General features: G+C 41.2%; 4 protein-coding genes across 4 annotated transcripts; all 4 read left to right on the top strand.

Moving 5' to 3' along the window:
- The first annotated feature begins 15,424 nt into the window (after positions 1 to 15,424).
- On the top strand, positions 15,425 to 20,856 carry HHEX (hematopoietically expressed homeobox). Its single transcript, XM_072871134.1, has 4 exons — positions 15,425 to 15,929; positions 17,508 to 17,686; positions 17,911 to 17,961; positions 19,621 to 20,856. Exons 1-4 carry the CDS (start codon positions 15,542 to 15,544, stop codon positions 19,852 to 19,854), a joined length of 852 nt encoding a protein of 283 aa, XP_072727235.1. The 5' UTR covers positions 15,425 to 15,541; the 3' UTR covers positions 19,855 to 20,856.
- Positions 20,857 to 71,889: 51,033 nt separating this feature from the next.
- On the top strand, positions 71,890 to 168,679 carry EXOC6 (exocyst complex component 6). Its single transcript, XM_072870798.1, has 23 exons — positions 71,890 to 72,035; positions 90,030 to 90,201; positions 91,490 to 91,537; positions 91,652 to 91,742; positions 92,653 to 92,698; positions 100,737 to 100,941; positions 102,206 to 102,361; positions 103,375 to 103,443; positions 106,870 to 106,953; positions 107,047 to 107,093; positions 107,480 to 107,600; positions 109,586 to 109,657; positions 110,329 to 110,426; positions 111,566 to 111,671; positions 115,253 to 115,362; positions 116,406 to 116,517; positions 118,156 to 118,290; positions 124,576 to 124,755; positions 133,746 to 133,887; positions 142,045 to 142,118; positions 166,456 to 166,568; positions 167,057 to 167,068; positions 167,527 to 168,679. The coding sequence occupies exons 1-23, from the start codon at positions 71,953 to 71,955 to the stop codon at positions 167,657 to 167,659; spliced, it is 2,409 nt and encodes an 802-aa protein (XP_072726899.1). The 5' UTR covers positions 71,890 to 71,952; the 3' UTR covers positions 167,660 to 168,679.
- Positions 168,680 to 169,583: 904 nt separating this feature from the next.
- Positions 169,584 to 177,820, top strand: CYP26C1 (cytochrome P450 family 26 subfamily C member 1). Its single transcript, XM_072870349.1, has 6 exons — positions 169,584 to 169,775; positions 169,851 to 170,075; positions 170,227 to 170,502; positions 172,174 to 172,329; positions 175,889 to 176,395; positions 176,680 to 177,820. The coding sequence occupies exons 1-6, from the start codon at positions 169,584 to 169,586 to the stop codon at positions 177,040 to 177,042; spliced, it is 1,719 nt and encodes a 572-aa protein (XP_072726450.1). The 3' UTR covers positions 177,043 to 177,820.
- Positions 177,821 to 180,796: 2,976 nt separating this feature from the next.
- CYP26A1 (cytochrome P450 family 26 subfamily A member 1) lies at positions 180,797 to 183,524 on the top strand. Its single transcript, XM_072870550.1, has 7 exons — positions 180,797 to 181,043; positions 181,221 to 181,445; positions 181,547 to 181,834; positions 181,956 to 182,105; positions 182,449 to 182,583; positions 182,772 to 182,924; positions 183,113 to 183,524. Exons 1-7 carry the CDS (start codon positions 180,855 to 180,857, stop codon positions 183,452 to 183,454), a joined length of 1,482 nt encoding a protein of 493 aa, XP_072726651.1. The 5' UTR covers positions 180,797 to 180,854; the 3' UTR covers positions 183,455 to 183,524.
- The last annotated feature ends 52,768 nt before the right edge of the window (positions 183,525 to 236,292 follow it).

Genomic DNA, 236,292 nt, shown 5'->3' with positions numbered 1-236,292 from the left:
CAATCTTTTGAAAATGTGGAGGAATACAGAAAATAATTAGAGACCTTGGAAAAGCACCTAAAGTAATATCTTCAAACCTAGTGATGATACATTCCTGAGCTTTGACAACGTGGGAACTGTCCAGTACAAAAGTAATTCTATCAGAATGCTCACAGTATATTTTTACTGTAATATTAATCTTCGGTTTCTAGTTCTAATTTGCCACAACATTACAGGCTTGTAACTTGTCATTGCTGCTTTGGTGTTTTGGACCAGTAATGAAAGGAAAGAGGGAGTACTTTAGGAAGACTGTTTTAAACTGTGGTGTAAGAGTGAATATTTGATAAGTTAGGATTTTTTAATGAAATACAATTGGCTGCAGGATCTTTGTATTATTAGAGCTAATTGTCACTAGTTCTTTCATGGTTTTGCAGCTTGTGGAAAGAAGGGTTAGCTAGATGGCAGAGTACAGAGGAAGTGAGCAGCACATCACAAGAACTACAGTTTACCAGAGATGTCGGGCTGCTGGTTGCTGGGCTGCAACATAGATGCCAACCCAGTGTGGCTGTTATATTCAGTTTATAACATGGCAAATCAGCTTGGTGCCCAGAGCAAAAAGCACTGAAATTCTTTGTAACTTAAGTTCGTGGATGGTTTCTCTATGGCACTGTTACTGGTGCAGCTTTCTCTAACAGAAGAGCTGTAAAACACTTTGTGCCCACTGTATTTTTGGTGCTTTGTTGTTCTTGTGTGGACAATCCTGACGATCTGACCCCAGAGCTCTTTGCTGCTTGCTCCAAGGGTAAGTACAGATCTTGCACTGCCAGGATCCAAGTATTACGGAGAAATTCCTCATCTCTGTTGCATTCCTGCTGTGTGACAGCCACAGAAATCTGGTCAGAAGTGAGTACCCACTCTGAGTGAAAGCGAGAAGGGTGCTAACACATGGGTGCTGGCAATTCATGCTGCCATGCTTTGAGGGCTGACTACCACTACTGCCTACCTGCCCTGCCAACAAAAGCTGCTGTCAAAGCATAGCCCATGTATCTCTTCCTACACCACCACGGTTTGGATCTTTTCGTATTCATGGAGCTGCAATTATTTCCACTTGCATTTTGTGTGCTGAGGGGCCCAATCTCAAACCCAGCTGGAGCTTGGTGCGGCAGAAATGGGGTTTCAGCCCACACCACCTCTTCAGCAGCCATGGTTGATTTTGATGGAGCTCAAAAGTCCAGGTGAAGCTTCGGTGGAGATTGTCATCTTGTGCTCAAGCCACCTCTTGGCCCCAGGTTTTCCTCCCAGAGCAAAGCATGGCCTGGATTCACCCTCCCTGTGTTTGTTCGAGCACCTAAATGGAGGTACCTGAGAACCCTGTCATACCCTGCTCTCTCCAAAGTCAGGGGAGAGAGACGGGAACCTCAGGGGATGATTCATTTCTAGGTGCCCTGCTTGTTTCTCTCTATCGACTACATGGGAACCTAAGGAGGTAACGGTTTTAACTTGGATGCTACAAGTGCATAGAAGAATCTGGGATACACATCACTCACTTTGAATTTTCCTATTGTGTTTTTTTAAATGTTAAAGACATTTATTGAAATATAAAATACAGGTGCCTTGGCTGAATTTTGACTCTTCACAGCTACCTCACACTGCACTGTTAGCCACCTCCAAGTCATCATAAATAGCACTTTCTGATTCTCTGTGTGTCCATTTGTTGTGAAGGTGCTGAAGCCATTGCAAGAATCTGGTATTGTCTGGTTTTAATACATTACTTAATCTGCTCAGGACCAAGCCAAGGCAGACTCATTCTTCAGGCAGTTTCCATTTTGATGTAGTATTTACTTTAAATGAAAGGCCATGATCCTGTTCAAAGACATGATTTCCCCCTCTCTCCCCTGCTGTCATTAGAGTCAGATAACAGGAAGAGACAGTAAGATAACTGCCACTTATTTGGATTTCACTGAAGCTTTCAGGCAGAAACAGGGACGCCAGCCAGAGCCAAATCAATTCATTTGAATGATTTGCTGATTATCTGTGTTAGTGATTCCCTGATTATCTTGCCTGGTGTCCAGGACTAGCTCTTTGCCTTTGGGCTTGGGTTGGCTGTTTATTTTAACCTGTTATTTCTAGGGAATATTCTGCATCATGAGTAGTGCACCCCAGTCTGTAGAGACAAGAATAATTGGCACTGGAAAAACTGAGGACTGGTATGTTAATAACCGATTGACAGAAAAAAGCTTGATTGTAGTTTTTCATGGGGGCATCCTAACTTGTTAGTGAAACAGTGCTGATAAAGTAGCCTTTTATAGCTCCTTTCAAGACTATGGCTTTTGTGTATCACTGCTTTTGTGTCATAATTAATATTTAGATTATGGATGTTCCAAGAGCTCCCCACCAAGATAGACTGAACAAGGCACTATGTGAACCATACCTGTAGAAGAATTTAGTCTAAAGGACTGGTCAGGGAGCAGGTGAACAGGCACAGACAGGCATGGATGCGGTGACCTGAGCTCCAGCAGCCACATGCCATGGCAAAGGTAGGTGTCCAGGTCCCCAGTTTCCAGTCCAGAGTCGCTGGACCACAGTCTTCTCCTTCCCCTGTCTGGCAGCACAGTGCTACTGTAGTCACTGCTGCATCCCTTGCTAGGAGTTCAAATTCTCCATCCCAGTAGCACTCAGGCAAAAAAAGAGAAAAAGTGCTGCTCCTAACGCTTGACTTGAATGTAAGCTTTCCTTCCATAGAGTCTACCATCATACAAGACAAGGAACTACAGCAACGTTTAGGAAACTTGAGTTAATAACATTGAGATGCTGAAGTTAAAGTACTGCGTGATGGAGCTAGAGTAGCAGATGGCTAATTTAGTCAGATTGTGCAGTCTGACCTTCTCCCTCCTGCAACCAAAGGATCTGACAAATTCTTCAAATCCAGGGAGATGTCCTGTACTTTGGGGCTTCTGGCGACAAAGAGAAAAAGAAGCCTCTGAATTTGATCCTCTTGCATTGCCATTACCTTCCCGATGAGGCAGGCCCTTAGCCAACAAACAGACTGTTTTCTGGCTTTTAACCACGTGCATTTTAACAACATAATGTAGATAAACATATGCAGCTTTCTCCACAATAGAAATAAACCACTTGATTCTGTTCATTACCTTGCCTGAGTGAATTTGTCTGCAGTAACTAAGGCAGTTAGCACATGGTCTGAGCTAATGCAGAAGAATTGGGGAAATAGAGCTGTGACCAAAATGAGATTCTGTCATTCTGAATTATGCAGAAAGAAACCTCAATGACAAAGCAATACAGATGGAATCAGACTACATGTTTTGCAGCCAAACACACCGAACAAGAAATGAAGGCAACTCGTGATGCTATCAGAATTATTGGCCAGTTTTCCCTCTCTCCCTCCCTCCCTCCTGGACTGGAGCGACTGGTGCAGCCTGCGGGGTGAGGCTCCCTGCCCAAGCGAGAGTGGTGGCCATGGGGCCAGGGCTCACACCCTGGCTTGCCAGCCTGCCATCCTCTCCTTCCTGACTCTGTGTGTGCGTGTACGGCTCTGCTCGTTTTGCTCGTCAGTCCAGACAAGTTGAGAAGACTGAAGAGAGACTGATAAACCAGCAATTACAGAGCAAAGTCAACAAGAAGAGATGGCACCACGTTGACCAGTGGGAGCGTTTGTTCAGGGAGGGGAGAGAGCTCCAAGAGCAGATACAACTTTCACAGCACAGATAACAGGTTTCCTATTGACATCAGTCCCCAATGAAGTTGATCCAACCTGTAATATCTGCAAAATCAAACTTTTGGCTGGGCCAACAAATCTAGCCATCCTGAAGCCTTAAAATATCCCATTTCAGTTGTACACTTTGCTGTAAGCTTCACGTATTAATGTCAGCTGGATCAGATCTGATTAAAATGTCCAAAGAGGAATCCAGAAGTGTCAGAGTCAATTTTCTGCTTAAAGATTAATTTTTTACACTTACAGGCATCTATTGACATCTGTGTCTCTCGTTAGGAGAGGAACATTAGAGCTGCTCTACTAAGCCAGACCATTAACTCCAATGTCTTCTTCCTGCCAGTGACCAGAAGAGGCTGCTGAGGGGAGCTGTGTGAGAAACAGGCACAGATAGAGAAATCCTTTCCTGCCTTCATCAAACAGCAGTGTAAGGGCTTCCTGAGCCAAATGCTGTGAGCAAGCTACTATGTTTAATACTCATCAATGTACCTATCCTCCATTAATTTGTCTTCTCCTTTTCTGAACCCATTTGTACTTTTGGCATCCAGCGCTTCCCATGGCAACAAGTTCCACAATTTAATTATGCGCTGTGTGAAAAAGTACTTCCTTTTGTTTGTTTTAAACCTACTAAAACAGAATTACAGGATGCACAACAGAATTGCATGGGCAGACTTAAATGGGAAGATAATGTGGAACGACAATGGAAAATCAGTCTCAGCCCAGAGAACTGGAAACCGGCTTTGTTTTTGCTTTACTCTGACCACCAGTACAGGGCTAGTTAGTACTTCCTATCGTTCCTCTCCCTGTCATAAATAAGCCAATTTACCTGATTAGTGGGAAGAGTTAGAAAACAATCTGAGCTCCTTACAAAAATGTCAATGTTCATCAGAGTGGCAAGGTCCGCCGTCTTCCTTTTCTCTTAGGGCGGAAAAGATCTGCGGACGGCTGCGCTGGGCAAGGAGGGCCTCTGAATTTGCATTTGAATTCGCTAGGCGGTGCGACAGTTAAAAATGTCAATACGATTTGGGGCTTTTGTGGAGACACACCACAGGGAAAGAGCGAGCGAGCCTCTCTTCTTGGAACTGATGCGTGATAGCATCTGGAAAAGGTGAGCGCAGTTCTCTGCACCTCGTTACCAGGAAGACAAGCTGGAGGAAGTTCAGAGAAGAAGAGCCAACTGTAGCTATATGCTTGGAAGAACTGGCTGATGAGAAAAAGTACAAAGAGCTGACAGCATAGAGTTTGCTAACCAACACTTAGGGAATAAGATGACGTAATAACTGTTAGCTAATGTTTTCAGTGTAAACCTGCAGGAATGAGAGGAACTAGGTTATTATGAGACAAGAGAGTAGCATAAGTAATGATGGGCTTAGCAGAAAGAAAATGTAATAACAGTACTTCATCATCCCCGGCCTTGCCCATGTCTGGGTTTGACCTGGGCATTCCAGGTCTCAGCGCATAATGTTCGCCAGGAGAACACAGGTTGTGGTGCTTTTGCCCAGCAGAGAGAAGTGTGGGCACAAAGTCCTCAGTGCCATTGCCTGCACTATGAAGAGGGGCTTGAGGCACCTACTCGTGGCCCAGCAGAAAGGCCCAGTTGGCACCGTTGGAGTCGTTGCTCTGCACGTCCCAAAAGCAGACAGAAGCGCTGTTCATGTCCCATTCACGCTCCTGGCTGTGGCAATGCCGGCAGGACCTTGACCTTGGTTCAAGCGTTCTCTGGAGAAAGCACATCCCTGGGTCTAAGTTAGGGTGTAGGCAGATATGGAAAGACTAAACCTGTTTGGGCTTTATCCATAGGTCTCTGTGTACTCGTCAGAAGTGATTCGTGTTGTGAAACCCACAGACAGGGAGACTGATGTGTCCAAAGCCCATATGTGAACTAAATATGAAGAAAACGATAGAAAATGCAACTGCAACATGGAACGAAAATGCAACAGGCAGAAAATGAAGGAGCATCACGTTGCAACAGATATAACTGCAGCAGCGTTTTGAGGAGTGCGCGCTGTGTGGCAGACCTGGCCAACACGACTTCCTTCTGCTACTTTCTGTGATTTTATGGTTATCTAGAGCATCCTGACTCTTTAGGAATTTACTGTTCAGTGATACAGACAGAGGCTTTGACAGGCTGTGGTGCTCGCTCCCAAACAAACCCATTTATCTATAGAACACCCTTATCCTGGCTAACTGACTTTAACATACATTCTTACAGTTTAATATTTTACAGGTGTCAGATGGGTGCTATGAAGGCTACATAAAGAGCAACATCATGTCTCCCAATAGATTCAGTCCTGAGGTGAAATGTAACATAATTTGAAAGAGACAAAACCAATAGAAAAGCAGCTTGGGAAGCCACAAAAATGAAGTGGTTCAGTGAGGGCTTGGTTTAGGCACATCCTAAAATTAAATTGTGTATTTACCTTTAAAGTTAGACTGTTCTGACTTGATTCTGTAATCATGGTCCAACTAAACCTGCCTTTACTTATGGTCAGATTTCCGGTGCACCTGAGACTGTAGAAGACCTCCTTTCTTCAAGAACAAATCTCCTAGAAGGTAATGTAATGGCAAAAGTCAGGCAGGGTTCACCCAGTTCCTCCCAGGCTGTCAGATGTTCTTCAAAGAATAAATGTGAGCTACCTCTACCTTCAGTTTAAACTTGGTTATATCATGTTAATTAATCCTGAAACTTTAATTTGCATTACCTTTTTAAGAAAATTACTGAAATTGTATATATTTTCTAAAGTCAGATTACACAAATTTAAAACACACAGCTACACAGAGGGCAGTGTAGAATTTGTTCTTCTAAAAGGAAGATATTTCTCCAGTTAATTTCTAGTACATGTTGGTAATATTATACCAGGAATCATTTTGGTGTATTATGATTCTGTAATTAGTGGGTCTCTCCCACGATCTGCAGGGTCTCTGAAAGTCTCTGTCCTGGTGAGCAGTCTGCTTTCTGTATCTCCTCCCCAGATGTTCTATGTATCCAGTGAGCCTGAACAGATTTTAAAAATCCCATTTTTGTTCACATGCCGATCATATCTTTGGCTGTACCTTGACATGTGAAGAACTGCAGGGATTGGCATGTGACCCATATGCATAACGTTTCTCATTGCTCATTGTATGAATGACCCCCACAAACTGCACTGCCTGTTGCTGCCTTGGAGTCCCTGGAAGCAGACATGCTTTTGAATGGTGGGGATCTGCTGACTGTGCTGGGAAAGGGGAGCCCCAATGCGGTGCTCCTTCTCCAGGCATTTCCTGCATGTGCCTGCTCCAGCAGATGTAGGTGCAGAAGTGTGGACTGTAGATCTGCCTCTGAGTTACTCTGCTAATTCAGCAGCTGAGCTGAACAGTGTACAAGCATCTACGAGAATGCAGCACTAAGCTCTGGGTTGAAGTCCAGCTGCCTCTTCTCAGCGGCTACCTATCACCCGTCTGGCTGCTGAGGAGACTATTCAGACACCTATTTACATCTTTTTATAGTAATTTTGCTGTAATGTTAAATGTTGCAAGCATTTTAAAGTAAACAAAGTATGGTTAGAGATCAAGGTTTGGATTAGCATCTGCATCAGGTTTGGCTCTGATGTCATGGTTTGACTTCAAGGAGACATCTGGGCTATGGTTTAGATTCCGCAACACTAAAACTCCTATGTCTGCACCTACAATTTCAGGCCCCAGTACTGGGATGAGGTAAGATTATGAGATGGTCAAACTAAGGCAGGATTGAGAAAGAGCAGCTGTTGTGAAAAGTTAGTCAAACCCAATCCTTAAAGTATTAGGAAAGAACTGTAATGTTTTGAATACAGATTTTACAGATTTATACAGATTTTTATATTGGCATATTTATTTTCATGTCAAGCATGATTTAGTTTTTGGTTTTCTTTTACCAGAAGTATTATAATGAATACAAGTTGTGGTGTGGATATTGCCATCCCAGCATATATTGTTGTCCCAGTTTCCGTTCAGGAGTAATTATATTTGGCATAAAGCACCTTGCTATCGGCCTGACTTCATGCCTACCAGGAGAGCTGTACTCTAGCCGCACAAGCATTTCAACAGGTTTCCATGACCAGCACTGCTGACACAGAGAAACAAAGTGTAGAAACACAATAGCTCAACCAAGACAAATTTCCCAACCAGCCTCCAGGGAAGAAAAATAAAAAAACCCCAAAAGGCTATGAAATAAACTCATAGAACATGGGAAAGCCTGCAGCTTTCCTTATTTCCAGACTCTGAAGGGACTTGAACAGTGACTTGCCTGACAGGTGATTATTGCTGGAGAGAGTGAATGAAACCAGACATGGCAAAGACCCACTCAGGATGCTCACCTACACCTTCCTCTGAGCCCGCTTGAGCTCACATCATTTTAGACAGCCAACAGTGAATACAGAGCTGAAGCAAGGCTCTGTTTATTAAATGATGCATGCTTTCAGAACCGTAAAAATAAAAAAACTTTCCGGGTTGGATGTCAATTGCTCCTATATCCCACACATTGAATGGAAGCCCCTACCCTCCACTTTGACTGGGGAAAGTATCCTGATTTTGCTTTATCTCCCAAATCATGCAGGTTTCCTCTCTGCCTCATGGTAGCATTATCAGGGGCCAAACCAGAGCTGTCAGCAGAGCTGGACAATTCAGAAGTCAGTCCTTCCCGATTCTGCAGCTGGAGTGGGGCAAACTGTGCAAAGGCCAGCTTAGCTGCGCTTCCAGAGGATGTGGCATCCTCCTGAGTCCCCCTCACAAAGCAGAAGTCCTCATCGGTGGGTGCCAAATATTCTCTGTGTAGCTGAAAGTGCCACTAGTACTCTGGGACACTGAGATTTTGCCACTATCAGGAAACTGTAGTGTCGTCAGACCTAGCAGTAACTGTCCTGCCACCTCTGGTGTGAACTAACAGAGTGTAATTGGCACAGTAAGGTTCTCTGGACTCAGAGACTGGAGGCTGGGAACTGTCTGCGACTGATGCTGCCATGTTTCATCAGTTGATTCGGGGCTACGCAGTTTCCATTACAGGGTGACCTCAGCTCAGGGGCAGGAGCGAGAGGGGGAGATATCTGCCTTAGGGAAAAATGATTCTTCCTTTCGTTTCTGCCATTTGATATTGTACTTTACGAGATAGTTCCATGTGCAACTGTCAAGGCATATTCTGTCATTCTGTTATGAAAAAATGCATGGTTTGCCTCTGAAAATCATCAGCTTCAGTGGACTCCAAACCCATTACACAAGTTCTGAATTCGTCTCTAAGGCAATTCCTCCTCTAGCCTTTTAGTGCCAATTCTACCCAAGTATTTTGGCTCCCACCCCTGGAAATGAAGCCTTTGAAGAGTTTCTGCACCTGAGAGTCTAGCAATCTATTTTTCAGATGAGGACAGATTTCAGATCCATCCTTCTAACTCCACTGTTAAACAGCCATTAATAGTTAGCTAGATTGTTATTGTAAGCTTCTATATTTGACTATTAACAGCAACTGCATGTGTGTATCAGCTCCAGATAAAACAAACCTACCTAGGGATTGATTTTATGATGCCAAAATGATGAAGTTTGCTAAAAAATGTAGAGTGAATGTGTAAGCTCTGGAAAACATTAACAAAAATAACTAAGTAACACTCCCTATTCATACCTAATTCCTACTGACATCAAATTTAGCTATGTGTACTTTGGACCCATTGGAACTGTTACAGTGAAAAATCTTGCTGCACAAGTCCTCTCTGAAATGTACAATATTTTGTATTCTGATTACTCTGTAAAAAAATATGTTTTGTCATCACTGTAGTTTAGGCAGATTCTCCATTGTCTGGTATCTTGTTATAGTCATTTATATCAACACAGAGTGGGTGTACAGTAGCCAGCAGTCTGTGTTAGCAGCGTTTTATATTCAGTTTGCACTTACGTAAATGATTGTGCAAGATGTGAGAGACAATCTAGCCCCTGGGAATTATATGTGTTTTTGGGTGTAATCTTTATGTGTGTAGCCAACACATAAGAATATAGAGAAGTTTTAACATGTTACAGTTGCCATCACCCCAGATAAATATAATTAACCAAGCAGCCTTCAGTTGCACTTATAGGCAGGATCCAAAATAGCTCATGGTTTGTGGTGGCAGATATATAGGAAATATGAGCCTGTAAGGAACAATATATTGCTTTGTTTTTCATAGCATTGTTCACCACATTCTCATAATGGTCAGATAAGAAACTCTTCAGGCCAAGGAAGGGTTAGGAAGTGCATTCCAAAAAACATTAAAGCCTACGTAGTTTCATAGGATGCCTCTTTGCAATTCAGAAGAAAACTCTGGTGAATTATGTCACACTTCAGCTGAATTAAACTCTGGTTTAGAGAAGCTGGTATCACGGTAATCACTAGGACAGCCCAGTCCAGAAAGAAAGTGGTATTAAGGTATGTTTATAACACGGGGCCATGTGTTCCTTCCTTTTACCACAGAGCCATAAATGTTGCATATCCCACATTGCAAGTCAAGGTGTCCCAGAAGAAATATTAACAATATTGGGGGCTAGAGGAAATGGAGGCACCTTACCAATGTGCTCCCCTGAGGGTCTGGCATGTGTTGGCTTGGAAATCCTTGACAAGACTCAAAAGCACCATTAAAGCGTTTCTGTAGCTTTTTTTTTTCCTGAGAGCTGGCGACAGCATATAGGAAAAGGGCACTTGCTGGTGGCAGCACGTGTCTCATACCCGCAAATATTCAGTGCCAAGAAAGAAGAGCTCTTCAAATAGAAAGAAGAGCTCTTCAAATCATTGGAAAGCCAAGTCAGACCCATGTGTGGCCTAAACATTCCCGAGGTGTCTGTGTCTCTCTGCAGAGGTTTGGAATCTTCATTTTGCCTGACTGTAAACCACAGCCCTGGGTGGAAGAGCAAAGGAAGAACCAAAGAGGCAACCCCTGGCTGACTTTTTGGTGGACGCTTTCATCTCCTGAAGTTTCCCTTGTGGTGGGGCATGGCAGGTTTTCAGTACAAGGCAAGGATGTCTAAATGCCGGTGAAAAAATCTGCTTTCCTCTAACCCAATGCTCAGAAACAGCTGAACCAGTTTTGCTGAAACATTAAACATACTCAGCATGAGGCAGATTCCCTCAGAACAGATTTTTTTCCACCTGGATGATTTAAATCTGGCAATATCATAATCAGATTAATATAGGGATGTAGGATGGAAAATGATAAGCTCCTGCCAGCTCTGCCTAGAATAATAGTTCATATGTTGTCCACCCCTTTTTAGACCAAGATTTGTCTTGTTCTGCTACACCTAATGAATGCCTTTAAGACTGACCTGCCTTAATGTTTATTACGGTTGTAACTCATTTAGTAAATCAAATCATGACGGTGAGGAGGAGGAAGATGTGAGAAGCGAATATCTAACAGATGAGTTATCTGGAAGACGGCAGCACCGACTGACGTCACCCCGCAACGTGCGGTGCCTCTGTCTGGAGCAGTCTGGCTTCCATGGCGCTAGGAAAATCAGAGAGGTGAACTCCCTCCTATTTCCTCCTTGGAAGGTGTTCAAGGCTGTGGCCTCACCTCTCTTGGAAGAGTCTTGAAATATTTTCAATAATGGAAAGGGGTGGAATGGCTGCAGGCTGGATCCTCTTGGAAAGCGCCCTGTAGCATTAGGGGATGATGCTGCTGGTAGCCTGCTCCTGCTTTTAAAAAGATGGACTTTGCTGGATCGCTCACTAATTCTGTACAGCCAAACACAGTTACTTCAGCTAGGAATGATTCATCTCTGGTGTAGCTCTCCTGAAGTCCGCAGTGTCACAGAGGGTGCTATTTTGGGCGAAATTCCCATTTTTGAGAGCAGAAACCGGGCAGGTACCATGCCAAAAAAATACACGTTAGTGGTAACAGAACCTGCGAGGCAAGGAAGGAGTTCTGTGCTTCGAGACTCATTTAACTTATAAATCGCGGAGTAGTTCATTGCCCGGAATAACCACCCAGGAATCAGAAATCTTCTGTGGGGCCTTTATCGCAGGTAACCGGGGGTGCGGTGGAAATACCACCTGGCATTTGTCGCTGGTTTTGGAAGCGTTCATTTCCTGATTTCCCGACGTTTGAGGTTTTTGGTGTGATTTTTTTAACATCATCGTATTTTGACGCATTTGCCTGACGACCGGCGCAGCCGAGCGCCCCGCCGCCGCCCGCCGCCCCCCCCGCCGTGCGCGCCCGCGCTGCCACCGCCCAGGTGTTGCCCCTCACCGCCGCCCTGTAAAACCCGCTCACGGACGTGGTGACACATGGGCGCTAAATCAAAGCGGCGCTGCCCCCCGCCCCGGGGCTGAGGGGCGAGGGAGACCCGGCCACCCGCAGCCGGGCCGCGGAGCGGGGCCCCGACGCCGCCTCCGCGGGGATGCCGGCTCCCCGCAGCACCGGGAGGGAGGCGGCGGCGGCCGGCGGGAGGCTCCGGAGCCCCGCCGGAGCCCCGCCAGAGCCCGTGGGCTGCCCGCTTCCTCCGGTGAGGGCTTCCCCCCTCGCCACCCGCGGCACCTGCGGGGCGCCGTCCTTGGGGAAAGCTGCTCCGGGCTCCGCGCAGGACGGGGGCAGGCAGGGCAGGGAAATAGGCTCAAAGCAGCCGATGAGCGCGGCTGGGCCTGGCTTAGTACGGCCCGGGGGCACCGTCCTGCGAGGCGGCCGTGGCAACATCACTCGTGGGGCATTTGGGGGGCGGCCGGCAGCGGCCGGTGGCAGCCAGGCCCCCGCTGCTTCCCCCGGGGAGCCTGTCCGACCCCGTCCCCGGCAGCCTCCCGTCTGGGGGACGCCCGAAGCAGCATATTTGCGCCGGCCTTCCCCGGCCCGAGCTGCTTTTACTGCCCGCCCCGTCGGGAGCGCGTCCCGGGAGGCGGCGGGGGGCCGGGCATCCCCCCGGGCACCGCCGTCGGGGCTGGCAGCGGGGCCGCCCGGAACAAGTGGGGTCCCTGATTTTTATTATTTTTTTTTTGTTCCCTTTAGCTCAGAACTTCTCGAAGGCGGGGGACTTCACAGAAAGCGAAGGGGAGGACAGGGCCCCGCAGTTATTACACAAAATAATGAGTTCTCCAGCCGATCCCTTCGGGCTGAGCTTGTGCCGGTGCGGGGATGCACACATCTCGCCCCGCCGCCCCCCAGAAATCCCCAGATTAGCAAGAAAACTTGGGGGTGTTTCAAGTGCATTCCAAGAAAATGAATGTGAAAGTTGGTTGGTTTTTTTTAACCGGGAAAGGAGTGTATTTTCTCTCTCTCTCCCGAGGTTTTTCAGATAAATTGGAGTGCTTTCCAGAGGGAACCTGGAGAAGAAATAGCAGAAATATTAAAGTGCTGTCTTGGTTGCACTGATCTTGGGGTGTCCGCAGCACCTTCCTTGAAATGCCCGTCAGACTGTAAAATCCAGTCAAAACTGTATTTGCCGCAGCAATATTGGTAATAACGTATTTTATCCGAAGCTGCATTATCTCCCTCACAACAGAAACTACAAACAAAAAGTATGTTCCAAAAGAAAGGGAAAAGGTTTTATTTAATCCAGAAAATAATTAAAATCTCATGTATTTTTATTGGTTTTAGTATCCAGCAGAGTGAAAATATTGAAACTCCGAGACCCCTTGCATTAAAAAGTCACAACTGTTCTATTTTATTAGTTCTGACTGTGTGAAAAAAATTATAAGGACAACATTGAAAAAATCCGGGGTTTAGAGCCCCGAATGGCCGTAAAAACAATAAAATCAACTATAAAACCTGCACTAGTGATATTAAAAAATTATGTAGTTCAATAAATGTGACATTTCATGAATGCAGATTTAATAGCCTCCAACCCGCGGAAGGAGGAAGGCTAAGGTCTAACAATTGAATTTGAAAGGGGCGGTGCTGCAGAACTGCAAAATTAAGTGCTCCATTTTTCTTGTTAGGGATTATGCAGTGGTGGTGGAATGTAATAACTGTGCCATTAAAACTCCCTTTTAACAAGGCCTATTGCTTGTATAAAAGTCAGAAAATAATAATCTCTTCCTCTATTTATTTGTTTTCCAATGATACAGCAAAACATGGGTTTTTTCTTTTCAGTTAAACTTGTTCTCAGGATTTCGAATCGACAGCTTGTAAAATATTGTGGGGGCCCTCCATACTGCTGCCTCGTATCATGCACGTCGTTATTCCAGAGGGCAGCGGGTCATCGGTTTACTGTACATTTATTAAGTAAATCAAGCTGCAAATCCAACACTTCCAGATGAAAACATTAGCTAAACCCCTTGGAAAGAGCAATGCCTGGGAGACTGAGCGCAGAGAGAAAAAATAATCAAAACTGTCAGCTCGCTTTACGTGTACCTGATATTTACAAGACACAAGACCACGCTTTAAAGGTGAGTTTTGGCATTTGTTAACAATGTAAAGAAAAAAACCCCCCAACCTCGCTATATTATTAAAAATATATATATTTCCATTTCACCAACACCCTTTCGTCCTGCTCTGAGCCTCTTAGTTATTAAGATCATCGTGGATTTGAACTGGAGACCTTTTCTTAAAAAAAAAAACAAACCAAAAACAAAAAAGAAAGTTACACCAGCACCTGCTATTCCTTAACAGCTTGCCGTGATCGCTGTCAGCTCGGGGGCGTGTGAGGGAGACGGGGGACGGGCGACCCGGCGGGGTCCGCGGACACGCAGGGGGCACCTGCCGCCTCCGCTCCCACGGAGGGGGAGAAGGCGGCGCTACCCGCTGCCGTCGGGCCGAGTCCCCGGGTGGTGACGGGGCGCGGGGAGAGCGGGGGTAGCTGCCCCCCCGCCCCCCCGTGCGGCCGGCAGCGGTGCTCGGCCAGGGGCAGCCCTGCCGCGGGGCCGGGAGCGGCGGCGCCCGGGCGGAGCGCACGTCCCTCGCCGAGGGCGGCGGGGCGGGAGGGAATACCCGGCGGGTTTTTAAAAACTAAATCGACGGTGCCCAGGTGGCGCTGCTCGGGCCGCCGCGCCGCCTTCCCCCGCGGGGCCGCCGGGGAGCGCGTCCCCAGCGCCGGCAGCCCCGTCTGGGGGCGGCCGTCCCCGCGTTTACCGGCCACCGCCGGCCGCCGGTGCCCGGCGAGGCGCGGAGCCGGAAACCGCGCCGCGCTGCTCCGCGCCCCGCCGGGCTCTCGGCCCTGTCTGGGGGGACGGGGCAGGAGCCTACGGGGCCCCGCCGCCCTCCGCCCACGCCCGGCCCCCGCTCCGCGGCCGCGCTCCCCCGCCCCTTTCCCGGTCCGCGCAGCCAGGCGGAGCGCCGGCGGCGGCCTTTCCAAAGGCCCGCGGAGCACGGCGAGCGCCGGGCGGGCGGGGGGCACGACACCGCGCAGCCCCTTCTCCGCCACCTCCCTCGGCCCGGGGCCGGGCCACGCTGCGGGGGGCCAGCGCTCTGCCCCGTGGGGACGCCGCGCCGGGCGCGGGTCGAGGAGCGGGAGCCGGTGGGGGCAGCGCCGGGCCCCCTGCCCGGTGCCGTCGGACCCCCGCTCCGTAGCCTCGGACCCCCCGCGCGGTGCCGTCGGGGCCCGGGCGCGCTGCCGATCGCGCCCCGCCGCCTGGGCTCCCCCGGGCCGCGGCGGTGGCTGATTGGCGCCGCGGGGAGTTTGCTCGGGGAGGCGGGGGGAGTGTTTGCCGGCGGGGGGTGGTTTCCCCCTTCCCTGGCCGGGCTCATTGGCTAGACGGAGCCGTGGCAGGAAGGGGACAGAGACCAGGCGGGCTCCGCCCCGCGCCAATAGAAACCTATCGAAGGGTAACCCGAGCCCAGAGAAACCCGCGGCGGCGGTGCCAGCACCCAGCCGCCGCGGTCGGGGCCGGCTTTCCGCAGGGGCGGCCGGGGGCGCGGGGGGTGCGCGGGCGGCGGCCGCGCCATGCAGTACCAGCCGCCGGGCGCGGCGCCGGCAGCGGCGGCGGCCCTGGGCGTCGGCGTCCCGCTGTACGCGCCCACGCCGCTGCTCCAGCCCGCGCACCCCACGCCCTTCTACATCGAGGACATCCTGGGCCGCGGCCCCGCCGCCGCCCCGGCCCCCCACTCCCTGCCCGCCCCGCCGCCGCCGACGCTGCCGTCGCCCAACTCCTCCTTCACCAGCCTGGTGTCCCCGTACCGGACCCCCATCTACGAGCCGACCCCCATCCACCCGGCCTTCTCCCACCACCTCGCCGCCACCTACGGCACCGGCGCCTACGCCGGGCCCCTCTACTCCTTCCCCCGCGCCGTCGGCGACTACGCGCACGCCCTGATCCGGCAGGACCCCCTGGGTAAGCCATGCTCCCCCGCCCTCCCCGGCTGCAGCCGCGCCGCTCCCCTCCCGTCCCCATCTCGTCCCGTCCCGTCCTGCCGTCGGGGGCTGGGGGGGAATGGGAAGTGACTGAATTCTGCCCCCGCTTTCCCGCCTGCCCCGCCGCCTCTCCGCGCTCCCCCTGTCTCCCTCCGGCCCCCGTCTGATTTACAGTAAATTAAAGGCGCGCCGCGCTCCGGCGCTGGCAGCGAGACCACAGTGCGCGGCCGCGGTGACTCAGATTTGTTTTCCTTCAACCAAGTGACTCTGAGAGTGTCCTTACTAATGTCGCGTGTGGTTTTGGTGGGGAGCGTTAATTGTGCTGGGAGATCGCATGGCAGATCTCAGCCTTTTCCTGCGGATGACTTGAAAAACAGGCGGGAGGCCGGCTCCGCTCGACGGGCCCCCCGCGGGTCGGGGCGGGTCGGGTCGGGCCGGGCCGGGGCCCAGGCGGCCCCTTCTCGCCCGCGGCCGGGGGAAGCGTCCCCGCTGCGGGGGCTGAGCCCCGCGCCCGGGCTGCAGCACTTGTTCTTAGTGATTGCAAAACTGGACCTGACTCACCACATTTGTGCAGTGAAAGAGGCTGACCCTTTCCGTTCATACAGGAAACCTTGAGCTCTCGATAGGAGTAAATCTGGTTTCAGAAGCTGTTAAGTGTTTTCCTGGCCGCCTGAAGCAGGCTCTTCCCCGAGAGTCGTGCACATTGCTGATTACTTTATCGACATCCTCAATACAGACAAATTCAGGAAACACTCGACTTCTGATAGCCGGGATCCGTTTTTCTGATATTGTTCATTTCCTCTGTGTGGGATGTGACTTTATGACAGCTAAAATAACCAGTTGCTTCCTATTTTTTTGAGTCTGTTTTGCACCAGAATTACTAAAGCCTGACGCAAGCAAAATCTTGAAAAACAATGCAGCAAATTTCAAAGGGTGCAGCCAGCAAGACAGAAAGGCAAACAGAGTGACTCAGTGGCACTGGCCAGAGCCTCCGGCCCCGGGACGCGGCTGCCGCTCCGCAGCGGGGCTGGGACCCGGCGTGTCCCTGCCTGCCCCGCCTCGCTCCGCACCGAGCCCGGGGCCGAGCCTGGCGGGCACCCCGCGGCCACGGGCGGGCGAGCCCCAGCCGCGGCTGGGGGCTTGGGGCGCTCCTTGCCCGAAGCGGGTGGGCGCCCGCGGGGCCGCAGGCACTGGTGCAGAGAAAGGGAGACGGTTTCTCTGGGGCATCGCAGTGAAAGAGCAGAAGGAAGCAAAGGTCTTTTTTTTTTTTTAATCTCTTTTCTTTGCGAGATAGACCAACAGGAAACACATTGACGGAAATGTTGCCAGAGCCCGTAGAGGGCTTTAACTGGTCTCTCTGTTCGGCGGAGGTGAAAAATCAGAGGAGGCGAAAGATCAGACTAGGAACTGGGGGAAATAAAATCAGGCGAAGGAAATTAGCGGGCCCTGGACCCGGCGCGCCTGCAGGCCCGGGCTCGGGCAGGGGCCGGGGCTCCCCCGGCACGCGTGTTCGCGGCTGGCCGGCCGGTGACCCTCGGCGCTGTGCCCCTCTTTGAAGGGAAGCCGCTGCTGTGGAGCCCCTTCATCCAGCGGCCGCTGCACAAGAGGAAAGGTGGGCAGGTCCGCTTCTCCAACGACCAGACCATCGAGCTGGAGAAGAAGTTCGAGACACAGAAATACCTCTCCCCGCCGGAGAGGAAGCGCCTGGCCAAGATGCTGCAGCTCAGCGAGAGGCAGGTGAGGCCGTGCCCGCGCCCCGGGGAACCGCACCCCGTCCCCGCGCAGCCCCCGGGGCCGGCGGCTCCGGCCCCGCCGTGCGGCTGCTGTCGGGGCAGCGCTGCCGGGGAGCCGGCCGGCTCGGGGGGGCCTGGCTCTTGCTTTCTGTTTGTGGCTCGGGTAAGGCTCCTGGCGCTTACCGGCACCGAGACTACCCCGTGCCTTCTCTCGTTGTCGTTGCTCAGGTCAAAACGTGGTTTCAGAATCGCAGAGCCAAATGGAGGCGTCTAAAGCAGGTACGGGGACGTTTCCGTTTCTATAGAAATAAGTAGCTTAATTGTCTTATCTTACGCCGTGCTCGCCTATTCCAGGTTGTATGCAGAAGTCATCTGAAAGGCTGTTTAACCTCTTCACCTTGATTAAAAAGACAAATAGTCATGCTGGAATCCATGAGGGCTCGTTCAGGCAGCACTAACGTTAAAAGCTCCTAATGTGGTTCCTATATCAATTATGCCCGGCTTTCACACACCGCCTATTAAAACTCCACGCTAATTGTTTTGTAAACCCATATGTTGTTTAGCCAATTAACGTGGAGAAGATAAGTAATTGTCAGTAAATTACTTAGGCAGTTGTTTTGGAGAAGAATATTTACTGGTCTTTTAAATCGCCCTCTCTTAATAAACACAAGTCGATTTATTCTGCAAACGTTGGGAGAGGCAGGTACAAACGCCTGGTTTGTTTTGAGGAGCCGCATGAAAAATTGAGTAACTTTTACTTTTCGTTTACAAAGAGTTACAGTGCATGAGGCTGAGAGGTTGAAGCGGTTTCCCTTCCCTTAGAAATTGTGCTCAAACAGCTAGATCTTTTTTTTTATGGCCCAGAGGGCCCGATCCTGCCCAGCTTGGCCAGATCGAGGCCCCTTGACTCAAAGATTTGTGAAAAATCCCTGCATTGTGGCATGAGTCTGGCTTCAGTAAGTGTGACATGGACGGCCAAGTTTTACTGGTAAATCAGCCTTTAATATAAAAATAAGGAAAGCAAACCAATCACAGTGCCACGCTCTAGATATATTTGTTCTGTGAGCTTCCCTGGGTTTAACTGGTGCTTCAGTTGATTTTTTAATAAACCCCTTTAGTCCGGCAAGAGGCGGGCTGAGTTCCCAGTCCTCGGCAGGGCCTGACCCGTGCCGCAGTGTCCGGAGAGCTTGCTTGGGATCTCGGCCATTTTAAGTCATTTCCTCCTTTTCATTCAGTCGCATCCATTTCTCCGAGCCCAAATGGTTATATCATGGGTACGTGTCTCTGCCTGCCTTCTCTTAAGAGTATCATTTCATGCCCCCTTAGGGGACTGGGCTCCCCAGACTGCTGCCGACACAGGGCTACTCCTGCCTTTGGAAATGGGGGTTTGTTTTGTTTTGTTTTGTTTTGTTTTGTTTTGTTTTTAATGGTGAGTGTTTTAATGTTGAGTTTTAGCTTAATTAGTAATTTTTTCCCATTGCTTTCAGGCCACTGATGGATTCGGCCTTCCTCCTTTTGCCGTTGGGTGTAATTAAAGAAAGATCAGGGCAGGAGGAAGCTGTGTGTTGGTGTTTGTAGATTCATAATAAACATTTGCTTTGCTAAAGACAAAAGTTCAGAGGTTCCTGGGCTCCGGCAGCTCCTGATTTTTTTGAATTGGCTGCGATAACCATTGCCAAGGAGCCTTATTCACAGCTGCGGCCCCTGTGGCTGCCGGGGAGTGGGATCAGAGCCGAGCCCCTGCGTGTGGCTGAGCCCTTGTGCGGCCCCATCCCACTCAGGCAGGTTTATAGGCAGGAGGCCCAGGGAGGTAGTGGGACACCTGCCTTTTCCTGCAAGAAACCCAAAGTGGTTTTCCCACCCAGCACAGCTGGAATTCCCAGGCCTCCTGGCTCTGTGGCCCGTATTTCTGTATAAAGCAGGCTTCTTTCATTGCAGGAGAATCCCCAGGCCACCAAAAAAGAAGAAGTGGAAGGTGCTGACAGTCACAGTGACCAAAGGCTGGAGAGCTGCCCGACCCCCGAGCAGAAGGGTAAAGAGGTCTCCCTGGATGGCTCGCAGTACACCCCCTCGCCAGCCTCACAGGAGGACCTGGAGTCAGATGTCTCCGATGACTCTGATCAAGAAGTGGACATTGAAGGCGATAAAGGCTATTACAATCCTACCCACTAATGGCCCTGTGCGCAGAGTGGACCCTAACTCAGCTTGCACTTTACCAGGGGCTGGTTTTGAAGAATATTATGCTACAGGAGAAAACTGTCACCATTCCACTGAAAGAAAAAAAACCAACACCAAATAGACTCATTTTATAATAAGCAGAGAAAGAAAGATGTATTTTCTGCAAACAGTCCATTTTTGGCAGATCCCTAATTTGGTTAAAGGAACATGGTTTGTATTTAATTATTTGTAAGATATATTTGTACATTAATCGATGTTCTAACAGGAATATAATACTGCACCCTGTCCTTACTCATGGGGCTCTGAATCAGCTGCTCTTGGTGATCAGGCAAAACTCCTCTCTAGCTAGTGTGGAAGTGAGTATGGATTGCAGGACTAAGCCCTTTGTAAGTGTAAACAAATGTAGTTTAAATAGATTAATTTAAACACCCTTTGCAAGCAGAGAAACATGTTCTGTGAAATAGGGAGGGATTTGGCCATCCTGACAAGTGCCTTACGCTCACATCCTTTTACCTGCCATGGTGCTCTCTACCGAGACCTCTCTCTGTTCATCAGTTAGAGTCTTTGGACAGATTCATTTTTGCTCTTGCATGACATGAAATGTGCCTTCTCAGATTTTTGAGGACTTTGCCCCACAATCTGGTTGGTTCCATTTGCAGGGAAGAAAACCCCATATTTTTCTCCTTGAAAATCTCTAGCACTGTTTTTTACAGATTTCGTATTTGAGAAGAAAATGTGGGGAGTGATAGGGTCCTGCTGCAGGAGAGAAACTGCCGTCATCTGGGGGGGGATAAGTGAGGCACACAGCCGTGGGAAGATAATGCCTATTGTATACATATCTGCTTCTGTACATACTAGTTTTCTTTAAAAGTCTGGCGGTTTTATACCTCAAGTTGTTCATATTTTGTACATATTTGTTCAATGTTTAAAAAAAAAAAAAGGCAAACCCTGGTATTTAATTTTTGATGGACTTGTCTGTGAAATAAAACTAAACTCTGCACCACCCGCCACGCTGGCCATCCAGTTCCTGGCAGGAGAAATCCCAAACCTCGCCCCCGCCAGCAATGCCCCAGGCGTGTTGCAATCGGGCTTCTCCCTCCGGTGCCGTGCCGGTCACAGGCCACCCTGCGGCCCTACGGGCGCCCTCGCGTTGCGGGCATCTCGCGTGGGCTCATCGCTTACGTTTCTGCTGTTTTTCAGCCTGCCACCCCGCGTTTCGGTTTTGCCTGTACCCGCGCCTCCACGCCTCCTGCCCGCTCGGGAAAGGGCTCTGCGGCGGGAGGAGGAAAGCCTGGTCTGCGAGCCCCGGCTGGAAGCGTAGGTGTTTACCCCCGAGTCGCCCCGACCCTGGGGGGGACCGGGGAGGCGCGGGCTGGAGGAGGAGCGGGGCCGGCAGTGCCCGCTCGGGGCCGGGCATCGACCCCAGCCGGGGCAGCCGCTGACCCGCCTGAGTCAACAGTGGTTATTCATCGGCCTTTCTCCGAAACGATGCCGGCCCGGGGGCGCGGGAGATGCCGCCGGGACCGGGCATCCCGGGGGTGGGCACCCGCGCGGGTCAGCCCGCACCGTCCGGCCTCTTCAGTCCCCGGAGGGGGCCGCAGCGAGCACCAGGGGACAGGGAGCTGCCCCCGGCCGGGTGCCGCGGCGGCCTGTAGTGCCAGGAAAGGAGTTTAGAGAGCCACAAGTGACTATGTTGACTGGCGAGGGGGGACGGCCCTTAGGGCAGCCGGGGCGTCGCGTCTAAGCGGGTTAATGCTTCGAGAAACAGCGGCTGAGTTTTCTGAATAATTGAGTGGCTTCAGCTGTAGTTTGTTCCTTTAAAACTGGGTTCATGAACACAGTCCGAAAACATGAAGGAAACGGGGAGGTTCCGTTGCCACCTGTTCGTGCACGCTGGGCAAAGGGAGAAGCCTCCGGCCGCCCCCGCGGCCCCGCCACCTGCTCCCGCTGGGGACACGCAGGGCCGGGACACGCAGGGCTCGCATGGAGCCCCGGGGAGCTGGCACCGGCCCCGGGTTTAAGCCCACCCGTGACAAAAGGGAGCCCCGGGACGCGCCCGGGCTGTGTCTGGGTATTTCTCCGCCCTTGCGCTCGGATCGAGCCCCGGCGCGGTGCGCGCAAGGCGAGGAGCTCGCCGTCGGGAGCAGAAGATGCGCAGCGGGGCTCCGCTGAGGGGGAAAACGCTTCTCCATCCTTGGCGTTTTCCCTCGCTCAGTGTTTCTGTCGCGGGTCTCAGCCCGACGGGGACGGGAACAGCTCGCCGTGCGTCTCCGGGGCTGGGCCGCGGGAGCTGCGGGGGTGCCGGGAGCCGGGAGAGGGGCGCTCGGGCAGGGGCGTCCCGGCCCTTTCCCTCCGTTTTTCCTTGTCGTGTCTCCCTGTCCCGACCGAGATCAGGGGGCCCGAAGCTGGCGTTACCTCTTCAGGGCGGCTTCGTGTTACGGCTGTGCTTTCGCGCGGGGACGGGAACACGCGTGGGACAGAGCCGCCGCGACGGGTGGGCGACAGGCGGCGGCCCGGGGGTGCGGGGCCTTGGGTGAACTCTGGTAAAGCCGATTTCCACGCGGGATGATGCCGGCATCCCTCGTCCGGGGCAAGCCGGCAGGCACCCGCGCTTAAACACTTGCAGGGCCCGATGCGATGGCAGGGGTGGGGGCTCTGCCCGCCCACAGCTCGGGTGCGTGTCCCAGCCGCTGTAACGCGGTCCCGGAAAGCTGGGCTCGTTAAACCCAGGCGCTTTCCCAGCAGTGGCGGGGGATCTGGCGGCTCCCTGCAGGCGGGGAGCGCAGACGCATCATCTTGCAGCCACCGGGCCGGGGATGTGGATTTCCAGGGTGTCGGGACAGGTGACAACAGCGCTGTCACCCCGGCTCGGCTGTGGAAATGCCCTTGCTGTCCCACCCACCCGGGGAGGGGGGCTCACGGCTTCGCGGCGCCTAGGTCAAACACACCGGCGGGGGCGGAGAGCCACGGGCTGAGCTGCGGCTGCAACTAGAGAAATACCCCGCAGCAGCTGTCCCTGACGCCCAAAGCCTGTTTCCACAGCGGAGCAGACCCGCGTGGGGATGCCCACGGCGGGGCGGGCGAGCGGCTCTCCCCGGGCAGTCTCTTCTCGGCGGGAGAAAAACGGCCGGAGCACTTTACAGCGTTCGGTAAAAGCTTCGAGCCCCTTCCGTGCCACCCTGCTTTCTCTGATTTGTTTGCCTGTTGGCTACTTCATGCCGAACTAGCACGTATGACCTTTCCAGCACAACTCCCGTCTTGTTTTCGACTCTTTTATCAGCCGATTCAACTTGAAAATGGTTATCATTTAGCAGAAAAACAAACAGAAAAGCACATTTTTGTAAGCAAAACGTTAATGATTGGAAGAATTGCACCAATTTCAGCTTGACAGTGTGTGATTAATCCTCCGGGTCGGGTACTTATATTTTTAGTCATTAGGTTCGTCGGCCTTTGATATCCAGAACTGTTTCTAGCCTAATAGGATATCGACCCGGCCGCCTATGTACTTTGACTCCTCACACAGCACGGCTCCCCGGCCCGCGGGGGCCACCTGCCCCGCAGGATGCCCAGGGAGGCCGCCCACGCGCGGGGCAGGGCGAGTCCACCCCCGCGGCCGGGACACGCGTGGGTCAGCCTGTTCGCCCTCCCTGCGGGAGCCTCGAGTGCTTCCGTGGTGTGCGGGGGCGGGGGAAGGAGGCAAGTGGTTGCACGGTGTTTGCAATCCTGGACACTTTAATCTTTCACACTGAAATGGCCAGAGCCTCTTTTATTGCACAATAATAGGAAATAATAACTTAGGGCTCCTAATTGTTTGCTTTCACTGAAAAGGACCTTCCTCTGGTCACATCGGATAAACGGGATAAACGGATAAACTCAGTTTAGTGGACGACAATAAATGACATTAGGCCCCGAAGAAATCTGCTATTAGATGTCTTCTCAGAGGACAAAAAAATCAGGCAAGAAATCTGTGCATGGCTATTATTGTCTTTCAGTTATGTATATATAAAAAAAAGGTTAGATTTTAAGGACATTATTTTAGCACATGAGAAAGTTTCAAGATAGACCGTGCTGAAAACCTGAAATAAGCATCAACAGCAGGTCAGAGCGTGCTGATCTGACTCAGATCAACCTCCCATTAATGTTTAATGGTGGTTTGGGCTTAGCAAGGACAGAAAGATCTTGTCCAGGTCTGTAGGTGACAACAACTGCTTACCAAAGAGCCTTTGTTGACTGTGGAGTCTGTGTCTTACTCTGAATCATGGGCTTCGTTGGCTTCAGGCCTCACGAGCATAGAAGATTTGTTTTCTTCCTATTTATTCAAAACAGGAAATCAATGTGTATTTCTACAATATTTCAGGTGGTGCACGCCAAGGCCAAAAAAACTTGACACAATTGTGAAAAAGCGTCATCACAATAACTTAATTGGCTCCATTTCACGACTCCATTGTTTGAGAGCTATTGACAAATGACTACTAAAGCCAGGGAATCTCAAGCAAGTCCAGACTGTGTTATTTTGGTCACTTGGACTTATACCAGCGAGTTATTATTTGGTGGACTCTTTCAATCGAGTTGGTGACTTGTGAATTTTCCCTTGAATGTCAGATACCCACCCATGTCATAAAGACATACTCTCTAATGGGACTAACTGAGATCTAGATGGTTTTCCTACCAGACTGATACCCACCCATGTCATTAAGCCTTAATAATAAATAGAACTAGTAGTCTTTTTTTTTTTTTTTTGCATATAAAAAAGGGCCTGACATTAAACGGTCAGAGAGGCCAGGCTTGTGCTTGTTCTTCAATTGTGGTGGTGACTTTTTTTCCCTTTTTTTTTTCTTTCCTGAAAGTATTGTTTAAGATGTCAAAGATGCTAGTACAATTCTGGGAAACAGTTACTCTAACTTGTTCACTCTCCAGTCAGCTTGGTAAGAAGCAAAACGGTGTAAGGAAATATATTAATGACTAAGAATTTATCTGCTGACTTTGTAGAAGACAATTATTACAATTGGGTAGGTGTGCATGCACGTGGGCTAGACATTTTCAAGTAGCTGTTTAAAGGAGTAGATTAGATTGAGGGTTTTGTCTGAGTACACTTCATTAAAATGAAATCAAAGTCAAAACCAATTGCTGTTTGGTGGCCTGTAGGAAGTGAGTCGCTGCTCACACTCGACCAGAACTACTAAAGCTAAAGACACATTGAACTTTGTGTTTGTTGGTACAATTTAGGCAAATTAATTGGGTTAAAAGATTGAATGGGCATGGAAAAAGAGCTACCATCTCATCGGCCTTAGGGAAAGGGCCATTTCCAGGAGACCTAATTCAATCAAGCTTATTTTAGGACTAAGAATCCCATCTGACAAACACGTAGACCTCAATACCCTTTAACATGATTTTGGCAGACAGTCAGCCTGGAGCCCAGACTATGACCTGCTAAAACTGAGCAGAAGATGATCTTAGTAGACTTTTAGTAGGTTTTGCTTTTGAAAAAAAAGGGCCTGACTGAACTAAATCTACTGAAAAAAGGATCTTTTTCTCTTGTTGTCTAGACAAGGCCTTCAGGGTTTCCCTGCATGTCAATCTGTGCCATTGCTTTGAAGACCTTTGTAAAGAAACTTCTTATTGATTGCTTCCTATGCTATAATTCTCCTTGGCTGTTGCAGTGGGACTTCCCATGAGCATGGCGTGTCATTTTAGAAAGTATTCTGTCATTGTCTAGACAGGTATAAAAGTTGTATTTTTAGAATGACTTAGCAAACACTTTTTAACACCTTTTAGCATTTGACTTGTCCTATCTATGCAAGGTTTCAAAATGTGTTAGTCAAGCTGCGTTAGCTAATATCTTTAAAAACACAACTTTTATCCTAGTCTAGACGTACTGAAAGAGAGTACTTGTCCTGGGATACGCCCACATGAGGGTATAGCCATTTTAAAATGAGTCAGGACTGTCCACTACCATGTAATTGTATCTCAATGACTTACTGCAGCTATCAGGATAAAGATCACAGGTTAAAAGGGGAAGAAGTAACTTTGCTTTATACACATCAGTTCTTCCACTTCCTTCTCTATATAAGAAGGAACCCTCTTACCCAGCCAAAACCCTCCTAATCTAGCACACAGAGTCAATCAGAGAGCAGCTCAGACCTGTTGTAGACCTAAGGTATAGAAAGACCCAGTTCTGCGAAAGGCTGGGCCAGTGGCCAAGGTTGCTCTCCAGGGACTTGTCCTCCCAGTCGTCACCAGACCCCTTTGGTTCTGCCAGGGGAGCCGTTTCCAAACCTACCTTGAATGAAAATAGCCCAAGTTAGTGCAAGCAGTTTAAAGGATGGTAACACTTTAAAGAAAAGGTCTGCACTAACCGCTAACTTGGTTCATTTTGGCTGATGGGTGTCAGAGCTCTGCTGGCACATTGGAGAAAGTTTTGCTAACTGAGGAAGTTTAGTTAGTTGGTCTGGTCTCCTTGGCTAGTAAGACACCGGACTGAATTTTGCTCTGAGCATGTCAGTGCCAGTTAGATGTGGGCAGGAACTGTGAATGAGTTGCTCTGTTGGCTGAAAACAAACACAGAGCTGTACAATTCAGGGTGGGAACAGCTGAGGAGGAGCTGTGCTGTGAGTAGAAGAGGCTTCAGGGGCTCAGAGGCAAAGAGAGCGGGATGGGACAGTGGCTCTGCAGCCCTCGCAGTGTCCTGGTGCAGGCAGTGGAGCAAAGCAGGAATTTCTTCTGGAGTGTGTCAAACGACAAAGAGAAATTTGCCAAATGATTGTTTTGGGTAAAGTGCAGAGACTGCCCTGGCAGCAGGGACCAGACTGTAGCTTTCCACCCCAGTAAGACTTTAGGATAACCTAGTGGTCAGCACACCCTGCTAGGAGATGGATGGGGTCTGCCCTGCTGAGCTAAACCTGTTTCTCTGGCTTTGGCCCTGGAGGCTGACACAGGCAGCGTTGGCTCAGTCACCAATATTGTGCCTCGTACAATATTGTCTCTTTGGTGCAATAGCAGACCCCCGCACCCCCCCGAGCATCTTACCCCGACTGAAGCAGTCTAATTTTATTCAGTGGAGCAGCACGATAGTGGCAGCAGCAGAGACGGCTGCTCTCGGCAGGCTCTGCCACCTGGATCTTGCCTCTGTGAGCAGGCAGGAGACGTACAGTACTTCCTCCAAATCACACCCCTTTACGGTAACTCTTTTTGGGAAGCTGAGGATTGAACTCAATCAGATCACTAGTCACTTTTGAAAATCTCGGTCAGAACTGCATGCAGGTAGTCTTCATGTTGTTCACTGTTTCCCATACTGTGGTACGAGAAGACAACGCTGACGCTGCAATAGCTGAATAAAAGACACCCATTTTCTGCCAGTGCTACTCTCATAATGAATATTATTCGTGCTCAGCAATGGTTTGCTCTACCAGTTACCTCCCCCCTCCCCAAACCTTTGGGAGTGCCTGGGTGGTCAGGGCGTACTCACAGGAAGTGCAGGTGGTGAATATCTGCATATATTAGAATATATTTATGCCTTAATTAAAAACCCCTTACACTGGAAAGTCACTGATTTACCTGTTAACATCTCCACATTGCACTGCAGTTTTTCTTGCTTTTTAACCATTGCCTGATATTTTTGCTGTAACAAAATATATGCTACCTGCAGATGGAAACAAACATTTTTGCTAGAGAAGAGAATTATGCTACAGATGCCTGCAGGAGACACGACACCAGAATTCCTCTGAATGTTGACGTGCGGTGGGATACAACTGCTTGATTTCGGAATCTTTTGCAAGACAGCAGAAGTTCCCTATGCTTCAAGTAATAAATATCTTACACTCACAGTTATGGTTGGGGAGGGCAGTTTATATTGTTTCATGATGAACCACTCCAAAATGAGATTGCTGTGTTGTAATATAGCCCTTGGAAGGGGTTTCCTGACAAAATTATTTTATGTTCTTCTGCATTTTTTTTTCAAATATGATACTTTTGCCTCATGACTGTCTCCTGAACTATCAATCGCATGATTCATTAACATGACCTATACAATCTTATTTGCTATATAAATAATCAATACATCTAGCACTGCCAACTGAAGCACACATGATTACGTTTTAAAAAGTAGAGTATTAAGTTATTTGTTGGTTGCATTGGAACAAATGGAGGATAAATAATGCCATTAAACAACAAACAAATTAAGGCCTTATTTTTCCTTAGTTGCTTTTGGAATCTGCATTACTACATACTTTCCATTATTTGCAAATTACACCAGACTGATTGAATAAATGCTTTAAAATGGGTCCTGAACATTGGTTTAGAAGCACAGAGGAAGTGGTTTCTTAGACAACTGCTACCCGCATATTGATTTGATAACAGGGAGGTGGAGGGGCGAAGATGATTATGTTGATGTACGGAGCTGTTGATTGTTTAATTGAAGGTAAAATTTTTAGCTTCACTAGTCAATTACCTGATCTCATTAAGTTCTTAAAAATCACTAAAATACCATTCTGGCTGAAGCAGCTGCACTTTGCTACTATAAAGCATTAGGAAAATCATTTGCTAATGGTGATTTACAAGTGTAAACATGTGATATTTTTAGTATCCGAATAAGCTTTCTCCATGTGAGAGATCTTGAATGACTACCATGCACCAGGTATGTAAAGACAAAGAAGGATATGAAATGTGTTTTTATTTTTGCTTAAATGAACTGTAAACTTCTAAATATTTTAAGGCTTTGTTTGAATATTCAAACCTTAGTAACAGAGTAGAAGATGGAAGAGGAAAATCACAATTTCTTGACATTAAGGCTGTTTCAAGTATAAATGTAAAAAGTTGTTCAGTTCCTGGCACAAAACAGAGGTTGTTTTAAGAATAAATGTAAACTAAGCATTTGGCATCCCTGTGGAGGACGAAGCCCCACGCTGTGAAGACGCTATAGACGCCATAATGGTGCCTATAATGGTAACGGTGCCCTGGAGACTCTGGAGCAGCAAGGAGGACTCGTCCTGTGCCTGGCCTCCTTACTTCGGAAGCTGCTGATAGAGGGCTTTGCGTAGCACCTCCCAGATTCTATATGCCACAGTGCGCGTGGTACTGACATAAGCACTGCTAGTAATGTGTGGTATTTTATATATTTCCAAACATCACATGAACACATTCTTCCAGGTTAACACATTTTCATTTCACAGGATGACTGTCCCAGAAAAGGTAGGTGATCAGTCAACAGTTATACAGTAATATGAGAACCCCTTTCCAAAACCTACGTGGCAAGAGTTCTGCTTTCTTGCATACTTTTGTTTGTTTTGTTTTTAGACCAGTTCATAGAAAGACATCTGGTTTCCTTGCAGAAGAAGGAGTCTGGGATGAATTTCTTCATTCTTGCAAGCAATGTGACTTCAGTCACAAGAACTTGATGAACTCTCAAAAGGATCTAGACATGTTTTCCTCTCAGTGCAAAGATGTAACAAGAGGTTATGAATCAAGTTCCAGAATGAGAGATAAAGGAAGAATTGCTCCCCCCCCAAAAAAAAAGAAATACTTTAGAACAAATTCAGTAACACCAGGGCTTCCCAGGTTTTGGGCTTATTCCCGTTGATGGCTGTTTCTGGTTCTGTGCCAATCCATGTACCACTTACAGTCTCTTTGGAGTCAAAGATGACTGTCAAAATATGAAGAAGGAACAAAAGCACATAGCACTGATGAAGAAAGGTGCCAGTTCCCCAACCTTAGAGCACCTGCCTCCAAACTTCTCAGGAAATATAATTATTATCTTTCAATAGTTATCTATTATAACTTCAAGTTCTTATACATCAGTAGCTCCCAAACTGCCTGTATGCCTGTTACTTAGGTTTTTAGGTACCTCAATTGAAGTGCAAAGTGCAAGGCAAATGAAACTGCTAGTGTTGCATTTTGAGGTTATGTAAATTGGCAACCGGATTCTGCACAAGGCATTGATATAAATTATGAGATCAACCCCAAATTCTAGGGCTTTCACCGGGAGTCTTCCTTAATGTGACAGTAGGTGCCAGAAGGTATTTTATGTTGTAACACAAACAGTGGCATGAAAAAGACAAAAACCACTTTTCAATAAGACAACATTAATTTAGGTCTTTCAAACTGCAAAACTACTCAGGGTCTGGTTGGGGGTTTTTTTTGTTGTTTTTTTTTAGACTGGCTATTGCCTTTTTAGGGTGTGGGGTGGGGGATATCTTGGTCTTGCACCAGTCTATATTGACTGTGGAATTGGGCAGAAAGAGTAGAAGCTGTGTAGAGCTACTCTGTGACTCACTCGTACTGGTCAAGGCAGACAAATCTGTTATGCCAGCGTTATTGTGATCAACCTGTCTGTCCAAAATGGTACTGAAACCATTCTCGGGTTTAAATAGCACAAACCCATTTTTGGAAGGGGTAGAGCCAGTATAACTTGGTTTACCATTGCAGTTTCTGGAATGATAGCAAATTCGGCTGTGATTTGTTTACAGGAACAATTAAACCATTTTAAACGCAGATTCAAAGGCATTTCTTGGTGATAGCTGCTATCAGCAGTGGGTTACCTTCCTACTTGGTAAGTGGGCCAGGAGAGCTGACCTGGTGGAAATGAGAGCCTGGGAGCTCTCCTCTGAGCAGAGCTCTGTACGATAGGAAGTCCTGCAGAGAGAAGCTCTGGGAATAGCCAGCTCAGGAAAGTGCCCAGGGCCAAGTATTTGCAGAACTGTTCTGAACTATCGTTCTGCTTAAGGTCTTTGTGGTTTTGAGATAAGAAACTAAGGAAACTGAATAAAAGCAACTACCCACGAAAAGAGTGAGTTGTATAAGAATATCACTTCTGTTTGCAATCTTCCCCCCCTTACAGACCCATGCGCTGGAGGAGGCTGCCTTGCTGCTGTTAGTAAACAACTTTTGAGGTGCTTGACTGGCACTGAAGTTCATGCAGCTTCTTAAATGCCAAATATCTCCTAACCTGCACCCTGAAGGACACGTGCTGATACATGGCTATACATTTACAAGAATCCTTTGCAGAATAGAATGGTGGAGAAGAATCAGGGTGTAATTTTCTTAAATATAATAAGTATTTAATTCTGCAGCCCATCTTTTAAAGCTCTCCTTAGTTTTGTGTTTGTTGGGGTTTTTTTCCTTCTATGTTTATTTTCAGTGATTTTTTACTTTATTTTCAGAGTATAAAGAACTATTTCTCTGGTAGCATGAGCTAGACCAAATCCCGCAGGTTGCACTTAATATTGATTTATGTGGCAGACTTAGCTAGGAGTGTCAGCCTAGAGAGACCTTTTTCTAATCAATAAATCAACATATTTCCTAAAATCAAGGTGGTGGGTGATTACTTATTTTGTGTCTTTCATTCCTTTTTCATTTAAGTTGAGCTCATGCCGTCTTACACAGCACTGGATTGCATTTAAGCTTTCTAAAACATGTTCTCTAGAAAAGGAGCAATTACAGTGCAGTGTATTTTGAAACTACAAAAGTCTGAAGTCATAGTATTTGACAATAAAATACATTTCTCAAACTTCTGCCTTCCAAGAATCAGCTAAAGCATAATGCTGGGAATATAATGCATAATGAATGAAGATATTTCAGTGATTCATGAGGATTTGTCTCATTCTATTTCTAGATATGAGTAGGTAATTAACTAGCCTATAAATATATATACATTTAAAAGCAGAATTTCCTCATGCCCATTGAGATCAGTAATATATGATACAAAAACACTGAAGTGTTTTATTTTATCTCAGCAGCAATCTTTTCTCTAATTAGGTATATCTTATTCCCAAGATGATAAACTTTCTGACAAACCTTTTCATATGATCACTCACAAATATTAAGGCTTTTAATAGTCATATCGTTCAATGCTTATATTGCCTAGCCAACATTTACTGTGAATCTATTAATGTCCTGCTTTTAATTCCTAATGATACTAAAATTAAATTAGCTATGTGCTCTCTTACAACGTCTGTCTCCAGATCTAGAAGACTGTTTATACAAGCAATCAGGGAAGTTAGCTGTTCACTGGCAGGGCAAGTGTCTGCAAATAGTCTGCAATAACATATTAGCCACTGCAAATGGAGGAATATGAATTAAGCATATAGATTTTGCACTTGTTTCCCTTGTGCCTCCCCCCTTTCCTTGACATGTTTGCTAATACATTTGTATGTTAGAAATGGCTCTGAATGTTGAGCATTAATTAGATGTGGGAACTGGAGCATAAAATAACATCTACTTTTTATCCTTTTTAATCAAGAGGAAATGCTCTAATGTTGGATTTAGATTTAATGCAAAACTAAATATTTGACTCACTACATATTATGTCAGTAGATTAGCTGGTATTTATCACAGTTTTCAAAACTAGGGCTTTAATGCCTCATTTGACATGATTTTGTCAGTCCCTGGCAGAAAGCTGATAAACCGTCCATTTATGCCATTACAGCTGCCTCTTGTAGCACTGTGCTGCTATGGAGAGAGGGTCAGTTGTCATTTCCTTAAAACCTTTGGTTTTGGTCATTGTATACCAGGTTGATCTTTAAAGTTCATTTGGCTGTATTACAGTAGATAAGTTCCAGACTATGAATCAGGTTTTGATGGTACAAAAATAGCTTAAATTGACCCAGTGTCCAAAAGTTATCTAAATACTGCACTCTCTGTCAGGGTAGCTGAAGCTGGAGTTAAAACTACCACCGGACTTCCATTTCTTCCCTTATTTTCAGTTTCTTCTCCATAGGGATTTTTTTTTTCTTTGCTTGTGGTTTTTTTTTTTTTTTGGTGAACACGTAGCAAGAAAAAAGGTTCTCCACACAAAGTGGCAAAACTGAAATAGACCAAATTATATGGCCTCTGCTGACCAGATAAGATGATTCTAGAGGATCCTCTAGCTCTAAAACCCTCTCCAGGCATGTGCTATTACCCAGGCGGGGTTGTAGGAATGGGCAACACATTACCCTGCACCCCAGCTCTTACAGACAACATGGATATGGCAGTGCCAAGTACCCTGGGCTCAGAAGATCTGTGTTGGGAATGTCATTAGTCCTAATGACTTCTATTGTATTACTTGCCATTTCCACTGGGAAGAGCTGATATACTCACAGGCCCAACTATAGATATGGTTGAGATGATGAAAGCCACCTACACTGTCTGAGATGATGGAAGTCCACGTACAAAATGGCTCCAACCATTCCTCCGGAACAGGGCAGATTCTCAAGTTATACAAGTGCTGCACTACACTCGTCTTGTAAAGTCCAAATTACATCAAGTCTTGTTATAAACGTAGCAAAACTATTTACCATTAATTTCTAGTTCACCTCCTTCTTTCTTCTTGGTTTTAGAAGTGGATACTGTATCATCACTGACCCACTGACAGGGCTGCAGCACTGCTGGGATAGCTGTGACAGCCCGAGGAGTTAAAAAAGAGCTGGGGATTGCCCTTTCTCCTGTGATAGCCTTCGCTTCATCGTGCTCTGCTTACAGAATGAGAGCTTTACTAGTTTTATCAAAATTGGTAAAACAGTAGTAAAAAGACAAGTGCAATCCCAGCAAGAAGCGCCACTCTGACATGCAGTGCTCAGTCCCTCACCAGTGCCGGCAGGTGAATGGCTTCCTGCAGGACTGGCTGAAGCTCTGTTGGATAATCAGTGAGTTAGTTGCACAACAGACTCCATGTTCAGTGTAGTAACTCCATTAGAAATATGAAATGTGTGTCTATTTAGGAAGTCGGGCACATTTTTCCAATTATCTAAATGAAATGAATTGCAGAATTTCAAGTCAAACCTGAACTTTGCCCTGTCTCCAGACATGCAAGGACAATCAAGCCACTGACTTGGAAAGAGCACAACTCATCCTGCCCATTCTCTTTCCTTTTCTTTTGGTTGATCCCATTGAAGCCAGTATCAGCATCTGCATGAGTAAAACAAGCATTTACCTTTGGTGACTGGCTTTTGGTAGGGAAAGTATGTGGAAAATCAGCTGCTCAGGAGATTGAAAACAATGCTTTTTATTTTACAGGCACAAATAAATAAATATTTCCCCCACGAAAACAGAAAGAAAAATAGTTCCAGCACTGACAGCTTATATTCTATGGAGATGTCCAAAAGCTGAAGAAACAATCTGTTTTAAGAACTTCAGTTGCCACTTATCTCTGTTCCTGGCCAGTCCTGTCCTTGCTGACAGTGTTCAGCCACCACCAGCCTGAGTGCACAATAATCCTTTGCTGCGACCAGTGGCGATTTCAGCGACAGGGCTTTAATTTCTCCCTCTGCTTTGTGGAGAGCAGAAGATGTGGAAATAAAACAATTTCCCCAGTAAGACCCACTAGAAGGTGGGAGGAGAGTCATACGTATTTGTGCCTTCTTGCAGTCCACCCACTCCTTCCTTCCCTGGGCCCACCCTTCCGCCCTCCGCGCTGTCCCCAGGGGCCCAGAGGCTCTGCCCTAGCTGGATGCAGTGGCAGCACTGGGGGGGTTGGCAGAGAGCCCTTCCTCCCTGCAGGGCCTGGGAGAAGGGGAAAAGGTGCTTGGGGTGAGCAGTCCTGCAGTGCTCGTCCAGCGAGGAAAACGAGTCGTCTGTGCATCTAAAAGCGATAAAAAGAGCTTCCCTCCTACCTACGCCAACTTGCGTGGTATGTCTTTGACAAGGCTAGGTAGCTGCGTTGTTCCTGTGGCCCAGGTCTACCAGTTGGAGCTACCAATTCTCTAATATAACTCATTTTGCTGGGTCACTATCAAGGCAAAATTACCTGGGTGGTGGGTTGAGGTTAGCACTTGTGCTATCATAGAGATTAACATTCTCATGGGAACCTGCAGAGGTGGCATCAGCTTCTGGGACCACTGGTACAGCACCTTTTGTTTGCTGATCTGAGCTCTTCTGTGCTCAGCAGTGCCAGTCAGCAGAGGCCTCCAAGCTTGTGGGATCAGCACTTTATTCACATGAAAGACCTGACGCCTTTGATTCAGTACTTCTGTCTTTCCAGGATGATGACACCAAAGTAAAGGTCTCTGTGATCTCACTGTCTCAGCAGCTTTCGTGTGTGAGGTTGGTACACAGAGAGTCGCCCCTCTGGCATCTATTTACTCAGCGGAAAGGGAGCAGAGAGGCACAAACTTGCCCAGGGTCGCACAACAGAGGTGTCACCAACTCTTCATAGTGCAGTTTATTGCACCAGGTTTTAGAGTTAATTTTCAGCCTCGGTTCTTGCTGTTGTGTGATAATCTGAGCTTTCACTAAAGAAAAAGTCCAAAGATCCTGTAACGGTGAAATTGTCAAAGAAAAATTAGAAAATGTGCAGCTAAAGGACTAAAAGAATCTGAATGCAAATGAGAACCTATGTGATGTGTAGGACAAACATGCTTTTCTCAATTTTCTGACTTTTCTGGAATAGGGGAACTCATAGTTTTAATGCTGTTAACGGAGATTATGAACGCTGTGCTTTGAAGTCCTCTAACTTGCTGAAGATGCTCCTCTTCACATGCATGGTTCTCAGGGTTGCCCTGGCCACAGCTTTAAGGGGACAATGGTGTGGGTGGAGGCACCTAAAAAACCCCAAAACCAAGGGCAGGAAGAACTCTCCTAACTCATCAAATTTAGGCTTTTGTTCTCACAGGCATCACATTCTCCTTATATAGATCACTGGAAGGGGTAAAAAGAACTGTACTAAAGTTACACAGCTTCTTTTTCTACTCCTTGTCCCCTTTCATTTGCCACACAACCCCTGCTGCTGGTGGCATACTTACTAGGTGATGGGCCAGCATGTTGGTTGGCCAGTGTATTATTTACGTGACTGCCATTTAGATGTGGCAAGTGCAGCACCAAAACTCAAACCTCTATGTAGTCACCTAATAGAGCAAAACAGAAGTTGAAATACCCTGACTAGGATGAGATCTTCAAAAGTATTTGGTGTTGACCTAACCACATCCACTGAATCTCAGAATAAAATCCTTCCCTGCCTCTGTGGTGGACAAAGCCATCCTGGCCTGCTCCTATAGATGTGACTGTCAGCAATGTCTCATCCCTGTTATAACACAGCTCAGTCTTCCAGTCAGAAAATCAGAGACATTCGTAGATGAAGACTTAGATTAAGGTTGTAAATTTAGATTAAGGTTATAATCTCAGGCATACTCTGAAAGAGTAAAGAAGCAGCCACTAGGCTGGTTTACAGATTTCAATTTAAAAACCACTCAGATTTGTTCAAACTTTAAAGCCAATCTGTTTAAAGCAGCACAGTTATTTTTACTTTGCTTTTCTAATTAAACACCGAGAGACACTGCTCCCCACATGCCTTGATCTTATAAATGCTTACTGTTTACCCGGGCAGCTGGAAGGACTGGACACAGATACGATTATATCCTTGTCCTCTTAGGCTGAAATAAAACACATTGGTTTTGTTACATGGTGAGATCTAGTATGGTCCTCTGATATGGCATTAAGTACCTCAAAACACTGTAGATTGAAATCTGCAGGTCTAGTTTCCGCTGTATTTAATTTTTTAAATCTCAGATGCTACTAATTCAGACCTAGAATTAGGGTGAATAACTATGCAAGGTGTGCAGAGTGATGGGAATTACAATCTTTGTACTTGAAATTTGCCATGTCTGATATAAGATGCCGAAGACTTCTCTTAACCTTGCCAGCCAGAGCAGAAATAACTGTTCTACTAAAGTGAATAAAATAAGCTGAATTTGAAATACTACATATATATACTAAAATTCTGGGAAAGCAATGGACATGCTTTGTTTCTATTCAATCTCAGACTCAATTAATCCTGTTCAGATGTGTTGGATAATTATGTTAAACACTGGCTTGGAAAGGGAAAATGGTGTGGTTTTTAACCCATTATGTGACATCAGAACTGCCAATTTTGCATTGTTTTAAAATTAGAGAGGTGTAATGATAGCACTTTGCGATAATATGTGCAAGGTCACAACCACGTACCCTAGCAAATAAAATTGCTAAATATACAGTGCAGGTGAAGTACGAGCATCTAATAATCTCTTCATGTTCCAGCATAGAGAAAGGAAAAGCTAAGCTTAATAAAGTTACAAACCCCATGATTTCTTAGAAATCATGGTCTGAATTCTGCCTCAGGAAATGACAAGCCTACTACTCACCTACCATGAATGAAAATAAGAAACACCTGGTGTCTCTTTGTTCTTACTTAATTTACTTCCTCTGGCCTAGTTTGCTTCCTTGCCTTCCTTCTGGAGGTGTGGGAGGAGCAGTAGTTGGGTCCTTCTTGTCCTTTAGCATTGCTGATGAAATAAATAGGTAAGTGTATAGAGTTGTAAGAGGCTGTTTCAACTTGCTCTGTTTTTTATTCATTGTTTTGTTCTTGCTCTCTTCCTTAATTATCCAGCACAGTAGGTAACTGCTGGAGGATATTTGCTTACGTGGACTTTTGTTCTGACCCAATATGGCCATTTTATGTTCTCAAGTTATTACTGCCTTACAAGAGTATAAAGTCTAATCACTTGGGGAAACTTAACTGTTTTGTATTTTTTATCATCTTGCTGTCACAGATATATTCCTCAGGAGTTTCTCTTCTTTTTATGCTTAAGTCAAACAAAAACATGTAGATTCTCTATAATTTTGGGGGCAGGAAAATCAAAGCCCTGTGTCTTCAGACCTGTGACTGAATGTGTTTCGGCCGATGACACATTAGCTTCTTCTCCTGAAAAATCTGTTCAAGGTTATGAAATAAAAAGGGGAAAGTTCTGTCCACTGCTCATCATAGTTTTTTGTAAAATAATTCAACATCAAATTTAGAATGAGTAACACTTCCTGTTATGATACAACTGGCTTAAGAAAAATGGAGCTAGCACGTATCTGTTTGTCCTTTCTGTCTGGAAAAAAACCCACCTGATTTGGCTGCTTTTCTTTTTTCAAAGAGAGCATTCACACATCCTAGTGGTATTCTTTATGGTCATTTAAAAGTCACTATAATTGTGTAAAACTATATATCCTCTAGGCAACAAGAACAAAAGCTTCTATACGTGCTAAATATTGTTTCATTCAGGAAGTTATTCTTATGTGTATGTTTCCACAACTATTATCAGTAGAATTGAAGGGTAGCAGCAATATCCACAAGTTGTCTGATTTCCTTCCCACACTATCAAAGATTGAAACAACAAAGATGAAAATGTTGGGGGAAATGCCTGTAACTATGACATAAATTGCTTTCCAGAAAAGATGTAAGGAAGTTGCTTTTAATATGTTGTTTACGGTATGGAGAAGGCACTCCTGCCTGAAAGAGTTTGGTTGTGTTGGATCTTCTAAGCGTTTCCCAAGTCTGGCCTCAGGATGTTCTTCAGTGGGTTATGTTCTGCTCCTGGTCATGGTAGTTGAAGCACAAAGCTCCTCCATTGTTTCTAGGATGTTTATTCTGAATTTGTGCTAATGCATCCGAAATCAAGCTGTAGCAAATATCTGTAAAAATTCCAGTTCAACCAACTCCAGAAAGTTCAGATGATAAAATCACATAGGAAATTATTACTCTTACAGTGTTTATTTTATGTTTTATAAGGTTCCCTGATTAATACAGATTTTTTTTTTTATTATTGTGACTTCCCTCAGGACGTTTGCATAGTGTATATATATGCAGCGGGAAGCTTAAAGAAAGAGAGCAGCTGCTAAAGCCTGTGGCACTGAGATGTTGGAGCCTACATTTCCAGCTCCTGTTCCTGTCTGGGAAAAGCCCTCCTAACATACGTCACTTCCAATGGAAATCCATGCCTGGTGAATGGTTTTAACATCGCTCAGCTCCCTTTTATGGCCTTATTTTGTCTAAATGTCACGGGTCAGTTTCATGCACGTCCTGGTATAGGAACTGAGAGGAAGCACTTGGCATGGCAGCTGGTTGGGAAAGGCTGTCTAGCCTTAAAATCGGACATCCAGATGCTTCCTTGATTAGAATCTCTAGACTGGTGTTCCCCTGCAGTCTGGGAAGTGGTGAAGAATGGAACTGATGTCTACCCAGGCTACAGGTTACCCTTCTCCTCCAAAAAACTTCTGTCCCATCCTTGTCACTGCTCCCACCCCAGGGCTTCTGCCGAGGCAGAACAAGAATGACTGCAGAGATGCATGTCCACCGTGAGCCTCTCCAAATGAGCTGAACACAAAGAGACCCTGAAGCAATGCTTCACCAGAGCCCACGGGTCTGTCGGGCAGCAGCACCCATGTCCTCTGTGGCTGCTGTCGCTATTGTTCTGCTGCACTGTCCTCACAGACAAAATACCTGATTCTGACGAGTCTTTCAACTTCCTGGCTCAATAAAACAGCTCCTCTATTAGTGGTTAGAAATGTTTCTGGGGAGGAAAAAGAGAAAGCAAGCCTTTGCTTAGCATCAGCTGGACAACTGGTGCAGACCAGATCTCTAAGATATGTTGAGGCAGGCAATAGTGCTCATGTTGGGGTAGGCCTGCCCGCTCATGCACACAGCAAAGGGTAAATGCCAGGGAAATTAAATCTGCTGCCGGTGTTAGGGGAAGGAGCTGGGTTACACATTTTTAGATTTAGATACCTCAGCTCTGCCCAAGTCTTTCTTGTACATGATATTTTTCAAAAATGAACAGTAGACATTGCCCAAAGTCTGGAGGAATGAAACCTGGCTTATCTGGAGTTTGCTGGGGGAAGAGTTTGGATCTTTTTAAAAAACTAAGCATATGTTATAAATAACCGGATTATCAACTGGAAATTTTTGAGGTGAAAACACAATTTAGTACATTCTAGCTTAAGATGACTTCTCCAAAAAGAAAAAAATACTTATAAGCACCATTATTAATACTTAAGACAGGGGAAAATGAGTCAGTACCCACCAAATCTCACTTGGTGGACCCAGCTGCTTTGTGCTCAGCAGCTCTTGTTACCTCCCTGATGCCACCTCAAAGGCCCATATTAACTCTCCAGTCTTCGTGGTTTCAAGGGCAGAGGCATCTTGTTCGCTTGTTGTAGTGGAGGCTATAAAACCACAAGATAAAAATACTTAACAGCCAACTAGCAACTGCCTTTTGAACAGGTGAGATCTGAATATCCATTACCCCACAGCATGTGCCATCATTCATGTCAATACAAAGTGGTGTAAAAGAAAGTCAGAAGTGCAGCGTCAGAAACTATGCCAAATTGGGTGTTAATCTGATTTTTACTACTCTATACAGTGAAGTAAAGCATTGCTTTCTCCATAAGGCTCAAAGGAACACTGGAGGCTGCAATATATATTTTTGCATGACTTCATATAAGCTCTGAAGCAATGGCAAAGGTTCTTTTACCCTTATGTAATGTGTGTTTTTAAAATGGAATACAATAAAATACCTCCTCCTCCTTCAATAGCATTATAGCTGGGGTTTTTTCCTGGCTGGGACTGGTATAACTTAACGACAGGTACATGGGGCTATGCATGCTCTTCTTGACTTGCTAGGGATAACAAAATAGTGGCTCCCTCCTGTATGTCATGACCAGCAAGATCCTGTACAGGGTGCAGAGCCCCACCACGGACAGGACAGGGTCAAGACCAGCCAACACCCTGCACACTCAAGAACCTGCTGCTAAAATCTGCTGGTTTTGTATGCATGTCTAACTCCTATCTTGTGTCTTTCCTGGGTTGCTTACCCCTGTTTGTTCTCACCAGACTGACAGGCCACCTCCTTCGGCAGAGTGCACAGTCCCGCGGGTGCTGGTCCTGTGCGCTCGGCTGTTCTCTGTGCAGCCGAGCAAGCACTGGTGTGGCTACACAGCTGCTCATTTGCCTAACTCGCTAGCAAATGCTTAGGGGGCATTTCTTAATTTTCTGCATGTTGGTCACAATTGATTTATTAATTAACATAGTGGTGGGAATCAAGGATCAGTGGTTTTGTTTTTCTGTCTGTCTTCCACTAACTTGCTTTTTGCTTCAGGTAAACGATCCAAGCTCTGTCCACATCCTCATTCCTGTAAAACAGGAGCGATAATACCTACCAAGAAGCTGTTTGTGAGCTTTGCTGAGCTCTTTAGCATCCTCAGCAGGAGGCAGCATAGAAGCATATGGCCAACATACTATTTCAAAACAACCTAGTTTTAAATCATTGCAAAAACCTCCTGCTAGCCCCGTGATAGCTCGCAGTCCCCTCCCGATGGTTCCACCATTGCTTTAAGAAGTTGCAGCCAAAAGGGTTTTTCTGGCCCTTCTCTCCCCAGTCATTGTTCCCATACAGTGTGAAAACTCACGCTAGTGAAAACTAACCGCTTTATTTGTATTTTTTCAGGTTAATTTTCAGCAGAAGTTCCCTGATCTAACTGGCCACGTAGCTTCATGACTGCTCATGCTCAGAGAAGAGACGCGGTAAGAACATGCATCTGAGTAGGGGCAGGGCTGCCTCTTTCAGTCACAGCATGCATTTAGATTAGCTTAAATTTATTGGGAAACCCAAGTTTCAGCAAAGCTTCTCCAGGTAACGGTAGGTAACCTCAGTGAGCTCTTTGAGGCATGTAAGCTCACAACGTTTCAGTTGACCGTGCATCTTAACCTTTAGCACAGATAAAAATTTGATGTTATGGGTTAGCTGAGATTCAGTGACCCACTATGTTCAGGAAACAATGATCTACAGAAATCGTATAGTCAGCCTTTTCCTGGCTACCTGGCTAGAGGTAGTAGAAGGGAAGCAGGTCTAGCTTGTGCTCTGACGCAGTCGTCTTTTATATCCCTGCCCGAGCCATCGCCTTCCAGGGAAGGAGCAAGCTTGGCTTCTCAGCCCTGTGCTCTGCGTAAGCTCATTAAAAGCTACAACTCAGCTGAGGTCTTCTGTAAGCCCCCGGTGAACTGGAAGATAAATGGGATATATAAGTTTGTGAAAGCCACAGAGTTAAGGAACTTTTCTGGGATAGTGACAGACTTCACTTAACACCTCGGAGACATAGTAAAGTAAGTTAAACAGAGTATCAAGAATGTCTCACATAGTTTTCTCTACTGTTGAGGACCCCACTCCCAGATAACAGGGTAATATAAGCTAAGTACTTGAGTCAGCATTCCTGGCTGCTAAAGTAAAAATCTAGCGATAGTGCCCATTAAACAAAGTGGTATTTCTGTCATAAAACATGGGAAAAGCATTAAATTGTCTTTTTTATTACTGAAGTATCTTATGCTTTCAGATTTTTTGTTTGTTTGTTTAAAAATATATATCCCAACAGCAACGGGCAATCTGCATCATAAAGTAACGCACCATTAAACATACGTAAATGTGGAGAAAAAATTTAAACAAGTGCTAAGAGGTTTCTGAAAATGAAATTGATATGATGGGCTTAATAAGTAAGTGTCCTAATCCAAATAAGATGTTAATGAACATTCCCTAGTAAAGTAAGAGAGAGTGCTAAGGGGTTTTTTATTCCAAGTGAGTTGTGTATCCTTTAGGTGCCTGTTTGTGTGGTGCTTGCTAGCTTTTCTTCAGCGTACAGCTCTGAATACAACTACCTACAATAATGGGAGCTGGGAAGAAACAGTTCCACATCTGATTAAAAAAAATACTGCAGATGCTGTTCCTGCTGAACAGTTCCTGGGTAGTGATGGCTGTTTTTTCATAGTTAAGTGTGTCCATTAGCGTGCATAAGAAACAGCTAAAGGCATTCAATTACAGTGTTGAGGGGCTAACCTTCTGTGAAGGGACTAATGGGGTGCTTGACCAAGAATTGATTTACTTCAGGTTCTCTTCAGGTTTCAAAAAAAGAAATAAAAAGTACTAGAAGATGACTCTTATAGCAACAGTTGGTAGCTTTTCACTGAAGTTTAAAGAAATTACACTCGACTGATCAGTGTCCAGAGAATCCCAGAACTTTTCAAGTAGGCATTAAAAACAAACCCTGCTGCTCCTTTTGGCTTTACCAGAATAAGCCTGTAGTAACATTATCAAAGTCACTGCTTAGGAAGTGTAGACAAATACATTAGTTCTGGAGTATTCTTTTCCACTGTGCTGAATAGTTCTCTAAAACCACTGGAATTACATGGTCCCAGGTGTCTAGCTTACTTCAGGTAAAAAGTTCAAAAATTGTCTTTGACTTTGGGGTTATCAGGAGATCCTGCCATGTCTCCCAAAGTATGTGAATCTTACTCAAACTTATTTTTATAATATTTTCTTCCCTTTTCTGTACATATCTGATGCGAAGAAAGTACACCCAACTCAAAGGTCATCTTAAAATGACCTTTGGAAAAGTGCAAAATGCTCTTGTTTCTTTGGTATGATGTGATTAGGTTAGGCTTTAGTCCTGAATGAAGATACTGGAGAGCCAGGTTGTATCACAGTTGTTTGCATTTTTCTTTTACTTTCTTGATGGTTTGCTTTCTTGATTAGGAAATAGAGTGTCTCCCCTGGGAGCTTCAGACAGAAAGTGCTCTGATAGAAAAATACACTGAATCCTGTAGGTGGTTGGTTTTTGCACAGGTAAAAAAGTGTGGAGAGATGAATCAGTAGTGTAGCTGATGATTTTTTTTTAAAAAAAACCATGTACACAAGGCACAAGTTTTCTGGCTTTTTTTTAAAGCAGCTTATTCAGCTGTAAAGATATGGAGTTGCTGTTTAATTAGCTGTTTAGAATTGTACACTTTGCATAATCACTATTTGACTACACTCTGAAAAAAGGAAGTTCAGTCTGTTCGTTACTCAACTAAAACAATCTAAAAGGTGAATCATACTTTCCGATTTCTCTTCATTGCGCTGAAGTTCTGAGGTAACTAATTCTTCCAGGGAAAGACAGTGTGACTTCTGTCTGATCAGTTGTTATTATTTCAGTCTTGTGCATAGTCTTATCTTTCAAGTAGAATTTCCCGTAGGTGGAAGTCAATATGTTCCAAGATACTGGGATGTGAATAGTTTATTTGACTTGGGAGTGGTGGAAACAGTAAGCTGCTCTGCAGTGTTAAATATAAAAAAATCAAAATGTAAACTGATACATGAGTATGTATATGAGTTTTTCATATCCAAGATTTTCCCATATATGTACAGACACATGTACAAGTGTATGTGTATTTATGTACATAAAAACCTCTTTAAAATGTTATGTCCTGGTTACTTGTCACACTGTAGTAGGATCTGAGCACGCTTGTCAAAGTTCTTATTCTATCATACTAGAACAGAAAATGAATAATATTTTTCCAAAAAGTTTTACATGCATATGTATCTTTTGTAACTGATAGCATAGCTAGCTTTATATTATCAGCATTTCTCCTGCATTCCCAGGGGCTCTGAAATGTGTAATTAAGACTAGCAAGACAGATCTTGCAGTCCATTCTGAAATCCTCTGTCAGATTATATTTGAAAGAAGAACCTTCATAACTATAAATGCTGACCAAAACAGGCTGGGGTGTGAGACAGGCATTTCCAAGAGACATCCTAGCAGAGTCCTTCTGCCATCCTTGCACCCAGAGTCCCTCTCTGTGCTCTCCTCTCCTCCCCATCCCTCTGTGTCCTTCCACTTCCAGACTCATTCTGCTCCTCCTGCTCAGCCCTTGCCCCCTCCAGGATGGGCAGCAGTAGCGGGATTTGGGCCCGACTGCCCTCTGCTTTGCTCTCCGTAGGGTTTAGGGTGCTGGCGCTTGCTGAAGACATGGACTGAGGAGGGACGTAGGGGTGGTAGTGGGGCGCAAGCATTTCCAGGTAGGGGCTCATGAAGTTTGCAGCAGTATTCTTAAATTCCTGTTTTTACTATTGTCTATAGATATTGATGAAAAGCTCCTTTCATGACAAAGGCAGGAAGCTTTTAACATTCAAACGGTCAAACTGTTGTCACAATTCAAAGCAAATACGAGGCCTGGATAGAAACACAATAGAAACATTCCCAGGAGAGCTTCTTGAGACTTGTTATGCAGAGCAAAGTTGGCACAGTGTCCCATTTGAAACACTAAAAATCAAAAGTTTTTTTTTGTTTGTTGTTTTTACAATATTTAAGTGACATTTTATTTGTTTTAAGAAACAGTTGCTGATGCACAAGACTTCTCTGTCCACTGATTCACGTCAGATGAGCACTTTCTGTAGTCACAAGTGTCTGCTCGGCAGACTTGTTTTTGCAACTGAAAAATCAATAATTCTTTCATAGCCAAGATAAAGAGCTTGAGCCCATTACGAGATTACCACCACTGTGAAGACTTTCGGTTGTATTCATACTACAAGAGGAGGAGACTGAGAGTGTTTGCTACTTATAGTTTGGTCTACTACCTATTTTTGTTTTTTCTAAGGTGCCTATCACTGAGCTATCTAAGTAACAATAAACTACTCACTCAAGTGTTATACTAAATATTGCTTTCAAGATAACTTAGTATAATGAAAACGAAACTTGTTTTGATGATGATAAAAATGTTTGTTCAATAATTTCTACTATAATTCCCAAGTGAACAAGCAGGCCTTGAGTTCACGAAGAAAAGTAATTTCTTTAATTGTTATTCAATAACATCTTGCACCTGAAAAATACAAATCGCTATCTAACTGATTACATTAATTTATCTGCAAGAGGAATCCCTCTAGGGGAGGGAACGTACAAATGCTCCAAATAAAATTAGCAAATGTATAAGATTAAAGGAAAAGCAATCAATTTTGAATTAGATTACAAATGAGCAAGTTTCTGTATTTGCAATATATTGTAGAAACAATGGAAACAGGCCAAAATTGACAAGCATTTGTGTATTTTATCATTTGCTTAAAAACTTTTTACCTGTTGCTGCCACTATGGCAGTTACTGTCTCTTAAATCATAAGAAGCCTATAGTCATCCGTAGCATTTGGTTCTTTGCCCAACTGTATGGCTAAGAGGCTATCAGAAAAATAATCATTGTTTGCTCCTGCTATGGTGAATCTATTGAGTGTGTGAAAGACCACAGTTTTAGGCCTGGTATTTTCTGCAGCCTGTTACTGTGACTGCATAGTCGTCAGCAATCACTGGGCTGTGTTTCCATTTACAATTTCTTCAGAGTCAAATCTGATTCTCCCCTCCTCCTTCCTGCCTGACACACAGATTACTGCTGTGGCTGTTCCCCCTTTGGTGTGGCTGTGCTCTAACCCAGCCTTCTGAAACGATCCAATTAAAAAGAGTGCTGAAAAGGTTTTAGGCTTTTTTTTTTTTTTTTAATAAATTGGTATTTCAGACTGAGAGCGCTGTATAGCTCTGGTTTGGTTGGCTTGAGCTCAGCGCAGTTGTGCTAATGGCGTCTTCAACGCTGCTCTGACTAGCTCACTGCGTAGCTTGTGGTAAGGTTTAGGTCCAACCAGCAATGTGTGGGGTCCAAAAGGGACCAGAAGAACTGCTGCTATTATGGCTCTTTGTGTCAAGAAACACTGTACAAGGCAAATCTCTGGGAATATCACTACAGAGCTGTCACATTAATTTAATCAATCATTGTGTTTCCCCTATTACTTCATAAACTTGCAAGAGGAGCAGAAGTTTTAAAGCTCTTCAATGATGGGTAGCAGTTGATTGCTTTTTAATATACTGCAGTTGCTTCTCTCCTGACTGGTGACACAGCCTGAGCTTCTAAAAAAAATAATATAAATGGAAAGTATAAAAAGAAATGCACAGAACAGGCAAAAGTTAAAAAAGACCCTTTATATTAGAACAGGTTGTAAAGTCCTCAGTCTGGAGCCCTTCTGGTGTCTCAGAAGGAGGACTCGACATTGGGGCTGGTTCTAGGACATCACCATATGAGGTTAGAGTAGACGTCTGCATAGTAGGTGAGCTGTTGTAGAAGTACCTGTGGAATCTCTTCCAGGCTTCAGTGATTTGCCTGTGCTTTTGACAATGAGTAAGTCTATTTTGCAACTGTTACTTCCCCCCCCGCCTTAACAACTGGTGAAGAGTTTATTATGAATTCTTTATATTCTGCATTAGAAATTGCATGCGCTTTGGACCTTTAACTTCCATGGATTTTTATTTTGTGTTCTAGTCAGTTTGTATATGAAGAAATACCTCCATATTTCAAACATTTTCTAAATTCTAATTCAAAACCCCCTTTTGGTGCATGTTAAGTACTCACATTTGAGGCTCATTTTCCCCACGACTTCCAGTGTGAGGAAAACTTGGCTGCTCAAACATTCACAAAGTGAACTCAAAGTAATTATAAATATATTAAATTTCTTGGAGTTTGAGGTGACATTGATGCAAAATAAAGAGGAAATTCCGTGAGAAGGAATTAATCATGTTTCCTATAGGATTTTTCCCTAGTTGGAGACAATCTAGCCTTATTCTTTAAACAATCCCTCCTTATTCCTCCATTTGACTAAACTTTTTAGTTTAGCTTTCTTTAGAACTTTCTTTAAAATGTAAGTAAAAATATTAGCTGGGAGGTTTCTGAGTTGCAGGGCTCCAGCTGCAGCACAGGAGCCTTCGGGAGAACACGGATCTGGAGAGTTAAGATTTTAGTGTAGTTCCTCAAAGAATCATTTCAGAAATGTGTGAGTAGAACCGCTGCGCAGCGTACCGAATCTTAGTCACTTGTGCTTCGGCTTTTGCAATAGCCACGTGAAAAAGAAAGGGTTATTTATTAAGAGCAGAACAGTTCCCTTTTAGTTCTGTAGCAATCATGTCTCTTTTTTTCCAGCCCATGGAAAGTGTTATCTCAGGCAGCTTTGTGCAGGAAGTTCTGTTTATCACTTCCTCACAGTTGCAGTTTGTCTAGGACTTAAATATATGATATCAGATTGCATCAAAATGTGGGCCTTTGTGTGCTTAACTCATCAAAGGAGTGGACCCTCAGGACTTGATATCACTTCGCTGCATATGCAGTCATGTAGCAAAACAAAGTCTATCTAAACAGGACAGGACTATTTCTGTTGGTAGTGTAGGAAAGCTAGCAGAATTGGTGTAGTTTCAGGTATCTACACTGTTTCACTTCTTGTTTTTAAATTTATCACTTTTTTAAAAAGTGACACGGTTTGCCTGTTTTTACTATGTAAACTACGACGAAAACCAAAATATTACTTGTACAATCAAAAAAACAAAAACCCAAACCCCGCTGGGATTCACTTGGTGTACACTGCTGCAGTGCCTGCTTACGTTACAAAAACACTCTAAAATTTTGAATCCATGTGTTTTCGGCTGGCTATTGTTCCAGCAAATCTGAAATGGTAGATGGTTATCTAGACAAAAATGTGTCAAATAAGCTTAACGAGAGTATAACAAATAACAACCACAGTTACTGTAGGAGGTCGGCTACAGCTTATGAACCTGCTCTCCCACCTTTGTGGTTATGTTTCTATTTTCTGTACCCTTGATAAAGGAGTTCCCTCTTCAGTATAGCAGGCTGCGTTGCCAGATGTTAGTCTTTCTGGGCAGCCACAGGAAGCCTATTCAAACTGTGTAGCAACACTTCTGCTCTAAGCAACAGCTCCTCTATGCTGACTCTGGTTTTTAATACCACCCTCTCCACGCCCCTTGCAATATCTTACTTAACTGTATTGGCCCTTTTACTCAACACAAGTTGGTTTCGTGTTAGCTGATAAGTGTCCGGCCGTTGCAGAGCCTGATACCCGCCTGCCAGCCTGGGAAGCTGCAGCTTCGGGTCCATTTCTACTCCTTCCCACATGCTTCTGGTGCGTGTTTTAACCACGTGATAGATGCAAAACTGAGAATATGAAGTTAAGCTGGTATCCACCCTCAGATCCATGATGTAACATGCTCTCTGTTTACTGAAATCTGCTAGTACTATAAAAAGGGAAAAAAAAAGTTTAAATTACTCAGCAGTAAAAGACAAAGTAAAAGTCTATTGTCTCTTGATGTCCCTTTTTTTACCTGTGGGAAAAAAAAATGTTATTAATAGAACATGGACAGAAACTGGTTGAGTGCTTTTGTTTGTTTGGGGTTTTTTTTCCTCCTTTTTCTCATTATTTTAACTGCTGTATGGGTTTGAAGAACATGATTAAGAGATTACTCCAAATCCCGTCAAGCAACTGCTGGGGGAGCCAGTCAGCGATGTGATTTGAGCAGAGCCATCCTAGCTGAAGGAAGGGGCCCCAGAGCCCAAACCTGTAGGGATGAGTCGAGATTCTGGCAGACTCTTTTCTGTCAATCCTTGAGAGCGAGCTGGGAAATAATCCAGTTTTCTAATTCCACTGTTTTCCACTCTGCCTTGCTATGCCAAGGAAACCCTGAGAGGCACTTTATTGTGTCTTCCTGTCTTCAGTTGCTGCCTCCCACCACTTTTTCCACAGGAGGGGTGGTGTGGGCCCTAGCAATCACTCACTGGAGCTAAGGAACATTTTGAAAGGTGTAGGACATGCTGCTCTCTGCTGTAATTTTGAGCATTGTGAGTCCTTTGTGGGGAGCAAACTCTTACTGCTGGCCGGAAAACAGGAAAGAGCTTAAAACCAAGGATTTTTTTAAAGCAGCTGAACTTTCCTTCCCTTCTCTTTCAGTTTGATTATATAGCAAAAGTGAAAGTCAGGATCCCACCTCAAAAACTGTCCTACTGCTCCAAAATAGTCTTACTTTGAAAATGCCAGTACTTTGCAGGAAGCAAATGCATGCTGTTGCCTCATGACAAATACTTCCATTTTCACTGTGGGGGGAAAAAACCCTGCTTTTGTTAGTCAATATGGATAATCAGCGCTGTGAATCAAGTTTACAGGCACTAATCAGCCATATAGCTTTTTGTATGCACACATTTGCACAGTGAAAACTGGAAGTTTTGTGTAGTTCTGCTTTGTAGAACCTCACACCACCCTAAAACTGCACTCTACAACTCAACTGCCCCTTTTTTTTCTTTGGGGGGGGGGGGGTGACAACGAAGTGTTGGCAGTTACTGTCTCGATAATGTTGATCTCATCTTGATGTTTGCAATTATAGATGTTGCTGTCATCTATATTGATTAATGCAATATGTTTTTCTTTGGTATTTATAGAGTCTTAAATGTTCAAGTAGGTGATGGTACCCTATGTGTCACTGAGGATGTCTAGAGGGTCTACCTCTCCTGACAGTCTATGGCTCGTGGACTCCAGTGGGCATGAAAGGTCTAATCAACTGAACTACTAGATTCACTTTTCCAGTTATGGTGATGCTTTTAAATAGAATGCCTACTGTTTTGTTTTGGGGATTTTTTTTTTTTTTTTTGTCTTTTTTCTTCTTTGGTCCCGATTCAGGGCCCTTGTGTCTCTGCTCAGAAAAGCATGTAAGATGGTGTCAACTTTAAAGTTCTACTTAAATCCAGCCAAGGTCAACCAGGATGAAGAAGCACCAGCTGAATGATTTTTTGGCTTGGGGCTGCTGTAGGACTCCCAGGGATGCTAATGCATGTTAATTTAAACTTCTTATCACTACACTAGCAAGACCATTCACACATTTTCCAGAGACACCACAGGATTTAGGCTGTTGTCCTAATTGCTATTGTTCAGGCTGCTAGCTATTATATTTACCAAAAGCTGTTTTCATCTTGTTGGGAGCCTGGTGCTAAACTGAAAAACAACACCTATCTTAGCAATTTGTTGCCTTCTGGAAGCTGAAGCAATTACAGTGTAGTATGCAGACGAGCTTCTATACAATGTGTGTAAATTTTTGGCTGTGGTTCCAATAGATGATAAATCTGGTTTTAGGGAACCTTGTACCTGATTAGAAATGTAGGGCTCCATGACATAAAGCACAGCACACAGTCTTTCTATAATTTTTTGTTTGTTTGATTTTTTTTCTTTAAGGTTAAACATAGCTGATTAACCAAGGCGTATGTGATCATGGCTTTCGTGCCTGATCAGGTCTGAACTTATCATACAAGAGAGTCTAATAGTGGATCCACAACCTCAGTTTGTGTCTGTTTTGCATCAATGGCTGTCAGAGATGGGTTTCTCCATCCCATAGAAGTTTTAGCTGCTCAAAAGGCCACAACATTTGCACAGTCATGGTGGTACCAGTCTGGAAAAATACTCCAGGGAAGTAAGAGCAAAGGAGAGAGGCCCTTCTTCCTCTCAGTCCAAAAGAAATGGCTACCTTAATCTGTGACCAAATTTTCCTCACTTAATGTGGTTTGGTGTTAGATTAGCTTTGCTGTGGCAGCTATCTGTTGCTGAAAAGCACAGTCCCACTTCTCTCTCTGTGCCATAGTTTTCTGCCCCTTTTCTTGCACCAGGAGCAGTGGTTGTCTGACCTGGCTGTCAGCCAGTTAAGAGAGAGCCAAACTAGAAGAAAAAAACTAATTCTATCAAGAAAACCAATTTATTTTCTTCCATTCTTGTTCCTTGAGCCAGTTTGGAGAGAGGTCAGGAAACTTGTATCCTGGGCAGCAGATCCAGCCTTTTGGGCAACAATGCTCCATAAGACTATGCTCAGCAGTAAGTTAAGATTGAACCTCAAATGTCTGACTTTCTAAATTGCTTTATTCACTTTCATATTTTTAGGTACAGTTATTAACCTGCTTTAAAAAGGAAATTCAGAACACAAGTCAAAGACTTTTATTTAGAGATTGATTTGCTTTGAAAAAAATAATCCTAAGATTTGTCCTCAACTTAAACCAAGTTTGACGTTGCAAAAAAAGTTTGGTTACGCTTGTATTTCTTTCATTTTTCACACTCTTCTCCACTTCTTTCTTTTGCTGGAATACTTCCAGCCCCATCAGAACCTAGAAGTACCAGAAATAAACCAGAGGCATCCATTTTTGCAAAGCATGGGTCTTCTTGTGCTGAAGGTCCTGGGCTGGGATTTGGGAAATCTGGATTCAATTTTCTGCTTTGCCACTCATTTGCAGTTTAATGTTGGGTAAGTTATTTAGTAAAATCAATCTACGCTTCAGACTCCCATCTGTGAAACAGCTGATATCTCCTTACGTCGAAGGAGCACAATAAGTTCATTCGTGGTTCTGCGATGCTCCAATGCTGTGGTGATTGGAGCCATTTGCGAGCACAGAGAGGCTCTTTTAGAACAACAACAAAATGCTGTCATGTTTAAATAAACATAGGATTTGTTTTAGTTTCCCAAATAATGATTTTTACCTTTTTTTAACCTGTTGGAGAACAAGCTGTTGTGTTTGTTTCTGGAGACATATATTATCCCAGTCCTAAACAGCTCTCTGTGTGTCTGTTGTGGCAGTGTCACTCCCGGCCAGCTAACCTGGAATGGGATGTGCTAGACAGCCCATCTTCAGCGGGGCTCTTATGGGGAGTTACTGTAGATTTCCTATTTTCAGTAAGGCATTCATAAAATGGGTTTTTTCATCGAAGACCCAATTAGCAAATCTTGCGCAACAAGCATAGTTATGCTTTTATCTAGCAGCGTGACTTACTGGGCATGACTTTTCATGACTTAGCACTTTGAGCATGCTGCAAGATTTCATGAGTCAAATTTTTGAAGGGGCTAAATAAGTACAAAAATTTAAATATTTAATCCTGGATTTGGCATATGTGCCATTAGTTAGAAATGCAAACCATACAAACAAAACTAGTTGCAGCAAACTACTTGGCAAAATACATTGCAAAAGAAAGCCTTACAAGTAATTAGATTCCCAGGAAAAATTTCATCACAGCTGCCTCAGCAGCTGTCAGATGCCAGTTCAAAAAAGACAAGTATTAAAGTTTATTAAAACATTACTAACTAATGGTTTACATATTGGATTCTCCCTTGTGCTTAACAGGAATCCAGACTTTTAAAATTAATCTCAAGCAAATTACTAAGCTCCTTATTAAGTAACTGCTGTACTCACTGAAAGATAGTAATTTGTCTTTGCCATTACACAATGAGTAAGCTCTCTTTTGAATCATAGCTATATACCTATGTAAATATATTACCATGATACAGATACTATGCTATTTTAATTTTTTGTAGTAATCTCTGGTTTTATATTAAGTGGTCTTTGAAAAGACGATCTACAATCAGAAGGAACATCTGTATGCACATGTGAGTTTAGATAGAAAGACTGAAGTTGAACTCAAAGGCATTTCATTGCAGTATGCTCTAAGGATGAATGAAAGAATACTTTGAACGTGAAGCCAACTGGATATCCAAAATTAAGTATTTTTTTGTTATAGATGCAAAAACTGGAAACTGGAATTGTTGCTAGCTGCTTCAGAAGTACAAAGAAATCCAGAAGCTGAGTAAGTTGGAGTAAGAAGATGTAGCTTTCAGTGCTTGGCACATTTATTGTTCTTAGATGAATGTTTGCCAAAGGCAGGTATGGTTATTGGTACTGTGGTGTTATGATGTTGTATTTAACTGACACAAGACTTTTGAAAACATATGCAAGCTGTTTTTGTGTATGATTGCATATGTTATATAGGCACAGTTTTCTGAACAGTTGCATTAGATTAACAAAGTAGTGGGTGAGGTTCTAAGATTGGATTCAGTGTTGAATATAAACCAACTTTAAGGAGTTCAAAGTTAGTTGCACAGTTTTAAAGAGCTTGACAGTAGTCCTTATCTGAGTAAGTTCATGTCTTTAAGTCCGTGCCTGGTGAACTGTGTATTTGATTTAGGCTAGTTCTGTTTTAAAGGACTGATAGAAAGAAGGAGACCTATGTCTGTATGGTTGTGTAGAATCTGATTCATGAACATGTGGGGGTTTATGCTAAACAAGAGTTTCTGTGGGTAACATAAAAATGTTCTTCACACCAATCATTGTTTCAAAATCTTCTTGTAAAGCTGTTTTGAGAGATTGGGATGGGAGGTTGATTTGGTTTTTGAGGGTTCTTCTCATGTTGGAGTAGATCTCTCTACTTTCAGCTTGTGAGTAGGATCCTCTTGAGTCTATAAAAGCCAGGATTCTGCTAAACACTCCCTTCTTTACAGCCTGTCTAGACCTCTAGAAAGTGTGAGTGTCTAGTGGCCTCTTAGTGCTTTAACAACTGCTGGCTGAGTGTATGGGTATAGGCCTTGGTTAACTGCATAAATGCCATAGGGAGAGACAACTCATGATCCTCAGCTCTGAATTCTTGGCACTAGTCAATGAGTGATTGACTCTTAAATTAACGAGCAAGTGCAATGAGGAATATCTCACCAAGTGTGCTGTACCATGTCATTAGCAGAAGGTAAATACAAGTGCACCAGCCAGAATGCTATTTTTGTATGTAATTGTCTTTGCTATGCTTCATTATATTCAGTGTAGGACTTTCTTTTTTCCCTTCAGCTATGAGATACCAGCTGTGTCCCCTTGCACCACTGTGCTCAAGTATGACATCAAAATAATCTAATTAAAATACGCTCATGGGTTACCTATAAGGGACTTTAGCAGAGTGGAATAGTTCTGGCCTTGTCTAAAAGATGTCAGCTCTATGTACATACCCTAGCTTGTTTGCTAAACTCCACTGCCTTCTAACCTGTAGAGAGTTGAACATCTTCATTTTTAATCTTCATTTTTAAATGCTTTAATACCTTTGAAAACATGTATAAAATTTCATTTTTGGAGTTTGTGATTTGTCATTCCATACACTGTGGTGTATAGGGGAGGAAGAATTATGAAAAATCCATGTACAGAAAGAATGATTCGATGAATCCTGAAAAATATGGGATCTGTTGGCATGACTTCATTGTTGCATGAATTGTTGCTAGGGCATCACTGACTCAGGCATCATAAAACTAGGTAGAACAACTTCCGATTTTTTTTAAGAATTGTTATACAAAAAAGGCAGTTAAAATAGGTGAAGAACGGTATTTGATACCAGTTATATTACTAATGCAATCTGAATGTTTTATCTTGAAATTATTTCTATATTTGCAAAATGCCCTGGATGAATTTTAACAATCATTCACCAGTTTTCAGAAATGTCACTACATTGTTTTGTCAGAGAAGATCCCAGCTACAGACTAATATAGTTGGGGTTCTCACAAGAGAGCATAGAGGGAGTGGAGAGGAGAAATATGATGTTTCTACTTTCTTAACCAGGCATTTCTGAATTTGATAAAGTGCTTCTGTGTTGCCCTCCTAAGAAATTTAAGAATTAACATTAACAAGAATTAACCAGAACAGACAAGTGGCATACAAATGTGAATTCCACTGTCTCAAATCTGTAAGTTAAAATAAGGGAGAAGCAGATGAGATCATTTTCCAAAAGAAGGGACAGATGAAGAATATGTTTCTTTGCAGTTGGTGCCCTAATAACATTGATGAATTTGCATCTTAACTTTTGGGAACATCAGATATGAGAAGGCATGCTTCTAATGCACCGAGAAGTAATTTAGAAGCTTCTTGGCAGTCGCACAAAATCAGAAGGCATTACGTCATTGTTCCTCATGACAGAAATGAGAAGTGACCAAAAAATCATTTTTTCAGTACGAAAAACAAGAACCTGTCCTAATGTACAAAATGAGAACTTCTAGGATGAGACACAGCAGGGAGAGCGTTTTCTCTATTTCCAAGTCCTTCAGCCTGGGAAAACCACACCATTTCCAAATCCAGCTCCCAGACACCCCCTGCCCAGGCTGCAGCGATGTGTCATGGGTGGCCACCTTGGAGGTTTGGCTTCCCCACCAAGCGAGGAGGGGGCTGTGCTTCCGCTGCTGCTTCTCTTTCCTGCCCCTCCCTCACAGGCGTTCCTCACGGCTGGGTGGAGGGATTTTAAATATTGCTGGGCAAATCTTTCATTTTTTTGCATGGCTGGACTCTGCAATGTTTTTGAGGGAGGACAGCCCGGTTACTTTGTGCTGGGCCCCTGGGAAAGTTCTTGACCCTGTGGGATATTTAGTGCCAGGGGTTGTGATGGTGCATCCTCAGCAAATCCTTCCCACTTCACCCTTTGGGAAATGGTGCCTGTTGGTGGATTTCTGACTTTCTGACCCTTTGAAAATTTGTACTTGTGGGGGACAGTGGTCACACCACTCTCTTGGGTGTGGTTGGGTCTCAGGGTGGATCACAGAGCCCATGGTCATCTGCCTGGCTGCATCCATATGGGTGAACACCAGGACAGGGCACAGGCCTGTCCTGTCTGTTTTGTTTTATTGGCAGTTGTCACCTCTAACAACCGACTTCCCTCATTGCAATGCCTGGGCATGTCTCGGGGCATGGCAGAAGCCACCACTTCGTTCCCAGCGGTCGGAAAGAATGAGGCCATACTGTTATACAGTGGGAGATTGTCTAGATGCGTGGATGGGAGCTGTGCTGTGCCATTTGTCCACAGAGCCACAGGAAAGGTCCCAACCCCGCTTAGTTTCCTAGTGTAAGTGCAGCCTCTGATGCCTTACAGAAATAGAATTCAACTGTACCCTGAGAGTGAGGGAAGCCAAAGATGCAAAAACAGGGTTCCATAATTCACTAGCTGAAACCAGCAAATGTTAGAACAGCACCATGTGTGTCTCCTGCCGCGAAATGTTACCTACCTAAATGGAAAGTTTGTGCTGGGGATGCCCAGGTATGGCATGTTCATCCTGCAAACGGTGCTGCAATGACCCCTGTAGCTAAGGAAGGAGAATTGAAAGGCTCAGTAAAAAGTGCTCCTGAGACTCTCTCAAAGATGTTGAGTGCCTATGGCATGGAACTCTAAAAGACTCCAACAATAAGCAGCTCTGTGTTGTACTCAACTATTTAAAGTGATCTTAAAATGCTTGCTATCTTGCAACCAGTAGGAATGATGAAGTAACAGGCAGGGAGCCTGGGTCCCTTATTTTTCTGGAAGTTTTGGAACTGTTTGGGCTCTGACAAAGCAAATCCCATTGTGAACCATGAGCATTCTTTAACTCCGCTTAAAAGGGCTCATCCTAAAACTGAGAGGTAATCCTGTCTCTAGCTCTCTGCTCAGTCCAGTTGCAAAAAAAAAAAAAAAAAAAAAAGGGAGTACACTAAACTGGCTGGATTTGAACTAGCTACTTAGTGGCCAAGGGATTTTTTTTTCTTTCTCATTTTTAATCCCATGGATGCATTGGTTAATGTCTTCTTCCTTATTAGAACATTAAGTAGTAATTTCCCTTCCGCTTCCCCCTCTTCACCTCATGCTTTATATTTAGTGAGAACAGCAGGTAACAAGGCAAGCCTGGCATCTGACCAAAAAGGTTTTTTAGCTAGGGATTCATTACTGTATATAAAAATAGCTAACCTTGTATAAAGGCACTTCTTACACAACAAGAAAGGGGTTCAATTACCATATCTCATTTAAAGTGAAGATTAAACATCTTTATCAGGACAGTGTACTAATCCCATGAATCCTATTTATGTTGAAATGTAGTGCTATTGGCAATAAACAGCAATTTGAGAAGTCATAACCCAAGAAAATAATTGTCAAGTGACTTTAGAGCTCCCTATAAATTTCCTCTTCATGACTTCAGCAGTAGGGTTCAACAACAGAGTTAAATATTTGTATTAGGTGCTGCTGCCTTTAACAGACTAATTAAAAAGATGGAATTCTTTGATTCTATCTCAAATCATTTTAGTTCTAATCTCTCTTAGGCAAAGTCAGCTCTATAAATTGAGCTAAATGTATTTTTTTCTGAATAGAGACTTTAGAGTGTAGCAATAAATTCAAGCACTGGGAAAGTAAATGCAACTGAAGTACCCTTAATGATGCTATTGTGTAGTTGTTATGGTTATAATCCCATTACACAGACCTTTACCTTGAAGGCTATAAATTCTTTGAGAAATTATTCTAATGGGAAGGGGCATTACTTAAAGCATTGTGTTTAAATATGATGAAAAAGGGGATGATTTAAGTTTGACAAACCAAGTTACACAAACTGAAGTAGTAATAATGGAGGGAGATTAATTTTTAATCTATCATGCAGACCTTCTAAATTTATATTTCCTAAGAAACCATGCAATGGAACTGTCTCCAGGGGTGCCTCTTGTTATTTGCATCACAGGCATGCCTGGAACTTGCCATTGAGGATCAGGACCCCATTCTGCTTTCCACCTGCAAACTTAAAAAACAGTACCTGAATCAAGAATTGTCAGTCTAAAAACCTGACCCAGAGCCCAGTGAAGTCAATGGGAGACTTTCCATTGATTTTAATGATTTGGTTCAGGAGCTAAGTAAGTATTTCTAAGACAAAAATCAATATTGTCCCACAGTGGTAATGTTTTCATGTGCTTCTATTGATCCTTTTGTCATAGATTACAGGATACCTTGGCACTGTCAACACACGAGGTTTTAACAAACTGATTTGATTTATTAACACCATTTGATTAACATCTGCAGTAGCAAGTATTTATCAAATGTCAGCAAACAAAAGTTCAGCAGAAGGATCACCACAAAAAATGACTTGTTGCACAATGTGAGCTGAGGTTCAACAGGAACAGGCTTTCCTTAAAACCAGTTTATGTCACAGCCCTACATGATGTGCTCAGCATAAGCTGGGTATTCAGAAACTTTTTTTTTTAACCAACTATATCATCACATCTAAGAAAAGCTCTTACCTCTCCTGGAGTACCTTAACTTACCTCCTTACGTAATCATGGTGGAAACAATGCTGTGACATGTATGGTTATAAAAATTATGCCAAAAATCTCAAATCAAATTGAACTTGCTTAGTCTGTCAGTTATACTTTATGATTTAATAATCCATCTTCTAAATAATTACAGTGAAATGTGTTATTCTATTTCAGAAATACACTGCAATGCATTGCTGTGTTTGTAGCATCTGACTTACAAATGCAAGTTCTGGGGTATCGGTCAACAGGACTGCTTATGTTGGTAATATTTACAATGTGATTGTTCAGTTGACAGCCCTGTCATTTAGCTTTGCCACTTTATAAACGAACTGAAACCCTTCAGTAATTTCTTGAGAATGATTCTTCAAAGTCTGGTCCTCTAATTCAACTTGATTTTTGTATGGTTATTTGCAGAATAAATAGTTCATACAATTTAACAATTATATAGTAGTAGTCTAGTACTACTACTATGATTTTAGTATGTCAAATTCCTCCACATTATATTGTTTCTCAGTTTACTAATAGTCACTAGAAAAATCCCCAAGTTTAAAATAACATTTTTCTCCCTTTGAAAGGATCTTTTTTCCTGGAAGAATATTTGAAACCTTTCAGAACTTTCCCGATCCAAACCCAAAACTACAAGTTATATCTGACATAGACTAGGATGGGTTACATCAATTCACGTTTTCCAAACCAATGTAAAGCTTAATTTGCTAATTGAATTTGTAATCATTTAACACATAACCCGTTACAGTATGAATATCTCTAACAGTTCAATCAATCATAACAAAAATGTGGATACCATGTAAATCTTATCAGGATCACTAAAATAATGGGACTTTTGTTTACAAGGTGTCGATTGGTTTTAGAAGCTTTGATAATGACTCCAGACAGTCAATAAATACAGAGACTTTTACATTGCCAGTAGGAGCCGACCTAAACTATCTAATCTTTTTAAAATGACAGACAACAGAATGAACTCTGAACTTAATCCCCTCCAAACATTAAGGAGACAGTTTAGTGCTTAAAGTACTATTCAAACTCAAGCCCTACCTTTAAAAAAAAAATCATTAAGCATCTGATTCAAACACACAGGAAAATTCAGAGTTAAGGCTGGTTTCCTTCCCATTGTGCCTGGGCAGTGGTCTGTGGTGGGCTCCCAGTCTGTCGGTAGCTTGTCTTGGGCAAGGAAAACCCCTGTGTGCCTTTTGAAAGCAAGTTTGTAGTCAAATTTAAAAAAAAAAAAAAGTTGAAGCCTTAATTACTTTGTGTCTATATTGAGCAAATTTTCCTCTAAGGTTCTGAAGAAGACATGGGGGACAATGTTATATGCTACATTTCAGGTGACAGAATTCACACTGCTGGGCTCATAAGCTCTGAAAATGACATGTGGCCTTTAAGAGGAAAAGGGAACTATAAATGTAAAGCTTATGTTAGACTGAGAGATGGTGGAGAAGGGTGGCAGGCAATGGCTCACATACAAGTTTCTTGTGGGAGAGCATCCCCAGGCATAATTCATCACTAAGAAGATTAATCATGGAAGGCACATTTCTCCTTTACTTGAAATCTATAAAGCAAGTCAAGACTTGTTTTATAAAGTGACACTCACCACAGTTGAACATTTCTCTAATGCCTGTTAATAGAGAGAATATACATATATTTATTTGATAACTACCTAAAATTATACAATATAAATATGTAACAATATATGAGTATACAAATATATTAAATCACCCTTTATTTCAGCTTGACAATTTTTTAAACAAATAATAGGATCATCTGACTGCAGGACTGTTTCTTCTACTAGTAATAAAGTAAGAGTAGACAAAATAAAAATATCCTTAAGTTATCATTATCAATTCTTCAGAGTCAGATAATTGTTTGCTTTTTAACTTCTTTAGAATTGCTATGTGCAGTGCAAATCTGAATCCTCCCAGTACTAGTGAAGGTTCAGTATTACCCTGTTTTCTATGGATTGCATCTTGCATGTCTCTTTTATAGGTTTGTCTTATAAATGTACCTCTCTGGCTAATGAATAGGGGAATTAATCCATTCTAACCTTTTCAATGCATCCCTCTTGCTGCCTAATGTAAAGCCTGACGTGACAAATGCTTTGGGTTTATTCTTAACATCACCCAGATATCTTTATTGTGTTTCCTGGGTAATTGGAGATAAGTTGTGTTAGATCTCTGCATTTGTTATTAATTCCACTGAACAGATAATATTTCCTGAGATCTTTTCGATGCCTCTCTATATCTCAGGTAGATTGCTCTATGCAGAGGGGAAAATACAATTTAAATCATCATTTGGACTTGAAATAATAGATTTTTAATTACCGAAATCTGTTTACATTGTTGAATGGCATTTGTTGTTCTGCAATTTTGTAAAATTTTTTTGCTTAAGGTATCCTCATTTTCTAGGTAAGTTACAGTATTTGCATGTGAATGGTTTCAAATATTTTACATTATTAACAACTGATTCTCAAGTCAGGAGTTTCTGAGGTTCCCACTATCTGTGTTTTGCCATGATTAATTATTTAAGCTTGTCTTTCCTGCAGTGCTGGTTGGGCAGACTATAGTTACTTGTTGGTTGAGTTGTCACTCGGATGAGCTACGTTATCAGGACAGCCTAAATCTTATAATGGATTGTTATTGAGAGATGCGATGTCTGTGTTCTCAGGATGAGATCAACCAGCAGAGGTGAGAGTGTGAGTATTTATTTGGCATCAATGTCTGATATTTTAAACCATTTTCTGAAGTCTGTATTTACATTAACTGTCCACAAGCTGTGTCTTGATTTCAGGCTCCAGTTATGCTAATTAATTTTGCTGACCTATCACAACACTTCAAGAGGTTCTAATAAAAAATCTCAAAATGCTTTCTTTAGAATCTTTTTTTTTAATAAGTTTGACTGACAGGATTTTGACAATCAGTACTTTCTCTGGTAGTCATTTGTGGTAAAATTAGTGGCACTTTATTTCATGGCACTTTTCCTTTGCAATAGTACATTTCCATAGTTGCCTAATTAGTATTTCCTGAGTCAGAGAAGAGCTGTATGTCTTATAATTAAAAAAATAAAGATGCTGAACCAGAACCCTGCCAGGTGCTGTGCTGAATGAAAATCCACAACTGGTAACTTATTTGGATTCTATTTTTTTCCTTCTTAATTTCTTTAAAACCCTTATTAGTCATTCTAATAGATTGCTTCCTGAATCTGCCTGTTTAGTTACTACGCATTTAAGGACAAGTACTGTAGTAAATCTTATAATAGGAAAGCCTGTGTTAAAGAGCTACACAACTGGTTGTGAATAACATCTAACTGGTATCCAGTTAGAGCAGAACCTACAACAAGTGCCTCTAAGATATACTGCAGCATCTCTTACTCTCCCAGGCTCCTTGGTACGTACTCTCTCTCCCGTCCTCTTTTCTCCACCATGTGCTCCCAAATGCATTGTGTTTGGGCAGTCCCATCACAGATCAAGTTATAACTAAGATTACTTACAGACATTTGTATTTTTTTTGTCTATTTGTACAGGTGGTAGCAATGAAAGAGTTTAAGAAAGCTGAATGACCTCTGCTGGCTTTGTGGGCAAAGCATCCTTGGCATGAGCCAGATGGCACAGGACTTGTGGGCTCACCATGGTCACCCGCTGTGGACTAGCTATAGAGCAGTGTATATAACACAACCCCACCAACCCCTCCTCACCCTGGCAGAGCAGCAGGGACCCGCTGGCTTGGCTTGTTGTGTTGCTGTTGTAGTTGTCTCACTCATAGGGTCAAGCTGCCACCATGCCATGGTGCAAGCCCTGGGACCGTGCTGGTCGGCTTGGGGCTGGCTTGCTGACATCCATGTCCTGGGGTGTTGGATCTGTCCTGTTGTGTTGTGTCTGCCTATAGTGATTCAGTTACCATTTTTGAAGCATTGAGGTCTGCTATCATTTGTAACAGCCTCCCAGCATGGTGCTAGCCCGCAGCGTGGCTTAGCTTTGGTGTCCATGGAGGTCGTGGTCTCCTGAATGGAAACCAAGTACTGCTTTCTGGAGGAAATCCTAGCTGTGCCACAGCCAGTGAGCTTCTTACCAAGAAGGCAGATAAAGGCACAGACTTTTTTTTCCTCCAAAAAGGACCGTATATTTAATTCCCAACTGTGCAGCAATTTCACAGGGAGTACTTACCAGCTTTCCAATTTTTTAATTGATCAGGCCCTTCCCTTACTTTGCCAGACTGCATGTGTATTTATAGCCATGTAAAACTAAACCAGATCTGCCTTTGTTTTTGTGATTTATGCTTTTTTTCTTAAACAGGAAAGCATTCATTATCAAATTTTGTGAGAACAATACCGTAACTGGAGGTTATTTTATATGAAAATATTGTTGATTGTTCCTCCCCTAAAAATCTCTCTTGGCAGCTCACTTCCTGCCAAATGAATCAGCAAAAGCTGCTCATGAAAGTTGTTAATATATAATACAATCATCCAGCACCGCACTTGCTCCTTATCTATGAAGTCCTTTTGTGATCAATGATTCACATCACCTTTTGATTATAGTCTCTGAGCACAGTTTCTTAATATAAATTAATGGCCTTGGAATTCCTAAATAAACATTCCCTTTTGTTTAGCATCATTTCCTATTTTCTTACCAAAACAGAGTCTTATTGTAATTGCTCAGTTTTCACTGGAAAAAGTGTTTGTGGACTGGAATGTTCTCAAAAAACAAGCGGTTCCTTTCAGAGCTTTTAGTGTTGATTTACAAGGTCTGACCTGCTATGTTAAGTGAATATAGCTAGGAAATATTACCAAAAAGCAGCTAGTATGGTGTGATACTGTAAGTAATGATTCCTGCATTCATTTACTGGAAAAAAGATTTTCTTTTGAAGTATAGTACTATTTGGCAACGGGGTTTTTTTGATCTTTCACAGTAATGAAACCCAGGTTATCTAAGCAGAAGATATTGTCAAGATACTTCCTCTAAATTTTCGTATTGTTGTTAACACTACTAAATAGTTAGGCATGGGCTCTTCATCAAAAGTAATTCTGAAGGTTTCCTCTGGCCAGGTCTGACTAGTAGGATAATTAAAATACCAACCATCATGGAGTGGTAAGCTAATGTTAATTATCCCCTCTTGCAAACTTCAGTGAAGCACGAGTGGAGAATGTAGCAGAAGCATAAGCCTGACCTGCAGAGAACTAGTACAAAAAGCTACCTGATGATATTCCTTTTTTTAAAGGCAGAGTTATTTCACTTAATTCAATAAGGTAGAGTTCTAACTAAACTGAAATTAGAACCTGAGAGACTGAAAATGCCTATGGAGACATTTAGTTTAATTAATTGTTAGCTAAAGTGATCCAAGCTTATATTCAGACAAGGGATTTTTTTTTCCCCAAAAGTATTTAAAGAATATAGGCCATGATAAAAATGATCAAACTTCTGAGTGGGTTGTTCATGGTGGTTTCAGTTAAAGCGTTTTAGTTTGCAGTGAGGATAGACTCAGAGCGGGCACAGTGTCAGTCACTGTGGTCCAGCTGACAGAGCAACTTGCCAGGCTGGGGTTACTTGGCCATTGCCAGTCAGATGTCCATCATATACTTGTCCTAACCTCAAAAGTAATTTTAATTTCTGACTCACTCATACCCCAAACTAGAAGAGGGGCTGGTCTTCTCAGGAAAGTTCTCCTGGGTTACATATGGAATTTAAATGCTGTGGCTATCTAAGACTAGATGCTCTTAATGTGGGGAGAAAAAAAAGCCCTCCTGTTCCAGAAAAGCAATGTCCTCCAGGGCAGCGTCTGTAATACAGCTCCTCGCTGCCTACAAGGAAGCAAAGCCCTGAGGCTCCCAGGGCACGTCCTTGACTCAGGGTTTTAACCGACACCTGTTCCTTAAAAGCACTAGTAAGCAGAGAGAAAATTTTTCTATGCATCAGTGTTTTGTTCTGGAGAACGATAAAGAAACTACTTTGTAAGCTATTATGCAACGTTTTTAGGCAGTGTCTCCTTCAAATCTGAAATTCAAACGCTGTGTTAAAATATAGTAGATGTATGTATTTAGTCTGAACTGTTAATTACTTTTTGCATGTGCCCAGAGCTGGGGCTGAGCATTATTTCATGGTCTGTGTGTTGCAATAAAAATGAAATAGTACTTGTTCCTCAGTGGCACTGAGCATTATATAAACACGTATGATAAGAGTGATTCTCCTCTTGTTCCCACTGCTGTCAGACAGAAGTGCCTCTGTTCAGCCAGTAGTCTTGATGGCTTTATTGACTTTTACAAAGATAACATCAGAACCAGCTGAGGATCTCTCCTGATATTTTTAGGCACTTGTAAGATGTCAGTGCAATGTCAAAAGTAGTTAGTGATGCGCTGCCCTCCTAATGGGGGAGATGTGTGTTGTTTTGAGCAATTTACTATAAAAATAACAGGTGTAAATGTACAATAGAATGTTTTTTCCTCCGTCTTTTGGTGAATATTGTTATATATACTGTCAAATTCTTAAATCCAGTGTAATTAAAACAAAAAGCAATATATTTACAGATTTTGACTACAATTCAGGAAGCATAGTTCACTTAAACACTGAAAAAACAAAGTCATTTTCCTGCTGGTATGTAATATACTGGCAGTATGGAGTGATCAGGAAAGTCAGAAACCTTAAAAGAATATATTTTACCAGATGCTTGCTAAAGAGATGTTTTAGTAGTAATGCCTTGTAGAGAGACAGTAGCAATTCAGTTCTAGAAAAGTCAGATTTTTAGTCATGGTAGTGCTTTGAGCACTAAACCAATTCCTAACACATTTCCCTTGGCTTATGGTGTGTATGTGTTTATGTAATACCTAACAATAAATGCTATTTTTAAATAGAAATAACAATTTCATATGCAATAATCTAAAGCACAGTTTGTCCTGCAAACCCTTATCATAACAAAGTACATTTGGGACAATTAAAAAACATATTCATTTGCAGCAAATGGCTGTGAATCATACACAGAGGCTTTCTACCTAATCTGGGAAAGGTTATCTTATACTTTCTAAAGGTTAATATCAAATTTATTAATGCGTCCAAGTTGTATTTAATCTGAAAAAGCAGTAGATTATAAAGATCAAAGCATAAGAAGTAGGTAACCACTATACCTTTTATTAAAATTATGTTTAAACTCCTATTTCATACACAATTGCATGGTTTTATCTCAAAAAATGAAGAATTCCAAGAATAATTTTTTTGTGTATAATGAATGAAGAGGCCTAGAAAGGTACCAGAAGTCCCTTTTTATAGAGAAAAGATTGCTGTCTTCAGTGTGTTGCTGCTGGCTCAAGCTCATACTCTCTAAGTACTCCATTCAGCCCAGCCTATGTTGTACATATCACTGCATAGGTTACACTGAATTATCTGTTCCTGCATAGCTACTCCTGCTATATTTGCTTGGGCAAAGGTGCCTGATTCCTGGCAGCATAGCCTTGAGCACTATATTAGTCTGAGCTTCCCATTCTAAACTTTCAATGGTATATTTGAGAAAAATAATTTTGTCCTGATCAAATGGGCCAGGCTGAGCTAGATGCAGCTGTGCTGTTGATGGTGAGGTACAGGTAAGTGCATGTTGGTGCTTAGAGGTATTCGGGGGGGGGGGTAGAGAAAGGAGCAAGAAAGAAGTTAGAGTTCCCTTCTTCCTCCTGGTAAATCTCTGATGGCAGTATTCATCAAGAAGCTCAGGTGGCTATTCAGGCTACAGAGTAAATAAATTTCTTAAAGCACATCTGCACCAAGGCAAAAGATGGCAGTGGTAATTCCAGCAGCTCCTTCTCTGCCTGTCCCTCCCAAGAACCATTTGACAGGGTTGTTGCCACCACGCTTTGCCTGAGAGGCAGGCAGAAATGGGTCTGGCCACCAGAAAAGCAGCAGGTACAAGGGGAACAGGAGCAGCTGGTGCAGGTTCTAGGGAGAATGAGATGGTTTGTAAGGGCCCAGTTTGGGGATGAGCCCAGGAAAGGAGGCAGCACCAGAGCAGGAGATGCCAGAGAAATGACTAATGCCATTGTTGTCCTTGTGGAGGGATGTAAGGAGGAGATATCTGGGCAATGACCAATGAAGTCATTTGTTATGGATGGCATTGCATGTGAAAATTATCTATAGTAATTCCATTTGAGGGTGGACATTTTCCCCCTTCCCTCTTTTCCATGCATCATTCAAAATGGATTCCAATCCAACTGGGAAAGAAAATTAAACAAACTTCTGATGACTTGATGCTGCTAATCTTGCATTGGTAATTTAAAAGAAAAAGTAATCTATGCTGGAATTACATACCCAGTAGGGATGATGCTGTACTACAGCACATGCTACTCTCTGTAATTGTCATGTGGGTAAAATGTATTTTTAAAGCATTAACACAGGCAGGCTAGATTTAAACCAGCAGTTCTTGGCCCTCTGGTATCCCACTGGGGCTGGGGAAGAGTAGGAATTAGGAGAGGAAAGGGAGAAAGGATGTGGCAAAAGTGGTCTTGCTCTAGATAAGCCTCTGCATCCTGCTTCACAATCTTGTTGGTATTTGCCTCAATTTCCCCTCTTATTCTATACAGAGTCATGAACCACTTTTACACCTTCAGCAAGAAATAGGTGCTTTGGCATATTTTTTCAAAGGAAAATCTCAGGATGATTGGAAAGATGGCAGCACCTGTCTTTACAGCTCACAGGCCCTGAGGTTTCTGCCTGTCCAGGCAATGAAATACCTCCTTCACAGAAATAGCGAGGATTTAACAAGCACAGAAAATATCTTCCCTTTTTCTGTCAGGGACTTTTAGCAGATGAATACTTTCTCAGCCTTCTTGACCTGGTTAAATTTCAACTAGTACAAGTATGATGCCTCAGAAACGATAACTCCTACTCTGCCTTTCAGCATGGGGAGTACCATGATTTAAAAAAACCCAAACAATTAAATACTTAGCACTGTCTTTGCTGATAGTCTATTTAGCTGCAGCTTCTGAGCATGTTACTTAGAGTTGTGAAGTAAAGATACACTGTTCTGCCAGAAGTTGATGAATGTATCAGCTTGTGTCATGTCACGGTACTGCATTTGTCCTTTTGTCTTTTTGAAAAAAAACTTTATTTCCTTGGACAAGGCAGTTCCCTAAAGTCTTTTGAGAGTGGCCCTGAACTCAGCTGGAAAAAGGAACAGCTCACGTATGACTGAAAGACCTAGACTTTGGGCACGTCTAATCAGCACCGGGATTATGGAAGAGGTGGGGAGGAGCAGAAGGCAGAAATGGAGAGGGGGAATGCAGGTTGGACAGACAGCATGGGGAAGAAGCAGGATCACCAGCAGCAGAAAGGGCTTTTGGCAGGTATTAATGGACTCCTGCCCATGGATCTGGGGTCATCTATAGACCCAGCACTATACATTAGATCCTTCTCCACATGTCATGGTCTTACACAGGTTCAGCATGGGTGTAAACCACTCCGGAGAGCCAAGCAGCCAGGCCTGGTGCAATTTGGTCTAACCCTGTACAGAGAACCAAGAGAACCCTCAACACCCACTTCCACAACCAGAGTGTAACACCTGCCTATTTCTTGGTCATTCACTTTTGTATTTGTTTGCTTCTTTTTACATTGTTTTGCTTTGTTATTAAACTTACTTATTTACAGGCAGCTGTGATACCTACAACAACATTTGCAGAGTACTGCTTATTTTGGTTGATTCATTCCTAAAGCAAGCTTCTGTGTGAGTTTTTGGGAAAGAAGGAAGAAGAAATTGTACCCAAAGCCTCTGTAAGTATCAAACTCACTTAGAATCACATAAAAACATTCTCAAAAGCACTCTGTATAAAGCATCATGCTCCCATTGCTGCATCCTATTTTTCTTGCAAGCCATGGTGTGTGATGGCTGGGTGTAGATGTCCAAGGCGTCTCCGATTTACCTGGCCTGCCTGTGCCCTGCCACAGTGGCAGCAGATGTACTTTCTTCTATCATGTGAATAAGCTTCAGCTTATTCAGTGTAATAATATTTGCACTTTACTTTCACAGTGTCACCTCCTAATTGCTAAATTAATACTGAACCTGGTGTCTGTTAAGATTAGAACGAGTAGTTATGATATCCTTTCCTCTGCATTTGTGTGACATCCAGTGGCTGGATGGGTCAATCACAGGCTCCCATTTCTTGTGAAAAGTGTAAAAATGGCTCACAACTCTGTTTAGAACACGAAAGCAGGAAATGTTAATGCTAATGCTAATGGATATTAATGCTAACAGAGCAATTGCTTAATTTTGGTTTAAAAATGAACAGGTAATTGAAGCAGCTTGTTCAAAGGAACACGTTACAGATTTGTATGTGTGTAACTCATTGTAGCCTTTAGAGCTCTTCCCCACTGCTACTGATGTGAACTCATCTCCTCAGTGTTCCCACTGGGCACAGAGAAGTGAATAAACAATATATCACCCTGGTCAGAAATGAGTAATTTCTGTTTTCCCGCATTTAACTGTTGACTGCACCATGAGTATCAAGACTCCCATCAATTTTGTCAGGAGCAGTACTGAGATAGGAGCCAAATTTTGATTAAAACCTTTGAAATATCCAAAATAACCAAATATAATAAGATTGACTATGCCACATAATATTGAATTAGGCTTCTAAAAAGTTGTTTAAATTGAAAGATATAGAACTCCAGTCTTGTGTTTGAAATAACTGCCTGAAATTAAAGTAATTGGTGGCAGGCATGCAAAGTATTTTCTTTGCCATCATCCTAATGACAACGACTTGACAGCAGCACCGCTCTCAACATTTGTAGGAGTTTATCCATTTTCTTTTTCTTCCACGGAGGTAGTGAATTAGCAACAGTTTTGTTTATTGCACACTCATATAAAAAACACAGTTATCCCAGACCATTTTTTGCATTGTGTTCTTATAAGTAGCATCTACTAATGCTGAAAAGGAAAAAGATGAGAACATAAAAGTTTTGGAACTTTTTTTTTAAACATAAACCTTTACAAGGTCCATAAACCTGCTTCACATATCCAGGTAATTTCTTGTGTGTGCAGGCTTTTTATACAGCAAAAGGAAAAATACTATATTTTTAAAAAATATATTATTTTTAGTCTCATAAAACTTAACAGAGAAATTGAGCATTGATGTCTAGTGTCTGAAATGACTTTAAAATTGTGTTTTCAAACTGCCTAAATTTCAGGCTTAATATTTATTACTGGTGAACTATTACAAGGATGTAAAAATATTACTTTTGCCAGTAAATTTCCTGTTAAGAGAAACACATTGGACGCACACACAAAGACGACTGTGCAGGCCTGGGTACTGCATACAAGGCAAATGTTACCAGCAGACAGGAAAACAGCAGCTGTGCACCATTCTTGGACACAAAGTCCTCAGGAGTCACGAGGTTAGCGCAGGATCTGTTTTTTCATGCCTGGTTTTGCTGACTACAGAATTACTTAGTCAACAATAATAATCAGAATAAAAGTCCTTTCCTAAAGTTAGACTAAGTTTTATGCTAATCTATGGCAAGGAAAAGCAAGTCAAATCTGCCAGAATTGTATCTAGAAGAAAACAAAGATCAGATATATGAAAATGCCCTTGCTGAGATCCAGTCCTTCGAGCTGCCTCTTGGAACCACCCTAAGGTATGCACCTTTTAGATAATATATTGTTCATGATGGATTTGTTCCATTCTATAGCAGTCTTTTCAGTCAGCCCAATATCTTAGAAACTTTGTTTTCCTGACCCTGAAATCTACAGGAAAGTTGAATTTAATTTCAATGTGAGTGGCCCTAAATGAAAAAATACAAACCAAGGTCACCTACTCAGCTTTCTTTTCATCAGGACAAAGCTATCTGTTACTGAAGGCTGGCTGCAGATTCTCTGTGAAGAAAGCAATTACTCTTAAACAAGAAAGCAAGGGGAAATTTACTCTTTTGTGTAGCAGTGTTTTTAGTTTAATGTTAACAGATACATTTTTAAAGAATTAATTGCTTCTTATTCTTAGATTTTTAACAAATGCAACTTTTTTTTTTAATCACTAAAGACACAACTACTTAAGGTTTTACTGCTGACATTCCTAAATATCTGAAGATTTTAATAGTTTTTTCATTTGCAGCTTATGGAAACTGTTTAATCGTAGAAGTGCAACTGAAAAAATTTTCCTCCACATATTCATCCCTACAAAAAAGTAATACATAAAAGATTGTGATGTTATGTGTCTAAGTATATTGTCAGTATCTGTAGAAGAGTTTTAAAAATAGCCTGCCTGGCACTGTAGGCGTCAGGTTGCAGTGACTGTCAGGCTAAAGAAAGAAAATTTAATTTACCCTGAAAAATGTATGTGTCAATCTATTACTTCAGTAATTTGGTGACGGCAAAAAAAAAGGAACGTGGGAAGATTGTTACTGCGTTTGAGTGATTTCTTAAAGGAAATACTACTGCAGCAGTAGCTTATAGGATTTTTCCTATTTTCTTTCTGCAGCATGCACTTTGTAGGCACTTGTCTACATATGGAATAGTCCTTGTTGATTTAGTAGGTGTCATCAATAAATTCATCTGAATCAACACTGAGTATGATAAAACCACAAGCATAGACAAGATGGGCACAGTCTTTGGTGCCATTTATTAACTAGCATCCAGGTGTAGTTGCACCAGGACAGGAGAGATGATGAGTTTGATTACAATAACTGGAAGGGTGCCAAACACAATTGTAGCTGGCTGGTGTCTAGACTTTGATGCATTCACAGTTGTAAACTGCTATCAGCTTCTCACTGAAAAAGTAGCCACACATCACCCTGAAGTTTTACACTTCAGGCCCATTTCTTTATGCTGGCTTCCCAATTGTGCGCAGATAGCTTTGCCCAGAAAGCAGGTGTATCCTGTCTCCTAAGCATGCAAAACCCAAGGACTAGCTCATCTTTGGCCACAAACCACAAAGTGCATAACTGAAATAGAAAATAGGCTATTTCTCCTTCATTGAAAAACGAAGCTTTGCTGCGCACATGCTCCAGGGCACTAGGAAACAATATGCCAGTTTCTAGTGAAACACGGCAAGCCGATGCACAAAAAGGTGCACTTTTTGGTTGTTCTGTTTTTACCCCGACCCACAAATTTCTATCACCTAAAGAAAGGAAGGAAGCAAGCCGGTGACCCAACCCGAGTGCAGAAACCCCTGCAGAGCTTCCGCGGTAGGGGTCGGTGCCGGTGGCAGCGCGCTCCGCGCCCGCACCGCTGCCGCCTCCCTGCTGGGACTAGCACGGCCCGCGTGTACATAAGCGGGAGCAGTTAAAAGCAAACCAAAACAAATAAATAAATTTTAAAAAAACCACCCCAAGAAACAAACTAGAACTAGCCCAGAGGAAAAAGCCGGTTTTGACCCCATAAGCCTTCAACGCGTCTCTGCAGCGCGGTGCAACGGGGCGCGGGAAGGGCAGCTGGTCCGTCCGTAGCGTAGCCGGGAGAGGAGTCGGATTTTGGGTGTCCGCCTTCTGTCACAGGGCGCTGAGCGGGGCAGAGCGGGCGGCGCCAGGCAGGGGCAGCTGCCCGCGGTCTCTACGGGACACTAGCGCCGGAGATGCCCAGGGGACGGAGGGGCTTTGCCGGGCTCCCAGGGCGCCCCTGGCTCAGCCCTTTCCCTGACAAGGGCCGCGGGGCACCGGCGAGCCGGGGCGAACCGGGCAGGCGCGGACCGGTGCGACCTGCTCCTCCTCGCCCGCCCCTTCCCCTCACTCCTCACCCCCGCCCGGGCCGTCCGCCTCCCTCCGCGCCGCGAAGCCCTCCCCGGCGGCTCCCGCTGCCCCCCGCCCGGCTCCGCGGCCGCCTCCGCCCTCGGTCCCTCCCCGGCGCCTCCCGCAGCGGCGCGGCCGCCGGGTCCCTCCCATCCAAGATGGCGGAGAGTCTCCCCGAGCATGATCGGATCCTGCAGGAGATCGAGAGCACCGACACAGCCTGCGTGGGACCCACCCTGAGGTGAGGGGCGGCGGGGGCCCCGGCGCCGCCGGCGGGCGAAGGTCCTTCTGCCCGCCCGCCCGCCCGGCGAGCCGCGGCCCAGCCCGGCCCGGCCGCGCTTTCTGACAGCTCCTCCCCAGAGACACGGCGGGGCTGTCCGCTGCGCTTCCGGCGGGAGCGGCCGTTCCGGGCCCAGAGGGGACGTGCAGCCCCCGGAGGCGCCCCGCGGAGGCCCGACTGCCGCCTCCCGCCCCGGGCCCTGCGGGGGCGCCGCGCCCCGGCCCCTCTGGGGTGGTGGAGGGAGAAGGGGCCACCGCGGTGCGGTGCGGGCTGGGAGCAGGGGCCGGCGCGGCCGCGGGCTGCTGTCACCCCTGGGCCGGCAGCGCTGACAGGGAAGGGGAGGTCGAGCGGAGGCTGCGGCCGTGCCCCAGCCTTTGGGCTGGCGTCCCTCTGTCATTGTCTGCCGGGGAAGCGGGGTGCTGCCCGGCTTCCGGTGGCGGTAGGCGCGGTGGGGCCGGAGCGGGACCTCGGGACGGGGCGCTGGGGCTGGGCCCGTCGGCGGCGGCCGGGCTGGGGGCGCCTGCCGTGACCCGGTGCCGGCCTCTCCGTCCCCCGGGCAGGGAGCGCTCCTGCCCCGCGCTTGGACATGGGGCATCTCGCTGGGGTGTGTCGGTACGGGTCTGTGCTGAGAATGGGACCGAAACCGTATTGTGGGTGGGTGTTTGCATCAGTAACTGCAGGGCTTCTCTATATGCAACCTTTCCTAATGCAGTCTGAAATCTCCTGCTCCAGTCAGGTTCCTTCTGGAAATGTGACAGTGTTCAGAGCATTTCTGAAATGCCATGACTTCAATGGTTTGTTGTTTTTTTTTCCCTCTAAGTCCACATACTGCCAAATGGCATAGCCTGCATGTTGAAGAAAAGGTTTTGCTTCATCTTTCCTTTTAGAGAGAAACGTGTCAGTGCCCTTCAGTTTGAGCTGGGGAGAGAAGGGCAGGGCCTGGAGGGAGTGAATTGGGGTATGGAGGAGGTGCGGGGGAAAGGGGATCTTCATCCTGGAGCTGTGCTGATGCTTCCCTGATTAGAGATGTCTGAAAGAAGTGAAAAAGCACAGACACTAGCCAAACTGGGGAGAGAGAACTGTGACTTTGCACGTTACCTCTTTGGGAAGATACAGACAGCCTGTGTGCAGGGAACTGGAAAAGGCGGTTTGTGTGGCAGCATACCAGAGGGCAGTGAGCATGGCGCTGCTGGCTTTCCCTGGAGAGGGGATAGTGCCTGCTGGAGAGTGTGGGCAGGGCTGGGGAAGGGTGAACACGGGGTATGCGGATGGGGAACCTCATGCCGAGAACTGATGGAAGAGAAATGTACGTTGCACATGAAATGGGTCATTTTGCACTTTGCAGTGAATGATTTTGTGGTTGGCTGCGTATGTCTGCAGTGGGTCCTCCGGCACTGGGGGCTGTGTGGGAGGTGGTAGTCTGGGCATTTGTGCGAGGCTGAGGCTAACCAGTACTCAAAGAGCCCAAATGGGGAGTGTGGTGGGGTGGCCCAGACATCACCCAGGAGCTGCTTGTGGGGTCAGCCTGGTCTTGGAGGCCAGCTCAGAGCAAACTGTGCTCTAATCTCCCCTTACTGTCCTTTAACACAGCCAGTATTGGGAATACAGTGTGGAGGTGTCAAAGCTGAGCATCACAAGGAGCTTCAGCTGTGAGAGTTTGTGAGCTCAGGTTGAGAGAAAGTAGCTGAGATGCTTTCAGACTTGAGTTGTCCCTGGAGGCAGTTTAGCCATGTTTCAGCTAACAAGCCCAGGCAGGTTGGAGCTGATGTCTGCAAAAAATACACCAAAACAAAAAACTTAGCAACAAAATATTAAATATAATTGCAGCTTTGTTACCATCTCCAGTATAGAGCTTATATAAAGGACATACAGAGAATCGGGCTGCACAGGGGAAGAAGGCATGTTTGGGAACCACAAGTGTGGATGGGGGAGGGATGTAAAAGGGGGAAGGGAGAATATGAATCTCTTACCCACATTAAACATTTAAAATGTGTCAAAGTTTTTATAAATATGAACATTTAGTTTCTTAATTTCTTTGCATGTTCCTGTCCTTTCTTTTTCTGTTTGTATCTCATCTGTCTTATCCATCTTGTTATCATAGTGACTTTTCAGAATGGGAGTTTTGCATTGCTGGCTTTCAGAATTTTTAGAAAAGAAGTGCACGTTGGTCTGATTTAACCTGTAATGTTCATTTACAAATCAAAAAAATGAGGCTAAAGAATGGTTACACCTGCTGAGTGTTTTGAAAAAGTCCAGCCAAAATCACAGAAATATGCTGCTACTTTGTAAGAACAGCAGTGTTTAAAATAAAAACTGTAGCTATATGTTCAGCTATGCCTGTTAAAATTTGTGAATTGCTGTGCGAAACTGAAAAGTCTAAAACCCCACATCTATTTTCAAGATCTATTTCAATGAACAAAAGCGTGAATGTAAAATGGAGCATTATTTTCTGCACAAGATCTAGGTTTTACTTGCTAAACAATATAAAACAAAGAAATGAGTTGAGTAAGTCTATGTGCAGTTGCATAAGGCCACAACATAAAGTGATCCATCGATTTCCAGTTGTGGAAGCCATTGATGCCAGTTGTCTCATGTAATGACTGAAATTATATTCATTTCATTATGTGAAATGGAATATTTTTGTAATCTATGGTCTGTAATGCTGGGAGAATATTTATAGCATTGTGACATGAAATAAAGTACCTACTTAAATAACAGAACAAAAGAAGGGGCTTGAGGTGCGTGGTTCGGATAAGTGGCATGAGGTAATACTAAATGCTGAAGATCATAGGATATGCAAGATCTGACTTATCCTTAATTGTTCGTATCAAGATCTTAATATCTTCCTAATGCATCCATGCTTCACAAAGAAAGTGTAATTTTTTTGTGGGCCGTACGTAGATTCTATGGAAACATGTTTCTGCTCTTGTTTTTCTTCAGCGTTTTGTTTGCTAGTTTGGTATAGCTGTCTCTGCCAGGGTGCTGTTTCCTACCCTGCTAGAAGAGCGGCAGCACTTGCGCTTATGATATTAAAAATAATAGCATATGTTGATATATAATGTTTTTGTGTGTAATTTACAGATAAGGAACAACATACAGACTGATCCTGCAGGTGATTTTCTAGGTCCACCCATGTATAAGGGTGTGAAACACAGGTCCTTTATAGGAGGAATCAAGATACAGCTAGTACAATTGGGATTATTTACTATTTAGGAGAGTAAGTTAGCTCCTAAAGATTGCTCTGTGTCTCAAGAAATATAAAATGAAGAGATTGTATTTGATTAAATTAATTTGTATAGTATTTGATTAAATTCATTTTCTTTTTAAATTTTAAGTGGATGAATGCATTGATTTAAAATTGCTGGTATTTAACTTGCATCTCTAAATTTAGTGACACACACTGAATCATTATATATGAGATTTAAATCAACTGTGTAACATGCCTTTCATTAAATAGGCAGACTGTGTATACAGCAGGCCAGGATTACTTTTTTTCAGCAGTCTGTGAAACTTTTATCAACATCTTTCTAGCTTTAATGGCTAACTAAATGAGATTAATGACAACACCTGTTAAAGGCTTGTCACTCTCACCTTTTTATATAACATGTTAATATCTTATAATTCATGTTGTATACATACTGTTGGGCTTTGCAAAACCAGGGAGAGTTGTCAGCATATTTCTAATCTTTATAAAGGAAAAGGAAGAAGAAAAAAGAAAGAAAGGCAATTCCTATATCCATCTCCAAAAAAAAGATAAATATATTAAAAAGTTAATAACAAAAAACTTTCAGGCCCTCACTGAACTCCTTGTAGATACATACTAACAAAATTTCAAGAGTCAGTTTTTAAGAGTGTCTTCACATTTCTTGAATACTCTGTTGGACGTGACGTGCAGGGGTAATTAATAAGATAAATTCTATTCAGAAGAAAATAATTGACCTTATCTGCTGTTTAGTTTTATGTTGGTCGAAATAGGTCAAAAGTGGAGCTCAACAGAGTAGGTGATGTTGTTCTGCCAGTGTCCTGATATACTATACTTACGAGTCTCTTTGAGCTTGTGGTAATGTGTAATATTTCAAAGCCCCTTTTTAAAAATACATGAATTAACTCTTAAACTCTGGCTTGGCAATGTATTGTGTAAGCATAGGTAGACTTTTTCTGAACCCTTAATCTCATGAGCTTCATGTCACTGAGCTTGCAGTGTTCTGTGATCCCCATGCAAAGCCTGTCAGAGGAGTACCTCCATGCCCACAATCAGTTGACTAAACAACTAATACAAAAGCAAAATAAAACTAAAAAATTATGGGGGAATTGGTGATGGCAATTTTGTAGCTAAGGTGAAGTTGATAAGGAGGTGCTATGTCTATTGATGTATCCGTAGGTGGGATGTACTCTGTGGCTTTGACCCACAATTGCAGCTCAGAAAGTGCTCCTTGAAAGTCAGTGTAAAAATGCTTTTTAAGCAACTTCTCTGTTCTTCTGCTCCTGAAATCTGTCATCACCAAGCTGTTGCCTGGTAGATATTAAAGCATCTTCTAGGTTGCTGTAAGTTGTGCTGGCCATGAAACTTCTTTGCAGAGTTATGAGAGGGACTCCTGTGAAGACATCTCACTGGCATGTTGTCTCTGGCTACGGGAATCGCACCCCCAAGAGCCATTAGGTTGATGTGTTTCTGTCTGATGCCACAATATGCTGCGGTGACCTTCCACTGACCTAGGACCGCATAGTACTGGTAAAAGCAGCACTGAGCCTCCCAGCTGCAAAGCAAAATAACTTCTGCATGGTGCTGCTTTTTTCTCATTTAGGTTGAACAGAGTTTGGAGGTAGGATGTAGATTTGTTGTGAGCCACATAAATGAGTATGGGTGAAGTGTTAGAGGTGATTGATAACTGTTCATCCTCAACTTCTGTCCTTGTGTTGCATAAAAGCTGCAGGTAAAAGGCACAGTTCAGTAAGGCATCATTAGAGGAACAAACTGAGGAAGCAAAGGTAGCAATAGTGGTCCAAGCAAGACTGTTTTGTCCTTTCCTGATCAAGGTTTCTAAGAAAATTCAGAGGTAGAAATATGGAGTGAGAGTCTAATTCTGCTGCTTTTACTGAGTTGTGGTACACTTTACAACTGCAGGTGCTTTGCCCAGGCTTGGGGCCATAATTTGTATTTTGGAGATATTCCTGTATTCATTGAGGTGGCCTGTCCAAAGCCACGTCACCAAAGCGCCTAAAATACCCTTTGGAGTATGACAGGATGTTCTGAAGCCTCAGTGTAATTTGTTTTAGCACAAGTACACACTATTATTACTAGCAGGCATGATTAGTTATATGATTCTGTATCTTTAGCGGAATAGTTAGTAAGCAGTAGCATAGGCAGTATGAATGACTTCTCTAGATGTGGGAAGATAGTACAGCATTAACACAGTCGCAGGCTGGGAAATATTTTTTCTGAGCACTTGCTGATGGGCTGTTGGGATTTGTGATGTGGTTATCCAATGAAAAAATGTGGTTGCCCTCATTTTTGCCCTGTGGTCTTACTTGTCAGGTATGATTGTCTAAAGGCATTTTTCTGTGTTTCCATTATTTTGGTTTTGGATTATGAGCCAGCAATTCGCATTTTTGTCTATAGCTTAGTCTTGTTTTAAATACAGACCAAATGTAAGAGGACTCTGAGATCATCAACCAATGCTTTGAATCAGAATTGAAATGGTTTGATCATGTATTTCAATTTCAAATAGTATGATAATGTTTTACAACATTGAAAGCTATTTTTTATGGTTTGAAAATCAGTAGTCTATATCTTTATTAATGGTTTGTCTTCAAGCCCTGCTTAGTTTCCAAGTTAATGTGTTTCATTCCTCCTTCCCTTTCAAACTAGAGTTATAAAGTAGCCCAAAGGAACTAGAAATTCCTTGTGTGTTAGCTGTGGTCTTTTTTGGATCAGGTCACAGAGTGTACTTTAATGTATATTTATATATCAGTTTATCTTTATTATAATAGCTAACTCCTATTTTGCAACTGGGTTGCTATACAGTAAGGAGAATAGCCTGCTTGCTGAGAACAGTGTATCCTGAAAAACCAGTGGCTGGCTTGTAGTATCGGTTGCAGATTTTGTTACTTGATGCAGGATTTGATGATATTCTGAGTCTTTAAGTTGAAAGACAACAGTCAGATAAAGCAACTGTCTATGTGAGCAGGTCCGTCACCATGTATATTGCTGTGAGGGAGCAATATTTTTTTATCGCTAGTCCCTCACATAGAGTCAAAACAGCATAAGAAGAGTGCATGCTGTAGACTGATTAATCTGGCATTTATATATTCAGTGGCAGAACTGCAGTTCTGATTTTTCTGTGGGCTAGCCTGATATTTCAGGCAGATTTGCCATTGGTGGCAAAAAGTATTTTAGAAGAAGGTAAGGATTCCCTTCCATTGCTGCAAGTTTCAACATAGTACTCTACTTTTTATAAAGTCTGAAACTGTTTGTGGGTAATCATATCTGCACTGCGTTTTTCTGTTATGCAGAAAATCCTTAGGTTCAATGCCGATTAAGTTTGTTGTGACATATGTGTCTGCAAATCAGGTTATCTTGATCTTTTTAAGTGTTCATGCATGAGCTTCTGACTCAGTTTTTGCAGTGTTTTCCAAATGGGCAACTGCCAAGTGAAGCTTTAACCTAACTGGTAACCTATGTGAATAATACTTCTGAAATAGCTCTCTCCAATTTCACAAGCATTACCAAAGATCTTGAAATTATTCCCGTGTTTAGGAAACATGTTTCAAAATACATTAAAGCTTTTAAAATAGAGGGATCATCTGCCGAGAGATCCACAATAGTGTACTTGATAGGTGGTTCATGCAGTTTGCATCATTGTGTCTCATCTAAATTTAACCTTCTCATTATATGAACAGCTCATTCACTGTTACGTCAGTTGAATTCAGGAAAGACAATTGTTATTCATGCCGTTTCTTTATCGACTTATTCCTCAAGCTGATTTTATTTAGTGTCTGTTGACCCAGATTTTGGACCTGCCATATGCATAGGAAATGCATAATTTTACATACTTCACAAATGCCAGTCACATGGGTACTTACTTTCTTGCAGATTTTTTTTGGAAGCTGACAGCATACACTGTGCTCTAGCTTTCTGTGTGCGTTGCTGAACCATTGCTCAGAGACTTTGCAGTTTCCTCAATACAGATGCCTACCTGAGGAGCCTTAGCATAATTCAATTAAATACAAGCCTGTTTTTGACCTGTAAGTGCTAGAGTGTTTGCACATACAAGGCTGAAATTACAGTAGCTGCAGTTAAGCAAGTTTTGTCATGCTGCATTTTATAGATTATACTACTAAAATGAGCTAATAAAAAGCTATGAGGATTGATATTTCTTAAATAATGCTTCTAAGATAATGCCAGGAATGGGTTTGCAAATAGGAAACTATTTCTATGGGTTGTAGTAAACTACTAAGTACTAACTCGTTCGAAAACATCAACCTAGCTTTGCATCAACATCAAGTAATCACATTAGATTTTATCTTACTGCAGGGCTTGCTATGGCTAGTTATAAAATCTAGCTGTTGCCAGTCTTTCTGGCTATTGTCTGGTGGTGGTTGAAATGCCCAAACCTAATCCCTGTCACCACAGACCTTGGTAAAACAATGACATCATGTTCAATTTGATGTTCAGCTTAAAGTATGCTCAACAACGCATCTCTTCCTCATCTTGTCCATGTCTACTAAGAAATTATTTGTATGCCTGAGAAACTGTGTCCTATGCAGGAAGGAGTTAACGATCTCTCCTGGAACCTGGCTGAAGCCCTTCCTGTACCTCAACCTTTGCCAGTAATACCAAACTAGTAGGGAATTTAATCACTGACAGAGGTATCAAGGAGGAAAGAAGCAGGTTTTAGAGTGCATCAGCCTTGATGGAAAGACTTGGGGTATGACAGAGAGGACCTAGAAGATGTCTTTGAACAGTTCTGCACTAGAGACCTGCAGAGAGGGCTGGGACTTTTTTTTTTTTTTGATATAGCATGGGAAAGGTGTTCAGCTGTAATACTGTGAGTGGGATTTTCAGTATGTCTCAGAGAAAGTAATCTGCTTGCAAAACTGCAATGAGTGTAACTTGCAATTGTCTCATGAATCAGAGTAATACAAAATTAATAATGCATATACTGTAGTATGTGTACCTAGGGGGGATACTTTTGAGACATTTCAGCTTCAAAAAGAAGTGTTTAAACTTTCAAGTATTGTGTATTTCAATTTTAATATGCTCTACTCTCCTTTCTATTACAGGCATTTAGATGTTTCTGTTGGTAGCAGCTCTCACTGGGACTTTCACAGTTTGCACACTTCCTTATGCGTAGAGAGACTTTGAAGGTTCTCTACCCCATTGATTTCAGCAAGGCAACCTTTTCTTCTGAGTTTTGTTTTTAGATAATTTCAACATAAAAGTAACGTAGTTGGTATTGTTTTATACTATATGTTTGTTCTGGTTTGTTTCATAAACTTAGGAAACTGTAATCAGGTAGCCAGTGTGTGCTACCTCCTCTTGAAATGTGGAGTTTCTGTGGTATACTGGAGTGTCACCTTTCCCTAAGGCATGAATAGATTTTCTGCCACTTAGTCTGTTTATCGAGCAGGTAGAGGACTGGAGTAAGGTAACAGAGTAGTAGAAGTCAGTTGCTTCAACACTGTTAGTTGCTTGCCAACAAAGAGAAACACTGTGAGTTAGTTTTAGTTGGGCTTTTGAATTAAAACCAGACTTTTTTTAAAAGTAATCTTTCATTTTCTTCAGTGATCCTGGGAGATGCACATGTGCGAAACATATAGTACAGGCTGTTGATTTGCATGAGAGAAATACACGATGATTTTTTACGTATAGGCGATATGAGCTCATAGAGTTAGCAAAAAATAATAGAATAAAATTATTGGAAAATACATGCTTTGGTTATATGCTTGCAGAGGAGTGTGACACATCAAAGAATTATCTGGTTTGATCTGTACTGAATAGAATACATTCTTAATCCAATTGGTTTTGAAACTTTTTAATTATTGGATATTTTATTTAATCTGGAACTTCTTGATTTCTAAAATAATATATTTATATCTGTGTAGTGTTGGTATTCAAAGCCTATTGAAATAAGTAACTTAGACATTTGTGACATCAAATGTTGTGTTCTATTTCATATGTCTCATGAAGGCTCTACCAAAACAATTGGTATGTATTTATCTTGAAGATTATGTCTAAAGTGCCCCAGATAAAGAAGACAGATTAGCTATAGGTTGTAATAGATGGCTAATTATTTCTGGGACACGTGTAATAGAAATCTGATCAAATCTTTAAGAAGAACTTAGAAGCTCACAATTTCATTTATAGATTAATCCATTGCTCCTAAAATGGAACAATTTATGTTCCGTTCTGCTACAGTCTGTGGAAATATTAAGGGAAGATAAGAATACTGCTATATGGACTTAAGTTTCTTATTTTATTTTCTATGAAATAACATAGGTTCCAACTACGTCCACTGTATCCATTTAGGTATATGAAACAGATGGGCAAACTTGGCATTTGTTACGTGGCGATAGCTAGTACCAAAGTGAGTGAAGCTGGCATTTTCTTTGCTGTCTTTTTTATCTACTATTACAACACAAAATTAGAAAAAAAAAATAGTAGCGCAGCACTTGTTTTTCAGTTTCTTGCTTCATACATCAGTAAGTCGCACAAAGGCTTAGCAGGAAGAGGCATCTCCTTGGTCAGCAGTGTAAAAACAGGAAGGAGGAAGTCTATTGCAAATCTGGGTTTACTGATTATCAGTTCATGTTTCGCTGCAGAGGATGTCCATTAACAGCCATCAGTGTGATCCATTGCTTATCCAGCATGAACAATGACTGCTGTAGTGCTGCTACTACAGAATATGGACCCTGCTTATAGGAAGTAATGTTAACTAACAAACTGTACTCAGCCCTTTCCTGCTCATAGAAACAGGATACTATTAGTGAGAACAATTCACAGAAATTGCACATCCAGGAAAACCAGGCAAGTAAAGCATAACAGCTAAACTAAGATTAATAAAATCTTTTCTCTGATTAGGCCATAGCTTGAGTTCTACGTTGTTCTGGCATGTAATGCGATCTTTTAAATACAGTGGTGAGATGTAATTATGAATAAGGATGGCAGAACTGGACCCTAGGTAGCGCCTGGCATAGAAAGGCTGCTTAGGTTTTAAGAAACGTGCTTATTACCATAACTCCAGTTGAATTACAGGAAACACCTGGACATTATTTTATAAAGCTTTTAGGGTGTATGCAGCAACCTATATGAAATTACTCCATGGAAAAATCCCTACGAAGTTTGCAGTTTGTGTAAACAGAAAATATCTTTGTATATTGTAGGACAAAGGAAGTTTCTGCAGTGTTTCCTGTGAAATTGCAGTTTAAATGGAGTGTGTGATACAGTATCATGGTTAGGGATGCCATGGTTATAGTCACAATGACAGGTCTGTTTTAAGGGCAGAATCTTAATTTGCGTGGTTGGTGTTTTGTGCTTGCATCAATCCCACTGAACACATCATGCAAATTTGAATTGTAAATATTATTTTATTTTAGAAATTTATTTCTAAAGTTCTAAAATAATATATCTTCCCCCTCCCCCCCCCCCAATCAAATGAGAAATGGAGGGAGGGGAGAAACATCTAGTGGGCCACTTCTTGCAATGTGTGTATGGGAGCTAGTTGAGAGAATCTCTAGCGTCAGTACAAAATTGGCTTTGGTAGCAAGATATGAATTTTAAAAACATGATTTTCCACAAGCACAGTTTTTTCATTTGAGAGTTGGTTTATTTGTGTGCGTGTGTTTTGTTTTGTTTCAAGTATTACTTTGAAAAACAGAATAAAAATTTTATGTCTGAGTTTCCTTTTTTGTGACTTGGTTTAACTGATCAAAGTGATCAGTTAAAAATTTATTTTTTTTCCACAATGCTAAATCTGAAGCTCTACAGATGAATCTTTTTCTCTTGCATCCCTTGCAGTTCAGAAGTTGCATGGTCAGGCTTACGTTCCGTGTCAAACTTGTACAAATATTGTGCAGGTATGTGTAATTCCTATCATCATCACAGCATTCATGGAGATGTAACTGATTGGCACTTAACTAAGTGGTTATCAGCACCCTGAAAGGAATGTGTGTATACAGTTTTTAATTGCTTCATATGTCTTGTGTAATCAGGAAATGAAAGACTTTGTGGCAGTGTAGGCAGGGGTGAGGAACCTGCAATTTGTCCTAGAAATGGGACAGAACAGGATGGGTTGGGGGTGTGTGAAAATGGTGGAAGGTGGCAAGTCATTAGTGAGGAGCTACTTTGTCCTGTAAAAAGAGCGGTATTTTTTCTCTATTTTCTGACATTGGTATTTTTGCTATTTTTTAAATAGATGATCTGTTTTAAGAGTCCTTGCTGCTGTTAGAACCCATTATTATAAATGATTACTAGGAAGAGAATTGTTCACTCTAAAAATTTACAGTAATGCTTCATAAGCCTAGAGATCTTTCTCCTGAATATGGGTTGCAATTAAAAATTGAATTATTGCCCATTTAAAAAACCAAACACACACACAAAAACCAAACCCCCAAACCTTCAAGAAATAATAGATTTTTTTTAAAACCCAAAAGGGATTTGTTAAATATTTTTTTCTTTATCTAATAGACAGTTTTAGTAATGATTGTTGACAGAGTTATTTATCACCAACTAGGAATTCATATTATCTTCTGAATCATTATTTTCTTACGAAAGTATGGAGCTTTTATTTTTAATAAAATAAACTCTTCAAGTTCATGTTTGCCTGAAGCCTGAGTACCTGAGCAGTTCTGCTTACCATTGAAAAGTTACAGCTATTGCCATAGATATAAGGGACAAAATTACTTCAGTTCTCATTCTGATTACTCTTGCCATTCACTTTACCATGCTAAACTCCCACCAAGTAGATGGCAGTGGAAGTTGTGTTCAAGTTTCTGATTATTCTCATTTTCTAGTGGGAAGATGACATAGATGTGAAGACTGGGGATGAGGAGGGAAAAAGCAAATTGGGGCATTTGCTGAACTCTCAAAAAATATTTTTAGGCTCCTATCCTTTTACATTTACTAGTCTATATGCACTTCCTTTGCCTACCTTTCCAGTAGTCTGGTCAATGTATTACATTAGTTTCTGGGCTTATGATTTTTTTTTTTGGCCTGTAACTTTTTATTTCCCTCCTCCTTAGTGAAATGTTGATCCTCTTTTAATTCCATTTGCACTCAGGCATTTAATGACATGTATCCTGGTTGCATGCACAGAAAATATTTATATTAAATGATAGCAGAAGTATATTTTTGAAGCTGTACTGTAACCATTTGTGAAGACATCTATGATAGTGGCTTAGAGTGATAATGCATATGTATGGAGTTGTCATTATAGAATGGATCAGGTGATTTGAGGATAATTGATTTTTTAAATTATTATTATTTTGTGAAGGGTCAGGTAGAATTCATGGCAGGTTAGGTTTTACAATTCTTGCCTGAATTTTAGCTCTCTGGAGATTAGCCTTTTTGCTTACTCAGTGGCTGGTATTTTTGTGCATAGAATGGTGCCCTCTGGTGCTTCAATAGATTTTTGCAAAACACAAAGAAATTGTCAATAAGACCTATTAAATACATATTTTTCATATTGTGTTTCAGTTTTGGAAATAAAAATTCTAGGGAGGTTTTTTTATGGTATAAAGTAACCTTGTTTGCTTTTCTTCAATTGGAAAATGGTTGCATATCTGAAAATTCTCCTTCATTTTTTATTGAGACCTGAATTCAAATCTGTTTATGCTTGTCTTTCTCCCTTCAGCCCAGCTGGTAAGAAAAGATCAAGATAAAAATATCCCTATTGCAATAAAATTGAGCCAGTGACTGAGACATCTTTCTCCATTAGGTTAAGCTGTCTCTGACTATTCCTAGTTAATTTTTTTCTTCTTTCGAGTACTTTCTGCCCTATCTTGTGTTTACCTAGACTGGCATTAATATGACTCATATTGTCCAGTTGTTGGGATGAGTCAGGAAAAAAAAGTCTCTCTGTCTATATACAGAGTTCTGGGAAATATAAACAAATAACCTGCTACATATTAGCAGAAAAATCCTTCATCTCTGCTTGTGCTCTTCATGGGTGCCAGGCTTGCCCCATCAATTAGGAATGAAAATAGTACCTGCCCTGTCACTGATTATCATTATTGATGTCTAACGAGTCACTCAAGTTAATGTTCTCTCATTCCAGATTAAAAATTAAGATGGTATGTTGTGTATTTTTTTTCTGCCAAAATAAAGTACAAACTTCTGTCTCCAATATCAGTGATTTTTCTCCTTTCCCCCCCCTCCAGTTTGAAGACTCGTACTGAGAAAAAGCTTACTCTTCAGAGTTTCACTGTGTGAATCAACCACTAGTTGTCTATAGGTTGTCTGTAGCTGTATAGATCATAGGTTGAAAGCAATTGTAATACGAACTGATCACGTCTTTCAGTTTTGCTCAGTTCAGATTTGTGCTATATTTCAGACCACCGGCATCTGCTTCAGGGGCCCATAAAGCTGAAAAGGATCCTTGGGGTTCTTCATTCAGAAATGTATAAATGTAAACAAAAATTGAAAGAACTATATATTACACATGTAAAATTTCTATTGATAGCCTAGGCATGTTTGCCCCTTTTTATGACACTTCCCACTGACATATGTGAAGCAACTTAAAGTGAGAGAGAGATTTTTAGGGTAGACGTAGTTGCATGTAGTAGTCGTCTCCTGAAGAAGTGCATCTAGAAGGGTTACTGCTTCCTCACTCTCTTCCCAACAGAACTCTGTGTGTGTGTGGTAAATTCTGTTAAATTTGTCTTGTAATTTGGAAGAATTATCTATAGGATGCTTTCAGGATTCCATGTCTCTCTCCAAGATATTGCAATACGGTTATTTGGCTGCCTGATAGTTAGTTTAACTCTGAAAAGTGTGGAATTGCTATCGGGATTGCTTGCAGTGCCATAATCTGTTGAAATGTACACCTTCAGATAATTATTCAAAGGTAGCAATTACTTTATTTAGATATGTGTAGGTAATTTTTGAAATGTATGTACGGAAAATAAGCTTCAGTATCAGAAATAAACCATACTGTGCTATGTATGATGTTCTATAATGGGTAAATCAGGTGTGCATCGCCTCAGTTGTGTTTGCGGTTTTGAGAAAAAGCCTGATTTCTGTCCATGGCCAGAGATGGCATGGCTCTCTCGTACACTTACACTTCAAAAAGGCCAGTGCTTTAGGTCAGACTTCCTTGTGAAGCGTCTGAAATAGCATGTGTATAGTCTTGTAAGACTATAGCATCTTAAGAAAGTTAGTAAACTTGTTTAATTTGTCTTCTTACTTCACACCTAGATCAGAGAGTTGTGATAGAGTGTGAATTTCTTTTAAATACTGTGATGATTTATTTCTTTAAAGGTAAGCAGTTCTGCCTCAGTTTTTTCACTAGTGTGCTGAAGAGGGTTGATTTGTTACTGTTCCCACAAGATGGAGCTGTCTACATATGTAATTAATATGGAATTCATACTAGTAGTGAATCTTAAGGAGCTCTGTCAAAATACTGTTTTAGATCACCAATCACCATTTTATTAGTATCCCTGCAGAAAACAGCGTAATGTAGAACATAAAATAGTAACTCTTATTTTAGTAAGGTAGGCTAATCTTGGGGTTAGGGCAGTGTGTTGGGATGTACACAGTATTTATTTCTTCCTCCTCAATTTTAAACATTTATTCCCTGTATGATTTTGAATTAAATATTGTGATAATACCCCTGAGAATTATCCATCAGTACTTTATTGTCATTAAACTGAAGTATAAGTAGCTTTAATACTGAGAAAAAGTAATAAATACTGATTCTTATAACAGTGAATACTATATTGCCTATGCTACATTGTGTGTGCTTCCAGAATTTCTGGGTATGTTGTCTGGAATTGTTTGATAACATTTTAAAGATAAATCTGATGGCAAATTATTTCCCTCTCTCAGTATTTTAACAGCATGTCTGTCAGTGTTGGCAGATCTGAAATCGATAAAAAGGTATCAAGACAGCCATGCTGAACTGCAGCTACTGGATACCCCAAGATCATCGGGCAATAACTAAGTCCAAAAAGACAGTGCATTGCTACCGCCAAAGAAAGTTTGGTGGTACAAACTCAAGTATGGAGTTCCTCTTGCACCATCTTTTTACAGTCTTGTATGTTTGGTCTTTGTGTCTTACTACTGTTTTCACTTACAGTTATGTTACACAACTTACAGTTATGAGTTCACAGTGGTAGATGGAAGTCTCCTGTCTTTGTGATAACGATACTCCTTTCTCACTTCCCTTTGAGAACATTGAAAGGAGATCTAAACTTGGAGACTCCTTCCACCCTTAAATGAAAGTCTCAAGGAAGCAGTAATAAATGGAACTTTTTGCTGGTTTTTGCTTTAGCATCCAGTGCAGTATAGATGGTGAGTGCAGCCCATTCAGGGGAAGGTCATGCATGCCCGGTATCTCTGAAGGCACTATCTGATGCCTCTGGTCCTCCTAATCTTTTTATTTCTTCTCGAGGAACTCTGGAGACAGGTGGATGTCCCTCTATGTCCACCCTGTAGGTTCCGACATCTCTGACCCTTTTCTTACAGAAACAAAGCAGCGCTCATGTAACCAGCTCATACTGTGTATTTTGGAGCACTACAACATCAGTTGTTGAGCCTTTTTCTCATTTCTTTACAGGCAACAGTGATACGGTCTACATGCTTCCCTGTCTTCAGATGCAGAACATCAGGTTGCCTAACAAGAGCTTACTTAATGCTGACCATGTGTCTTGCACCTTTCTTTCCTCCCAGGCCAGGTTGCTGCTTCTCCCTCCAGCCAGCACCAGGTTCTGGGTGCAGGTGTTTCCCACTGGCAGGTGTGGGTCACTCATGATCTTCCACCACAGCCCTTTAAACCTCAGTTGTCCTGGGCAGCCTTGAGGGATCCCTTTCAGGCAGTCTGACAGGAACCTCAGGAGGAGAGACTGATTGTCACACATTTGCTCCTTCCCCTGTCATTTCAAACTGCAGTGGTGGAAAGGGTGAGGGCTGTTTTTCGCCTTGTGAACCGCTTCATGGGTCAACAACCTTGGATTTTCCCCTGGTGCACTTTGGAGGAAAGAGCCTGCCTTTCAGTACCATAGCCTTATTTTCCTATCAGTCATAAGCAAAAGGGGGATATTCTAGGAATATTTTATTGAATAGATTTTTCCCTTAGAAAATATCTATAGCAAGCAGGCTATCAGGAATTGGCTTTCTTCCTTTGGTATGTAGGACAGCTTATTACCTTTCTCATTTCTCTGTCGTCAGTTGCTTCTCTGAGTGTATTGTCCAAGGTCAAAAGGAACTCAAAAAGAATGAAGAATCTAGTTACAAGAGTCTCTTCAATCTCTTCTATACCCTTTTCTTCCTTGAAAGGTCAAGTTCTTGTCAGATACTCAGCTATAGGTTTGTTGAATGGGTAATGATGACCCCAGATCTTGGCAGAGCCCAGCTGTCTCATTTGAAAAGAGGATCTTGAAGAATATGGGAAGTCATACTTCTCTGAGAAGACCAGTAGGGAAGTACTTTCTCTCTACTCAAGAGTTTTAGAGGCTTTGACTGACTGTTGCCTGGGTCTTGAACTTAAGACTGTACTTCTACAAGCAACATTGAGACCATTGGAACGTCAGCCTTTTTTTTTTTTTCTTTTTCTCCCATCTTAAGATTATTTTTTCACTTTTGTTAAAGTAGCTTCTTCTGGATTTCTGGAGAAAACTTTGTAATTATGAAAGGAAATTAGAGGCTAAAAAAGGCAATTTAAAGTTTTGATCTGATTTTTTTTAAACGCTTGTAATTTGCAGTACAAACATGTTTGTATATGTATGACTATATCATCCTTGTATTGTCATTCTCATTCTATCTGAAAAGCTTCTTCAAAAATTACCTGTCTGCTGTTGTTGCTATATCAAGTTATTAACCAAATTTTGGAACTACCTTTGCCTTACCTTTCTTGGGAGACTTCATACCTTTGATTTGCAGTACAGTTCTTTGTGATACCTCTTTTCTTGCTTCCTCTGCTAAAATCTAAAGCTTTAAATTGCCCCCGTCTCCTTTGCTCACTCTCATGGCTGAGCATTTTTCCATGCAGCTTTCTATTTCTGATGCAGCTCAACAAGCTATGCCGGTAACTTCTCCTGGAGTCATGTTTCCTGCTTGAGGTTTATAGGTGTACTATTCAAACAATTAGTAAAGTAAACCAAAAGACCTGATTTTAGCCATTCCTGAAAGTTAGATCCCACCAAGGTAGCAGCCTTAGGCATGTGCACGTCATGGCTTTGCTTTACAAGATGTTGAGCATGGGCAGGAGGAGGCAGGGAACAGTGGGGATTGCCTTCCACCAGGAGTCTGGCTGCTGCCGCACAGTGCTCCGGTCATTCTGGCTGGAAGCATCCAACCCTGATTTAGTTGGATAACTCTAATGTTAGGAATACCAGAAAAGCAAATTTGTATGTTTGCACTTCTTTATATTTAGCAAAGAGTGGAATTTGATGGAAAAGCGATCCATGCTATTTGAGGTGGTCGGAGAAACTGATTCTTTGGTACCCGTATTTGAGCATTAGGGCTTAAATAACAGACCAGTGAGGCTCAGGTCAACCATGTTGTAACTGGTTAAGCACCTGGATTAATGCCATAAGGGCTGGGTTCAGTACTCAGTTTTGCACCACCTCTTTCTTTTAATGCTGATTTTGGTGGAGTGGATCACAAATGATGCCACCGTAACATCAAGTTTGCGTGCTTTTATTTTCTTTTGAAGAGAGAGATTTCAATAAAGATCCTTGCATACTATTTTTAACTGGGGGAAAAAGTAAACTTCGATTTTTCTTATTTGTATTTAACAGGTCTGTATATGATGACCAACCAAATGCACATCAGAGGTTTATGGAAAAACTAGATGCCTGCATACGTAACCATGACAGGGAAATAGAAAAGATGTGCAATTTTCACCATCAGGGCTTTGTGGATGCTATTACAGAACTTCTTAAAGTTAGGGCTGATGCAGAAAAATTAAAGGTAAGGAACTAGTTTTTCAGAGTTTCATATATCATTGTCTTTGAATATAAAAGAAGCAACTTGACTCTTTTACTGAAGAATAAGAATTTAGTGATTATCACATACACTCTGATGTTTGCAACAATTTTTTAGAAGTGGATTATTTAGGATTTGTGATTAAAGCTGTATTGCCTGATCCAGTACTTTACATTTACAAAGCTGAATATTTTATTAGGTTTAATTCTGATTTTTTTAAATGTATGTTTTCATAAAATGTTACCAAATTTATTTTACCCTTTTTAAAGGCTTTCTCAGAAGGTAAAGAACAACAAATGGTAAAAACAATATTTCTTATATAGATCTTTTTCTAATCATGCATTTATATGTCAGACCTTAGAAAAAATTAAAATCTTGATTAGAAAAATAAAAATACTGCAATTATGCATGAAAAATAAATTTTCTTTATTCTGTAATGGGTAGGAGAGTAGGTGGTTAGTAGTTTTCATTAGAAATAAGAACTAAGATTTACTCCCAAATCAGAACGCAGAATAGTGAATTATGAGATCCGTCCCTTTTAGCTCTCTTTACACTTTTGAAAGCAAAATATGCACACCAGACAGAATGAGCATAGTTCATCAGAGGTTATGATTAGAAGAGCATTATATAAAGGATATTCAGATAACAAGAGACCAAATACAGCGTCAATGAGGTCATTGAGCATCTTTGTTCAGAAATTAATGAGATTTTTAATAAACTAGAATGTGCTTCCTTATTATGATGACCTAATGAGTCACTTACTATGTGGGAAAATCTGAGGTCGAGCTTTGCCTGCACCTGCAGCATTAAAATGTTGCTGTGGTTTGGAGATTTCCACGTTTGATGTTAATCAACCACCCAGTGTTTGCATTCAGCAAAGTATGAATGTTTAATTACCATAAAATGCAATCACCATTTCTTACAGACAATGAATGGCCCATAGAGCTCATTGAGGTTATCAAAAAGGGACCAGTGGTCAATTGGGTCAATGATTTGAATTGTTTGACAGACCTACAGAAACAAGGAAAGTTCAAAAATCCCAAGTAAATTTGAGAAGTTTGCCACAGAATCTGTTAGAAAGAACTGTCATAAGTAATTGAAGTTAACAAAAGCCCTTTGCGATCAAAAGTTCAAGTTCAAGCTGTAGAGTTAATTTGAATTTGCATTTCTTTGTTCTAAGTTTCTCATGAAGCATGATCTGATTACAAGGGTGAGCAGTCACATCAGGGCAATATATGCATATTTGTCTAACAAAGGTGAAATTATTTTTAAGGTCCAAGTTACTGATACCAACCGAAGGCTTCAGGATGCTGGGAAAGAGGTGAGAAAATGGTGCTTCCTATATGGGCATTATGAATATTTGTAGCAAATTACATTTATTTGCATAATTTAATTGTGTTGGGTTTGTTTTTTTTTTTTTTTTTAAATCTCTAAGGTGATAGCCCAAACAGAGGAAATAATCCGATGTAGAGTTCAGCAACGGAATATTACAACAGTTGTGGAAAAACTACAGTTGTGTCTTCCAGGTGAGTGACCTACAGCTAAATGTGATGGCAAATTAAATAAAGTAAGTCACAATAGCCAAAATGGAAAATAATTCTATTTCTTAAGTTGTGGTCCTGTAACATCCAGTTTAACAAAAAAATTAACGGGTTTTAAAAAGATGTCAATATGTAGGTTCCATGTCTTTTACAATATTTGACATAGAGCAATTATGCCACTTTGTGAGAAGACAGACAGATATAAATGATGCAAACAATGTAGCCACATACAGCTTTAAATGAAGTAACATTTTTAATAGGATAAGCAATGAATTTGTTGCTTAAGAGGGTGGGTTTTACTGTTTGAATTCTAGGGAGAATACCAATGATTGTATTTCAATGTTGCACTTTTAGCTCTGTATCATTACAGGCTTTTTTTTTTTAATAAAACATAAGAGCTCTAAATGATGTTTCAGAAGGGTGGTAATATAGGATTGCACACAGCTCTATAAGGGTTTTATCCTGTTCGTGATATTGGTGTAAAACAGCTATGAGAATTTTTCTTTGTAAAGTCTTGTTGTTGACTTGTTATGAGTACAGTAGGTGGTACTGTTGCCATTTAATGGAGACAGGTCATAGACTGGTAATACAGATGAAGTTACGATACATAGTAAGTGAATGAATATGCTTGATATATAGTGTCTACTGTTTGTTTAATCTTAATTCTTTTTCATTTAAAAGCTGTTAAGAGTTCAGTTCTTTTTTCTTTCTTAGCTGCATTCTAGAATATTTTTTTGCTAGTTTTATCACATTTGTGTTACAGTAGGAATTAAATAAGGTAGATTTAGCATATCCTTTTCTATGGTTTATTTTGTCCTTTACAATATATATTTTCCTCTTTTATTAACTAAAGCCACAATAAGATCCATGGGTTAATCTGCTTGTTTTTATGCAGTGCTGGAAATGTACAGCAAACTAAAAGAACAGATGAATGTAAAAAGGTGAGTGAACTTATTTCTATGAGTAAAATATAACATTTGTAAGTAAATGGATAGAATAGCAAACGCTAATGTAGACAAGTAAGTATTCTAAGTCTTGTAGCTTGGTACATATGGTCTTCTTTTCATAATACCTCGTCTGGGTTTCAAGAATGTCACTGCAAGTGAACAAATGTTATATTAAATATAAAGACTTTTAGGAGCTTAGTGATTGCCATGAAAAATAATGTTTACTTAAATAAGCATGACATGCAGTGAAATTATGATTTAAAATGTGAAGTAAAGTGTTTTTTTTTTTTTAATACTTAAAACAGTTTAAGAATCAAGAGTAATAAGATCCTTAGGGAGTAAAGATCTTTCAGAGTACGTTAATACCTGATTAATCTATCATGATGTATTTAAATCAAATTCATAATCCAAGAAAGAAGGACATTTCACTCCATATACCTTTCCTTAGACCTATCTGGTGTCTCTATGCTAATCTTTTGTGTACATGGGACTATGAGAATGAAGTGCAGAAAATGTGTTGGTTTTTTTTTTTCCCCTCTGTGACAAACTGACTTGTTAAAAAAAATTAAAACCATAATTTAAAATAAATTTCTAGAATAATGGTTTCTAACTGGTACGTGATCAGTTGCTCCTTCCTCTGTTGTGTCTTCACTTTCCATCTTCTCAGAGAGCCACTCACTGCTGCTGTAACCCCAGTATCCCCAGTTCTCTCTCCGTGGCAGCTTGGCTGCCCCTGCCCCTGCTATAGCTGTCATCCTATCCCACTGGGGCTGATGCTGCTGCCTTGCACCTCATGCACACCCACCCCAGGAATACTACTGCTGCTGTTTTCTTCTTCCTGATTTCTACAGCATCATTGCTACCTTTGTCCCTGCCTGCTTTTCATACAGCCTGAGTCACACTGATTGCTCTGTGTCTTCCCTTACTGGATTCATGCTCATTGTCATTGCCTCTTCGCTTCCCTGGCACCACTTCAGGGAGCTCCTGCTAACAAGTCTGTCTGGACCTGAATGTTTCCATTTGGAAGTAGCTGTGCATAGTCAGGTGTCTACAGGGCTACTGTGTAACCCAGATTTACTTTTGGACTGTTCGTCTGAATCTCTGTTGTCTGGGTAGCAAACACCTCCTGCCATGCCGCTGGACATCTGAAAAGCCTCAACAATGGCCACTGTGTATGAGTAAATTGGCTCTAAAGCCTGTGTGCAGACATGTCCAAAATGCATCACATCTACTGTACACATGAGATCAATCAGCATTGCAGCAAATCTGATGCATCTTCAACAGTGGTATATGTGCTACATGATACCTGTGCACACATGCTGTCTGGGAGGTCTTCTGCAGAAATAGAAGAGCTTTAAGAATAACCTAATAGCTGTGGCACTATGCTGTCTCTTATTACAATCAAAACTTGCTAGATGTGAACCAGCGTGGTAGATCTTATCAGCTTGACTACTATACACTGTTTCCTCTGAACAGGACACTGGTTTGACATCTGCTTAGAGTAGCTGGCAGCATGTTGTTGCAGTGCTCTTGGAGCAGCTCAGCAGAAGGATATAAATGGTCCAGTGCCCTTGCTACTCTGGTCAGAGAACAGACTGCAGGGTGTGCTGTCTGAATCGCACCGCTTCCTTCTGCAAGGTGGTCTGTAGAGTGTGCTACGTTTAGCATGTTGAAAATATGGAAACACTGGGATCAAGGCCTGCATTCTGCCATTCCCTTGCTCTGTCAGGCAAGACAAGCAGCATCCCGGTTTTAGAATTGCAAGGGAGCTTATAGTTCCTAATGTCATCATGGAGAGATCACTTAGGTGAGATAAAAGTGCAGATGGCTTTTAGCATTTTGACTCCATGTTCACTAGCAGTTTTGTAGAGTCCACTGATGGTTGATGTGCTCTCTGAGAAATCATCAGTACTCTTTAAATCTGAAACTAAATTTCTATTATTTAAGAGATTCAGATCTGATCATTTTCCTGTGGAAGGAGTTGCCAGACAGGAAGTCTTAAAAGTCAAAGGGTGATATACTGAATTGAGGGGTTTGGACATGTCATTGTTATACCATAAAAAGATCTAAGGGAGAGGGGAGATGCCATAGCTTTGATGTACCATACCTTGAAATCACATGGAGTGCAGAAGGTTTAGACTCTGCTGCAGGCTACTGCTCCAGCTCAGATATCTCATTCATTAGCTATGCTACAGTTACTACTTTGCCTGTGACTTACAATTCCCTGTAATACAGCCTAGAGGTGGCTATCCCATGGAACTTGCAGGTAATTCAAATGGTAATTTCCTTGTGGCTTAGCAGGCAACAAATCCAAAGAGTGAGTGTATCCTGGCCTTTATCACTAAGTGATTGAGCAATAGCAAGGACATCCATAGCATCAGTGCAAAGACCTGATAGCTGATGTGTGCAGGTACAAGCAATTTCAAAACTGACCTTCCTGAGTTTTACTGTGAAGCTTTCCTGGAAGAGTCAGAGAGAGGAGCATTCACAATCCCTGTCCTAACAAAACAATGAGGAATGTTTATTTTAGGCAAAGATAATTTTTCTCATAGACCTTCACTGAGGTTTGTTAATACAGCCAAGCTTTCATTGGTCTTTTAAAAAAAAGACTTTTCTTTTGACGCCTTTTAGAATATATTTTCATTATTCCATTGTCTTACAGTCTTGCGCTATGAATTTCTAATGTTTAAAGGAAAGAAGGTGTGGATATTCTATATTTTTGGGGGACAGTTGTTTTAGGATAAAGATTGGAATTCCATTTCCTTTTCTCCATGGCAGACACCTTTTAAGATCATGCAGGATTTGGGGTCTGGAATACATAATGGTTTATGCAGATGGAATGGAGGTTTACTGAGGAGTCCAAAAAGCCATCTATTGATAGCAACTTTTGGTCCCTATGAACATGGGCTACGTTTGAACTGATGACTTAGAGGTCAAAGGCTCTGTATCCTATTTATCTGTCTCCTGAGCCATGCATAACACAAGTTGACAAGAACTATAGTTGTGAGAGGAAGTAACCGCAGAATCTGCTCTAAACAGAGACAATTGGGTGGAAAGAGTTATGGAGGGTTTAAAGTCTTAGCTGAGGAAGCACAAGGGAGAGACGTGGTTTCTCCTCTGCTTTCCAAAACACCTAGCGGGGGCTATGCATTTAGACTGAATTACCTAGATGTTTAAGTCGGAGATAAGATCTCACACATTTTATACAGCTCTGTTACCATGACCTGTGCATTTGGATTTTGATATGTGTCTCTGGAGAAAGTTCCCAGCTGCTTCAAGAGATTGTGATCTAATTGGGAATTGTTAGAACTGGTGGTTTTGCAAGTCTTCTTCCACAATGAGTATTACAAAAAACCCCCCAAACCTGCCATACAATGAAAATAATAAATAAATCAATCTGCTGAGGTTGTTGCTGAATCTTCTCAAACCTACTGTGAGAAGGACTAAAGAAAGACTATGGTCTTTCAGAGTGAACTTTTTGCCCTGAAAGACTTGGATTTGTTTTCTGACCTTACTATAAGCTTTCTTCAGAACTGTGGGAAAGACAGAGTTGATTAGTTTTTAGGTTAATAAAATCTCACTGGGACAGTCATGCAGCCTTTCTCTGCGTAAACCTTCTAAGCATTCAAATAAACCTGAAGGCATAAAGGATGCAAATATGGAAACTTCGTAATTTATATAATTTGGTTCTACCCATGTCTGTATGGAAAGATATTGGAACAGATATAACTGAGGGTGATTTGATTTTGATTTTCTGCATTGTTTTGGAACCAGGTCAAAATGAAGCACTGTATTTTACCAACTGCAGATCAATACTTCCCAGAGGTATCATGGATCTGGCAAAAAACCCCATCAAAATGTATATTTGATACTGAACTGTCAGCTGTTTTCTTTCTCACTGTCCTCACAGCCCTATTTGTTCGATAATTTATATTTTTAAAAAAATCTCATATCACATCATTATGGATGAAAAAGATATTCCACAGATCTTGGGTTTTTTTGCACAACAACTCTTTAATCTGATTTTCAGAAATATCAAACTTTTGACTCACTTTACAGAAGTTTCAGTGTTAGTAGTGCCTTGATCTCAGTTCATGGTCCTTTGGGGCAACTGACAAAACTGGTATGCTGGGGAAGTTTAACAATTAGGTTTAGAATTGTTAAGGCAACTAGACTTAAAAACAAAATAAATAAATAGTTGTTCCTGTGGTGAAAGGTTTTCAATTGCAATTTCAATATATCATCTTCAAGATCTCTGTGAATGCGACTTTTCCACAGTATTACTGAAAAATTCCAGTGAACTGCCTTAAATTTGTTTGGTAGAGTACAAAAAGTTTTTCATATTTACCTAATGGAAATGTAGTAAGCAGGAATATACAGTATTTGGCTCTGAGGGAAGCACAAAAGTTGGAGAAGAACACTTTTTAATTTGTAAATTAAATTTGTTTCCTTAATTAAAATAAAATGAGAATGTTAAGGTTATTGTCTCTCCTCTTGATTTTTTCATCAGGAAATTTTGGGAGTTGACTACACGTTTCTTTACTCAAAAGGCTTGTGCACAAATGCGTTATTCTCAGTAAAATTCACAGCCTTTCAAGTTCATCTTGCTCCTGTCCTGTGTAGCTTCTTGACTGCTCTAGTTTAACTTGATGGGGCTTTTTTAGTAAGTTATGCTATTTCTCTTAACTGCCTCCAAATGACACTCCACTGATAAAAATCTTAAAAGTTCTCTCTGTCATTTAAAACATAACTTAATTCTTTGTGTACACTAAAGGTCAGTTTCTTTTTCTTTTGGATTTTTTGTATGTTGATGTTTCAAATTCTAATACAGACCTGACTACTCTGTGCCTGGGACTTGGATATTTTGTAAAACACCAGCTCAATTTTAGAATATGATGATGCAAAACACTATTATTAATATTCTGGGGGGTTTTGTTGTTTTTTTGTTTGTTTGTTTGGGTTTTTTTTGCCCAGTCCTGCTTCTTGCTGGTTTTAGAAGTTTCCTTTTTTGTAGTTTGGAGATGTTAGTAAAATCCATCTTATAGTTTTCTGGTTCTGATGACAAGATGGATCAGTTCTGGACAGTCTTATCACGTGACCTCTACTGGTGTTTCAAACTTGTGTCTTCACTTTCAAAGCTTATATTATAAATTTTGCGTTGGGGAACATATTCTTACAAGATTAGCTCAGAAAGACAGAGAACTGCTATATTTATATGAAAAAAATAACATTGAAGATATTTCTTTAACTCACTTATAGTCAAATAGGCAATCTTTACTTTATATGATTGATAATATATGATGGGAACTAATAATATTGTTGTCAAAATCTTCAGCGTTGAGTTAAATCTATGGAATGTTTTTAAAGCAAAATATACAAATGCATCATTCCATGAAATGATATGCAAAACTTTTTAGTTTAAATCCTGACCTGCAGATGACCTTCAAATTAATAAGACTTCAGTGCTTTACCAGAACAGATGTTAAAAGGACAAGGTCCTGAGCTCCATATATATATAATTAGTAAGGGACTCTAGAATGGATTTAAAATGGATTATGTTAATTCTGATCTTGGAGACAGCAGTCAAAGACCTTCCAGATGAACTAGCAGTGTTCTGATAAGCTGATCCATATAATTTAAATAAAAACCTTTTATTCGATTTTGATGCTATTATGGTTGTATTCCCCAGAAGTCTCACCATGTGGCACTCTTGGTCATTTACTATTTAAAAAAACAAAACCCACACACATAAAACCCCCAAACCCCTTCTTATCTGCAACATTCCTGTTGCCTTATGTATATTTTATATAAACCAAGTATATAATAAACAAATGCTCCTAATTTACACTTGAAACCTCTTTATTTGTAGTCTCCTGAAAGCAGTTGTGTTCTGGAATAAAAGAGGTGATTTTTCCCATCCTCCAGCTGTGCTGCACTGTTAGCTTAGAAATGTCTTGATTGAGAAAATTCAAAACAATGTGTCTATTTCAGAATGGAACAAGAAGTTATGACTGAAGTATTAATAATTTATTATTGCTTGTCTACAGAAGGGGAGCCAGCAGCTTGAAAGTGTTTACTCACTATATCTACAAAGTAATATCCCGAAGCAAAAGAACTGGAAAGGACACTTTTCCAGGTTTTCTTGAACATTTGAAGGGACATTGCTCATATTCAGCTTTTCCCTTTCAAGATGATTTGGTAATTTTCCAATACTGATTGTGTAGGACTTTCAGGAAGAAAAAGGAACTAAGGTTATAATATGAAAAGCTACAGATGGGCTAAGGGTATTACTCTGTATTTGTGGAAATAAAGGGTTGGAACTAACAGCAAGTTAACTCAGTCTGATCTCAGTTTTTCTACTTTTCCTGTTCAGTCTAGAAAGCATCAGTTCACTTCATTCTGTTATAATAGGCCAAACTAAATGCATTTTTCTGAAAGCCTCCTGGGCTGAGTGGCTGGTAAGAATGCTGCATAAAGGAAAATTATTGTCAGATCTACAACTAATTGCTGTCCTATTCATGTTTAACCTGTTTGCTGCATCTCTCTAAAATGTTGTTTACATCACAGATTTCTTGATCATGGTGTTTCTGTTTATTGTCGTCTTAGTTTAGCTGTCTATCCCACAATTGGCCTACTTCTATTTTGCTTCATCTTTTCAATAAAGTAAAAATTTTCACAAGCATTCTGCCTTAGGAGGCTGTGTGACATTTGAAAATAAAATAGACAAGGGTATTGACTTCAGGAACAGGCATATAGGAGCCTGACTCAGCTCTGAATCATCTCCTTGTGGTGTTCATCTCTCTACTGATTATAAGAGGAAGCATGGAAAACCAATTTCCCTCAATTAAATTTTTCTTCTTTAAATATTTCCCTAAATCAGCTGAAAGCATCAAAATTTTACATATGTGCTACAGGCCTGAAGTTGATAAATGGTTTTAGCAAGTAAGTCTTGGCCCCACAACCCCTGTATTCTATGAGAGAACTGAGAGTGAAGACAAGTAGATAACTGTAGTAATAGATAGAGTTGATGTCTCAGTGTTTGGTAGCTTTCTGTTGTCAAAATTGTTTGAGTCTTTATTTTTTTAAATTTATTTTGCAGTTAAATCACTTTTTACGCTTAGTTTTAACTTGAGTGTTTCTTTAAACTCATTGTCCCTTATGTGAAATTTCACAACATAGTTATGAATGTTGCATAGTGTATGGACATGAGAGGAAGTATTTCTTGGTGTTTTGTTTTTTCCCCCCTCTCAGGCCGTATCTTCCATATTTCTGCTACAAATAGTCTGTAGGCTAACAGAACACGGAATAATAGAGAAAATTATGGAGTCTTTGTTGGTTTGTTTTTTTTAAAACCCTCTGACCTTAATGCTTGTTCAAAGTAGTTGTTTTCTTGGTGGGATATACTGTATTTTGTCAGAAGAGTAAATAGATTCATGGTTTACAGCAAAGTATGATATACAGCTGGAAAACATATTGCTTGAGATAAGTGTATACATGTCTTTTCCAGCTAAGGATGGTGGAAAGAGGGTGGGTGTGGATGTGTATATGTTTACATGTACCTAAAGAAGGCAGATAGATATGGGCACACTTTTCCAAGATTTTTTTCATTGTTTAGTGCATATACTGTGATGTCGGATGATTGGCAATTTGGGTTTCAGAAAAAAGAACTCATTAAAAACCCTAATAAATTCAATCTAGATGGGAAGATAATTGTTATGACTTTGGTGCCTCCATTCTGCAAGATGCTCCATGTGGTGTCAGGAATCTATGGATCACAACAGCTAATACTGTAGAAGCCTACTTAAAATTTTTACTTGACTGAGTCACTCTGACAGTTCACTGGTTTTTTTTTTTCCAAACTAAAGCATTATATGGATGACCTTTTGTTTGTTAACTTTTTAAAGAACAGAGTAATTTCATTAGAGATACATATTGATTGCGTGTATGATATTGATATCCTATATTTGATAAACGAAGTATTTCATTAAAATTTGATAAGAAGCTGCATAATTTGATTTTAATCTCTTTGTAGATACTATTCTGCTTTAAAAACAATGGAACAGCTAGAAAATCTATATCTTCCTAGAGTTAGCCAATACCGTTTTTGCCAGATAATGATAGAAAATCTTCCAAAACTGCGTGAAGAAATAAAAGAAATATCCATGTCAGATCTCAAGGATTTCTTAGAGAGTATTCGAAAGCATTCTGACAGAATTGGGGAAACTGCCATGAAGCAGGTAAGCCGACCTTAACAGGATGACTTCAGTCCTGTTATCTACTGAAAATATCAGTGTCGATAGCCTCAGGTTAGCCCAAAAGATTTGTCTAAGGATTATAGTCATCACATAGACCTTTGAGTAAAGATGGAGAGCTGTGAAATGCTTGCTAACATCTTGGGTAGTTTCTTCTCCTGGACATGAAGCTATCAATTCTAGCCATCCCTGGCCAACACAGGAAGCAGCAGTGTGACACCTCAGTAGCGTCCAACTTTCCTTCCAAATTTGTATCTGTGTCCTAGACAAGAAGTAGTTTCCTCTTTGGGAAAGGAAGGAGAAATGCTGTATGTCTGAAGTTGCAAAAATTGTGAAATACTTTCAGTAGTCAACTCCTAGACAGTCTGTAACTCAGCAGCTACTACACAAAAACAAAGAGCAGCCCATCTGGCCAGCTGGCAAGGATGAATAAGACTAAAAGAAACGTTGAGATAACTGCCTGTTTCTTTCTAAAGTACTACTAATACAGGGCATGGCATTGGCATATTACCCTCCAGAAAGGGCACAATACAGGGGAGAGGGCAGAGGACTGAGGTGAGAGCCAGGATGAGATTGGGACAGCTGTGGCCCTTGCCTGCTCCATCACAAAATAATCTGCCACTTCAAAGCACTGGTACTGGGCAAGCTTTAAAGCAGTTAATGCTTTTAAAATTTATTTGGAGAGCAAGTAAAGTTTTCATTTGACTTTTTGTTGAGTAGAGTTCAGGTTGGGTTGCCACTTTGTCATCTAAAGTTCTTGTAAAATGCAGCATTGATTATTATAAATGAAACTTAATCACAAGATAATACTGTGCTACCCTGTTGCATTTATTTCAACAGTAAGGACAATATAGTGCATTTGGCTTCTGCAGCTGACTACTCACTAGGGCTTAACTGAAGACAGCAAACAAATAGCTGGAAACTCTGTGATAACTGTACTTCATTTAAATATTGATTATCTGTTTGCAATTTATGATCAGGAAAACTACAGATTACTCTTTTAGTTTTTTCTACCTTTAAAATTGCATTCTGGGGATTAGGGAAAAATTATGCAGAAATTAGCTATTGAACTGATTTATCATCCCAAATCGATTGAGGACAAAATCATCGGTGTAGGCTGAGAACACACATCTTGCAGTTCTACTGATGTGTGTTCAATAGTACCACCTGTTTTTCATGTCATAGCATATACTCATGAGTGATTAAATTTGCATTACATCCCTCTTTATTGGTACTACTTTTAAAACAGGCACAGCAGCAGAAAACCTTTAGTACCGCTCTTCAGAAGCAGAATAATGTAAACTATGGTCGGAATATGCATTTAGGTAGAAGCAGAATTTTGGAATCCAAGAATGAAATTACATTGAAGCGAACGTTTGAAGAAGATGAAGAACAAGAAGAAGAGGTAACTTTACACTAATCAGTATGTCTTATTTAAAGTGATTTTTGTAGGTTTATTTGACAAAACTTGCAGTACGCTGTCTGTAGGTGGTCAGCGTTAGTTAGGAAGGACCAGAGAACACCTTCAAGGGACACCAGTCCAGATCAGCATTTTACGGGGAGAAAAATAGTGCCAAAATACTAGTTCTATTAATGCTAGCTTTAGCATCATGTTTGGGGACATTCAAACTTATAATTATTCTGGAATTCAGTTGCAATTTACATTACATAGTACCTGCCCACTGTAAATGATATGTGGCCCACTGGAATATTCTGCTATTGCTAAAGCCAGCATTTCTGCGTTGAGGACTTCAGCTTGTGTTAGAACTCTTTTGGCTATCAAATACTCAGCATTCAGAAACTGAATAAAACAGTGAGTATTTAGACCTTTAAATCTGGTGCTCTGAAAACACAGTGCAAGGAGTCTGGTCTTTAACACAAATGAAATCTAGTACTGTAATACAAAGGGAGGGGAGAGTCAAGCAATAAATTTACTCTTGTGATAGAACCCACCCATTTTTGGGTCCTGAAATTACTGGCAAAAAGGCTGATGCAGTTACTCTTGAAGTCATTAAAGCAAACTCCTTCTACCACTTTCTATGAAAACAGTAGTTTTAGTAGCCATAAAACCTGTCAACAGAGTTGGCTTTTGCTGGTCCTAATTTGGTCGTGCTTTTGTATTCAACCCCAATGTATTTCCATATTAATCTGAACTTTAGATTCATCAGTCTGCTAACTTGACACTCTACTAAACCTACTAATTGTCCCCTAAATCTCCAAATTTTAAGAAACCAAACTGACCAGTTGTAACATTAAGGGCACTAAAACAGAATTTAAAAGGAAGGGATAATTCCTTACCAGTAAGATGCCGTATGAAGTATTTATTAAGTGGACAAGTTCTGCTGGTAATGTATCACATTTTGCAGGTTATATGGTTTTTATGCTTTATATACTTTTCTTTTTCCTTTCTTTCTTCAGGTTTTAACTGCTCAAGATCTTGTAGACTTTTCTCCAGTCTATAGGTGTTTGCACATCTACTCAGTTTTGGTATGTATTAAGGTGACTTCAAAAAGATATTTTACTTTTTGAAGCTGAATGTTCATTCTTGTGTTTTTCATACTCTAATAGTTTCCAAGCAAGCATATTGCTTCTAGTAGTAGTAGTTCTCAGTGAACCAGATGAGATGGGTAGAGTATGGATACTCAGAGCACAACTGCATGTTTTATTTTATATGTATAATAAAGGACACACAGCAAGGCATTGATTACGTACGTGTTCTTAAGAATATATGTAAAATATGCATGTCTGCCTCAATAGTGGTATCGGCACTTTTGCAGTTCCCCCAAGTGTTCCATGTTACCCAAATGTTTGGGGGGATATGGTGAATATTAGAAAACGTAGGACTATTCAGTCTGAATCTTGTGGAAATCAGAGTAGTAGAGCAAAATAGCAAGCAAAAACTGGAGATTGTGACAAACTGTGCTCAGGCAGATTAGATTGGATTCAGTGGGAGAGACACAGTAGCCCGTTTTAGCTGCTGTAAAAGAGATACAATGCACAAGCTAACAAGGACGAAAATTTGGGGGGGGGAAATTGGTAACAAATTGTTTATTATTTTCTCACCTTTCCTATGTCTCAGTTACTTCTGAAGTCAGGTTACTTACAGAATAAATATCAGGGCCATATAGATGAAGTACTTTTAAGTATTGCTAATCCTACAATCTCAGCTGGACCTGGCTTCAAGTATTGAGGCTGGGTTATCTTCTTTCTATTGAATCCTTGCAGCTGTGTAACATGAAAGCTTGTATCTTGAAATAATGTTTAAAGTGTTATTTCACTGTTACTTTTTTTTTTTTAAAGAAAGAATCCAAACAAAAGCATCAATAATTATGTCAGTAATTACTCATCTCAATGGAAAGAACAGGAAGGACAGAAAGACAGGCTGCCAGAACTATTGAAAAAGAGTGGACCATTTCTTTTTACAGAGGAAATAAGTATGAAATAACATATAAAAAAGAATGTGTAAAGTTAAATACACCAGTTGACAACGTCTGCTTATTCTTCCTTTAGTATAATAAAAGAACAGGAAGTAAAATTGACAGATGGCATTTAAAAGTAATATGTGATTATATTTTTCACTTTGACAAGGATCCTGATGTTGGATCCTTGATCCAAGGATATGCTCTTTGGGTTTGCATGGAAAGTTTGCCAGCTTCCAAATTTACTGGAGACAGAAAACAACTTGGAGTGCTCTCTGATATCAAAGGCCTTTAGCCCCTTAGAAAAAAGGGTTGTTGATGTCTTCAGAATAGGGCTTCTGTCTTTCCTGCCAATGTCATCTAATTAGTAAGCCATGGTAGCATTATCAAGAGTTGTGTGTTAACTACTTCTTGGAGTCTTTCTCATTTACCTCCTGTTCTAAACCATCTCTTTTGGAGTTTAGATAACTTCATGATGACAGCAAAGGAGGGGAGTTGATACCAGGTGGCTACTCATTACATTTCTATATCAAGGACTTATCTCACAGCAAATGTCACCTTCTTAGTGAATTCTCTCTCTGCTACGAAGCTGTAGAAAATATTCTATTTTTATGCAGGACAAACACTTTCTACTCTGCTTCTTCATATTGAAGAAGAAAGTAGGATTTTATGTACCTCAGAATACTACACAACTTGTGATTGCAACCTCGTGATTGCAAGATACATACGTACCAAGCATAGACTGTATTTATTGACAAGTAACCTTTCTTTAGACTAGAAACTTCTGGGCAATATATATGAAGAGCTTATTTTAGCCCATATATGATGTGAGATGCTGTATATTTAAATTCTGCTGAAAACACCCTTGATCCTCTTGGCATGTAATGTTACCTTTTAAACTATAGTGTGAAACTACATTTGATATATGAGCAATATTCCTAGAATTTATAACCCAGCGTGAACTGATTTATTATTTCTATTGATATAAACTCATGAACTTTTGGAAGCTGGGCAAAACAAATGCATTGCTTCAGTATATTTTATCTTGCCTTTCCTTTGCTTATTCAGTGAGTGAATCATCAGAGTTGTTGCTGTATTCTGCTGATTGCTTTAGAACATCTGTTTAAAATAGTTGCTATGCCTGAATTGCTGATCTTGATTGCATAGGATAGCATGGTCTATAAATAATCATGAGATATTTTACATCTCCATTTTTGGTGTGGATTTGAGAAGAACAGCTATTCTTTTTCACTTGAGAAGCTTGTGTCAGGACTGAGTAGAGATTTGGCATTGGAAGCAAGAATGGCTTTGTGCATCTGAAAACTGCATTGAATATTTGGGCTGGAGGTGAATGGTTCATATGTCTGATCAGTATGTGTTAGTACGAATTATAGCACAGTGTGTAAAGTTCTGCTGCAAGAGAAAGTGTGCTAGTAAATTTTCATCTCAGTTTCAAGTGGGTTTTTGTTTTTAAGCCCAGTCTCTTTTTTACTTTTAGATTTTGTTAGGTTAGCAGTATTTCTAAATATGATTAAATACTCATTATGAACTTAAAATACTAAATTTAAACTTTCTTATATGTTATAAAGGAGTTAGGTAAGTAATGCTGACTTAGTCATATACGATCTCTGTAATAACTTGATTTGAAGATTTTTGGAAGCCCAGGTAATGGAATTCTAAGTAGCACTGGCCTAATAATAGGCTCATGAGGTAAAAACAAACCTTAAAAATGCTAAGCTGCTTTATTCTGCTTGCATACAAATTACACTGCGTTCGGTAGGTAGATGAGTCAATGTAGCACTGATTTCAAATGGACAGATGGTTTCTACTGAATGGTCATCTTAATGAGATGGGTAGGATGTCACTTGAATTCCTTACAATATAATCATTAGGCACAGAGGGTATTGTATGTTTGGGGACTGTGATAGGAGAAAAATCCAGATCCACAGTCATTATATTTACCAATTCCAAAGCGAATAAGCAAATATTAAATAAATCTCATGTGTTTTTTTTCTCAGGCAAAGCTAATGCAGGCAGTGTTCAGATGTATCATATATTCACAAAAACATTTTTGTAACTTAACTTTACAATGCAGTTAGTTTATTGAATAACCTAGAGAAACATTTTAGGAGACAATGAGTTTCAGTTATAGAGTAATAGGTAATATGCCTTGTCTATAAATATTAATATATTCTGAAAGCTGTAGTTTAAAAACATAAATATTACTTAAAATGCATAATACTGTTTGACAAAATGTGGGCACATGAGCAAAATTTTTATTTGCAGTACATTCTGTAGGCTACTTACACAGAAATTATATATTTTTTATTTATTTATTTCATGCATGCCAAACTTTGCTGATGTCAGCTGGAGGTCTGTGTGTGGAATAAATGCAAAATATGTGGCTTAGTTTAAGAGAATTCTACCCTTAATTTAAGTGTCTTTTTCATACTGAGACAACGTTCTTGTTTTAGCTACTTTTGTCTTGTTTCAGGGTGATGGAGAAATATTTGAAAATTACTACAGAAAGCAAAGAAGGAAACAAGCAAGACTAGTTCTGCAGCCGCAGTCAAGCATGGTAACCAATACTTTTGTTTTTGCATTGCCTTGGGTTGTACCTAATACTCAGTAGTATTTTTATTCCTAAACTTGTTTTTTTTTTCACTGAAAGCATGAAACAGTAGAAGGCTATAGAAGATACTTCAGTCAAATTGTAGGGTAAGTTTTCTAAACAGAGATTTATTTCAGTTTTACTATATTGATTCTTAATTCACCCTCTGTTCTCCCATTGTCCAAAAACTTTCTTCTGCAAGATTAAGTTTCCGCACAAATCATGCGGGTGGTTGTTGCTGGATCTAAGCGGGGAAGAGCATCCAGATCCTACCAGTACGATGCCCCACAAGGACCCTCCAGCAGCCTGGGCTCCAGCTGGTGTGAAACAAACTTTTCCCTTTTTGACTTCATGCTGGGCAAAGCAGAACACCGAACCTACCAAAGTGTCACTGCTTGAGTGGGAAGGGTTTGACTATCTTTGTATGTGAAAGGGTAGAATTTGCTCTAATATTAGGAAACAACTTAATAATTTAAGCATTATTTTGTTTTAGTTTCTTTGTAGTGGAAGACCACATTTTACATGTAACCCAAGGATTGGTAACTAGAACATACACCGATGAACTCTGGAACATGGCCCTTTCCAAGATCATTGCTGTTCTTAGAACACATTCAGTAAGTGAGAAGTCTTATCAGTATTGGAGTTTAAATCCTCTTACTTCAGACCTCTGTATATTTAAAGCTGGGATAGTAACAAAGTGAAAAATTACACCTCTCTCATGTTTTCTTTTCCTTGTGATTAAAAATTGCTCAGATTTGGGAGGGAGCCTGCCAAGCTTTTGTTTTTCCCCACAGTATCAGGCTGTGATCCGCAGCCATGGGCTATTTGCATAATCCTTCACTGATTTACAACTCACTGGGTCTTCCAAACCTTCTCTTAGTCCAGCAGTTTAGAATATGCAGAGTTAATCTGCTGTTATTATTGCAATCCTTCCTCATTAGTCTCAACTGACCTCTTCATTAGATCAGATTGAATAGTTCAGCACTGAAAGCACCACCAGGAAATAGTTCCTAATTATCATTCCAAATGCTGTGTTTCCAAAATAAACTCCACCAGCAAAACCCTTGGAGCTATCTCTTCAATGCTATAGTAGTAATATGTTTATGCTGAAGTAAAGGTATTAGAAAAATCTTCACAGATGTTAGAATGTAATTCTGTATCAACTGAGTATTTCAGTACATTCAAAGTGTGTCTCCTAAAGTTACATATCTATCTTAGCTCCAATGATGCTGAATAGCTGCGTGCTATTTCTTACTCCTCTTTGAAAACCAGTGGAATACCATTGTTCACTCTGACTGATAGTAAATTGCTTCAGAGTTTACTATTGGTACAACTTTTACTATTGGAAAAAGTAGAAGAGTTTTATCTTTCCCTTTTTAATGTTTGCTAGAAGCAGTTCCTTTATGCAATGTTATTTTTATTACGATTGATCTTTAATTTGAGGAATATTTTACATTTCATATATACTGAGGAAAAATGGGGAAAAAGTTCAGATTGCAACTATAGTTTTATTATAGGCCCTTTATTGATCAGTGGTACATGAGATGTTCTCATACTTTTTAATTCATTTTAGAGGATTGGGATAAATTGAGATATATTCAGCATTTTTTTAAGCTAAATACTTTGCAAGCTAATTGGCTGAATATGGATTTATACACCTATGTAAGAATATGGTAATTTAAGGAGTAAAAGTAATGTAATCTCTAAAGAACTCTTCAATGTCTTGCCATGTAGTTGATCACTATTTCTTCTCAAAATGCATAACTCCCATCAAAACCAATTCTATCACAATCTCTTTCTAACATCATCCTAGTACAGACTAATGTTTAGATAAGTGTCAGTTGTCTGATGAGGTATTTTAAACCAAACCCTTACTTTATTAAAGTAAGCTAAGAGCAGAAATTAAAGAAAGGTGAAACAGTTGTATATAATCTCTAACCAATACTATATTCTCATGCTGCTTTAAATTATTTTAATATAAATATTATTTTACTTTATCCAGTATTACAAATAGTGAAGCTGAGGTGAAAGCCTTAGTTGTATTACTCCACACCTCTGAAAATCAAATTTCAGTCATTTAGTAAATAACTTAATGTCTTGACTTTTTACCGTCAAATTTGTAATTTGAATTTATTTAGAAAGTATTTTATAGTGTTTTCCCCATACAGCTGGGAAACTGTTTGAGGTGGCACAGTTAGTACTAGTTAGACCCAGGTTTAGTGTTCAAAAGAACGTCCTGTGGAAACCTCTCTCATGTTGAATTAGCAAAGCATTTTGACGTGTGCTTGTGTTCCACTGAAATACATGTAATTTGCTGATTTTGAATCTCAGTACAACATACTGATATTTATTGAATCTCATATTTTAGTTTACTTTTTCTGAGCTTTTATACTACTGATAGTTCTTATAAAAATTTAACAAATACTTTTATGTAGCTGGTCTAAGTGAAGACAAGTGAGTCTAAGTTGTTTTTTACTAAGGCAGTCAGTTAGGTAAAGGGATAAGGCTGGAGAGTTTAACCTTCTGTGCTAATATTCTTTGACAACATATGTCCCATATTTTAAATCCTTTTAACAAAACCAGAATTTCTCACTTTCAGTCATATTGCAGTGATCCTGACCTTGTTCTGGAACTGAAGAATCTCATTGTAGTATTTGCTGATACTTTGCAGGTACATACTATATTAGTAATTTAACTGAAATTCCTAGAGTCAAATTTTTCCTTTAGGTGAGTAAGTGCAGTGCTTTGGGTTTTACTGAATCATATATATATGAATCAAGAACAAAATTACACAATAATATTTTAAAAATACATGTATTTCTTGCCTTGGTTCCTCCTTTTCAGTATTATCAATTTAATGTATGCATTCTGGGCTATCCAGCTAGCATTCAGTTATTCATATCTGTGCAAAATTGTTAGCTTTGTAATTTGTGTATGTTTTTGTCTTTTATAAATGCTTTACTTCTGACCTTTAGCAAGAATAGCATTCCAGTTATCATTAACTCTCTAGCTGAAAGACCAAATGAACATCACTGGCAAGTATTCTTGCAATGTTTAACAGACTGATAAAAAAGATCAGTTATATGCATAAATAGCAAGTTAAAATGTTATAAAGAAATGTGACAAATTTCTGCTTGAAAACCAAAAGCATAGGATAAAGTATTTGTTAAGAATTTAATATATAATCTTGTAATTGTAGTGGTGTGTTTAAAGTACTATAATTTGTTTTATAGAAGTGACAAGATTGAATAATAAGTCTCATCTCAGAGTCCTGAAGTGATGTGATAGGAATTGAGTGTATTAGTTCTTGAATTATCCACCCTTTTCATTTTTATACCTTAGGGCTATGGTTTTCCTGTGAACCGACTATTTGATCTTTTGTTTGAGATAAGAGACCAGTACAATGAAACACTGCTTAAAAAGTGGTCTGGACTGTTCAGGTTAGTATTTCAAAATAATTGTGCCTTTTATATTACATCTATTGTTTTTGTCTAACTTCAAGGTTTTTTTGATAGAGTTGTAATTCTGGAAGAATTTATTAACTCAGTATTGTGTATGAATTTCAGGTTGGATAGGACTAAGATATTCATCACATGTAACTAATATTCGGGAGAAGAGCCATCAAGTACTGCTTCTGTAGTTAAAGGAGAGAAGGAAGGTCTCCAAAGGGACATTATTGGAGAAACATGCAGGAGAGACATGTCTGTTTTTCTTCATTAGGAACCTAATAACTCTAGGCTATTGTAATAGGGCATTAGGTTCCTAATTTAGGTTGACTTAATGTTTACAGTTAGCTGATATGCATATCTCCCTGACAGACTACTTACATTGCCAGTACGTCTTCATGTTTTTTTAACGCAGGCTGGTTTCCACCTATTCTTTGGAATCATTTGATTGAGTAAATTGTAAACCCAGGAATATGGCAGTGTGGGACTGTACTGCAAAGCCTGTTTGCAGATAGGGCTTGATGTCTGAATGTGCAGAAATTGTTTACCATAAAATATGTTACATTGTATTACAGAAAACCTTAAAATTAAATTGACCACTTACGGTTCTCAAGCTCTCTAGACTCCTAGTATAGTTATTTGAGTAGTAGAAAAGTCCAGAGGGTACTTAATGTTGTGGCCATGTGCCTAGTTGAAGCTCTCTGAGTCATCTCTATTGACTATAGGTAGCTGTGGTACCTAAGTGAGACACTCTGAATATCTGCTTTAGGGTAGGCAAAGTGTAGGCTACCATAATTAGTAAGTATCTCATGATAGTTTACCCTGGAGTAGACTAGTTGGTCTAAAGTTCTTTTGCTGCATTATGCTTTGAGTCATACATATTAAAACACTTTCAACTATTTTTTCTCTGTGATTAGACACAGGATAAAGAGTTAGCATATACAAGGTACTTTCAAATTAATCTAAAAATAGTTTGGATGTCTGAAATTATGATGATTGCAGCTCATAACTTTTTGAAGCTGCACACCTAAGTGTGGTAGTAAAATTTATATTCATTTACATGTTTTAACACTGGAAAATACTGTCAATAAGTTAAATGTCCTAAATTTTTTTCACTTTAACTAATTCACCAGGGATATTTTTGAAGCGGACAACTACAGCCCTATTCCCGTAGCAAATGAAGAGGAATACAAAATAGTTATAAGCAAATTTCCTTTTCAAGATCCAGAACTTGATAAGGTAAGGAAAAGTTTTATTTTATTAAAGCTTGCCAAAATCCAATTAAGGACACTTAGGACAGTAATGATTTTTATAATTAAAAAGCAATTAAAATTTGAAAAGCTAGGTAGATTAAGAGGTTAAATCACCTTCTTTGTGTGTAATTATCTAGTAATAAATAAATATGAAAATTAAAACTTCAGTCATTTGCGCTGATGTTTGAGTGAAACCCATTGTTTTGTAAACAAATTAGTAATACACTTTAATTGATACAGTCTTTATGTAATTATAATACAGTCTGTCTTTAGTTAAATTTTGTTGCAACTCATTGGGTTTAGTATATGCTGTAGTATTGCAAAAATACATGTAAAACAGGGATCTGTTAGAGACAGCAACTTTTGTATTTCACTTTTAAAATTAATTATTTGTGTTTGAGCATGTGGGGCAAAATAAACATGAAGAGACGGTAAATAATTCTGCCGTACTAGCATTCCAATAGGATATTCTTTCATAACCTCAGCCATTCTTTCACTACAAACTCCTTTCACAGAAAGGTGATTAATATGTTCTGCTCTTCAAATATGGTTTTGCTAATACCAATTAAGAAATAACAGGCCCATGATGGAGTCTGGGGAACTAAATCTAAGACCCACATGACAGTGGGAATAACTGTTGTAGAGGGAAGCTGGTTTATACACGATCCATCACTACAGATATCTGCAAAAGTAAAAAGATACTGTAATTCTATGATTCAGCAGGGATTTACCAGGCAGATGTAACAGCTGCATGTCATTAATACAGTATTGCAGTGAAGATGAAAAACTAAAGGTGGGTTTTATGCTGATTTTTTAATAAGACTCCAGAGTGCTTGCTGGATGCTTTCCTCCATCAAATTCATTTACTTAGCCGTTATAATACTAAAATCAGATAAACAGAATGGAAATCCCTTACAGTGTTGGAAGTATACTGCACCCCAGATACTATTTAGCATGACATATTTTGCTAATAAATTGCAGAGATTTTTAACTTGCACTAAATAGTTTTACCTGCTAGCCTCTCTCACTCTCTGTCTGATGTATCAGCATGCGTGTGTGGACGTTACTTGTGTAGGCATGTGTAGTTACATATATGTATGATTAATACAAAGCTTTGGCTCTTATTTCACCAGAAGGGAAATGTATTCTCTGTACCCAACAATTTTCATTTTGGTTTATGACACAGAGAGGGATTTCTATTTCATAGTGAGCAGCACTTTTTGTAGATATTTTATGGGCAGAATCTCACTGATGCTTATTTTTTGGGCTGGTGAGCTTGAGAGTAAAGCCAGTAATCAGGTTGGATTCTGTTCCCAACTCTATCATTGACCAGCTGCGTGGTGCTGGTAAGTCACTTCACATCTCTCTGTCCCTGTTAATTCCTCTGTAAAGCACGGATAACATTTTTTTACATTTCTCTGAAAGGAGCTTTGAAACCTGCATGTAAAGCAGAAGGACATCGTTAGAAATAAGGCAGTCTGAGGCTTTTTTCTTGTGTCCTGGTAATTTTTGAAGTAGTTTAGTTAACTTCAACCAAATTTAGCAAAGGGGCAGAAATCTCAAAGATAATTGGGTTCCTAAAAGTTTTGTCAACTAGGCAGTGGGATAGAGGAGAAAGAATCATTAAGTATATCCTTGTTGAAAGACTGCAGTGTTACCTTATGTGTTATTAGATAGCAGGGAATCCACGTGGAGAGGAAACTATAAATGCTCCAACATCACTTCTATTGGTTGCTGTTTATAATCTCAGCCACTTCATGTCTCTGTTGTTGCCTCAGGCTATAAGGTGCTGGGAGGTCCTATTGGGTGGGTTAATGTAATCTACATTTCGATGTTAAAAAATAATAATAATAATAAAAACCAAGATGTGTAAGTTCAGGCTAGTCGCTGAAGAAGCCTGTGTAGTTGATAGAGAGGAATACACACCCCAGAGGGCTAATTCCATTTGATGCATCTTTGATGCCTTTTACAGATTAAGGAGAATTTCTCCTTTGAAAATGTCTGTTTCTCTCCATTTAGTATAGAAACAGATGAACGTGAGTGAGTGTCTCATTTTTAACTGTAGGTTAGGATGAATCACCCTCACATTGTACAGGTAAGTTTATTGTAAGAGTTGCTGGCAGCACATTAGGCAGAAGTATGACCAGAACCTACTAGATATTTAACATAGCAAATCCAATCTGACTGGAGAAAACAGTCTTGTTTGCACTCTGCTGTTTAGATTGAATGGCCCAAAATATCATGGTTCGATTATATCATATAATTTTACTCCCTTTCTGTATTCAGAAGTGAAACAATTGGCTTGTATCTCTGGATTAGTTGGTTGGTTGGTTTTTTTTTTTCTTACTACCTACTCTAATAAGCAGATAGAAAGCGTTGTGTCCTCCTGTATGGGCCAGACACTGTAGAGGAAAAAGAATTGCTTTTCTTAGATTGTTGAATATATGAAGGTTGAGACTCAAGCCCTGCTGACAGAATATTGTAGCCATCCGAAATAGGTGTATGTAATAGCACTTGTTTTATCTGTAAAAAATTAATTGCTTAAATCAGATGAACACATATTTGAAGTAAATTTTGTTGTTAAAAAAATGTTTGCTGTCGCTGTTGAATGACACAAAAGCCTGGCACTTACACCACGTAATTGTCACACCACCTAATCTTAAATAAAGAGGTATGATTAGGAGAATGTCAAGGTAATCTGTTTTGTCTGCATTTTTTAATACACAAATGTTGAGCTGCTGTTGATTAATGCTTTTTTTTTTTTTTGAGAAATGCAATTCTCCAGGGATGATACCAGTTGTTAATTATTTTTCTCATGCATTAGTCATACAGTAAACAGAAAATTAATGGTTTTGCAGATTTCAAAAATTATGTATTCAATTCAGAAATATGTATTTGGTATGTGTAGATTTAATTGAATGTATTTCTTTTTGTCCTCCCAAATACAGTATCAGCTTTAAAATTGAAGAAAGAAGCATGATTTTATTCTTATGGACTGCTAGTATTTCCTACATGTTCATCCAAATTGTTGAAATGAATTGAAACTGCTTTGGTTTTGTAAGCCATTGAGAGAAAGTAAATATATGATAGTAAATACATATGCCTAAACATACTCAAGATGCTTTGAAAATCCCAGATGTATTGAACATCTCAAACCTTTTTTTTTTTCTTTCACTGCTTTCTTTGGCAAAAAAATGTTTGCATTTTTTAATCTCTTGTCCCACTTACATCTATCTTGTTCCTTCAGATTAAAAGTGGTTTGAGACCTCTTTTTTAATGTGTGTTTGTAAATTGCTTTCTACAAAGGGTTCTTAAATTACATTAAGTCTCCAAACTTTAAAGTAATTTAAATGAGTGATAAAGTTCTGTTTTGCTTATAATCTATTTAAACAGGTGTAGAAGTCAACCCAACACATACCACTGTTTGTATTTGATGAAAACCAGAAAATCTTAAAATAGATTAAAATATTGATAGTGTTAAGTGGCTTTCTAATTGTTGCGTTTAATTCCAGGCTATCCTTAGAATCAGTTTCAAGTGTAAGATAGTATTATTTTTTATTTTCACAGCAATCCTTTCCAAAGAAGCTTCCAATGTCTCAGTCAGTGCCTCAGATTTACATCCAGGTTAAGGAATTTATTTATGCAAGCCTTAAGTTTTCAGAGTCACTTCACCGCAGGTGAGCTTAAAGTATCAGGAATGTGACTATAAGGTAACCTATAACTTCCAGGTGACCTAAAAATATATATTAAATTGAAAATATATTTTCTTGTGTGCTTGCTAGCTGTGCTTGTTTCATAATTTACATATAATTTACATATATAGTTATTTATATTTAATCTATTAATTCCAGTGCTATAGCGTATTTTTCATATGTGTATATAAATATTGTATACAATATGTGTATGTCTGTATGGGTGAAGGTAGCTTGGCATGGTAAGCAGTCTAAAACACTGCTGGGGTTTTTTAAACGGTATTGACTGGTTTGAATAATCTAGAGGTTTTATTTATTTAACAAAGCCTGTAAGATTTGAAAAATATACTTTGGTACTGACCATTTCAGAAATAATTGCGTAGCATCCCTGATTACTTTGAATGGTCTTTCCCTTCTCCGTGCTTTGAGTTTCCTTAGCAATGATTTCTCCTGCAACAAAACATGCTGTCTACGTGCTCATTCTCTCTTCCATCCCACCTTTTTCGGATGGAAAACATCACAATTCTCCCATTTCCTTTTCTCTTGTGGCCTTCAAAAGCTTAGTTTTAATTACATAAAATAACATTCATAGATCTGAAATCTGGAAGGTATTTGTGGCTGGTCACCCACTTCTGCACTGTTAAGGATGTAAATGACTCTCACACATTCTTAATTGATACTGTTTATAATTTACACGTACTAATGAGCGCATGTTGACCTCCTCAGTAACTCATTAAAACCCACAAATTACTCTTTCTGAACTGCTGTGTCAATAAACATGTCCAAAATCTAGAAAAAAAAAAAAGGTTTTGCTTCAGTGTTGAAATTCAGTTAATGGATAATTTGGTAGGTGAAAGAGGTGTTCTGTGTGTTAGAGCACAGAAGACTTGGAGCAACCAGAAATTAAATGCGCACAGGGAATTCTTAACATGAAAAGTTCACTTTGCAGGGAAAAAAAATATAATTAAGCATTACTGTCAAAGTATTGTCATGTACAGCATAGTTATAAAAATAAACTTTTTTTTCAGCTCAACAGAAATAGATGATATGCTCAGAAAATCTACAAATTTGCTGCTTACAAGAACTCTAAGTAGTTGTTTACAGAACCTAATTAAAAAACCTCATATAGGTTTAACCGAGGTAAGTTTTAAAACACACGCTCAAAACTGTGTTAAGACAATTAGTGCTAAAACTATTCTTGTAAATGTAGATATACCATGATATTAAGATTTGTTTAAGAAAAACAAGTAGTGTTTGCTTTAAAATTGAAAATTTAGAGGTGAAAGATGAAGTATAAAAAAGCATCAGTATCTGTTACATAAATAATAACAGTACATTTACACAGGGATGCCTTTTGAGGGAGAGATGACAATGAAAGAGTTGTCTCCTGTATGATAAACAGAGATTTGCAAGAAATAAGCCAAAGACTCTTACTACTTTGGTTGCATACAGAGCATGATTCGTGTGTTCTGCTCCTGTCTAGCAATTAGTAGCACATAGTTGAGTTTCTTTTTCTTCCTATTAAAAAAAAGGGGTGGGGGGTAGGGGGGAGAAAATCTCTCTCACATGAACTGTGTAAAGTTTCAGAGTAAACTTACCAGATCAAGAAATCTAAAATCTCAAGTTGACTCGAACACATGAAACTTTTTCTATAATAATTGCAATTAAAATATTTTAGTTGGTTTGTGCATGTTGTTTCTTCATCAGGACTCTTGGTTTAATTTGTTTATTGAACAGAATAAGACAGGGTGAGACAGTGAATCACTCTGAACATTCACTGCAGGTACGTGCAATGTCAGGAGACTACTGAAACATGCTGAGAAGGACTTAGGCTGTTGCTGTTAGAGGAGCGTTATGTCATATTGAATGTTGTTTTTTGAACTGCAAGAACTTCTTGTATAGATGAAATCAAGAAGAAGAAGATGAGGAAAGAGTTTTAGAAATCATATATTGCCATGTTAGTAAGACAAGCCATACAATTTTTCTGAGACGTAGTTTTCTATGTTCTTGAAATTGGTACAGGAATATTTTCAAGGATATGAAAATAAATTCACTAGTATTTTTTGAGGTGTTTCATTATCAAGTCAATATGCTTTATGAGAAAAATGTTAAAAAGAGAAAACTTATTTTACCAAGCATTACATTAGTGTTCACTAAAAGAGTATGTAGTGAGAATTAAGATATAATATACTGATATTTCAGTTACTATGCACTTATGTACGTTGTCTAAGACAATGTTGTGCACGTTGTCTATTGTGAACTGAATGCGAATGCAGGTCCTGCTTATAAAAACATTTATATCATGTGCAAGCAGATTGTTACCATTGTTGGGGGGGGGGGGGGAAGGAGTTGACAAGCTTATTTTTGAAATTCTATAACTTCAGAATGCATAATTCTGCAGACAGTATTGTGAAATATTTTTTATAGCAGTAATTTTTAAAAAACTATTTTTATGGTACAAATTAGTGATTTGCTTTTGGCAATATGTTTTCCTTTGTTTTCCCCTTTTTAATTCTGAAATATCAATTGGATTTATTTCACTGAGTAGGTGTCTGCAGTCTTCATTTTTAAAATGGCCTAATTTGTATGTAAACTGTAGTATTACTCCTTAGTGGTATTTGAAAGCAAACCTGAAAACTAACAAGTAATAGGTGGTAACCTGAAATACTGTATTTAATTTCTAGAAGCATTGTTGCTGAAAGAAGTAACCATTTACAAAATCAAATGACAATGGGTGATACAAAAAGGATTTTTACAATAATTTTTTGTCTCTTGTAGCTTGTTCAAATCATCATAAACACAACACACCTGGAACAAGCCTGTAAATACCTTGAGGATTTTATATCTAACATTACAAATATTTCACAAGTGACTGTTCACACTGCAAGACTTTATGGACTTTCTACATTTAAGGTATGGTATATGTCATCCATTATATGACTATGTCTGAAAAGTTACATTAAAATCACTATAAATGAAACATTTTAAAACAAAAGGGGGTGAGGGCAAAGCTGCATAGTTTCTCATTTTTGACTCCAAAACAATTCTGAACTGTTAAGAATTCAATTGTAACACTGAGCAGATAAACACTGTTTTTTATGTTATCGGTATGATCTGAAATATGTCGGTATGTGAGAAGCATCAATATTCTCTGTCAGATGTATGTTTTACTAAGTTACGAAATGACAAGCTAAGCTTAACTGCACCAGAAGGTTTCAACAGATTAAGCTCCAGTTTGTGTAACATCTCCCCTTTCTGAATGGAATCGAGCAAAACAGATAGTTTAATCTAAAATGTTTGTATTATTTATTTGTTCTTATTCTACAGTACAAATATTTTGGGGTACATTTTCAAATTGTGTAATTTCTTAATATAAAAGCAGTATTAAGAATGTGCTACAACGCATAAATTATTCAATTACGTTTTTAGAATTTTTATTTTATTTACATGACCTTTACATACACAATAATACTTGTTAAAATGATCACTGGGAACTTGGCTGTTTCCAATGTATGGCAACTGCTTGTCTGCACGAGCTGTATTTTCTCTGACATTTTTCAGAAATGGCAGAAGTACTTAAGTTTATATCTCAAAAAATTAAAGTAAATCATAGGTGATGCATACTCAGCATAGGCAATTGTAATTTCAACAGTTAGCATGGCAACGTTTGTAAGCCAAGTGTAAAATAACCCTAAAATAAAAAATGTTGTAGTCTTCTTTCTATATATGGCTCCTCATCTCATTAATAGGTGAAATTCTCCTAGTTTTTCTTGCATTTGCCTGTACAAACATTCTGAAGGATTTTGAAAAGAGAAAGCTAAAGCAAAAATACCACGTGACTTGTATAGTCTCATCTGATGTCCTTGGCAGAGCAAAAACCATACCCTCATCTGTGAAGTCCCTCTCCACAATATTACTCAAAAGGCCTTAGTCCTTTTTCAGTTGTAAGGGAGACACGTGTTGTTAATGAGAAACCTGCATGTAAAAATGAAATTGCTGAAGACAACTTATACACATAATGTCAGGTAACTCAAGATGACTGAGATTTATCCCTAAGATAAATAAGTCAAAATTCTGATCCTTGCTCAGGCTATGTTATGTCATAATGACCCTAGTAAGCTCTAAAACAAGATCCCAACAGCTGGACTAGCTATGCTGAGTGCAAAGGTGGTTTGGTCTCAGGCCACTGAATGGCTTTACACCAGAAACCCTCTTGCGCTGTGGCACTGGGGACAGGTGTAGAAATGCTTAGAGATCCTTCATGTCCTAGTGGTGGTTGAGCACCAGGTGCTTCCTTTGAGCACCAGACAGTTGTATACATTGAAGAACCAAGTTTTGGTATTTGTATACATAAAATATGGCAGAAATTATTTCATTGACTGAGTCTGGCTGAGTAGCTTTTTTGGTTTAGAATAGAAGCAAATGTGTGTGCTTGGGAAGGGGCTAGGATTTTCTTTCTGTGGTGGGTTGACCCTGGCTGGATGCCAGTGCCCACCAAAGCCACTCTATCACTGCTCTCCTCAGCTGGACAGGGGAGAGGAAATACAACAAAAGGCTTGTGGGTCGAGATAAGGACAGGGAGAGACCACTCACCAATTACTGTCACAGGCAAAACAGTCTCGACTTGGGGAAAATTAATTTAATTTATTGCCAATCAAATCAGAGAAGAGTAATGAGAAATAAAACAAAATCTTAAAACACCTTACCCCCACTCCTCCCTCCCTTCTTCCCAGGCTTAACTTCACTCCTGAATTCTCTACCTCCTCCCCTGCAGCAGCACAGGGTGACAGGGAATGGGGATTGCGGTTAGCTCATCACACGTTGTCTCTGCCGCTCCTTCCTCCTCAGGGGGAGGACTCCTCACACTCTTCCCCTGCTCCAGCATGGGGTCCCTCCCATGGGAGACAGAACTCCTTGAACTTCTCCAGCGTGAGTCCGTCCCACAGGCTGCAGTTCTTCATGAAGTGCTCCAGTGTGGGTCCCTTCCACGGGTTGCAGTCCTTCAGGAACAGGCTGCTCCAGCGTGGATCCCCCATGAGATCACAGGTCCTGCCAGGAGCTTGCTCCAGCACGGGCTTCCCACGGGGTCACAGCCTCCTTCGGACATCCCCCTGCTCCGGCATGGGGTTCTCTACAGAGTGCAGGTGGATATCTGCTTCACTGTTAACCTCCATGGGCTGCAGGGGACAGCCTGCCTCACCGTGGTCTTCACCACAGGCTGCAGGGGAATCTCTGCTCTGGCCCCTGGAGCACCTTCTCCCCTCCTTCTCCACTGACCTTGGTGTCTGCAGAGTTGTTTCTCTCACATGTTCTCACTCCTCTCTCCAGCTGCAATTTCTGTTGTCCAGCAACTTTTTTCCCCTTCTTAAATATGTTATCACAGAGGTGCTAACCACTGTCACTGATGGGCTTGTCCTTGGCCAGCGGTGGGTCCGTCTTGGAGCCGTCTGGCAATGGCTTTGTCGAACATAGGGGAGGCTTCTAGCAGCTTCTTACAGCCCCCGCCCCAGCTACCAAAACCTTGCCACGCAAACCGAATACACTTTCTGAAGAAAACATTATCACAGAAGAATAATCTTGTATAGGCTACCTTGTGCTGTTAATTCAGCCAGTGCATTGCCGTCTTAGTCTCTTGGGGCTTCAATACAAAAATTTTTGAAAGAGAAACAAAACAAAGTCATCAGGGATTCCAAAGCAGCTGCAACTTGAACTTTAGGTATTTGGGGGTTTTTCAGTGTACACTGAAACAAAGGAGGGTGATTTCTTGTATTTATGGGATAAAGAGGACTAATCCTATTGAGAGTAGTTCTGTTTTCTATACTTCATTTTTTCTCTTGATGCAATATGTAGCCTATCCTATTATAATATTGCCTCTGGCATAGATGTTAAAAGGTGGGTGAGGTGGAATAAGACATCATCATTGCAAGACGCTTCATATTTCCAGTTGATAGCCAACAATTTTCCCATTAACTGTCATTTGTTTTGCTAAGGATTTAATGAATAAGGCAAGACAGAAAGGTTACCATTGTAGTTTTGTTCTACCATCTACCGTTGTAGTTAGGTTACCAAGACAGAAAGGTTACCATTGTAGTTATGTTACCATTGCCCTACCAGTAGTTTTACTAATTTTGCCCTGTCCTTAGATCTAGGCTGCCTAGTTTGCTTGTTATGTACTGAAAGTGCATGTGTGTCTTTGAATTTGCATATCTGTAGATATTTTCGTGTAAGGGGAATCCATAATCTTTTTAACATTCAAACAAAGCACTTAATGCAGCCATAGTCTTTGATTTTGTTAAGATGTTCTATATCCTTGAATTTCATTTAATAAATGCAGTTGAAAGTTTGCATTATATTTTGTGCTGATTGCTTATGCTGTAAGTTATGTTTAACTGTTCTATAAACTATCTTAAAGTTCTGTTGGAGGGAATCACAGAATATTATATCTGTGTTTAGTGAGCTTAGTATTTATGCACTTTGGAAAAATACAGAATGAATGCTGACAAACACGTAAGAATTTTTTTTATGGTTTCTCTCCTGTCTCTTTCCCTGGAGAACTTGTTAGCACAACGTTCTCCACTTATAGTAGAAAATTCTTTTCTCGTTAATCCCTCTTTTTTTTCCTCTATTTTAATGAAAAACTGCTTGCAGTTCCCCAACTGGGCCCTCACAGAGTTTGGTATGTTCTACTGTTATTAAATTCATCTCCTGGTGGCAAATCATGTCACCTCCATTCTTTCTGAGTGGTCAAAAATCTCCTTTTATTAGCAGCATTGATCACATTTACATTCCATGAGATGATCTTGTAAGTACATCCACACTGTATTTTTTTAATAGAAGCCTTCAGACCTATTTCATTATTGCTATTTTAGAGGGCTGGTTTTCTCATTTTACTTTTGTATATAAGATCTCATTTTAAGATGTCCTTCAAACTCTCCAAGCATTGTTTCACATGGGTGGAAATTTAAAAAAAAAAACCACCACCAAATCTTGTTTCATTTTATCATATTAAAAATTTGTGTTCCTTTCAATATTTATAGCCACGTTTTCCAGCTTTGGATGACCATTGTTTTCTTTTGTTTAAATCAGCAGTTGCACTAAGCATAAAGAGATATATTTGCAGATCTAGTTGACAGAAGTTTTTGAGCCCAGGGTCTCAGCATTAAGTTGCATAATGGCTGTGGGACAGCCAGATACACAGCATCAAATCCTGTGCAGGGCTTCAGGACATCCTCTGAGAGAAAAGCCATCTAACAAACCCACACCATTTGCCCTTTTCACTTTGTAATGGGGGAAAATCTGGTGAGCTTTCAAAAGGTTTTGATGCAATTCTGTCACCACGTTAAAAGAAGAGATGGAGTTAATTCATCTGCCTCTAGGAGTCATCCCAAATCTGAATACTGCTAACTCACTCTTTCTGGGCTTGTGCATGGGATTCACAGTGCTGCTTCTCAGAAGTAACTTCTGGGTTTGAAATCCAATTGCTCGGCTGTTCACGGTTTTCTCAGGTAATAGAGCAACACTCCTTGCTTAAGTACTGGCAGCATGCTGCTCCAATTGTAAACCAATAACCAAAGCAAAATAAAAGGTAGCCAAAAACAGGCTTCCAAAACAAAAACTGAAGGACTAGTCTTGTCATTGCCGGTAAATCACCTTAACTGGTAAAGGTGACACAACCACTCCACAAATTACTTCGTTTTTAAACAAAAAAAACCCAAACCCAAACAAACGAAAGATCCAAGCAATTGCACTAAGCCTAAGCAGATATATTTGCAAGTCCCATCATTATAGATTGTTGAAACTGAGGTCTGATTGTTAATTAGAAACTTCAAATATAGACTTGACTTTAATTGAAGCTTTTATAGTCATAGCCGTCTACAAAATTGTGGATGTCAGCATATTCCTTTGTTTGACATGTTAACAGGTTGCGAGATTCTTGTGTGTTGGATTGGGAGAGCTGTTCAGAGGACACTTTTACAAGTTGGTTTGGCAGTAAAAATGCTATTTTTAGGGAATCGTACTTTGATATTTATATATGGCGGGCCATGTGCTTTCTTGCTTTCTCCTGAAGTGCCTCACAGCCTGGGGCCTGACTGAAGACTGAATTTGACACGCTCAATGTGATGCCACCTTTAAGCTCAGATAATTTTGATATTTTTTTTTTTCTTTTTTCTTTTTGCCTTTCTTATTTACACCTTTCTGAAGTGCCATGTTTTTGGACTGCTTTCTCCCAGAGGAAACTAGTGATGGGAATTTCATCCACTTTTATGTTGCTTCAGTATATCCAGCCTATTTTTATTCTCTAAAAACCTTCAGCAACTGACCGGTTCACTTTAAATCAAATGTCTTACTTGAATTATTTCTCCAAGATCAGTAAAGAAAGTTTCATGTTGAGCCCAAATTATCAGAATTATGACAGAATTTATCAAGTATCTTTAAACTCCAGGCTAGCAAAAGCATGCTTTTCCAGCAAGATATGCCTTATCAAGCATCTGTACATAGAACCCATTGCGTCTGTGAGGATGTGCCCTAAACAAATAAGGCAGATAGATAGCATTGTAAACTCACTCCACAGTAAATGCTAGACTTTACCTCTTTACTGTTCCAAAAAGTAGAATCCAGGTGGTGGCAGAACAAAAAGTAGGGGTGGGAGGAAGTAGGGGAGTGCTCTGAATCACGGTGTGTGATGATCAGGATATTTAAAGGAGGATGAAAAATGATGAGTATTCTTCAGATGTGCAGCTTTAAGACATTAATGACATAAAAATCATACAATTGTTGGACCTCTAGCCATAACAGATAAAATAATTAGGTTCTTTTATTATTTTCTTCGTAGAAGAGGGCAAATAAACTTTGTGTCAGGGTTGATAAATTTGTAAGGCTGAATTAAAGGTGATGTTGTGAAGAGAGTAAAGCAACTCCTTTGTTTCCAAATTCAAATTAATTTCATTTGTCTCTGAGAACTTAGATTATTCTGCAGGGATATTCTGTTATAAACACTCTTACAGTATACATTATGGGGGTATTTTAAAAACCACAGCCTCAGACTTATTGTAAGACAGAAGTTAAAATATTAATTTAAATAAAGTATTTTTTGAATCTAAGAAAAACACCAGACTTCGGTTTTGTTGATGAATATAATTTTATCTCTATTCTAATAATATTTTAGAATTCTGACAGTTGCACACGATTTTTTTTCAGGATGCAAGGCATGCTGCAGAGGGAGAAATATACACAAAACTTAACCAAAAAATAGATGAATTTATTCAGATTGCTGATTATGATTGGACAATGTCTGAATCAGATGGAAGAGCCAGTGGATACTTAATGGACCTTATTAACTTTTTAAGAAGCACGTTTCAAGTTTTTACTCATTTACCTGTAAGTGTTCAAAATTAAGTTTAATTTCAAACTAGTTGAGCATTATTTTATTTTAAAATTCTAAGATTTTGAAGATAGATGTGATTTTTGAATTGTGCACATGGTGGCAGATGTATTTTCAGATGTGTTTCAGTATGTTGATGATGCTTACCCATGGTAATGCTTAAAAAATACTTTCAAATATTTTAGTAATATTGTTAATGACAGCTAATTTACAAAATAGTAGAACAACTCATGCAGTTTTCCAGAGCATCAGATGGCCTTTTTAATTAACCATATTGGTTCTGTGTACACATGCATTGATTCAACCAATGCAGAGTTGGTGCAAATCCTGCATTTGTGCATAAGATTATGGAGGTCTTGGATTCTTCAAGGTTGTTTTCAGATAAATAGTTTTGATCATAAAAAGTCATTTGATTCTAGTTAACTGAGCTTCACTGAAATGAATCCTTGTTCATATTCAAATATATCCTGTGTTATTTTGTCCCTGGTAAAAGGGTACTGTTAACCTGTTTTATGTAGTAATTGTTACATTCTGTTGTCTGATTTCCCCTTGCTTTAAGACAAAAAAAGACTATTTCTAGTTTGATTTATCATTATAATAGTTTATAGCTTTATAGGTCTGAAGTAACTTCAATAAGTCTTTCAAGCTACATCTGCTTTTCATCAGCTTGTCCTTGGTTGCTACTGTCACACTGATGTACGAGTGCTTTACCCACATGTAATGCCTATAAAGAATAAGTCCTCAATGCATAGAACATTTTGAGGCTCCAGATGGGAAGTAAAAGATAATTTCTTTATGTGCACAGCAAGGCATTGAAGTTGCTGGCATAGTGGGCTTATCTGGTCTTCCAAATCACATGTGAAGAGGCTGTGATTCTTCAGTCTCCTTTTTTTACTGACTCAAAGACATAACGCACTCAAAATGTATCACGTAATATTGATGTGAATGTGACGTATGAGGCATGTGCTTCTGTGCCAAATCAGTTGAGCGTTTTTTGATAAAGAATAGCAAGTTGTTAGATACATAAATTCATTGTAACTTAACATACAAAGCAGTGTGAACAAATGGCACTGCTCCTCAATGGTCATAGGCATATAGCAGTTAGGGGATGTGCAACTTCTAGAGAAGGATGTATGGAAGCCTGTCATGAAAGTGTGTTGTAATATAGCTGTTTGGAAATGAGCCACAGACAGAACGAAGTAATGTGTTAAGAGGGATGGAAGGAAGCAGCTGTGGCATTAGGACTTGAAAAGTGTGAAAGGAATAGAAATGTATGCCTGGGGGCAGAAGTCAACCTTTGGAGAAAGCTAGTTCCTATGAAGTGCTTATACGGTAATTTCAAACTCTGGTCAGGTAACAGGCGAGATGTAGAACTATATGGATGACTAGTCTGGTGTGGCAAGAGGGTTCTTGTAATTTTTGATTTATCGCTCCCTATTCTGGCTTAGCCAATTGTAGAAACATACAGTCCTATGAATGTTGTTGTGCATGAGCTGTGGAGGTTATATGAAAATGCGTATACAGTTTCATTATGGTGATTCAGGTTAGATTTGTAAGTTATTTTCATTAAGAGAAAATTTGTAGTAAAAGCATTTTCAAAGATAAGCCCAGAACTAGGTTCCATAACTCATTAAAATAGTAAGTGCTTTGGAGTGCTAAACTAAGCTAGATTCTCATACGCCATAGTTAAGATTTGAAATATTTTTAGTATTCATTTTCATTAATGGATTATTCCATTCATGTCACAGTGTCATTTCCCTAATAATTTTTGTATGGCTGGCAGAAACATTCCACTGCTCAAAATAGTTTCTCAGAACCTTTTCTGTAATTAGAAATCAAAGAATAAAAGTCCTAGCCAGCAGCCATAATTCTGGTAAGGAAAAGAGCAGGACAAGTAGAGGAATCTCTTCTCTTCCTACCTTAATGTACCTGATGGTGTTACAGGGCCTTGTGCTAGGGCTAGGGGCACTAGCTGGCCACACTAGTTCCCTGTAGTCTCGTTCAAGGGTCACTGACTTTCTCTGTTTCAAACTCTAGTCTTCCTGTAGAAGTGTTATGATATGTTCTTTAACAATTTTTTGTTGCAGTCGTTGAGTTCCTGTTGTTAGAGTCTTGTTTTATTTTAGCTTTATGTGTAAGCTGTGTAAATGCACAACAATGTGTGTCCTTCTGTGCTTCCATGTAGGGCTATACTGAATTATTTCTGTACCAATGTAGACATAACTTTTAAAAATATATATCTTATGTTACATACCTGTTTTATGCAATTTGTATTATTTTTATTGGAACATTAGAGATCTAAATCAAGTAGACCATGGTCTCAATTTTACTGAACCTGCACACTTTGTGGCACAACTTAGTTGGGGTCTGGTATCTCTGTTGAATCACTGGAAATGTCTTGTGTCTCTGAAGCTTTTTTTCCCCCCCGTCTTAAGTCTTAAGTTTTACATCTTAGTTTTCTGCTCTGTGTTTGTTTACTGTACTTAAGAAGCAGTTTTGGAAAATAAAATAGCTTTATTCCACCCTGCAGTTATATTACCATTAGATTTATGTTAAAATTTATTAATGGGTCATGTTACATTTAGATTCTTACTGTGCTGAGCCATTCTAAGTCTTGCTTGAACAAAGTACGTTAATGACATACAGATAGGCTCTGTAAGCCAAGGTGGTAAACATGGCATTTATTTTTCAACCTAAGTGTTTTGGAATATGTTATTTCTTATCATGCAAACTGTCTGGAAAGGCATATCAACAGATGCTTCATCATTTAAGTTTGCTACTTTGATATTTTGGCATACAGTTCCTTATTACAGAAAAACATTTTATTGCCAAATTAGTATTATTTAAATTATAGTCTCTTTGTTATGTCTCAACAAAATACTATATAAGTTCACAGATTTTTTTAAAAAAATTAAGGAATTATGTAGCTCTAATTGTTCTTTTTGGAAGCTTTTCCTTACCTTTTATTGCTACCAATTTTTTATTCTTTTTTTTTTTTTGATGTTGACAGTACATCTTAATTTTTTTGTTTTGATTGCCTTACTGGTTTCCTTCTCAGAATAACAACAATGACCATGCAGCTATGTCGGTAAGTAGATGCAAGATGAAGAAAAAGCATGTGAACTGAAAAACTATGAACTGCCTGCAGGCTTATTGCTTCAATTTTTAATCATTTAATAAAAAGACCCTTCTGTTTTGCTGATGACTTGCTGCGTACCTTGTGTGGTTGCATGCAGGGATCAGGTTAATGACTAACATTGGGCTTTCGTACACTGGGACAGCAGGAGCCCTAAAAACCTTGCAGAAGGTTGGTAGGGTGTGCCTTGCATCCCAAATGAGATAATTTAGATGAGATTGTGAGACCTTTTGGAAGAGAGGTCAGGTATCAAAATGCAGCTATCAGACATGCATACAGAATAAGGGTAGAGTGATATAACAGAATAAAGAATCAGTGAAAGTTCCATTGTTTCTCTGCTACATCTGCCTGGGGTCAAGGGAATGTATGTGCTCAATTTTTAAAATTTTTTTTATTTTTAAGAAGATGATGCATTGCATTTAAGAATTCTTCCAAGCCCTGATTATTTTCAGGTCATCAATTTTTGTATAAGGAGTTTATTTTGCTTTGGCATAAGCATTTCCATGATAATGAAAGTGTTGAAATTAGTATTATCCTGTTAAGAGTGGCTTCTGAATACTGAATTTCTGAACTTACTTTTACTAATTTTCTCTAATAATGTGGTTTAATCTTGTTCACTTAAGCAGTGTACAACAACAAATGTACTCTGTGCTGTTCACAGTTTAAGTCAACAAATGCGTAAGGCACTTAAGAGTGCTCAGTGTGGGAATAACCCTGTTCATTGCTACAGTCTGGAAAGCAATTGGCTGAGTAGTAGCTCTGTGGATCTGGAGAGAGGATCTAGCAGTGGGCTTACAACTTGATAGGAGCCTGGAGCACATGACTAACAAACGGAGGTTTAGGGAGGTGGATTATTTAATCAGTTAAAGAGAAGGCCTGGGAGAGATCTAGTAGCAGCCTACAACCTCTTAAAGGACAGACACAAAGGTGATGGAGCCAAACTCTTCTTGGTAGGACTGACAAATTCACATGTGGCCGTCATCACGAGTAGAAGCTTGGGGGATGAAGCTTTGACATTAGGGAAAAAGTTTGCATGAAGAAAGTAGTGCGGTGTTGGAGGAGGTTACCCAGAGAGGCTGTTGATTTCCCATCCTCAGTTGTTTTGAAGGCTCAGCCAGAAAAAAAGGACAACGGACCTGAACTAGTGTTGGCAACAGTCCTACTCCAAGTAGGAGGCTGGACTAGATGACATTGGTGGTTCATTCCAATGAACATTTCTATGATTTGAATGGTCAGCCTCATGTATTAACTGTCAAGCTAAAAGGTGTCATGAGCTAATAGGTGTCATGAGGTGTCACTAGCAATATTGAATATTTTGTGTAGAAGTATTTCCTGTTAATGTGGAGTAGGTGTTAGTGTGCTGGTTATGTCATGACCAAGCACTAGCAGAATTTCAGAGATGCAGAGCACAGAGGCTGCATTGCTTTTGAAAGGTTATGCAGTTTTTGAGAGTCATGCAGTTTTTAATGGTTCTGCTTTATAAAGTCACAAGAATTTAGTCTTTTGACACTATTGCTGTTTTCAGGTTCTTTTACATCCCATTTTAAGTTTGTATTGCAGTTTATAGTGCCATTAGATACTTTGAATCTAAAAACAAATTAAAATTTTATTATCCAGCCATTAATCTCATGAAGTCAATTGGATTATCAAATTTGTTATTAAGGAACTGCATTTTTTAGTTTTTATTTTGAACAGTTAAAGAAAAATAATACCTTTTATTTTCAGATCAGTTAATTTGAAATTATAGAGGGTGTATATATACGTGTTTTTAATCTAAGTTTAGAATTAGCTGAAGTTTTATTCTAGATATGTGCTTTGTCAATACAAAGTTAGTATTGGACAACTCTTTGGAAAAGAATGACTATTGAAAAGTAACAGTTACAAATTACTTTCAAGTAGGTATTTTTTATTATTTCAGTAGAATTTGGGGCAGAGACTGGAAGTAAAATTGATTCTTAAAAATTCCATTAGTGTTTTTTAGTATACTTGTATTTTATGAATAGTTCAAAAGTGAGATTTTAGTCCTGACGTGAAGTAATATAATGCTTTAGTTATTATGACTGATAAAATCTATATGTTTAGTTTCTTTGCATTTTCAGAAAGTTTTTCACTATGTCACTTCATATTGTTAAATTAATTCTTCAGCTTAACTTCTTAGATTTAACAGATAAGTTTTGTTATTTCCTTTTATGCTGAGGATGGCAGTTTGTGTTATTTTATTGTTTCTGTGATTGGCAGCAAAAGCCTAATTTCACAGCTTGCAGTGAGGGTGAAGGGGTGGTGGTTTTCTGCAGCTATATTCAAAAACTGTCAATCAACAGCCTCCACAGGCTACTTAGAGAATGGGTTTTCTTACCGATTTCTCCAAATGCTGCTTCATGCTGTCTTTGATTGGCACAGCCTGGCAGGGAGGATGGATGAATCTGTCACTGGCCGGTTAATTGCGTTGCTGGTCTCAGCCTGACATCAGGTCTTTGACTCCTAAGTGGCTCAATACAAAACAAATTAGCAGATTGTAGTCATATTTCTCATTCTATATGCTTTGACTTTGTTGAATGCAGTCCATAAATCATATTGACTGACACCATAGTGAATGATGAAAGCTGCTTTTGAGATAGCTAGCGTGGGTCTTAGCAGTACCGTGAAGGTGCCGTGGAAGGATGCATATGGCTGACCCTTTGGGAATTTCCTAGGAGCCAAATGTCTCTTTACTGCAATTGTTCTTAGGAGAAAAGCTTTTGGGTCCTATGAAAAAGGATTTAATATGTCAGCAGATTCTCTTTACAAGTTCCTTTGAAATATAAGAAGTTTGTCTAAGGGTTTTCTCTTTTTACAAACTTGTATTTCAGCAAAATGTGAAGTCTGGGTGAAAAAACAGTTGCCTTTAACACTGTTAGCAGGTGTTTTTGCTTATAGAATAGGGTCCTTGTTTCTTAAACTTTACATTGGTTGAGTGGAAGAATAGGTTTTGTAGATAGCAGCAATTAGCATAGGCACAGCGGAGATAATAGTGTTGTCTCCAAATGGGAGACAACTGGAGCGAATATGAGAAGCCTGCTGAGTCTCTGCATGCTACTGAATATAGGTATTTAATTGCTAGATACAGTAACCACGGCCACCCCTCCCTTAAAAAAATAATCGTAATTAAAAAAAACCCAATCTGACAAATAATAAACATTAAGAATGTTTTAAAACTAACTGAGATTTGTTTAATTCTGGAAAAGAAATGTGTTATTGTTATGTTCACGAATCCTTAAATTTCCTCTTCAAAATGCATTATGAAAAGATAGCAAGGAACTGAGTAATTGGTGGATGGTGGAAATTTGGAGAGAGGTTTTTGACTAGGTCTCATTTGTCAAACACAAATTTGAATTTCATTCTTTTTGTATCATATATCCAACGTATTTTGAACTGGGAAGAACCAAATTTTGATGAGGATAAAAGTAAAGTTCACATTTCTCTCAGTTAAAATTCAGCATTTTGATTGACATACATAGCTTCATTTTTTCTCTAGATCTAAGCAAATCGAGTGACTGTATTAAGTAAGTACAAACTGTGTAGAGTAAAATTCTATTATTTGTTGATATATTATGTGAACAATAAGCCTGTAGTTCAAGTTACATAGTTGGAAATACTTTAAATGTTAGGATGTTTCCATTTTATGAAATTTTAAAATGAACATTAAACGTACATGTATTGATACTTATTTAAAGTCCAAGTGGCTTTTATCATGTCATTTCTGTATTGTAACCATTACCTTGTGCTCCAGTACTATTGATATTTGCCAGATTGTAACAATTAACTACAGATGCTTGTTAGAAATATAAAATTCTGTCTTTTGTTTAAAATAATAAAGGAGTACACATTGTTTGCATATAAAATACATTGAATGTTAAAATGTTTCTTGACAACCTATTAATCTGGTTGAACTTTTATTACATTATAGTGGCAGCATAAATAGGACATGGAGCTGATTTGATGGAGCAGTACATTAAACAGAGATGCACTAGTTGTTCCATTAAATCAAAATGACATTTCCATTAAGTATTTCAAACCTTCGAAGCTGTAATTAAATTAACTGTGACCCATTGATTCCCCTTCTCACCTCCTTTTTTCCTTCTTTTTTCCCTTTCCTTCCTCTTTTCTTTTTTTTCCATTCATATTGATAATGTTCTGCTTGGGGAATAGAGCTGCATGTCTCCCAGTGTAATTACCATTGGGTTTGGGAGACTTCTAAGCATGCTGTTCTTGCATTGTTTCTTACATTCCTCGTTGTCAGTTCATCTATTTTGGTCAAAAATGTTACTTGCTTTTCTGAGATTTTCAATTAAGAAACTGACATCTCATTTTAGCTATAAAGCTCCTAACGGTTCAAGGTATCCTAACGCTAAAGAGGTATTAGCAAAAGCCATTTAATGTTTCAGTGTGACATGTGAGGACAGCAAACACTTTCCATTGTATTGTCTACATTTTTAACAAAGAATGGATTTTTAAAGTACAAAGTATTTAGGGTCAAATTTGCTTTCTCTTACATGTATACATGAAAATTCAATGATGTGAGCAAGGTGCCTTATTAAGGACAAGATCTGGCTCTTCAGATGTTGGAGCAGACCTTTCCAAACTTTTTGGGACAATGAACTGCTGTCTATCCTTATCATTTTTCATTGCTTATGTGTTTCTGTGAGTCAACAGTGAATTGATCAACCTGACTTTGCAGAAGACAGCTGGGGAACCATTGCTTTAGAGAATAGGTGTCATCACTTTACTGATGGATATAAGTAAGATGGTAGTGGTGTGTGCTCCAGTAGGTGTATTACATAATTATGGTTTGTTTCGTGTAAGCGTGTTAATAGATAGGTTTCAATAGATGTTGTAGCATAGACATCAGTTGAAAAGCATGGTTTAATAAGTACATTAAACTAGAGATTCATATAATTGCATTTGAAAGCCAAGATCGCTCTGCTTTAAAAGAGTGCAGTGCTATAAATAGAATGGTGCCATCTGATTGGGTATCTGGTCTTAATTGGTTTTCTTAATTCTAAGGTAGAATTTCCATATCTTTCAAATTTTCTGTGCTAAATTTTTAATAATTTTATCAAATTAATGTCTGATTTTTTGCTTTCTTTTTTGGTCTCATGTTTGGAAAATTATTTGTCTCGATTACATATATATCGTAAAGAGAAATGTTATTAACTAGACTGTGATTGGAAAATTATTTCTGTTTTGTACTGCAGAGGGCTACATTTAATTTTGTAAGTAGTTGATTAGTGACAGCACTGATTCATTAAGCACCTGAAAAGATGATGGATAAGCATGAATATTTTAAATAATTTAGCAACAAGCTTTGAGGTGGAATTCAAGCAATTTAAGTGCCAATAATTAGCACAAGCTGTTATGAGAAATGCCCCAACTGAAAGCAATGGTTTTGGTTTATATAAAGTTTGGGGTTTTTTTAACTGACTATTGTTAGAAATGTGCAGCATGTTGATTTTCATTACATTCTTGCTTTCGCTCTGTTTGGGTAAACAAAAATAAAACAAATCCACAAAGCTGTTCATATGCTTTAGCAACTTATATTGTTATTATTTTGGAAATGTCCTTGCATTCCTGTTGGATTTCTGGATGAAATATCAATAATTGCTTTAACATATATTTAATTTAGTTCCCCGATTGATTTAATAGAAACTGAGCTAACAGGTCAAAGAAATAACAGCAAATGTGATCTTTCTCCTTCTAATCTAAGTCCTGCATCATTAAGACTTTGGTGTATATTAAAATCAAATCAGATAAGCAGTTCTTTAGTGAAGTAGCATTTGTTTCTATCTTAAAACCTGTTTCTCTTTCTACTAGGGAAAAGTGGCCCAGACAGCTTGCATGTCAGCCTGCCAGCATCTTTCAACGTCCCTAATGCAGATGCTACTGGACAGTGAATTAAAACAAATAAGCATGGGAGCAATTCAGCAGTTTAATTTAGATGTGATACAGTGTGAACGTAAGTAGATGTTCCAGAATTCCTATCTATATCTGTCTTAACACTGAAAAGAAAATCTGTAATGTAAGCCATATAGTGATCTTCTTCCGTAGTCTACTAAAGCTTTGTCTTTAAAAAAAAATATTACAATACAGCTTCTTGTAAAAGTATTTATGAGTAAGTATGTTAACATTTCTGGGAAATTTTTTAATGAAAGTTTTTTTTTAACTCAAGTATCTGATTGAAACGTACATCTGTTGTTACTCCTAATGGGATTGTAATTGCTATATCCAGTAAAAAGACTATAGTCTAGTACAAAATTGCCCAAACCCACTACGTAAATATTGTGCTTTTATAGTTGAGAAAAAAAAGGTCAAATGTCTGTGAAATTTTAATTTTCTCTCTTGGGTTTGTTTATTATGATACAAATTTTAAATGTGCTGTTACATAGGGTTTCCTCCCTCCTAGAACTACTAGTGCCTTACTGTGCAGAATAATAGTACTCATTTAGTAAACATCAGATGTTGTTTATTCTCACTGTTCAAAATATGGCATCAGAATTATTTTATAAAACTGGTTCAATCCAGCACTGAAGGCAGGATTAATTTCCTCATGTTTTGCATGGAGCTCACCGCTGTGGGTGAGCTGTTAATCTGTATGAAGGAAGTTACTTCCATAACATCATTGTGTTATGAATAGGCTTTAGGTCTGGTTTTATAATTGATGACTGAGATACAGTGAAAAGGCTCACTAGCATTTTTTTCAATGCATATTTTTAGAATCTTATACTCTGTTTTTTCCAAGTATCTTTCCCCTTATGTGTTTGAAGCATGGATCTCAAAGATTTTGGTGACAGCTGTAAAATGGGGCAGTTCTGCAAGTCGTATCCTGAGGTTTTTAGTTTGGACACATGAAGAAATTTATGACTACTCAATTAGCAGCCACCTATGGGAAACTGGAAATTTGATTACAAGCAATTTGGTTAGCATCACAAAGGATTCTTGTGGGAGTCCAGAGACAGAGTTAAGGGGCATTTTTGACATTTTAACCATATGCTTGTCTTTCCTTCTCCTGCCTTATTTGTTACATTCCAGCTAAACTCTGTAACAGGTAGAGCAGGCATCTTTCTGACAGTCCTTCATTATACCGCCTGAAGGCCTTTCAGTGCGTGGAATGAACTGACGGGGTTATCAAGGTCCAATTGAAAAAATATTTGTGATCATGACATTAAAGTTTGTCTTGTGATTGCACAAGTTGGCCAAACAGGTGATGGTTTGACTTTTTTTTTTACTTTTAGTACGCTTGATGCTGCAAATGTAATAGTGTTCTTTTCAGGTGGGTGGGTAGGGGTATGTGTATGTGCATTTCCTAGATGCCAAAAAGATCCCAGTTGTAAAAACAGAAATTCCATACTATGCATAATACTAACACCGATATCATTCATCTAGACAAGCTGAATTGGTGCACCCACTACACAGTCATCTGCCTTCTGAACAAATAGTGTAACAGAGAAGAAAGCTTGCCCACTACCATATTATCCTGTTTCTAATATTTAAAATATCATCTGTGAACAATGCAGTACTTCACTACTCTGTATAGATTAACCAATTCATTGTTTCACTCAGGGATTTCTAGTGGTACAGAGGATAAAATGCATGCCTTGCAGGTGACTTTCACAGTATGAACAGTATGTTCACAGCAACGTAATGAGAAGTCCCAATGAGTCTGGCTGTCATCTGGTATCTGGGTTGTTTTCAGACCTTTTTCTTCTCAGCCTTTGCCCTGTTATGTACCATCCTAATTTCTATTACCACTCTTTCTACCATCTTTGGTTGTTGCAAAGTGGAAACTTCAATCAGTGAAGAGATTTTTTAGCAGAGTTTTATGTAATCTGACACAATAACATTTCATTATTTCAAGATTAAAATATAACCTTGAGACAACATGTTTTGTAATATGTAGCTGTTATACTGAGCATATGGCATGGACAGGACATGGGAAACCTTGGGCCAAAATGAGAAAGTTTCAGAAAACTAGTAACTTAAAGACTGAAAATGCATTCTTTCCACCATTGCGTAACTTCTAGCATGGGCTGTACCGATGCAAGTAAAATAAACTTTTATTCTTCCTTTCTGCAAAGCTTTTAAAGCACGTTAGAAAAAATTTGGTTTTGCACAGAAACCCTTTGAGTAGTTTAAATATAATTATGGAAGCTTGTCAGAATAGTATGTTGCAACAAATGATATTTTACAATCTGTGGAACGAGGGATCGACACAAGATTTTGCTCAGACTGCTTTGCTGTTGTAGTTTCATTCATAAGGTCCATCACAGGCACATTCCAGGCCTCACTGTGATGCCTGTGATTTATGTTCTTGCTCATCACCCTCCCCCAGCTTTATTCTTTGACACTTTGGGATTAATGGATACGACAGTGACATTTCAATTAGTGCTTAGAGCATGCGAATAATTCACAACTGTTGCATAGTTTCCTACTGTATTGTATACATGGGTTTGACATTTTACTTATAGACACAGCGGAGTATCCTCAGATGCATTTTGAACTAAGAAATTATGTGAGATGTAGAAATTTATGAATATCTGAAGATATATTTTTAAAAATTCTTGGCAGTATTCTAGATATTTATTCTGATCCTTAACATTGCATTTTTACTCTTTCTAATATGAACTGGAGGAGATCTAAATAAAAGCAGGAAAATGTGATTATTTGTCAGGTTTTTTCTTTTCTGTTAAAAAGCAATCAACCGTCCAACCAACAACCCAACAATCTGTTAATGGTCAGCAATCTGTTAAAGTCAGTAAGTGCTGAAGTTCTTAGTCACAGCAAATAGGTAGAATAAGTGGACTTCCAAGAAAGGAAGGTGGAAGGGAAGGAGGTGATCTTGTGGTGAACTCTGGGATTTCATTATCCTGCACTGCATTTCTATGCAAAGTACCTAACTTTAAAAAGCAGAGCAGAAAATCTGTAAGTATCTGATGCTTTTGCTCAAGAATAATAATAGTATCAGGTGGTCTTCTCTGATGATTTATTAAAAAAAAAATTATCATCTTCTTGCTCTGCTTCTAGTAAGTTTTTTGGTTTCCTTCCAAACATTCCAAAAGCTTTCAGTTTGATTTCAGTTTGTCCTGTTCTAATTGAAGTATTTCTCCACTCTCTCTACATATTTTATAACTTAGAGCAGTGTTTTACCTCTGTATTTTACACCATTCTTTCTCAGTGGTGATATTCCACTAGGATGACTAGGATTCTTACAACAGTATTCAGAAAAATAGAACATACTAGGTCCCATTCAATAAAACCCAAAGAATAGTCTTTTGCTTGGACATTGGATTTTAGTGCCCTGAGGAGAGAAATGGGTTGGGGAGGGGAGGCGTTTGCTATTTCTTGAAGAAGAAATTCCAATGTGGGTTGCTGTATCTCACTTTATGAGAAGTAAGGTGTACATAATACAAAATGAGCTTTTCAGAGACATCATCCAGATCTAGATACCTTACATCAGCTTTTTATTAAGGAATTAGAACTGGTCAGAAATTCTGATTGCTGGAAGAGTTAAATGTAATTTTTATAATTTCTGTGTTTTAACATAGCTGAATTGTGAGACAGGATTAATTGGCAGAAGGAGGTATGGTTGAGTGGGCATCCTTCTTCACCCAGACATGAATCTGTGCAAGGACGAAAAGGTTTTGGGTCCTGCCTATAAATGAGCATGGGTTAGCAGAGAATTAGCACAAAGCAGGATGCAATATACCTTCCTAACCAGCCCTACATAGGGCTTCTTGCCAGTCCCTCCTTTTTCACCGACTGTGTGGAGAGCTGCAGTATCCAAGAGCAAGAGAGATCTTGACCCAAGTGCTCTCTGTTGAGCATACACGAAGGTAATTTCCAGGTGGGCATGCCAAAAGCTGAGGAACACAAATCCTGGTTTTCCTTGAAAAGGCACTATATTCTCCTCTGGAGGCCCCTCACTTTACCTGCCTCCTCTCTCATCTGGGAATTCAGGTTAACTTAACTCACTTGAGACCATCCTTCATCTGCCGGTCACATATGGCAGCATGGGAGCGAGGGGAAGCAGCAAGATCTCGCTGGTGCTGGGGGCAGGGCTGGGGGCTGCTGCCCGGCCAGCTGGCAGCTCCCTCAGCGAGGCTCCCCTCCAGGCGTGTTTGAACAGCTGGAGCATCCAACAGGGCTGCAAAGTGGCTGAGGGCTGCTGAGATAGTCACCTGATTCTCCACTCTTCCTTTAAAAATACATTTGTAGCTTTGCTGTCCTGCCTGTGAATCAATGCTATGAGGCTGAAGTGAAACTGTCCTAATTTAGCTTTTGATCCAAAGTCTGGACTCTGATTTTTAATTTCTGCCGTTGAGCAGCAAAACTATTTGTCAGGAATTAGGCACTGAATTCCCAGACCAAGAGAGAGGCACAACGGGATGATGGCTAAAAGATGAGGTTTTGAGAGAATAAAATGAAGAGACCTGTTAAATCTAGAAGTGCATAGAAATTCAGTACAATTTACAGTTAAAGATGTCTTAAATTCCATTTTAGCAGACACAGCCTTTTTCTTAAGATATCCATTAACACATATATACATCAATTCACATATATCCTGTATACAAAATGTAATTAAAAGATCAAAGCAAAGTATTCAAAAGAAAATGGACTGTAGTCATCTTTACAATATTTAAATTTACCATTCTCATGTATGTGTTACCTCCCAGCCTGTTTTTGTATTATTACATACTTTTTTCATTAGATCCTACCTCCTGTAAATTCCCAAACTGGCTGTTGTAGGAAGGACATTGAGAATGTACATGTTGCGGACACACATTGTGCCAAAGATCCTGTTCTATATACACAGAAAAGGTCTACACAATATCAGCAAAGTGCAGGGGAAGAAGATGTTAACAAAAACCTTGTGAATACCAGATTCATGTAATGCATATTTTCAACTTATTTTCCTGAAAACATTGAAGTTTCTGATTCAAACTGCCAAGCAGCCAGTTGTTTGCCCCTATATGTGACAGTTTAATGGTGATCTTTGCATTTCATTCTCATATAAGATTTCTGAATGCTCTTATGCACACTAAAGCAACCAACAAACCAGCCCCCTACCCCTCCAAATCCTCTTTAAGCCTAGAATGGATGTAGGGGGTGAATATTTTAAAAGATGTATATATGACAATGTTTCATTACTATCTGGAAAAGGACCCTTAGGCCAAAGACATTAAGAATGTTAATCCTGTTCTTGTAATATCTTCCTAAAACGGTGTGCAGTAGAAAATATTTAATTAACTTTGTAAAATTGTTAGCAAAATTTAAAAGCCCTGAGCTGAGGGCGGAGGGGGAACTGTCTGACTGTTACCATAAGTAGATTATCTTTTTGCCCTTTGAACTCATGAAATTGTAATAATGAAACAAATTCTACTGTAGTCACCTGTCAAAAATGACCCAAATGTGAGAATACATGCTTGTGCTATAATGAGCGTCCCTGGTGTTCTAAATGCATTCATAATATAAAATTGTAGTTAGAGAGAACAAAGCTTATACAATAATTAAGTTTGGTACCTTGTGTGATTCTTGTTCTATAGCTGCAATGGTAGTAGGTACTATGCGGAGAAACTAAATCAGACTGCATTATTTAATGCATTAGGATAAATTCCAAACTATGTTAGCCCGATGAGCTACAGAAAGGATGCAAATATTTGCCCTGTGGCAAGTAAAAGTATCCCACTATAGGAAGGTACCTCCCGAAGTATGAAGTGCTAGTAGCTAACTGAAAAGTTTTGCTGCAGGTCACACTTTTCAGTTATATTCGCTTCTCAGTTCTGTAGCCATTCCTTTGCCGTAGAGCTTCCTTCTCTCAGTGCTACCATTGTGGAGTGGCTGGAGGAGCTCAGATTCTAGTGGGGGAAGCTAGTCTCTGTACTGTGTATGAACAGAAAGTTATACAGGATCAGATACGGATGGGCCTTATCTTTCAAGAATAGTACAGGTTCTCCTTCCTTGTTCAGGGGATGTAGGAAAGACCCCTTCTGACCATCGTGCTTATCCTCCTTATTAGTGTGCTGCCATTGTTCACAAACCATGTATCTCTTTTTAGCTGTTTGCTGTGGGGCATTGCTAAGAATTCCCTGCAATAATAGGGTGTTCCCATTTTAAACGCTATGTTTGGCGGACCACAGGGGCCAGCATCATAGGCCTGTCTGTCCCTGAAGACAGGGTGGTCTCCGTGGCCATGAAATACCTGCAGAAGACAGCCATGGAGACACCCAACCCTTTAGCCTAGGGTGTTCAGAAGGGTGCTTTCATAGGCCTGGAGATCTTTCGTTCTTCTGCAGGTTGGTGGTTGTACAGACTGTTTTCTCTTTACTGCTTTTAAAGAGTTTATTATTAAGCAAATTCTCTGTATAAAATGCTGAGTTTAGAATATGCTTTTTATACTGTTTTTTATCTTTCTTCTTTTTAATTTAAAAAGCATCTTTGTGGTAGATGGAAACTCCCTGAAAACTCCCCTGGAAAGCTGGTGTTACTTATAAAGTAGGAAGACCAGACAATTTAAACTTCAGACTTGAATACAGTAATCAGTGAGCATTTGCCAGCTCTTACCAATACTTGTCTGTGACATTACAGTGTTCTCCCTAGGGCGTTTGATTGCTATTTTTTAATTCCTTTAGTTGATGAAGAATCAAGTCATATTCCAGTTTAATTCATTTTCCTATTACATGACTGTCTATAAAGATTTTTGCACTACTTCAATACAAGTAATAAATTCTGCCTCTACTGGTAAAGCTGCTACTCTGGCTATATTCCTCTATTACTAAGCTATTCTTAGATATTCTGAGATGGTCTTAGTAGCTTCTTGTACCACTTAAATAAGAATCTTTATTATTTTCATTTACAATTGCATTCCATATAATCATTTTTAGACTTGTGAATAGTCTATCTGAATTCATTAGTCTGCTTTAAGTTGAAACCATACATTCAGAAGTAAATTATTGAGCCTATTATTTTACCATCATGTTAGCTCAGACACCAATGTCTTTCTGGATGTTGCTTTCACTTGATGATCCAAATTTTCTAACTAAACATTAAAAAAAAAATCTATTAAGGATTTTATATTACTTTTAAATGTTAGTAGGAGTCCATGTGGCACAGTAGAGTTGAGCACTGGATCTGGAAATTTTTTGGATACGTATGTTCTGTTTCCTCTACCGTTGAATGACCTGTTTCTCAAACTTGGAAAAAAATGTTACCTTTCACTGCCTCAGATGATACCTCTCTAAAACTATTACAGTAATATCTACTTTGTTTTGCTAAAAGCTCTAACTGAAGAGCACAAGAAAAATTCTCTTAAGCTCTTTTGAAGTAAGATGCCTAACTTGAGTGGGAATGTGAGGCAGTGGGTGTTTCTGCAAGCGTCTTTGTTATTAACGTGTGACTGGGATAAGAACAACAAAAAGTATATTTTTATGTTTGACAATTATTGATCATTTCCTAATTTAAACAAATAGCTGACTTTTTTTCATTACTGTAAGTGTTACCATTTTTTGTATTTTGAATATAGTTTTGCCTTCCAATTTTTACAGCCTATTTTTGGGTTCAAAAAGTGCAGAAGTTCATTATTGATAAGCTGGCTAAAAGGCGTGAACAGGCATTTCAGCTCTGCTCTGACTGTGGCACTTAGAGCTTTCCACCTGTCGTCTACACGTTAAACTAACTCCCACCTTAGTGTTTGTCTTTTATTGCTGTTCGGCTGGAGGTGGGGTTTTTATAGCGCAGATGCTGTAACAAAAGCAGATGTTTGAAAACATGTTGACAGCCATGGAATTGGTATTATTTAGAAATTCTTCAGTAATCATTCACCTCAGGCCAAAAAAAGATGTTGGCTTCTGTAGTTGTAGCATTACTACTAGGTTAGAATTTTAAGCAAAATTCTTAATAATACTCCTGATGGTATTATTCTTTGGGATTATTGGAAAAGTGATGGAAAAGTTGTTTGTGGTTTGTTTGTTTTTAATCACTGAGTTATTAGTTTAATCTATTTCTATCAAACTAGTTTCATTTTAATGCTAGCTAGCATTTATATTGCATAGAGCTTGATTTTCTGTTAGATTTAAAAAAAAAAATCTACATCCATAATATTTTTAACCTTTCTTTGCAGTGTTTGCTAGTTCTGAGCCTGTGCCAGGATTCCAGGGAGACACCCTGCAGTTAGCTTTCATCGACCTCAGACAAGTAAGACACTAGTTGTTGTTTTTTATCCTACTAATTTCCCCTTTTGACCAATGCTGAAGTTATTAAATTCAAGAACCTTTTATGTTTTTGCATTCCCATGTAATTAGTTTTGAAAAGCGGTTATTTGAAGTGTTATTAGTGGCACTATTCCCTGTAACTTAGCATAAAACTGTTTCTCCAATGTGTTGTTAGGGGGCACTGTGCTACTGGTGGTACTGTTACATAGATATAAGATTGAATTTTGGTCCTGACAATTTTGTAAAGATCCTATGACGCCTTTTCACAAGAGTGTACATGTTACCCTGGTGCGTGCTGGCCTGATTCCATTCTGAGCAATTGCTCCTGTCTACAGAACTACTCCCTAGAGAACAGAATCAGGCATGGTATTATTTAGCATTTCCTTTCCTTAATTTGTTACATAGAATTCTTTTCAACCGTTAGAAAGCAGCTTTATTCCTACTGTCTGATCTTTATTCTATATCAAATTTAATTTTAAATGCCTTAATATTGGAGGCACTTTTCCACAGTTCTTGCCAAAAGGAAGGTTTTTCCAGACTAAAATCTACTTATCTTAATTTAATGTAGTTATTTCTGTTCCCTGCTGTCTGTAAATTCTGACACTATATATCCACCCATAGCAATTTGTTTTCAAAAACTTATCATACTTGAAGTAAGCTTTTAGAAAGGATTTCTTATTTCACAAAATTGTGAGTATAAGTGTCATTTAAATAGTGAAATGAATCATTAACTGCACATGGAGGGTCTTTAGCTTTCTGCAGATGTTGGTGATATTTTTCAGGACCGTCAAAGTCATCAGAAAATAAGAGAAATGTAGAAAGAATTCCATACCAAATTATCTATATAGTAAGAATATTTTTGCTTTTAATAGTTTAGTAGGTTTTTCACAGCAAGATAATGAAAAGGCATTTCAGAAGGGAAAATTGCTGAGGCAAAAGTATTCCAGTTTCTCCTAATAGTTAGAAAGGACTTCATTAAAGTGTCTTTTTAAATAAAAAAGTTAAAAGGTAGAGTTGTCTGTTACGTTCTCACAGTAATATAACAATGAACAATATCTACAATGGGTAAGTGTGGACTACTTGAGGAGGATATAGGATTGTGGCCATAAGATTTGTTCATGTGATACTTGTACATTAGGTAGAATTCAGTATGTGAAGATGTACTCTGCCAGACTTCAAATATCACAAGTCTTGCCTTGACTAGCAGCCTTCCTCTTTTGGATTATTTTTTATTTTCCTTTTATTATCCATGTTAGAAATTACTGAACATCTTGCAATTTGTACTAAGTCAGTTTAATTCAAGGGAAAGGATGTTGAGAGATTTTGGCACCATTTCTGTCATCCACCTAAGTGGTATAAATCCTTGTAGAGCCTATGTTTGTTTCAAGGGAAAACGTGATTTCCGGCTATGCAGGAGGGCAGGGTGTGTACATACTTGCTACACGAAATAAATAATATTTTTGTATATTTTAAGCACCAGCTGTTGAGCATGTCACATAAATAGGGATTATGTTGCTTATGATAGCTGTCAGTTTATGTTAGCAACTTATATTTAGAATTCTCTTGATACAAGTAACACTTTATAGAGGATGCTCTGTATACCATGGGAATGTAATCGATTTCAGGTACTTTATAAACAGCAAAAGTCTGGGCAGCTCTGTTTATTGGGTTGCAATTGGAGCTTGTAGATGTAGAATAGTTCTAGTATATTTCTTTTGGTTTGTTTTTTACTATATTTTTGCATGCCTCACCAAAAGGTATTGCAAGCACACATTAAAAACATTTACCGTTTAGTAAGGATTTGCAGTGTTTTCCCTTTCTTCCTTATTTGTGATCCATTTCTATCTTAATAGGGTGGATGACAGTTCTTTTCAAGAATACTTAGAAAGGCAACAGAGCCTTTTTCAGAAAGTTCTTATAAAAGGTCATGCTTCTGTTTTTTAGTTTGAATTTGATACTTCTTCATGAATTGCAGGATATGAAAGATAAGGAAGTAGGTCCAGTGGTCAGGTTTTACCTGCCCACCCGGACTGTGCCCTGAGGTCAAACTCCTGATATTGGCTGTTTGGTACAGAGGAGCTGATGACAGGTAGGGGCTGATACAAGGGGGAAAGCTTGAACCGTATCAAAGCTAAAAGGCAGGAGATTTGGGACTCAGTGAGAGACTGTAGCTAAAAGATGGATCAGCAGGATTGCCCTCTTCTTAAAAAGAAGCTGACCTGCAAGGGAAAAGACTTTATCGTCCTGCCAATCACATGGTTGCTAATGGAAGCCAGTTATCTCAACAACAGCTTACTCTCTCTGTTGTACTAGGGCAACGTGTAAGATTAATGAGGATTGGGCAGTAGAATATTGTAGCACATTTTACTAAAGAAGTAAAGTCACTTACAAGGAGCCAGCTTGGAAGATAAAGAGGGAAGAGCTACACTTGGATGATTACCACGGGGGGAAGAGCAGCTTTGAAAAGAATTGCCATAGGTATTTTCATCCTAACAGTTCCTGATCCTCCATCTTTCTCTGAAGACAATGTATGGACAACGTGTTGTCCCCAGCAAGCCCACTTCTTTCCTTCTTCCTTCCACAGACGTAGATGAGCAAACAGAAAGAGAAATAGTTGGCATGAGAAAGAATTGCTTTTAAGAAGAGAACAGTAGTTAGTAGCAGGAAGCTCTAAGAGGCCAGGAATCACGAAGGGGCAGGCACTTACCAATGTCCCCTTTGATGAGCCACTTCTTTCTCCTTATGCTATCCCCTCTTTGCTCTTGTCATACTTAACATCCTCCTTAAAGATCTTAGTAATCTGTAGAAACCCTAGTCAATAAAGATTTTTGTGTTATTCCCATAACCATAGTATCTCAGCATCTTACAGAGGTGACTTGGCTAATCACACATAGTGCATACTAATAAAGAGTCACATGGTCATGATCATCTAGAAACTTGCAGCTCCAGCTAGTTTAGCAGCTCCTAAAGCAGCAAGCAGCTGCTAAGAAAACTGGGATAGAGTCATGGTTCTGTACAGCTGCAGTAACTGTGTGCCACTCATGCCACTTGTCTTAGTGTATGACCTGAGGTCATACCTACGTGCACCCTTTCACCCCACTTACTTAAAGCCACTGAGGGGCAGGTCAGCTCAGCAAGGCGATTATCAAAGCAGCATGTGCCGCTTTAAAGAGACTGGTCTCTGGCATCTCGTGAAGATGACCCAGCTCTCCTGTGACCTGCATCACTCTCTGAAGATAATCTCTTGCTACTGTCTATATAGGGAGCCTGGGTAAATCGTGCAGTGGCCCAAAGTGAGGTGGAATGAACTTCGGGGATTTTGCTACCAATTCAGATCCTAGGTCAATTGGAATTAACCTTCAAAGGTAAACAGGTCTTAGTTCCTCCTACTTGAATTAGTCTCTGAGGAAGCTCAGCCTCCGATATGAATTAGTTTTGTCCTGGTTATGATCTGTTCTTTAGTGCCTAAAGACTAGGGTTACAGTTCTGGAATGTGAGGTAGTTTCTTGGATGTCCTGGATACTTAAATACTGTGAGGAAAAGGCCTGAACCTTACAATTTGTGCATTATTCTTTGGAGGGGCAGTGTAGTGTGTAGCAGACAGGAATGATAACCTTGTGGTAGCCTGAGAGGTCAGCAGTTGCTGTCCTAGGGCAAATTTCTTGATTCTTAACCAACTGGGTGGTAAAAAATGCCTATTCTTGAAATCAGATTATTGCCTGCAGAGTTATAACCTAAGCTGCAAATGTAGCTTGACTTTTTTTCACTTTTGACTTCACAAGTTGTTTCTAGTGTTTCTCTCTGCCACAAGCACTACTTCAGTTTCAAACAGGCCTTCTTCCTCTGCTGTCTGATCTCAGACAAGTACTCAGCTAGCTTGATGATTGTGGAATTTCCTTATTTTGTCAGGGGTGAGAACTGTGTCTCATCTGTGTTCTTTTGGCACTTAAGTACACGTTGCTTATATCCTCCAGTTGCTGTCAGTGCTGGCCCTGCAACAGGGACAGCTGTCTCAAGTGAACATAATCGTATGCTGTTGGTAACCCCAGAGTTAAGCAACCACTGTAGCAGTATCTCCACCCACGTGGTAACACAGAGTTTACAGTCTACTAGTGGTGTCCCCCAGTCTGGGAGACCAAGGGCTGTGAACGACAAGGTCCATAAATTCTGCATAGGTATGGGAGAAAATTCTCGAAGATTTCCAGCAATTTCTGTTAACATTTTGCTAACATTAGAGATAAATTAGACATAAAGTCATAATGCAATCAGTGTGATTAATATACAGAATAATGTACTATGGAAACATTAGAAGATACATTTTTGTCAGACTTTTGTTTATGATGTGTGTAAATAAGCATGTGGATAAGCACTTCTATGAGCTCAAGTTATTGGTAATACACAATATGTATTCCTTCTAAAAATTGATACCTGATATTTAAAAGTATAATACATTTTCTTCTGATTCGAAAGCATAATGGAAATTACATTGATAGTTTATTGGGTTGCTTGTCCATTTACTTTGTAATGCATTTTCTGGTGTATTGTTGGTGAGAAATATTGCTAACCTTCTGAACTGTAGTGTTGCATGCAACAGATGTAAGTTTATTTGAAGGAGAAAATTCTTACTAGTACTTAATATAGTCCTCCTCTTTCTTCTTTGCTTCTCATTCATCACTGAGAGATGATACTGTCCTTCTGATAAACTCAGAAGCAACTCATTGTAGATAGGAACTGTGTAACAGATCGGTGGGCTTCAATCCCAGACACAGGATTGTCTGCCACTGAAGGCTGATAGCTCAGTCTTCCCCACTGTTTTGTTTGCAGTGTTTAATTTGAATTCATTTCCTGTGGTAGTAACTGCATTTCAGCTCTGGCTTGTCTCCGATTCCCCCAACATGCAGCATGCCGAAACTCTCACCATCTGTGTTCCCTGTGGACAATGCACTTGAGCCCTTCAGTAGACCTCAGAGAATAAGTTGCAGCCTGTTGCCAAACCTATACACCATGGCTTTTGGAGGTCGAGGGCTCTAAAGGTGTGGTGTGGCGTGGCTTCTTTCACAGGCTGCCAGCCCACACAGTGCCTAGGCTTTGAAATTAGTAGGGTACACCCACCCTTGGCCTCTACTCCTGAGAAGAGTCTTGAACTGAAAAAACATCAGGATTTTCCAAGAGGGAGAAATCCCTAACAGTATGTTTAGGAGTAAGTCTTAACTTCAGAGTTCAAAGATAAAAGTAAGCCTCTCTTTCATAAGGCAACAGTTGGAATGTTTAATTAGCAAGTAGTATAGAATATTTCATCTTTCACTTCCTGAGGGAAATGGTTGTTGACACTTTCATCTTCACAGAGGCTCTTTCACAATGCTTACTGATCCCTTTCCCCCTGCCATGCACTCCCCAGCTTCTCTGAACAAGCAAAGGAGCATATTACATCTGTAACATGAAGCCCAGCCTCAGGGTTCTATGTAATGGGATTTGTGCTTCTCTAGTTTTCAGTGCAATGCTGCTTATTCAGCTAAAGAAAGGAGCTCAGATTTCAGACAGCAACAAAACAGGAGTTGCACCTCTCTGGATTTCAGACCATCGATCCTCACTTTGCTAGGGGAGGAAGGCAACGCTCTTGCTGGCCTTCCCCATCTCCATGAATTGACTCTGCACTAAAGCAGAAGGAGGGCTTGAGGCACGCTGTGAGCAGAACAGGGACACTTCAAGGCTCAGTATCTCATGTATTTGCATCATACAGGGGTAGCATGCATATGCATACCTGTGTTCAAAATGTCACAGTTTTTTAAGTATAACTGCATGCTAAATGTGTGTTATCTGGCTTGCAGGGGACGCACAATGTCTTTTCAGAGTACTATATTCTTACAAGTAAATGGGAATTCTTCACACAAACATCACCATTTGTTTGTAAGGACTTATATTCCCCAATGGAATCTCTTACTTTTGATTTCTCCTTTTCAACTAGATTCTGTGAAGCCTGTAGGTAATCGCAGTAAGCTGAGGTCACAAGTTGTGTGTATAGATATTTGTGAGGAAGATCTCAATCAGTGCTCTGTACACAGAAACAAGCCAGCTCATTACTGGGATGGGATTTATACCTGCCAGCTGCTAAGAATTAGGAAGCTTTGGAAACAAATGCACAGAAATTAGCAGTAGGGGGTCAAAAACAAGCATGGCTTTGGATGCGCTATCTTGATAAGGATTTGCAGAACCAAAGCAGGATGGCAAGTCAGTCATTTCCTGGCAGTAGGTATTCCTACCCTGTTACTGCCAGGAACTAAGAGCACACATGCCAGGTATTAGGTGTATGTGTGTTCTTTGGGACATAAAATCAATCATTGAATTTGGTGCAAAACAAATTATATCCAGTTCAACATCTGAATGCCCCTTTTTCAGCAGAGAAGTGCAAATAACATGCTGATAGCATACCAAGTTTTTGCTTTAGATCCTGGTTTATTGTAAATGAGAGGGCATACCTGAAAACAGGTTTTAAAAACTTGGTGTACAAATGCTGTTACTTCACCTCAGTAGCCCTATCGATACCTTATTTAATTAAAACGATATACATATGGCCACAAGATACAGTTCTTCATCTACGGCAAAATCTGTACCAGTTTCTCCAGAGGAAAGTATAGTAGATTGTGCACAAAAGACTATGTGGTGAAAGGTATAATGCTTAAACTGAATGTCATCTCCTAATTGACAGTAAAGAATGCTGTAGGTACCTAAACCATGGAAGTTATCAAAAATGAGAAAATAATTTTCTTGTTGTTTCTTTAAGCTAGTTCATTTAAGGGATACAATTCTCTTAGTTCTCCACTTACCGAACCAGATATACGCAAGAATTAGATGAGCTGACAAGAAATCTGTACTGTGTATTTAGAAAATGACAGAACTCTTGAAGCACTGGCTCAGCTTGACTTAGGGACCTGCAGATAACAGCCTTTGCCTAAGAACATAAGCTGTAGTTGAACAAGGGGGGGAGGTTGTTGTTATTAGATGAATCTGTAATTTTTGGAACTGAGACAGGAAATGGCATTTATTGATCTCATTTGTCATGTGCAGGTGAAACACTTGACTTCTTAGACAGTGCAGGGGAGTTCCAGCTTCTAAATACTACCATCACAGAAATTACTAAAAGTTTCACGGGAGAGGTTGATCAAAGCAGATATTACAAAAAAGAAGAAAAAAAAAAAAAAGGTAGGCAAAAGTTGCTGTCAAGACTATTTAGAGGGACATATCTGAGTCCCTATCTGAATACTACCAACTGTCACATTTAATCAGCTTTCAGCTCTTCTTCTTAGTCATCAGTACTTTCACAAGACAAGGTTTAGAAAGAGTTAATCAATTAATTCAAAACCTACAGAGCTGTTGTTACGATGAAAACTTCATATCTCTGGAAAACCTTTCTGTTCAAGAAAGCTCATCCCATAGTTACAGAGGAAATTCCTGTAAGATCATGACCTAAATGGCACTAAAATTGTATCCTTGGTAGTTGAAGTGCACATCCCGATTATACCCTGTCCGTAATGCCAGAACTCAAAGGCTTCAGTTTTCTTGGGCGAGATACTAAATTTCTTCAAAAACTGGCATGCTACGTGTCTGGGAGACTATTTATTAAGCAGTCATTTCCAAGGACTTTATGAGAGAAAGCACTAAGTAAGCTTTATGTGGAGAAGGTTTTATTCTTTTTCAGAACGACCTGTTGGTAGAAAAGTTTCAGAAGGTTCACTTTCAGATAATTTCTCAATTAACAAATCTCTTGCTTAAATGAGAAGAAATTGATCCATGTGCCTATGATATTTGTAAACTCTGACTTACCCTTTCTTTGAGTCACTGATATACATCCCATTCAGTGGAAGTTATTCAGTGGAATGAAGCTTCTCTCTAGTTTTCTTCTGCTAGCAGTTTTGCTCCCCATCTGATCCTCGCCTTTATCTTTATAGTGTAAGAAATGATGTAAATGCAAGGAAGGAAGATTTTGGTGCATGCCTTTCCTGAAGTTTGTGAATACATTATATCCAGCTGTTGTCTTCCTGCTGACAGCCAGTTGCTGCAGGATCTCTACCATTGTGTCTGGGCCTTCTGTAGCCCTGAGCTGATGGATGGAGTTAAGTTTTGGAGTTTCCAGCTCCACAGGACTTCCTGTGAATCCTGTGGGTGGTATGTAGTTCCTATGAGTAATGAATGAGCATTGTTAATTGAACAACACAAGAGAAGAAAATTATGGTTTTCCTTCAAGTTACTTGTTATTTGTATTCTCTTAACATCTATGAGTCCTAGTCTCCCATCAGGGAGCCATGGGACTGGTAGCTGCATTAGCATATTCAATAATTTCTGCCCCAAAATTGGTTACATCCTCCAGCGTTAGCTAACCTGGTAGTATCACTGGTATGTAGTATGTATTGGGCAACACTACTAACCCCTTAACCCTACAGATTTGTCTTCAGTATTTTTTCAGTTGCATCAATCAACATATTTAGGCTCCATTCCTTCCCTAAATTATCTGTCAATCACAGGCAGCAGGCAGAATATCCCGTTTTTTTTTCCTTTTGCTAGTTTCTTCTGTGAAAAAGAAAGTTAGTCTGTCTTTTCTTTGGAAGTTACTATAGGGCAAATGTAAAATCCAGTAAAATCAAAGGAATCTTTTACAACAAGAAAACAAGAATTGTTCTCTGCTTCAGAACAATAACAACACAAGGAAGGAATTGCATAGACACAGTATGGCAGGGACTTGAGTACGTGAAATTTAGTTAATGAATGTTTATTCATTTGAATCATAGTGTCTTAGAAAAAAAAATTATATCTTCAACAGTGTTTGTACAATATGTACCTGATGTGACACTGATGTGACACTGATCTTCGGCTGGGTTTTTTAGCACTGCAGAAATACAAATAAAAATATATTATTCTGACTATCTGACTGCCTCCAGTCAGTCAGTGAAATCTGGGAGATGAAACCCTCGTATTTTCTTTCTGTTAGTACAAAGATACTACTAAGTGGCAAAAGAAATGATTTAATTTCATACTGTTACATAAATAACTGGTTTCTGAATGAAGGGAACTAATTGTACTATAAGCAATATGACTGAACCAGCATGTTCTTAGGCACAGTTTTATGTCACACTGGCTTATACCATGTTAACATATATGGCTCTTATGGGTGTGTCAGGTTTGGAGCAATTTGTCATCTTACAAGTTGTACTGTTCTAAAGAATATTGAAATCATAAATAAAGTTTACATGGAAGAGTCACATATGGGTTATGTTTTAAAACCTAAAGAAAAACTCTTGGAGAGGACTTTCCCTAGAGCATTAGTAGCAAAGGAGAAGTGCAACTTAGAATATGCAATCATAGAAAGAGTGATGGCGGGAGAAAAAAGAACGAATAAGAACAGAAATGCAAAGGAATGAAAAGAAAAAAAAAGTCAAAATATGAGTAGATGGAAGCAGCAGATGATGAGGAGAAAAGAAGAACTTAAAGATATGGGATGAAGGACAAAAAAAAGAAAAAGTCAGTTCCTGTCTATAAATGTACTTTATTGTTCTTATTCTCTTCTTTCTATGTTTATCATTTTCCATGGTTTATGCTGAGACCCATTAAGAACATTTGTTTTTTAAACAGTAGAAATTTGAAGAGATGTTTTTACCCAAAGGAAAGAAAGGACTTTCAGTACACAGTTAATGGTGTATAAGTCCATGAAACCATCAGGTTGCTTTATTCCCAGGAGAATGCAAGCTTTCCCGGTTTCAGTGGCATGCCTCCAGGAAATCGTTCCAGGAGGACACACAATTAGCCCACGCTCTTCCAGAGTGCACAGTGTAACATGATGCAGTTAAACCAGAAGACAGTTTTCATCTTTTGACCCTGTGTCAAACATGCCAGTTGAGTAGCTTACCTGAGATCTGTAAGAGAACATAGGCCATCAGATATTTTCCCATAGAAAGGAACATGCAGTAGACACACATAAAAAAAATGCAATTTTAAAACCTAACTTATTTTCGAAGTAACAGAAAAAGTGATGACCCAGCCTTTGTAAGTGGCACAACTCAGTGCATTCAGATTCTTCTTTCGTTTTGCCAGTCTAAAGTTTAAATAAAAATCTTTGCCCTTTCTTAGGATGTATGAGAAGGACATTAAAAGTGGCTCTTTCATTTTAAGCACTAACAAGATATTGAGCCCTGTGGAAGGATAGATTTGGTAATATCATTGAAATGCACATCCAAATTATAGTTTTAGGAATGGTAATATGTTCAGTATAGTGTCTGTCTTGCATCCATTGACATAGAGGATCGTTTAAAAAGTTCACAGTGAAACAGAGTAATAGTGAATAATTCCTAGACAGAAATACACAGGTAACTGGGCGGGCAGGGGGAACATGCATAACTCGTAGATTGAAAAGGCACAGGCTGAAAACTCAAATGACAGTGTAAAACAGTCCCCGTAGCTTAATTAAATAAAACCAATAATGCGATTTAAACTTCTTTGAGTTAAAATTACTTTAATAAGGGTGTTAATTACTAGAGGATTAACACTGCTTACATGTGATAATAGATGTGGTCAGTCAATAAAGGGTGAGAATAATGTTCGTTTAAGAAGCAAAAGAATCTAGCACAGGATTACTCACTAGAAGGGGATAACATTTCAAAGTGGCAAGTAAAATCAGGGGAAGAGGTTTTCAAATTGCAGAAGGCATTAGAAGCTGAATTGTGCCATCATTACTCAGCAAAAGCTCCATGTATATTGGGATCTGTTGGAGCTAAAATATGAAAAGTAATTATTACATATTACGTATTACATAGTTTGGAATTATTCTATCTTCCAGAGCAATTGTAACAAACAATTTTTCAGATGAAAAATTTTAAGAAAATACTGTCACCTGAGAAGTGAGGAGAAAAGGTATATTCTAAAGGAAAAGAATCAACTTCTAAGGAGAATAATTTCTTGAAGAGGTATTTCTTAGAAAAGAAGTAATAATGGACTATTGACATTAAGCAGAAAGGGTTTTTCCTAATATGTTTGCAAACATAGCAGCAGGAGAAGAAGGATCTTTTGCAAAAAGCCAACAAAAAAAAAAAATCTGAGTTGTCTAGATTTGTTGTTACTGCAACTTCCTGGGCTCAGAAGCCTTTGCTAAACCAAGTTATCTAGACAAGAAAAACAAAAACAAGTACCAGGATTTTATATGGGCTGTAGTATTTGCTAAAACGTTTTTAGAGTCATTTGATAGATATAAATGTGGAAGTAAACATCTTGTAGTAGCTGAAGAAGAAAGTGAAGGTTGTCCAGGAAAGAATATGAAACTTTTGTTTAGTGATTTGGGCTTTGCTTTTAACTTGTCTGTATTTACATTCCTGAGCTGCTGATCGTGGAATTCCTTGTCCAGTGGTTCCCAGGTCTAGTATAGCTTTCCCTAAGGGATGTAACTTCATCTGCTCTGAAGGGTGGTTATGCAGCCATACCCTGAATGCACTACTTTGGAAGAAATAACTATCTGTTTACAGTAGACTCATGATGAGCACATCTGGAAGTGTCTGTGCCTTATGCATTGCATTGGATTTTTGTTTCTGGATGCAAACAAAATGATGCTGGTTTCTGGCCTATTATGTCTTAGATTTCAGTGGCTTTCCACGTATTCTAACTCAGCACCCAAGATCAGCTGAGATACTTTATTGAACAGTTGCTATATTTGTATCTGCTTCCTGCAGAGGCTTTTCAGAAAGACGCCTTGTATATAAAATGCTGAGGGCTTTGATGGCCACCTAAGAGAAGAATCTGGAGCACCGAGACTGTGATTTTTTCATTTTAGATCTGCAGCTTTTTGAGAAACGCACAAATCTTAAAAATAAACCAAACCAAAAAGTTACAGATTAAAAAATAGACTGTTGTGTTGAAACAAACTATTTTTCCCTACCTGCTGTAGAACCCCAGGTTACCTCAGTGGACATGATGTGTTTCATAGTGCACACTGGAGGTCATGGACTTCTGTGGAGACCAAATGCTGCAGATTCAAGAGATGCTCATAAACCTTATAGACCTGATGTATATCCTCCTGTTAGGTTGGAAGCCTCAGTCTCTGTAACAATGTAATTTCAGTATTTTTCTTAGATGTAATTTCCTCTGGTGTTTTGGTCCAAGTCAGAATATGACAAGAAATAGCTGGAAAGCTAGGGGAAGGAAATATCCTGTTCTACCACTGAATTGCTGATTTCCAGTGGCCAGGTTGGCGGCTTCCTGGGTCAGTCCTGTAAGCTGCAGCTTCACACAAAGAGCTGAAGTCTTCGCCTCCTCTGTGAGCCCAAGGCTGATGCCGTGTAGCTGTGCCATGCTTACTTGTCTTCCCATAGGCATCAGTTTACATTCGCACACCGGGGCTGTGTATCTAAAACTCCTTCCTTCAATCCCAGAAGTAATCGGACTGAAATTTAAACTTAGAGTTGTAATTATACTTGGGCAGACCACTACGGATGTTTAATTCTAGGGTACACCAGCCTGACTTTATAGATTAGATGTGCGTGTATACAAGGACAGTTTGGATTAGTTAGTTCAAAACAGCATTTGTCAGATAATGACTTTTCGAGGTATAGTATATATACTGACCTCTGAGACTGCAGGCATCTAGAGTTACTCACATGGATATTGCTAAATATTAAATATGACAGATGGGACAAGAGTGTCCAATTCCAGAACACAGTATGGAAGTTGAAGTGAATGTGTTTTGTGTTTAAATTTTATTCCAGTTACACCAAGTTAGATGATTTTTAATTAATCCCACCTTCTCCAAACCAGAGAAAGTGGCTAAAATCTAATTTTAAGATTAGATTTTGAAATTTTTGAATATATCTTTTTAGTGAAACACCTCAAATGGTTTTCACAGGAAGGATCGAGACAAACGTTACAGTTTTAAACCCCAAGAAACTTATTTTAAGGTACTGTGCCACATCACATGCTATTTATGGCATTATTTCGTAGATGAGCAAATAGTTTAAAGCAAGCTTGTTATAAGTCTCATGCAGTTGAAAAAACTGCTTATACAAAACTTAAGTTTAAATAAACTAAACTGTAAAAATTGCCTCTTCAGTCAATAATGGTTTTGGTAAATTTCAATGTTTAAGTACTACTGGTAAACCTGTGTTTAAAAAAAAAAAACAGAAGCCAAATGAAAATGACAGCTTAAATTTAACTGTGCTATATTAAATGCTTCATCATTTTAACAGCTGAAATTTTATTTTCCAAGTCTCGTTCAGGACTGAGGCAGATGTCCTGTTTCGGGGGGCTGTACTTGTCACCCCTGTGTGCTGTTTGAGCATGTACGCCTCTGTGTCAGAAGCTCAAAAACAAAAAAAATGGTGAATGACCTGACCATTGCATAATACACAATTTTTAATCCACACAAATTTTACCATTGACATAGTTTTATGCTTTGTCTAAAGGGACTTCGTGTACGGGCTAACGGGCTTGACAGGACCAATTTGGCCCGAGCCCATGCCCTCTGGAGCCTGACTGTCTGCCAGGCTCCTGCTTTTCAAACTCTTCCCTGTTTCTAGACTCAGAAGACGGTTCTTTTGCTACTAGTCCAGCTTATTCTTTAATGATGAAGAACACACTTCATAATAAACATTTGCACTGTAATTAAACAAATCTTCTTTGAAGAGGTATTACTTGTTGCTATATTGTGTATTGCATAGGGCCTAGCTATTCATATTTGCCTCAGTGACTATTTTTCAGTGACTTTCTTCAGATGTTACATCTTGGGCTGCTTGAAGTTTTAATGGGATTTGTAAAAATTATACGTTGTGAGTGTTTTTCTGGTTGTGGTACAGCAACAAGCTTGTTCACATGACTTCAACAGCAAGCGTTTTATTTTGTAGGCAGGCCTAAGTTCGTTTGAAATGCCAAAGAATAAAAAAATGTATTTGGGCTTGCTCATGAATATAACAAGACCAGGCATCTCTCAGAGTGTACCTCAAGGTCCAGATTTTAGGAAAGAATTCTGCCATTTCAGAGAATTTAGGTTATAAAGGACTTAATTGAACACAAGTAACTTCTGTTTTTTTCTTAGCATAACAACAATTCCCAGTGGTTCAGCTGTCATAACCTCTGAGTTTATACATTATACACTTACAAATGTGTTAAAGATGGTATCCCAACATTCATGAGAGTGACAGATATGATTTTCAGTTATAAATTTGAAACAGATGGAAATATTTAAATATAAATCTGTTTCATTCTTATGAACATTTAAATGTCCCCAATTTAGGCACAATTTCTAAACGTATAGTGCTTAAAAAAAAAAAAAGGGCACGTTTTAATGCAGTGGCTTAAAAACTGAAAGACACTGCCTTTCTAACACAAACTATCCTTCCTTTGAAAATCGAGGGCTCAGTTTTCAAAGCATTGCCTAGGAATTTAGCCTGCGACCCCCATTGACACTAATGGGAATTGCATAGCTAAGTCCCCATAACATCACTTTGAAAATGCATTTGTTGTACCAATCCAGAAGAAGGGTAGCATAAACTATAGGGAGACATTCACAGATCAAGAGATCAATTTACACTTTGAAATACAAGACCAATGTGTGTTATTCCAGTTATGTGATCAGTAGGGGGGATTTTAAAATTCACCACATTCACAAAATAAGTCACCAGGAGTAAACAAAACAAAATATTTTGGCAAGTGGCAAGCAGACTTGCTAACCAGGCTAACAAGATATTTGTCAGCAGTAATGAACACCAACTGATTAAGTGATAATTGCATTTATTTGGTGCAGTGTTACTCTACAGTTAGTAAACTCTGTCTTTTTCCCTTGTAAGCTGGACTTAGATATCTATATTTTAAATAGTTCTGTTGTTCCTTTGTGACCAGGAAATGTTTAGAGTGAACAAGACTTGTCTTTGTCCAGTTCTGATTCTGGTCCTTCACATTTTAGTTCCAATCTAGTAAGTGCTTTCATGGTGTGCATGCTTTAATAAACAGGGAGATAACATTTGGTGAACTAATGGGGGTGTTATCTTCATGTTCATGCAGGGGTTTTTTGTTAATTCCTTGGAAATAAGTGTCTACCTGTGTAACGTATATTCATGTGTACTTGTGCGTGAAACATAAGCAGAGACTAAAAAGAAAGTGTCGTTGTTATGTAGCTGTGTTACTGCAGGGCCTATGAGTCCCAGCCATGGACCATGGCCCCATTATGCTAGGCAGAGTATAAATAAGTGTTTTAACAAAAGGAAGACGGGGCTTCCTCAGAGTTCACAAACCAATGAGATTATAGCTCCACTGGAAGGTTAACGTTATGTCGAATTATAAAACAACAATTCTGGTTGACAGCCTTCCTCTTCGCTCATAAAACCCGTTTGTTCTTCTGAGTAAAAGGTGTATATAGGTACAGTGTGAGCTCCTTGGGGTGGGAAATGTTGTGAGTGGCTTTTGTGAGTTTACTGTGTTTAAAATTAGAAAGTCCCCTTCATCTTTGGAGCTTTTTAGCTCCAAACCCCAATACAAATAGTAATAATTGAAATATTAACATATTTGCTATTCCTTTCTCTTAATGACTAAAATGATACATAGCTAACAACAGTCATGGGGCTTTTCTCCTAGGTCAAAAGCCACGCATCCTCAAGGAAAAAATTGCAATGTTATTTCTGTATTCTCTCCTAAGAAAAGATTTGGCATAGCTTGCAGTCGTATATGCTTGATACCGTTCATTTCCCAGAAGAGTTCACCAGTATTCTAGGCTTTGGGATTTTTTTAATTAAAGAGGTCAAAATCCATTATATCTAAATTTCAAAGAATTTACCAATTAGCTGTAGTCTGCGATGCCCAGCAGGTGGCTTTTATGCTATTAAAAGGAGATTGTTTCCATCTCTGATCAAAGCAAAAACAAACCAAAGGAGAATATAGAGTGTTTTGCTGTACACAGTGCAAACCACATGCTGTGTAAATTATAGGTGAAAACTGTATGAGAGACTGTTCAGTCCTACCACTTCACCAAAAAATTCTATATATTTTCACACTGTTCCCCATGAGGATTTTAATGGTAATGTCTAAATCTGTTTAGATTACTGATTAGCTGAGAAGATTAGACAGCTTGCTACTTCCTAAAATGAAGATTGTAGCATTTTCTCGCTTAAAAGTAAAAGTAAAAATGCACAATGAAATAGATTAATGAATTTCCTAAAAGTAAAATTAGAAAAAGCTGAGCGTGCTGGAATGTCACAAGATGCAAAAAAGTTCCAATTTGCACTTTTCAATGAATCTAAACTTCCACGATTTTTACCTACTTAAAAGAATGTTTGTGACCTTTTGACCCTTTTGTTATCCCTTACTCAGAAAGGCCTTTATTCTGTAAGGCTTAGGTATAAAAAAATAAAAAGAGCGTTAATGGCATAACAGTCCTTTCTGATCACCCTGTGTAAGATGTTTATGCAAAGTGTCAATAGAAGCAATTGGCCTAACAGTGTGACAACCTGCTTTGCTTGGAAATGGGCTAATCTCCTGTTTGGGTTATCCAGAGGTCAGGTAAGGATTTCTTTTTTTGCATTCCCCGTAGTGCGTGGGTACATAACCTGCAAACACTACAGGGCAGAAAATCAGAAGCAACTGAGCCCAAGAATGCCACAAAGCTTTTTTTTTTTTTTAATCTTGCCCTTTTTGCTTTTCCTGATTTTTTTTTCTCTGCCTTCTTTTAATTTTTCGCTTCCTGGTCCCATCCTAGGGAGTCTACTTGAGCATATAACAGGTAACGATGACAGGGACTCTACCAATATCATATCCACTGCTTCACTTTGTTGGTTTGTTGTTGTTGTTTTTTTTTTCAAACGGGCATCATCCCACTCTTTCTTGAAGTTCACGTCGAAACCTACTTTAAATCTCAGTTTTTGAGGGCTGCCCCTGTTGCCCTGTCACAGCAGGCTGGAACTCAATAAGCGCTCAGGCAAGCATAGCGGGCCAGGCAATGGGCCTTGGCGGGCTGCATGCTGTGAACTCCTGCCTCACTGAATCAGCTTCTGTGTGTTTTTATAACTGCCTTTTTTTTCCCTGTTAATTATGCCCCAAGGCTGTGGAAAGACAGCATTTATCTGTTTCAACAGACTAAGCAGCAAGTGTTCTGACATGTTTATCAGGCAAATTGTACCTGACAAAAGGTAATTACACATGCAATCAAGTCCAGAAGTAACTGGGTGATTAGGGGTTAATAAACTATTTAGCATAAGAAATATTCAGCTTGTGAGCAAGGAGAGTGGGCCAGAAGGACATAACTGACAGTGATACGTTAAAAGGATTACTTTTCTTTTGATGGAATATTTGGATTTACTGATAGGTAAGCAGGATAGTAAGTGTACAACTCCTCATTTTTATCTCCAGCCCCTGAATCACTGGTGCCTAGTTATACAACCAAAGCTATTTACTGACACTCTTGATACTTCAGAAGAGATAATGGCACCATTCCAACTTGTACTAAGCTACCTTGATAATTTAAAATTACTTTTTTTCTAGTACAATCAACACGCTTAGTGTTGTCTAATGGACACTGCCCCCATTTCCTTCTGTGAAGCCCTTCTGTTGGCTCTGTGGATAGCTAGTTCCCAAAGTTGTGTTCTCTTCCAAGATTATTCCTGACAGTTGCCCAAAAGTAAAAAGGAAAGGGCATCTGTATGATATTTGAGGATGTGACAAGAGGTTGAAACAGCATTGAAAGGGCCGGATGGTCAATTCCAGCAGTTCCCAGTGCACAAAATTCTCACGTAATTACAAGATGGCCTAAATACAGGACTACAGCTGAACTACTCAGGACTTTAGGTAATAAAAGACAAAGCTTTACTGAGCAATGGTTACCATTAATTTCTATCCAAACATGGCCATATCACCTAGATATTGGGAAAATGCAAGAGTTCTGAACTTGAAGAATAGGTGCAAGTGCCCTATTTGAAACCAGAATTCTGTCCTTAAAATCTTAAGATCTTTTTTTCCCCCCTGTGGCATCAATATTGTAATGTTTTGTGTTAACCAAACCCGTTAGCTATCAAGGTCTCAAAGTAGGACCTCTTTTAACTGCAAAATAGTTTAGTCTCTTTTACAGATTTCTTTTTTTAGATTGTTGTGTTTAAAATAAAAGTCTTCTAATTAACAACACCAGCATTATCTGTATAATGTAAGAGATTACTATAGCCTTTTATATACATATATATAAACACCTTTTCTTTCCAAGTGGTGTTTATTTTGAGCAGAAAGAGCTTATGTTAGAAATGTAAAAGGCATTTAGAAAATACATAGACAGGAACAAAAAGTTAGAAAATCAGCGTATTGTAGGGCATCATTCAAAATGCAAGTGTAGAACAGCAACCAAAGGCCTCACGTTATCTGTAATGTTAGAAGTACATATGTGACTGATAATGTGGTTTGAGAGGAAAACACTGTTTCATATACAGTAAAAGGAACATGCTGCTCTCTGATCATCAGCCTTGATGGTCCCAAGATGTTGGATAAAGGTTCCCCTTCTATCACACCTTTAGAAGAGGCAAATCCTCTAAATAAGGCAGAGGCATATACCCTATCTATCTTGTAAGTAAGTGGACAGTCTGTTGAACACTCCATCTGGTATACTAGAAAGGATAAAGCTTTTCCCTGTTCCTTTCTTTTTTGGTAGCGATTCACACACATAGATGCACGCACTTCTCTGCAAACTCTTTTGTTAATTATTCCTAGTCAGAAGGGCTTGAAGATCTGTTCCCTTGCTCCTAGGGAGACATACTCTGCATCATTATAAAATTTGCAGGTATAGCATTGCCTGTCTTAGCTTATTCTTACTTTTCATGGTTGTTATGGGATAAAGAGAGTACAACAGTGCCATTGTTCTTGCATATATCTAGTTTATTAGGTGCTTCACAGTGTTTCAGCCACATAAGCTGGTTCTGACAGAGCACCCACAGGTGGCTCCTTAGGTGGGGCTGAGCAGCTGACTAACAGCTAATGGTCTGCACTCCCTCCAGACTCTGAGAGTAGTGGGAGATTGCCTTTCTGTCCGGTTTGAAGTATTTCCTGTTCATGTTAACTTTGGAAAGATGCATGTGCAAAATAAACATTTTTCCTATTGTAGTTTCAAGGCAAACAATGCACATTCTAACCTTGAAGAAGTCACAGCCAGCAGCACCAGTGCGATGTGCTACACTGTGTGGATTTCGATTGATTTTTGAGGCAGGAAAATATTTATTGCCAGGACCTACTCTGTGCACATATTTCTCTTACTACAGTGCATGTCAGTGTGGACCATTCCTTGCTAGACAATACATCTCATTCTCAGTTATTGTCTTGGTAATAGCGACAGTTTTAGTGGATAAAATAGTAGTAGGGAAATGTTGCTTTAATTTGGCCTTTAATAGGTTGATTCTAGTTGCCACGATAAGAACTACTGTCACAGAACCAGCAAATTCTCCTGTACTTCATGCTTCACAACTGAGAAGCTGTGGGGCGAGCTCATCTGAACTTAAATCCCCTAAATGTTTTTTGGGTTTTTTTTTAATTGTAGTTGATACTCTTTTTGGCAAAATTAATGCTTTTATGATTAGACTTGCCCTTGATACAATTTTTCTTTTTCCACATTAGTAGTAGTCACAGTATTTAAAACTGCAGAGATTTACAACCTTCTTTTATTTCAGTGGAACTTAACGTACCCCACATATTTCATCTCTGCAGTATGAGTCACGTCAGCATGTCAAGCCAAATCCACAAAGTATTTCCATTATATCTTCACCTTGAGTACTGTGTACTGGTCTCTCTCCTCGTGGTTTTGCACACACCTGGTCCCTGTCACATTATAAAATCATTTTAATATGTATCTATTGTGAATGAAAATGCAGCAAAAATATAGGGGAAAAAGTTGGGGTTTTTTTCTCCTCTATTGAAGAGTTGGCCAAGTTCTCATGATGAATTGCATGTAGCTATCTGTTTGCATGAATTAAAAACGAGACTTTTTGCATCTTCATGTTCTTCTCTTATTTTCAGTAATCTTTATGTATAAATTTCAAGATAACTTTATCCTTTACTAAAATAAAAATCATCTACCAAAGGATTAGGTAGGCCAGCATTCATTATCAGCTTTTTCTTTCCAAGAGTATGTTCAAATCACATGAAGTAGCCCAGATATTTTTCTGCATCTTTGAATGGATGGGCTATCTTCCAGATCATATGCCTGTGGCCAAGACAGTCCCACTTTAATAGAGGTCTTTCTGTACAAGGAAGAGGAATTAAAATGGTTCATTTAAATAAGGCACACACTTTTGTAGCAAAAGGCAGTATAAATCAGAAAGGAACAGAGTAGCAGAAGATGAAGCAGACTGCAGGGTTGATACCTCTGCAGCATGGGAGCAGGAGTGGAGGTGAATGCAGGGCTGTGCTCGAGGGAAGCTCTGTATGGGTGGATTGAAGTTATTTCCCATACACGTGTGATGGTCGTGGGACCAGCAGCTCACTTCTGCTAGACTGTCCTTGCTGCTGTTGGCTGCTCGCCAACCTGCTCCCCTTGTAAAGTGCCTGCATTGACCGTACATCCGCCGAGTGCCAAGTCAGATGCAGGTGATATGAATGGCCAGGACACAGATCCGAAGAGCTGAGCACCAGGCAGCACTTGCCCACCCACAGCGTACAGTACGTGCTGTCAAAGCCCATTATGTACAGCAATATGCCACAGTGCAGAACTGCAGCTGTGAGGGGGACAAAACGCACAATGCATAATCGTGCACAGCAGCAGTCCGGTCTCCAGCAGTGTCTGCAGCTCTGTTGCGTTTACTCCAGCAGCAGGGCACGTTTGTTACACTGCAGCCCCTGAACACGTGCGCAGAAGGAGGGAAAGGAGCTATGATTGGGTGGCATGTGTCATTTGATTGCATGTTTCTGGTCCTTCGTGTTACCTGCCACATGTCCTGACAGCTGCTTTAACTTAGGAGATTTATTAGCATGAGGCTGGTTGTGTGCAGCTCTGACTGAGTGTGAAGCAGGGAAGGGGCTCTGGGTACATCCCCCTTGCTGATAGTGTCTCTCAGGGTGTTCAATCTTTAGACCCAGGACTGTCTTGGAGAGCACAGGATATACTTCATGTTCTCTTGGGGCATTGTTTTACCTCATGTGTTTAAAAGCAACAGACTCCATGGTCTGTTTAGAGCCCGACATGCCTACCTGTGTTTGGTCAGGTGACAAATGAGGTGTAATCTTCCACCCCAGCCATCACTATCACAGATGTCCCAGAGCCACGACACAATCAGATGGTTGATTCAAACGCTGGAGTATGGTATGAAAATCGCTCATGCAATATTGGCAGGAAAGTTTGTTTTAACTTGTCAGTGCTGTAATTGTATCAGTCATTGATGGCTTTGGGCCACACGTTGCTAACAGAATACAGAGCTTCAGGGTTGTTTAGGATTTACCCAGAATCCTCAGTTTCAGTGTTACAATAGGGATAAGAAATGAAACCTTTCACCTTTGATTTACTGAACACAACTGCTGCAGGAGTATTGGCATGGTCCTTTCTTAAGGACCATCTCCCATGTGGAGCCCATTGACAAGTGGCATTGTAATTAGTAGTTATTTATTAATACATTCTGTTTGCTTCTCTGTAAGAGAGAGGGAATATGAAGTCTCCAGATTATATAGTTTGGGTTCCTGTGGTTGTCAGTTTTATCCTCCCAACTTGTGTTGTGCATCTGCTTGTCCTGTCTTGCTGCTCTTTTGATCGTGCTTTTGAATATTTCATACAGCCTCTATGAGGACTGGGCACTACCGGCTGTTGTGACACAGGTAATAAGAAATGATGAGTAACAAGCAGCAGCAACTGAGGCCATGGATTTCACAAATGCCACTAATTCCTGAGTTATCAGAGCCTTCCCAAGTCTGTTTGCTTCGTAACTAAAGGCACGTTCTCTTCTCTCCAGCTCAGTAGGAGAATTGATGGTGCCCATCCTGATAAAGTGCTTTGTGAGAAAGAACTATTTGCATTTGACCTTGATGACTATCATGGATATGTAGTCAGTAGAGAATTAAATAGCCTCTGTGCTTTTTATACAGCTTTCACCCAAATGAGATAGTCAAATGTAAAATCTAGATGTCACTGAGGTTTGTAATGGCCCCTGGAGGACTTTGGAACGACAGAGCAGTAACTGTGTCAGCGGTCCATTGTAAAGCCAGGTATTCATAAAAGACTATACTACAAATATGGAAGGGGTAATTAATTAGAAAATAATTTATTTAAATTAGACACTTTATTTGAAAATAGCTGTCCTGGTTTCGGCTGGGATAGAGTTAATTTTCTTCCTAGTAGCTGGTATAGTGCTGTGCTTTGGATTTTAGTATGAGAATAATATTGATAACACGCTGATGTTTTGGCTGTCGCTAAGCGGTGTTTACATTGGTCAAGGACTTTTTTTTCTTCAGCTCCCCATGCTCTGCCAGGTGCCCAAGAAATGGGAGGGGGCACAGCCAGGATAGTTGATCCAAACTGACCAAAGGGCTATTCCGTACCATATGATGTCATGCCCAGTATATAAACTGGGGGAGTTGGCCGGGGGGTAGCGATCGCTGCTCGGGGACTGGCTGGGCATTGGTCGGTGGGTGGTGAGTGGTTGTATAATTTATTATTATTATTATTATTATTATTATTCCCCCTTTTTTCCCTCCCTTGGGTTTTGTTTCTCTCTCTCTCTCTCTCTCGTGGTTTCCCTTCTCATTATAATTCATTATTATTATTACTATTATTTTGTTCCAATTATTAAACTGTTCTTATCTCAACCCACGAGTTTTCTTACTTTTGCTCTTCCGATTCTCTCCCCCATCCCGCCGGGGGGGAGTGAGCGAGCTGCTGCGTGGTGCTTAGCTGCCGGCTGGGGCTAAACCACAACAATAGCATAAGAAAGGAGTTAGGAAGTGGAAAAATTTGGAGGAAAAAAGGGTATAAATTTGAAGCTGTGAAGACCAGGTGTATGCTTTTACTTTGTAATTAGGTTGGTGTTATAATGTTTGGGATGAGCATTACTGGAGATCTGTGACGTTTTGTCAGACTGAGAGGTTTTGAGTAAGGCAAGGCAAGAGGTGCAGTCCTGCTCTTAGTGTACCCTGAGAAGTCAGAGGAGCGGGCGCCTGCTGCAGCTCTGCCCGTGGGAGCAGGGGCCGCTGCTGTTGTGCCCCCGCTGTAACAGCTCTGGTCTGGCTTAGCAGAAGCAAATGTTTAGAGTGAAAAGGGTTCTTTATTTAAATAGCAAAATGGTATGACCTGCAGTAGTCCGTTATGTTTCTTAAAGTGGGGTTTTTTTGCGGAAAATCCTGTTCCATCCCACCTTTCCAGGCCTTACTGATGTAGCAAGGCCTACAGGCAAGCAGGGGCTCTAGGTTACAGTGAAGACCCAGCTCAGCAGAGCAGCCATGGGCACCGTGAGCCAGGGCAAAGGGTTGCTAATGGTTCCCCATGCTTATTTTAACAGTAGGTTTGGCTAACAGCGGGCAGCCTGAGAACAAGCCCGCGTTAGCCCTCTGCAGCAGGATGAGGCCAGGCATCAGACGCGGGGGGAAGCTGGGGCACCCCGCCATTGACGTCAATGGGAGTGGGGCCCGCCAGCCCGCAGGTAGCCGTGGGAAAGGCTCCACTGAGTGGGGCCGCCTGTGCCCTGGCCCCGGGCAGCCTGGGCAGGGCGCCCGGCAGTGCCTGGCCCACGCCCGTGATGGCGGAGGGGGAATTAGGCTTTGAGGGCTGCGAGGGTACTGGCCGCTGGAGGTGAGGCGTCGCGTCTGCTTGTAAAAGCAAGCTGTTTTGTTGAACAGCAGCTCCGAGATTGTGAGTCAAAGGCCTGATTCGAAACTGCGGCCAGACGCTGGACTGCATTTGGAGGCTTTTTGTTCCCCCATTGAAGTGTTTGGGGTTTGTTTGGGCCAGAAGTGTGCCCAGGGCTTGGGGCTGAGTCACGGGGATCAGTCGCCATGGAGAGTGCAGCAGGGGTTTGTTTAATTCACTTAATTGAGACTACCTGAACCTCTGGTTTAAATTACTGTGAGCAGCCACCGACACGAGTATCCCCTTCTCCCTCCCCACGGTAAAGCAAGTCCCCGAAACAGCAAAGCCTGAAGCCATTAGCATCCCCTCCTAGGGCCGAACCTGCACAGCCGCCTCCCAGTGCACGGAGGGAGGCGAGAAGGCGTTAAAGAAAGACACGGGCAGGTGAAGGGGCTGTCGGCTGGGCTCCCGGCGAGGGGCTGCGGCCGATGCGGCCGGGCCCGGGCCGGGCGGGCGCTTCCCGCCCGCAGAGCCGCTCCGCGCTCCCTCAGCCGCCTCTCCCCCCCAGCTCCTGGACCTCTTCATGGTGTGGGACTGGTCCACCTACCTGGCTGACTACGGGCAGGCCACCTCCAAATACCTGCGGGTCAATCCGAGCACGGCCCTCACGCTCCTGGAGAAGTAAGTGCGGGGGGCCGGGAGCTGCCGGCGCCGGGATGCGGGCGGCGGCGGGGCGGGCGCGGGGCAGGGCCGGGCGCCGCAGCGCTCCGAGCCCGGCACCCACGGGGCGGCTGCGGCGCCGGGGCCGGGGCCGGGGCCGCCCTCCCGGGAGCTGCGGCGGCGGGAGCCGGGCGGCAGCGCGTCGCTGTCCCGGTCCCGGTCCCGGGTGCCGAGAGCCGCGCAGAGGCGCGGGCGGTGCCGGAGCCCCGGTAGCAGCTTGCGGCTGCCTCAGTTGCCGCTTTAGGGGAGGGAAACGCGTGGGGGTTTGCCGTGGTAAAGCCGGTGCGAGCGTTTCGGCCGGCCCGGCGGGTGGGTCGGGGAGGACGCGTTGCCTCCCGCCGAGGATCAACCTGCTTTGAAAAACTGCGTCAAAACACACTGTGATTTAAAGGCATTCTCTAACGGTGTTTTCTCTCCTCTCCTGCCTGCGATGCATATGTGTTTTGCAGAGTTCACAGAGGGTACGTATCACCTATATTGTTGCTTCAATTTATTTAATTGCCCGAATTTCGTTTTTAAATCCAGTGGTACGGGAGATTAGCAATAACGACATCGGGTAATTTGACGGTGAACAAAACACGCCCGTTCGCTGAGTCTGAACTGACCATGGAAGCAGATGATACTGACGGGTTTTCTGGTTTGCTTCTCTCCTAACGCAGTTGGTAGGGCCAGTTTCCTGCCAAAGCGGTATTTGCTTAATACTTACGGGCGATTTGTGAAGTAATATTTGTTAAGACGAGTTCCACATTGTGAACGTTTAATTTAAGAACATATAGATAACAGGTTTTGTAATCTTTCAGTTCTTATTAGGAGAAAGATCGAAAGAGGAACAAAAGTAAACCCATTTAAATAGTCGGATTTTTCCTTTTCAAATGATGTTTCTAACGTGTCTGTGTCATTTGCTTTTTTATTTCTTCAGAATGAAAGACTCTAGCAAAAAGAACAACATTTTTGCTCAGTTCAGGAAGAATGATCGTGACAAGCAGAAGCTGATAGAGACTGTAGTAAAGCAACTTAGGAGTTTAGTGAATGGTATGTCCCAGCACACATAGGCCTGTTAAATCGACGGTATCTCATCGTGCCAAGAGGTATTTCTTAGCCACTATTTCTACTAAGCAAACAGTGATATCAGTTAGGACATTCGTTTGACTGAGCAAAAGAAAAATGCAGTAGATGGCTTGCACACAGAGTCGTCAGCAAACAATTCTTTGTATGTATTTTTAATGGATCGAATACTATTTTGTATATTGTAAACAAATGGTGAAAAATGAGACTGTACAATAAAAACCAGCTCAATCGTATTGTACATGGGACAGCTGAACTGTAAATACGTTATTTAAATATCTGCAGACATGGTGTCCAAAATTTTGCTCTGGGTAGGAATTATTTGAGAGATGATCCCTTAGTTGCTGTTTTCTGGAGGAATCCTAATTTAATGTTTTTTAAGCACTGAGATACTTGCGTTTTGAGGCCGCCTATCGTTTTCCTGCATTAAATGTATATTAGCCTTAAAGTGATTGGACATAATTTTGTATACCAGATTTTTGTAGTCTGGAGGTATGAAAAAAATCTTCTGATTTTTTAGTACCTTTGAAAACTACCTGAGAACTGGACTTGATATTTATTTAGCATTAGGGCTTATAGGCTTTTGTTCTCCAAAAGGATTTAATCTTGAGGTCGTGAATGTAAATAACCATTCGAGTTCTTTATAATGTGACGGTTTGGTTTGGTTTGGTTTGGTTTGGTTTGGTTTGGTTTGGTTTTGTTCCTCAGGGTTACTATTTCTAACTGTACTTTTGTAAGATCCCGGGTTCTTTTCCCCAGGTTGCAGTAAGGAATAGATTTGCCACTGTTGGTTTCGTGCCGCATCTGTTTGTCAGTACGTGCTTTCTACCGCCAGACCCATCCCAGCGATTAGCATTTTGTCCCACCACCCGTCTCTTTGCACTGTCCCCTCCTGGCTATTTTAGACACAAAGAGAATGTCTAACAAATACAAACCAAATGGAACATGTAAAAATAATGTACATTTTCGCTGTATTTTTAAGTTATTGACAGTCTAAATACAGTAATATAAACCTCACCCGTATTCCTGTTTAATTTTACGCCCTGGGACGCACCTCAGAGCTGGTTTCGGTGGGACCTGTACAGGTCCCTGCTCTTCGGTGATTTACCCCCGTTGGGAAGGCGGGCGGGGGTCCCGGCGGCCCCGACAGAGGGGTGCGGCCCGGGGGGGGCTGCGGGATACCCCCGGCTGCCGCTGCAGTCCGGGGCAGCGGGGGGCGGCGGGGCCTGCGGAGCGGGGCTGGGACCTTCCCCCGTCGGGGGAGCCCGGGACGGGACTCGCTGCCTTCCGCGGACGGCGGGAAGGGCTGGCCCGAGGGGGAGCCTGGGGGCTGCCGGCGGGACGCGGCGCAGAGGGGCACCCCGCGCCGAGGGGCAGCCGTCCCGCCGCGGAGCCGGCCTGGCTGGGGCGGGGGGGCCGTGGCCGGCCGTGCCGGGCCGTGCCGTCGGGGGGGGCGCCCCGAGGGGCCGGGCAGGGGGCGGGAGCGGGGCGCCGGGCCCCCAGCCCTGAGGAGAGGGGGCTGCCCCGGCCTCGCCCGCTCGGCCTGGCCGCGTCCCCGCGCCCCTCAGTCACTGTCCGCGCTTCTCCCGCTCCAATCACCGCACTTGGCCGCGCTGCTTAAATATGCAGCGGATACGTCATCTCCGAAGGTGGATCGGGCGCAAGTGGCCAATATCTATATAAATGTGGCCGAGGGGCGAACGGGCAGCAGGAGGCGAGCGGGGCCGGGCGGGCAGCAGCCGGCAGGGCCAGCCGCGCAGCGCCCGCCGCCGGCAGCGGAGTCGCGGGGCGCCCGGCTCCCCCCCCGCCGTTGACAGCCGCCGGGGCCGCCCCCCCGAGCCGCCCGAGCCCCCGGGGCGGGGACCCGCCGCCGCCCCGCGCCCGCCCCGTCTCCCGCCGCCCGAGAGGAGGATGCCGGCGGGGCTCTCCTGGCCCGAAGCGGCGGCGCTGGCGCTGCTGGCCCTGGCGCTGCTGGTCACCCTGTGCCGGCACCTGTGGGCGCTGCGCTGGAGCCTCAGCCGGGACCGCGCCAGCGCCCTGCCCCTGCCCAAGGGCTCCATGGGCTGGCCCTTCTTCGGGGAGACCCTGCACTGGCTGCTCCAGGTAAGGCGCAGGGGACGGGGAGCGGGTGGAAAGGGGCTGGCGAGAGCCCCGGGCTGACCTGCAGCTCGTCCCCAGGGCTCCCGCTTCCACAGCTCCCGGCGGGAGAGGTACGGAAATGTCTTCAAGACCCACCTCCTAGGCCGGCCGGTGGTGCGGGTGACGGGCGCTGAGAACATCCGCAAGATCCTGCTGGGCGAGCACACACTGGTCAGCACGCAGTGGCCCCAGAGCACCCAGATCATCCTGGGCTCCCACACCCTGCTTGGCTCCATCGGTGACCTGCACCGCCAGCGCCGCAAGGTGAGCCTCGCAGCCGCCCTGACACAACATGCAGCCCAGGCGGCACAGCACGCAGCCCAGGCAGCACCTCCTGCCCAGTCTTGGGCCTCGGTGGCACGTGGGACGCCCCGCTTTAACCACCTGCCTCTGACCCCCCCCCTTCTCCTCCTAGATCCTGGCCAGAGTGTTCAGCCGCGCCGCCCTGGAGAGCTACCTGCCACGGATCCAGAAGGTTGTGAGCTGGGAGCTGCGGGGCTGGTGCATGGAGCCAGGCTCCATCGCAGTTTATTCCTCCGCTAAAACCTTAACTTTCCGCATTGCAGCTCGGATTCTGCTGGGGCTCCGCCTGGAGGAAAAGCAGTTCAAGGACCTGGCCAAAACTTTTGAACAGCTGGTGGAGAACCTCTTCTCCCTGCCCCTCAACATACCCTTCAGCGGGCTGCGCAAGGTACTGCTGCCTGCCCTGCTCCCCCTGTCCCCAGGCTCGCCAAGGGGCACTTCCGATGGGCCAGGACATCTGCAGCACCCTGTTCCAGGTCTGAGGGCCTGGTGTCTTGCCCACCTCAGCCGTCTCCCCTTCTCTCTGCACTTCTCACCTGCTCCTGGTTGGCTTCCAGCACCCCCCAGGCACTGGCTTCAGCTCGTTGTGCAGCACAGGGCTCTTCTCCTCTCTCACCCCATACATTGCCTCTGCTGGCTCTGGTTAGTCCATCATGTCTGGTCCTGTTCCATCTCATCCCACCTGGACTCATGTCAGCCCATGGCAGAGGGGTCTGTGGGCATGAGCACAAAGGCAGGTGGGCACAGCGCACCCCAGGTTAGCACTCCCTGTGCACCTCAGGGCAGGCCAAGAACTTGAGACCCTCTTATGGTCCTTGGTCCCTTTTTCCCCAGCAGCAGAGAGACAGCAAGGGGTCCTGGAGGGCAACGTGGCAGAGGGACAGTCTCCTCTGCCTCTTTCAACCCGCAGTTTCTTCCCTGCTGCCCTGCCCCTCTTTGCCTGCCTCTCCACACTCCTGTTCTAGGTATCGGTCCTGTGTCCCACCCCCCCTCTCCCATTTCAGTCTGCGTTCCCTCCTCTGGCTTTGGGTTCTCCACCCTTACCACAGCTCAAGTCTCCTGCCCCTTTTAGCCAGGTCTTGCCCAATCTCTTATTTCCACTGTGAGGTCTGCCCCACCGGATTGCCTTACCCAGCCAGTCCCAGTTCTCCCCCAGCCTTCCTGCTGCTCTTCTCCACCAGTTCAAAGCTCTTGTTTTCCCTGTCCAGTTTCCCTTTGCAGATTGTCACCAGTGTGAGCTTTCACCCCCTATCCTAACCACCCCTGCCCTCTCTAAGGTCAGCCACAGCCTTTCTGGCCCCAGACCAACCTCTTCAACTTGCATTTAGGTCCCCTTGTCTTTCCCCTTGCTCCCTGCCCTGTTTCCTTTGTCCCAGCCCTTCCCACCCCAAATCTCAGCCTTTGTATCTTCTTCCCAACATCTGGTCATGGCCATTTTTCGTCCCAAATCTCTGGTCCTTCTGGCTTTTGCAGGAGGCATCTTGATACAGAGCCACACACTCTGTGACTCCATCCATCCCACTTTGCAAAGAGAGTGCTGATCACTTGACTTGCTGAGATCTTACCTAAATGTTTTGCTGCACAGGAGTGCAACACAACTGGAGATGAGCTGGGTGTCATTAATGTGTCTTTATCTACTATGTGCTGGTAAAGCCACTCATTTGTTCCTGTCTCAGATGTGCCTTGCTGCTTGGACTCAGTTTTATTAAGTTACCTCTTCTTGTCCCTTTGGACAAGCTTCTTTTGGACCTGACACGACTGTGGGTTTGTTCAGCGCAGATGCCTCTGGACTCGGTACCGTGGGTTTACTGCTGTCTTTTCCTCTCAGAGTGTTTCCTAGGACTTGTTGTATTTGATTCACAACAACAAGGCAACAGAATTTGCAGCAGTTCCCCCAAACTGCTGACTCTTGCAAGGCTCTGGGGCTGGGCAACAGATTAAACAGTCCTTGCTGTTACAGACCCTGGGATTAAGGATTGCCACACTTGGGGTCCCCCAGTCTCCCTGGAGAGGGGGGGCGGTTCCTAAGGCTCTCCTGAACTGTGTCTGCCTCCCACAGGGAATCAAAGCACGGGACATGCTACATGAGTTTATGGAGAAGGCTATACAGGAAAAACTGCAGAGAAACAACCCAGAAGATCACAGCGATGCTCTGGATTTCATAATAAATAGTGCCAAGGAGCATGGCAAAGAATTCACCATGCAGGAGCTAAAGGTAAGGAGAACCCCCCTTGCAGTGTCCCTTCTGACTCGGTGGCTGTTTGAGAGACCTGGGCTGAGGGGCAAGAGAAGGGTTGTGTGGGGACCCACCACCAGCCGCTGGCTCCCGTGCTCCTCCTACCAACTCTGAGGACACCATCTCCAGCACAAGCGAGAAAGCCTGGACTCAGCATGCTCATGTGCTCTTGTAGGATTGTGTCTTTGCATTAGAGGAGAGCTGGTATTTAAAAAGGGAATAAACGCCTCTTCTACCTTCTTCATGGCCACCAGGCTTCAGCCTGACTTAGGATGCTGATAGGGTTATGTGGCTGTGCTAAGGCTCTGTACGTCAGTGTGCGCTCAGTAACCTCCAAGATACTATCTTGGAAATGTTTAGAGCTAGTCGTGTGCTCCTCAAACATCCCCCAGCATCTGGCATAGTGCAGTGTGTAGATCATGTCGCTGTATGCCTTGGGGCTGCGAGCCCAGAAATCCCTGAGTTGATTTATCAAAATGGGTCCAGGGATGGAATGATGGATTCCGGGTCATTCCCTATCACCTCGTCATTAATTAGATCAACTAGCTTGTGGAGTGCTATGATGCAACATGATGCATCACTGTGACTTAGGGTTGAACCCAGTAGTCCTTACTGAGCCAAAACTACCAACTGAATGAGAAGAGTATTTTGCCAACGATCTTGGGAAAAAATTGTCATTAGTACTGCATCATTCATAGCTCCAGGTCACTTGGTGTCAGTCAATGACAGATGCCACTGCATTTATGTAACAAGTTTTGAAGCAGTTTTGCATGGGTATAGCAGATGTATATAGTTTAAAAGTATTTGAATATAGTTCAGAAGTATTGAACATACATTGTTTAACTGTTAATTTAGCTATTCAAGGAAAACTATCTAAAGACTAATATTTTATAAATATTTTGTAAAAGTGGAATCTCTAAATCTAAAATATTTGAAAGACTTTACAGCAACTATTAGATACAATTAGAACCAGCATGTATTCTTAAAGTAATTTTATTATAATTATTTATTATATTATTTATTCTAATAGAATGAGTTTTATTATAATTAATTTTTTTTAATAATTGCCAAATTCAAAATATGATTGATTAAGACTGATTAATCTCTGTCAGTGTTCATGTGGATATTACACATGAATAATTACATGATCTCTCATCATGTCCCTGGCTCTGACCACAAGTGGAATAAGGGGATATTAAACGTAACATGGAGTGACATGGCAGTAACCTCGGGCCAGCTGATTCAAATGATAGTATATTCATATGCTGTCCTGTACCTTTACAGTTAGAAAATTTCTACCTTGTCTGTATTTAAGAAAATGTCTTGCGAACTGAACTGCCTACGCTTACAATTATGGCAATATTCTCCACTCTAATAAAACAGTAGTAGAGCTCTCATCCAGTGAAATGGTGTAATTGGATAAAAAGTCCAAAGCTGTCTCAGAGTCGTGGATATGTCTGACTTTGAGAGACACTCCAAACACTGGCACACACTAGTTACTAATTTGCTTTTTGTTCAAATGATTTTGAAGAACCATTTTCCCAGAAATTTTCCTAAATACACTGTGATTTGCACTGCTGGCATGAACTCAGCAGGACCCTAGGAATGTAAACGTCATTAAAAAGATATCACTTTGCTGAAAGTACTGTTTTAAAACCTTGGAAGAATTAAAAAAACCCATCCCACATAATAGTGCTGTCACTGGCTGGATGGGTGGAACCGAAACACCGCCAGTCCTGCCTCCCAGGGAGGGGAGTCGGGCTGTAGCACAGGGACAATACTGGTGAAGCTGTGGGAAGATGCTGCCTCCCCATCACCGGTTATGTTGGCATTGTAAAAGCAGGGAGGGAAAGTCAGCAGCTCGGTGTCACAACTTACGTAGCAGCACTGTCAGAGATTGATCCAGGGAGTCATAAGGGCTGTTACTTCAAGTCACAGAGCCTGCCCTAAATTCCTTGCATGTTATTGAAATGTCTTGGGTTTTAATTGCAAGTGGTGGAACTGAGAGATTTCTTTTCGTCTGGGTCTGCTACCTTGTGAATGTAAAAATTCCTGCTAACGCCTGCAGGAGGTGTGATAGGGGTCGACAGGGATTTGTTATTTCAGAGGTTTTATTTCAGCTGGAAGATGTCCCTGAGAGCTGCACTTTGGCAAAAGCATCTAGTCCAGCCAATATATGGCGCTGGGGACGGTAGCAAAGAGTAATCCTTGTTACGTTACCCTTGACCTTACCACACGTGGCTCCAGGTACCTTCAGGCTTCAGGTGTCCTTCCCTGTGTTTTTGGCTTCACCTCTCCAGAAACCAGTTGTGTCAGAACAATTTAAAATCCAGACACAGAGCTGTGTGAAAGGAAACTGCTCTGTTTCCCTGGGGGGTTTTGCTCCGCTTTGCCCCTGGGCTGGAGCCATTAGTGCTCGGTAGTGCCAGCCAGGTCCCAGCCCCTCCCAGGGTGGCAGCTCCCTGTGCTCCTCCCTTGGGCTTCTCCCGTGGCTTTTGGGTCTGGCCTCTGGCCTCAGCGCTCCCAGCCCTGTGCTACGGAGCTGCTGGCACCTTCAGATCATGCTGTAAGTTTGAGCATTATATTTGCTGTCAGAGACATAACATGCCATGACCCAGCTCCAGGCAACCCTTAACTTTTGGAAAACAATTTCCAAAAGTTGATCACGGGCTGCTGCAAACAGCCCGCAGCAACCTGGCATATGCTGTGCCATATAGACCCTGCAGACAGTCCCGGAAAGACTGGGAGGCTGCATGGGGATCCATGAGCTGGGACAAGGCACGTATTACGGATTTGACTGTGTTGTGGTCTGTCTGAGCTGGTTAAAATCCTAACTTGTTATGGACACATCTGCTACAGAGCTACCAGTACTGCTGTACTTCAAGCTGTGAAGCTTGAAAAGCGAGCAAGTCCTTTGCCTGGTTGTGTGCATCCCTGCGGGAGAGCTCCCTGCCAGTTACAGCACCTCCTGGGCTGACCTGCTATAGCAGGGAGGTGTTTCTGCTTTCGACTCTGTTGGTTTGAGTCCCCTCCCAGGCAAGCAAATGGTGGATTATAACTGGAGATGGATCAAATGCAACCCATTTTAGCTGCCAGTGCACCTAGGGTTTATGCATAAACACACAGCCTCATAACCTCAACCTGGGTGCAAAGGGGAATTGGCAGATGAAGGTAAAAAGCATAATGCTTGAAATTAACTTCACTCAGTATGCTAAAATGCATGTTAAAATGTTTCTTTAAAATTTGTAAATCTTGGGAGGAAAGCTCAGAAGAGCTGGATTGGAGGTGATGTGTACTCATGTCAGCTGTGTTTCTGCATCAGCTGCTTGGCAAGGGGATGTCCAGTTCGTGCAGAAATGGAAGAACAAGGGTGTCTTGTTTTGGTCCCTGCCAACCAGGGTGGGTGCAGGTTTGTGGAGAGCAGAGGAGGGGCCAGAGCCCTCTGCACAGGGACAAAAACCTGCAAAAGGTGAGGACAGTCTGAATCACAATCAGTTTAAAATGGCATTCAAACTTGTCACCTTCCTTCCTCTCCCAGGAGTCAGCGATTGAGCTTATATTTGCTGCTTTTTTCACCACGGCTAGTGCCAGCACCTCTCTGATCCTCCTGCTACTGAAGCACCCCTCAGTGATTGAAAAAATAAGGCAGGAGCTGATGTCCCACGAGCTGTACCAGCAGTGTGAGCACTGCCCTGTGGGACCCTGCGGGGACACCCTGATCACCCAGAGCCAGGACAGCGAGAAGCCACTTCTCTGCCCCACGGCCAAAGATGCTTGCAAGGACCAGAGCCAGCCCCCAGGCCCAATGGAGGAAGGTTCCCCCCAGCCCCGTGCCCCACCGGAGCCCACCCTCCCCCAGAGCAGTCCCTGTGCTGGCCCCCAGCTCCGGGCGCCGTCAGGGCAGAGCTGTCGCTGCCCTTCGGACATCAACCTGGAGAAGCTGAGCCGCCTGCGCTACCTGGACTGTGTGATTAAGGAGGTGCTGCGGGTGCTGCCCCCCGTCTCTGGAGGCTACAGGACAGCGCTGCAGACTTTTGAGCTGGATGTAAGTGCCTCGCACGAAGACGGGCTGCTAGGGAGCTGCTGCCTGCCACTGCCTGCAAGCACCCTGTGTCCAGCACAGTGGTGGTGCTTGGCAGTGTAGCTCAGGGGAAGGTGTCACCCAGCAACCTCTGTGGGTCCCAGCTGGGCTGGGGAGAAAAGGAGCTGCAGAGCAGATGGGCAATGAGGTGGGGCTGTACCCAGGCATCCTCTGCTCACCCTCCACTAGCAGAGCCGGCTGCACAGGTATGTAATGCTCCTCTCCTCCCCTCTTATCTCAACCCCCAGGGCTACCAGATCCCCAAAGGCTGGAGCGTCATGTACAGCATCCGTGACACACATGAGACAGCTGCCGTCTACCAGAGCCCTCCCGGTGGCTTTGACCCAGACCGCTTCGGTGCCGCCCGGACGGAGGCCATGGGCCGCTTCCACTACATCCCCTTCGGCGGCGGGGCACGGAGCTGCATCGGCAAGGAGCTGGCGCAGGCCATCCTCAAGCTGCTGGCCATCGAGCTGGTCAGCACAGCCCGCTGGGAGCTGGCCACCCCTAGCTACCCTGCCATGCAAACAGTGCCCATCGTGCACCCTGTCGACGACGGGCTGCAGCTCTACTTCCACCTCTTGCAGCGAGGCCGCGGCAGCGAGGCCTGAGCCAGGGGTACGCTGTCCCCCTCAGCCCTGGCGTCGATGCCCCTCCATGGCTGCCGGGAGCAGGTCTCTGCTGCCCCAGGCTGGGTATGGCACTGGGTCACTGCAGAGCAAAACCCCAAAGGTCTTTTTTATGTTTCCCATCCTGGTGCGCAAGCTGGTAGGGAGGGTCTTGCAGAGTCCTGCTCCTGAGCACCGAGGTGAGCCTCAGCCCCAGCCCGGGGGCAAAACCCGCTGAAGCTGCTGGCAGGGAGCATCCGCCCATGGGGGCTCAGCCAGTGCCTGCCCCACGCAGGTCTCCAGCCACCAGGGGTGGGGAGCAAAACTCTCAGCCCCACAGCGAAGGCTCCCAGAGCTTTTCTGTCCCAGGGTTATCTCCTGTGAGTGTGTTATAGGAAAGGCAGGACAAACATCCTGCACACTGTAGCTTTTTAGATGTAAAAAGAGGGAAGATGGGAGGCTCTGCAGGAAAACACAAGCCAGGGCTGCCTCATCCACGGCATCAGCTGTAGCTAGAATAATAGAGTGTAAAGTGGTTTTTATTGTAAATATTTAATCTCATTCCTGCACTTCCCATTAGAGCCGGCACAAAGAGGACATCTCTCATTCACCCAGTAGTAGCTGTGTATGTTGTGCCTGAGCGCTGTGCTGCTGCTCAGGGTCTGCCATGAAGCTGCAGCCTGACTGAGGGATTGGACTGAAGCAGGAGAGGGGGCTTTGGGGAATAAACATTTGAAAAATGGACATTTCTGAATATGTTGCTTTGTGGTAGAAAGTCCCCTGTTCCTGATGCTGTTCACATTGCAGAGGGGCCATTTGCAGCTCTGCCAGGGAAAGTCCCAGGACAGCAGGTCTGTGCGTCCATCCAGGGGGTGGTACCTGGGGCTAAGTCTGGGTGCTGAGGGCACCTTTTTTAAGTGGCTTTTGAGTACCACCTGCCTTGCTGAGACACGGGGTATTTCTCTCCCATGTAAAATGAAGCGAGTCCTGTTGCTTGTGTACTGAGAACAGAGCTGGACCCAGATCCTTGCTCCACTGCAATGCATTTATAAGCTCCTTTCAGCTTCACCTCTGCTCCCCACTGTCACGCGTCCTGTGTCGAAGCAGTGGGGTAAATCATCAGCCTTGTCTCTCCAGTGCATCCTGGGCCTGGTGGCGCGGTGTCATCTGTGTGAAGAACCAGCAGCAGCTTGACCTGCAAGGGCAGAAATGTGGCATGAGGACAGAGTCCCTTTGGAAAGGCTCTGGGGAGCTCTCCTGTCCCCTGAATCTGTCATCGTCCTGCTTCAATGCCAGGCTACAAACGAGCTCGCCCTGGCCAGTCCCCCTTGCACATCCATGCTGGGGCACTGCAGCAGGGCGTGCGCTGCCGTTAGCTGTCAGAGGGCTGCACAGCGAGCACAAGGCTACCTGGGGCAGAAACGTGGCTCCCAAACGTGCCAGGTCAAATCTGGAAGAGGTTGAACTGCAGGGCTGAGTTAAGTGCTGTTGGCAGGTCAACCCCGTAGTGACCCAGAGCTCTGCCCCTCCTGACCTTGTCCTGAAAGGTGAATCTTTCTGGTTATCAGAGGTGAAATCAGTAGGTGGTGGCTGCAAGTGGCAATGACTAACTTTAATGACTAATTAGGAGGAGCTGCTGGCGTGGCTGTGACCCGCGGGCGACGCAGGCTCCCACTGCGGGCAGGGCTGCGGGCAGGGCTGGACCTGCAGCGCCCAGCACCGGGTGCGGGAGGGCCGGGGCTCCTCCAGCAGCACACTTAAAAATTACCCCGAGCGCTAACGAGCCCGGTAGCCACCCGCTGAAAAATGTAACATGAATCTAGTTAAAAAAAAAACAAACTTGAAACTGATTTTGTTTGCAGATAAACACGAGCATTTACAAATGAAGTGTAATAATCGTTACTTGTAATCAAAGTTTGTTCATATTAGGCTGTTAATTTCTTGACCCCCTTCCAAGATGTTTTTAATTATCCCTTTCACTCTTTTACCATTTGATTCTTTTCGAGCGAATGGCTGGGGAATACACAGCTGGGGAGATAATAAAGCCTTCCTGTGGCAATTATCGGTGCTCAGGCCACCGTATCTCGTTATTTTGATAGACAGTGAACTTGGCGCGGTTGCCGGCCGGGTTCACGCAGATGTCACGGTCCGTGTTGTAGGTCACAAGCGGGTCAGCGCCCGGCGAGGGGAGAGAGCCGGGTCAGGGCGCGGCCGCCGCTCCCGGCCAGCGCCGCCCGGGCCCCGCGGAGCATCGCCGGGAGCCGCGCCGTACCCCGAGGGGCTGCGCGCCTCCGGGGCGAGGAAGCACCGCGGGGGGGTCCCTCTTGGGCAAGGGGCTGCGGAGCCGGGCAGCCCCGCTCCCGCAAGGCATGGTAAGAGGAGGGAGGCTCCCGCGTGATGCGTTGTCAGAAAAGTAATAATTAAAAGTGACATCTTCCACACACACACACACAAACGCGCACACACAACTTCCAGCGTTTATTGAGCTTGTCTGGGAGCAAGGAAGGGAAAGTAACAGGGAGGGAAAAGGAAACAAAAACGGAAAGAAAAAAAGCGAGCACGGTAGTTCATTGGGTAGCAGCCGTGCCCAGCGAGGCGCTCCGCGGCCCCCTCCCTCCCTCCCTCCCTCCGCGGCCCCGGTCCGCGCCGGGCGCCCCTTCCCCAGCGGCCGCGTCGCCTGGACGGCGCCTCCTGCGCGGGGACCCAGCGGGAGCCGCAGCGAGCGCAGCCTCCCCGCAGCCCCGCCGGCCGCCCCGCTCCCGCCGCGGTCCTCCTGGCCGGAGCCGCCGCTCCGTCCCGGAGAGCAACCCCCGGCGCTTGCCCGCCGCCCCCGGGAGGGAGCCCCTCGGCGCACCGGCTGCAGGCGGGGTGCCCGGCCGGTGCCGAGCACCCCTTCCCGGCCGCGGCAGCCCCGACGGCCCCGGGGTGCCGGCGAGCCCCGGGGGAGGGCGGGCAGCGGACCCCGGGAAGAGGAGCCGGGCACGGCGGGTTGGGTGTTCCCTTTCCGCGCTCACCTCCCTTTCCCTCGGTGACCCGCGCTTGAACCTGCATCAGGAGGCTGAGACGGACTGCTGCCCGCGGCTCCTTCCTCCGCGGCCGGGCAGAAATACAAGCCGGGCCTTTCGAGGTGAACCAGAGGACAGCGGAGGCTCCTCCGCCGATGCGGCGGCACAGTTGCGGCTCTGCCCGGCGGGCCACCGGGCTCCCCCACCGCGGGGGACCGCCCGCCCCGTCCGGCCCCCAGCACCGGCCCGGCTTCTCCCGGCTCCGCTCGCTCGCTCTCCGTTCCCGGCCGGCGACAGCAGCGGGCGGGCGAAGGCGCTCCGCAGCTCGCAGAGCGCGTCGGCACCGGCCGGGGAGCGGCCCCGGGGGTAGGTGTCTCCGGGTGCGAGCGGGGCATTTCTCTGCCTCGGCGCAACCTGCTGGTCTCCAACGAGCGTCGGCGATAAATCCGAGGAGGCGGCCGGCCCCCGGCTGTCAGCTGTCGGCGGCGTCCCGCAGCCCGCTCGCTGAGCGCGGTGCAGCGGGGAGCCAGCCCCGAGCCGCTGCCGCTGCCGCCGCGCCCGGCAGCACCTTTCCTTCCCCGGTGGCTGTCTGCGGCGGGCAGGATGCGCCGCGCAAAGCAAATAGTTAAAGATTTCGGGGGGAGGAGCCAGGCCGCAATCCGCAATTAAAGATGAACTTTGGGTGAACTAATTTATCGGACCAAGGTAGGGTGGGCAGCAACCTGGGACGGGTATAAAAGGCGGCCCGCGGCGAGCACGGCCCGCGCACTCGGAGCTCCCGGGGGGCCGGGCTGGACTCGCTCCCCAGCCATGGGCTTCTCCGCCCTGGTCGCCAGCGCCCTGTGCACCTTCCTGCTGCCCCTTCTACTCTTTCTGGCCGCCGTCAAGCTCTGGGACCTGTACTGCGCGAGCAGCCGCGACCCCAGCTGCCCGCTCCCGCTGCCCCCGGGCACCATGGGGCTCCCCTTCTTCGGGGAGACGCTGCAGATGGTGCTGCAGGTAAGGCGAGGCGATGCCGCGGGGAGCGGAGAAGCGCCCCGGCTCCTCCTCTGGCTGCAGGGGAGGGGGATGAGCAGCGGCTTCGCCGGGCTCCCGTGCCCAGGTGGGAAAGAGCTGCTCTCCCTGCCCCTTCCTCTCCTCCTTCTTTAGATTTATTTTATTATTTCCCCTGTCCAGAGGCGGAAATTCCTGCAGATGAAGCGCAAGAAATACGGCTTCATCTACAAGACTCACCTCTTCGGGCGGCCCACGGTGCGGGTGATGGGCGCCGAGAACGTGCGGCACATCCTCCTGGGCGAGCACCGGCTCGTCTCCGTGCAGTGGCCCGCCTCGGTGCGCACCATCTTGGGCTCGGGCTGCCTCTCCAACCTCCACAACGGGCAGCACAAGCACCGCAAAAAGGTACGGCCCCGACGGCGGGCGGGGAGCGGGCGCGGCTGCCCCAGGCGCGGTGGCTGAGCCTGTGTCCCCTTCCTCCTCTTCCTCCTCGTCCCCCCGGGCAGGTGATCATGCGGGCCTTCTCCCGGGACGCCCTGCAGCACTACGTGCCCGTCATCCAGGAGGAGGTGAGCACTTGCCTGGCACAGTGGCTGGGCGATGCCGGGCCCTGCCTGCTGGTGTACCCCGAGGTGAAGCGCCTCATGTTCCGCATCGCCATGAGGATCCTGCTGGGCTTCCAGCCCTGCCAGGCCAGCCCCGACAGCGAACAGCAGCTGGTGGAGGCCTTCGAGGAGATGATCCGCAACCTCTTCTCCCTCCCCATTGACGTGCCCTTCAGCGGGCTTTACAGGGTAAGGCTCCTGGCAGGCTGGGAGGAGAGGGGTGCCCCTGCAGCCATGGCAGTGGGGAATGGATGGGAGGGATGGCAGTATTGGCCAAAGTCCCACGTTGCTCTCCCTGCTGCCTGGCCAGGGCTTGCGGGCACGCAACATCATCCATGCCAAAATTGAGGAGAACATCCGTGCCAAGATGGCCCGCAAGGAGTCTGAGGGCGGCTACAAGGATGCGCTGCAGCTGTTGATGGAGCACACACAGGGCAACGGGGAGCAGCTCAACATGCAGGTGAGGTTCCCCAGGGCCAGATCCATCCCTTTCCCTGAGGCCCTCTGTCAGCAGCATGCTTATCTTCTGGGGCCAAAAGGAGAAGCAGGGGGCTCAGCCCCCTCTCCCCATGCAATAAACCAGCTTGTGTTGTGCACTGGGGTGCAGAGGCTGCAACCAGACTGTTGGATGGGGAGCACAGGACTGGGGCCATGTCCCCAGGGAGCATAAGTAGCACCCCCATCCTGGCCCCTGGGTGTCTGCTCCAGCCTGGGAGTGATGCACAGTGATGTGGTGGTGGAGTGGGCCTGGTGGAGATACTATATTCAAGACCTGTTTTGTGTTCCTCTGTCCTGTGCATAAGGAGCTGAAGGAGTCTGCAACAGAGCTGCTGTTTGGGGGCCATGAAACAACTGCTAGCGCTGCCACGTCGCTGATTGCCTTCCTAGGGCTCCACCATGATGTCCTGCAGAAAGTGAGGAAAGAGCTGCAGGTGAAGGTGTGTGTCTTCCCCAGAGCCATTTCACAGGAGCGGGCAGTGGGAAGAGGCCTCCAGGAGAGGTGTCCCAGACAGGGTTCTCCTCGACCCAGATGGTGAAAACACCACTCACTGAGGGGCAGCTGCTTTGCAGTGCCGGGAGCCCTGGCTGCCTGCTCCATAAGTCATGTCAGCATCTTCCTTTCTAGGGGTTACTGTGCAGTCCCAACCAAGAGAAGCAGCTGGACATGGAAGTCTTGGAGCAGCTGAAGTACACGGGCTGTGTCATCAAAGAGACCCTCAGGCTGAGCCCTCCTGTTCCTGGAGGATTTCGAATTGCACTCAAGACCCTTGAACTAAATGTAAGTGGGGCTTGGGCTCGACTCAGTGCAGCTGCTAAGTACTGGTGCATTCACGTAGCCCATTTGCCTTAGAGCAGCCTGCAGGAAGCCAGGAGGGGAGGTGGGGTGCACCGACGTGTCCTGTGCTGACACTTCACCTTATTTAACACAGCAAGGCACTTCATGTCTCCCTTCTCTTCTTTTGATAGGGTTACCAGATCCCTAAAGGTTGGAATGTTATTTACAGTATCTGTGATACACACGATGTGGCAGATCTCTTCACCAACAAGGATGAATTTAACCCGGATCGCTTCATGTCTCCATCTCCAGAGGATTCTTCTAGGTTCAGTTTCATTCCTTTTGGTGGTGGCTTGAGGAGCTGCGTGGGCAAAGAGTTTGCAAAAGTCCTTCTAAAAATATTTACAGTGGAGTTGGCTCGGAGCTGTGACTGGCAGCTGCTGAATGGACCTCCTACGATGAAAACGGGCCCCATAGTGTACCCTGTGGACAATCTGCCTACCAAATTCATAGGTTTCAGCGGCCAAATCTGAGACCTCAACGCTTGCCTGCAGCTGGATTTCTATATAGCATCTAATATGTACAGAGCAACTTTTTATAGTAACAAAGGCCTTTAAATATTTAAACTTGTAAATGTACAATAGTTATTTATGTCTTCTAAATATTTCAAAAGGCTATGATATTTTTTTTTCCCCAAGCACTACAATTATGGGTCTCTGATTCATAATTAGATTGTTATTTCTATAGAAATAAGTTTTCCCCTATTTAAAAATCTTATTGAAAGCTGGCCAGCTAAGCATTTGAAGACATTTCATGATGGTGTATGTACTAAGAGATATTCTTAAAGGCGTTTGAAACAATGGTAACTAGCTACTCATCCAAATTACCTAAAATGGTTATTGTTTGAGAATGTTTTCAGTATTATTTGTGTCTAGATCTTATGTTTTAATGTGTGAATTTTAAGTTTGATAATAAAGTTTATTTTTGATGATCCTCTGTATGAAGATCTACGTGTATACTAGAGAGTAGCTTAACCAATGGGTCTAAAGGGTTTGGATGTAAACTCAGGTCTGCTTTTGTGAATGAGCTGTTTGCTATTTCTATGCTCATAACTCTCTCCTGCCTCCCACCCCCAATGTGGTTTTCACTTGTGAATAGTAAATTGTTTTAAGTTTCAGCCTGTGAGTGGCAAGAGCAGCACAAAAACATGCACACTTGCTGAAAACAGTATGGAGTTATAGCAAGTGCTACACATCTCCTTATCCATCCAGCACATAATCTTGAGCCGTAGCAAATGAGAAAGTAAAGGGAAGCAGAAGAATAATGTGTAATGTGAGTCTTTCTCTGTAGCTAGAGAAAATAAGTTGAGGAAAAAAAATTTCCATAGAGGTCCTCTCCTCCCGTATTACTGCTGACCTGTGTAAACAGACCATGGGATCTTGTTCTGTGTTGAGTCTGCTCGCTATGAATCTTTACTTACGAAGGTGTCTCTTATCAGCTGGTAGAGCAAATAAAATCTGCTGTGATTTCTTCTTGAAATGCAACAGCTCTGACTAGGGCAGAGATAGAGCATGCATTTGGTTTAAGAACTTCTTTCCTGGAATTCAGCAAAGTGAAAACTAAAAGGCAGGCACTAATGTGAATTGATTAACAGGGAATCAACTGTTGAGATGCAATTCCCCGGGGGTGTGTAAGCAGGGCAGATAAAATGCCCTAGGCATGACCCCTGTTTTGGCTTAACCACAAGGTTTTTTGTGCTCTTCCCCGCCCCCCCCCCCCTTTACTACACCTATTAGTCTTCCCTCAAAAGTCAAACAACATAGGCTGCCTCTATAAACATCTACAAAGTAAACCAATGTAATTCACTGTCACGAACACTTATAGCACCATATAGACTAGTTTAATTTTTTGTTTGCTCCTGGAAAACAGTCACTTTTTCACTATGTTCTCCCAAGGTCAAAATTAAGGATGGAGTTACGTTGCTCAAAATCGTTGCAGGTGTTTAATAGCATCTATGAGGTTTTGGATTTTTTTTTAAGGAGTGTTTCTATAATACATTTGATGTGTTTCCAGCTACCATTTTAAATAACATAAGCTTCTAATGTAAGACCTTAGATACAACTTACATATGAGCGTAACTTTCAAGACTTTTTCATATTCAATTTTTTGTAGTCTTAAAATACAAAAGATATTCTTTTTAGATTGTGCCTGAGTCTTCTTGGCAATGTTTAAAATGTTAAATAATTTCTACTATGCAAACCTCTTGTACCATTACGTTTTTCAGGGATTTGATGAATAATCTCAGTTTAAGACCCCTTTATTACCAATATAGTAGTGGAAAATTGCAAACCCTGATCCTGATTTGGAGGTGATCTGAAGTGTGGTGAACAGCAAGACTCTTGTCTTGGTATCCCTCATTAACATTCTCTTCCTTAACATTACAACATTCTGCAAATCCAAATAGATGATTATATTCTTTAAATGTTTCGTTTATTTTTAATTGAAGTCTTTTATATGTGGGAACTTTTTGCATGGCCTTCATGTTATTTTAGTTTATATTTTGTTTTTATAAAGAATGGGAATCTAAGTGCTGTCTGGAGAATATGGAGAATGTGAACGCTCACAGTGTAAGTCTACGGTCATACATGCATTTCTCTGTTTCCTTTTTTATTTTTGAGTCAAGTTTGCAAGGCTTTTATGTTTGGAGGAAAAAAAATCATATTCTTAATTTGATTTTGTCTGGACATCTGGGGGTACATCCTCAGCTGTTGTAAATCATGACAACATAACCTATGTTAGGCACTGCCCCTGTAGAATTTATCTCTGTAGTTAAACGGTCTGTCACTGCTGTGTAATTTAGGCATCTTGGAGTTAGCTTTAAACAAGCTATGCCAAGAAATGGTAGCAGTGTAGCTGCAGTAATATGGAGCTCAGTGTGGGTTAATTGCTAAAATATTTGCCCAACTTCTTGAGCAGGTTTTACAACCCCTGCTAATCTTCTGTATGCAGCTGTATCTTGACAGCTTAGATGCTGGCTGCAGACCAGTTTCAGGTGAGCTCTGGTATGATTATATGTACCTTTGCCTGCTCAGCAGTGGCTGGTGCGGGCACCCGCTAAGACTGTGGCTGCTGTTTAGGGGCTGACTGGCTCCTGCACCCCCAGCCTCTACCCCTTTTATTATGCTGGATCTGGGAACTGATCTTGCTGAAAAATTATCTACCAAAAACCCCACCATTTTTCAGGCACACCAGGTCCTCGCTCCAGCTCCCTGTGCGAATGTTGTTTGTGCTGGGGTGCTGCAGCGGAGACGGAGGAGGCAGGAAGAGGAAGCAGCTGCTTCAGCCTGCTCTGCTGCTAACAGGTAGTTCCTAGAGCCATGCTCCAACTTTCCTTTTGCAAGTGTTACCACGTGTTACTGTAAGTGACTGGTGGTCCAAGGCTCACAAACTGACAGCATAATAAAAATAAATAAAATATTAAAATAAATATTTTATAAATAATAATTTAAAAATGACATCAAAGAATGACATTGTTGTAAATTGACATTGAGGACTGTGTTGTGATTTAGCCCCAGCCGGCAACTAAGCACCACACAGCCTCTCACTCACTCCCGCCCCGGTGGGATGGGGGAGAGAATCAGAAGAGTAAAAGTGAGAAAACTCGTGGGTTGAGATAAAGACAGTTTAATAGGTAAAGCAAAAGCCGCACACGCAAGCAAAGCAAACCAAGGAATTCATTCAGTCCTTCCCATGGGCAGGCAGGTGTTCAGCCACCTCCAGGAAAGCAGGGCTCCATCACCCGTAATGGGTATTTGGGAAGACAAAAGGCCATCATTCCAAACGTCCCCCCCTTCCCTTTTCTTCCCCAGCTTTCTATACTGAGCATGACGCCATATGGTATGGAATAGCCCTTTGGTCAGTTTGGATCAACTCTCCTGGCTGTGTCCCCTCCCAACTTCTTCTGCACCTGTCAGAGCAGGGGAAGCTGAAAAGTCCTTGACTAGTGCAGCAACAACTAAAACATCTCTGTATTATCAACACTGTTTTCAGCACAAATCCAAAACATAGCCCCACACCAGCCACTATAAAGAAAATTAACTCTACCTCAGCTGAAACCAGGACAGAATGCTACTTGATAAATCAATTCCTCATTGAAAGACAAGAGTATTTCCAGATAAGGTCAGAACAGGTAATAGTGAATTTTGGTAATGGTTATATGAGTAAGGAAAAAATGTGCAAATGAATGCTGAAGACTCATTGGAAATAAAAAAAAAATTTTTTTATTAAAACCAATGTGACCAGATTTATTTATTTTGTCCTAGTGAAACTAGGACATGTTACTTTCATGTTACTTTCAGCAGCTGAGCCAGGAAAGGATTTTTTCTTTTGGGTCATAAAAGTACCTATCGAAGAGACAGTATCATTTGAAGCCTTGTATACTTAAGGTTTTGCACTTACTTTTCTGACATTTTATTTTATTTTGTGCCTTTACTACAGGGGTCTTTTCCTGGACCTTGCAAGGTGAGAGGCTGACAAAAAGGTTGCCCTCCTTTCTACCCCATTTCAATCTATTGTATGTTTTCTTATTTTATTCTGGTCAGTGATTTAGAATAACCTTTGGAGACGTACCAAGAAAAATACTTAATAATATGTAAAATATTCTATCCTTGACTTTCAAGTCGTACTTTCCTAAGTTTTTAAATCTGTTTTTACAAATCTGCATCTAGTCATCTTTAAGAACAGAACACTGCTGTGTTTTGTTAATTCTACACATTGGCAGAGGTGTTCAGGGTGGATGCTGATAAAAGAATATGCCCCAGTCATTTAAAACTAATATGCATAAAATTAGACTCCTAGATCCATCTCTCTTTTTTTTTTTAAGCATTAGAATTGATTTTTATGAGGGATAAATTCTCAAAATTTGCCATCTGTCTCGAAGGGAGCTGCACTGGTTAGGCTCCCTGAAAATCCAGCTGCTTTTGACTTAGTCTTAAATACAGATTAAGTAGCCCAAGTGAAAGCAACCCATTGCAGAATTTCTTTACCTTAAAATTATTGCATACCATCTTTCCTAGAACAGTCTAACAGGATCCTATAATAGCCTATAGGATCCTATACAAGGCTGTGTCTCTGCTGAACATTCACGTAAACCAAACTTCAATCTATTGACTTTTGGCAATGTTTTTGAAATTATAAAAGGCAGTCACAAATCTTGTGGCTGGGACATACTGTTCAGTAGGGTATGTTCCAGCCTCAAATTAGTTACTTAATTTACGGCTTAAAGGTACTATGTTGCATGTAGTTGTCTTCTCTATTACAACAAAAAAGAGTGGGTAGGTTTGGATAGCATTTGTTAATCCAGATAGTTTTGTTTGCCAGGTGGTTTGTATTGTAAATTCTCTGTCAAGTTATACATCCAGCATGCAATGCAAAACATATACAGATTAGGAGCAAAGATTCTAAAAGTTTATTAGTTGCAACCATTAGAGTGATAGATTAGGAGAAAGGAAACATAACTGGCAGCAAGTTTAGAGAAGGCTCATTACTAGACTGGTTTGCTTCACTTGTTTAATAATGTCTTATGAAAAATGTTATATGAGAACTTCAATGAATAATGCAGCCTTCATTAAGTTATGTAAATGAATGTAACTTTGTGGGTGGGTTAGAAAAAAAAAAATTAACAAATCCCTTTACTTCCAGAGAGCAAGAGCAGCAGAAACAGCTTTTAAAGAATCTCAGATTAAAATATTTAAAAGGTGACAGACAAGAGAAATTTGGTAGTAGGACATAATAGTGCTGTTTTAATAGGTGTTTACAGCTCGCCTTGCAGTTGCAACATATTAAGTATTATCAGTTAATTCAAGTGTTATTTGTTCCTTTATCAGCAGTCCCAACAATGCTGTTTCACTTGTGTATGCTGTTAGTGCCCCAGAGACACATGCAGAACTTGTGGGATTTGCAAGGCTAGAAGGATCATTTTAGCAAAAGAGACTTATAATGTACTTGTTTGCCAGGTCATTTTGTTCACAAACACACAATCATTCATACACTGATTTCAATGCTTCCCCCCCCCCCCCCCCCCCAATTTATGACCATTTAGGAAAGCCTAAGTCTCCACAGGTTAAGTTTACACTGCCATACAGGATAACTGCCACAACACAAGAAAATTATAAAACAAGGACTAAATCAGCTATTGACAACATGCTTTCCTACCACACCTACAAATGCCAACCTTTCTTATGCCTCTCCCAAAACAAATCCTTGGATTTGGGCCTCACAGCTTACTCAGAAGGTCAAAGATTGTTGGAGGCTGTTTTCAAGCAAAGGGGGGAATAAATTCCAGAGCTGAGGGCCCCTCACAGGATCTCTCCAGAGATAAAAGTAACCAAAAGGCAGTCCCATTTGCACTCTTTCGGGTAGGAGGCAAGTCAGTAATTTTCTGAGGTGGTTGGGAGCTGAAAAGATCAGTGTCAATGTGGAGATCTGGGTCCTGAGCAGTGGTCTAGGTTCAGCTGAGACAGTTTGGGGAGATGTGCACAGGCACACATCTACAAAGATTGTGTTAAGTCATCTTTGTTAATGCTGCTTTCAATGAAATAGCTTCCTCCAAGAATCACTATTTTGAGGGAAGAGCACCAACTTAGTTTTTTGTTTTTTTCTGCTTTAGATGTATAGGGTCAACATTAATTTAATATATCTGTATCTCAGAAGTATACTGCTTTTCTGTGTAAAATGTCAGCAGAACAAACATCTTTTCAGTATTAGATCTGAATTTGCAGTGGAATGATGGTAGGTCTTGGTTTTCTTGGCTTGCTGACTTAATTGACTGAAAGAAGCAAGGGGCTGTGGTACGCTTAACCTAATAGCCTTTATTTTATATCTAGGCCCCTCTGAATTAACAACCTCTCTGCATCCTGTGGGAAAGGAAGGAGGGGACTGGGTAGTGCCCTGCTAGCTATAGTAGTGCCAGCCTGCGTGAATACAGGGTTGGTTTTTTTCCTCTTACTTACAAGTCTACATCATACAGCTACACATAAAACACCCTGCTTCTCCCCGAAGCTTCCCTTGGAAGCCTAGGGACCACAGAGTAATCGGAAACTGCTCCCTGACCTGGCAATAGCCTCTTCTTTTGTGAATTGTCCTTAACTTTGACAAGAATGGAAGGAGATAGGGTGGGAACAAAGGGGAACCACCCAGCGAGGCAAACAGCCACACCGCTCCAGCACTGCACCACAGCCCTGGCTGCATAACACACAGGTGATTTTCACCCTAGTGTTATCCTTCTTGTCCCGACTTCTCTTGCTTTTTGGTGTCATTATATTAAATATACATTATTGATGTTAATGATGCTGCCTACAGCACTGCAGTAAGCTAGCACATGCATTATAAATCTAGCAGTTAAAGAGAAAAGTTCATTAATCTTATCAACAGATTGCTTGAAGTAACGGCATGTCGTGACCTTTTTGCTCATTGTATGAAACGAAATGGCTTAGATTTGTGACATTTCTGAGGGAACCTTTCCTCTAACTGGGACTGAGAGCACGCCAGTCACTGAAATGCACTAATTGTCACTCAGCATTTCTAGAAAAAATTGCAAATTTCAACCACGGGGACGTACACAGGAAAGTACATTTTACAGAGACAAGTTACATGTCTTCAAAGTGGAACCATCCACTTTTTATGAAATCATCTTATTGTTCTCCTGCTTTGCATACTGTCAGTACTCTTTTTTTTAATCAACAGTTTACAGATGTATTTATTATCAAAGTATTTAGAAGGAGAGAGAAGTGACGGGCTGAGCACGCTGATGAGGAAAACTGAGAATCCTGAAGCAGTCAAAGGTACTACTCGTTTATTTTGGTGGCTCCTTGGTGATTGTTCTTTTCACCTCTTATTAACCTGCAAATGGATTAGTCCTCATAAACTAAAGAGGGGAAACCAGTGCACAACCCACTGCCTCACAGATAAGGTCACAAAGAGGGGACGTGTCCCGAGTACAACCTCAGAGAAGAAATAGAAGTCTGAAGGCATTTACACTAGGCTGCCATTGCGCTTTACTAGCCCTACTGTGATTTACCGTATCAGTTCAACTGCTGACACCTTTATGTCCCTCCCTCCTATCCCAGCAGGCCACAGAGACACAGTCCATGATAGATGCTGGTGAACTTTTCCTCTGATCACCTTCTGAAGAACTTTCCCATAATCTATTGTTTTCTATCACAGTGGAAAACAAAACAAGGGTTTTTTTGACTTTCAGTTACCAGCTATTTTGCCCTAACTTTAAAGCAATGTACTGAATTTATTACATCAGTGTGAAAGAAGTTTTAAACTCTTGTCTCTTTATCCTACTCCCTGAACTTAACATGGTCCAGAGTAAATCAACGTAATTGCTGTTAGACCTACATTGTTGCAGGAATGTTTTATATTCCATGTTGTCAGTTATTTAGAACAGTTAATTGAAATTGCAAACATAAAAAGAGGAAAGCTACAGTTAAGAAATTAACTTTTTTTTGGTGCCTTTGGCTACTGTATGAATTATATAAGGAGCTAACATTAACTTTAATGTAAGACCAAAAGTGTCTGGAATATCTAAAAGAAAAAATACAGTTGTAGATTCAAGGCAAATATTTCCTTTAATTAACCACATAAAAATATAAGAACTCATTCTGGATTGAGAGAAGCAGCTGACCTAGCATTCTTCTCCGTAACTCCAAAATACTTACCAAAATGTTGCATTTGCTTCTAAATAAATAAATGCCACGGGCTGCACCTGGTTTAGTCTCATCAAAATTCAGCACCAGTATTACAGCATGAAGGGGAAAAGAAAGTCACAGCAATGTTAAGAAGGGGTATATTGAAGAGAGTGCACTTGGAAAAGAAAAGGGGGGAACTGCGCTGCAAACTCTCTCCTGCAAGCATCCTTCCTCTGAGTATGCCCTCAGCTAACTTCCTTGCTACTGCAGCCTGTGGAAAGGGCGAGCAGAGAAGCATGTACAAGCAAGCTTGTCCTGCGTACAGAAGCATCAGTACATGTGTAACAGGGAGTTAAGGAGTGGCTGGACTGGGAAGGAGATATCTGGGAAAGGCTGAGTCAGCACCTGCCAGTAACATTCTGATCGCAGAGCTGATCAGCTTCATCCTTTCAGCAGAGAATTACGTTTGAGGCGGTCTACGATCAGTGTACCCAAATATGCTTTTGCTGTCTTCCCCAAGGCTCTCTGCCCTCTCCGCGTTGTGACAATACAGTGGTGTGTTAATCTTCTAGTTCCTCTATATTGATGGCAATTAACAATTTCTGTTAAAACAGGATTTTCATTGCAGTGACCCCTGAGGCCACGGTTTTAGTGTCAGGCTATCTTTCACGCCAAAACATCCTACTCTGTAGTTTGACTCTGAATGTGGGACAGTGGTGAGTTTAGGAAAGGCACAAGGAGGGAAAGGATTGTTGTAAAGGATTTGGGCAGGATGCAACATTACATCTCATCTTCTACAAAACCGGGCAGACTTCACAGTTGGCCTTACTAAACCAGGGACCTTCTCTGAACATGCCAGACTGTCATCACATGTCCTAGCCCTGCCCTCTGGGTGGCAGAAGAGGTGCCATTGCTACCGTGTTCCCACTGACAGCTGCTTCCCAGTGAACCCTCTGTATTAAAAGAGAGCCCTAAGATGAGTCTCCTTTGCAGGACTCAGCCCTAATGCAGCTCAGCCAGCTGAGCAAGCAGCTGTGCAGTACTGGAGGGGTTTCTCTCCTCATGCCCTGCCACTCAGGGTTTCATAGGGCCAGCAGCCTTGTTTCAAGAAAGGTGCCACCTCACACTTCATGGAGAGGTTTGTTTCTTACCCACAGGAAGAGGAGAGCAGGGTTGTAAACAAAACTCTTACAGAAGAAAATAGTAGGTTCAATCCCCAGGGTGGCTGCCTTGGCAAAGATGCTTAGGAGGTCACTGTTGATTTACAGCTGTCAGACACACCAGTAATGATGGTCCCAAAGCTTTTCACTTTACAGCTATCACACTTGAGCTGGCTTACAGTGATGCAGACTCAAAGTGGTTTTCTTTGAATTATTTTGATAATGGCTTTCTTATAATTAACATTGCTGTAGAGAAAGATTTGGCCCAATGTCTTTTAAAAAATTAGTCTTTGTCTTGCTATTCTTTCTTCATACACTGAACTTCATACTTCTCAAAGCCCTGTTTCTGGGCTCTGCTATATCACTGAGTCTGGCTGTGGTTTTGGAACAGTTGTTTTAGGCAGAAGTGGCAAAAATACAATAGTGATATTACAAACCAATCTTGTATTCCCGAATTCCTTAAAACTGGCTGCTTGCTTTATCTGACAGCATGAAGTCTGCAGTCAGGTTAGACATAGAAATATTTACCCATGCTATACAAATGAATATAGTTACACATCTAGCTACATAAAGTCAGGTAGAAATATGTACAATGTTTTTTATCTTCGCATTACCTACACTAGGCAAAGAAACACAGATACACTGTGGAATTGAAGTTTGACCTGTCACCTCTAAAGCACAGTGTGTGTCCCCCCTGGCTGCTGCTCCTTGTTTGCTTGTTTCTCCCAAAGGCTGGAGGAAGCACCAGGATTTCAGAAGAAGCTTCTGGGTCAGATGCACTGTCCTTGCAGCCAAAGCAGAAAAGGGGCAGGAGTGGGGTCAGGCACCAGCTTGGGACAAGGTCAGTGTGGCTGCCTTCCTGCCGGCTCAGCTTCTTTGGACGGAGAGGACACAGGCATGCTAAGAAAACAGTAAGTGGGGAGAGCAGAAACCTCGCCCTTTGCCTGCTGGTTTTACTGAACACTTGTGCACTTTGCAGCTCCTGTAGGCTGAGCTGGTGCAGGCACCAGGGCCACCTCCCCGTCAGCTTCCTCCATTCCCGTCCTCCTTTGACCTCCTGCATGTCCCTGATGCCTAATATCTGCCCCTGCACTGTGGCTTCCCTTCCCTCCCGCAGATCGCCGGACAGAGGGTAAATGTGGTTTCAAGTCCCCTCATGCTCCCTGCACCTCTCTCCCCTGTACCAGGCTTTCCTGCTGGCAGGCTTTCCCTTTCCCCTCATCTCCCATGGCAGTGCTCAGGGTGGCCCCGTCTCCCCACTTCTGTCAGTAGGCTCCCATCACTCCCATCCGAATTCCCTTCCTCAGTCTCCTACCCCCGGTGAAGGCAGTCTCTCCAGCCTTTATTTGTCTGGGAAATAGCTCATTTAACTGGGACAGGGAGGATGGGCAGAGATGAGAAAGAGCCATTGTTATGCTGAAAGCAGTTAATGGGTGCCACCAGACACTTGTGTGATCTACAGACCGTAGCAGAAGTCTCTTAAGCTGTGGTGGTGCTGCCCAGGGCACAAGGGTTTCCCACTGCTCCCTTCCCAGTTTTCTGATTTTCCTCCAGTTGAAGAAGGGTCTGGCACTGGTCTACACCATTCCTTGGCATTTTCTAATGGATTTGATGGGGTAGTCAAAACACACCATACTACAGAGGGAGAAACACCCTCGAGTTGAGAAAAGGCCTTATGTGTCATTAAAGACCTGAGGCTTTGGCTTAGAAGAGGGGTTTGGAGAGCTGGGCAGGACCTGTCCTGCGTGGGAAGGACTGACAGCTGAAGCTGCAGACAGGGCTCCATGTCTTCTTGGAGTTAGCTGTGCACTGGGTGGCTGTGTGGAGGAGGGTGGGATTTGGTGACCTGCGCCCTTACTTTCTCTTGAATGTTTAAACATGCCATGAGACCAAAAAAAAAAAATAATCACACTTTTCCAGGAGAAAATGCATTTTTTACAGGCAGATGCTGGGCCTTCAGCAGATGTGTCAGTCAGCTGCATGCTCTGAGTGTCCTTATTTGGTTAAGGAAGTCTTCCTTTGTGTTTCTGTAGAAATGTGCCTTAAGTCTCAATTGGATTGGAGCTTTTACGGTTAATTGGCAAAACCACTGTTGAATAATTTAAAAGCTTAAATAACTCAGGTTTTTACACCCAAAATCATTCACTGTCATATTTCTTCCACTTTTCAGGGGGCTGCCTGTTGGAAGCAATGTGAATTGTTGCTCACTTTTTCAGTTCTGCTATCTGAAGACTTGGAAATTACTTACATTTTCACCCTTTCTCATTTTTTTTTTTCCTCTCTCCCTCACCCTCTGTCTGGATCACAAGTGACGACTTTAATATTTAGTGCTCCACAAGCAGTAAGTCTCCCAGAGTTTTCCTTGTGACCAAAAAAGTGGAAGATGAGTAAGAGTTTGCTGGTTAGAAATTGAGTGTTACTGATTCATTTAAACAAATCCAAGTGGCTGGTGGGATGTCTGTAAATACGCTGTAATGAATCACTAGTGACCTCTAAGGGGAAGATAATGTGTCAGAGATTGCCTACAGGTACACCTTCTAGATTGGTATGGAAGATGGTTGTTTCCATATTCCCTGAGAGGTATAGGGAAGGTACTTGAAATAAATCTTGTAGGAAACAGGGTGGCTGGCATATGGTGTCATTCACCTACAATTCACATCCAGCCCAACTCAGCAGTGGCTGAAGTTGTTAATATATCATTGTCCTTTAATGGTCTATGAAAATGAACTTTTGATCCCAGTCCTGTTTTAAGTAAACAGATGACCCCATCAAGCAACACCATCCCATTTGGGAGCTCAGCAGAGGCTAAAACTAGCAGTAAAAGATCTACCGTTCACAGACATTGCTAGTCAGCTGTGAACTTTTGTCCAGGGGGTGGTGGTGGTGGTGAAAGGACACAGGAGGAAGTAGGAGGAGTGACACTTGGGCCTTACCAATTTCCGGTAGATTTTTTAAACTCTATTTCCTTCTGTCACAAAGAATTTTCGAAATTAAGAATATTATCCGTGAATAAACTCAGGAGGCAGAAAAGGTTAGTAACCCTGCCTGTCTCCCCTAGAGGTTGCCTGTGCGGAGGCAGGAGACAGTTCACATGGTTCAACTGTCCTCTTACTCTGCTGAGAGGACTGTAGTGGCAGCCCAACACTCTGCTGCTTTTAGTTTGAGTGATGCCGAAGAACGACGGCTAGCACACGTGCAAGCTTTGGCCCTGTTGATCTGAACTTGGTTCAGATAAAGTGAATAAGTGTTTCTACCAGAACCAGCACACAGATTGAACTTTTTCCCATTTCAGTGCTAGAAAACAAAAATGTATTGCAACATGCTGTACTTACGGGATACCACGGGCCCCTTCAAATTTGATCTTAAAAATGTTTTTTCATGAACAAGAAAATTCACTGTCTAGAAACCTTTTTTGCAGATTACAACCTTCTTTGCTAAGCCCAAGTCATTAGTTTAAAGTTAAGGACTGCCTTATACCATAAAGCTGGATAACCCCTTTTTGTTGGGGGGAGGGAAGGGAGCTGCACGGCCTTTCACCTTCCAGCTTTACAAGCAAAGCCAAACTTCTGGGCAATCACTGTGCAAAATGCTTTTTCCCTCCCCCTCTTCCAGTGATGGCTGCAAACAAAGGTCTTTAGGGCTGGCTGCTCCAGGCTTCAGGACTTTTAAGGGTCTTTACTTGACTGGAGATCAAAGGTTTCTCCTTAAAGAGTTTATCACTCAGACAAATACTCTGCAGTTAGCATTTCAAACTGGGTTTACAAGTCAAATAATTTAGCAATTTCTTCTAACCATGTGGCCTTATGCAGAGGCTGCTGGATGCCAATTATAGTACCACTTTGACATGGAGTGCAGCACTATCTATTGACAAATGTGTGCGCCCTTTTCACCATTCTTTACCGCAGAGAAAAGAGCTTTCCACATATTCTGAGTAGGTCCCAGACTGCTCAGCTGGGGCTTGAGTTCCCTTCCTGGAATTGCTGATTCCTTACTTGTCACCTTCAGTATATCTCTTCATCTCTCTGCCTCTGCAGAAAGTGTTTGTCTCCTTTGAAAGCATGAGAACTATGAAGACATGTAAGTGGATGGTGAGCATTATTATCATTGGTGTACAATGCAGTAAGGTGACTAAAACGATGTCTTAAACATTGTTGAGATGTTCCTCACCATTAACCCTTCTCTGTTCAAAGTTGCTATCAGAACGTCCTGGCACTAGGAAGAAGAGTTTGGCTGTTGCACTGGTACATACAGGCCAAGCCAGTGCCCAAAATGCTGTTGTAGGCAAGCCTGTACCAGCAGCTCTTTCATGTTAGCTGCTTGAGTCCAGAGCTCTGTTTATTTTCTGTGCTAGATTTTTGTCCGTTATGTTCTACATAGGTTCTCTTGCTGTGCTAGTCACTTTAAGCATCTTCCAGAAGTGCATTGAGCAATGGCACTAGCACCCGTCTTGGATTCATGTAGTTTTTCATCTCATCAGGCAGAGAAATTGAGTCATTGACTTGTTTTGGGGAAGGTGAAACTTTTGTTTCTGTTAGTCTTTTACATACATCTTCACAAAAAAATTAAAGAACAAAACAGAGCTCTGTTTATACATATTTTATTTTAATTGGAATGTAAAATGATGGTAGCAATATCAGCTGTCCATTAAAATGTGAGAAGAGTAATAGATGGGATTCATTGAAGGGAAGGTGCCTAGGCTTACACAAACTATCAGCTTGTTGTAAGGGGAGCTGTGTAAGAAGTATTATATATCCCTTCTTTCCACCCCATGGAGGGAGGCTCTGCTCTGCCTGATAACTGTGGAGGCACAGGATCTGACTTTGGCTGGTTATTCCAGAATAGAAGCATTTTATGGTAGCAGAAAGTGATCAGTGGGTCAGGTTTTTCAGACAAAAGGCTGAATGTTTTCTCACAACTTCTGTGCAACCAGTAATATACACAGTATTTGGGCAACATTACTAATAATAGTTTAGATGGGTAATTGTTTTCAATTAAAAGTGCAAACGAGGTAAGGAAAAATGTCAGCATGGCATGGGTAATTTGTGGCATATATTTTTTCCAGATGAACATTCTGGTTAGTACGTGCCAGTTATGACGTATGTTCAGGATTATGGGTGACTGAGCACTTGATAGAATAATTTCATGTTGATATTAAACAAGTGGTGTGTTCTACCTGTACCTGTAGATATGTGAGAGGTTGGCTAAGGACTACTTTTCATTTAGGACATTTTTTTTTCTTTGGAGGATATTAGGTACAAAACACCCCCTCTAGTTTTATATGACTATGGTATCTGCTCAGCATCCTTGATAATGGTGCTAAATTCATAGGAAGCATTTTTGATCATCAGACCCTTTCCCTCACAGAGAGAGTGGTTATTTTCTAAGTTATTGGAAAGTGTATGACTTCTATTCCCCAGGCTGACAGTTTCTACAAGAAGCCAAGATCATTCGTCCAAACACATTGGCTGTGTGAGAATTGCAGGCTGAGGAACACAGATGGTGTTGCATCTTTCTCCTGAGCAGTTTCTCACATTAGCCTGTCCTTGCCCAGTGTCTCCACCATGCAGAAGGCCTTTGAAGAACAAGTTGAAGCTAAGGAGGTAACTATGTAACTTCAAAAGCAGAGAAATTAATTTCTGGAGGGCTTTCACATCTAATGTACTTTCAGGAGCAGCTTCTGGCGATCATAACGAGATCAAAAGCTGGCCTAGTTCTGCTGAGAAAAACTGGCACCCAGTTGTTTCATTTCTGAATCCTTCAGGAATAGGTAACATTCAGGTGAAGGCAGTAACAGCTGCTGTGTTCACACCATCTAATGTGCTACAACTGAAAGTCACGGTACCCTGCCCAACTGCCTATATGAAAAAAGTTGGAAAAACAGAAGTCTTAAGAACTCTAGATTCTGATATACTCAGGTATTGGCTGAATTACCAAAAAGATAAAAGATGTATGTTGGTATATATATAGAAGACTATGGAAGAAAAATTTGATTTCTGATGGGTTGCAATTTCAGGTGGACATTCAGAAGTGAATCCTAACTGGGCTCTTGTCAGTATTTGTAGCCTGTTGCATTATTTTTACCTTTTTGCTGAATTATACCCAACTCTTTCAAAATAACAAAACCAAACAATCCCTGTTACATATTTTATTCTAAATTGATGATATGGTAAGAAATTGCTAAAACAGTCAAATCAAGTTAATTGATAATTGATAATGATATGATGTCAAGGTGGCATTGTCTAGCACAAGGACCATGCGAAGTTATGTACAAAAGCAAGGTATAGTATGGGAGGGAACCTCATTGGAGTTGATAGTAAAACTCCACTTGAATTTGAAAAGCCAGGCTGTATCTAGCCAAAATTTCTTGGAGGACTTCTCTAGCAACCCAGTCTTTACCCAGGAGTCCTATAAAGAGCCTATCCTTGTTTATTTTGTTACCATTTAAAATTTTGTCACAGTGTCTAGGAATCTGAAGCATGGACTAGGAGTCTCAAAGGGTATTTTTCTGCCCCATCTTTGTGCTCAATAATCTACAGGTCTTGAGGGCCCTAGATGGATTGTTTTTCTACTAGATATGCTCAGGATATCACCTGAAAGAGGGAAAATAGCAATGGTGTCTCCTTTTCATCTAATTGCCTACTAACGAAAGTTGCCATCCAAGACTTAGGAAACGTAAGGCATACCTTGGCTGGGTGACACGCTTCTCCCCCTTGCTGGGAAAGCATTCCTAACCACAGAGCCTCCAGCAGCATGGTGGAGTGCTCAACTCTGGGGAAGAAACTTGACTTTGCCTGGAACAGTTGTGCCAGAGTTTATTATAAGATTATAAGTATTCACTGATCTGGCCAGGAAGCAGGATTCTAATGTGGGAGTTGGGGTGCTCATCTGAAAGTGAGGGGCTTGGCTACACCTTTTGTGAAGTTGTATGTCTTCTGAAGAAAGCTTGATTAGGTTGAGGATGAGTTTGATGTTGTCATTTTGGCTACCATGGTGAGACGGCTAGACGAGTGTGAAGTTGATGTTTTCAACTCTAACTGCTTTTCACATTGCCATCTACAACCTTAGCACTGGATAACAAACACCCAACCTTTCTAATGATGAGTGAGTTTGATTTTTGACAGGAAAATACTTCAAAGAACGAAAGCTAAGCTCCTAGGGACCCTAATTCCAAAGACTCTAGTCTTACCCTCCGTGATTTAGTTCGCTTGTTTCCTATGATGACAGTATAAACCAATGCACTGGGGAGCGTATTTGCTCATTGTGGTCCTGAGAATAGTAGTTAAAACTGACAAGTGTGAGGCAAGAAGCAGCAACACTGGCTTACTGCAGAAATGCTCGGATTTCCTAATGGGCTATCAATATTTCTGTGCCTGAATGTGAACATTGTCCACTTTATTATATCTACCAGGAAGGAGGAATTGAATAAAAGATATTCATAGACCTGAACCTTTCTGAGTGATTTATCAAGTAGTAGGAGAATTTGGAATATGAGGGTTAAATCTGGAAAACAGCTGTGTTATGGACTGAATCAATGCAAAATAGAAATTCCTTGCTCTCTTACACCCTATTTGGTTTGTTCATGTTATTTCAATGTAGTAAATGGGGATCCAATTTTGCATTCCTTACTCAAATGTACAATTAATGTAAAAGAATCGCCTTGTCTGAAAAGTTGTGATAGGTCTGAGTTAAAACAGCAGGACTGGGCAGTAAGTCATACACTACAGACTAATAACTCCTTAGCATAATATCATCATGTGCCACAAAAACTAGAAACTAAAATATTCAAACTGACTGTAAAAAGATCTTTCTACACTTCACCACATCCTAAGGTATGTTTTCTTTTGGAAGTAACGATATACCGAACTTTCAATATAACCAGGTCAACATTTTGTATAATATATTCCTAGCATTACTATTGCTTGGTGAAGTGGTTCTTGCCAAGCTTAGTATCTGCTGATGCAAGTGGTGGGAGGAAGTGGGGAGAGAAAGAACTGTTGTTTCTAGATTTTAATTTTGAGAGAAACTGTATTAACATGTCAATACCTTGCAGGTGTTATTTTACAGATATTATTTTGGCAACAATGTGGTAATTTTTATATTGGAGCTAGTATATTTTATCATAAGCAATATATGTTATCATAGTGCTGGACTAGAAGAGACCTTCTTTGATGCTGCTGTTGCAGGTAACTACTATCTGGTCACAAAACCCATTCTCAAAATGTATCAAACTCGGTCTTAAAAACAGATATGTTTTTTGCTTCCACTGTTCTTAATGGAAAGCTCTTCTTGAATGTCACTTTTCTAATAGCTAAAACCTTCTTCGAAATCCAGAAAAAAAATTGCTCAGAGCTAGGTTATATCTGTTTATTCTTGCACTAATTGGTTTTAAAATTAAATAAGATTTTTCCCATTTTGAGTATTTGTTTTTTCTTTTATTTATAGAGAACCATCCTAGCAGACTTCACTCTGTTGCACCACGTGAGCCTTTCTATTCTCTTCTCCAGGATCCTGTCAGTGCAGCAAGTCTTCTCTGCGGTCATTCAATTTTGAACAAAGATGAATTTAAAATGTGGGCTAATGCGAACAGTATTCCAGATGAGGCTTGAACAACACCTTCTCCAGTGTTATGAATATTTGACTATTTCCACTGGAAATGCCTTGCCTCATATATTCCAGGATCACTTTTGGCTTTTCACAGCCATATCATGTTGGCAACTCAGTCTTTCCATGATCAGGTAATACCTCCTGATCCTTTTTTTTTCCTTCTGTTGTTTCCAGCTGATGAGACCCTTAGTCTAATTTAAATTCTCATTATTAGTTGCTAAATATATACTTGTACTTTATATATTACTTTCCATCCCACTTTTGCTACTGTAGTCTTCAGGAGTATCTGTTTCTCTTGTGTGCTATTCTGATCATTCTCTTTTGGACACCACCACCCTCTGGCTTTTTGTTGTCTTATGAAATGAGATGGTCACAAAACTGATCATTGGGAAATTACAGTAGTAATTTCACCTCTAACCACCTCTGACCAAATATTCCTCCTTTCAGCACTACCCCCTAGCAAAATTCTCATCCACATCACAACTCTCTCAACTCCTACTCTCTCTACCTTAGCTAACCACCACTTATGAAGCATAGCATCAAGTGCTCTGTTGCAGGCTTTTTCTGTGCCCAGAAATTCTGTTGTTTTCTCAAAACAAACCATCGTAAGATGTCTTACCCATTCTGATATATTTACTATGAATTCTCACTGGTAGAGCTGAGCTTCATATGTTAGTTCTGTACAATTTCCTATGCAACAATCCTTAACTTGTCAGGAAAAATTCAAAATGTATGCATTTCAAATATGGATGACAGTATTGTTAACAGGTGCAGCTTTGTGGTACATCAGTGCAATATTCAATAGCTAATTCCTCCCATAACAGAGGGGATGGAATGCAGTAACAGGATAATTTTTTTTTTTTTTAAATGCTTGTCTGACTTGCTTGTTTTGTCTGTTGGTTTCTCCACTCAGAATCAAAATGATGAAATTCTTTCAAAGCTGATGAAAAAATTCTCGTGACTACAGTTGTGCAAAATATCATCTTTATTTATTGACTGATTAAATCTTTGTAATAGGGACCTGGCATAGTTGATCTGTCCTAATAGAAAAACATGCTTCGAGAAATATTAATATTCTCCTAATTACATAGAGATGATGTATATACTAATACCTTCATGTATACACTAATGCCTTCATTTCTGTATCATTTTATGATTTTCTGTTCTTTTGAGATCTAGATCTTTGTGAAGCACAACAGAATTGAGAAAGAAAAAGAGGAATTTTCTCTTTTTCTGCTATGGATGAACTCAAGCAGATATAATTACCTATAAAAGCTATCTGTATACTACTGAAAAAAATAGAATTGAAAAGCAGAGAGGCTTCAAAAAGTTTTCATGCTTGGACTCTCTTGTAAAATATCTTCTGTAATTTGTATATTAGTCATTTTTTTAATAATAGAAAAGGTTTATAATTCTTCAGATACAGACTCCTAGTATGTGTTTGTTTCTATATATTTTTTAATCAATGACTTATGGTTAATAATTTTCTGGAAAAGGGAGTAAGTATGTGGTTTGGACTCATATTTGGTCAGATGACAAATGCGTCTGGTAAGGCACCAAAATCTTTTCTTTACAAAATGGAAAGAAGCCATGATAAATAGGTTTTTCCTCCTCAAAGAAAAATAACTGCATTTTTATAACTTCTGAAATCCAGCTAAAAATTGGGTAAGGTAAGAAGGTAAACATTTCTGCAGATGACTTCAGACTTAGACACCTGGTTTTGAACCACAGAACCACCTGTGCCGTGTTAAACATGAGAGGAAGGAAGTACAGTATACAAGGTGAAAAGTACAGGGCGAGGCAATGTGATGTATCCCTTAGGTCAAACAAGAGGCTGTTTGTAAATGACCCTTCTGAGGCAGACATATGACTTCCCAAGACTGGAGCATTCTACAAAGGGATGCATAAATAGCAGTTGTTCACAGCAAGGGTTATACTATATGGCTATTAGAGTGAATAGAAGCAACTCACTTCTTGCCAATGACAGGAAATAAGGTCAAGCAAAGATAACAGGTCTTTGAATTAGAGGTTTTCAAAATATTAGTCTTACGCCTTCAGTATGGAGTTGAATGAGTAGTTCTCTTTAAAATGTCCTACTTCTAAAACTCAGGGACATTTGAAACCAAGCGTATGAAATGGCAATCATTAGGTTTTATACCTGCCTTACCCAGCTTCACTTACTCCAGAAGGCAGTACAATTAATAACATAGCCAATCTGAATGTAAATAATTTAAAAATGCAACTGAGGGCTTTTGGGAATGTTTTGTTTAATCTGGATATTCTCTGAAAAGAAGGGAGAAGAAATCATGAAGTATGCCAATGCTGTAATAGCACTACTAAACATCTGACTTACTTGAGAAAATAAATATTTGTATAACAGCATATTGTTTACTACTAATCTTTAATATCTGCATTCCTGTGGTGCAGTAATAGTTCTCATTTTCTATAATCCTTTAATGGATTAACTACATAATCCATTTCCAGAGTGACCAAAGCCTCAGCTTCCTTCTTTGGCATTTGATAAGGAAAATGGATCTTTTCCTGTTACATGTTGCTGAATGTACCTCATAAGTCATCATCCAAAACCAGTCATTACCATGTTTTAGAATGCAAGCATTTAATATAAAAATCTGTTAGGGAAATAGTTTTACAGTGATTCCTAGAAGTTCAGTCTGAGCTACTGTCCTCTTATCTCATCTCTTCAACTCTTACAAGGTATTTTTTCCTGTAAGTCATTTAAAAATGTAAAGCAATTGGATCTGTGAGAGGTATATGAAATTAAATCCCAGGCATAAATTTAGGATAATTTAAACTCTTATGTATACATACCATGTTCAGTAATCACACAATAAGTGAACCTATACAAACTTGTTCCATAATGGGGTGAATTCAATAGAGTGAATTCAAAATTAGTAGAGCTGTCAGCAACAGTGAGGATATGTGCAAAACATGAAAAAAATTAAGTATACCTTTTTTTGTAGCCCCCCTAGTAAACTAGCACATTCCATTAATTTTGTATTAATATTTTGTAGTCGAAATCAGGAATGAAAAAATAATTAAATGCCAAATTATTTCTTACAACAGATATACAGCTGCAACAGTTTTTGTCTCTACTGTGTACATATTTCATATGTTTAGTAGGTATGTAATTTGATTTTGCACATATATTGTTCTTTCAATAAAATACAAATCACTGCTAGCTAAATAATTTCTGACTACTTAGTAAATTCACGTAGCACAAGCAGACTACATATTTTGTTCTAGTGTTTGTGTATGCATTTGTGTTTCAAGTCAAATGCATCAGAAACAATGGATAAGGTCATTTTTTTAAAAGACAACAGAAAGTCTTGTCTTTCATTTAGCAAGAAAGGGTAAAAACTCTTGATGGTCATTAACATGTGTTAGGTGGGCTAGGAAAAATGATTAAACATCCTTTCACATTATCCGTTAATCATAGGCAATTTCCTTGATGCAGGAGTTTCATACCTTTCATAGGGATGTCAAAATGACCCATCTAAGTAGATCAGCTGCAAGACAAGGGAAGCAAAAAGTTCACACATTTGTGTTCCTTTTGTAATGCTGCAGCTCCTTCTTTAAAATGACAGAAAGCATATTTCCACTTGGGGTTTTACATTTAAGTGAAAAATCTTTCTCCTTTTATATTTTATGCTTTGTTCAGTAATAAAATGCCAGTGATGTTAACTAGGTAGATAAATATTGTTATTACATGAGTGAAGTATTTGTTTCTGGTAAAAATGTGCTGTTTAGGCAAAAGAAATATGAAATATTAAAATATATTTATTTAAAATAAAAAATTATAGGTACATTTCATGCCTACATGACATATTCTTCAGTTTACAGAGTGATCTATAATTTATAATGAGATCTGTAACAAGGAACAAATGCTTGAAATAATTATATTCCAGCTATATTTTAAAGATTGATGTTTTGAAACCATGATAAGACAAGGTTATGTAGTTAAAAACGTTTTCTTCACTACCATACATCTCTTTAAATGGTGGGAAACCAAATAAGGTAGTAGCCCTCGTCAGCTACATCACATCAAAAATCTAATTCAAATCTGAATTGTAGACTGACTACACAGGAAGGGAGAGACTGTCTTCCTAAAACATAGATACTGTTCCAAGCTCATAGATCCAATTGCTTCACAAAACTGAAGATAACATCTGCCTGCTGTCAAAACTTCTTCCAATTAATTTTTTACATATTCCAGTACATGGCTTTGGGAGGGTAGAATAGGAAAAAAAAGGTATGTATGTTATATACTTTGAAGCCTGCCAAATCTAAGGAGATTAAGGTTCAGCTTTAATTGTCCTCTACTCTCTTCATTTTAGCTATGTTAGTGACATGATACTTGTTAAAGACTACAGAAAGGCAGTGGTGTGTCGAATGTGGTCTTCTGAGCAGCATAGCAGAAAAATCTGCTTCTCATCAATTTCCAACAATGAACAGTTCATTCACAAGTGAAAAGGAGAAAGATTGATGCTAATCAGTAAGTCCAAGAGAAAGAGAAGAAAACAACTCATGGTCATCTTCCCCCCAAAAGAAGTTTGAGCTGGTCAGTCTCATATAATTTCTTTAGAGCTTCATTATCCCATATAATTCTAAAGTACTCTTAACAGTACATTCACGTCAGTCTAGGTGTGCTGGAGGAGGAAACCTACTCCTTAACTGGAATTTCTCAAAGTTTAGCAGTAGTTGCCTCTAAAGTTTTGAGTCTACTCACTCAGCAGCTGCTATTCAACAGTGAAGTTATGTTAAGATATGACAAGGCATAGCAGTCAACTTTCCCCAAGGCACATGCATCCAAACATGCAGTAGCAATCAGGATTGGCTACATTGCTTCTCCCAGTATTGCTTCTGCACTGGGAAGGTGTTTCTTATCCCTGTTTCCTTACAGAAATCTCCAGGTCTCCAATTTCTTTTGGCCTTATTGAGGAAGTGGGAGAGGGAAAGAAAAACTTTCTTTTTGTAATTCAACTTTTGGCTTTTTTTGCAAATGTTAGTTATTGTTTATTTTTGACAGTCCTTGTGTTGTTTAGAATAATGTTAGAAATAATGTTTTCTCTCTCCCTCCCCCCCCCAATTCTAACTTTGCTGATTTTGAATAAAGGATTTATTGAGTTTTCCTTTAAACAGTGTGCAGACTAGCATCAGCTTGACAATATGTTCTAGTTCTTTGTTTTTATATATATGAAAGATTATCTGTCTCACATTGGTCTTTTCTTCTACTCTTCATTAACTTTAATGATTGCGTATTTCTACCATATATTCTGTGAGCTCCCTAAAGTAAATCTCCAAGTGGTATTTGGTTTTCCTTCATTCCTTGGGTCTTTAAATTTTATTTCAAAACATTTAAGAAATGGTGCCACATTTCCTTGCATTTGTCCTCTTGAGTTATTCCTTATTCTTTAAAAGATCTTACCCAGAGTTCACTGATTCTGTTAACTCTTTCATTCATGTCATCCTGGCACAAAGGATGGCATTTTTCCAGCGTTCAAATAATTTTTTTGGTAACTGTCTAAAGTTAAATATTTTTATAGGCTCTTGAGAAGTTTGCAACTCCTCCAGGTTTGCCACCTGTACCTGGAGGAGATGTACTAATTCAGTGAGCATGGCTGTGCTTCTGTGCTATGACTATACAGAGCTCAATCATTCTTTTGCAATTTTCACTCCCAAACTACTGAGAAGCTTCCTGAACAGCACCATCTGAGATGTATATTAAAATTGGTCTGTCCTGTGTGTGGTCACTATGAATGTAATACTTGAGTACTGCAGTCCCAATGCATTTTCTTTGCATTTTTCTTAATGAGGAAAGTAAGTGTTATTATTCCCATTTCACATATGGTTCAGCATGCTTCAGTTTACAACTGCCCCAGTCTTCTGGTGAATGACATACTTCAATACAGATTTTCAGCTCCTCAACTCATGTCCTAACTACTGGAGTTTTAGTATAGTTACTGTGCTTTATGTATGGTTTCTATCTCAACCTTTTAAAGGAAAACTCTTTAGAGACGTAGGATTCTACATAGTCTGAAATTCCTGAGGTTTTGGATGAAAAATGCTTACGAATTGTTGTACAAATTTGAGTACCAATTTGAGTCCTTCTGCTTTGTCGTATTTCCCATCTACACAGGTGCAGGGTTTTTTCTTCTCTTGCTTTACACGTATGGACTTTCTCTGTCTATTGTAGCAACATCCAAAAACATTAATATTGTATCTATCTGAGGTGCCTGCTGAGTGTTTCCGACACTTACCCTGGGAGGGGCACACATGTTAGTAATGATATCTCCAGCTGCTGCTAAATAAATCATAATGCCATCTTAAAAACATTGACAAAATAGAACCAGATTCCATATTGAAAGCTGGCCAATCTTTCATATGAATGTCTTTCACAGAAATTCCTGGGCACCTGTTATAAGACTTACTCTTCCCTTTTAATTAAAAGATATCCATAAGTATTTTCATTAAATACCTAAGCATCTCTTTTTATCTTTTGTTTCTTTTCCGTAGAGTGTAAAATCATCTGCCATGCATTGTACTCAGTGAAAGGTTTGTGGTTTGAGGGTCATATTGAAATGGGGAACCTGAAAGATGAAAAGGGTGTACAACTCTGAAACTATGTTTGTATATCCAATACATAAAATGCTGCCCTCAAATGCAGGCACTTTTGTTTTATTTTGTTTTGAGCTGTCCTCTAGAAATGAAAACATAACCTTGGTATCACTTCCTGCTGGAGAAGCATAAGTATATTAGAGAAAAAGTATTACACACATTTTAATAGTAAGGAATGAAAACATACATGGGATAGGATTTTTAAATAACTCAATGATACTTCCATATTTTTTGCATAAAGGTACCCAACTGAAATAAAATTCCTCAACTCTGAAGGTTGCTCTGTTATTTTTCTGGTTTCCTGTTCTATCATGAGTGGATAGGCTTCTGCCTTACTACATAGGTCTTTCTTGTAATGTTTTTTTGCACTTTGTGATCTTTTCATCTGTATTACCTGACTTTTGTTTTCTCTGAGGCAAACTGCACAGTTACAAAATTTACCACCAGCCTAGAGCATTCAAATTTACTGGTAACTCTCTATAAAGAGTTATCCATGCTCCTTTGGTATTTTGCTTTCATGGGGGTTGAGAAAACCTTTTTAATATTCTCTTTCAGAAATATGTCTTTGGGACAATTTTTCCCTGTGTATCTTTGAGCTCTGCAGACCACAGTCTGCTTTCAACACAGGTTTTCAGGTAGTCATGTCTTCTGCTCCTGCTATGTGCTGTCCTTTGGGACAGTGCTTTCATATTGTTTTAGCCTAATACCATAACACCAGCGTAACAGCAGTTGTCTCAAGAAGGTGAAATGAGTGAGAATCTTAGGGCATGCAGACTATGGCATGTGTATGCCAAAGTTTTTAAAACTTTCAACTCAAGTCTCCTTAAGAGAAAGAATTAGGAAACTGAAAGCTAGAAGTAAATTTTTAATGCCAGCTAAACAAGCTTCATAGCCTTCGCATGCAACAAAACCAGTCTGTATTACAAGGAGTGTACTTAAACCATTGGCTGTTCTGTACAGTGGGAGAAGTAGGGTGTATGTTCAGAGGCAACCAATGCTGCTAATATTAACCTACAATTTTGAGTGCATAAGGCTACTGTCATGCTGAAATTCTGTGTCATGTGAGAGCTATTAAGAGATGGAATGTAAATTAGAGAAGCAGTGCAGCACCACTGAATGTTGACCTCTCCTCGTTCCTGAAGGTAGCTGATTCACAAAGGCGTTCAGAAAATGTATCCATCAGCAGCTCCTAAGAAACAAAGGACACTTGATTGGACAACATAATCTGGTGGAAATTAGCACATACTTGTATACATTTTGGTATCAGTCACCAGCCAGCTGTGACTAGTATGAGTGCTAGTATGAAATCATTCCAACATATAACATCATGCGCGTGTGCAAGCAAGAAATGCCACCAAGAATCTTACATCAGAGGTGGTGTACCACACATCTATTAATTTAAGCTCTGTAGAAAACATTGCCAAACCAGGAGGCCCTGCATGCCTTTTGTTTAACTTGCTGTATTTATTGCCTAACACCTTGAAGAAACTGTTAAAACACTGTTTATCTTTATGCAAAGACAATCCCTGAATTTGTGCCAAGTTCAATGTTAGCATGGTTTACAGACCATTCTCATGCCCACAGGGCTAGAAAGTCTGCCCAAGGGCATAGGAAGGGTGTAGTCTAGTTTGGAGTGGCTTAATACGATGAAGGATGTAATGTAATCACTGGATACTAGAAAGTAATAAAGCATTTGGATTAAAGATAGAACTTACAGGGTTTTTTCCTCTAGATTAAATATGTGCAAAGGAATGACAAGAAGTTGTTTTGTTTTGTTTTTTTAAGTTTGTTCTTCTAACCTTGTGCTTTAAGCCATTTTGCTTTCTGAATATTGCATAGGTAACCATCCATATTTTAGAAGCATATTCTGTTCATTAGTCTCTTTTCTTCCAGTAAAGTACTCAACAGTTTAATTGTGAGCTCATTTAAAATACATTAGTAGTGTAACATAAAATGAATCTAGAGTTAAAATTTAATGGATAAACCACTGAGACTATTAAAAATGTTCCATATAATAAATAAAAAAGGGGAGTAAAAACTGCCTGGGATATTGTCATACACAAAGTACGCAAAACATCTCATCTGCTTTCTGGCGTTAACCCAGCTGAGACCTAGCTACCATGTAAAAAACAGATTAAACTAACATCCATCAAGGTGAAAGATAATTATTGCTTGTGTCAGACAACACCTGTTTTTGCAGCATTCCTCAACTGAGTTAAACTAGAGACATGATGAAGCTTTCCACTGAATTTTACATCTGACAGTTGCCTGAAGCAATTGTGTCTGTGAAACACCTTCACCTCTTCCTTTGTTTACTTTTTGGGTAGACTAAAAATGTTAAAATACTAAATAGAAAATTTTAAAATGAAGCAGAAAATCCAGCAGCAAAATATGTAAAGTCAATGATGGTCGTTTATTGAAAAATGTTATGATAGTCAATCTTTTGTGAAGTCCCCATACAGAACTGTTGAAAACATTCATTTGAGAATGAATTCTGCTTATGTTACTCAAGTGAGTAATCCCATTTGCTTCACTGGAAGTTCGTAAGAGTGAAAGTAGTAGTCCCTAGATAATGCCATAATGCACTCCTGCTATCTTTAAGCAACACTGCATAGGTTGTAAAGCAAGATGTTCATCCTACTGCATAAAGTAATCTGTATCACAGGCACAAATTTCACAACAAAGTCCTGCTTCAGTTGTGCCAAGACGGCTTAGAGCCTGTGGATCAAAGTGCATTCTGTTACATGAAAAGCAATGATACATATGCATGCTATAGCTTTCATAGGTCAGTTCACAGAAGGATTTGGAGTCTTGTTTTGTTTTGCCTTTTTGTGAGATGTAGGATAAAGTTTGATTTTGTGACTGTAAGATCAACAGAGGTCTTCTGAAATAGACCTCTTTTGAAATAGAACTTATTTTTCCTCTATATAGAAAAAACCACTGAAAACTCTATGTCATCAGTTACTCTGCAAGGTACAATCTAACTTGATCAGGATAAATACTGAAAGGTCCAATCCAGAGTTCACTTACATCAGAAAGGGTCTTTTAATCAATTGAAGTGGGGTTTGAATGATACCTGATAGAAAGGCCAGGTGCATCATTATGCTAAACAGTAGCCCCTAAATTAATTTGATCGGAGGAGATGTTGCTTTAGAAGAGAGAGGGAAGTGCAAGATTTGGTAGACTACAAACTGCACATTAAGCCAAGAGGGAAAAGAACTGGGAAGGGGTGCAAGTAATGGAGCACCAATCATCCCATTAAAAGCAAAACTGCCAGCACATGGTAAACTATGGTAAACTGTGTTCAAAAGGTAAAGAAAACCCCTCTGCAAAAAACGTGCTTCCCAAGAGAGAAACACAGAGGTCCATAGAAGAGAATGAGTCGAGGTCACAGATGTGATGTTTATTGGGGCAATAGATCCAGAGGCAGCACAGCATGCCTCATTGCAAAAGGAGGCAGCAGTTAACAGTGATTGGTACTAGCGGGTTTTAATGACACACGACTTCTAAAGACTGCACACAGATTTGAAAACAAACATGATCAGATGGAGAGATATGAAACAGATAAAACGTATAAACCAAAGGCCTTAAAGGAAAAGGTACTGCCACAAACAAGTTAGGGGAGGCAGTTGCACCAGTACAGATAAAAGATGTAAGATCATCTTGTGGGAAATATTTGCTGAATGATCAGGCAGAGGAATTATTGGGGCTACCTCATCAATTCTTAAGAGTTTTAGCTGAAAGCATGTCAGGGCAGTATGGTCACAGCAAGGGCAGTGCTGACACCACCCACAAATAGAGTGTTTAAAGGGAGGATTGCCATGTTACCTTTTCCATTGAAAACTCATTTGGAGGGCAGACCTTGGTCAGCAGAGTATGTCCTTAAGTGAGTAACCATACTTCTGAGAGAATTAAGACAGCAGGGAACAGAACAAAATCAATAGGGGAGACCACAAATTGGCTAAAGTCAACAGGCATCTCACCAAAAGCTTAGTGGCCTGTATAGATCCCTGAGTATTTTTAGGATTGTAATACAAGAGCAGTATTAAGTACTGACAGAGGAAAGACAGTTGGTGACAAAACAAGCATGAACATTAAATAAAAAGGATGCCCTGCAAAAATCATGGTCTTACAATAGATGACAGAATGACCAAGAAAACATAATACTTTAGCAACATGACCACATTAATTTCCAGAAACTTCAGAACAATAGATGGACAGAGACGCAAATGTAATCTGACAGTACAGTAACCAGAGGCAGGAGTTAAGAGTATGCAAACAGTAAGAGTGTGTCTGTGGAAAGTGTTTTAGAGACGATGCCTCAATAGAGGATGAGGTCAGTGGAGAAAGCTGTCAATTATTTGAGCTGGAAATCTACATTGCTGGGAGCTGTATTAACAATACAGCTGGTACTGATTACATAAAAGCAGTACAGGAAATACCAGAAACAGAAGATAAAAAATGTCTTTTGGTTTAAATGTATGAAAAATACATCTTTGTAGTTATAGTGATAACTGTGGAAGGTCTTAGTGCATTTCTTATATCTCTCTTAATGTACTGATCCTGTGCTTTAGAATAATGGGCTTAGAGCATGATTCACTTACATCGAACCTAACTAAATAAAAGGTGTAATTGGTGATTAGAGAATTGCAATGAAATCAATGGGAGGAATCAAATAATTAACTTCCATATGGTGTTTTTCAGGGTTTTATTTTTCAGACAAATCTGAGTACAGACCTAACATACATTCTTTCAAATCCTAGCCATAAAAAACATTGTTATGGTTATGAAACTTAATAGTCTTTGCCCTGGAGTATATAGCCTAGAACTATGTGAGTGCCAAGTCTGTATTTCTACCTGTGTTAACACTTTAACCTCTAATACTGTCCGAAATGGTTCAAAACTGGTAGAGAAAAACGAAATGCCCAGGGCAACATCCAATCTGAAGAACAAATCATTGTGATTAGCTGCCAAAGAGGAGAAGATGACAGCTGGAGTCTGGTTCAAGGAACTGGTCCACAGACCATGTGCACCAGCTGAGTCCCATGTAATAAACCCTCACCCATTTGTCTGCATGACACCGCATACCTGAGTTGGTATCACTGTTGACCATGGCACTATATTTATCTTACAGATTTTTCCTGATCCATGATCTCTAGATACCTACACAGCTAAAACCTTTTTATGAAACTCTCACCCACTCACATCTCAGTTTCTAACACATATTCTAACACATCTTTTTGCCTGGTTTTCACAAATTCAGTTCTTCTCCATTCATTTCTGTTCAGAAAGATGGCTAAAAAATTATTTTCCTAGACTGTTATTTCACTCACCTCTCTCTCACAATCATTCTCTCCATAGTCTAAGTCAGCGTAAGTGATTTGTCTTTTCTTTTAAGGAGTTTCATAGCTTATATGAGCTTCTAATTCAGCATCTAAAGGTCGACTACTATTTTTAATCTGTTAATGATGCCAGTGTCTATTTTCCACTTGTTACATTTTCAAAAGAGCATCAGAGTGCTTTCATCCATATATTTGGCAGAAGCTCCATTAAGAACTTCTAAAGAAGTGCAACCTATTTATCTTCATTGCCCTTAGATACAATGCCTACAAAAAAAATTGCCAACAACAGACTGCCGGTGTCCTGAGACGCCTGCTCCTCAAGCTGACAAGTGTTTTTCTGGTGTTCTGTTGTAAAGCTCTGTTGTAATTTGTTTTCTTTTATTTAATAGTAGATCTCCTTGGGGCAGGGACTTAGGGACTTTTTCTGCTTTGCATTTATGCAACATTGCTAGGACCTGCAGTGATGTCAAGAGAAGAACAATTAATAAAACTGTGTACAAAATTATGTCTCCCAGAGGCCAGAGTTATTTGTTGCTACCCTGTAGCTTATGAAATAACTACACACAACAGCCCATAAATGGATGACTTAACTTTTGCATGATCTACTGGCTATCTTGAATTGCCTTGTAGACCCGACCTTCCTTCAGCACCAAGCAGGGAGATTCTGTGTGATTAAAGATGTCATATCTAAACACAGACTTTTAAAAAGCTTGTGGCATTTGCTGCATAGTTCCAAACACCGTACTCTGCATGTTTGTGTGTATTTGCTACTTTGCTTCTGCTTAGAGTTAATAAAACTGGCCCCAGCCAATTTCAGTGGCACTGCTTGCTTCTAAACTTTCTCCCTCCAAATCTCTTAAAAACGCATGCATCAACACAGCAGTCTAACAAGCCATTTTAGGAGCTGATTTGATTGATGCTTCTGTAATAGGTTGCCAGTACAAGTCCTACCACAAATTAGAAAGAAATGGGAGAGCAGGGGCACACAGAGGGTCTACAGTGCAAGGGTCAGCTTCCTAAGTCTCACAGGGAATCCAGTGTTTCAGCTGGGGAATGGGTTTGATATACTGTACTGAACTTCCAGAAGAAAGACAAGGGGATCTGAAGGATTAAACACATATTGGTCATCCACACCTGTCACTGTGAAGGTAACAGCAGCGTCAGGGGGGCTGGCAACAAAATCTTTCCTATCCATTATCATTCCAGGTGCCAGAGGTAACTTTCTTCCTGGATCACGAAAAGGGTGCCAACAGCCACTCCTCGTCAGTTTAGACAAATCCCAGCCCATAGCCTTTTCACAGAGGAGCAGGAAGCAGAAAAATCACTCCCATGTATTGGAGGTGAAAAGAAGTTCTCCTTCTTGTGTTGCAGAAGGCTTGACTGGAAAGCAATGGCCAGCAAGGCTTACTTAGCACAGCAGCCAGCGGCTGCTCAGAAACCGTGGGGTAAATTTGCGATGGCACAGTTGCAGGGTGCATGTCGCACCTTGGGTCCAGGGTTTGTGGGTTTGTGGTTCTCGACAGGGAACGTCTGGGAGGTGTTCAACAGTTGGGAAAGGAATGGAGAAACTCAACTTTATCCCTTGAAAAGTTCAGAAGGTTAATTCATAGAGCATCCAGGGTGTGAATTTAGATACTTCATGGAGAATATGTAGAACTAACCAAGCAATGATTCAGGTGATTACTTCTCAGATCTCTGATAACAATACAAGTATTGGAGTGTACAAAATGTTACCGCTTTCGATCAGGTCCCTATATGGAATTTCAGTAGGGTGTTGCCCTTCAAATGGTAGCCAGGGACTCACTGTCAGCTACTTCATGTATTTTAGGATGCTGTAGAGCACAGGTGGGTCCTGAAACTGAAACTAAATTTTAAGAAATCCTCAGCCATCACCGACGGGACTCCCTGGTTAAAAGGGAGGGCTGGATTCAAACTGCGGGTGCCACAGTCTTTTCGAGGCACGCTGCTAACGCACCGCCCGCACCGAGGGAGCCGGCTCTCCGCCTCACGGAAGGACGGCTCCGAGAACCCCGCCGAGGCGGCGCGAGCGGCGCGCCCGTTGGGCAGCGCGGCCGTTAGGCTGGGGGGCGCGTGGCGGGCGCGCAGGCGCGGGCAGGCCGCACAGGGCAGCGCGGCTCCCGCAGCCTCGCCCGGGAGGCTTCCGTGGCGGGTCCCGGCGCCCCGGCTGGCACCGCGGCGGTGCTGTCCTCTCCGCGCCGACGGGCTCGTTTCCGCGCTGCCCTCCTGTGAGCGCGGCGGCTTTTCCCTGCTGGGGGCCGGCCGCCTCGGCTGCAGGCGCAGCCGGTGCCCGACTCCGCGACGGGCCTGAGGTGGTTGCCCTGCCTTGCAAATGCCTCGCGGGTTTAGTGCCTTTTGCAAGTGATATAAGAAGACACCGGGACTGTTAATTGCAGGTACAAGGCATCCCTTTGTCCAGCTGTGTGAAATTAAGTGGGTCTGCAGTTGGCTTTGGGTGCCAGCTGAAGTTCTTCCTTATCGTTATTTGCATCTATATAACCTGTTAATTGCGTGATGAGGAGTGGAGTGAGAGTCCCCAGCGGGTAAAGCTTGCTTAATTTACTGTGAAGAAGCCTCTGGTCGGTCACATGCTGATGTCACATCTGAGTGGCAAAGAGCTCCTCAGAAACTGCCGCGTGAGCCGGCCGTGGACGGAGCGGCTCAGACGCCACCCGGCGAAGGAACGCGTGGTGCAGCCTGCGCCGGCCCCGCCGCTCCCGGCTGCCTGCCCGGCTGGCCCCGCCGCCCGGGGCCGCTCCTGCGGAGCCAGCCCCTGGCAGCCAGCCCTTGGGCCGCCGGCTCGTCGTAGTGTTTTTTTTTTTCTTTTTAAACGCAGGAAGACAGATACTTGCCTTTCTCATTCCTGCAGAATGCTACCCTCTTGGGTGAATAGAAAAAAGAGCAGGTATCTTGGAAGTCAGACTTGCTAGCAAACCAAGTGGAAGGGTTAGAGACAGAGCTGTGTAAGTAGGCTTTGGTGTTAAGTGGTAAATTTGGATGATTTAGTTGGAAAAGAAAGTTAGTAATACCACATGTCTTTAAATTGCTTTAGGAATTTTCTAATTCTCGAATCTGTCTTCCTGTCATGGTTCAGCTGAGTAAAAACGTATCTATAATTTTATTAGTAAGCTGCATCAGAGGCGACATTAACTGTAATACTGTCAGTGACTATTACAGCTGCTCTCTGTAAGTAATCTCTGGGTTGGTTTTTTCACTCTTTTGGATGGAAGGAAGTAGTGAGTCTTACAGGCTGGTGATATACAGGTGGTTGTGCTGTATGATTATTTTCACAGGGAATTTACAGGGGACTGAACAGCGGTAGGGTTTTGTCACTCATCTGTTGATATTGTAAGGCTCATTTGAACCCTACAGTATGCAGTCGGCTCTTCTAATGTGGTCAGAAATCTTTGTCATTGATATGCGCTAGTGAGTTATGAAACTGATTGTGAACTTGAAGCACAGGACGTCTTGCAGGGTCCTAAAAGTAATTTTAAAAGCCTTGAAATAATGTCCAAGTTTTGTTGGTTGATAGGTCTAAAATTGATAAAGCATGAATTGAGACTGCTGTAGAATTTTTAGCAACGTTAAGAAGGGATCATAGCAGTCATGCAAGCAGGCCAAGGTTTAGGGTCTGTGAGGAGCATCAGCATAAGAATCTTAAATGCACTGTGTTTCCCCATTTTTTTAAGGACTCTTTCTGGTATATGTCAGGAATGCAGGTGACAAACTTTTTCCTTTTGGAAAAAAAGATTTCAGCTTCTCCATAATAAAGAGAATCCAGCCTGAACATAAAAATGAAATAGCAGTGCAGGGAGCCAAGTGAATTCATGTGTGCAGAGTATTTTTTTTTTTTTTTTTTAAACTAACTTTATCTGTGAACTCCCAGCCCTGGAGCCTATTTGAAATAAGATAGGAAGCTTCAGTCTTGTCACAAATGCAGCTACAACTTGTCCTGGGGAAGTCTTCGTAATGGGGTCAGGTAAAGTTCAATGAACTACCAAACCAGCACTATTTCAGAAATGCTAAGGTGCTCTTTCCACTGATCTCTGCACTCTCTCTGCCTGTTATTAAACTGGTAGTTTTTACAACATCAATAAAGAACTTTCCTACCCAATTGCCCCAGACAAAGGCCTGAAAGCTAGGTTTAAACTATGAAAACTTTGTGTTAGGTTCATTTAGATTGTTTTGCTGTGTCAAATACTCACTTGAGTTCAAAAGTTCAGATGAACCATGAACTTTGTCATTTCACAGCAGGCAGTTCTACAAATATAATCCGAAAGTGAAAAAACATGCGATATTTAAGGTGCATTTGTTGTTCTGTGTGGAATATACTTGGAGTTCTGCATTTGCAAAGTTCTGCTTGACTTAAAGAAACTTTTAACTATTTAAAAGATGGAAAAACTCTAAACACAATTAAGCCAAATAATTCCTTGATCCCTGACCTTTTAGGCTTTCAAACCAACACATATTCAGTGACTAATCATTACTGCACAAACTAAACCCAGCTAATCTTCTTAATAAATTGTGAAGTCTTGTATGTCTCATGGTTTCAGTGATGGCTTTTCTTCCCGTCTGGAACATTGCAGAATATCAAAACAAACGGGTCATGGCTTTATGTATTTGTTTAAAGTTTGAATCTATGTCATCTCATGATATAGTCTTGAGCTAAGCAGGTTTTACAAGCGTATGTGAAGTATAAGACTGTTAGGAATGAAAAATCAGTCAGTGCAATTTTCACCTACTTACTAGATAATAAAAATGTGTGGGCAAAAACAGTTTGTGCAAAACTATTTTTTAAATGTGGAAACTTACCAGAAACTGAAGAGCCTGTAATAAATTCAGCTTCTTTTCCATGAAAAGGAATTCCTTATGCTTACTGTCTCCTTCCTCCTAATAGGTCTGGAGACTCGATCTATCAAGAAGCAGCAGCATTTATTTTTCAGACTTAAATTTGGAATCGGAAACAACAACAACCGATTTAAGGCTGTTGTCCCTGACTGTTCATAAATTGTAATTCAGGGCTCCCCAGAACTGCTACATGTGTTTTAAAAACAAAACAAAACAAACCCAACATGATATGATCCGAAATGTATTTTTTAGTATCACATATATTTTCTGATTTTTACATTAGAAAAAGTTTGAATTTTTGAACTTTTCTTTATGATGTTTAAGAGCTGGGACCTTGTTTTGGGGGTTTATATAATTACAACACTCTCGGAACTTCTCATTTAAGGAAAGCATAAAATAATTATAGATTTTTGTTAAAATTGCTATATTTGGTCTCTATATGAGACACGTGCTCTTTGCAGAAGGAGTCATTTAATTGTTTGAAATAATTAATTGCCATTCTTGCATTACTCGGCAAAGAACAGATATAAACATAGGGAAGAAATTAGCAATTGTGTTCTTTGTGAACAACAGAGAGGAGAATGAGGAAACGTCATATTTGGTGGACATCTGCAACAGTTCAAAATCTGTGCTGCTAAGCCCATAGTTGTAGTTGAGATTGTGATCGAGCTTGTGATGTGAGTTGTGATTGCTTTAGGATCACTACCCTATCCTCCCTCTTTCTGAAGGCTTGTGTCTGCTAAATCGAAAAAATACACATTGTTAGAAAGTGTGCATTGCATGTCTTGTCTGATGGTTGCAAATGTTCATTATCTTGGGCAGTTCTGCTGCAGTATCTTAACCAAGTGCACCTACTCCAGGAGCTGGTGATACTTAACTCATGGGGCTAGCTATGCTGCAGCAAGCACGAGCTTTCTTCCTGCTCTCAGGCTGTTGTGGGAAGAAGCCAGGGAAGCAAAAGCAGAATTTCCAGAATACAAGCAGTGCATTTCAGTGGCAATAGTTTCCTATGAGTGCAGGCAGGAAGCATTATATACCACATTGGTGATCTGCAGCATGAGCTACAGACCTTCCCTGAAGGTTTGGTTATAACCTAATTTATACATATGTATGTAAGTCTTTCTTTAGTGCCTTTATGCTGGGTAAAAATCACAGAGCAGTATAACAAGCTTTCAGAATTCTAGGTCTAGATGAGGAAGGCTGTCTTCTAAGACCTCTCCTGCCTTATCTTCCAGCGCTTCTGGAGATGGGTTGGTGGTAGGAGAGTCACTGGAGATGAAAGCCATAGGCTGCATCATCACTTAGACTCTGGGCAGCCTTCCGTAACATCGTCAGCAAGTGACCTGAGACACTGTGTTGCAGCCTAGCATCAGAGAAGGCACAGAGATGGCTTTAAGCCAATTGAGCATTCTGTCCCTTCTCTGAGAGCTCTGTGTTAATCCGTGTAGAGGTACAACATATCTACAATCTTCCTAAAGAGCTGTATAACCTGTGAGCTGAAGAGAATTTCAGGGGTGGTGGTGGTTGTTGTTTGGTTTGGTTATTTGTTTTTGCAAGGTGCAGTTTAGACCAGAGTCCTGTGTAAATTTCTAACTGAAGATAGAGTTAACTAATGCTGAGGTGGCCCTTCCAGTTGTTGAGGCCTGTATAGCAGATGAAGAGCTGGGAAGGATAGGTTATTTTTCTCCTATTCTGAACATGGCCAATGGTTTTAAACATAATTTTCTTCTTCCATTTGGGAACATGAGTTTTACTGAAGAATATTCTACTGAAACCAGGCTGCAGCACTAATAATGTTCATGCAGTACAGTACTTTTCATTTTATTGTCTGTTTTAATCAACTTTAGTGAGACAATAGAAGAGCAGTATTTCTCTTCTTATAGATACCTCTTGCATAAACAGATGCTCAGGATCTAATTAATTGTGGCAGGTCCTAACAGGTGAAAACTTCTAAATAGGTCTCCTGTTTTTATCATCAGTTCTCCTAAATGTATAGTAATTGCTATACAGTGCGTTTAATGTATTTTAGAGTTATAATGAGAAAATAAAAATAGTAATAAAAAACCAAGTGTGACTCACTTTTTTCTTAGATGTTTCTTCCTATACGTCATCTCAGTTCTGTGTGGGTACAAATAGCAAAAAATGATAGGAACTGAGATTCATTACTGAAGCTCTGTAGAAAAGGGCAAACTCGTTTAGTACCAATTCATAAATTAGACTGTATTCATCTCTCATATAGTTTTGACTGAAATAGAATAATATTGGTGATAAATACAATCCATTTTTCCATTCAGGCTGCTGTGATCAGGTTATTTAGTGAATGGAAATGACTCTAGAATGGGAGAAAGACAGGCATAGGTATTGTATTGCTTGTGCAAGCTTGAATTACTAGGCTTTTCTAACTATTTATTATAATATGTTGTTTGTTATAACAAATTATTTAACAAATATGACAAATTTGCTACATTTGTTATAATTGAATAAATAATTTTATTTACGTTACTTATGTTGATGTACTGACAGCATGTCAGCATAGAAAGAAAGCACATTGCCTGCTTCAAGAATGCTGAAGTTCTGATTCTTGTTGATTTAAGCACCTAAAATGGTGTCAGTTTTTCCCAAGCTTCTTGAGACTTCAAATGTTGACTGGAAAACCTGGAACAAAAAGTTGATTTCTGGTATTAACCTCTTACTGGTCCATTTGTACATATTTGGGGAAGAGAATTTTCAGTGGTATTTTGGCCTTTTGGCTCTGCTTGCAAGGTAAGTAAGATTGAAAAATCATTAAGGTGATTTCAGAAACATTCTGTTTAGACTTAACATAAAAACATTTAAAATGCTTTTGGATGACAATGGTGGAATATTTGTACATTTTTTTCCGAAGTGGTTGAACCATTACTAATTCACTGTTTCCTGATCTTATCCATACAATGCAGTAGAGGCTTTGAACTTCTTTTTCAGATAGTATCCTTTAAGAGTAAGTATTAGTGTGTTACATTTTTACTTCATACATGTGTCATTACTTTGGTTAATTACTAGATTCACCAGTCTTCTGGGGACTGACATGGAGTTTAAACTGAAGTCACTGAAAATAAGGGCCGAACAACAGAAAAGCTGAGACTGGCACTGAGACCACAGAGAAAGGGCTTGTGCACTAGTGCACATGTTTACTGTGTTAACAGCACACCAAAAGGTGTGAGAACCTGATCCTCTGACTGCTCAGAAGTCTGAAAATAATTTAGTAGTATTGGTGTGTTCCCAGAAGGGAACAGGGAAGTGCTGAATTGCAGTCCCAACTCTAAGTCAATGTGGTCAAGCCTTGCAGTAGTTTGGGCAAAAAAATGGAAGCTGCAATAGTTTCGGTTTTGCCATCAGTCCACAGGAGTTTTGCCATTGGTCCACAGTGAGATGTTTCTTCTGGTGACTTGCCTAAGTGTTTGTGTCTTTAACTGCCTTAACAGGGGTGTTTAAATACATAGCAGCTTACTTGTGAATGGCAAAGAAACAGATGATGGAAATAATAGAAAGAATAAATGAGAATGTTCAGCTGTAATAATTCCAACAAAAAGTTTGCCTTGGCTTTTGTCTGCATTGGGATTCTCAAGTGTTTTCTTTGACATCCTGCTAAGGATATTGTCAAAAGAGAGCTTTGCTTTGAGCTTACAGAACAATTCCCATTTTTCTGTCAAAAGGAGAGTCACTGACAGCAGGCTAACCATAAATTAACATAATTCCATGTTTCATGTCCTCCTCCTCATCAGATCAGGTACCTGGCCAAGTTGTGGTTAGCAGGTCTAATTCTTTGTGTTATTTGCTGACTGCAAGACTGTAGGTTGCCTAGGCCTTCAGTGCTGCCTCCTTTAGCCTTCAGCCAGTTGCTGACCTGCTGCTCTCTCTTTCCATATTCTTTAAATTGCTTTTACTATAACTGTTAAAAGAGGTTTTTTTACCTCAATATTCTCCTGGCTAGATGAAAGTGAGGAACTGTCAGTAGCGGCTTCACAGCCCATAAAAGACTCTGTGCTATTGATAGTTTTCACCACAGTATTTTGGAAGTTGTACTGTTGTAGGAAGCTGTCAGGGTGCATTTCTGTACCCTGTGGACCTGCCCGAGGCCACACAGTAAAGTGGCACTCCTCGCTGGTTTGTATGTCTCCACCTTGGTATGCCATAACTGCTGCTGGCTTGTCCTGTGCCCTAGCAGGTTATCCCACCCCAGTAAAAACTCCAGAGGATTAACTAATTCACTGTAATGACAATGCTGGTGCATTGTCAGGGCATTCAGTGCTGCAGGTTTCTGATATGGCCGATTCTTTAAACTCAAGTTCTGCATGTGTTTGCTTTTTAATGTTTTGAACAAGCTTTACCAATCTCCACAGGAGCTGCTTCTTTGGTCAGTTACATTAGTGGACTTCATGATGGCATGTTTCCAACTTGAACTGGATAGTGCTGTTTGTACAACACTTTTATAATTTGTTTTGGCTCTGTAAAGTCAGTCCAAGGAAATAAATTTCTTTCTTTAAACAGTTCACTCTGCAATCTGGAGATAGCTGCCTCTCAGATTCTAGCTCTTTCACTTGGTTCACAATTCCCCACTCTCAGTGACTGACTGTTCAGCCTATGTTTTACTTCAAGGACATCTGACCTTTTTGTAGCCTTTGTTTTCTCTAAAATCATGAGCTCTCAGCTGGTGAATCTGAAAGTTTGTGGACATGCTGGAGATCAGTATCTATTCCAAGTTCAAATGATGCTGTACTTGTTTCTTTTGCGGTTTGGATTCTGTGTGCTTCTAGAAGGTATTAATTCTTTAAAACTAATCTGTTTTACTAGCAGTCTCATCTATTCACCTTCAGATGAGCCTCATGTAAATACCAATAAGGAATGACACTGCTACTTCAGCTCTTCTGTTAGTACAGGAAATATGCTTTTTTTTAAAAACACTGTATTTTAATGGAAAGGCTTTCTGTCACAAAAATGTGCAGAAAGCACAGTTCAGGAGGGGCAGAATAGAGGTATGTCATCTTTATTCTACCTTTACTTTGGGAGGTGGTTAGCTTCACACACAGATGTGCTTGGAGCAATCTTGCTTGAATGGTGGTGGGCTAGTGTGTGTTCCAGTATAGGTGAAGTACCTGGGCTCAAGACTCATCTTCTATATGGAAAGAAAGCGTGGAGCTTTCTATTTCAGGCTTCCATAACGATGTCATTATGGCAGCAGAGTAGCAGAAGGAGATCCATGATCTTTTTTTGGATGAACAGCATTTGGATCTGCTGGAAAACATGCAAGTCTAAGACCTGGCTGCACTGTTTCCTAGGGAATATCTCATCTCCTTGTACTGGTACTTCTGTGATATGAGGGTTTTAGCAGAATCGTAGAAGATCACGAGTCTTCAGATGGTCCAGTATTTGGAGCAGTGCAGTATTATAAAGTTAGGATTGGCCTATTGAAATTTAGTGAAAAGACTGGATTCCTGGGCAGGATGGAAACTCAGGGAAACAGGGATGACTGCTTAGAGGAGTGCAAGAGAGGATAAGGAAAAGGTAAAACCAAGAGTTGATGAGAAGTCATTTGGCCTGAGAGGATGGATTCATTATATCTGTCAGTGGCACTTTCAAATAACAATCCACCTTTTAGACATTCTTGCATCTGTGATCTCTGCTCTGAAAAATCTCCACTTGCATCCTTTCATCTTACAGCTGGAATATTGAATAAGTGACCTTTTCTGACTCAGACACATTGTTGTCTCTGACCTCCTCAAATCATGGTTTCACCTTTGTTGCTGCCAGATGCCTGACTACCTTCCGTCTCCCATTTCTCTGCACCTCAAAAACTGTCCTTCATTCCTAGCTGAGTCTTTCCTGTTGGTCTGTCACAGACCAGTGCTTTTCTCACCACTTGCCTCTCAGATCATTATAATTGACAGGCATTTACATTTTATTCCACTTTGGGAAAGCAGCTTCCATATGGAAAACACATTTTATTTGATGTTTGATTTATCCAGGAGCTGATCTTAGTCATAATAACTGTTTCTCATTCAGGGTTGCTGCTTTTCTTTCTGTATTTTCCAGCTGGACTGTTTGAGGCATAGGAGGTCAAGTGACTTGTCCCAGACTATGAGTCAGTGCTGTGAATTTGGACTAGGACCCAGTATCCTAAAGGCTCCCAGTCTTCTCCTCTGACCATCACTAGACCATGCAGCATCTCTGAAAGGCTTGGCTCTGTGGAAAAATACAGATGAAGAACACTGAGTTTGAATCTTTAATTCCCAGAATGTAGTTATTGAGCCTTGTTCAGATTACAATGAAAACATGTTTTTTTAAGTAAATAAACCATGTAACAGCTTTTTGGGTTTTGGCTTTGTCTCTCTCTGCCCAGCTAAGTAGTGGCAAAATGTTTTTTATCAGCAACTAATACAGGAAGCAAAACATGACGGGGAAGAAATCTAGAAATGTTTTGCCTAACTGTGGCCATGATTTCACACATTTTGGACAGACTGACTCCTTTTGTAGCTGTATGCAATTGCAGTTGGGTGCCTCTTCCATTTAATTTGAGCATACTGCTGTTCATAATTTGAGGATCAAACCCTCCTCTTTATCTTGATATATACTGAGTTTTCTCAAGGGTGCCTTCTGGAATGGTTAGGCTTCAGAGATCTTAGTTAAGACATTTTGTTTTCAGAGCAGCTCCACAGGGTGATGGGGGCACTCCCCCATTTTATGAAGTATGATAAAAGTACAGAGAAGTTGGTGCAAGAGTTTCTGCTAAGTTTGGGACTCCAGTCTGAGGTGTTTAGACCTGATTTATCAGGGAAAAGAAATTATGTTGCTTATGCTTTAAAGGATTTTGGCTATTATTGGCTGGTTGTTTTTTAAAGAAAACTGAATACAAAAATTACTTGTTTGTGAACAACATCAATGTATTTCCACAAGATGCAATTTCATAGAGTTGATTCCACAGCGACTTCTGTCACAGGTTTTGGACAGGCAGCACCTGTAGCTTGTTGTCTAGTCAGTGAAGAAGTGATTAGTTTGTAGACATGAACTCTCTTGCTGAGGTCTGATCAAACCTTTTTCTGTTTTCTGTCCCCATCCACTGGCTCCTCATCCTAATCTCCAAGCTGATCTTATACAAGTGCCAAATAATGGTCTCCTCAGCCAAGTCTTAAGTCCTTGTTCTTAAGCATTATAGTGCTAGGCATTATCATCTGAATGTATTGATGGGGCAAAGTTATTCTTATTCTCATTTCAGGGGGCAGTGGTACAATTGCACTGAAGCTCTCTGGTAGACTGTCCCAAGGCAGGTAAGAGGAACGGAAATGTTCGGATTAATCAGCTGGAGAGTTGCAAAATTATAGGCAGTTCAAAAAGACTTTTATAATGCAAAATATTGGATAACCTTAGCTTTTGCTGAATCAACTGTGAATAGAATGAAGCTGACAATGGCATGTTGGTTTGGCAAGAGCCACTATTACATTATCAATCTGGCCATCAGGCTGAGTTCTGAAGAAAATGAAACTTGATTCATAGACTGCACTAATTTTGCTAGGTACCTGTGCTCTGACTTTGTATTTCTTTTGAATAACATACAGGCCCCTGGCTGACACCTCCTTCTTTGTCACCTCATATGTGATTAGGGCTAAATTCACTTTTAATCCTAGAATACTGATAAATCTCTCATCAGTGCTTTGACTTGCATATCCATATTACTATAAACCAATGATAACAGCATCCTGACAATAAATTATGTAGTCCTTTGCAGGATATTTGAAATACAGAAGCTCATCTAGTTTTGAAGGTACCTCAGTGTGATGATGTCACACTGCTTTTGGTCAGCTAAGCAGATTACCGGAGATGACTGGTTCCTATGTCAAATATTTTTGATGATCTTCAGAATTTATAACACAGTACTGATGTTCATTTCCCTTTAGATTCTCTCTCCTAGGTAAACATAGCTGTAGCAGATCTGAGACCCTTCCACCACACATGCAAATTAACCAGCTTGCTAGGTTTTAATTTAAATTTGAACTTAAAATTTGAATAGTTTTGTAAGCCTCTATACAGGGCGAAATACAGATGGCAATCTCACTGGTGCTTCCCTAAAAATATTGAGTGAAGAGGTTTAGGTCCAGTGTAATTTAAGGTTGCATTGAAAAAATGGGCACAGATGAAATGTCATCCACATGCCATAAGATTCCAAGGGAAATATTTCAAGGTTAGCAATTCTTATAAGATGTCTGCTCTTTGAAATTCAATCTTTATGGAAATTCATATTCTCATGAAAATTTCAACCAACTCCTAACAGACTAGAACTGGAGCAAATCTGTCTGGTTTTGATTTTAACTAGAGTCAAAGCTGTTGGTTCAGTATTGGACAACTTCAAGGAGACTGACTCGCATAGCTGAAGTTAATTTTTTGCTGAAATGTTAGGTGAATCAGGGCATTACAGTTGAGGTTCTGATTATAACTCCTCTCTAACAGACTTCACATAATCATGTGCACACATAACTTTTTAAACTCATTTTGTTTATCAGTTTATACTGATATACACAGAGTTTGGAAGTGTTGCATGCTGTGCAGGTTGGAGGGGGGAGAAGGTGTTGGTTCAGTTTGGTTTTGTTTTGTTTAAGCTTGAATTTGAACTCTGGAGGTAGGATTTTCCAAAGGATATCTGTCTTGGGTATTTTTGAGACATAGACACTTGTGAAATGGAGAACATCTGGTTCAACATTGTTAATCTCCATTTGGAGAATGCCAGTTAGTTATTACTCAGACTTTATGGTGAAAAGAAAATATTTTGTTTTCCAACATTGTCTGTTGTTCTTCTGCTTTTGAAACTTTTCTGAGATAGTGGAAGAGGAACAGTATGCATTTTGTAAATATAATGAATGTGTTATGTAAGCAATTGATTTTTTTTTTTTTTTTTTTTAAGCTCTGCAAGTGTGAAATGGTTAGTTTTAGTGCTAGCTCAGTCTGGAAAGATGAGCTACTCTAAATAGCAAATTACAGTTCTGCTTACTTTATTGTGGGGCTACAGTATGCAAACTTGCAGTGTAAACTGTTGCATTCAAATGAGAGAAAATGAGGGCTAGGGAGGCTTGCCTGGTTTTTCACCTGCTGCAGTGAACTTCTGACTTCACAGAATTTGTATAAAGCCTAGAAAAGCATTAAAGTTTAACAGCTACCAGTCTTTCATCAAATCATTTGTAACAACTAGTGTTTGGAATACCAGTTGCTCCCTTGGGTTTCATATGTGCAACACAAGAATGTAATTTTACTTTCACTCTTTCCCACTTTGCTTTCACTCCTATTTAATAAAAATTACCAAGCACTTTGTAAGGTCTACTTTGCAATGTACTTTGCCAGCCTCCCATAACTGTAGCCAGTAAGGAGAATGGAAATGTTTACTTTTTTCTTTCTTTTCATTTTTTTTCCTGCTTGGAAGAGCCCTTTATATTGCCAGTAGCACTTGACATTGACATTTCTTCTTTCTTCCACAGTAGTCTACAAACTGGGCAAATGATCATTTTGCTCATGACACAGAAATTAAGGTAAAGTAAAGTACATTTCAGCAAAAATACCCATTAAATGCTGCTCTTACCTTTTGAATTTCTACTGTCCTATCTTTTTGTTCCAGAAACTCTGCTCTTGAGGTTAGTTGCTGAACATAGGAACAGGTAGTTTGCGTCAAAGGCTCTGCCTCATTATTGCAAGAGGTTAGTAGTGTGAAAAAGAAAGGAAAAGCCCTAACCCTCACTTTTTTTATTAGTAGGTTTATTTTTTACTGCAGTCATCACTGAGTTTTTTTATGTAAGGAAAATCCTTTTAAGTAGAAGCAAACAGCTTCCACAAATTTTGCTACTTACAATAATTGGAAAGTTAAATTCAGCAAGTTCTGGTGGTGTTTTGCTTGGGGGAGGGGGAAGGTGCCTATATGTATAAGATCTCCTCTGAAGTGGGGTAAAAATCTGTGGGAAATCTGTTTTATCTTTATTGAATTTTCTTTTAAATCAGTTATGACATGGTGCACCAAGAATGGCTATTCCCCCCCCCCCCCCCCGCAATGGATTCTTCAACAAGTAGCAAATTATTTAAGATAAATGCCTACTGCTGTAGACAGCTGCCAGAATAGAAGTGAAAATAAACTGGTGAAAGGAAACTGCCCAGTTCATGGAAAGGGCAGCAACGATATAGTGCAGCAAGTCCATGACACTTCTGGATACACATGCTGAAAGACTTACCCTGGCTGGCCTGCTACAAATCTCCCAGTAATTCATTAAGGGGAAACGCTCCTTGCAACATTTCACTCCTATTTTAACACCCTTTGTCTTTACCTTCCATACTCAGTGGGTTCATTCCTATGTCAAGTGAGCCTCAGTGAAACCAGTTTTTCATTCCTGATAGAGCATACTGTTTTGCTCGAGTAGAAAGATTAGATGGATGCTTTTACTGTAAGTATTTTAACAGTCTGTGGTATTTTTTCAAGGTTGGGGTCAAAAGAAGGATATGATCGTTGTGATCCAGTAAATAATGTAGAATAAAGTAGTGTGACTACTGACTGAAACAGGGGTCAATGTTGTCATGTTTTGCTGTAACTTTGAGAAAGTGCCTTGAAGAGACAGTAATCCTCTAAATATAATGCAATCAGCCGTATATTAAGATGGAAATATAAAAACGTATCCTGGTTGCTCTAATCTGCTTAAGATCTCTGAAATTACAGAATTAATTTATTTTCATTATCACAGGGGCCAATTTGCTATAATTGTCTTGGGAGGAATCCCACTAACTTTACTCTGAATTTTTCTGAATGCTGGCCATGGGATTTGGCCTGTTTAAACAAAGCAGCTTGCCATTTATTTCAGCTAGTATTTAGTTACATCAAGTGTCTTTATTCCTCCTTATGTAATTTGACAACCCTAAAGAAAGTTGTAGCTGAGTCCTGGTTTAGTAATTTTGTATTTCTAAAACAGATCAGAGTGATGGGACAATACCTGAATTTACACAATAGTTACTGAAAGATGTTGGCAGAAAGCTGGGTCTGGATAACCTGAGTGTATCCACAGAAGTAAAACTGTCCTTTTTTGCTTGTAGTTTACAGTTTTATGAGCTTAGGCAGGTTGGGAGGGCAAAGTATGGCAATACCAGTACTTCTGGTATACTTTTTTTTTTTGTAAACTGTAGTAGCTCATAATAGCATACTGGCAGTTGCTGCTATATCTAGAGCTGATGTGATTTTATACACAGCAGCGCAGATCCTTGAGCATAGTTTGTGGAGAATGGTTCTATCAAGAGAATGTTTCAGAACTGTTCTATCAAGTGTGCAATTCAAGAAGCAGTCTGTTTTACATTAGAGTGTCTCCAGCTACAAATTCCAGTTTTTTTAAAGTCGTGTTGTTATTTCCCAGTCTATAAAATGGCTCATCATTGATGGCATTCTGTGGGGCTTCTGGATTTCATTCATAAACCTTTACAGTCTGATGGGATTTCCATGGTTGAGAGACATTCCATTGTGCATATGCACACATACAGACGTGTGCATGCTGCAGTCTTATCTGTGTAAAGGAAACTCCTCTTCAGTGGAGGCATATAAATGAAATATCATCTGACTGAAAAATGTTTATACTGGGCCAAGAATGGGCTGCGTGTTCACATCGGTCCAGTAGGAAAGCTAGCCTCTGTAATACTTGGAAGTTTTGTTGCCTGTGTCTTGTTTGTTTGCTTGCTTGTTTTTAAATTGGTTTTTAATAGTACTAATCAGTGTGACTGAAGGTACCAGAATCTAGGCTGCTGTAACTCCTGTTAACTATCCTGTGGATTTCCACTTGGAAATTCAGTGAGCTGCTGTTTCCTTGGTTTAACACAAATGGTAGTTGCATTTGCTTGTTGTAACCAGGATGGAAACATCCAATGCTATAAAGCAAAGAAAGCAAACCCTGTGCACAATAGTTATTTTTTCACTCACTGCATTAAGTTTGAGACTTTAACACCTATTTCTTTAAGTCTCCACCTTTGTAAGCAATTAAAACATTCTCATGTTTGTATGTGGGTGTATGTTTGCTGTTCATTTCCTAAAAATCCTGAGGAATCTGTATTTGGCATGATCTGAAAGTGCCATGCTTGACACTTTTTCTTACTATGCACAGAGAACATTATTAAAGTTTCCTTTCCACCCTTATGTTTTAGTATTGCTGTTTTTCCTTTGTGATTGTATTTGGTGGCTAAATATTGTTTGATGTGCTATGGTTAGTTTAAAAAAATATCCCTGCTCTGTCAGATACGTGCATCTCCTGCTTGATATCTTATCACATGCTTTGTGCTTTGAGAGCAGAATACAGTGATGCTGTCTGAATTCCAGCATCAGACTTCACAGTGTAGTGTCCCTTTGCACCATTTTGGAACCTGAAATTTCTCTTGCGTGTTTTATTCTAGTTACTCGTAATAGCCTTCTGTCACTTTACTTTAGATTACTAACCCACCAACAGTATTCCCCATTTTTGGTCAGCTTGCATTCTGTTTTCTTCAGGCTTATTTGCTTTGTCCCCTTGCATAATTCCGTACACCTAATAGTAAATTGCATTCTCAAAGTAACAGGTATCTAACTCAGCAGTATCTTAGCAAAAACAGACCTTCAGAGGAATGGTAAACCAAAGTATTGTTAATATGAAAAGCAAATTGTAATGAAAGTAGAAGAACTAAAGACAGTAGTAAGCTTGGTAGCTAAAAGAGAAAAGAAGAATGAGTGATGAGTCTTAATACTGTTTTGGGTTAATGTGATGGATATGGTTTTAGCTAATGACTTACTATTACAAACATCTCAATGACAGAAAGTGATGCCACCTGGTAAAGCAGTAGATTCACTGGTTTTTATAACTGTAAAATTAGTTCTGTTATGTAGTGAACTGTGATTAGTAACTACTTGCAGAGGTGTTTTTCTTTGTCAGATGAGCTGTATTAGCAGGAATCATTACAAGCACATGAAGATTTAATATAGCTCAAAAATGCAGACTGTGCTTTGGATCATGAGATTATTTTGCCTGCTTGTAGTATGCTGTTTATAATTGACTTTGAGAAATAAGCAGTCCTTTCATTAATGAAAATGTTACAGGTACTTAATAGGTAGATCTCGTCTAAGATGTGTTTTCTGTATTTTTCCTTTTCAGAATGTTATTAGAAGTTGACTGCTATATGTGAACTGAACATCTTAGAGGGCATGGTTTTGCTGCCTGAAAGCAATGATCTCCTGAAGTACAGGTAGCATGCTTATAAGGAAGCAGCAAAACATAAAATGTGATTAATTTCTTTTCAGAAGTCCTAGAGGGTCAGGGCCTGTGACACCCACTAGCTTTTATCTTGAATTTATTTATTGATGGGAATGCAGAGGTAGAAAGGTTGGTATTACTGTTCGAGATGTGACAGAGTGGTTTGTCCACCAAGTTGTAAGGGAGGCTTTCAAAGGCTTAAGAAATACATGTGCCTAAATCTTATCAAGTCTCTCAAGGAGTCTGGCACCTAGTGTGCCTTTGCCAGAGGTGCAATTTTCTCTTATTTCATTTAGAAACCTTAAAAATGGAGGCTACTCTGTTTCACACTACAAAGTAGGCCTGTTCCGGTAAGAACTTCAGTTAGTGCTTACTTCTGTCTTGTTTGGCTTATAATTGTTTATGAATTACTTCTTTAGGGGCTGACCAGCTTTGTAGAGCTTGCTAATTAGAGTGGTTAATAACATCTGTTAAATAAATACATGTTTGTTGGCAGTCAGCAGCTTACCTCCTCTTTATGTCTCTCTTTCTTATCTGCTGTCTTTCTTTGGTTGTAAGCTTTTTGTTCCATACCTTGGCTGGTACAGTGCGCTTCATTAGCGCTACCATAGTTTTTTTCCTTCGCATTTTAATTTAATTCATGTTCCGTTACTGCTTGTTGATCGTAAGTCTAACTTCCTGAAGAGATATTTAACCAGTGATGATGATTGTCGTTCTGCTGATCTGACAATTTGTCTGTAATGGTCTTCAGCTAACAGAAGCTGAAAAACATGGCATACATGTTTGCATATGGTTTGCTGTATAATCAAAGAAAAGCTTTTGGAACCTTCTTCTGTGTAGGCTGCAAACTTTTAAATGCTTCATTCCAAATAATGGCTCTTTTCATCAAAACCCAGGAGTTAATTTGAAGCTCAGAGAAGGTGAATGCAATTAGAGATGCTCCTAAAACTTAAATCAGAAAAACGTTTCTGAGCTTGGTAATTTCCTGTTAATTTCTTACTGTTGGTTTTGTTTTTTCTCCTCTCTGCCTTTGAGACAAAAAGGAACAGTGCAAAACCAGAGTTGCGCTCAAGGAACTCTACTTGGCCAGAACTGGAAAGGACCAGCAGGCTCAGAGCAGCCTTCCTCTCTTCCACCTCCTCCTTCTCTGTCTCCCTCACAAGGTTCTAGTCTGGAATTGTAGGCTGAGTTATAGATCAGCCTTTCTTCATGGGAAAAACAGACTCATTTCATGTATATGCTTACCTGTAAGCTGGCATTTGGTTCTTATCCATGTTGTGCTACTAGAGAAGGCAGACAGAGATCTTTGAGGAAAAAATTTCAAGACCTCTTTTAATCAAGTCTGGGGAGCTCTGCATAGTATGGGACAATTTTATGGGGGATATTTCAGAAAAACACCATTGCCTGTAGCATAGCCTATATACTGATCTCAAGTGTATACAATTCTTACACAATTTTAAAGTTTTGTTAAAAATTATATTATCAGTTTTAATATATTAATATACATTTGGGAGATCTCTGTGTACAAATAACATGATGTATGACCTTAAAATTAGCATTTAATACATTTCTATAATCCATAAGATTCTGGTTTTATATAAAATAGTCTCTTCATTGCTGTATGTGAGGTGGGAATGGGAATTATATAGTCCACAGGCTTTAAGAAAAGGAGAGAATTTGCTCTTAAAGGTGTGGGGGGGTTTGTTTGTTTTTGCCAGAGCATTCCTTTTTTTGAAACAATTAGTAACTTTGAATAACTAGAAAGCATTTTGAGAATCTTTCCGCTTCAGAAAAAGGGTCTGTACCTTATTGAGACAATACTAAATACTTTTGTGTGTTCAAGGCTGACAAAGTAAAATATCTCTAATTCTTAACCTCTTTTGGCAGGTGAAGTAATAGGTTAAAAACTTCTGTTACATAAATCATTATTTGAACTTAAAGATTATTTGTATGCCTTGTAGTTTGAGCAGGGCAAATGTATGCAAGCAAATATTGCTTAAGTTCAAAACAAGAATCCCAAAGCTAAATTTTAAATAAAAGGACACATACAGACCTGTGCGGTGGAGTGTCTGCCTTACCAAGATATCTTAGTTTGGTATAGCAAGAAAGGAAAGAAAATTTGTAATGCATAGTACAAACATGAAGGGGCATTATAAGCAGCATTGCTTTGCTGGTCATGCTTCTGCTTTAGGAAGTCATCCGTACTTTAGGAAGCATCAAAAATAGAAAAATGAGAGGCTAGGAAGAAGAATAAATGGAAACAAATCTAACTGGGCATGAAAAGAAGCAATGGGGCGAGTTAGAAATGTCAAGATTCCATAAGGCTTTTTCTCCATCAAAAATGAAGGAATAAAAAAGGTTTCAAATATGGAACTTGCATTAATCCAGTGGCCACAAGCGTATGCTCCAAGAATTGGCAAGAGTTGTTGCTAGGATAGGAGACCTGGAGAGATTGCTTTCATCATGCTGTTTATTCTTTGTAGTGTGTTGTGCCATTGAATGTATGGTAGGAAGTGTGTCCTGCCATTCTTCTGTGACATTTTAAAAATGGCCAATCCAACAAGGAATCTGAGGTTAGCGTACCCTGACCAATCAGTTACTTTTTCATCTGGTAAAGAGGTGAATTACAGCAAGCGTTAGGGAGGAAGGAGGACATGTGGAGAGCAGCAGGTTTCAGAAATGTAAGTTTCCAAGTGTTCCAAAGCCTTAGAGATACATAGACATGAATAAAATAACTTTGCAGAACAGCGTATGCTGTAGTGGAATAGCTGCATATTTTCTGAATTAGGTCACATAAAATGCTGCATTAGCTCATCCCTGCCTCAGCCACTTAAGAAAGGAGCCAAGAGCCTGTTTGAGTTATCAGACAAGTAACAGCTCAACCATGGGAGAGGACTAAGGGTGCAGCCTGATAGTCATGTACCCTTTTGTATGTTTAATGTTCTCATTCCTGTCCTCCTGGATTCTCTCTCCATCAGCAAGTTCTCCTGTGAACAGCTGAGTATTTCCCGAGAGGTAAAGAAACTATTTACTTCTAAATTCAGGACATTGGCCCATTGAGAATTTGGTTTAGGTTTTAGAATTCCTTGTGACAGTCTTCCTTCAGGTGAGTTGGAAGTTGCCATAGCTTTGTCTGCTAGGTAAAATAAAGCTCTCGGACACTTGGATTTGGATTCCTCTTGCTATCACCATGCTGAAATACATTACAAAGAAACCAACCCCAACACCACTAAATTTTAGTGAACCTTTACTAATCTGTGAAATCACTGCTAGCAACATTCGTACTTGATGATGGCTACTTGCTAAAGAAAGAAGAGAAATAAACAGAAATTAAAGTGCATTGCAAAGCAATTGGATACATTTAAATGAATGCCTGCAAGTGGGAGAGCCTGGTGTGAGTGGGTGTGCTGGTATTGGCAAGTAAAATCTTAAAAGGACTGGTGGAAATAAAGACACTTGCTGTATCAGTAAAATAACACTGGGAAAATGCATGCGTATGGCTGAGTAATGAAATGAGTCAGGTGAAGTAAAAGCACCAGGTTCTCTTCACCTTTTCAGTTGCTGTAAATAAGGAGCAGGTCCACTGAACAGAGTTACACAGCATGGAATAGCTTGGAGAAGTCCAAGCTGAATTGAAGTCACAGTGGCAGGAGCAGAGAGGGTAAAGTCTTCTGTAAAGGTTAGGAAGGAGAACTGGTAAAGGTCTCTTCAGGACAACTGTGAGTGGGGGCAATGGCTTAATCCTGTATCTGCCTGGCAATGTGTTTTCTGTGTTGCTATAGGGATGTCTCTGGTGTGCTCTGGGTGATCTTAAATATTACACAGTAATTCTCAAAATCTCAAATGCATTCCTAGTTTTGGACTTCTGAAGCATCAAGTGGTACTTGCTGATGGCCAGCAGCCTCATCCTTGTCATCAGTGACCTCTGGAGTGGATCTGAATGCCAGATACACTTCTGTTGTCAATTATGCTTCTATTCCTTGCCCCTTGTTAATTGCCTTCCTATAATCAGTGTTTCCTGTGATCAGTACTGCACTTCCCATTGGGACTTTATCGTAAGAACATAAACACTACTGGGATGCAGAGGATCCCTGTGCATGATTTGGAGTGAGTAGACTGAACGCAAGAATGCAGTGTTGACAGTAGGTTATGAGAGTGAGGGTGACTTAGGCACTGGCAGACCAGGCAGAGCCCAAGGAGCAGAAAAATCCTGTCTTAAAGTGAGAAGAAGAAAACAGGCAGGTGTTGAGAGTCTTCCAGCAATGACAGTGGATATGTTTCTGTGCCCAGTCTGTGCTGACCCTGCAGCAGTTTCAGCACAGTGCAGATTGCTTTGATCCAGTGAATGACACTGATTTGAGGTGAGATCTCTCTAAGCTTATGGGGGAATCTCCTTACAAAATTATCTTGCTTCTGTGATACTTCTGGATTGATGTTTATTCCTGAATTGCATTATGCTCATCATCAAAGGTACTTTTTGTTTTGTTTTGTTTTGTTTTTCCCCTTCCTTGGAAACAGCTGGGTATTTGAAAGTATCAAAGAAGGAAAAAAAGGATAAAGGAAGAGTTCAGAAATCTGTCTAAATTGTAGACTTAAGATTTGAGTCACTACTGTATTCCAGTTACTGAGTATCTGGAATACCATCTTGCTACCTTCAAGGAAGGATGTGCAGTGGGAAACAGGGATATTCATTTATTCCCGGGGAAGAAAAGTGAAAACCTCTAGCTTAATGCTTAGCCCATGATCATGAGCAACAAATCAGTTCATCTCCTGCTCAAGGGAGAAACCTTAATACATCCACCAAAGTGCATAAG

Source organism: Ciconia boyciana, chromosome 8, assembly GCF_034638445.1.
Source record: "Ciconia boyciana chromosome 8, ASM3463844v1, whole genome shotgun sequence".
NCBI lineage: Eukaryota > Metazoa > Chordata > Aves > Ciconiiformes > Ciconiidae > Ciconia > Ciconia boyciana.
This window is presented reverse-complemented; position numbering and strand designations above follow the sequence as displayed.

Excerpts from the sequence above, each read along its gene's own strand:
- HHEX (XM_072871134.1), top strand. The coding sequence starts at position 15,542 with ATGCAGTACCAGCCGCCGGGCGCGGCGCCGGCAGCGGCGGCGGCCCTG. Across the intron at positions 15,930-17,507 it reads GATCCGGCAGGACCCCCTGG|GGAAGCCGCTGCTGTGGAGC; the intron begins GTAAGCCATGCT and ends CCCTCTTTGAAG. Across the intron at positions 17,962-19,620 it reads AATGGAGGCGTCTAAAGCAG|GAGAATCCCCAGGCCACCAA; the intron begins GTACGGGGACGT and ends CTTTCATTGCAG.
- EXOC6 (XM_072870798.1), top strand. The coding sequence starts at position 71,953 with ATGGCGGAGAGTCTCCCCGAGCATGATCGGATCCTGCAGGAGATCGAG. Across the intron at positions 91,743-92,652 it reads ACTACAGTTGTGTCTTCCAG|TGCTGGAAATGTACAGCAAA; the intron begins GTGAGTGACCTA and ends GTTTTTATGCAG. Across the intron at positions 116,518-118,155 it reads CTCATATAGGTTTAACCGAG|CTTGTTCAAATCATCATAAA; the intron begins GTAAGTTTTAAA and ends TGTCTCTTGTAG.
- CYP26C1 (XM_072870349.1), top strand. The coding sequence starts at position 169,584 with ATGCCGGCGGGGCTCTCCTGGCCCGAAGCGGCGGCGCTGGCGCTGCTG. Across the intron at positions 169,776-169,850 it reads CCCTGCACTGGCTGCTCCAG|GGCTCCCGCTTCCACAGCTC; the intron begins GTAAGGCGCAGG and ends GCTCGTCCCCAG. Across the intron at positions 170,503-172,173 it reads CCTTCAGCGGGCTGCGCAAG|GGAATCAAAGCACGGGACAT; the intron begins GTACTGCTGCCT and ends TGCCTCCCACAG.
- CYP26A1 (XM_072870550.1), top strand. The coding sequence starts at position 180,855 with ATGGGCTTCTCCGCCCTGGTCGCCAGCGCCCTGTGCACCTTCCTGCTG. Across the intron at positions 181,044-181,220 it reads CGCTGCAGATGGTGCTGCAG|AGGCGGAAATTCCTGCAGAT; the intron begins GTAAGGCGAGGC and ends TCCCCTGTCCAG. Across the intron at positions 181,446-181,546 it reads AGCACAAGCACCGCAAAAAG|GTGATCATGCGGGCCTTCTC; the intron begins GTACGGCCCCGA and ends CCCCCCGGGCAG.